This window comes from Tenrec ecaudatus, chromosome 12 (genome assembly GCF_050624435.1).
Source record: "Tenrec ecaudatus isolate mTenEca1 chromosome 12, mTenEca1.hap1, whole genome shotgun sequence".
NCBI classification, from domain to species: Eukaryota; Metazoa; Chordata; class Mammalia; order Afrosoricida; family Tenrecidae; genus Tenrec; species Tenrec ecaudatus.
In genome coordinates this window covers 20,643,093-20,912,774 of record NC_134541.1, presented here as the reverse complement: position 1 = coordinate 20,912,774, position 269,682 = coordinate 20,643,093, and the positions used below count along the sequence as shown (strand labels likewise).

Sequence of the window (269,682 nt, the reverse complement as noted above, 5' to 3'; positions counted from 1 at the left end):
CCCCCACCCCCAGCCTTTTTTCCCTGCCCACGCTCCTGCCCTATCCCTCTCTTCTGAGACGGTACAGTCAGGCTTCCGGCATACCATGTCACCCTTGAAAGTCCACGTGCCAGCATTCTGCCTGGCCTCAGACAGTCCACAGCTTAGCCATCAGTGTGCTCAAGGCCCATCGGACATTTAGTCTTTTTCACTTCGATGAACAGACATTTTGTCTCTTATTGTTTGGGAGGCTAGACCCTGAACTCAGAGTGCCCGCTCTCGGGGCAGGGCTCCTTTCTCTGGTGGCTCCAGAGGAAGGTCCTGGGCTCCTTTCAGGATCTGGGAGCCGAGTCTTCCTGAGAGATTCCCCTGTGTCTTCGCATTAGTCTTCCCCTGGGTCTAGGAGATTCTCAGCACATGGTCCCAGGCCCACATGGCATCCTCCCCACTGGGCTCTGCTCTCTAGGTGGTGGTGAGGCCCGCCTTCTCTGCTCAGGTCTCTTCTATTGTCTCTTGTGAAAGAAAAGGTGATGATGCAGGCCACACCCCAAGGAAGATCTCTTTCCATCCAGGCTGGGACCCCTGGGCATCTGGCGGCACTTACACCATCAAACAAGGTTTCAATTCTGAATCATTACTTCTCATTTATTGCCAGCGAGTCAGTACTCATAGTGACCCTACAGGGCAGAAGAGAACCTCCCCTGTGGTTTGAGATGACGGGACTAGAAAGCCTCATCTTTCTCCCCAGGAGCGGCTGGTGATTTCAAACTGCCGACCTTGCACAGCTCATCTCACTCCACTGCCAGGACGCCTCACTCACAGCAGCCCCAAGAGAGAGAGTGGAATCGGCCCTGTGAAGGGTTCAACTGCTGACCGTACAGTGACCAGCCCAGCTGCGTAGCCAGGCTCCTGGCTTCCAGGGCAGGGGCTTTCAATGACCCCCCTCTTAGCTGGGCGATGTGTGGATTCTTCAGGGCCCTGGATGTGAGGCTGCGCAATCCCAAGGTGAGCGCCCGAGAGAGAACCCAGAAACCAGGAAACCCAGCCCTGTAAAAAGTCCGGATGAACGTCTCCTGAGTGAGAGTTGCTGAGAAGCAACTTAAACATTGTGCAGAGCCGCTGGGTCCTCCACATCGACATATGCAAACCAGATGCAACCATTATGCAAATCCTATGCAAAATACATGCAGGGCCTCCCAACTGTTGAGAAAGCCAGATGAGGCCCCTGGGGACCCTGGGTTTAGCTGAGCCGGATAGTGGGGCTGAGAGATGAGCTGGGACGCACCAGGAGGGGCTCGGCTCTGAGACCGTTCATGCACTGGAGAGAGGGGCTACCTGGGCAGCCCCTCAGGTCCAGCACATCGCCGGGTTTGGCTGCCAGCTCCATCCCTCACAAGGTGCACGTCTTTGGCGGACACGCCTCCCCGCTGCGTCTCTGTGAACCCATCTGTAAATGGTGGTCACCGTGGTGGGGTGCCATGGAGGTGATTTCGGCTCATAGAGACCCTGTGTGAGGGAGCAGAGCTGCCCCACCCTGGGGGTGCCCTAGTCTTTGTGGGAGCAGATCATCAGGTCCCTCATAGTCAATGGGTCGCTCCAAACCACCAACCATTTGGTTAGCAGCTGAGTTAGCGGTTGCTCCACCAAACCAACCTAACCACCCCGCCGGCTATTGATTCGTTTCCGCCTTGTAGTGACCCTTCAGGACAGAGTTGAGCTGCCCTGGTGGGTTTCTGAGAATGTAACTCTTTACAGGAGCAGAAAGACTTCTTTCTCCCCGCCCCCCCCCAAAGGGCAGCTGGTGGTTTTGAACTGCTGACCCTGTGGTTAGAAAACCAATGCATGAGTCACTACTCTGCCACCGGGCTCCTTCCAATGGTTTGCCAGAGAGAAATTAGAAGACCGGATGATGCTCCCGTCGGCATGGGCCGTGCAGATGCTCAGTGGGAAGTGGGTGCAGGTCTCCCCTTGGGGTCGGACATCTGGGCTCCTTCCCACTTGCCGAGATGGCTGTGCCCCTCAGCACTCTCCCGGGGCAACATGCGCAGCTGTGCTTTGGAGAATGTCAGACTTGGATGGGCCAGGGAGCCACGGACTTCTCATTCATTCAGAAATGTCACAGCTCCCCACCCAGACTCCCTTGACCGGCCAGTGCCCCCTCTCCCTCTGCAGTGCAGACTGCCAACACTCACAGCTGCCCCTTCTGCCAGATCTGCCCTGGGCTGCCGAAAGGTGCCCCTCCCAGTGGGGAAGGCCGATGCTCTCCAGGGACTGTCTGAGAGACACATGGACACCAGGGGCTGCTTATGCTCCAGAGCCTCCTGGATCAGGCCAGACCTGAACTCCACCTGAGATCCCAAGCTTGCCCTGTCCCTCCCCTTGTCAGCTCCCCCGCCTTTGCCTTATAAGTTCTTCCTGTGAACTGTCCCTTCATAAGCCACATGGACCAGAGTCCCTGTCTTCCATGGATGCTGTTCCAACACAAGGAGCCCGAGCTGCCATGAGAGAGGGACAAGGAAAGCGATGCTCCTTTTGGTTGCGGAGCTGCCTGGGTCGGGGAACGGTCGGAGAACATCTCACAAAGCAGGGCTGGAGCTGCCCACTGGCAAGGTCACTGATGTGAGAACCTGGTGGGTTTGGGGAACACTGCCCAGCTCTTGGCACTGAGAGAGGTCCTTGGGGCCCACCCAAGAAGGGACGGGGGAACCCCAGTGGAAAAGTGCAGACTTCACAGCAGAGGACTAACAGACCTGCCCAGAACACGCTCTGAAGACGTCCTGTGGCTAAGACCATCTGGAACAGGCGCCAGGGGCAGGGCGCCAGCAAGGCCGTGGCCAGCCACACAAGGACCCCCACAATGGGGACTGTGGGCAGATGCAAAGGCTCTCAGGACGGAGCTGGCAGGCCTGGATGGCCCACTTGGGGACATGGGGTCAGCTAGAGGTCAGGAAGGTGTTAGGTTTTGCCCATGGCCGTTTGGGAAGACAGTGGGCTTACTAGGTGGATGGGATTCTGCAAGAGAAGAGAGGTCTGGCCTGGGACCAGACTGGCACAGTGTGAATGGAGGGGAAGGGCTTAATGGACGGAGTCTGGGCCCCCGCAGGCCACCAGAGCTAGGCAGGACCAGGAGGAGCCAGGAGGCCCCTCTGTGAGGGTAGTGCTGACAAGTGCCCAGCAGGGCTGGCCTGAGTCCAGCTGGGACAGTGGCGGAGGAGGTGGTGGGGGAGCCACACTGTCTAGGGCTGGGGTGGGGAGAGAGAGGACATCTCTGTACCCCTCCCCCAGCCTGGTGGGGCAGCAGCGGGGAGGGGAGACCCTGGGAAGATCTGACTGCCGCCCTCCTGGGGTTTTTCCATTCATGGGCACTGGAGTAAAAGCCACACAGGATTCACTGATGGCAGAGGAGCTGGCATGTGACAGGCTGCAGCAGAAAGGCTAGGCTGGGGCAGAGGCCACCTTCCACGGGGTAGGCGGTGGGTAGGGTAGAAACTCATGCTTGGGCAGAACCTCCACCCACTTGCTCTTGCCTCCAACCTGCCAGCCTTGACCCTCATCCACCAGAGGACATTGCTGGTAGCAGAGAGAGGTGGGGTACCCTGAGATAAAGGGGGACAAGAGGGAGGGGGCCCCAAGAGAGGGCAGGGGAGATGGAGAAGGGCAGTCCTGCAGGGCTTGTGCTTACATCAGGGTGAAGGGGCCCAGGTAGGGGTGCTTCCAGTGAGGGGATGAGGCTGAAGATGAGGGTAGTGGAGGTCTGCTCTGTAGCCCCTCCCCCACCCCCTGAATCCACTTACCCAATACTCCCAACTGTGCCTGTCATCACGTCTGCCTCCCAGTGGACAGTCCTGGGCATCAGATCCATCTCCCGCCTGTGTTTGGTAGCTGTGACCTTAGCAGAGGTCATGGTGCAGCCATGCAGGAGGAAGCACAGGGGAGACGGGCAGGATCTGGCCATGAGGGGCCCCCGGAGGAGAGGTTGTTGTGGGGGTGGGGGTGGGGAGTGCCAGGCTTCAGGGAGTTGGCAGGAGGCGGGTCAGGGCCAAGGCCAGAGCCAGACTCTGGTCCTCTCTCTCCTTAGTTCACTTCTGGCTTAGAGCTAGAGGCTAGCTGCTAGCCGGTACTTTGGGCACCTGCTCGCAGCTCAGCCTTTGCCTTCTGGCCCCACCCCGCCCACCTGTTCCTGCCACACTCCCCAGGCTGAAAGACTGCAGCCCAGGCTCCTGAGTTCCTGCCCACTGTGCCGCTGGCCAGCAGCCCCGGACCCTTTGGGAAAGGACTGGCAGAAGGATCCCACAAGGGGTGTTCTCTGTGTCCCCCCCCCCCCCCCCGCCGCACCCCGCCCTGCCCGGGGACTCCAGTGTGATGAGGGTGACCCTGTGGCTGCTGTCAGCCCTGCAGCTCCTCCTGACTCTTCTCCCAAAGGCACCCCTCTCCACCCACCCTGAAGCCCCTGGGTGGCTGACGGGAGGGGAGCGAGGCGTGCCCGCAGCAGACTGGAGGAGAGCCAGCAGTGTGTGAGGAAGGGCGGGAAGCACTGGGAGACAGGCAGGCCTGTTCGTAGGAGGGGTTCCAGGGTGACTCCGATTTCTGGCTTGGGGGTCTCTTTTGCATGTACTTGGCACATGTATGGAGGGAAGAACATGGACCAAAGGTGCTTGCAGGCTCCCTGGCAAAGAGGCGTGTCCAGGGGCAGAGGGTCTGCCTGTAGCCAGGCATCCCCCGGGTTGGCTGCTCCTTCCCCACCTGGGGGTGCTGAGTGTGCTCGGCTCTGTCCAACAGTGAGTGCGAGGTCAGGAGGTCCTCCCCAGCCCAGCCCACTGGAGACTAAGAAGTGGCCTGCAGATGGCCCAGAGGCAACCTCCCTCCTTCCAGGTAGCTGATGAAGGCTCTGGTTTCTGTGGGAGTTCAGGCTGGGCAGCTGCTGCCCCCCACCCCCACCGGGCCCTTCCCAGTCACCCCACTCCCCCTCCTTCCCACACACATCTGGAGTCCAACCTGCCAGCAGCAGAAAGGCAGCTTCTCCCGCCCTTGAGGGCTCTGAAGCTCACAGTCAAGTCCACTGCTGAGAAAGGGGAGAGAGGGCTTGCTCTGCGCTGGGGAGGAGGGCGGCCCAACTGCACCCCAGCCCCAGGAGAATGGACTGAAAACCTACTAATTGAGGGGTGGGGGGGGGACACCAAAAGAAACGTCAAGACTGCAAGCGGCATGTTCGGAGCACGTCCAGACATTTGAGGACGTGAGCTCAGGGGCATAGGTGAGGGTCAAGGTAGGCCCTTTACGGTGGGGCCAAGTTAAGAGTTAGTGATGGAGCGAGGCTCTGGATAAGTGGGCAGAGGAGCAGCGGGAGGGCAGGGAGGGCCAACGGGCCGTGAAGTGGGGGGGTGGAAAGTCCTAGAGAAGCTAATGAGAGGACTTGGGTCCGCGGGTCTTGTGAGAAAGCCGTGGTGGGTGCCCTTGGCCTGAGCCACTGTGAACAGAAACTGGAAGCGGTGGGGGAGAGAGATGTGCAGACGGGTGTGCACTATGTGGGGTCCAGAGAGGATTCCTTGCCCAGATGAGAGTGCTGAGGGAGGCTAGGAGGAGAGAAAGGCGCTAGAGATGCCCTGAAAGCCTGGGACCCAGGCCCAGGCCCAGGGTGTGGTGCTGCCAGGGGGCTGAACACCTGTAGGTGCAGCAGGGTGAGGGGGGGAGTCTGGGGTCCTCTGCTTCTTGCTCATCGGAGGCATGGTTTCCTCCTGAGAGGCGGGGCCAGGGTGGAGTCAAGAGGAAGGACAGCCAGGGAGGGGCCCTGGACATACGGGTGGTGGCAGTGGGTGGAGCACGAATGGCAGGCTTTGGTCTGGATGCAGGGCTGTGGAGAGGCAAAGGCTGGTGCTCCCCGCCCCAGATCCAGAGGAAACTGTCGAGCCTTGGGCAGCAACAGGACCGTGCCTTCCAAACGGACGGAAACCAGGCGTGTGTCCTGTAAAATGGGGCTCAGCTGTCGGTTCGGGGCAAATGGGGAAAAAAAGGATCCTTCGTTTCCATTGTGAGAAAAAAACCAAACTGGGAGCATTCGGGAACTGCCTGACCAGACGCTGACATTTTAGCTGTGACCTCATGCCATCCTGCCCACCCCTAGCTGTTTGTCCCTCAGCCTGCAAACATCTCCCACGGCTCTCCCACAGTGTTCCTTCTCATTTGGTGTTCAGATAGGATTCGATTCTATTTTTTTATTGTGGTAAAATCTATCTCACCGCCATCAGATCGATGCTGACTCACACAGACCCTACAAGACAGGGTAGAACTGCTCCTAAGAGTTTCTGACACCCTAACTCTATGGCCTTTGTGGATGTCCGAACAGCTGACCTTGCAGTTAGTAACACAAACATAAACACTACACCAGCGGGGTGAAATACAGATAGGCAAAAAGTTTACTATGTTAACCTTTCTTTTTTTCTCTCATGTTTGATTCAGTGGCGTTAGTGACGCTGCTCATTCTCTGCTCCCATCACTGCCATCATTTCCAAGTCTGCCACCATTTTAAAATGGACTGCATACAGACTAATTGGGGGGTGGGGGGGACGGAAAGACCAAGACAAGTACAAGTGGCGTGTTCGGAGCGCGTCCGGACACTTGTCCAGTGGTGGACACTTTGGACAAAGCCGCCTGTGGATTCTTTGAAAATAGCCTCTTGTTATTTGCCATGGGTTGTCACGGTGATGCAGCAGGTTCAGGGTCGGTGCCACATTGGCCACCGACCACATTGGCCATCCCCAGTAATCACTTGGCGCCAAAGCAGAGGGAGAAAGTGATAACCATGCTAAGTCCAATGTCACTTGCCGAGTGAAGGGAAAGTCTGCTTGATACGGGTCCAAAAAGAGACAAACGTTGAGTGCAAACGAGAGTATTTTAAAGCGTCTGAGTAACTGGAAGGAGTTAACATTTTCTGTTGAGCAGGAAAAAACCTGGTCTCGTATGTAAGACTTTTCATGGCGACTGGCGGTAGGGGCGGTGGGAGGTCAGAATGAACCAATAGAGGAGGAAGAGGGTTTCTGGCCCATGAATATGAGAGTGCTGATTTCTACAGAAGTGGGTTAAAGAAAACCCAAACATACGGGAGGTTTGGGATGGCCAAAATGTAGCCCTATCTTTCAAAAATAATTGGTCCCCAGCGTCAGGTCCATGGTGATTTATTGTGCCTGTTATTGATGATATTTGTTGCATTTCACTTTCTTCATATAAAGGGTTTTTTAAACCCTAAAAATAAATGAGCGATGAAACAATTGACACCCGAGACCTCCCTCTTCCCTCTTGCTACTGAAGGAGGCGGATTAGGAAACATTTTGTTGCAGGCCTTGTTTGTCACATGGTTGGAGTATTTCTAGTATCCGGTGATCATTGCAAACCCCGATTTGTCACCTAGCTTAAAGCATGGAATTTGCTTAATTTTCACGGGGTGTTTGAAGCAGTTTGGAGGCAGCAAACCCCGGTTTCCTTCTGTCTCCTGCTTCAGAATAAACTTTTGTTAGTTTCTCAACTTACACGGTCCCTGTCTCTGGCTGAAATAGTGACAGGCCATCCCGCACTCCTGTTCCCAGCATCAAAGGTACGACTTCCTCTCCCTGAGAGGCTTTCTTCCCTCTTTCTCCTCTGGCACTCACTGAGCGATATTTGCCCCCTATCCCTACCAACTTCCAGGTTGTTCTAAGGTCATTTTGCCCTCATAAATACTTAGGAATGCTGATGTGACAAATTCCATCCATCATCTGTCATCGTTCATTGAGAACAAGCTGCCCGATGGATCAAATCCTTGGGTGATGCCATCGTTAATAGACTCCACTTTAAAAAAAAAATCATTTATTAGGGGCACATATAAGTCTTATCACAATCCATACATACATCAATTGTGTAAAGCACACTTGTACATTCGTTGCCCTCATCATTCACAAAACATTTGCTTTCCACTTAAGCCCTTGGCATCAGCTCATTTTTCCCCTTCCCTTCCTCTCCCCCATCCCTCATGAACCCTTGATAATTTATATTATTTTGTCATATCTTACACTGTCCGATGTCTCTCTTCATCCACTTTTCTGCTGTCCATGCCCCAGGGAGGAGGTTATATGTAGATCCTTGTAATCGGTTCCCCCTTTCCACCCCACCATCCCGCCACCCTCCCAGTATCCCCCCTCTCACCACTGGTCCTGAAGGGATATCTGTCCTAGATTCCCTGTGTTTCCAGTTCCTATCTGTATCAGTGTACAGCCTCTGGTCTAGCCACATTTGTAAGATAGAATTGGGTTCATGATAGTGGAGGGGAGGAAGCACCGAAGAACTAGAGGAAAGTTGTATGTTTCATTGTTTCCACACTGCACCCTGACTGGCTTGTCCAGTTGCCTACAGAAGGGCTTTGGGTCTCCACTCTGCACTCCCCCACATTCACAGTGATATGATTTTTTTGTACTTTGATGCCTGATAACTGATTCTTTCGACATCTCATGATCACACAGGCTGGTGTGCTTCTTCCATGTGGGCTTTGTTGCTTCTGAGCTAGATGGTTGCTTATTTACCTTCAAGCCTTTAAGACCCCAGATGCTATATCTTGATAGCCGGGCACCATCAGCTTTCTTCGCCACATTTGCTTATGCACCCATATGAATAGACAGACTCCACTCTTAATGGAGAGGCTGGCAGGTCAAGCCTGCTTAGAGGAGTCTTGGAAGAATGGCATGATGGAATTCTGAGGGTGACCAGTGGAAACCCTGTGTAAGGCAGGCGTGCTCTGACACGCAGGGACTTGTGGTCAGTTGGAACTGATGGACTCGGGTGATGACTTCACCCATGGGCCACTAGGTTCTCAGCTCACCAAGGCATCCTCTGCTTTCGCTGTCATCTGGTGCCAATCGGACCCACTGATTGATAGCCTGGTTAGAGTCCATGCTCAGGCATTCTTCCCGATGGGGAGTGTGCAGTCTATTCGCTGGGGCTTTGCATCTTCCTTCACCCAGCCTGGGTTTCTAGCATCACAAATGGGATGTGGGAGTTCCCGCTGCTTCTCTGTTCTTGGTGGTTAACTTGTTCTCCCGTGCTGCAGGTCTGTGAGCGTTTCCCCTTTAAGCATGGAATTCAGGCATCTCTTCCCAGGCTGGGACTAGCTGTGAGACTTTTTCCATCATTCTTGCCTGGAACTCAACAAGCCCTTTCAATCTGCAAATCCAAGTCTTTCCTGAAACCACGGAAACTTTTCTTTCTCGTTTTAAAATGATTGCTTCTCCTCCATTTGCTTCTTTTTCCTAAGATTAAAAAGAAAAAAATGTACTCACATTTTCTGTTTCCTGGATGTTCTCCAAGGCCCGTGTTTCTCCACGCAATTATCATCTCCTGTGTGTATGTGTGTGTGTGTTTGTGCATACACAAGGGCGAGTCAAAAAGTCCTGCGACCAGAGGTCCAAATTGTACTACATGTGTTTATTCCAAACAAGACACGGTTAAGCGTGTCTCTGTCATTAGGAGACGGCTGCAGACAAGTTCTTTCAGTCAGACTCTGGTGCGTACTGGCTGGTTACACACTGGGCTCCTAACGACAAGGTCAGCAGTTTGAAACGACCAGTCACTCTGAGAGAAAAAGATGAGGCTTTCTACTTCCGTAAAGAGTCACAGTCTCAGAAACTCCCAGGGGGCAGTTCTTCTCTGCCCTACAGGGTCGCTGTAAGTTAGAAATGACTCAATGGCAGAGAGTTTCTGTGGGGTTTTGTTTGTTTGGAATCTCAGAATAAGGTGACTTCAAAACAGGTCCATCAAAACAGTGGCTTTTGATCTGCTGGGCCAATTAAATTTAAGGTAGAGAGGTCATCTCAGAAGGTGACGGTGATGGTGACTGTTTTGGGGGTTCCAAAGGAGCAATCTTGGGAGTAATCCGTATGCATTGAAAGTTGGACACTGAATAAGGACAAACAAAGAAGAATGGTGGTGCTGGCAAAGAATATTGAAAGGACCACGGACTGCCAAAGGACCGAGCAAGCCTGTCTCAAAGTATAACCAGAATGCTCTTGGCGGTCAGTTGGAACCGATGGACTTGGGTTGACGGCTTCACCCGTCAAGGATGGCGAGACTTTGTCTTACGTACTTGGGACATGTTGTCAGGAGAGACCAGTCCCTGGGAAAGAACATCATGCTTGGGAAAGGAGAGGGGCCGTGACCAAGAGGATGCCTCTCCGAGCTGGATTAGCACAGCGGCCGCACCAATGAGCGCAAACATCGGAACAGTCATGAGGCTCCTGCGGGGTCGGCGGCGTCTCACTGCTGCATCTAAGGTGTCCGAGTCCGAGTCAACTGCAGCCACCTAACAACAACAATCTCAATAGAGTTCCTCAAAAGATTTAGGATGATCATGGGCGACTTATTTTTTTTTTTGCATTCTTTTTTTTTTATTCTTTTTTTTTTTATGATCATGGGCGACTTATTATGAAGAAGTTTTAGAAAACAAAATAGAAAACTGTATCAGTGAGGAAAAGGCCAGCAGAATTTTTTTCCCCATCCCAACAGCCCTGTTCATTCTCTGAGAGAGCCGGGTCTGTCCTCCAAGAAACGCAGTGGCAGAAGCTGCCCCATCCACCCTGAGACTCTGACCTTGACCCTGCAGACTCCTTGCTGTTCCCCAACTCAAAGGGCATTGGACACAGAGGAGCGAGCCGGGAGGCCCTCCAGGAAGCCCAGGCTGCCATAGTTGATGCGCTGTAAACGGAAGAGTGGGGTTTGCAGGGGGAGGTTTAGAGAGATGGACATACCACCTTCAGTTCATAGACCCAGAGAGGGGTCGGGCTGAGCAACAACAGCTTCGCAAGTGGATCCTTGTCTTTCCTGAGGGTGGCTAGGAGTTTGTAGAAATACTCTGACTCGCCCTCCTCTACTTCCGGGAGAATGGGGACACATTGCACACAAGGGGGCTCCCGAAAGTTTGTGGGAAAATGGATAAAAAGGGAGTTTTCCCGCATGCTTTTAGAAGCCCCCTCACATAGACGCTTTTAAGACTTTATTTTTTAAAGTAGTTTTTAGGTTTGGGGGTGGGAAAATGTCCAAAGTTCCTACCTAGTCTGCCTTTCTTCTGCCCAGCTTCTAGGATTAGCATCTGGTCCAGTGGTTCTCAACCTGTGGGTTTCGACCCTTTTGGGAGTCGAACGACCCTTTCTCGGGAGTTGCCCGATTTATAACAGTAGCAAAATTACCATAATGAAGGAGCAAGGAAAATCATTTTATGGTTGGGGGGGTCACCACCACATGAGGACCTGTATCAAAGGGTCGCGGCATTAGGAAGGTTGAGAGCCACTGATCGAGTCTCTGTGTGGTACATGTATCATCACCGAGAAGCCAACACCAGCACGTTTTCATGACACAGCTGTGTCATCCCCGTCCCCTGGGTTTCCACACATGCATGATTTCACGTGGCCACCGCGATAGTTCTACTGCCCCAGAATGCCCTGTGCTCCTGAGTCCCTGTCCTGGAGTCCTTGGAAACCACTGACCTTCCTACTGGCCCTGAGTCCCTTCGAGAATGGCAGGAGTTAGCATCGCAGTGTGGGTAGCTTCTCCGATCTTGCTTCTTCCACTTAGCAACATGCCCGGAGGCGTCTTGCTGCGAGTCTGTCCACAGCGAGTGCTCCTCCTTTCTTTCCACTGTAGAGATGTCCCTCGGTGTCTGTCTACTCATCGAGAACATCGTGATTGCTTCTGGCAATAACAAAAACACCCAAAGCCGCTGTAAACATTCACGGACCTGTTTTTGTACGGACACACAGTTTTCAGCTCATTTGGGCAAACACCGTGGAGCATGACTGTGGGAGGCCTGTGCCAAGCTTTGTGAAAATCTACCAGACGGCTTCCAAATTGGCTGGACTATTTTCCGTTCCACCACCAACGCTAGCTTTTGGAGCTGTCGGGACTTTGGATCTTGGCCATTCTTGTGGTGGGGTTTTCTAGGTTGTATCAAATCTCCTTGTTGTTTTAAGTTGCAGTTCCCTACGACCTAGAGCTCTGTCCTGGTAAAGATTCTGGAACTGAGACAAACCAAACCAATGACCATTGATTGAGTCACTTCTGACTCCCTAAACCCAACAGGACAAGGGAGGACTGCTCCCTAAGACTTCCAAGGCTGCAGATCTTGGAAGAGCAAGCCTCATTTCACCCGAGCGGTTGCTAGTGAGTTTGAACGGTTGACCTTCTGGTTGGCAGCCCAACGCACACCCAAGATGCCTCGGGCTCCTTCCTGTAAAGATTACTGGCAGGGTAGTTCTACTCTGTCACATGGGTGGCTTGGAGCCGATGAGGACGACGATGACATGTGATGTTCAACATCTTTCCATATGCTTCTTTCTCCCACACAGCTTCTGGGGTGACACGTCTGCTCCGATCGTTTGCCTATTATATAATTGGGTTGTTTCCCGAGTGTTTTAAGAGTTCTTAAATGTTTCTCTTCTATTTTGGCTACAAGTCCATTATCAGATAGGTGTTGCGCAAATATTTTCCCCAGTCTGTGGCTTGTCTTCTTAATTTCGTTACACACACGGAGCTTTCCCTTTGTATATCCTCTACAACCTATATTCTCTTTATATACATAGCTCCTCTATTTACAGTTTTGACTTTGGGCTTTGCAGTAGTCTCTCAGTTTCCCAGTTCTCCTTCCTCTCCTTCCAGCTATTTAAGAAATTTTAAATTATGTTTCCTAATTCGGGAAAGCATTTTTAAGAAAAATTTCATTTTGTGTTTCTCATTGTCCCCGGCTTGGTTTCTCCTGAGGTTGGGCAGGCCTGTGAACGGCACGGTGGGCAGGCTCTTCCTTCCTTCCTGGCTGCAGAGCACCTCCTGGAGCCTGGCTTTCCCCACTTGCAGCTCTCAGCACCCCCCACCGTGGGGATGGACCCCTGACATCTGCCTATGCCTTGCTTTGCTCCAGGAGAGAGTCTCTGGGCAGTTCCTCCCAGCAGTCTCAGCAGGAAGGATCTCCCGGGTCCTCCTGGGGCACACGGTGCAGGTCCTGCCTCCCCTTCCACAGGCCAGCTTCTCTGCAGCAAGCTCTCCCACAGGACCTCTGACGCTCCCAATCTCACCCAGCATGCTCTGTGCTGGGCCCTACCATCTGGCCCAGCGGGCCCTGGAGTCCCAGCTCAGCCTGCTGGGTTGAGAAGCCGTGCCCAGCCCGGCAGGTCTGGCTTCTGGCCAACCTGAATGGCTGCCCCAGTAGCACGTCTGGAGTTGGGATAAAGGCCAGAGCAGGGACCCTCAGGTCACCCCCCCCCCCCCCAGGCATGATGGAACAGACGTTCTCAGGTTCCACAGAGGTTGAAGAGATGACTGGGACCAATCAGCTCAGGCAGGGTCATAAAATTATTTCAGCCAAATAAAGAGAGGGAAGTGTAACTGATTTGAATAAAACAGGCCTATGAGGATGCATGGAAAATGAGGTGGTATTGAAGGGTGTTGAGGGGTCCTGCATACCTGCTGGTTTGGGTAACAGTCACGTTTTTGGAGGAAAGGGGAAAAACACTCCCAGTGCGCTCAGGGCTGTTCTTGGCACAATACAAAGTACTGATGGCAGAGGACGATGACGCAGGAGGAAGCCAGGTGATTTCTGAGAGCCACGCGGGACTGGGCAGCCCCGTGTCTCCCAGGGGTTGACTTAAGCAGTGCGGGAAGCTGAGCCTTGAAACCTGCAGATGAGCAGTGTGTCCAATTGCTAGCACTGCTTCCAAAAAAAATTTTTTTTTGTGCTTGTTGTTCATTTGAAACTTCTTTACCCTCTAAGTGTCACAGGGATTTTTAACTCCAGGCTTTTAGATTTTTTTTTTTGGAAAGTGCTTCAAAGCGAAACTAAACACATTGTCTTAAAGGAAAGCCCAAAAGGTTTATCATCTGAGGGAAATTATGAAGATTTTAGAACCATTTGGGACGGAATGGAAAAACCGATGCCAAAACACAATTCCTCAGCACTTCAAAGTTGACAGACACTTCTGTCCGCAGGAAAGGAAATAAAATAAATGATGGTGATGTGGGCGATGCTCTGCTCCGACAGCGTCCGGAGAAAAGAATTAAGTTGATACTTGCTACAGACGACAGGATCCCAGAGTAGCGAGGTTAAATTTACACGTCCCTAGAAATGATCATGACAGCGTGAAACAGATTCCTCCACTGCCCCAGCCAGATGGAGCAGAGCAATACACAGAAATGACCGGGCATCTGCAAGGCTTGTTGCAGAAGGAAGCTCACTGCCTGCACAACTGGTGTTTTACGAAGCCCTGGACATGCCAAATGGGCTGCGATGGCATCAGCCTAGCAGATCCGGGCGGCTTGTTCGGTTCAGTCCCTGCCCCCCTGCCGCCAGGACGCCCTGCACTGCCCAGGGCTCGCCCCTGCCCCTCTGCTGCCCAGGAAGCGTTGTGTGCTGCTCTGTGGCGCCAGGGCTTGGGGCCCTGATGGCTGGGGAGCGGGACAAAGAGCAACAGCCCATGCCAACGGAGACCTTGCTTTTTGCCAGAAGCTGTGCTCGCTAGTTCACTGAATCTTCAAGCAGCCCTGAGGGGAGGCCTGGTCCGCTCCATTTCTGGGGTGAGGAAAGGACAAGGGAGGGTGAGGAAAGGATTGAGGGAGCCCTGCGATCATCTGTAACCTCGCGGAGGAAGATCTGAGGACCCCGAATGCAGATGTAGAAAAAGATGTGTTAGTGGTTTCCCTTAGGACTTTCATCCCACACCTTGGACGTTGGCAAGTCATTGGGGAGCTCCCTGATGAGGGCAAGTGGCCGTGGCAGGTCAGAACTGCTATTGCCGTTGCTAGGTGCCCTGCTGAGTCAGTACCGACCCATGGTGAACACACACACACACACACACACACACACACACACACACACACAAGTGGCGGTGGCAAGTCAGAACTGCTATTGCCGTTGCTAGGTGCCCTGCTGAGTCAGTACCGACCCATAGTGAACACACACACACACACACACACACGGCGGTGGCAGGTCAGAACTGCTATTGCCGTTGCTAGGTGCCCTGCTGAGTCAGTACCGACCCATGGTGATCACACACACACACACACACACACACACACAAGTGGCGGTGGCAAGTCAGAACTGCTATTGCCGTTGCTAGGTGCCCTGCTGAGTCAGTACCGACCCATGGTGAACACACACACACACACACGTGGCGGTGGCAGGTCAGAACTGCTGCTATTGCTGTTGCTAGATGCCTCCGAGTCAGTACCGACCCATGGTGATCACTCACACACACACACACACACACACGCACACACACACACACACACACGTGGTGGTGGCAGGTCAGAACTGCTATTGCCGTTGCTAGGTGCCCCGCCGAGTCAGTACCAACCCATGGTGATCACACACACACACACACACACACACACACACACACAAGTGGTGGTGGCAAGTCAGAACTGCTATTGCCCTTGCTAGGTGCCCTGCTGAGTCAGTACCGACCCATGGTGATCACACACACACACACACACACACACACACACACACACACGTGGCGGTGGCAGGTCAGAACTGCTGCTATTGCTGTTGCTAGATGCCTCCGAGTCAGTACCGACCCATGGTGCGCGCATGCGCGCACCCCCCCCCCCCCCCAACAAAACTGCCAGTCCTGCTCCATCCTCGCCGCTGTTCCTGTGCCTGAGCCCACTGTGGCAGGCCACTGTGTCAATCCACCGCCCTGACAGCCTTCCTCTCTTTCACTGCCCTTCCACTTCACCGAGCATGATGTCCTTCTCCAGGGACCAGTCTCCCTGATAACATGACACCATGTCCAAAATGCGCCAGATGAAGTCTCCCTGTCCTTGCTGCTAAGGAGCACGCTGGCCATGCTTCTGTCCAGACAGATGTTTGTCCTTTAAGCCATCCCTGGGACTTCTAATCCCCTCTGCACCCCGCCCCCCCCGCCCCCTGCTGCTGGGCTGGCTTACAGGGATTCCCTCAGAGCAAGGGTTCTCACCCTTCTTAATGCCGCGGCCCTTTCATACAGTTCCTCACGGTGTGGTGACCCTAACCATGACATTATTTTCGTTGCAACTCCATAATTGTAATTTTGCTACTGTTATGAATCTGGCCACACCTATGAAAGGGTCGTATGGCCCCCAAAGGGGTCATGACCCACAGGTTGAGAACCACTGCCTTATAGAGAAATGTTGCGCTTTCTGAGAGACGTTGTGCTGCAGTTCCTGAGCTATGTAACAATACATGGCCGTGTACAGAAGGGTCCTGGAATAGCCACCTACTGAAATATTACTCAGTAATAAAAAGGCACAAAGGACTCATTCACGCAGCAGCAGGGAGGGATCGCCAAAGCTCCTGGTGGGGCACAAGAAGCCAGACACAAAATAGCACAGTGCGTAAGACTCCCTCTAGATGCAGTTCCAGAAGGCAGACGCAGGGGACAGGCTGGCAGATGCAGGGGACAGGCTGCCTGTGGGATGTGCAGAGAGCAGGGCTGCGGAGGGACCTCTCCAGGGTGAGGGTTTCATCTACACGCTGACAGGGGTTTAGGCTACTCAGGAATCTTTCTCAAACTCCCTGGAGACACTGTGGACCCGGGCATTTCAATCTAACAAACACTGAACTCTCACTGATCTGCAGCTGACGTGCACACGAAGGGGCGGGCAGACAAGGCAAGGGACATGCAAATGTGAGCAACTGCAGAGTCCGTGTTTCCCAAGGCGGCGATACCACCCCCTGGGCGGGGCTGAGATGACCCAGCGCTGGGAGTGGGGCTGTAAGAACAGATACCTATACTTTATCCTGAGTAATGGGCTGGAGGACAGAGGTTTTTCACTGAATGGGGTTCCCCCCCCTCTTTTTTTTTTCCTGAAGAGGGACTGCAGGAGCTTCTTTGTTAGGGGGTCGGTGTCTAGGAGTGTCTGGATTTCTGTATGTTTTGCATTTTTCATCCTAACACGTGGAGGGGAAAGCAGATTTTCAAGTCGTCCAGGTGGACATGTTAACCCAACATTTCTCATAAAGCACTTCGTGGCTAGACCTAGGTCTGCTCACAGACAGCACCTCCGTGGCTCCACACCAGTGTGCTTCGTCCTTCTTGTCTCCTTGTCCCTCGTTGTTACTTTAGAGCCAGGACACCGTGGCAGGGGAGGGAGGGGTCCCCAAAGATGAGCTAAGGTGCTCAGGGACAGTCTGAGGACACTGAGGTCCAGAGGTGCTCAGTCTTGCACTTTAGAATCCAGACCAGTCCACGCTCTTTTCCATCAGCCAAGATGACGCCATGAGGCTCTGGGGTGGTGATGGGGATGTGGACGATACGGAGATGGCACCCACAGTAGACACTCCAGGGCTGGCCGAGTAATGTGCTCGCGCACTGGGAAGGGGCCTTCCAACAGCAGCAGCAGCATGGGGCTGCAAAGTGGCCTGCCTGGTGGGGGCGTCGCTTGTCTCTGCACCAGCACAGGTCTGGCCTCGCCTCTCCTGAGATACCTCGAGGAAGCTGGGCGAGGCTGCTCTGTACCCGGGTTCCTGGACAGCCCGGGTAAGGGCACTTTGTCACATTCTTCGGAGAAAGCACATCCAAGACAATTTCGTTTTTTCTAAAAAAGCTCCGTGTTAACGGGTTCCAGATGTCCGTTTGTTATATAATGGGGCTTGTTTTAACAGCGTCAACTTCCAGATGTGCAGCCTGGAATCAAGAAGCCCATTGGCCCCCTGAGAACACTGTGAGCCAAGCTGAGAGCTGCCCGGGGGAGAGAGACAGACATACGTGTGGAACCAGGGATGGGAGAGGAGCTGGGGGGGGGGGAGCTTTCCATTGCTCACATTGGTCATTCACCTGCCCAGCACTGTCCCCTCAAAAGGGGACACAGCCTGCCTCCTGATTGTCAGCCCTGGGCCTGAGTGGGGACCTCCCGAGGGATCATTCCAGAAGGCAGCTTGGAGAGTGTGTGCTGGAATCCCAGCTGCACCCATCCTAGCTGGGTGATTTTGGCTGGCCCTGGGTCTTATTGGGACTCACTGTCTTCAAATGTAAACTGGAACCACCCCCATCCCACTAGTCAGGGTCCTTGTGCAGAGCCAAGCACAGTGTGTGACTCCACGCGTACCCACAAAGTCCTGGGTCGGGACCCAGTGCTCCCATCCCCTCGCCTAGGGAAGCCCCTTGGCAGCCCCAGCTGCATTTCCCCTGGAGCGCAGGAAAAGAGCCAGTGGTGGGAAGCTCACCACCTCCCCCGGCAGCTTGTTCCCCGGTCGGTCCCTCAGCTCCAAGAGATAGAACATTCTTCCATTCGCCGTTTGCCAAGTCAAAGGGTGGCCTCTGGGTGACCCCCCCCAACTGGTCTGAGCTCTGCTTTCCGCATCCAGGCTGAGCCTCACACCCACCCCTCTTCCAAGAGGGTCCTTCAGGTGTAGGAAGGTGGTGGCCAAGTCTCCCATGCTTCCCTCTTAGGTGGCGGCGGCTGCAGCACCCAGTGGATTTGAGATTACAAGACTGTAAGGAGAGACGTTCAAGACCCTGGATGAGAAAAACCACCTGAGTGACAAGTGACAGACGGCTAGCACCCACAATGGGGGAGCTTGCTCCTGGAGGGCAGGGAAGCATTCTCAGAGGGATCGGCAAATGGTCATAAAAGGAGCCATCTAAATCAGTCTAGACAGAGAGTCCAAGTGCAACCAAAGTTCAGTCATCGGAGGGGGAACATAAAGTTCAGGAGTTCCCGGATGGTGGAACAAGCGCAGTAAGCACCTGACTACTAGCGGCAAGGCTGGTGGGATAAACCCATGCAGAGGCACCTGGGAAGACCAGTCTGGAAATCTATTCCCCAAAGGTCACAGCCTTGATGGGGATGCAGTTCGACGCCCACTCTGATTGCCACGAGGCAGGACACATCAACAGCGACCACCACCACCACCACCAACATGGAACTCAGGGAAAAACAACCGTGGCAGTGCCCAGAGAGCTCCCACCTGGAGCCTGAAGGAGGACGCAAGCTTCAGATGTTAAACATGTGGTACATGCCTGCTGCTTTGAGCAGGATGGAATCTGCAACATAGCAGAGCCAACAGGAGAGAAAATTCAAAGTTGAGAAGTAGGCCCATCTACAGATGGGGATGTGGAATATAGTAAGGACAAAAAAACATTCATCTCCATCTAAGTTAAATAAAAAGATGTTAACAGTGGTTACCTTTAGGGGAGAGAAACTTGGGATGAGAGAGCAGTGAAAGGGAGAGGTTTTCATTTTCTATTTTTCTGGATCATTTGATTTTTTTCATCCTAACATATGATGTGTGACTCTCTTAATGCCGGCACATGTTAGTTGGAATTCCGATCCATTTTGGGTTTGGCCTCTGTATACTTCAGTATTTCAGAAAAGATGTCCTGGGGGTCCAGTGGCTATACATAGGGCTGGCTGCTAACCGAAAGGTTGATGGCTCACACCCACCAGTTCCTTGGCTTCTGTGAAGATTGACGGCCTTGGAAACCAGATGGGGCAGCTCTACTCCACCCCCTACGGTCACTGTGAGTGGACATTAATGGGTTGAGTAGTTCAGAAAAACCTAGTAAGTGTTCTCGCCCTAATAAAAGGGTACATAACAAACTGTTACTGATTGCTATTTCTGGGAGGTGGACCCAGGGGAGGGATTTGACTTTCTAGACCCTAGCTTGCTTGCTTTTTTTGACCCTAGCTTTCATATAATTTGAACAACAAAAACAGCTAACTTCCCCTCCACCCCCCCACCCTTCTCCATCCTCCCCCACCCCCGGAGGCAAGCATGCTGTTAAAGATCGAGGAGGTGGGGAATGAAATATTGAAGGAAGTCAACAAACCAGTGTTCACCCGTGATGACCGAATGGATGGGATGACGATTTAGAGGGAAACGGACTGATATTTCTACCTGACACCAAAGTAAACCACAGAAAACTTCAAGTTTTAAATGTGGAAAGTTAAACCTTGTACACTCACTCAGCGTATCAAACTCAAATCCCTGCCCTCGAGTCAATGCTGACCAACAGCCACCTCAAAGGGCAGAGCAGAACCTCTGTCTTTGAGTTTGAGGCTGTAACCCGTTAGGACAGCAGGCAGCCTCATTTTCCTCCTGTGGAGTGGCTGGTGGGTTCCAACTGCCGACCTTGTGGTCAGCAGTTCGGTCCATGGCTCACTACGCCACCAGGGCTGATAAGAGACGAGCTGACAACAGGAAAACTCTAAGACTTCTTTCCATCATAACCCAATCAGCAAGATCAATGGAAGTGAAACTGGGAAGGCAAGGACAGATGAGATAGATGAGTAAAATAGGAGTAAGACTCTTAATAGTAATGAAAAAGATCTTATAAGAATTCCTGCCTCCACTTGAGGGCAGGAGTCGTTGGGCCTGGAGGGGTGGGAAAGGGCACCGTTGAGTCAATTAACGCAACACAGTCCACCCCACAAAGACAAGGCTCTGCATCCTCCTTTGGCGAGGAGAGACCAGGGCTTTACAAGCTCGTGATTTAGTGGTCATTTAAAGCCTTTTCCAGAGGACAGAAGAGTCGTGACGATCAAAGACACATGAAAACAATTAGTTCAATGGGCTAACGGGCCATCTGAACATCCTTCTCCACTACCCTGGGCCCAGAAGAACTAGATGGTGCCCAGCGACCACTGAGGGTGACCTTAGAGAACAGAAACACTGGGAGCTGAAGTCCCACTTAAGGCACAACCATGCCGATTCCTTTCCAGGCTCAGTGAGGGGAAGGTGCCCCACCTCCCTCCTCATTTCTGCTCTGCCAGCGTTGTTGTTATTAGGTGCCATCCAGCCAGTTCCGACTCACAGCAAGCCTGGGCAAAACAGAATACTGCGAGGTCCTGGGTCCCGCCCACCCCCCCAATTGTCCCTGTGCCTGAACCAGCATTGTGCCATGGTGCCAATCATCTCACCAAGGGCCTTCCTTCCTTTCTCTGACAAACATGATGTCCTTCTCCAAGGACTGGTCTCTCCTGACAACATGTCTAGAGTATGTGAGACCACATCTTGCCATCCTTGCTTCTAAGGAGCACTCTGGCTGTGCTTCTTCCAAGACAGGTCGGTTTGTCCTTTTAGCAGTCCTTGGTCCTTTCAATCTTTTTCTCCAGCACCCCAACTCAAACGCATGGGTTCTTCTTTGGTCTTCCTTATTCAACGCCCAACTTTCAGAGGCATAGGAGGCCATGGAGAATACCATGGTTTGAGTCAAGCACACCTCAGTCTTCAAAGTAGCATCCTTGCTTTTCACTACTCTGAAGAGGTCTTGTGCAGCAGATTTGCCTAAAGCAATCATCTTTTGACCTCTTGACTGCTACTTCCATAAGCCTTGATTGTGGACCTAAGCAAGACAAAATCCTTGGCAATGTCAACTTTTTCTCCATTGCTCATGATGTTACCTATCGGTCCAGTTGTGAGGATTTTGGTCTTCTTCTCATTGAGTCGTAGTCCATAGTGAAGGCTGCAATCCCTGATCTTCATCAATGAGCGCTTCAGGTCCTCCTCACTCTCAGCAAGCATCTGCAAATCGCAGGTTGGTAACAAGCCTTCCTCCAATCCTGATGCTACACTCTTCTTCCTAAGAGCCAACTTCTTGGATGATTTGCTCACCATACAGATTGAACAAGTATGGTGAGAGGATACAACCGTGACACACACCTTTCCTGATTTTAAATCGTGTACCATTCCCTTGCTCGGTTCGTGCAAGTGGCTCGTGATCAAAGTACAATTCCTCCTGTGCACAGTGAAGTGCTCTGGGATTCTCCTTCTCCTCAAGGTCGTTCATAGTCCAAGACGGTCCACACAGTCAAATTCCTTTTCAACCATTAAAACACAAGTAAACACCTTCCCGGTAATCTCTGCTTGGAGCCAAGCTCCATCTGACATCAGGAATGACAGCTGCTATTCCCGGCAATCATTGCTGGGGAATATTCAGTAAGATTTTACTTCCATGTCTTATCATCAGTGATATTATTCTACAGTTGGAGTGTCCTGCTGGGTCACCTTTCTTTGGAATGGGCACAAATATGAATCACTTCCAGGCAGTTGGCCAAGTAGCTGTCTTCGAGTTTCCTGGCACAGATGAGGTTTCCTTAGGCAGAGCAGAAGCATCAGAAAACCTTGTTTGACCAGTAACTGTGGGTACTCCCTTGCTGTTTGTGTGCGTCTTTTCAGGGCACCTTCCACATGGCTCAGGTGCTGCTCCCTTTTCACAGGCCCAAAGGCTGTTGCTGGGTGCCATTGAGCTAACTCCTACTGATGGTGCCCTCATGTGACTGACCAGACGATGCAGGATCCTCTTGGAGGGGAGCGTTACAGAACCAGGTCACCCTCCCCGAGTCACAGGTGTGTGTGCAGTGCCAACCCTTCCGTGAGCAGCCCAGGGTTGCATCAGAGAATGCTGGGGCTCCTCTGGGACGGGGGTCAGGACTTGGGAGCTTAATATAGATTGAATTGTGTCTGCCCCAAAAGATATGCCAAAAACTACACCCCTGCAACCTGGGTCTGGGTCCCACCTTCCTCACTGGGCCAGAGAAGGCACTGGGTTAGTTAGTCTGGGTCCATTAAAAACTCATTTGTATAAGAAACTCATATGTATGAGGGAGTTGTCTATAAAGGGTAAGTGCACATCAAGAAAACATCCCAACCCAGTGCTCCCCAAGTCCACAAGTCCAACATTAGCCCCTATGTCGGACACCAATCCACAAGGTCCTCCTCCATCTCACAAAACCCACGTAATGATGCCGACTGCAGGAGGAAAGCTGAGTCAGTGAACGTGTGTAAGCATCTCAGAGGCCTGGGTGCTACATCGGGACAGGTCCATGTGGCTTCTCCTCAGGCATGTCTTGCAGGAAGTGGAGCTTTGCCAGCTGAAGCAGGGAACTGGCTAAGGCACTGGCACCTTAGTCTGACCATCAGAAAGCAAGAGACCCAAGAACTCAAAAGGGGAAGCTCATTGAGCCATTTTTGCTCCGCCCTTCAGTTAACTCCACATGTGAGGATGCACCGGGCCGTATAAGAGGAGCTGGTGAGGCGAGCTCTCCTAGGTGCCCTGCAGACACTGACAGAGCCCAGACTGACCCAGCTCCTGCTAATTGCAGAGACGGATCGGTGTGGCTCTGCTACAAGAAGTGAGGCCAGTTGGGGGAGGAGATGATTCTTCCAGACCGTACTCAAGAGAAATAATTATAGTAACTTTAAAAAGAAAAAAGGTTGTTGTGAACGTCTTCTGGTTCTTAAAAGGCAATCAGCAATCCAGGTTACATCCTCTACACAAAAGGTTGCTTGTCCTTTTTCAACACCCATTACCCGCCTCCCCGCCTCCGCCTTTTCATGATGGCTTGTAATTGTTGAAGTATTTGGATAATGAAATAAATATAGATCTATTTTTTTAGCATTGCTTTTTTTTTTTCATTATAGAAGTAAGGCTGCAGGCACACGATAGGTGTGGAGCTGGGCTGGAGCCAGGCTGCAGTCTGGGTCAACGCCAGGGTCAGGGCACCAGGAGTAGTCATTCTGGGAATGGGCCAGACCAGGGTCAGGGGTCAGTGCAGCCTGGCCTGGGAACCACTGGTTTCCTGGTCCCTGTGCCACCAGCCAGAGACCATGACCGGGGCTGGTGGCAGGCACGCCGACTCCCTTCCCCTCACGCCCAGGTCTGGCCTGACCTCCCTCCCAGGCGAGGAACTGAGCAGGCCCTTAGCCTGCAGGAGGCTGCAGCTGCTCCTGACAAAGGCGCTTTCATTCCCAGCACAAAGTCTCCATTGCAGGCTGTCCCAGACCCAACAGCTCCTATGAAGGAAGTGGCTCCCTGTGTGTGTGTGTGTGTGTGTGAATGTGCACATGTGTGCACGTGTGTGCTGGGCCCCAGGCAGCTGGGCTAGAGCTTAAGCCCTCCCCGTCCTCCTCCCACCCCCCGTTTGTCCAGGCATTCCTTGTGTACGTCTTGAGGGGTGTGTGTGCGTGCGCGTGCGCATATGTGCGTGCACGCCTGTGTACACAATGCAGGCTGGGAGGCAGCCTGTGTGTACGCACACGGTGCATGTTTCTACATACTTGTTTGTACACATGAGCATGTCCCTTCCTGTGTAACTGCGCGCATCCAGATGCTTTGGGGCGTGGCGTGTGCATGGTTTAAGTGAGCATTGACAGGAGCCACCTGGTGCCCAGCCCCACTTTTGCTACCTCCGGTTGGGCGCCCATTCTCACCCACCCTTGGCCGCTGCTCTGGGGCTGTGGTGTGCAGGCCTCCCTCACCGGTCCCCACCCTCATCTGTCTGTGAAGGACCAGGCCTCTGGCAGCTCTGGGAGGAAGGCAGGTTTGCACAGCTTGGCTTGGCCCACACACGTTCCACCAGTCCCCTGGCTTCCTGCCGAACCCCTTATACAAGGCTCATGGAAAAGTGCCGAACAGGAAGGTAGGGACCCTGTGTGGGGGGCTCAGGAAGGACCCCCGCTCCAGCTCCGAGGAGGAATAGGAACCTCCTTCAGTCAGCTGAGTTTAGCCAGAGGGGGTGCAGCCTGTGGTCGGGTTTAATCCCACCGTGCCCCTGCCCAGGAGGGGGTGCAGCACCTTAGGGTCTCATGTCCAGGGTAGCCCAGCTGGGAGGGAGCACAGGGAGCAGGCAGCAGAAGCTCCCCCGAACAGATGGGAAGTGGGCCAGCGAGGTACCCCAGCCTACTAGGGACGGGGGCGAGCCCCTCCTGGGCATCCTGCTGCCCCTGGTACCCTCACCCCACCTCACTACTCCCTGTGGATAAGCTGGGTGTGTCTCACAGCCACACAGTCAGCCCGAAGCCTCAGCCCTCCAGATGCCACGGTTTGGTGGGGCTGGCCATAGGTTCTCCCAGCCTCTCGGGAGTACAGGTCAGAAGCCTTCCCCCACTGCCGCCCCAACAACTGGCTACACTGCTATCTTGCTGCCGGCTGGGAGGAGAGCTGTCCAGTAGTGAGATTCAGGGCCCTGGCCAGCCATCGGGAGCTGCTAGGCAGCTGCTAAGGCAAGGACAGTGGGACCAAGGGGGACCAGGGAGTCTGTGGCCGGGGTAGCTTGGTCCTTTGGGCTGGTTTCTACCAGCCCTGACCACCCTCCCTCCTTCTGACCTCTCTCCTCTCCCCTTTTAGAAGCTTCTGGGCCCAGAAGGGATGCGGCTGGGATGCGTTGCCCTTACCTGCCAGGGGGGTCGGGCCAGCAGTTTTTCCTTCTGTCCACTGTCCCAGCTCTTCTGTGAGAAGTGCCAGGAGACAGGCTGAGCGTAGAGGGGAGTGTGGAGCCAGAAGTGCAGGGAGCCACCAGTCCCTAAGGCAGTGGTCAGGACGCCTGGGGGAGTGGCCACAGCTGACCAGACCATGTTCCCGTGGACACTTACTTTTTTTTCACCCTGGTTCTTGTCAGGGACCGGGGGGCCTGGCCCTGTGGCCCCTCCTCCTCGGGCCTGTAGGGGTGCCAGGTTTAACTGGAGTGGTGTTGGCAGGGGGCTACGAATCTTCCTGAACCTTCAGGCTGTAGGAGGTGCGGGGCTTAATCTGAGGGTGCCCTGGCCCAGGAGGGGGTGCAGCACCTTAGGGTCTCCTGTCCAGGGTGGCCAAGCTGGGAGGGAGCACAGGGAGCAGACAGCAGAAACTCCACTGAACAGATGGAGTGGGGGGCTGCCTCTCCATGCCCTCTACACACTGGATACTTATTACCCCAACTGGACTGGGAGAGAAGGGGTCTCTAGGGCCATTTCCCAACCCTCCTCATCTCTCTTAGCTGCTCTCTAAGACCAGCACGGTGAGAGAGGAGGGCTGCCAGGAAGGTCCCTTTCCTGACATACATGCCACCCTGGCAGGGGGCTGGGGACGCGGCAGCAGGGCCCTCCAACCTGTGGGTCCCAGGGGTTGGGGCCTTGTTGGAGACCCCCATCGCCCACCCCCAAAGGAACCTCACCTTGGTGGTCTTCCCAGTTTTTTGCTGGCCTGGAAAGTTTAGAGGTGCTGAATGGGAAAGGTTGGATCAGAGCTGCAGTGGGGACGGGCAGGGTGGGTGGTTCTAGAGCCTTTGAAGGCAGAGCCTGAGCACAGCTTAACACCTCTTGAGCCACCTAATCCTCTCTCCTCTCCTGCCAGGAGGGTGGCTGCGTGAGCTGGCCCACTCTGGAACATCCCGGGGCTTCTCTGAGGGTACGGTCATCCTGAGGGGGTGTTAGAGTAGAGCCATGCATCCCGAGGGGAGCCATGTAGGGGCCCAATGAGACTCCGTGCAGCCTCCCACTGTCTGGGCAGAGTCTGGCAGCTACCTGCGGCATCTTCCTGGGCAGCCCCACCCCCACCCCAGCCCATCCCAGGGTGGAGTGTTAACTCTCAATGCCCTAACAACGGCCAGCCGGCATCACATTGACCTCCAACTCTGGCATCTTCCCTGGGTCCTGCTGGGCACAGTGATAGGTAGGGGGTGGAGGGAGTGGAAAGGATGGCCACCTCCCTCCCACTGCTTGCCGAGTGTGTTCCCATTCTTGTCACCTGTTGGTCTGGTCAGGAGGCAGCAGACGGCTAGGACTTGAAGAGAGCCCAGGAACCACTGAGGTTACCTGATTTCTGGTTCCCTGTGGGTGTAGCCTTCCAAACCCAAACCAAACTCACTGCCATCAAGCCAATTCTGACTCTTACTGATCTGACAGGGCAGGGTAGAAATGTCCCTGAGTTTCGGAGTAGAAAGCCCTGTCTTTATCCTGAGGAGTGGCTGGTGGTTTCAAACTACTGTCCTTGTGGTTGGCAGCCGAGTGCGTGACCACTACCCAGCAGGGATCCGTTGATGGTGCAGACATCCAGGCAGGGACCAATGCCTTTGGCACTCCAGCCTGTCCCCAGAATGTGAGCGACGGTACAAGTTGCTCTCTTCCTGCTGCTAAGCCAGCCACCACAGCGCCAACTCCAGCTCAGGGCAACCCACTCTCTGGGTGACCCAGGGGTGTCAATGTTTGCAAGAAGACCTCTGGGTAGACTTTCAATATCCCACCCAGAGCCTCCCGTCACCCACAGTAACGCCCCCTCCCCAGGAAGGGGTGGCAGGCAAGTGCTGCTTGCCTTGTTCATCTTCACAGACGCCTTCTATGATCGTGCCCACTGGGGCTGAGGTCAAACACACTGGTCTTCCTGCAGATCTTGGCGCTTCCTCTCATCTTCCTGCACTGCTGCCATCTCCTCCCGGAGGGTGCAGGGCCCACACACAGCAACTGCCATCCCAGCAGCCCAGTCAACGTCACAAGGCCCTCCGCCTGGCGAGTAGAGGGCATGGTCACCATTTCTTGAGTTGATCTTGTCCCACACCCAGGTTCCAGGGTCCCCCCCCCATCCCCCTCAGCACAGCCTGGGAGAATGCAGAAGAGGCTGGTCCCTGAGGCCCAGAGCCTCAAGGATGCCTGCTCCCTGCTCCATGCCAGGGTTAAAGGTGGGTGTGGTGTGGGGCCTATGAGGGTGTGGGAGGGGGGAGACTGGCCTTCCCTCCCTCCCTCCCTGCACACCACCCCAGCTAGCTCTGTCTTGTTCTCCCGAGTCCACCTTCCTAGGATGTGGCATCTACAGCCGGGGCCAGTACACCAGATGTGGCCTCCGTTTGCTGCTTCCTCTGACCACCACCCGATATTGGGCCAGTCTGGGCTCACCTGACAGGGAGGGAGGCCTCTCAGCAGGCCCTTCCCCCACTCTAGTCCTCATCTGGGTCTGAGGTCTCCCTCTGCCATTCCTCCTGGCTTCCTTGCTCTGCCAGCATCTTCCATCGCCCCACCTCTTCTGCTCTCAAACAGGGCAAGGCAGCGTCCATTTCTCCTTCAAAGGCTTGGAGGCAGCCCCTTGGGAGGCATGCCTACAGTTCAGTCCAGTGTCTCTGAAGTTGGTTGTGTCTTAGAAGAGGTGACTCTCTGCATGTTGCTGGCCGCCGACACGCACCACCATCATTAACCTAAGAATACTTCACTTAGTTTTTTGTACTCAATCTGTGAATCTAGAGGATGCTCCAGGGCAGGGACTGGAAACACTTTCTCTCAAGGACCGGAATGGACAGTATTTCAGGCTTTTCCAGTCTTAAGGTCCTTTGGGCAACAGCTCCATTCTGCTATCCTAGCGAGAACAGCCAGAACCCGGCTTTGAATGTGGCAAGTTTCCTAAGTCATGTACATGGCGTCCTTTCGAATTCCACCCCCCCCCCACTGCAACCATTTGACAATAGAAAATCCATTCACAGTTGTAAACTGCACAGAAGCAGGGTGGTGGTAGAAGTCAGGTTGCTGACTAAGCTGTAGGAAGAGGGCAGAGTGAGCTTGAAGTTTCATGTTCAAAGCCAAGGCTGGAAGATTTGCAAGTTTAGAGGCTGAGCCCCCTCTGAGCTATGTTACCAAAGTCAGATGACAACTGACCTGTGCCTGCTGCCCCTCCTCTGAAGAGCTAGGCCAGGCCTGGCACTGACCAGCAGAGATGGGCAGCCAGAGCACTTTCCTCGCTGCCTTGTGCCCGTGCGCGCGGACTGGATGTTGGCAGCCGAGGCAGGTGTGCGGCTGCAGCCCCTGGTTGGCTGGGCCATCCAGGACACCCCAGGGGCACAGAAGGGCCCTTTTTGCAGCAGCAGGCTGGATGGCCATCTCCCAGATTACGATTCATGGTTTCTGGCTGCAGGTCAGTGCTGGCATCGCTGGCTTGTTATCAGGAGAGCCCATCTCCTACTGCTCTCAGGCTCAGGAGCGTGACTTGAGCGACCTGCCACCTCTTCCACCTGCCCAAGCAGATGCGCCCTGGGCTGGTGGACCCCAGAGGCCGTCCCCCCACCCCCCTTCAGCACAGCAGGGGCAGAAGGCAAGAGTTTTTCCCCAAGGGCAGCCCCATCCCTCACTTGCCATTGGTGCTTAATGCTGCTTGATTAAAATGGAGCGGGAAGGCCCGCGGCCTCCAAGACTCAGGCTAAAGAGCGCATCCTGGCTACCCTATTGGCTAGGTCCGCTCATGTGTATTAAACAGCCAACAACAGTATCTAGTTACTGAGGGTCTAACCAACCATAAGGCACGTAGAATAAGGCCAGCACAGAAGTGCCTTGTAAATGTGGCCAGAGAAAATACCCAATGCCCAGTTAAATCTGACACAGGAACTACATTTTAAAATATAATATTAATATGTGCCAAATATGACAGGGGATCTATTTATACTAAGAAATAAAGTATCATGTCAAATTTAAACGGGCTTCTCCCCCTGTAAATCTGACACCCAGGCATTGAGGGAGGCCTCACACACTGGGAGTCCGAGCCCAGCCACTGGCCTGGTGTGCCTCTTGTGCAGGGCAGAGGACCAGCCTGGGAAGCCTGCTTCCTGCAGCACTCTGAGCCCCCAAACAAGGCCCACGGTGCACTTGCCTTGAGAGCTTTCTTGCTCCTTTCTATTGTTCCATCTCCTCAGTCCTTCCTGGCCTTGATTTCCTCTGCACAGAGAACTGGTCAGGAGGTGCTGGTGGCACTGCTGGGTAAACACTGACTGGGCTGCTAACCAGAAGGCTGGCAATTCAAACTCACTAGCTGCTTGCTGTACGGGACCATGATGCGACTCTGCTCTGGTATGCTGAGAACAGTGCTACGTCGCTCTACAGGGCTGCGGTTGAGTTGGGACTGACTGGATGGCAGTGGGTTTCCCAAGGACATGGGTAATCCTCGCCTCTTCTTTTTGGTGGTTTAAAAAAAAATTATTTATTGAACGTTTTATTAGGGGCTCATACAACTCACCTCTTCTTAGGAGCAATAATATGTCAGTAACAGCTATGGGTGACCCACGAAAACGTCGATCATTTCCATCAGCCCCAACAATCCTGACCTGACAGATAAGCGTTCAGAGGAGGCGGGTGAGGCTTGAAGTTTAGAGATGCCGCTCCCTCTCTGCCCAAGGAAGCTCCCTCTCCCTTTCTAGGAACCCATGTTCCTCATCCCCTTCTAGTTCTACTCTGGGTCCTCCAGGACGTATCAGGGTTAGCCTCCCCTTCCAGACTGGTCTCATGGGAACACCGGGCTGCAAGGGTTGGGTGGCTAACCAGAGTTGGCGGTCTAAACCCATAAGCCACTCTGCAAGAGAAAGATGAGGCTGTCTGCTCCCTTGGAGATTCACAGGCTTGGAAACCCCATGGAGCAGTTCTGCCCTGTCCTATAGGGTCCCTGTGACTCGGAATGGATTTCATTGCGGTGGGCAGTGGTGTATTCCCAGCTGCAGAGTCTGGGTCACGAGGCTGGCCATGAAGCTGCAGGATGAGAAGCCCAGAGTAGTCTGGAACCAAGCTGCCCGTCGCTGGGCCAGGGGAGCCCCATGTCTGACCTGGGCAAGCTGGCCGCCTGTGGTTCCCAGGGCACAGCAGCAGCCACTCTGCTCGGGGCCCGGTTTAAAGCCTGACGTCAAGGGAGGAAGCACCTTTCCCACAGGTGTGGTTTGTGTCCAGGAGCTCCCATTTCCCAAGGGCAACTTCTTCACTCGGTTCTGTCTCTGAGGCACAGCTCCCACACTGGAGGCCACCAGAGCTAGAGCATCCCAAACGGACACCCTGCAGGCCTGGGTGCTGCTCACAGATGGTGTGCTCCTGGGTTCAAGTCCCAGCTTGGTCCCATGGGACGGATGGGATCTCGGGCAGCCTCAGTTGGAACAGCTCCCATGCACCTTGACCTAGCTCCCTGGGACAGAGGGCAAGTGAGTGATACACACAAGCCCCAAGATACCCTGTGCTGACCAGACCATGCTGCCCTCGAGACAGGAACTGTCCCTTGGGCCAAGTCTCGGGGAACAAATGGAGCCGCCTGTTCTGCACAAGTCTCGTCTTTACCCAGGAGGGTTGCCAGTGTCTATTACACCCATTGCTATCGAGTTGTTTCTGAATCTTAACAGCTCCATGGAAAAGCGAAGTGCCCATGGGGTTTTTAGGGAAGGAATCTTTACGGAAGCAGACTGCCACATCTTTCTCCCACTTGTGATGAACAACTCAGGGCTTAAGTCTCCCTTAGGGATTTATAAAGCCTGTACAAAGACTGGAGAAACTGTAGCATGGGCACCAAGGACTTCCTGTACTGCCCCCCATTGCCTAACCCCAAGTCCATCCATCCACTTACCTGCCTGCACCTTGCAAGGCACCAGGTAGAGGGACCAGCAAGGTGAGGCTGGGCTGGCTTCCAGCTGTCTAGAACTAGGCTCAGCATACTGTCCTATAGCATCACTGGTCACTTCTGACCCAGCCCTTGGGGGCTTCCCAGAGTGAATGGCAACAGCCTTCTGCTCCAAGCCATGAAAGTCCAGGTCCCCCTGCAGTCCCCGGCGTGTGACCCGAGGTGGGACTTGTAGCACATGGCTTAGGGGAGTGGTGCTGGCATGGCACTGGCTGTTTCTAGGCCTGACTGAGTCTGGTGACTTGGGTTTGCACCAGCGGTGCCCAGAGCACCGGATCAGCCTCTGGGAATGAGTATCTGACGGGCCCTCAGGGGTGGCCAGCACACACTGGGCACTCTGGCAGGGCAGTGGACTGTGTACATGCCCGGTGTTAACAAAATGCCCAGAGAGCAAGAGGTGGCCATGTGCCACTGAACACCTGAGGGATGCACGCGGCGTTACAAGTGTTTTTTCCTTTTCCTTTCTGAAATCCGGGATCAAGACCACAGACAATTTATTACGTTAAGACATAAGGTGAAGGACGGCCGGGGAACATGGGCCGTGACGGACACGGGGCTCAATGGAGGCTCGCAGCTGCTAGAGAGGAGAGTCGGTCTGGCCTTTGCTCTTGGAGATGTCCATGTATCTATAAGCAGCACTCAGGCCTCAAGAGCAGATGGTCCACAAGTTCACTGTCACTGGGCAGGCGTGGTCACAGCAACAGCCAACAGATGTTCGCACACCCACAAGGTTGGCGTACAGGTTCCAGGTGACAGAACAAGGGGGTGAGCATGCTGGTGGGTTTCCAAATAAAATCTGTTGAACCCTGTGACCTACTGGGGGTGCTAGGTAAACCTGGGGGGGGGAGGGGAAGAGCAGCTTTCCACATAAGACGACGACGACAAGAATGATGACAAAGGGAACCCCAGACACTGCGGGACAGCTATCATACTCACTTGCAGTAAGGCTTTCAGGATACAGGAAGTTTTTACAGCATTTGTATTTTAAGGATTTAGGGCAGTTACACCCCCCCCTTACTTGATAAAAAGAAAATTAGTACTTAAAAGGTTAAAAAATATATCGGTTGAGTGATTTTTTTTACATAAATAAATTATATTGATTCTTTTTCTTCAGGATTTAACAGCTGAAAACCCCCTTTCTGCTTCCACTGGAGGCAAACCTGAACAGAACCTTAGTTAAATAGAGAGCAGCATGTCTAAGACTCTGTCGCCGGCATCCTGGACCCTCTGTGCTGTAGGCACGGCAGGAGTGGGATTCAGTCGCTATGGGGATTCTTTCCTACAGGACCAGTGAGTGTGTTTCTGGTTTCTGTCTCTGATTCATAAAGCTGGGGTGGGGCCAGGGCGGGGCGGGCCGCCACTTTCTGAAAGCAGGGCTGAACTGATCCCCACATTCCCTCCCTCCCCAATCACGATTTAACAGACTTCTTTGAGATGCTCATTTTGACATTTACATAATTTATAATCCCAAATGTATAAAAGACAATGACAGAAGCATCATAAATAAATAATGCAAACTGAAAAGAGTTATGTCAAACGTTTGGACCTTCGGATAAATTAGGAAAACCGTAACAGGAAGGAAAAAAAGGTGAAAAATACAGTAACATTGTGACAACAAAACAGTGAAGCCCACACTAGTAACCTCCCTCCCACACACTGAGCCCCACCAGAGGGGCCAGTCTCCAGGGCTAATCGGCAACTCAGCCCCCTGGGAGGCAGGTCAGAGTGGGAGACCTCAGCAGCCCAGGGCCAAGGGAGCCGGCGTGCAGAGCGGTCAGACAACCTCAGACACAGGTCTGAGTGCCGAGTGACTAGTGTCTGGAGGGCTCCTGGAGCGGTCTACAACTTTTGGTGCAGTGGGAGTGCAAAATTAAAAGTCCCTGGGTCCCCGGGTTCTTGTGGCCCTAGACAAGCAAGTGCAGTGACTGCAGAGGTTCTGGGGCCGAGGCTCTGCGGGCCTGCGAAGGGCACCATTCCAAGGTCATGAGCCCCTCGGCTTGCACCCCAACTCGAGGTGTTTTCTAAAGCTTTCTTTCTCACTGAGAATCGCCTCCTTGGGGTGGGGGTGAGTATACATACATGTATAAAAGTAATGCCTAGTCAGTATTTCTTCTTGCTGCAGGTGTCCAGAAAAAACCATAAAGGGGGAGAGGGCAATTATATTACTACCAGTAAGGTTCTTGCTTTTTGTTTGCTTTTGTTTTTAATAAAGAAATGAATATATGTATTTTCAACCATTAGTTATATACTCTGTCTATACTACTCATTTAGTAATCATGATAAAATAGGGAAATATTTCAACTCAAAAATACACACCAGCACTTCCCTTTCTGTGCTTTTGGGTGTCCCCGCTCCATCCTCTGTTTCAACACAGCCCACAGTGAGGAGAATGAGTGGCTCGTGGCCTCTGTTCTGTATCCTGGCAGCGGTGACCCCCCTGGACAGCTGCTTCCCGCTGCCATCTTTTCTTAGCTGAGTGGGGAACTTGGGAGAGACCGGGGGTGGGGTGGGGCGTGTCACCAAGTACTGCGTTAACTGTGATGGCTGGAATGAACAGCTGGGTACCAGGGGAGAACTTGGCGCCTCCTTGACTAGGTAGATGACACTTAGCTAACAAAGTGGCAAGACCCTGCGACTATTCACATCTGTCACCATAGTTCTCAAGACAGGAAAAAAGGTGAGGAATATTACTTATGGAAACACAGGTTCTCATGAAGGTGGAGTGAGGGAGAGATAACAAACCTTTATGGGAGAAGAAACTTACAAGTCACAATAATTTTTTTCCCCAATGAAAAAAGCTCTAATTGGTGTTGTGGTTGGAGTCTTTGGGTCCCCCGTCCCCGGCCTGCGCCACATGTTCTCTGTCTGGGGGCCACGGGGCACTGACCTCCGAGCAGTTCTGGTTGCTGCCGGGCTCCCTCTCAGAGCTGGGGGCGGGCTCGGGGTTGGGGTGTGTGCTGTCCCCTTTTGCTTTCTTTTTCTTCCTCTTCTGGCTTTCCAGACCTATGAGGTCAGAGTGTCTGGCCTGCTGCATGGTGGGCAGAGCCATGCCCATGCCAGGGGAGAGAAACATGGAGGGGTAGATGAGTCCAGGAGACACTCCTGGGATGAGGAAAGGGTTAAAAGCCACAGGACTACTAGTAGTTATTGCAGGTTCAGACTGATCAGGAAAGGGACTAGACCCAGGCTTGTTTTCAGCTGAGGCATCTGTTTTCCCATCACGGCTCCCTGGCTTGTCGTCTGCAGTCTTTTCGGACACTAGCGTACCACTTTTCGTTGTGCTTGGTAAAGATGCTGGGGCGGGTGACGTGCAGGCAGTCGCCATGGGTGTGTTGAGGAGTCCTCCGACACCAAACATCTGGGGCACGGTGGCCATTCCCGGCAGCATCATGGGCAGCATGCTCAAGGTGCTTTTGACATCTTCACCCGTAGGCATGGTGGCAAAGCCAGCCGGAAATCCCACCAGCCCAGTGAGCGGGATGCCCGGCATGTTTCTCATGTTCTGAAGTCCCACCAGGTCCATCCCAGCAATCAGTCCGTTCATGAACAGTGGCCCCATTGCAGAGGCAGAGTCTGCTGCTATGGTGGGGGCTTTCAGCAGCTCGTTCCGAGGCCGCCTGCCTCTCCTACGTGGGCCTGCATCTCGAAGGACAGGTTCAGGCAGGGCGTGATTGAACTTATTTTCTGGGAGAAAGCTCTGAAAATGGGCAAAGAAACACAAGATGCTGAAGGTTACCTGGCGACTAGGGTTGTCTATCGGCCTACCCTCTCCCCAGCTCAGTGGAAGACTGCCCACCTGCCTGGAGGCCCTGCCACTGAGCCTGCCACCACCCAGCAGTGCTTCCAACACACTCACTGGGCTCAGGCAGCGGCTGCCCTGTGAGGAGTTACGCTGCAGTCCAAGCTGTGCAGGCTCAGCGCAAACCCTTCCCCAGGACTCAGGAGGTTTTAACTGAAGCTATAGAGGAGCTGTGCAGGTCAGAGGGGATTTTGGAGCCTCATCCTGATCTGCCTTCAACACCTTGCTGTGGGTTTGAGCTACGTCAGTTAGGCCCCGGAGTGTCTATAAAAGATGATGGTCGCCATCTTCCAGGGCCACAAAAGTGCAGGTTCAGCACATTGGCCGACGCGAGGGAAGAATTATTTCCTAATGATCGACAGGAGCTCCCAGAGGACAACAACTCTGTGTATAACAGGCACTCCCTCCCCCACCCCCATCCCGGGTGTGCGCCGAGGAACTGAAGGCGCTCTTCAACACTGGGAGGGTTGTCATCACAAGCAGCAACGCGGTGGTTTTCTTTAAGGAAATGATTGATGGCTGATGTTCTTAACTAGCCAGTTCTACAGCTAAGCACTCCTAGTCCATGTCGATTAGATGGTGACTATGCAGGGACGTATGACCAGCAGGATGACGCCTGTCATTAAAACCACCCATGAGCCACAGGCAGCATGGTTAGGGAGGGCACCAGGCTAGGCTGCCCAAGACGAGGCCCAGGCCGAGGCACAGCCCAGGGAGGCGGCAGAACTAGAAAGGCGCACTTCTGCCTTCCTGGGGTCTCTAGGCTCTGCCTCTGCATAACCTGAACATCCATGTCTCTCCATCATTTAAAATTAGGTTTTTAAAAAAATCAAGATAATGTAGACACACAACACAAGACAAAGTCAAACTACATTCCTGTGTGCAGCCCTCCTAGGTTTTTGGCACAGAATCAAAACCAAACTCATGCCATCGAGTTTTTCTGACTCATGGTGGTTCTATAGGACAGGGTAGAACTGACCCTTTGGGTTTCTGAGACGGTCACTACTCTTCATGGCAATAGAAAGTGTCATCTTCTTTCCAAGGAGCGGCTAGTGGTTTTGAACTGCTGACCTCTTGGATGACCACTCTGCCACAGGGCTCTTATTTTTGGCATCAAGGAGCATTAAAAAAGGGGAAGGAGTTGCCTGTGGGTCTCCAGGCCACAGACAAGGTGAAAAGCTATGCCACTTCCAGGCATCCAGTTTTGGGACCAAGAGTTTTTTCATCTCTCCCCGATCACAGCCGTGGGAGATCAAAGCAGATACTGGGTCTACACCAAAGGCACAGGATGATGTCATTGTGATGCCTCAGCATCACAAGGTGGGAGAGCACCAGCCACAGTGAGGTACTTGGGGGCCAAATGGCAGGAGCCCACACGTCTCTACTAGCTGCATCTGCTTTCTCAGGCTGCTCCCTTCCTGGACGCGTCAGGAGTGATGGGGAGTAGGGACCAGGCAAGCAGCTGCTGAGACTCAGCCAGCCCACAGCCTCCTTGTCGCTGAGGCTCTGAAGTGGTACAGGTCTCACTAAAGGACACCCCAAGAGCCAGAACCACCTTTTGTTTCAGGGCCAGGCCTCCTAGAGAAGGTGGAGGAAGGAGTCAGAGAAGCAGAGGGTTCCTAAGGGCGGAGGCAGGGCCAGGCCTTAGAGCAGCCCCAAGCGGAGCCCATTTACAGTCTTCCCAAGGACGTTCCCTTGGCTTTACTTCAGTGATTCTGGCACTTTCGATTCATCTCACTGGCTCACTTCTTCCACGACAATTAAAGAAGTGAGATCCGTCCTTAGGGAGCCCAACAGATCCCTGCTTAAGGGCAGCAGTAAAAACAGGGCTAACTGGTGACACTGGGAGAGGTCACATTCAGCCCACAGCCTGATGGCAGCTGTTCTGTTTTGCCGGCTCCAGAAGCAGCAGCAGCTGAGATGCACGGATGCCGCCCTGGTTGCAAGCACCAAGGGGAACTCGTTATTAGCAATGGCAATGACGCCGTGGTGGCAGGGATAGAGATAGTCACCATGCCAAGAGCTATCCCTCCAACTGGATGGACATCATGATAAATGCGTAAGAGATAAAGTTTGCCAGGATTTCATTTTACTTGGCTCTACCATCGACATCTATGAAAGCAGCCAGCCAAGAATCAAACCATGTGACTCACTGGGAAAGTGCTATGAAACCCTCTTTAGAGTGTGTTACACAGGTGCACCTGACCCGATCACCTCACATACAGGCGGAAGCTGGGCAATGAATAAGGAAGACTGGGGAACGGACACAGTGACTTGGGGTGTGGGTGAAGAATACTCCAAGTGCTGTGGACCGCAGAAGGAAAAACCAATCCACTTTAGGGCACGTCTAGCCAGAATGTGTTTAAAAACACGAAGATGGCAAAATGCAAACGTTTTAGAACATGTTAGTGAGAGGGACTGGTCCCTGGAGAAGGGCAGTGGAACAGGGAGAAGACCACCTAGGAGAAGGATGAATACATGGCTCCAAGAATGGGCTAAACTACAGCAATGGCTGTGAGGACGGTGGCAGCCAAATAGTGTCCTGCTATCGACTACCGTCAAGTCGATTCCCACTGGCCATGACCTGGGAGGACAGAGTAAAACTGCGTCCCCGTGGGTTTGGGAAGATGTACATCTTTATGAGAAAGCAAAGACTCCTCTTTCTCCTGCAGAGCGGTTGGCGGTTTCAAACTGTTGACTTTGTGGTAGGCAGTCCAATGCACTGTAGCCCACGATGCCTCCAGGGCTCCTACTCTGGCACATTCAGTCACTGTGAGTCAAGACTAACTCAACAGCACTAAGCAGGGAGAGCAGCATGACTGCATGGACTCATTTAGTTACTCTACCAACTCTGGGATTTACTCTATCAACTCTGTGGTTTAGTTACTCTACCAACTCTGGGATTTAGTTATTCTACCAACTCTGAGGTTTAGTTACTCTATCAACTCTGGGGTTTAGTTACTCTATCAACTCTGGGATTTAGTTATTCTACCAACTCTGGGGCTTAGTTACTCTATCAACTCTGGGGCTTAGTTACTCTACCAACTCTGGGATTTAGTTACTCTATCAACTCTGGGATTTAGTTACTCTACCAACTCTGGGGTCAGGACTATTCCCAACATGCATTTCTTCGAAAAGGTAAGTAAGCTTCTCGAGGTCTCAGGGGCTTAGTGGTCCAGAAGAATGTGGAACAAAGGTTTGTCTGAATCTAAAGCAGTTTCTCCTTTTCTCTAAAATGGCCTTCAAAGGGTGGAGCCCAATGGTTGCTGTAAGATAACTTCTTCCCCGGAGCTCAAGAACTACCTGGGGCTGTGAACACTGCATCCCTTTCCAAGGCAGTGTGGCAGCAGAGACATGAGGATGGGGTGAGGTTTGAAACCCTGCATCAGTCCTTCCATTTCTCAAAGAATACACAAGAATGACTGGTTAGCTGGGGGCAGAAAAATTTGATAATGGCCAACTTTACTTTCGACCGAGGAGAAAATCATCTACAAAAGCTTTGGGTTTCCTTCTTTCCCACAGGCAGGTCACTAGAGTGGGGCCGGGGCAGGGCCCGGGGGCGAGGAGGGACAGAAGCACCGGGAGCGTTGTCCGCACACCACCCCACGCACCTACGAAAGCCAAACTCACTGCCATGGAGTCAGTTCCGACTCTCAGCCACCCTACAGGGCAGAGGAGAAATGCCCTTTTGGGTTTCAGAGGTGGTAAATCTTTACAAGAACAGACAGACTTATCTTTTGCCCATGAAGTGGCTGTTGGGTTTGAGGTACTGACCTTGTGCAAGCAGTCAGCTATGCCACCTGGGTTTAGCCGTCTCATTCTCACCTGTAACCAGACACCTGGAATTTACTTGGCTAGTTTGTCCTGGAGTGTGTGGGCAGCAAGGGCCTCTCTGGTTCTGAGAGGAGCTCCTGTAGGTCCTACTGGATGGGGGCCAGTGATAGCCTCATTTCTCACCAGTCTCTCGAGCTCATCAGTGGAAATCACCTCATTCCAGGCTGACCCCTACCCACACCTGGTAGTCTCTGGCCTTTGCTGTGCTGAGCCCCTTCCTACAGCCTACCTACAACCAAGAGCCAGGCGAGAGTGCCCGCATGCGCTTTTCTTGACACCATGCATCCGAGGGGAGGAGCACACGCGAGCCCTGATGGCTTTCTGCCTCAAGAGCCATGCATCCACGCTACTGTCACACAGATCACCTTTAACATACGTGGCTTGGGTTACCAGTGAGAGCCCAGAGTGCCTGATCGGGGATCCCATTTAGGGGTGGGACTGTTCCTCAGGAACAGCCTGCATGCTGCCCACTAAGTGCAAACAGCCCCCCCACTCAGGCACCGGATGCCCAAGCTGCTCTGGCCCAGAACCACAGATGCAGAGGGAATGTTGGGTCCTTTCACCCTTTCAGGGATGGGAACTAGCTGAGGAGGCACCAGCTGGTCTTCTCTCCCACCTCAGACCTGCTCACAGCGCAACTGCACCCCACCCCACCCCCGCCCTCCCCCCTGGGCACAGCAGGAAGAGTGCTGCTAAAGGAAGTCTGCACTCACCACTTCCTGTTAGCAACACAGCTGCTGCCCACCCTGGGTAGGTGCCCCTCCCAGCAGCTCTGGGACCACACACAGTGACCAAGTGGGCTTTGGCAGCCCTCCCTCCTGGTAATTATGCCCTGGGAGCAGACCTGCTTCCTCTTCCAGGGGAGGGCTGGGGAGCAGGAAAAGGAGACTGAGTTGCTGGAATGAGCATCCTTAAAGGCCTGCTCCCCAGAGGACCACATGGGCAGGTCAAGGCAAGGAGCACATTGCTGAAGAACATGGGTGCATGCACTCCACAGCCTGAGAATTCCCAGGTCTGCTGGGTGGAGGGAAGAACTGAAGTGTGATGACCAGGAAAAGGGGTGGGCTCATCCAATCACAAACGCGGACTGAGTGAAGACGTGTGCACTGATCAAAAGTAATGCGGGCTCTGGAGGCCAAAAGCTAACAAAAATCAGCCCTGAAAGGCATTTGGGGAAATGTGAAGGTGGGATAGATGTTATTAAAGATCACTAATACCTACATGCATGATAACTACCATGGTGGTTTATGGGATGCTGGATTGCTGGAAACAAAGACATCAGCATCTCAAATACCAGCAAGGCCAAGTTCCTGTAGTTTCTAGACGAAGGTCGAATGGGAAGACAGACAGTGTGGTGTCTCACATCAGCTGAAAGGCCTGATCCGGTGCTGTGCTGGAAGAGCAGTCTCACAGGCTGGAAGGCATCTGAGATACACAGTGGCCTCCACAGGGGATGGGAGCATGTGAAGAGGGAGAGGACTGAGAACGGTCTCTCCTGCTAAGCACAGGACCGGGACAACAGCAGCAAGGAGGGTTCTGGAAGACACGAGTGTGAGGGAAGGGACAGCTGTGGAAGAAGACGGCATGCTCAGGTACCAGAGGTGATGGGTCACGTCTCCCATTCACCGTCGAGTTGCTCATCACACCGCACACACACCCTATGTTCAAGAGGGCTTTGAACTGTTTACTGAGAAATGAGATTGAGAGAGAACGGAGCTATCCCATGAACTCTTCGAAGCCTCCTTGTGTAAAATACCTGAACTGTGTGCATCTTCAGTGAGTGCTATGGACCAGGCAGGCATTCCAGAAGCGAACTCCAGGGCTGGACAGACAGCTTGTATTATGCCAAGTCTCTGGGACTCGACCAACCAGGCCACCGCATTCATAACAGAAGGGTTGTGTGAGCCTGAAGAAAGGAAGAAGTTTCATATGGGATTTTCATTTGTTTCTAGAAGGAAGAGGGGAAGAAACTATGAGGTGGAAAGTGCACAGCAGCCCTTGGCAGGCTCCCGTCCCAGGGCGAGTGCTGTGGGCACGTGGTTGGGGGTGGGCCTCCTGGAGCCAAACAGAGCGGTGCTGCCAGGTGTGGGGGCTCTCCCATGGCAGAGGGGCCTGAGAAGTTCTGTGCATGAGGTGGACAAGGGCTTCCTGTCTGCCAAGACTAGAGCCTCACTGCAGGCCAAGGGCCTCCAAGGCAAGGGCTGGGTTTATTTAACAAAGCGTGGAGAGTGCGTCTCTGGGAAGAGGCTGGCTCACAGGACAGCTTAGAAATGGGCCTTCTGGCAAGGGGTCAACGTGTGCAGGGGAGTGATGAACATTAATTTCCAGAGAACATGAAGAGAACTGTTAGATGTAGAAAGAGACGAGAGAGCCAAGGGGAACCATGTGATTTCTGACATGCCCAACAGCCCAGAGACTGGGACAAAGCAAGAAGAGAGGAAGACGTGGGGGCACAATACTGGGGTAGGGGGCATGGCAGAGGTCAGGCGGAGGCAGATGGTAAAGACACCAAGGCAGCACCAGGCCACAAAGCACAAGCCCAGGATAAGCAAAAAGGTGCTCATCACATTTCCTGAGAATAATTCAAGACAAGAGGGAACAGAACAGTGTTTCCAAGGTGACAAGCTTTCAAGTGAGCAGCCCACCCAGGGGAGGGGACCTCTAGGGGCTGGGGCAGTGTACAGAGATGAGAGAGAACAGCAACTTGTTTACAAAGCTAGAGTTGTAATATAGGTAACAAAATCTGAAAAGGTTTAGGGCAGTGGTTCTCAACCTGGGGGTTGAACGACCCTTTCACAAAGGTTGCCCGATTAATAACAGTAACAAAATGACAGTGATGAAGTAGCAACGAAAATAATTTTATGGTTGGGGGGGGTCACCACCACATGAGGAACTGTATGAAAGGGTCGCGGCACTAGGAAGGTTGAGAACTACTGGTTTAGGAGAACACTTATTAGCCACTTTCTGTAGGAGGAGGAGCTGACTAGGGTTGATGGTCTTCAGACAACCCACAGAGGAGGGAACCAGTGATCAGGGGAAGGTGCAGCTGGAGCTGACTAGGGTTGATGGTCTTCAGACAACCCACAGAGGAGGGAACCAGTGATCAGGGGAAGGTGCAGCTGACAGATCAGGAATACACAAGGGGAGCATGCCTCAGGAGAGCACCCAGGTCTCCGGGCCCACTAGACAGAAACATCCCCTGTCTGAAGAAAGCGCACTTGCAGGAGGTTAGAAGTGCATATTCGGATCAGATCACCCGCTCACGCGCACACGCTAGCAAGCTGCAATGTTACTAGCACCCCTAGAGCTGGTGAGTCCTCAAATCCAAATCTGTACTCATCTGTAAGCTATAATTAGCTCAGATTCGTTACGCTAGCAGAGGCCTTTGAAGTCCAGTCCAGCCTCTGGTTCTCTAACAGGAAGAGGGCAGGGCTTGGAGACGCTGCCTTTCATTGCCAGGGAAGATGGACCAGGAGAAAATGTCTTAACTCGCAGCCAGGAAAAAGGATTAGGAAGTGAGATTTCCCCAGTTTGTTAAACACTGAAGAGACTCCAGGCAAGGGTTAAAGTGCTTGTAAAGCACTACAAAGAGGTGAGAAACCAGAGCTTTCAGGATGCCATGAAGACAAACCATTTTGGAGGGAAGAGTGGAAAATGAATGGGTACAGGATGTCACACTGCCACTCACAACAGCTTCCGGAGCAGCTCTGCTCCCGTCTTGAGGCCCCACAGGAGGTCTAAGCTCGGTCTTACTTGTGCTTACTTACTAACAGTAGTGAACAGTTTCACACTGTCTCACCCCATCAAGGGCTGCTTCTGGATCTGGCTGGCCCATGCCTCTCTCCCAAACCTCCCCCTAGCGTCTTCTTCCGAACTCGGCACCTCTTTCAAGTTCACAATCCCTGCCAGGGACGGTGTGCTCAGAAAGCAAGGTTAAACTTACTGGCTGGTCTGCAGAGAACAGTTTCACATGTTTTTTACATTATGTGTTGAAGTCCATGTGAAAGGGCTCATGACAGATTAGTAAGCAAGCACAAGTAAGCAGATGCTTACCACCTTGCTTATTAATGGGCCCCTATGGTAAGGTGACTAGATGTCCTGATTTTCAACAATATTTCCCGCGTCCTGTGGCATTAAAAAAAAGCCCCGAGTTTTGGAAAGAATGCACGCCAAGCTAGGGTATATGGTTTTCGGCTGCCATGTGGCTATTTCACCAGGATATGAGTTTTATCAATGGTGTCCCGCTTTACCAATGTTAAAATCTGGTCACGTTACGAGCCAATCGGGACATTACTGTTAAGTAGCACCACAGGGCACCATGGTCCATCCCTGCCCCTGTCCCTTACCCTCGGTCCTGGCTCCTTGGGGACGGCGGGAACCCTCTCTTCTCCACTCACAGAGTTGATCTCTAGTTTACCAGATTCCTTACACCGTGGCCTCCTCTGCTTTGGTTTGTCTGAAAAATTCTAGAAAGCATATGGAGACCAGAGTTATAAGGTATTCTTCTGATGAAAAAAAACAAACTATAAACTCACTGCCAGAGTCGATTCCGTCTCACAGTGACCCTGTAGGACAGAGTAGAATTGGTTTTCGAGGCTACAAATCTTTATAGGAGTCTCCTCTTTTTCCCACAGAGCAGCTGCTGGGTTGGAACTGCTGGATTTGGGATTAGCAGCCCAGCTCATAACCCACTGTGCCACCAAGGCGCCTTCTTCTGCTGAGTGGAGGGTGGGGTTGGGTGCTTTTCAGTGGCCTTGCTACTTTCTCACTAATGGACCTCTCTCTGCCCCACAGGAATCCAGTCAGTTACGGTGCAAGCAGTCAGTTCTTTCACCTTGAAGCAGAAACACTCTAGTAGCAAGATGGACAACAGGGCAGGTGGGCACTGGAGTAGATCACCTGAGCTGACCCACCTGTGTTCCACCCCCTCAAGGCACTGCTTAATCTCCACTCTTTGCCTCTCAACCATTTACTGTTGTCTGTCTCTGGAAGGCCTGGGGGTTCTCTAATTGCACTTTTTATGAGACAGGTGCGGCCACGACAAAGACAGTGGTGGGGCGAGAAGCATCTGAGCTATGGAAAAGCAAGAAAAGACATCAGCGTGCCTTCAAGGCCCATCCATGCTCAGGCCTCAGCAGGAAGCAGTCCCAGAGTTGCAACCATCAAACTGAGACCATTCCGGATAAACCTGAAAAGAATTCAAGGGTGGAGGGGTGGTGGAATCATGATACGGCAGAGCTGAAGCCCATTTTAAGGTTGCTCTGTGAGCTGAGAACATCGTCTGGTTATTTGGGGTGGTGTGGTGGGTTTGTGTGTGTGTGTGTTGCTGAACTGAGGTAAGTTCTGTTCTTAGGCAAGATTCGGCCTGTGTCCTAACATGGGCCTTTGTTACTGGAGAGTTTGACACCCAAAGGCCAAACTTAAAAAAAATCCCCAAGGCAACAACTATGCAGTTTTAGATGATGTTCTCAGTCGACACAGCATTCTTTGAACAGTTCCCAATGTCCTGGATTCCCTCATTGAGCTCCTTATCAGGAACCACACCAGTGGGCAGGGCGTAAACAGAGGTGTCAGGCGATGGCCACAAACACTTACTGTCCCAAAGCCAGGAACTTCTAAGGGGTAGTCAGACTGCTGCCTCAGCCAGTCGAGCAGACTCTTGCTGGGAATGGTCTTCTCAGCTTGATTGCTGGCTGCTGCAACGGTTTCGGGCGCCGAGGCAGCAGGCACTGGCCCTTCCGGGTGTGTGGTGCTCAGTGGGGCCTGCCCTGTGTCTTCGTGCACTTCCTGAATAAAGCAGAAAGGGATATGTGGAGTTAATGTTGACCAGGTGCACTTCTAGTTTATCCTGACTGCTCCAACTCAGGGTCCACCCGTCACCAGTACAGACTGCTTTAGAAAGGTCTCCCAAGTGTGGGAATTGTGACCCATGTGACCCCACCATAACAGGGCAAAACACTAATGGGTGTGCAACAGAACAGCAAGGAAGTCCTGAGGGAGTACCAAAAATAGACTTTGGGACCAGGGCATGGCACCCCATCAGACTCTACCAGAAAGCACTCCTAAAGGTTAACAAACAGATCTTGAACTATTTACAGGCTTTTCCTTTTTTTAATCACTGGTCTTTTGTTGTTGTTTTCTTTTGTTGCTTTGTTTTGTTCTGTCTTGTTTTTGTGCATATGATTATCTCTGCAGGTCCATATTGATAAGATAGGTGGGATAATCTGGAGAAGAAAACAAGGGACTAATGGCTCAGGGGGGGACATGAGAGAGAGGGAGGTGGGGGAAATGAAGTAGTGTTAACAAACCCAGGGACAAGGGAACAACAAGTGATCCAAAATCGGTGGTGAGGAGGGTCTAAGAGGCCTAGTAAGGCTTGATCAAGGGCACTGTAAACAAGAGAAATTACTAAAACCCAAATGAAGGCTGAGCATGATAGTGGGATAAGAGGGAAGTAAAAGAAAATAGAGAAGTGAACTAGGAGGCAAAGGGCATTCACAGAGGTCTAAATAGAGGCATGTACATATGTAAATATATTTATATATGAGGATGGGGAAATAGATCTATGTGCATATATTTATAGGTTCAGTAGTAAGGTAGCAGATAGACATTGGGCCTCCACTTAAGAACTCCCTCAATGCAAGAACACTTTGTTCTAAAACCTGGCATTTCATGATGCTCACCTTCCCGAAACGATCGCTAAAGACAAAGTGGGTGCATCAGCAAATGTGGTTAAGAAAGCTGATGGTGCCCAGCTATCAAAAGAGATAGCGTCTGGGGTCTTAAAGGCTTGAAGGTAAACAAGTGGCCTTCTAGCTCAGAAGCAACAAAACCCACAGGGAAGAAGCACACCAATCCTGTGTGATCATGAGGTGTCAAAGGGATTGGGTAACAGGCATCAAAGATCAAAAAATCTTATCATTGTGAATGAGGGGGAGTGCAGACTGGGGACCCAAAGCCCATCTGTAGGCAAATGGACATCCCTTACAGAAAGGTTGCGGGGAGGAGACGAGACAGTCAGGGTGTAGCATAGTACTGATGAAACACACAACTTTCCTCTAGTTCTTTAATACTTTGACCCCCTCCACCCCACCAACATGATCACAATTCTATCTTACAAATCTGGCTAGACTAGAGGATGTACACTGGTATAGATAGGAACTGGAAACACAGGGAATCCAGGACAGAAGATCCCTTCAGGACCAGTGGTGAGAGTGGCGATACCAGGAGGGTGGGGTAGAAAGGGGGAACTGATTACAAGGATCTACATATAACCTCTTCCCTGGGGGACGGACAACAGAAAAGTGGATGAAGGGAAACATCAGACAGTGTAAGATATGACAAAATAATAAAAATTTATAAACTATCAAGGGTTCATGAGGGAGGGGCGTGGGGAAAAATGAGGAGCTGATATCAAGGGCTCAAGTAGAAAGCAAATGTTTGGAGAATGATGAGGGCAACAAATGTACAAATGTGCTTGACACAGGGATGTAAGTATGGATTGTGATAAGAGTTGTACGAGCTCCCAATAAAATGATTAAAAAAAAAAAGTTCTCCCACAGAGAGATATTTTCCCTCCCAGGAACAGAAAATGCCACACTGTTGACTTATTTCCCCCTCTAGGGTTAAAGGCTTATTTAACTCGCCTCTGTATCCTCAATGCTATAAGGACTCATAACAGTACTAACTGAATATATGCATAGTAAAAGGTTGTCAAAAACTGTGCTTCTAGGCTTCTACTCAGGAGTTTATTTCAAACAAAATGTGCTTAAACATGTCTCCGTGACTAGTGGGTGGCTACAGACAAGTTCTCTAAAGTCTATACACTAAGGTATCTCAAAGGGGAAAAAAAAAAGTCCAATTAAAATGGCTTTTAACAAATGTTTTGAGAATGATGAAGGCAACAAATGTACAAATGTGCTTGACACAATGGATGTATGGATATATTGTGATAAGAGTTGTATGAGCCCCCAATAAAATGATTTAAATAAAAAAACAAAAAAATAAATAAAAGGGCTTTTAAGGGGCTTGCCTGTCAAATTTAAGGCAGAGAGGCCAAAATCAGAACTTTTTGCTGTTTCTTGAGGACTATCACAGGGCTAACTACGAAGACAATTAAAAAAAAATTTTTTTTTTGGGGGGGCTTGTCTTGTACAACTTTTAAAAATCATTTTATTGGGGGCTTGTATAACTCTTACCACAATCCATCCATCCATCCATCATGTCAAGCACATTTGTACATTTGCTGCCATCATCATTCTCAAAACATTTGCTTTCTACTTGAGCCCTTGGGATCAGTTCATTTTTTCCCCTCCCTTCCCCACTAACCCCCCCCCTCCTTCATGAATCCTTTGATAATTTATAAACTATTATTCTTTTGTCATATCTTAATACTGTCTGATGTCTCCCTTCATCCACTTTTCTGTTGTCCATCTCCCAGGGAGGAGGTTATATGTAGATCCTTGTAATCTGTTATCCCTTTCCGCCCCACACCCTCCTTCCACCTATGAAGACATTTTTAAAATGCTGGAAAGTGCACTGGTGAGGAAAAGGCTGAGACGTTCAGCTGAGGAGTCTGCCCATCATTGTTTCGAGGGCCGGCCCACCCACTCTCCAGCTTTGATCTGTCTCTTCACTTTGTTCCCCAAACACAGAGAATGTTGAAAAGATAGCCGAGTTGAGGCCCTCACGGATGGTGAAGCTACCGTTCTGGTATGGCGTGAATGCGAAGAAAGGGCTGCTGCAAACACGTCCTTCAGCCGTGTGCAGACCCAGATAAAGGGCTTGTTGAAAACCAGGACCTTCACATTCAGATGTCTTTATTTTTTTTAATGGTGCCATGATTTTGAAGCAGTACTTTTGGACTTACCTTGTAAAGTAAGAAATAGTCTCTCTCCAGGCATCATGGGGGAACCCCCTGAAACGATTTCCCTGAGCTCATCTTTAAAGCTTAAACCACAAATACCCCTCCAAAGTCTTGAAACTAAACAAGAGTCTGTGCTGAGCACGATGCTTCTGACAGTTTGACCGCGTGCTCACACTGCGAGCAGCACCTCCGAGGGAGAGACAGGTACTGAGGGCACTGAGTTTATGCTCATGGGCGAGAACAGTTTCACAACTCACACTGGGATCAACGTCACTGAAATGTACACGCAGAAACCACTGAACTGGTATCTGTTTTGCTGTGCATGTTCTCACCAACAAAACAAAACGACAACAAGAAATACTCTGTGTCAAGGCACGAAGTTCACCTGTCATCCCACTGGAATTCTACGTCATTACAGAAAAACCCTGGCTTTGGACTTCTTAAAATGAACCAACCTTCTTGAACGTTTTCTGGGCAGGGCAGGGAAAGAAGGTCAACTTCCCCAGTGAGCGAGATCTTCTGACACGAAGGCATCACAGATAGTACGGTTGAGCCATGAAGCTTTCAGGCTGCAGAGACACTACGTCCTTGGTTTGAGTCCCTGCTCTGCCATTTACTAGCTGGATAATCTTGGGCAAATTACGTAATGCCTTTAAGGCTCCATTTCTTATGAAATGGGAATAACAGTAACCACTATCATCATGGGGTTTTGTGAGGATGAGAGAGGAGAGTCACATGAAACTCCAAACACTGTACCTGGTACACAGGATCTCAAGAAATATTGGCCTTGGGCAAATGATCTAAGTCCTGTAAGCTCAATTTTTCCACTTTTGAAATACAATGGAGATAACAGTAATGCATCTTCACTGGGTTCTTGGGAAGGCTGGCTAGGAGAATCATAGAAAACCATGATCACAGTGCACGGTACACAGATGATCTCAAGAAATATTCCTTTAAAAAAACGTGAATGTGAAATGTGGCTTCTGTTCTAGCACTGAGAATCTAACTGATGGGGACAGTCAAAACAGTAGAACTCAGGAGTCTCTACCACATTCACTCAAGTCTATGGTGCTTTTCTCCCTGTCAGACACAGTTCTAACCGTCTGTTCTCTACAGTTGTCACCTTTGGATTCAGGGTGTGCGTTGGGAGTCAGAATTGATTTAATGGCAGTGGGTTTGGTTTGGGGGTAGCTGGTACACAGAGTCCTGGTTGTGCCGTGGGCTAAGCATTGGGCTAACTACAAGGTCAGTGCTTCAAACCCACTAGCCAGTTTGCAGGAAAGTCGAGGCTGTCTGCTCTCCGAGAGTTAGTCTTAGAAGCCCGAAGGAGCAGTCCTACTGTGTCTGGAGGGCCTCGATGAGCTGGAATCATAGGTTGGGCATTTGGTATATTCTCAGGGAGTCCTTCCAACAAGCCTCTGCAAGAGATGCTGCAGCCCCACTTTACACAGGAGCACACTGAACTTCACTGGTGCACCCGATGTCACCTGGTAAGTAGCAGAGCCAGGGTCCACTTTCAGGCACTCTGACTCCCACACATCAGCACCTGAAAAGCCTCCTTGACCTGCTACTGCAGGTCAACCTTATTGTCTCCCTAGCTCGTTCTCTCACCAGCGGCTCATGCAGAAACACTCAGAACCTGGGGTCATTTCTATTTCAAAAGGAAAGTCCTGACTTACTTCACTACGGTGCATGCACACTAGGGACACACTGGATTTAAATCTATTTATCTAACAAAAAATGAGGGCAGCTAATAATGAGAGAATATAAAAGGGAAATTGAAATAGAAATAAAAGATGTTGTCAGTTAACTCCTAAGAGGAGTTTGTTTCTCAGTCCGTGGGGAAGGGTCAATGTTTCTCAAAGAGTCATATACCCACCAAGATTCCTGCATGCAGTGTTTGCTCCTTCAGAAAAATGAGGTCCATCCCCTCTTCCATATGTTTCCGTCTCCCTCGCCGCCTCCTCGTGGCTGCGTCGTCTCTTCTCAGGCTTCCATTGACAATCTGTCCAGTCACTGGGTGGATTAGGCCAGCCTGCAGGATCCCAGACAAGTCCATGCCAACGGCTCCTGGAAGCGAACTGATTGTCCCAATCTTAGGGGTGCTGGCGCTGACTGGGAAAGGGGAGGTAGCTCCTGGGGACCCATCAGATGTGCAAGAGAGGTCGATAGCTGACTCCCCATGCCAGCCATTGAGGACAATGGGGGGGTGCCCATGGGTGGCAGAGAACTGGTCCAGACTCCGAGCCTTGGCATCCCTTTCCACTTCAAACTCATAGGGATGTCGGTGCTTCTGTTCCTCCTTTGTGAATACTGGAGCCAAGAAGCTCTCCTGTGAACACACAGATGCGGCAATAGAGGCTTCAACATCACTTGTATGGATGGCTCTCGGCAGTTGGTCTCCAGACCTACTTCTCAGAAGCTCTTCTAACTCAGGGTTTGTCACACCTCACTACCAAACCACGAGGCATGCTGGTCAATGCAGATCACACTTCAGTGGGCCTGCGTTTCTAACAGTCTTGGACGCCACACACTTGGGAGTTGCAAAGTTCTAACATAGTGATGCTCAATCTCATCTCATCAGTAGAGCGGAGACGCTTGGGGATACCTGGCCCACACCCCAGACTCAACAGCTCCAAATCTGTGGAGGGGAGACCTAACACTTAGCAGACAGTAGCACTTAGAGATCCCTTCTGATTGCAGTGCATAATCAAGAGTAAGAACCAGGTGGAAATGCTCACTCTTACCTGGATTCTGCTAGTTTCTGCTGGCTGCTATGATCTGCTCATTGACTCCTTGTGCTCATGTAAATACTTTTATAAATCAAGTCCCATTTTGGTAACTGCTGCCCCTTTCCTGGATTACTTGTATTACTAACCTACAGTCTAGACCAGTGTTTCCCAAAGTGAGCAATATCAAGCCCTGGGGCGCGGGAACAATCCAGGAGGCTCGCTCGCAAGCAGAAACTGAGTGTTATCCTGGGTAATTAGCTCCAGTACAAAGGTTTTTAATTGGCAGGGGGTGGGGGTGGCAGCACTGAGTACTTTTCTGTAGAGGGGTCGTAGGTTAAATAAGTTTGGGACTCTTTATTCTAGAGCCTTCCTTCTCTCTTCAATAGTGCCCTTCGTAACCCTGCAGCTTCTGTGGCACCTCCCATGAACACCCTGCTCATCATGCACACTCCGTCCCCAAACTTTTAAATAGCTCTCCACTGCCTAGAGCAGCGGTTCTCAATCTGGGGTCATGACCCCTTTGGGGGTAGAACCACCCTTTCACAGGGGTCTCCTGATTCATAACAGTAGCAAAATTAGTTTAAGAAGTAGCAACAAAAACAATGTTATGGTTGGGGGTGGGGGTCACCACAACCTGAGGAACTGTATTCACGGGTTGTCCATTAGGAAGGTGGAGAACCACTGGCCTATAGGATAAAGTCCCAACCCCCCAGTCATGCTCATGGCTTTGTTGTCAGAGTGTCAAGGGCCCACCGCAGTTTGCTTTGTGGTCAACACCACACTATGGCCTCACCTTCTGGATCTGGGCCACCAATGATGGGCCATTGCTGAAGCTGTGCTCTGACGCTTCTGGTTCCGAGAGGCTGTTTCGAGAACCAGCACTGCTGGTCAGCACAGGGGCGGGCAGTGGGCCCGAGGACTCATACTGTTGGCCTGAGGGCCATTTCCCCTTCAATACCACGTGGCAGATGTTATCTAGGCGGTTAATTATCACACGATCCTATTTAAAACAAAACAAAACAAAAAAAAAAACACTCTAAAATGATAAGCAAGAAGTTACCCACATTCAGAGAGACCCCTGAGATCAAGGGTCAAGATTTCTAACAAAAAGATAGTTTATTGATGTACTCATTTCATAACATTTGAAATAAAAGCCAGGGCAATCTGATCAATAAAATAGAAAGGCAGAGTGCTGTAAATAGGAAGACAATTTGGATACACTGGTCTTATAGGTGTAACTAGTGCAGTGTACACACACACACACACACACACACACACACACACACACCCCTCTCAAGGTTCAAATGCTCCCTCAGCAAACAGCTTCTTACAGCTATCAAATGTTTTCCGAGCCTGTTGCTCACAAATACTCCAAAGGGTCTGAAACCAAGGATTCTAAGCCGCAAGCACTCTGGATGGAGCACGCGGAGGCTGGCTGGTACCTTGGGCCACTCAGAGAAGGAATGGAGGGTCTTCTCCTGTAGCAGCTGGGCGATGGTGGGAGCCCGCACCTCCTGCGAGTCCTCTCCAGGGCCTCCTGCTGCGCCCCGTGGTGAGCTCTTACTCTCCTCCTCCGAGTACTTCCCGGGGTAGTCTGGGAAGAAATGTGAGTCAAAATCAAGGAAACGTAATAACTGTTCTTGAAAATAGATTTATAAATAGAAACAGAGTTGAATTCCATGATCATCTTCTTTGGGTGGGGGAGGGAGGAAATTAGGCCTTGGGCTATGATAGTGCTCTGTGAGATCAGGGCATACAACCATTCTTACTTTGTAAATAGTAGGGGAATTTATTTGATACTTGAAATTATCTGTCATACTTGTGACTTCCAGAATCACAATGGCAAGTCTGCTACGGGGCCACCGATGCGACTTAGCTGGCACAGTTCTTCTAGTAAAAGCCCCCTCAAAAAAGGGAGAAAAACAAACTTTTCTTTGTACCCAAGGGCAAAAGGAGATGACCACAGAGGTTCCTCACACTTGGAGGAACAAGAGCTTTGGTTAGTTTGATAAACAAGGCTTTTGAAGGATCAGTCAGTGAGACGTAACACAGCAAGAGGCCAACAATAAAGTCATGAAATATATAAGGAACAAAAGGTAAAATAAACATGATCCATATTTTTACAATGAGTTTTTTTTAATGTGAGTTTTAAAATGTGAGTTTTTTTTTTAGTGGGGGGGGGGAGCTAACCTAAAACATTTAAATGATTCTCTGATGAAAAAAAGAAAGAAAATACAATTCAATCAAGTTTTTGTAGGGGAAGTTTATCAATGGAATAGAGACTGGAAAAGAGCACTGTGCTTGGTAGAGTAGAAGGCCAGGAAAAGGAGGCAGCCCGCCAGGAGGTGGACTGACATTTGCTGCAACTAATACTGATTGTGAGGTTGCTGCAGGACCAGACCATGCATTGTGTGTGCACACAGGTATAAGCTGGAGCACCTTGATGGCACCAACAATAGACTGGTGTATACACGTCACCAAAGTTTTTCAAGGTCACAACGCCCTCCCATCTTGACTTATTAAGTCTAGCACTGTCACCAGTGGCCATCCAACACAGCTCAAAACACATTTAATTTCTACTAAGCTATACTCGTCTTTGCCTTGTATTCCATTTATCACTTCTGTTTCCACACCCTGATTGCTTGGTGAGTTTCAATGTAAAACAGTTAAAAGGCAGAGTGGGTTTTAAATTCAGAACACATGGCTTGACCCTGCCTAGACTTGAAGAGTCAAAGACAGGAGGCCTCTCCGGGATTGGCTTGGGCTCTATTGAACTACTTTACAGGAGCCGGTTACAAGGATCTGCATGTGACCTCCTCCCTGGGGGACGGGCAACAGGAAAGGGGGTGAAGGGAGACGCCGGACAGGGCAAGATATGACAAAATAATAACTTATAAATTATTCAAGGGCTCATGAGGGAGGGGGAGCACGGATGGAGAGGGAAAAATGAGGAGCTGATGCCAAGGGCTTAGGTGGAGAGCAAATGTTTTGAGAATGATGAGGGCAATGAATGTACAAATGTGCTTTACACAATTGATGCATGTATGGATTATATAAGAGTTGTATGAACCCCTAATATAATGATTAAAAATGTATAAATAACATAGAAAAAAACAAAACAAAAACCTTCTGTCCAGATAACGCCTGCCTGCCCACCACCACACACAGTACCTTGACTGTGGCCGTGTCCTTCTCGGTCATAATCCTCTTTAGTCTCAAAGTCCGTGTCCTCTGGCTTCAGTTCACTGTCTTCGAGAGGGAAGGTGGGGAAGCCTTTCGTCCCTTCTGCACTTTCCCTCCAGGGCTCTTTTACCAGCTCAGATCTCCCTTTAAATGGCTCTGATGGACTAGCAGCTGGCTCAGTGTCCACTGGCATACTACCAGCTTTCCTTTGATACAGGTCTAGGTCATAACCCGGGGGCTTCTCCACTTCAAGGTCCTCGGTCGCAATGCACGCCGCCTTCCACCTCTCCATGTGCTTGCAGCGACACTGACAGGCTGCTACAGAGAAAGCCCTCTGTGGCTGGTGGGCCGGGCTCACTTCCTCCAGGCTGTCCATTTTGGGGTCGCCTGCCTGGAAGCCCCGGCTCTGTGCCCTGGAGATTGTCGGAGTGGGCTCCATTAGGTGCAAAAGCTCTGGCTGCTTCCTTAAACCTGCTGTCAGGTCTAAGTTTTCTTCCTCGTCCTCTTCTTCCTCCTCCTCGTCACTGTGGCTCTGACCCAGGATCAATTTACTTTCTAAACTCTTATTTTCTAATAAGTCAATGAGCTGCTGGTCTGCCAGGCTCGTTTTAGAATTACAGGTGCTGAGGTTACACATATCTACAAACCCACTTTCATTTCCTTGATCCAAGGAAGGGGAGGAAATGCATTTGGCTTCTAGATGCCCAAAGTCTTCAGGTCTCCGCCCGGCTTCACTGCAGCAGAGGTCACTGGCCTTGGAGATAGACATCAGCAAATGCTTCCCATTCTTATGGTTCATCTGAGCTACTCCTGCTTCCAGGAGACCCAGGAAAGACGGAGTTGAAGCCGTTTCTGCCTCGCAGTCCCTGGACTGACAGTCCCCCTCTAGGCTTGCTGAGAGGGCCAATGTGTCTCTCCTGGTGTTGGCCCTGCCACGGACTGGGCTTTCCTGAGCAGAACGGGGCTCCTGGCTGAGCCCCTTCTTCCCATACGACGTGCTCTCCAAGGGCTCAGGCAGCACACTCTCATCATGGTGGATGGAGAGGACGTCCTGCACTCTAGAGAGGAAGCTATCACACGTGATGTCAGGTAAGCTGCCCCGGGGCGGAGCCGCAGGATCCTCTCTGCTCTCCGCTTTCAGCAGATTCTCAGGCTCATGCACAAGGGACTCCGAAGTCCTCCCCAGCTGAGGATAGGCAAGGGAGTCGTACAGTTTGGAGTTGGTCTGGTAAAGGCAGCAGAGACTGTCTGGGGCCTGGGTGTCGGTCCTCTTGTGCTGGGCATAGTTCCGGTAGGCATCCAAGAAGGTCAGCTGGGGGTCATTCATGATGTAGTAGTCAGTGCGGTTAAGCCCGTGCTTGGCAGTGCCAATGAGCAGGTCCCGGTCGTGCTTCCCACATTCCCACCAGACAGGGAGGTAGAGGCTGGGCCTGCACAGCTGCAGGCGCTCATGCAGCTGAGGGCATTTCAGCACCTGCTCTCGGACCTTCCGTAAGAGCTCGATGCGGTACAGAGTCCGGGCGGCCCGCTCCTCAGTGATGGGTTCGATGTAGATGGCAGGGTCAGGGGTCCCTGGAAAGAGAGAGTAAACAGAGACACATCTCAGTCAAGGCTCTCGGAGACTCTTGCTGCACCTCAGGTGGCACTACCTGGCCACCTCGGGTATGCGTGCACCTGCCAAAAGCTAACGGGGAATGTACGTATCCTAAGAAACTAGGACAGATGTCACGAAAACTCTGGTTCCGATTTAACATGCATGTAACCTGCACCCTCTACTCTAGGAACTTTACATGGGAGGGGGCTTCATGAGGTCTGTAGAAGAGTGGAATTAAAAGAAAATGGCATTACTCCACACACTTTTGGAGGCTCCCTCGGAAGTTCTTTAATTCACACAACAATTAGATGCCATCTGTGTCTCTGTTTTAAGGGTGAGGCTGCAAGCTCAGTGAGGGAATTTGTCAATGTGGCAGAACCAGGATTGGAATCCAGCTAGGTCTTGTCAGGGACTACAAGGTCTGCAGCTTCCCATTATAGCCAGGCTTAGTGTTTTTCATGTTCCCAAAATATGCTCACATGATCCAGGGTAAGCTTATCTACGAGTGAGTGAGTGAGTGAGAGAGAGAGAGAGAACTTGGAACAAGCCCAAAAGGTATTTCTCAGAAATGTTCTCTAACAGACATGTCTAAAGGGCATCATGCTTGGGAAAGTGGAGGGGCAGCAACAGAAGAGGAAGGACCTGGACAAGATGGACTGACACGGTGCCTGCAAGAAGAACGGTGAGGACGGGGCAGGACCAGGCAGTGTTGCGTTCTGCTGTACATAGGGTCGCTACGGGGGTGGAATCAATTGGATGACAACTAACAACAACAAAAAACAATGAATAAAAATACGACTAGCCTCTAAAAAATCCAGAGAACTTTTAATATGGATTTCAAATTTGGTTGGAATGTCACCATCCTGGGAAAGAAAGTGACTTAACTACATGATGAGAATGGTCTCCCACAGCAGTTCACATATTTCTAAATACCTAATTGACTTACCTGAATTCCTCAGGTACATTCCATGCCTACAGTAGCACCTAAAGTGTCTAAGGTGAATGCCTCTCTAACTGAGCACACCCTTTCCTGGTCTCAGCTGTGATATACCAACGTAGTTTTCCTCACCATCATCTTTCCACGCAGGCAGTCGACAGACGTTCCGGCACATGGCCACAAAACTATAAAAATAGTGTTCTAAGTTCTCATCCGACTTCTTGTCCAAGCGGGAAATGACACGGAATTGGGTCCAGTCAAAGGTTTTCTTTTCTTGGTCAAAAACGACACCAAAGGAAGACACTGCTCTGTAGAAGTCAGCCTGTTCCCGCCTCGTCCACCTTGAGATTTAACCAGAAAAGGACAAAAGAGTGAGCTCTTTTCTTTCTTTAAAAAATGAAAATCCAACTTTCTGAGCTTACTATGAGAGTCCTTGAAGTCAAAGTAGTGGGTAGGGCTTAGCTACTGCTTCACAAATTATGTTTCAAGTTAAATTGTGCTGAGAGGCCTAAAATGAAAATAACCCTACAAAAAAAGAAAAGAAAAATTAAAACAAGTCTATTAGCTGACTTGCAATAAAGCAGTCACTTTCAAATCTTCCACCTCTTTCTTGGCATTTGCCTCCTGATTTCTAAATCAGGTGTGCAAACATGCATCCATTTTAGGAAGGACCTATTTCATTTCCTCTTATGGTAGTTAGTGATTTAAAAGATAAGATGTAACTTGTCAAAGCAGGAAAACACAAACATTTTCCATGAAAATTAACAACAGAAAAACAGCAAGCCTGTACCCTGCTGCAGGAAGAAAAACCTGCACGGCAGGGAAGCCGGGCAGTTGGCTCTCCTCTCTCACAGGTGTCAGTCGCTGCTTCCTGTCCTCCTTCCTCCGCGTGACACACACAGCGATGGACTCTGTAAGGGCTGCCCAGACTAGGACACTCAACATCTTCATTTCACAGACGAAGAACGTGGTTCAGAGAAGAGAAGGACGGCCTCAGATCTGATTCTACTTTCATGCAAGGTGCTGGGCAGCTAAGTATCAGGTCAAGGTTCAAACCCACCAGCAGCTTCATTGGGGAAAGATGAGCCTGTCTGCTCTCGTAAAGATTACAATCTCAAAAACCATAGCCAGGGTTCACTATGAGTCTGCCTTGATTTGATGACAGTAGGTTTTGTTGTTTACATAAGTAGGTAGCCTCTCAATATAGGTCACTAAGGTCTTTAGGCTTCAGAGGGTGCAGGACTAAGATAATGACATAAGGACTACTATCCACCACCGACACGCTTTCTAAGGAGTTTGAGCACTAACTGTTCTGTGGAAGAAATACCTGGCAGCCTATTTCCTTAAACAGGCTTGGAGACACTGTGGGGCACTTCAGCTCTGTCCTACAATTCTAATGAGTTGAAGCCAACTTGAAGGCAATGCGTATGGGCAGTGCTAAGAGGTTTGAGACACATCGCTGTGGTGTTCAAAAATGGGGTTCATGCTTGGGAAGAGCGCCGGGGTGGACAATCACAACAGTCTGCGAGTCATAAACTAAAACAGCGTCATGAGCACCTCCTGATCACACCAGGGCATTTGGATTTCATTAATTCTGGAGACAGTCAAACATCACACAGCAGCACAAATACAATCACCTGCCAGCTACCAACTCTCTGTCTTTTGCCACCATTACCAGCTAGGTCTGTGGGCTGCCACATCCCTTAGCTATAGACGCTCCCCTTTGGGGACCTTCCCAGATCTCACTGTGTGCTTCTTATTTGTACCTTTGTGGCTACAGTAATAAATATAACGTGAGTCCTTCTCAGGAAACTAGGGGTCAGGAGGAGTCCCTCAATTTATAGCCAGCAGAGGGTCCTGAAGTGCAGTGGGTAAGTGCGTGGCTTCTGTGGGTTCGGGTGGTTCTAGCCTTATGGCTAGTGTCTGAGGGGTTTTGCAGCTGGCATCTCCAGTCTGGGGAAGACCTGGTAGTCTAGAGAACTGTACTGTTTAATGTGGGAGGCCCTGTGGTCAGGGTCAGAAGAACTGCTGGTGCCAGAAGGGACAAGAGACACACATGTGCGCACACAGACACTACAGCAGCCCCAAGGGCATTTACCTCTTTTGGGTTTCCTTGTTGATGAGGTCCATTTCTGAGGTCCTCCTGAACATCTCTTCCTGGACCCAGTATCCTGGATTACCTGGTCCCAGGGCTTCGGGCCGGCAGGGCTCTTTGCGGTTGCAGCGTTGGTAGACAGTGACCAGGCGTCTGAGACGGGCTGTGAGTGCGGAGGAAACTGGCCAGGGCGATTTGTCTGGGTCAGAGCCATCCTGGGCTTCAAACATCAGTGAGGATATTAGTATTTACAAACAGAATGGAAACAGGGGTGCCTGGTTTTATTTGGTCATGTTTGGTGTAAATAAGAACGGAGGTGACTTGGTAGTGACTGCTGGATAACTGGTTTTGAGACCGGGCAGAGCCGGCAGGCCAGCCCTTTTGCTTTAGGGACAGCTTTATGTTGTGGCCGACACCCCTACATGGGAGGGCAGCACTGGCCTGAGAACTCTGCTCTGATGCATGGCAGAACAGTCCCTCTGCTGATGTCCTTGAACAGAACTGGGGGCTTTTGAAAGGCTGGCCCCTCCCACTGCCAAAGCCTGCATGACAATTCTATTGGGGATGGAGAGCGGAGAAAGGTACCTCCCACCAAAAAGGTTAAAAAAACCCACCACCATAAAATTCCCTCACAGAAGGGCCACAAGGAAGGGATGAGCCAGTCAGAGTGCAGTGTAGCACCCACGACACACACAGCATTCCTCTAGTTCTTGAATGCTTCCTCCCCCCCACCCCCACTGTCATGACCCCAGTTCTATCTTACAAATCTGGCTAGACCAGAGCACGTGCGCTGATAAGAGCTCTCAACATACAGAATCCGGGACAGGTAAACCCCTCAGGGCCAGTAATGGGAGTGACGATGTCATGAGGGTAGGGAGAAGGGGAAACCAATCGCAATAATCGATGCACCATATCACCCCCTCCTTCCCCCGCCGGCCAGGGGGATGAACAACAGAGAGGTGTGTGAAGGGAGACAGTGGACATGGTGTAAAATATGAAAATGAAAATAATTTATCAATTATCAAGGGTTCACGAGGGTGGGAGGGTAGGGAAAAAAGGGAGCTGGTATCAAGGGCTCCAGTAGAAAGAAAATGTTTCAGAAATGATAATGGCAGCATTATGTACAATGTGTTGATGCAATTGATGTATGGACTATTGAAAGAACTATAAGAGCCCCCAATAAAATGATTAAAATAAAAAGAAATTCCCTCTGATCCCTCAGAGTACACCCTGACATCACAAATTAACCCGCTTTGCATTCAATGCCAGCTAGAGGCAGCCTGCCGACGCCTGTGAAGCACCCAGAGTGGCTTCCAGGAGAGGAGCTACTTATTTGGCTTTTCCAAAGCACCCCCTCAAAACACAGCCTTTTTGCTGCACATGAACTCCAGGACCTTACTTTTCTTTGCCATCAGCGGGACACAGTCTCACCTGCCCGGATGTCGTCCTTCTTTTCACCCAAAACGCCATCATTTCCTTCACTGGGACTCTCCTAGGTCAGAAAAAGGAAGCCACTCCATCAGCAGGAAGCAGCCAGCTCAGACACCCTCCACCCCACCCCCTAGCAGAGAAGTAAGCATATGCCAGCCAGCTCCTGCCATGGACGGACACGTCCTAGACAGAGCCCCAACCCGCTGCCCTCAGTCCATCGGACTCACGGTGACTATAGAACAGAGTAGAACTGTGCCTGCCACAGGGTGCCCAAGGAAGACTGCCGTCTCTAATGGAAGCAGACGGCCACAGCTTTCTTCCGCGGAGCGGCGGTGGCTTCCAATCTTTGGGTTAGCAGCCGAGCGCTTAACCGCTGCACCACTCAGGCTCCTTACATGAGAGAGAGTACCTGGTAAGAGCAGTTAACTTATGACTCTTTTGGCCACCTGGTAAGCAGTTTATTTGGAAACCAACAATGGTTCCTAGAAGTGTGGGGAATGAGTCTGCTTCAAGAATGGTGAACTGGCACACTCTCCCTGGCAGTTTTACAAGCGACCATTTTAGTGGTGCATTTAAATAGCTGCGTTACCACCGTCGCCTGCACTATATTAAAGTGCCTGCACCCGGGCTCCTTTTTGCTGGGACAAGTGCACGCTCATGTTCATCATGGCTCGTGCACGTCACAGCAGCAGATGCTGCTTTCATAAAACACGGCTGCTCCAGACACGAGGCCCGGTGGTGCAAAACTCCAGGAAGTTCAAACTGAAACCATAATTTACGGGGGCACTGTGATGGATGTAGGGCTTACTCAAGTTGGACTAGTTGTCAGCTGGCACGAGTTGGATTCCTTTGAGTACCCTGTGTTGGACTCAGGCATGGAAGTGCCCTGGGACAGGAAGTCTGTGGGAATGTGGAGTGGGGAAGAGAGACTGGTGTCCTGAAACTGGGATGTGTTTTCAAAATGAAAACGCATGGCTTTATAACCATCATCTCTGATCGAAAAGATGAGACAAACCACCCCAGGAGCAGAGACTGGCCAGAGGGAAACAAGGGTTAGCTACTGCAGCCTGCATCAGCTTTTGTAGGGTCCTCTAGCTCAATATAGTTTTTAGTTTTAATAGGTTATTTGAAACAGGAAACAAGAAAAGCACTCAGACAGTGCTTAACAGAGACTATACGTGCGCTCCTCCAGGCCTAAAGCGTAAGGTGCTTACTATGTGGTTCTTCAGAAAAAACCTCTTTTGCCTCTGGCCTGCCGTGAGCACCTGAAACCATGGGATGACCTGAGAGTGAGCACCCTGAGAGGTGAAGGGAAACAGCCTGTCCCTGTCTCTTTCCGGGAGGGCTGGGGTTAAGAGCTAACGTTTCTGTGGGCTCAGGACTCTGCAAACCCCTTCATGTCATGTGGCTTGTCTGGTCTGGCCATCAGAACTGCTGCCTGAGGTGCACATCCTAGTACGTCCTGGTTGTACAGGTACAGAAGAGAACCCTTGCAAGGCTCTTAACCATGCAAGGCCACAGGCAGCTAGAAAGTGGCACAGGGCTGGGATTCAATGAGCAGAGAGAGCCTGAAGCTTGTTTGAGAAAGAGAAACACTCTCAGAATTGTCAGACCAGAGCCTCAGAATGAAGAGCGTTGTACTGTTGTGTCTTATTTTATTATTGCCAATCTACATAGCAAAATATATTGTACAACACACACAAAATACATTTGCTGTTTTAGTCATACAATCCTGTGACCTTCATTACATTCACATTGTTGTGTGAGCATCACCGGTAAAATTCTCATCACCCAAAGCAACAAATTCCATATCTATCCAGCAGTCAACTCCATGTTTCTCCTTCCCACTAGCTCCTGGTAACCACAGGTTTCTTTCTGGGCCTATGCATTCACCTATTTTCTATCCTTCCCTTAAGTGTGAACACATTTTGTGTCTTGAGTTCATTCACTCTGCATGTTAAGGATCATCCATGTAACGGCAATGGCGGAAATGTCATTTCATAATATTCCCCATAGGTGTTTACCATATTTTGCTGATCCATTCGACCTGGTGATGGGTCATCTCTACCTTTTGGCTATTGGGAATACTACAGTGAACATTTGTGTTCTCTATTTTCAATTCTTTTGAGTATTTTTACCCAGGAATGTAAATGCCGGGTCATAGGATTCTAACTTTTCGAGAAACCGCCGAACGGTTTACACCAGAGGCTGCACCGGTTTACATGCTCACCAGCAATGGATGAGGAGTCCAATTTTTCCACATACTTGTGCCAATAATTGCCACGGACTGTTTTGTTTGTATTTAATGCTTTGGTAATCGCCACTCTCATAGGTATACAGTGGTATTTTATTATAGGCTTTATTTTCATTTCCCTAAAGGTTAAATAAAGATGCTGAGCATCATTTGGTCATTTGTGTAGCTTCTTTCAAGAACTGTGTATTCAATCAAGCCCTTTGTCCACTCTTTCCTGGGTTGCTTATCTTGCTCAGTTTTAGTGCTGCATATATTCTTGATATTTCTGATTCCTTTACTTTCTTGATGATGTCCTTTGATGCTCTTACGTTGATGAAGTCCAATTTATCTACTCTTCTTCTGCTGCTTCTGGTTTCCTGTTGTTGTCTAAGAACCCACTGCTAAATACATGGCCCTGCAGCTTTACCCGCGTTTGGTTCTAAGAGTCTCGGAGTTCTAGCTTTTATATTCAGGATGCTGATCCATTAATTTGATATATCGTGTGAGGTAGGGGTCGACTTCATTCTTCTGTACATGATGGCCTAGCTGTTGCAGTATTATTAGTGGAGAGATTATTCTTTCTTCTGGGAGCCCTGATAGGGTAGTGGTTACGCATTGGGCTGCTACCTGCAAGGTCAGGAGTTCCAAACAATCAGCTGCTCTGAGTGAGAAAGATGGGCATTTTATTCCCATAAAACGTTCTAGTTCCTGGAAACACAGGGACTCCATGGCAGATGATCCCTTCAGGACCAGTGGTGAGAGTAGTGATATCGGGAGGTTGAAGAGAAGGTGGGGTAGAAAGGGGGAACCGATTACAAGGATCTACATACACCCCCCTCCCTGGAGGACAGACAACAGAAAAGTTGTTGAAGGGAGATGTTGGACAGTGTAAGACATGACAAAAAATAATAATTTATAAATTATCAAGGGCTCATGAGGGAAGGGAGAGCGGGGAGGGAGGGGAAAAATGAGGAGCTGATACCAAGGGCTCAAGTAGAAAGCAAATGTTTTGAGAATGATGATGGCAACGGATGTACAAATGTGCTTGACACCATGGATATGGATTGTGATAAGAGTTTTATGAGTCCTCAAAAAAATGATTAAAAAAAAAAGAGTTGTAGTTTTGGTAACTCCCGGGAAGTTCTAGCTTGTCCTACAGGGTTGCTAGGAGTCAGACTGACTGACTGTACTGAGTGAGATTCTTTATCCACTTTATCAACTTGGTACCCTGGTTCAAAATCAGTTGCCTTGTTAATTTCAAAACTTACTGTATCATTTTGAAGTGGCACTTAAATATGCTATTTAACACCTTGAAAACCACTATTTAAGGTGGCATTTCCCAAAGTGGCGCGCACTTGAACGTTTCAGGGAGTCTGCAAAAGCAGATAAAACCAAACCCACTGTCACCGAGTTGATGTTGACTCATAACAACCCTATAGGATGGGGTAAACTGCCTCTGTGGGTTTGTGACACTGTAACTCTTTATGGGGTGGAAAGTCACCACTTTCTCCCATGGGGTGACTGGTGGTTTTAAACTGCTGACTTTGTAGATTGTAGTCCAACCTGTAATCACTATGCCACCAGGGATCCTTGCAAAAGCAGACACCTACATTTTATCCTAGATTTGGGGCTATCGTACCAACATTGTAAATTGCCAGGTGTGGTAGTTAATAAGCCTAGGAGTGGGTCTAGCCTGTCAATCAGGTCACAGCCTCCTTAATGGCCTTCTCATGAGGTTTCTGGGGACTTCCTCTCTTTTTCCCTGGAGGTGGGATACGCACTCTCTCTCTCTGCTTCATCTTCCTGATGAGGAGATACACTCAGAGACATGGAGGAGCCAGACCTTACACCAGCACTAAGATGCTTCCATTGGGCAATGGATCCACAATATTTTTCACCCACTGGCCGGTGATCTTCCTGCATTTGGCATCATTACATGTGCTGCGTGAGTCTAAAGAGGAATTTATGGACTAGTATCGGACATATGGACTTGATCTGGCCTGGGGTATCTTCTCAATATACAAATGCTCGTTGACATAAAGCTCTCTCTTACACACAAGTGTCTCTGAATTTGTTTCTCTAGTCAACCCGGTCTAACACATCAGGGAATACGGAGTAATTGTCTCTCCCCGCCCCCCACCCCGAAAAAGGGGGCAGTATGCCAAATAAATTTCAGAACCTATGATTTAAGGAGCTACAAGGCAAACAGAAAACAACCTACCACGATTTAACAATGTATCTGCCACATAACCATATTCAGTACACACACAGTATCTATGAAGACCCTTTGTACAGTGAATTTTTTAAGTATAGACCTTTTCAGACTGAAAAATGTTTTTACAACCTATAAAACCTGAGTCTGGCTCAGTAGCTACCATGGTTCCTTATATTATGATATAACGGTAGCTAAATGTGGGCGTAATACCCTGAACACACAGGTAAAGTGTCAGTAACTAAGACTAACTTAATTCCCTGTAAGTTACTGCCCCTCTAGGGTGGGGAACTCATTTCCTTAGTCTGGAAACAGCAGATTTCATCCTTTGCTTGTGGCCGCTCCTCATATACTATGACGTGTTTCTTTAATGCACGATTGCTTAGGTTACTCTATTTGATCTTGGGATAGCTGGAGGTGGTGGCAGTGCAGACCCACACCCAATGGGACTGGACCTGCAGACACAGAATACCTTTGTGATTTACAAAAGCTCAGAGTAAGTAAATACATGAGGAGCTGCCTTCTTACACGTTTAGCAAATGATTAGCAAGCGTCTCTTACATACCAGCAACTATGTTGAGGTTCAGGGATTGTTGTTAGGTGCCACTGAGCGACCCGATGCACAGAACTCTCTGCCTGATGCTGTCTGTGTCAACTTCAAAATTACTGTAGCCTTTACGTCAGTCCAAGTCATTGAGGGTCTTCCTCTTTGTCACTGACCTACTTCATCAAGCACGTTGTCCTTCTCCAGGGACTGGCTGCTCCTACTAACAAGTCCAAAGTCTGTGAGATGGGATTTCACCATCCTCACTTCTAAGGAGCATTCTGGCTGTGCTTCTAACACGGATGTGTTCATTCTTTCTAACACGGATGTGTTCATTCTTTCTAACACGGATGTGTTCATTCTTTCGACGGTCCAGTACCTGAATTCTGATACAAGATTCTTCCTCAGTCTCTTCCTTATTCACCGTCCAGCTTTCACATGTAAAAAGATGGAGCCCTTAAAAGCCTGAAGTCCCCAGTTTGTTGCTATCCGTTTCTGTTGTAATGGCCACACTACACAAGTACTCATATAGGACAAGGGAAAACCAAGAAAGGCCTGAAGGGAAATTCTAGGGTTTTATACTGGAAAGACCTCAGGCTTTGGAAAGAGACGCTCAGCTCTTACAGGACCTTCTTTAGATTTTTTTTTTTTTGCAGCTGATTTAACAGACTTATGTTTCCTCCTTTCGACTCATGTTTCTTTCTTTCTACAGTGGAGATAAGTATAATGCCTAAGAGAAGCTTAGCAAAATCAGCTAATCAATCAAAGGGCATTATTTCCCCGAGGACAATATAGGAGAGGAGGGAGGGAAACCAGAGACACAGGGAGGAAGTGGGTTAAGCAACAGAATGCTGAGGGACTGCAATGGAGGCTAAAATAAAATGTGCATGAACTACTGATTGTTTAAAAAGAATGACCTACTCTGTAAACTGTTACTTAATCCACAAAACGTTAAAATCGAACAGAGCCCAAAACACTTGCTTATTGATACACTGAAAATACACAAATGTACACAACAATATAAACTCTATCAGAATTAAAATAATAAGGCTTATATGGCTTAAATAAAAGCATAAAACATTTTAAGTCATTGTTTTAAATCCATCAAGTATGTAAAACAACATTAAAAAAATTCCTAAATGTAGGCGAGATGTGCTTTGTAAGCTTGAAAGTACTTTTCAAATGATACTGCTTGAGTTTCAGAATGGTCAACTCTTTCCTCATAAAAATAGGGTAAGTCAAAGAAGCCAGACACACTGCTGAAGTATCAAATGTTTTATTTTACACAAACATAACACTTATGACGGGGCTTAAAAAATGAAAAGACAAATAGAATTATAAGATAACGAAGGTTCCCCAGTGACTTTGGAAGCAAGCCTGAGTGTGCACAGCTCATGGGATGTGCATGAAGAAAATCACGCAGGCTAGCAGTTAAGTGCGGGACAAACTTTGCACATCCTCCCCCCCCACCCCCGCTCCCGGGGTCTCCTATCACATGACCCAGGAATTCTACTTCTGTGCCTTACACTAGAACAATGAAAACGCGTGTTCTACAGACGACCGCACATAAATGCGACCTGGGCCAATTTAAAATACCCGAACCTGAAAAACAACCAGATCCCCTTTTAATGAGCGAATGATGAACCAACCTTGTAAGACTTTCATACTTAGGAATATTACTCATAAATGAAAAGAAATGAAGCACTGAAGAGTGGGGGGGAAATATCCCAAAGTGACATACTGCATGACTCCATTTCCATAATGGTCTTGGAATGACAAGTTACTGAAGTGAAGAACAGAGCAGTGGTTACCATGGCTCAGGAAGGGGTGGGATGCATGGAGGGGACTGTGCCACAGCCACCAGCGAGCACATGGCGGCTTCCAGGGGAACGAGGTAAAGCATTTTGCTAGTATTCCTTTAAACTGCATTTAAATCACCTGCCACCTCAGAATATAACACATGATTTCAAAGTGCCTAAAAATTTTAAATTAAATGCAATGCAACCTGTATGTTTGACAATCTTCACAATATTGGGGGGGGGGGGAGAAGAGGAGATACAATGCAATCATCTTATTTCGATTTAGTTCCCCAAGATCACTACCAACACACGGACTGCTTTCTTGACATTAGACAGAGTGTGGATTCCAATCTGACTCACCGTTTGCTTTGGGAGGCTGTCTAGCTTGTCTTCAGCATTATCTTCTTTATCTATGTTGGCTCTAAATGAAAATAAAATAATTAGAATAAACATCATCCATCCAGAAGTTACCTTGCAATTAGGATACTTAGGGGGGTGGGGGACAAAAGGAGCTCAAATATTACTGACTAAATCCCTTCCTCCTTAGCTGCTCACTAACCTGGCCTTTTCCCTCCAGGGAACTGAGGAGAAAACGAGGAGGAGAGAAGTGGTCACCAACAGTGGCAGCACTTTAACGGGTAAAGAAAGACCTCTCCCCTCAACTGACATTTTGGCTTAGACTCCAATCCCATGGTCCACACAGGTAAGTCCAGAGGTTGAAGGGTCGATAATTATACCATCAGAAAATGCATTCACGGCCTAGCACGTGTACCTGAGTATGTGTGGCTCTGTAAACGGAAGCAAATCCAGAGACGAAGGCTGCACAAACCACGCATGCCCTGACACGCACACCTCAGGCCACAGCAGGCAGAGCCCTCAAACAAAATCCTCAGGAGAACTCCGCTGGCACAGCCAAGGACGAGTCACCCAATCTGCCCCCACACAGGGCTCGCCGCCGACTGGCCTCTCTTCCTCAGAAGCGGGGCCATTGCTGACCCTTTTCTGTTTCTCACAATGCATTTAAAAATGGACCCCCAAATAAAACTACTCCAAACATTCCTGGTCTAGCCACTCAGCTCCTGGACACAGATGAACCTTGAACCTCCACTGCTTAATCACAGAAAGAGCAGCTACCTTACAAAAATCTAAAGGAAGGCCACATTCAAGTGGCTTACCAAGGAGTGTTTTCCCTGAACCAGGGGGTCTGATGACAGACTCACCAACCAGTTCGGAATTTGTTAACATCTCCCAAAATGCACCTTTTAAAGTCAAATGTTCTCAAGAAACACTCTGGAGCCAGAGTGTTATGGTAGTTACAGGGTTCGTTGGGCAGTTAAGAACAGATGGACAATGAACTGCACCCTCTCCTCAGTCTTACCAGATTAATAGGGGCACCTGGTCACAGCTCTCCTGGGGAGTTTGGTGCAAAGTTTAACAAATATCACCTAAAAGAGTCATGCTGCATTTTCGATTGAACAATGGTTTGGGGTTGTTAATTTAGCTCACCTGTGAATTTATACCTTTTGGGGCATTGCCAACAATAAATAAATGTCAAAGATAAAGGCCTTATTACTAAACTCTGCAATACTCTGCTAGCTTCCAAAAAGAAATAAACGAATTGCCCACTTAGGAGGTGGGCAAAGGACCCAAACAGAAGTTTCACAAGGGCAGAAATGTGAACGGCCAATAAACACGAGAAAATGTTTCTTATCATTAGCCATAAGAGAAATGCAAATTAAAATAACAATGAGATACCACCACCTAACACTCTCAGAGATAGCCCAATTCAAAAAAATCAGAAAGCAACAAGTGCTGGAGGGGCTTCAGTGAGATAGGAACTCTCATCCACTGCTGGTGGAACTACAGGCATGTAAAGCCACTATGGAAATCAATTTAGCAATATGTAAAACAGATGAAAATTGAGCTTCCATACGGCCCAACAACTGGGCATATACCCAGAAGAGGCAAGACACAAACCACGACTAGACATCTGTGCTCCAATGTTCACTGTGGCACAGTTCACAATCGCAAGGAGTTGGAAACAACCCAAACTTCCATCAACAGATGAATGGATTAAAAACTGTGGTACGTACATACAATGGAATACCATGCACCGTTAAAAAGCAGTGATGAATGCATGAAACACATCGCCGTATGGGAACAACTGCAGGGAATTATCTAAGTACGCCAAAAGGACAAGTACAACATGAGTCCACTGAGGTAAGGTTAAAAAAATGCACAAGGGGCATAGGGAAAAAGCTACAGTATACAAACATTCCTGGGGTGAGGTCCAGGTAGTATGGCAGGGGCTAGACCAAATCCAGGGGTACATATAGTAGCCAACTAAAAAAGGAGGGGGAAAAAAGAGAGGGAAAAATGGGTAGCGGGGAACAGGGCACTAACCCACCCAAGGGGGGAGTATTGTTTATATCTCCCCCTTGGGTGGGACCAGACTTCAACCCAGTGCTCCAGGATGGGAATGCAACATACCAGGCATGAAACAGGGAACCAGCAGAGAGGTCTGAGGGGTCGGCCCCAATCTCAACTACATGGACAGCTGCCCCTTCCCCTACAGGAATTGACTTGAGAGGACAGAACTGAATCTACAGCTCAGGTAGAGGGACATGTCTTATCAGAGCACATGGAAGCAAATGAAGGTGGAGGAAGAGAGCACTTCCTGGCCCATCAAGCCTTGAGGATGATGTCCCTGCTCACAGGAGCCAATGCACACAGACAACCATAATGCCAGCCCCACTACGAGACATGACATCCCTCACAGACCCATAGCCCGATAGGGGACAACACTGGAGACACAGTGTGGGAATTGTGCCCGATCTGACCCCACCGCACTGAGGCAACACACTAAGAGCCTGCAACAGAACAGCAAGGAATTCCTGAGGGAGTACAAAAATTAAGAGTTTGGGACCAGGGCGTACCACCCCATCAGACTCTACCAGAAAGCACTCCTAAAGGTCAACAAATAGCGCCTGGGGTCTTAAGGCATGAAGATAAACAAGCGGCCATCTAGCTCAGAAGCAACAAAGTTCACATGGAAAAAGGACACCAGCCTGTGTGATCACGAGGTGTCGATGGGATCAGTTATCAGGCATCAAAGAACAAAAAATTGTTCATTGTGAATAATGGGTAGTGCAGATTGGGGACCCAAAGCTCATATGTAGGCAACTGGATAGCCCCTTACAGAAGGGTCGTGGGGAGATGAGTCAGTCAGGGTTCAGTATAGTACCGATGAAACATTCAACTTTCCTCTAGTTCTTTATTGCCTCTTTCTTCCCCACTCCCCACTATTATGATCCCAATTCTTCTACCTTACAAATCCGGCTAGACCAGAGGATGGACACTGGACACTGGTAGAGAGGGGAACTGGAAACACAGGGAATCCAGGACAGATGATCCCTTCAGGACCAGTGCTGAGAGTGGCGATACCAGGAAGGTGGGGTAGAAAGGAGGAAGTAATCATAATGATCTACATATAACCCCCTCCCTGAGGGATGGACAACAAAGTAGGTGAAGGGAGACGTCAGACAGTGTAAGATGACAAAATGATAATTTATAAATTATCAAAGGTTCATGAGGGATAGGGGGCAGGGAGGGAGGGGAAAATGAGCTGATATCAAGGGCTCAAGTAGAAAGCAAATGTTTTGAGAATAATGATGGCAACAAATGTACAAATGTGCTTGACACGATGGATGGATGTATAGATTTTGATAAGAGTTGTATGAGCCCCCAGTAAAATGATTAAAAACAAACAAACAAATAAAAAACATCTAAGAGAATGCTCTGGCATTTCCCCCACATTAACTCACGGACAAGGCTGAGATTCTAGGGTTGACAAGGAAGGAAACAAAGCAACACACTGCCACTGATTCGGACTCCGTGATCCAGCAGGGCCGAGCAGAACTGCTCTGGACAGTTTCCAAGGCTGTACATCTTTGTAAAAGGGACTGTCTCGTCTTTCTTCCATGGAGCAGCAGGTGAGTTCAAACTGCTGACCTTTCAGTTAGCAGTTGAGCGTTCAAACACTGTGTCACCAGGGCTCCAAGACTATCAAAGCGGCGGTGCCTAAATCCACCTCTCCTGTGCACCATGGAACCTTAAAGTAACACTGAACTTCCATCTGAGAAATTTCCAGGGCAGGAAAGCTGTGCTCACTGTCCCTCTTCCTCCCTCCGATTCTGCCACCTGTGAGAGGTTTGTGCCCTTGGAGAATCTTCTCTGCAGGAGAGAAGCCTGGTCCAGGAGTAGGCAGGGTGGTGCATCCACTGGGGAGCCGGTGCAGCACAGGAACTGCTATCTGGCTCAAAGGGCATAGGAGTCAAAGGGGCAGGTCTGCAGAGCAGCAGGATGTAAACAAAGCAGCAGCTTCAGGATGAAGTTGCCACCTGGCCAGGTCTCAAGGAGATGCCACACGGAGTGAGACGGACGAGTGCTGGGAGTGTGTGCACATGTTCACAATGTGACAGGTCGTGCCAGGGTTGGCTTGTGCGGTTTCTCACCTCTCAGGAATGTCTGAGGTTCCATCTGTGACGCCCTGTTCTGCAGAAAGGGACTTCTCATCTGGCATCCCGACTTTCTCCAGAAAGCACAGTGCCGGGTCTGCTCGCATGGCATTGTACCTCTCATAGCCTGGTCAGGAGGAACAACAAACACAGGGCAGAAGCCACAAAATCAACCTCAGGTCCAAGATAATCAGTTTTCCCCAAACCAGAACAGACAAAAACTGAACAACAAAAAACTTTACTGTAGATTAATGAGATAAATTCCTGAGCTAAAGTAGACATCTAAGGGGTAGTGGTTGGCCTAAAATGAATGCCTGTGTAAATATGTCATGTTCACTAGGTGGCTCAACAAACACCCGTTCTCACTTGCTTACTTGTTTGGGCCGCACAGGGAATCAGCCCCGTCTGTTTTGCAACTCTGCTCCCCTCCACCCCCCAACTCAGAGGGCCTTGTTTCCTTACAGTTCAACCATAGGCCACGTGCCACACGAAGTGACCACAGTGAGGCCGAAAACAGGCACCTGTGCTGGGTGAGCGGAGCAGAAATGAGAACCAGCCTGGCAGTTAATAACAGACCTGACTGCACTCTGTCTAGGGTTTATTTCTGTATTGGCTTTTGCTGCAATATCATTGTTGACACAGTTGTACCCTTCGCCCTTCAGCAGGCAGCAGCACCTGGCACTTTTTCCTCTGAGGAGTATAGGTGCTTGAACTTTCAATCCAAAGTGACTCTCCTGCTGCTTCCACGACAGGAGCTGCCCACATGGGACATCTGGCGTGAGAAGGGGTGGTGCCCCTACACTCTTTCTTCACCACTTCTGAGGGTGACTCCTGGATCACTGCCTGCCTCTCTCACTGAGTCTGTGGAGCCCTCACAGCCACGTCTCTTAGGTGTCCATCTCAGGACACCAAGGGCCTTGAGGAGTCTGTTTTGTCCAGACTCTTCCAGTACTCACTGTAGATGGGACCATTCACACTTCCTCATGTTCTTGCATCAGCTCACATCAAAACTGAAGAAATGAATACTCTCCTGTCATCTCAGGCAATTCCTGATACCCTGTCTCCATTTGTTTCTCCTTAGGAAGAGAGGGTGCTGTATCTGATTGTCAAGGTCAGTCTTCTTCTACTGTCTCATTATAGCAGAATGAGGCTAACTGCCAGACTCTCCATGTGGTCAGCCTTCTCTCTGGAGACCTGCTCTTGTCATGTGTGGCTCTAAAGTCTGGGAAGTCTATATTTCTATTTCTGAGCTGAGAAGCTGGATGTGAACAAGGAAGTACTAAGAGCTAGGACAGCAATATAGACACACAGCAAATGGCAGGCTTTGAGATGGGTTAGGCTGTCAGCCACTTTCTGGTCAGTCTATAAGCTCCTTTCTAAGATAAAGCAGAAATGCTACATCTCAGACTTCAATGAAAATGTCACGAATCTGGCAGGCAGCAGGCACTTGCTGCCACTTCAGAGTTGTCAAGCTCATCACCGAGAACAGCTTCACTACAGTTATCTTCTTGCAGGCCGAAATCCCAACTCCAGATTCAGCCAATTTTCTCACTGGGATTTTAGTTGGAAAGGGGAACTTTGCTTCTGATCTAAGCAGGGCTGCAGCAGGCTATGGCAGGGGCAGACCCACACACTGAACAGCCGTACCCTCCTTAGCAATGAAAACGGTTGCAGAGCACTGCTCATACTGAAGTAAGAAGGCAGAGAGGGCTTCCTAATACAAGAACACAGAGAGCTTGGCTTCTGGAAATGGCTGACTACAGCTCCACCAGCTGCTGGGCTGCAAAGGCATGTGACGTTGTGGACCGAAAGAAACCCTACCACCAGGACAATAGATAACATCCCGCTAAAAGGAGAAAAGATTCAAGCTGTCGATGTTTATGGAAGCAACAGTCTAGAGGTCAAATGACATTGCATTGGTTATGCCTGCTGCACAAGACCTCTTACATGTTACAAAAGCAAGGGTGTTAACTGGCTGAATAAGGTACACCAAACTCACGTCACGGTCTTTTCAATAGCCTCATATGAACGTCAAAGTTGCACATTGAATAAGGAAGACCGAAGAAGAATCGATACGTTTGAATTATGGGTACTGACAAAGAATATTAAGTACTGTGGACCACCAAAACAAACAAACAACAACAACAAAAAAACCTCAAAAAACCAAACAAATCTGTTTTGGAAGAAGCACAGCCAGAATGCTTCTTAGAAGTGAGGACAGTGAGAACATGTACTCTGAACATGTTGCCAGGAGATACCAGGCCCTGAGAAGGGACATCATGCTTGGTAAAGTTGGGGGCAATAAAAAAAGGTCCTTGAGAAGCTGGAGTGACACAGTGGCTGCAACGAAACAACTGTGAGGATGGCGCAGGTGTTTTGTTCTGTTGTGCATATGAGCTGGAATCAAGGTGATGGTAATGAACAACCGTTACTGGGTGTCTGGGACTTTGACTGCCAATGGTAGTCAATGTTATCTCAGCTTGGGTTTAGCTTGGCAAGGCTGTTCTGGGTGTGAGTGTGCCACTCAGAGGAGGACAGGTTATAATGTCTATGTTCACAGAATGCCTGATGGGCAGCATCCGGTCACCAAAGCAGGATCAATCGATTTAGACTCTGGAAGATGTCAAGAAGATGAGTCCATGTCAACCACAGGGATCTATCTGTCCAACAGTGTAGTGCTAAGGGCAACATTATTGAGTGTGCCTGGACCTATCAGGTGTAAGCCAGAGCCTGGGTTCACCCCAACTTTATAGCATGTCTACCAACGACATCATCTACTACAATGCAATATCTAATTTTCAGTACAAAACACATCACCTTCTGGGTATCTGTTGTTTGACCCTAATGAGGAATACTGAGTTCATCTAAACTGGCAACCTGAGAAGGTGCGGATGAAAGGAACATCATCTTAAGGTCACCGCAGGTGAGCTTAGGGAATACACTTACTTACTTACTATAGCCCGCAAAACTAACGAGTAGGGCTGTAAGTTGGGAGGTAGCTAGCCTTAGCTACCATCTGCTCTGACCCTCTGCCATTCTGTTATGGGACTAAGAGAGCAACAGATCAGTCCTGTCACTAACCCTTCACCAGGGATGATGGAACTAGTAGGTAAAGTACCAAAACTATCTTGCCTTTTCTAGGAGAGAGTGAGTTTTGGTTACTGAGTCTTTGATTGGTGTCTAAGAGTGAGTCACAGATTATTGTTCTTTTACTTGTGTTTTTTGGTCATTTATTAATTTGGAGTTAATATTTACATATCGCTTCACAGTTCAATCATGTCAAGCAGTATCATACAATCGCTACCACAATCAGTTTCCAAACATTCTTTTCCTTCCTGGACTCCTCGACAGTCTCCTTCCACCGCCCCGGCCCCAAGCCCTTATTTACTTGCTGTCCCTATAGGTTCATGATCCTGGGCTTCACATTTGACCTTTGTTGTGGTTGTTGTTAAAACCACACTCGGAGACTATGTTGTTAGCCTGAGGATTACTCTCTGTGGCAATAGCTGCTTTAGGAAGCTCCTGACTGGTATTAGCATTTCTCAGTCACACATTCCTCTTGCCCAAATTCAAGGAGGGCAGTGAAAAGGGCCTACTTTTAAAGAGAGTCACTATGGCAAACACGAAGGTTTCTCACAAGGGCAATCACTGCATTAAACAAATACAAACAATTTTGGGGCAGGAATTTTTCAAGAATATGCCAAGCTGAGTCCAAGAGTAGTGGACTCTTCCTGCAAGAATTAACGCCAAAGAGAAAACAACTTCGAATACATACCGTGCTTGAATACACCAATCAAAAGGGACTTATCGGCCTCAGCATCCCACCAATCCACTGGGATCTCCACGTAATCGATGTCGGGCAGAGGCACCTCCAGTTCTCTGTGGAAGCAAGGGCGTGGATTCAGACTCCCTTTAACACAGACAGAAAACAGCTCAAGAGTTGCTGTCCCAAGCCTAGCATTAAACTCCAAATCTAGTTTCATTCTGACATACTGAAGCAACAACCATTAAAGAAATCAGAAGGCTGCAGGCCATTGTTTCTTAACCAGGGCTGTGCAGTAAATTATCTAAGGAGCAATTTAAACATATGTACTAGATTTCTAGGCCACACCTCAGACTAACACAGAATGTTAATGGATCTCTTAATGGATGGAGTTTGGGCAGACCAGGAATCAGCAGGTACAAGGTAGTGCTGATGTACATTTCCTTTCTTTAAAATCATTTTATTAGGGGCTCATACAACTCAAAACAATCCACACATCAACTGTGCTGAGGGACATTTTCAATCATGAACCTCAGCAATACAGGCATACCCCATTTTACCGGGCTTCACAAACACATCATTTTTCACAAATTGTAAGTTTGTGCCTACTGTGTGTCAAACAAGTCTACTGGCTTTATTTCCCCAACAGTTCTAGTTTCCTATCTTTGTGGCACATTTTGGTAACTCTTGTAGTACGTCAAACTTCTTTCATAATGCTCTTGTATACTTAGAGACTATTTTATAAATTCTGACATTTATATGCCCTGGGAAACAACTTATGGGACTCGGTTTATTGTGGTATGCACATTATGTTGGTTTGGACTGAGCGCACAGTATCTGTACATTGGTCAGCTGTTAGTAGGACACCCCCCAAACAGGTAAATTCACCTGTGACCAAATATCTAAGAGAGTGGTGCCAAAGTAAGCTCGTGCAAGACAGCAGAGATCTCCACTAGGACTTGAGAGAAGGAATGTCTGTGCTGGGTATGGGGCGATATGAAGACCTCCAAGAGGACCCGCACCACAGGCAGCGGTCCTGCTGGATCAGCACAGATCACTAACTGGACTGCTTCTGGAGGGAGCAGGCGTGCAGGGAATAGCAGGCGTGCACCATCAGGCCCTCTGCGTTTCTACCCATGTTCTGAGCCCACACCGTCCATGGTCTTGCTCTGCCTGAGAAGTGTCGTGCTCACGCGGTGAATGTTCTGGGGCACAGGGGAGGGTATTCCCTGATGGCTCTTCCCTCCCACCTCCCAGATGACTGGGATGGTTCCTCTGCAGCATTTCAGGCTGCCTTTCCTGTTCCGCTCCTCTTACTGTGACACACACATGGCTGACTGCACCAGGCCCAGCTTCTCTGTGGGGTAGAATGACCCAGCCCACACATTTCCAGGCAGTCCATCTGGCTCCACTGCAGGACCCATGGCTCTGCCTGTGCGGTGCCAAGGGCTAAGTGACTTTTCTGGGATGAATTGGTTTCATTGCAACTTCTCAAAAATACAGCATTAAAGCTGAACAGACCAGCGAGAGGCAGGACTGAGCACAGCAAAGTAAAGGAAGGAAGAGGGTGGGTAACAGACTCTTTCTCCACACTCTACCTCATCTCCGTCCTTCACGTCCTACATGCCTGAAAGACCACAAGACTGGAGGAAGATTAAGTTCAGATAGACAACACAATCGGGCTGAATTCTATTGCACTTATAGGATTCAAACAGAACTTTTTAATCAAAACATCTCTCGATCCTGCTACTTACTATTGGAAACACAAAGACTACAGACTCATCCTGGGTCATAATAGGCATGAGGAGCTCCTGGGTGGGTACTAACTGCCCCGCAATTCTCTCCTTCCCCTACAAACACTACAGTCATTAGCAATGTCCACCAGCTAGAAACAGAAAGAAGGTAACATGGCCCCAGGTAATCTCAAACAAAGCCCAAGACTCCTGGGGTTCAGGGCTGACAGTGGTGTTCTCTGGAAGGAAAGGCACTGCAAACAGCCAGAGCAAACTGCTGCCCTGGGAGACAAAGGAGGCTAACTGGCCACCCCACCTACAAGTCTGGAAACCCCATTGCCTGAACTCTCCGGAGAATCCCATAGGATTCTATAGCTTTGAACATATTAATGAACAAAATGAAGGCGTAACAAATCAAATAGATCAAAGGTATTATTAATACGTGGAACAAATACAAGAGAATCACTCAAATGTGCATGTATGAAGGCCAAAATGGGATTCTGGGTAACACTTGCAGCTTCTATTTGTTGTATCACGCCTGTCAAGGGAATTGACACCCAACCACTTTGTAGTTCTTACTTAAGGAAATGAAATGACGGTTTTCAAAGTAATGTCACAACAGTATCGGGGGAACAAATCATTTAAAGCTGTGTTCCTAAGAGCCTGTTCTCTCTCTGGGAGAAAGATAAAGCATTCTGTTGCTGTAGGGTTAGCGCTGGAATCCCACAGGGACAGGCCGACCCTGGGAGTCGGAATGGACTCAATGGTGTGGGTTTTTTAGAGTTTCCTGTTTTACTTCAACTTTAGAAGATACGACTAAACCGCCCCTACTCTTGGGCTCTGTCCTGCCAGGTAGGTAACAGATCAATGGTAGGGAGGGATGCCAGGAGCTCTGGTCAGTCCCATGGGCAGGGGCTTGGTGTCAATTCTTTAGCACTGGGAGCCACTGCAGACTTGTTTTACCTGGCTGGTGTTCCTTCAAATGCTTTATCAGCTGCTTCTCCCAGGATTTCAGCTTTTAAGTAATACAACATCCGGACTCGCAAAAGTACCCTGTGGAAGGCAGAGATGAAGGCACACACATTAGAACCCAAGCTGCCCTCCCGCGGACACAGAGAGGTTCCTGGCATTTCCCAGACTCAGTGCCATCAAATCACAGGTGGGAAAGTTCTAGGATGACAGATAGCACTTCTGATCCCCGAGCGAGTCGCACAGCACTCTCCACCTGGTGGCTTCCAGCAGGCTCCTTACACTAACTCACGAGTCTCCTGAAGAGCACGTGCATGTGCCGTCAGCTGGTGTTTGCCGACAATTTCCCTGATACACACTTCAATGTCGGTGTCAAAGGCACATCCCTGCCAGAGAAGTTTCTCTTCCAGGTGCTAATTCCTAGTGACTGAGTACGGACGGCACCCAGGTCCGATGGGCATGTGCCAGATAGATTTGAGACACAGCAGTTATGCATCTGTTGGGCAGCTTCTATGTGCCTGAGCCATGCTGGGTCCCTATGAAATATCCAGAGCGGGCAAGGCAGCCCATTCTCCAGGAGCCTAAGGCAGGCTGCATGGGAAAGGGGCCCCACAGTGGAAATGCCAGACCACAGGTGAGAACAGTGGGGACCTAGAGGTCAGAGAGCAGCTGACCACTTTTGGAGGGTACTTCATATTCAAGGCTAAGTTTAGAAGAATTAAAAAAAGTATTCTTGTAATGTGTTTAAAACCAGTATAAAACGAAGGCCAGTTGTCAAAAAGCCCACTTATACATAGCTCTGTATGACCTGCTCTTCAGATAACCTGTTCTTCAGAGACTACACACAGTGTGCAATGACAAATGCCCAGACTATCTCTGGAAGAACATGGGATGCTGCTCCCTTCTGGAGAAGATCACAGGGGAACCGAGGGTGGAAGGAACACTTATTTTCAGAAGCGCTTTTTAAAAATGCCTACGCATGACCTACATCAAGCCTCTACAAAAGCATGACCTCTGCTCTATCTGGGTACAGAGTTGAATTTTTACGTTGGCAACTCCCTCCTTTCCTGGTTTAGCATTCCTTACCTAAGTTGTCAAGCCCAAGGTATAAGAACTCATTAAGCAGGTACAGCCTTTGCTAGTCCTGACACCTAGCCGGCAGGCAGTAGCTGCCAGTTTCCTTAGTAAGGACTGGGACCAGGGTGTCGCAGGTCCAGAATGTCAAGAGTCCTGTCTTCTTCCATCTGGTTCAGAAGAGGGCTTCTCTGAAGCTTAAGAGACAGAGAGCTGCTTCGTCTTAGCTAAGAAGCCAATATGTTGACGTTTATTACCATCAGTAGCGTGACAGAATGGAATCTACAGTCAACAGTATTCACTCATTCTCCAAATGAAGAGCCCATCATCAGAGGGTGGGTGGGTAATTTCTTCGAGAGAGGACTACCATCCTTAGTGTAAGATGACCTTAGATGGCTTCTGAACTCAAGGGCAAGAAAGCACACACAGGTCTGTAATACCCTTGCTTTAGCCAAACAAAACAACCCAGTAATATTCTTGGTGGCGGTATCCACTTTCCTTTACATTTTACTGAAGCGAGGTACTGAAAAAGAAAGGATCTTTATCAGAGAATTCTGGTAGTGTCTTCATAAAAAATGCACAAGTTGGTAAATTTCCACAAAGTGATTGTACATGTGTATCCCAGCACCCAGGTCAGGATAAAGAACTTATCCTAGTCACTGTCCCTTGCCAGGCATCATACCCCATCCCTATCACCATCCTGCCCTTTCCAAATCCAAACTCACTGCCCTCGAGGCAAAGCTAACCCGTCGGCTGTGTGTTTCTGAGACTGTATCCGGTCAGGTGAGCAGAAAGCCTGTCTTTCGCCGTCAGAGCTGTTGGTGGCTTTGAACAGCCCAACTTGTAACCATGACACCACCAGGGCTCCTTCTAACAGTTGTAAAAACGGTGTTCTTGTTTCTTCTGTTTTAAGTTCTTTACATGGCAAATTCTTGCCTCTAAATAACATACGCTCATCATGGCTCAGTTAAGCACTAGATACTGACCAAGAGTGGTGGTTTGAGCCCACCAAGAGATCCACTGGAGAGTGGAGGTGAGTGGGTGAGGGTGGAGTGGACCTGGAACTATGCATCCATGGGGACTGCAGCCTAGAGAGCCCTCTGGGACAGTTCTCCGCTACAGGGCCGCTGTGAGTCAGCACTGTCTCACCGGCACAGAACTACTGTGACTGACAAGTCCTTGAATGATGACTACGTGCATGCACGTGTTAGCGCACTGACGTCCTCCCAGCAACGTGAAGAGGTAGGAACTATTCTTCTTCTCAGTTCTTTGATGGAGGAAAGAAGGTGCAGATAGGTTAAGTCACTTACTTATCAGTAGTTCACACTCCTGATAAATGTTGGGCCAGAATTCAAATCTACACCGTCTAATATCAGAACCTGTCTTCACCTTTACCTACTACTGAAATGGCAGTCAACTGGCTAACAAACAGAGCTCACCATTCCCAGAAACTAGTCTTCTGCCAATAAAAACCCTCCTTAGAACTTCTTAGATTCTTTTCTTCCTTCTTGTCACCCATTTAACCAACAGTAATGAACGGAGTCCCTTGTGAAGCTCACAGCTCTGTGATACTACGGAGACTCTAGCCTGTCTCTATGCCACCTCAGGACAGAACCAGGACCTGTTGTTACAAGGATGCAGGTTTTAGTGCCACACACAGAGAGTTATCTGTTAACTGAATGAATCCTGACTCCCACCACTGGGAGAAGCAAGCAGCGGTTGGGGGATGCCCTGCTGGGGACATTCTACGGAGTCAGGGAGGAGTCACAAGGTCCCCGCTAGCTCCGAGTTTGATCTTACTGAACCAGACTACACTGGAAGTTGGTCTCCGTTGTATCCATAGACTAAAACAGCAATCAGCACCCTCAAGATAAATTCTGCTTTGATATTCTCAGGGTCTAGCATATGCTCAGGAAGGGTTTTCGGGAAGGTAGGTGGTTTTGAATTTCCCGAAAGCTTAAAACTTGGTCTGGCTTGTCTATGATCATCTCTGCAGGTGTCCAACGAAGTTGTCAGGCCATTCTCCCACTCAAGTGCATTTGGCAATGCAAGCTACGTGGCACGGCAACTTCGCAAGGCAAAGCCCGAATCTCGATTTGCTCGTCATCTTTGGGAGAATACAATACTTCGGAGTTTATTGCGGCTAAAAGCACCGCTATCCTCCTGGCTTGGATTCCTCCCACACACTGTAGATTCTCCCTTAATGGTCTCTCTGACATTTGACTCATCCTTCCCATTTCCACAGCCAATACTCCAGTCGAGGTCCTCCTGATCTACGATTTAGCTAAGGCAGAGCTCTTCTGCTTGGCCACTCACTGAGGCACATTAACTTCATCTTGCAAACTGCTGCCAGATTATCCTGTTCTCCAAAGTGGAATTTTGTCTCAATTCTCACCAGATCAAGGAAAATGGTTGCTTAATGTCTGTAACTAAAACCTTGGTTAGCCTGGTATGTAAGGTCTTCGGTCTGTTTTCTTATGCAGCCAGCCTCCTCTTTCTGCTCCCCACATGGTGACTCTGACCCAGACACCAAAGCTGCTACTGGATCCTGGCCCCATCAGGTACTCTGTGCATGCTGAGATAACCCTGCTTTCCTCCTCTCCAGCACCTACAGGGTGTCCTCTCTACGCCTCCATTAAGACCTACAGCCTCCAAAGAGCCTGCACTGTGTGTACATGAGTTTCTCATACAGTACTGGGCCTGAGCCCAAGCTTCAAATATTTGCTAGAGTCAAGAGAAAGGGCAGACTTCATCTGTGGAAAGAAAACAAACAAAAATCACCCAACAAAATCTATAGACTCATTAAAATGTTAAAGGCAGGCAAAAAAAAACAAAAATCTAGCCAATAGTTCCCTCAAACAAAAACATCTTAACTTGTAAGGCAGTAAATTCTGTATTCTCAGAAGACTCCAAGCAGAGGCCTTCTCACTTCTCACCAGGAAAGCTGAGCAGGTAATTCTTGCACGGCCCAGGAAGCTTGACTAGATGGCTTCCAAGGGCCCTTTTAAATGTAAGGTCCTCAGGATGTAGCTACATTGAACAATGATGAAAATGTCCACGAGTGTGCTGTGGCTGACTGCCCTAGCTCTCTAATGTCCTAGAACAGTTCATTTAATTGTTGTTGTTGCCCCTCCCATTCCCTTTGGCTGTTAGCCTCCGGTATCAATACCTGTCAGAAGACTAGAGGTCAGGAATGGACCCAGCCAACTGAAACAAGCAAATAACAAGTATTCTGACCCAACTTCGCCCACATGTCCCGTCTCTGGCGCACCAGGCAGGGGTGGTTGCACAGACAGTGAAGGTTTGTGGGGGTGGGGGAGAACACGCACTTGTTGCAGTGCTGTTTGAGGTGCTTCTTGTAGCCGTCATCATGCAAGACGACCTCGGGGTTGCAGGTGGCCAGCCAGTCGGCATTCTTTAATTCTGGGAGTAGCAGTTGGTTCTTCGTCTTCTTCCCTTTCCTTCCTCGAGGGACTGGGGCAGACAAACCTGAAACATAAAAACGCCAAGGTCATACATGGGCGCTTGACCAAAGCTGGCCTGGGCTGCAGAGAGACTCAGGCTGTGTTTGGCAAGACCTGGACAACAGACCAGCCTTCAGTGTACCAGGCAGCGGGGATGGTGAGTGGATGAGACTGGTGCCCTCCGTAGTATGTTCCAGAATTGCTAGTTAACAAGAAAGAACTTACCGAGGACTCAGGAATACAGAAAGGTGCGATATAATGTGTACTCTTCAGGAATGTAGAATCTCACTCGGGGAAAGAGGAACACTCAATCTGCACTTTGGCCAAGCACAGGGGAGACCAAGTACAGTTCAAGACAGACAGATGCACTGAACAGATGGTGAGATGCACAAGACAAGTCTCAGAGAGCATGGTCCCCAACTCCTTGGAGGAAACCCTCTGGCACGCAGGTTACGGCCAGGACTGCCAAGTGCACAGACGTCAAGCGGGCCCTAAATGACGCTAAAAATTCACAGGTACCCAGGTGAAATTTCTCTCTGAGCAAGAGAAATTCCCCAGAGTCAGGTAGCATGGGCAACACAGGGAGAGAAGAGAAGACTCTCCCCAGAAGAGATGTGTGTGGCCTCAGTATGGAGTCTCTCTCTCACCTGAGTGGTTCTGGAGGGTCTGGGCCTGCCCATCTTTGGTAGGTGTGATCAGTTCCCAAATGAAACTCTTGATCTTCTCATCACCCTTGTAATGCTTGACGCAGTACACCAGCAAGGCCCGGCAGATCATCTCCATGTCTTTCTCGTTCAGATGCCACTTGAACCGCCCATGGGTCAGGATGTCCTTCCATCGGCCCCAGCTGCAGAGTGGACACAGAAGGGAACTGGGAAAAGGGCAGGCCACACAGGCATCCTAAGCACAGGAAGGGAGCCAAGAGCCCAAAGTGCTTCCTGTCCCCTGCTGGGTCTACAAACCATCTTGAGGCCTGCAGGGCATGAAGTGTCACTGAAGTAACCTGGATATTAGACACCAAGTACTTCATATGACCACAGGAGTGTTAAAAAGACACAGACCAAAATATCTGGAGCAGGGAATAACTGAAATAAAACAGGAATGGTGAGACAGAAGTGGTGAGCTCACAGAAGCCACACTTTCTACTCCAACCAAAGCATGCACGTGCACGAATCAAGCTTTAACTGTAACATCTGTTGCACTGCCTCCTTGTATATCCCTGGAGGGAAGAAAGCAGGAAATTTGCACTCGGGAGTAAGTGAGTTACGGAGGTTTGCCGTGACAAACATCCGAGAAAATCACGGCGCCCTACATTATGGCAGCCGAGTGCAGAGCACTGAGGTGCCATGCTGAGCAGAAGGCAGCTCTCCCCCTCCTTTTTAGTTGGCTACCATATGTATCCCTGGATATGGGGTAGTGGGGGAACAGGACAAGGGGAGGGTGTTATTTACATCTCCACAGGAAAAGAGGGACCAGACTTCAACCTGGTGCACCCAGGCATGAATGCAACACACACGAAGCAGGGAACCGATAGAGGTCTGAGGGGCCGGCCCAATGCCAACTACGTGGACAGCCCCTCCTCCCCCCTGAGGAATTCACTTCAGAGGAAAGCAGTGGAACTAGCGCTCAGGGAGAGAGACATGTCTGATCAGAGCCCAGAGAAGCAAACGAAGGGGGAGGGAGAGAGTGAAGCATACCCTGGCCCACCAAGCCCTGAGGATGATGATATTCCTGCTCAGAGCAGCCAAAGCACAAAGAGGAACATAGGGAGGGTCCCACGATGAGACACAACATCCCTCACGGACCCATAGCACTATGGGGGACAACATTGGAGACACAGTGCAGGAATTGCATCCAACCTGACCCCACCACACCAAGGTGAAATATTAAGGCTATACAACAGAACAGCAAGGGAAGCAGAGCAAGGAAGTCCCCGGAGAACACCAATAATAGATCAGAATCGACCGGAAAACACTCCTAAAGGTCAACAGACCTGGAACAACTTTATAGACTTTTTATTTTTTTTGTCGCTGTTTTGTTTTTCTCGGTCTTGTTTTTGTGCTTATTATTGTCTCTGCATGTCTATCTAAATAAGATAGGTGGGATAAACATTCTGGAGGAGAAAACAACAGGATTCTTGGTTCCAGGGCGAGGAGGGGGGTACACAGGAGGGGAATGTGGCGGAAACAAAGTGGTGTTAACAAACCGAGGGGCAAGGGAACAAGTGAACCAAAACTGGTGGCGAGGAGGGTGTAAGAGACCTGGTAGGGCTTGATCAAAGGCAATGTAACCAAGAGGAATTACTGAAACCCAAATGAAGGCCAAACATGACAGTGGGACAAGAGGAAAGCAAAAGGAAACAGAGGAAAGAACTAAGAGGCAAAGGGCACTTATAGAAGTCGAAATACAGTCATATACATAGGTAAATATATATGATAGGGAAATAGATCTATGTACATGTATTTACAGGTTTAGTATTAAGGTAGCAGATGGACATTGAGCCTCCACTCAAGCACTCCCTCAATGCAAGAATATTTTGTTCTAAAACCTGGCATTTCATGATGCTCACCTTCCCGAAATGATCGCTGAAGACAAAGTGGGTGCATCAGCAAATGTGGTTAAGAAAGCTGATGGTGTCCGGCTATCAAAAGATATAGCATCTGGGGTCTTAAAGGCTTGAAGATAAACAAGCAGGCATCTAGCTGAGAAGCAACAAAGCCCACATCGAAGAAGCACACCAGCTTGTGTGATCATGGCATGTTGATAGGATCAGATATCAGGCATCAAAGACCCAGAACAAAAAATCCTATCATTGTGAATGAGGGGGAGTGGAGACCCAAAACCCATCTGTAGGCAACTGGACATCCCCTTACAGAAGGGTCACAGGGAATAGATGAGACAGTCAGGGTGCAGTATAACACCGATGAAAACATACAACTTTCCTCTAGTTCTTTAATGACCCCCCCTTCCAACTATCATGATCCCAATTCTACCTCACAGTTCCGGCTAGACCAGAGGATGTACACTGGTACAGATAAAAACTTGAACACAGGGAATCAGGACAGATAAACCCCTCAGGGTCAATAATGAGAGTAGTGACACAGTGATACCCAGGAGGGGAAGGGAAAGGTGGGGGGAGAAAGGGGGAACGATCACAATGATCTACATATAACCCCCTCCATGGGAGACCGACAACAGAAAAGAGGGTGAAGGGGGACATCAGTCAGTATAAGACATAAAAAAATCATGATAATTTATAAATTATCAAGGGTTTGTGAGGGAGGGAGGGTGGGGAAAGGAGGGGGAATAAATGAGGAGTTGATACCAAGGGCTCAATTAGAAAGAAAACGTTTTGAAATGAGGACAACATATGTACAAATGTGCTTGACACAATGTATGTACGGATTGTGGTAAGAGTTGTACGAGCCCCAATAAAATGATTTTTAAAAAAAGGCGGCCTTTCTCTCGCTTGCTTCCTCGTACATCCCCAACGAAGGCCACAGCCACCTCTAGGGGAGAATGGAGAGTCACATGGGATGCATACCGGGGGTGAGACGCAGAAAGCCGGCCGAGTCAGCACCTACCCAAAGATGAGCAGATTCTTCTCGGCCCGGAAGCACTCCGCTCGGAGGTAGCGCCTGCTTTTCTCACTCAGGCGCCTCGATCTCGTGGGCCTTTCATCAGAGTCACTGTCTAGTTCCGAAAATTCCATGAGCTCGTCCTCCTCAAAGGAATTGTAGTGTTTGGTCTGCTTCCTCACCCGAGGCCGGTCAATCACTAAACTTTCCTAGAGAGAGAGAGAGAGAGAGAGAGAGATGTATGCTGGCCCTTGCCACAGCATACATTCCTCATGACTCTGGGGACAGAACTGTGCCCTTGTCTCACCCACCCACACTCCCTCAGGAAACACTCCTTCTGGCACACCTGCTGTGTCCATGGAAACAGGACTAGCAGAGGGGATTCTCAGGGACTTGCTGAGGCTGGCATCGTCTCGAGTCCCCAGTGCTGCCCACCACTGTCTAGAGTGGTAGGCTGCTCTTGCCAGGAAGGTCTGGAACGGGGAGTCCCAGCTGTTCTGCCCAGCATGTGGGGAGCAGTGTGAGCTCAGGAGACATGACAAGTTGGAGGATCCCATCTGCTAAGTGACTTTCTGAAGACAAAACACACATCCCTGCTGTTTCATTATCTGCCTTCCACTGACACTACCTATTAACCTTTGGTCTTTCACTGAAAATACAGCTCCAGCTCGGGGACTCCCTTGACCACACCCATTGCCTCTTTTCTAAATTTCCATCATTTTTGGCTCTCCAGCCTCCTCTACAAACTAAAACCAAACTCAACCACCTGCCATCAATTAGATTCCAACTCTCTGTAAGGTTTCTGAGGCTGTAAATCTTTATGAGGGAGCCCCAGTGGTGTAGTGGATTATGTGTCAGGCTAACCATAAGGTCAGCAGTTCAAATCCACCAGCTGCCCCACAGGAGAAAGATGAGGTTTTCTACTTCCCTAGTTCCAGTCTCAGAAACACACAGGGCAGTTCTATCCTGTCCTATAAGGTCATTATGAGTTGGAAATGACTTGACGACAGGGTGTGACTTGAGAAACCCACGCGTCACCATTCTCCCTTGGAGTGGCTGGTGGGTTGGAACCACTGACCATGACACCAGGTGTCCGCTATTGCACCTCTTTCTAAAGCTGGGCTAAACTCCTGCCTAATCCTCCAAGCTGCCCACATAACACATTTCTGGTGTTATCAGTGTATCACCCCTTCTGGTTCTCTACTGCTTTTTATTGCCGACAGACCGGCATTCCTCCCCATTGCCCACCCGAGTAGAGTAACTTCTTTCTTGATTGTGCACCAAAAAAATACTTAGAATAAGTCACTAACAAGGACTACAGAATCTTCCTGAGAGAGGTCAAAAGCATTTGTTTGGAGAACAGTTGAAGGATCCAACCTCTGACAGTCAAGACACAGAGCACACAAGGCAAGTACTGCTTACTGAACAGGTGGGGTAGGAGCAGGGGCATTCTATCTGTCCCTGCTCATCCATTCCACAGTAGGCTGATGGCACTAGCGATGGCAAGAAGGGAAACTGACGCTGAAGGGGTGCCCCACAATGGGCCAGTGAGACACACAAAATGAACACACACCTCACAACAGGCATGACTACGTGCTGCTCTAGCATGAAGAACTGACCTCAGGGAGGTGGGATAACTTGCCCTCTGGCATGCAGCGAGTCTATGCAGAGCTGGCATTCAAAGCCTGGTTCATTATCAAGCTCGTTCTCTTTCCTCTTACTCAGAACCAGGACAACTCGACACACTGAGAGACAGTGCTCCAGCACGCTCCTTTCTCCCTGTTCCAATGACCTGACAGAGGTGCGGTTATTTCCTAGCAATCATTCAAGTAAAGGAAAAGGGTACATTTCAGGGATGGGCTGCTGGCTTGGGACAAAGCACCGAACTCCATCTCTTTGGCCAGTTCCAGTTCTAACTGCCTTTGTCTAATTTCCAGCTGTCAATCAGACTGAGTGTTCCATTAGATCATTTTTAATAGTTAACATTTATCAAGCTCTGTCTATGTGCCAGACATGTTTTACAAGTGTCACCTCCATGAGGAATCGCAGCCCTGGTGTGAGTAATGGCTTGAGCTCTGTGTGAGTTTATGGCCATGTAAAGCCATCAGTGACATGTTCAGTGGAATAAATAATCTTAATGTTGTACCTTTTCATTCTTTGCTTCAGTGTCCAGTTCAGCTATTTTAGCCCATTTCTGCCAAAAGTTTGGGTCATCTAGGGAAATATCTGTTCTATTTCCGGAAGCCACAAAGCTAGCCTGTAGAGAAGACACAAGTCAGTAAACAGCACAAACTAATGAAATACCGGCATTACTACACATGGTCTAGCAACTTAAGTCTATTCTCCATCCCTGGTCAACACCAAAAAGCCCAATAGGTCCTCCAAAATGAGTGTGAAAGCTCAAACTATTCTATTCCATATTTTAAAAAAGACTGGGTGCGAAAATTACAATTTCAACCCAGAGGAAAATTTTGGGAATTTATACTTAGAAGCAGGAAGATGATCCTGAAAACATAACGGCACAATTACTTGATGTCTGGTTCCCCGGGAAAGGGTTAATTCTTAAGCGTTCTCTAGAGTTCATTTATCTTCCAGTGCAAGGGCTTCCATGAGTTGGCTACAGAAAAGCACCGAGCAGGGATGGTGAGCAGGGATGAGCAATGCTTCATCTGCCTTCTCCCCTTAGAGGACAACACCCAAACCTTATGCTACGAATAGGGCCGAGCGACTGCATGGGGCACCAAACAGAAAATGGAAGCAGAGGTCAGTCTGTCAAGGTGCGAATGGGCAGAGTCTATGAGCAGGGGAACCTGAGAGCAATCTGGCAGGTGATCTGATTAATTCCACAGCCAGTGAGCTGAATTGCCAAGGCAAGAGGCCGCTATAGCAACTGGGATCTTGAATGACAGCTACTTTCCTACAAAACGTACTTACTTAGTTGGAGGAATGGATTGTCCACTGGACTTTGAACTCTTTGATATTAATCAAGGGACTGATATAGAACTCACAGGTTTCAGAGTCATCTCTGAGAACAGTGAATATTGCAAACTGCAAACAAAAGTGTCCACTGTGCCCCCTACAAGTCATCTCTCAAAGGTCGAGTACAGTGTTTCCTTTTTATAATTAATGCCACGGAGTCAATACTGACTCACAGTGATCCTATAGGACAGGGTAGAACTGCCCCTTTGAGTTTCTGCGACTGAACTGTGTACATACGGGAAGAGAAAGCCCCTTTTCCTCTCTCTAACTTTTGATTATTACCAGAATCCACCTAAGGACCTGCATCTTCAGATTGTCATGGAGACTAATGGGGGCCAGATAACTTCAATGGCATAGGCTTAGACAAACACAGTCAAAAAGAAACCATTTCCTTTCTCACTCCTTCTGTAATGGTTAGGGATTATGTCAACTAGACACCCTGGTAAGGGTGGGCTTAACCTATCAGTTGGGTCACAGTGTGAAGACACCTTCTTGGTGTCATATAACATTTTTTGTATAAGCATGGTAACATAGAGGGAACTCTCTCCCCACTCCCACCCCCTCCACCTTCCTGCTTGCTGGGTTTCTGCTGCCTGCAGGGGGAGACCCACGACCCTAAAAGCTGTGGTCACCTTGCATGTTTCCACCGACCCTTACGACTGTGCACCCACCAGCCTGTGTGATCTTCCTGCATCCCACTTCAGCTTTCTGCTTTAGTAGCTGCGGCTATGTTGAGTCTGAAGAGAGCCCCGTGTACTCAACTCATGGACTTAAGGTGGAGTGGTTGAGATAGCTTCTTGATATAGGAAATTATTTCTCGATATAAGTTCTTTCCTATACATAAGTGATGCCACTGATTTTGTTTCACCAGACAACCTGACAACCCCTGGGCCAATAAAGGCGGCTCTGGCGAGAAGCTTCTGTACCTTGGCAAAAGTGGATCCTTTCCCTTCAGACTGGATGGTGATGGTATGGGTTCTCCTCTGCAGAATCTGGTCAATGTCTTCTTCACAGAACTTAGAGCCTTCATCTTCCTCATCCATCAAGGCTCCGTAAGCACCTTTCCGAAGCAAGTCCTCCACCTCGATTTTTGAGAGCTGCTGCACCTAGACCGGTCACCACCAAAGACTACTCACCAAGTAGAAAACGTGCAGGAGGAAAAGTCTCAAACCTGACCTTCATGATTAGCACAGAGCTCTGCCACTATCTGTACATGTCCAAAGACTAAAGGACATGGAAGATGACATCCCTGGTGAAGACACTCAAGAACCATGGGAGGGTAAGCCAGTCTTGCAGAGTGCTCTGGAATAAAGCCCAGCATATAGTCCAATGCCCCTAACATTCTATGGGATGGTGCTTATTATCAAATGTCACATGTCATTAAAACAACACTCCATCACAGAGGACATATTTGACTTTCCCCCCATGTTTTAGTTTTGAGTCTGCATCTTTAAAAGCCTCCAGATGTACCAAACTGAAGAATAATGATTATTAAGTACATTAGTATTGGAAATGATGTCATTTCTTTAAAAAAACAAAACATCCTGCGCCAAGTGTGATCTCCTCAACTGCAGTTGAAAGCAGGAAATGAGTTCAAAACACCCTTTCCTGGTTCTCATTATAGCAATCACAAGAGGGAATACCGTGACTCCCAGCACTGGCTAAGTGAAGAATTCTACACAGCAACATACCCATAGCTAACAGGACAGAGAACATCTGGACGAAAGACAATCCGTGTAGAAGGCCTTACTTTCCTATCTTTGATGCCCTGATCCAAGGGATTAGGGAGATATGCCGCTTTGCTTGCCTTCACTTCAAGACAATATGAGCTGCAATTTTCCTGGCCTGTCCTCCCCCAGGGTGGGGAGGGGTGAGATATTAACTGCCACATTTCAAGTCACAAATTCACCCATTCATTTATTCACTGAACAATATGCCCTGAAATCCTTCAATATGCCAAATGCTGTTAGGGACTACAAGATATTCAGAGATAAAAAGAGATCCCACTGTACCCTCAAGGAGCTCAACATGTGATTTAAGAGATAAGGCATGGTAACCAATGTGCATTAGCAGAGTTGTAAAGGAAGATCTACTGGCTTCTAAAGGGTGCTGTGAACATTTTTATTTACTAAAAGGTTCTTGCATACTGGAGAATGCTACCCTATCACTGCTCCCACGGATAACTTCTAAGTAGTCACCGATAAACTGCACAGACCTGACCTCAAATACCCTCTTTGGGGATATGTGTGAGCTGGCACAATCCAGTGTACATGAATCACAAGAACAGCTGAAGAGAGCAAAGGCCCAGAGAGACCCAGGCAGTGTGACAAATGCTCCCGGAGGCTCCAGACTAGGTGGCATCATACTTACGCCGTTGGTGCTGCCCTTTCTGTTGATGTCCTGAAGAACAGCCTTGTCCAGACCCAACTTCAGGCTGGCCTTGTCAAACATTTCCCGCTCGTAGGAGTTCCGAGTAATCAAGCGGTACACTTTTACAGCTTTGCTCTGGCCTATCCGGTGACATCGGGCCTGAGCCTGAGAAAGGAGGAGGGTTACAACACACATCACATCAACACCAACAATAGTGGAGGCCCTGGGAACAGAAAAACACTCAGACACCAGGTGGTCTCAGCAAAGGCTGACCAGCTCTCACAGACTGGAGCTCGAAGGGCTGATTTCAGGACAGGATAACACTAAAGTATACACCAATTCAGGACTATTCCTTTTTTTTTTTTAATTTTAAAAACACCAGTTCCAAACTTACTCCACAAAGAAATGTCTCAGAGCTGGCAGCATGCTCTCTTTCTTTTTTTAAAACCATTTTATCGGGGCACGTGCAACTCATCACAATCCATCCATATACATCCATTGTGTCAAGCACATTTGTTATCATCATCCTTCTTAAAACATTTGCTTTCTACTTGAGCCCTTGGCATCAGCTCATTTTTTCCCCTTCCTCACAAACCCTTAATAATTTATAAATTATTACTTTGTCATGTCTTACACTGTCTGACGTCTCCTTTCACCCACTTTTCTGTTGTCTGTCCCCCAGGGAGGGGGTGATATGTAGATCCTTGTGACTGGTTTCTCCTTTCTACCCCACCTTCCCTTTCCCCTCCTGGTATTGGTACTCTCATTATTGATCCTGAGGGGTTTGTCTGTCCTGGTTTCCCTGTGTTTCTAGCTCTGATCCATAGCACTGTACATCCTCTCGTCTAGCCGGATTTGTAAGGTAGAAGTGGGATCATGATAGAAGAGTGTTGGAACATCACAAACGCATCTCCAGGCCTCTCTCCACCTTCACCTTGCTGGCAAGATACACTGGAAGCTGGCAGAGTCCTGGACATGCGTTTGTGATGTTCCAGCATTCTGCATCATTGCATATGGCTTTCTGAGTCTGAAGATGGACTTACGGACTAGTATCGGACTTAGGGACTAATATGGGACATAGGAACTTGAGATGGACTGGGTTGGAATGTTTTCTGGATAAATAATGGCCTCTTGATATAAAAGCACTTTCTTACATGAGTGTCCATGGATTTGTTTCTCTAGTCAACCTGGCCTAACACAGTGCACAAGATTAAGGATGGATTAAGTCCTGACCTTAGGGGAATCCTGGTGCATAGAGGTTACACTTTGGGCTGCTAACCACAAGATCAGCAGTTCAGAGCCAACAGCTGCTCCCATAAAGACTTAGTCTCGGAGATTCAACAGGGAAAGTTCTACCCTGTCCTAGAGGGTCACTATGAGTCGGAATCAATTACATGGCAGTGAGTTTTTTGGGAAGTTCTGATCTTAGCAGAGGATGTGAACCAAGCCAAACCCCGCCCCTTTTTTTTCATGGTATAGTTCTAAAAGAAAGCTTCCATACCTCCGTCAAAACTTTTCCTTTGTGTTTAAGAGCTACCTGGGACAGACAGATCCATTCCAGGACCACTGACGTAGGAGCACATTTGAGATCTGTCTAACGTGGTACAGGTTGAGACCAAAGGCACCCGAGAACGTGGCACAGAAACGATGGAGTAAAGAAAGCAGCAAGGCCAAGGCCATAGCTGAGACCAGGCTGCCATAAGAGAGGACTGAGGAGCTGTGCAGCAGAGACAGGCAGTCGGTCTCGTCCAAAGAGATAGCAGCCAAGGGACTACATGACTGAAGAGCTGAGGGTCAGAGAGCAATTTGGTTGCTGGCTATTCCTGTGTCCTTACTACTTACTGATCCTGACTTGTGGTGCCCTGCTTGTTCCCCTAAGGGAGTGTGGCCTGGGAGTTCTGTGTGGCCACTGCAACAAATTATTGAATCCAACAAAGAAACAGAGTGGCATAAGAGGAACGGTTGGTGTCTGTTTTAGACAGGGTTCTCTACAGAGTCAAAACCAGATTGCTGATAATTAATATATTTATAAAGATAGATATATAACATAAGAAATGAACTGTTAAATTATATACAGATAGATATATAATACAAGAAATGAACAGTTAAATTATAAAGCAGTACAAATGGCTCATTGCAACTCACTCCCGTGAGAGAGTTGTGAGACTGCCTTCAAGTCTTAAGGGCCACCAGGTAGTCCTCTGTAGAGAGATTTAGGCTATCCCGGCACAGGCAGCAAACAGCAAGGTAGGTCGCCAACCTTCAGCCAGGTCACCAACAGTCAGTCCCCAACTCCAGAGGTGTACATTCCAATTCTCTGGCGAGATAGGTCTTAAAGGGGCCTCAAATTACAGCGACACAGTTCATAGGAGAGGTGTCCCACAAGTAGTGTAGCTTGCAAATTGAGGCACAGAACAAACAAGGCAGCCGCACACTGGTCTGATGATCAAAGAGCGAGAGACAAAAAAGGCGAGGCTCGCCAAGCCATTTATCTCTTTGCCCTTCAATTAATCCCACATGTATTTATTGGCTAGGCTGGCACAATAAACTAACTATCTCAGTGTCTGACAGGTCAACAAGAATGGAGAGAGGAGGTATGCCTGACTCCTGCCTCATGGCAATAGGGAAGCCAGAGGAAGGAATGGTGGTGGTGTGTCCCTATCCCTCATTTTCATAACTCCCTGCTCTTAACTTTCAAAAAACATTATATACAGAGCAGGTCCATTTTCTATTCAACAATTCCTAAGCATTATGTTTCATCTCACTGACTCTAGTGCTCACAAGGTAATTCATCTCCCTTCCCCTACACCATCCTTGTGTTTCTTGTATCGATTCCTCATTTCTTCTCACTCTTCTGAACTCTGTTATTAGGTAATTGCTACTCTTTTGGTCTCCAATAGTTATTTTTAGGCATGCATACCTAAACAGTGCTGTTGTTCCCTATATAGACCTGTCTACTGTTTAACTGAAACTGGAGCCATGGAGGGAGTTTAATTTCAGAACTGAAGGGTGACTTCAGGTCACAACCTTGGGGGTTCCACCAGTCTCTACGTGACCAATAAAGCTTGTTCTTTTTCTGATTTGAGGGTTTTTTTTTTTGTTTTTTCTTTTGAATACTTTATTTGATGAAGTAGCCAAGTCTCTGTCCCAGTTTTCCGTGTTTGCTGACTGCATTCCTGCTGTGTCACTGAACAGCTTTCTGTATTTCTTGTAAGCTGGGATGAGACCCTGAGCACTGGTCAGATACATGAAGGTTCCATTTTGGACAGAAGATCAAAGGTGGTATTTCCACGTCCACCAAGAGGCATACATGATGTCTACTTTTTTTTTTAATTGACGATCATTGCCCACATCCATTATTTTACTAGGGGTTATAATTACTTTAATCAATTTCTGGTTACCCTCATATACAGTTCATACTGCAGAACCAAGATGTATATTCGAATCTTCCTCTTTAATTAGTTTCCAAAATAACATCCCACAAAATTGATTAATGAAGGTTTCCTTTCTTTCTTTTTTTTTTAGGAATACAATTATGGAAGGTGGAGGACTACATTCTGTAGAATGGATTTGGAGGTATCACTATGAACTCAGCACTGTTTGTGTGTGAGAGTAAGTAAAAAAGTACTAACATCAGTTTCAAGAACTCTGACAACAGGAGAACTAGGGGTGCCCAGCTACCAATAGCAACAGCTCTAAAAGGATCACATTAGGTGGCTCTGGACAGAGTGGGAGAAAAACCTTAAAACCACAGAGGAGACCAGCCTTACAGGTCCGAGAGAGACTGGCAGAACTCCTAAGACTATGTAGTCCTCAGCCACCCTTTGGGTCTGGACGGGAACTTTTCACGCCTGTGGCAGAATAACCAGCCCCTGAAGATCAGAAGGGCAGCATCTGCCCAAAGACAAAGTTCAGAGGGTTAGGAAAGGAGGACGGACAGAAACAGGAAACACAGGGAGAAAGTGGGGTAAATGACGGTTCGCAGACTGAAATGAAGTGTGTACGAATGGTTGCATCTAAGACTGATGGTGCTCTGCTCTGCAAACCTTCACCTAGTATACAATATAAAAGTCAAGGGGAAAAGTACTAGTACGAGGCTTCCAGTCATACAGACATGGGTCTCCTCTAAACAAACTGTGTTTAAAGATGCTTCTTTGATAACGGAAAGCTGCAGGCAAGTTTTCTCCGTAACACAATCTTGATGGATTTCTTTCTCAGAGAACACTGATGATCAGGAAGTTTATTATAAATAAATTTGGATAAGGCAAATGCCATTTGTGAGAAAAAAGGCAGGAAAGTTGTTTGCGCCAGGGAACTACTCTCCACCACCACGATGCCCTGCTCATTCGTCCACGTTAGCTAGGGCTGTCCTCTAAGAACATCTTTGGGAAATCCCATTCCATCCTCCCTACAGTCCTGATCTTGCCCCTTCCGATTTCTTTTTATTCTTCAAGTTCTAAGAACATTTCAAAAGAACATGATTTGAGTCTGCTTTGACCTTGTGTAATGTTAAGAGTGTAGAATTCTTTAGAAAAGGGTTAGATGGAAACAATAGCTTCCTACTTTGACATTTTGGTTGAGTCAAGGTTTCTCTAATTTTGTAGTAGTAGTTTTTGACTCACCCTCATATCCACATGCATAGTCGTGCCCACGAGGGAAATGTCCAGCTGTACACACACCTGTGGCCCCATGGGTTTTCCCCTTCCTTCTCCAAGTGAAAGCACATTCCTTTCGTTTGCTGTTTCTCCATAAAGGTTTAAAATACCCCCAGCCAGCAAAGTGAACCAGCAGTATTGCACCACTCCCTCCCAGCAACCGACTAGCTGGCTAATGCCGGCACAGGGCAACATCTGTTGGGTTTCCTCTGCTCATGCCCTTGTGCTAGCTGGGCCCAGAGCGCCCACTGGCTTTCAGTCCAGACCTGGAAGGGGACAACATGTGTGCATGACCAGGAAATGGCTACACCAACTGGGCAGCAGCAGTCAGGGTTGCCACCACCAGCCACATCCTAAGCACTTGCACATACCTCTGCCCAGGACCACAGAGATTACTTCTTCATGCCTCCCTCCCAGGGGCACGGCCTTCCTCCCATGAGGCTGTGCTCTCAAGCTTTTCAAATCTATTATCTAAGGTTTTCACAGAACAGGCTCTATGGGGCTTGGTTCTCAGGGACTGTATTTAATATGTTGGTCACACATCTATATCGCTTACCATCTAATTTTACAGAATGTACTGTGGCTATTAAGCTTTTATGACCATATATATATATATATATATATATATATATATATATATATATATATATATATATATATATGAGCCTCAGTAGCGTGGTCATTCAGCACGCTGCTGTCAACAGAAAGGTAAGCCGTTCAAACCCACCAGTCGTCCCATGGGAGAAAAACATAGCAGTCTACTTCTGTAGCCTATAGTCCCTGAAAGCCCACGAGGGCAGTTCTAGTTTTTCCTATAGGGTCACTGTGAACTCGTTATCAATTCAGTGACAACAGGTTTGGATTTTAACAGAAATGGGCAGAGTCCAAACACCAAAACATAGATGTGTGCAGTTTTGCTTGTATGTTATGCATCATATAATGCTGTGCCAACAACGCTAGCAAGTACTCAAAGACCAATCAAAGTACGGCTTCAAGTACGGCTTCAAGTAGCCAGAACCAATTTAGCATCAAGATAGATGAAGGCACACTGAGTAACAAAGAAATCAGCAAGCTCATACTGATATATATACAAGTGAGGAAGGCAAAGCACTTCCTTAAAGAATACCAATTCCAACTATTCAGAGCAAAAAGATGTAGAAAACCACCACTCTGCGGTCATCTCAGTAATGACTGGTAAGGAATAGGATATTTACATAATGATTACAAAATGATTAACTTTGAAGGAAAATAACAGCAACAAACCTACTGCCATCAAGTTGATTCCTACTCATTGCCACCTTATAGAAAACAGAATTGAACTGTTGGGGCAGAGTTTCCAAAGTGGCAAATCTCTGCCTCATCTCTCTCCCACAGAGTAGCTGGTGGGTTTGAACTGCTGGCATTCTGGTTAGCAGCCCAGTGCTTTAACCACTGCACCACCAGAGTGCTACTTGGATTCAATTATTTCCTTTTGCCTTTGAATTTTAGAAATCTCCCCCATTAGTTTAACTACATGGAAGGTATGGGAAATGAAATAACCCAAGTAACTCTAGAAAACCATGTCTGGCTGTGTACTGTCAGGTTAAGAATGAAAAGAAATACAGACCACTATTATAATCTATAGAATTTACTTTTCACAGCACACAGACTAGCAACTCTGAAACCAGTGTGTGTCTATGTGTGTGCACACTCATGCGCAAGGTTTCAAAAAGTCCATGAAAAAAATGCAATGACTGAGTAACCCCCCAGTGTGACCTAACATAATGTAATCAACTCCATGAAGGAAGTGCTGTAAGCAATCAGTTGTAAGAAAATTAGAGTGGAATGCAACCATCTTATTCAGGTCACATCCCTGAGACAATTGAAGTAAGTTTCCTCAAGGGTGTGGCCTACTTTCTGTCTAAGTAGAAAAGCTTGCTTGCTTGGAGTTGTGCCTGGATCTTGCATTTAACTCTTTGAGCCAATGGTCTGCCGTCTGACCTGTGGACTTTGGATTCAATCACCTCTTTATTCACAAGCCTGACGTGCTGTCCAGCCTGTGGTGTTCCTGCTGATCCTTATGTTCATCAGACACTGCAGCTACCCAAGAGAAGAGAAGCCTCCAGCTTAACATATGACTCATGAAACAGAACCTGCATGGACTTGGACTGGGAAAAAACACAATGAAAATACAATAAAACTTTTGACTCTTGTCATGTGTGTACATTCTGAGCTAAAACTGCTCTCCCTAAATGACTGTACCTGAAAGACAACAGGATAAGGTCCTGTCCATTTAAGAGACTACTCATTTTAGAGCCAAATTTCACACAGGCAAAGAGAAACTAGGTAGCAAGAGAAACATTCCCAAATAGACTTGCACCTGAGATGAAGTCCCAACAAGATGCACCAGCAACCTCTGGAATAGGCACACTATTAGCTGCTCTCGGCGGAGAAATTTACAGAGCAGTGATCTGGTGGTGATCACAAGGTCAATGGTTCAAATCTACCAGCTCCTTCTTGAGAAAGACAAGGTTGTCTGCTCCTATAAAGATTTATAGCCTTGGAAAGCCTGTATAGGGTCACTATGAGATGGGATCGACTCTATGGCCGTGGATTTCATTTTTTGGTTAAGGCTCCTGCATGCTTTGTAGGCCCTTACTTGTAATTCACATAATTATGCGTGAATGAAGGCCTAATGATGATCAGAAAAGACCCCAGAGACTGACACAAGAAAACCTTCCACTATAAATAATCATGCAATATTAACTAACCAGTATAAACAACTTAGCATGGTATCAATTCCCCTCTTGATCATTAACTCTAAAATATTTTAATACTCTAAAATATGGTTTCCCAAGGCAAATGTACACAACCAGAGATGTTAGAAATAATGTCCCATCCAAACCCACACACTTAGTATGCGGCTACACCCACTCCTCACCTCACAGTTCCTAAAAACCACGCCGTTATGTGAAATCAGCATTGTACAACCTAACACTCCTGCCTCCACCCACATCTTCCCAACTGCCAAGTTGGCAGTGAGTGGTGGTGGCTGGTGCTGCCTACCACCTGTTATCTCCCACCACGGCCCTATACAATCCCTTCCCTCGCCTGGATTCCTTCTGCCCTTCAGCAAGCTCTCGTCACCTCGCCATCACCCTGATCCTCCATGGCAGGATCCAGGCGCTTCGGATCCACAGGAGATGGTATTCCACGGACTATTGGCTGCCTTCTCTAACATGGCTTGGTCATTACCAGTGTATTGTTTGGGGTGGCCCAAGAAGGGTGCCCCAACTTTGGCCTTTATTGGGTATGAACCCCAGCCCATCGGAGGTACCATCTGGACGTTTCCCCATTGTCTTCAATACAAAATGTCAACAGGTGAAGAGCAGGTGTAGACTTTCCATGCACATTTTATTTCAAGATCAGGCACTTCCCGTTTCCCATGGCATCCTTGAAGTGTGCCTGGCATGCAGAACAGGAGTCAGGGGGTGTCTACGCAGTGTGCAATGTGGGGCTCTGGGAAGCTGCCCCGCCTTCAGTAACCCCTTTGCAGCCCTATGGCTGTGCCAGCCCAGCTTTCCTCTCCAGGTGCGGTGTCATGCCCTCCTAAAATGCAGTGTCTTTGGGGAGCAGCACGCCCCCTCGCATTCTAGTTCTACTGAGACCAAACTAAAGCCGGAGCACTGGTGGTTCCCCAGGTCCCAGCACAGTATGGGCTCAATAAATGTGTCTGACACTCCAGTCCAGAGCCCAGGAAAAATGTAGTAGAAAGAAGAATCAGAAAGGGCAAGGGGGAGGAGCACACTGGGAAGGGAGGTGGGAGAGAACTCAGAAGATATGGGTAGGACGGACAGATGCTACCCAGTGAGAAAGCACCTGTGCCTTGCTCACGTCCTTTCAGCAAATCATCCTTGGTGTTCCATCGGCTTGGAACGTCCTTCCTTCTGCTCTCACCAGTCACGGCTCTTCTCATCCTTCCGGTGTCTGCTCACAGGTGTTATCTTCTCTCAGAAACCTTCCTAGACCACCCTCTAAACCAGGCACCCTCAGCGCTCACATTCTGACCCTCTTAGCCTGCTTGATTTCCTTTGTAATTCAGAAAAATCTGTGGAAGTTGGAGCTAGTTTAAGGGGAAAACCTGTCGGAGAAGAAAACAGAAATATTTCCTACTAAACCAAAAAGTCAGACTGCACCCTGTCAGAGGTCGAAAACTCATCAGACCCAGAAAACCAGGCTCTCCTTGTCCAGGCCCGGCACTCAGACTTCACTATGCCTATTTCTACTTGCAATCACCTTGTTCATTTTTACCTATTTGCCTGTCGACTCACTAAAATTCAAACTCCACTAAAACAGAAGTTATGTCCATCTGTGATGCCCCACCACTCCACAGCAGCTGGTGCTGAATTGGTGGACTCAGCGAGCGTTCACAAACCTACTTCCTTCTTGCAAGCCAGGTACACACCGTAGGGCTTAGTCTCCCAAGTAGGAAGTGCTGCTGGCACCACGGTGGCAGCAGAGGCAGTTGAAGAGGGGACCTGCCCCCTTCTGCTCGAAGTGGAGAATTTGGCCCCTGGAGGCCTGTTGCTTGGAAGTGATGCTGGCTCTCGGGCTGGCCTCTCTCTTCCTGTCCACCCGCTTCTGACCCTCAGCAGCTGCACTGCACTGTGGCTCTGCGCCTGTCAGTACATGCGCTCCCATGCTTTCTGAATCCCTCCCCCCACTGGCAGGGGCCTGAGCCACAGGGAGATCCAAGGATGGTGCCAGCTTCCCCTCTCCGCACGCACCCCTCCCTTGGTCATCATGAGCTCTACAGTCCTAAGGAACCCTTGTCTTTAAGGGCAAAAGGCTTCCCTGCCTCCCTTGGTGGGGGAAGCATAAGGACACCCTGCCACATCATCAAAAGCCATGCATCAGCATTCATAGATGGCAGCAAAAGGGCCTTCTCTGACGAGGAGAGCAGAAGATACGCATGTCTTACAGCACTCTTCCCTCTGTGGGCTACCACCTCCACGCCTTTTCCTAACTTCTTCCTCAAGTGCCGCAGGAAACCTGGTCACAAAGCCCCAGCAGTGGTGTCTTGTGTCTTTGTGTGACAACACACTCTCTGTGACCTCAAGAGTCTTCTGGTCAGCAACAAGCTTCATGTATTTTTAAGGCAAATAATGCACACATTACACATTAGTCACTTGCGTGTTAGTTTCCAACTTATGCTATGTAAGTTATAAACATGTGTCTGCTTATATGACAAAACCCCCCTTGGTGCCTGTCCGGCTGCCAGCAGCTCTGGGGAAGCAGGCTTGCCCTAAGAGGGCCAAGGAAGTCTGGCTACAGGGAAAGTCGTAGCTGCCTCTGGCTGAGGTGGATGGCCTGATCCTCCATTTGGACAGGTTGGCATTCTCCTATGTCCATTTCTGATTTTGTTCAGATACAGGTAGGAAGCGGGAGGTAGTTTTTACCAAGCAGTCTAAGACCACATGAAACAGCATATGACATGAAATAGTACTTTGTTTCACGAAGAGCCAGATGTAAAAAAAAACAACCCAAAAAACAAAAAAATTCTAGCAAGTACTAAATCTCCAATTTTATCCTCAACGCACAGAAAATGATCATCACAGACAGTGCAATGAATTACTGAACTTTTATAACGACAAAAAGCACCAGAAAGCTGTTCTAATCGGCTGCTTTTTCATTGACTGGAGCTCTGTTCTTCTGCCTTAGACTCTGGCGTGTCTGCAGGACTGCTTTTGGGACTCGGGACTTTATAGTTACACTGACCCTCACAAACACAAGTAGGCTTGATTTACTGCCCAGCCTCTGAGGAGGTCTGCCTAAGACTAGCCAGGGAACGGGCTCCCCTGGCGTCCTGCCCAAATGTGTCCCTGTGCACTGCATCAGAGCTGTCTGCCACTCGCGCAAACACTCATTTTCTAGCACACGGACTTCTGCAGCTGTTGGAAAATTCTCTAGGGTCAGGCGATGTCCCTGGTTCATGGTGGAATTATCTATCAATGTATTAGGCAGTATACATCCTCAACCCACCCAAGCTAAATGTATAATGATCAAGCCCAGCTTCTAAAGAACAGGATGATATAGAAAAATGAGAATTGTGGTTCTTTAATAAACTTCTAGCATGAACAATGATTGAAATACTTCGTTCAAGGATAAAAAACAGTAGCGTGTGCTGTGAGCTCTATGTATGTGTGAGCACCACACAACTAAGAAGATTAGTGCTGGGGAACAGTCCATTTAGATGTCGTAGTCTGTTTAGAGTTAGGTTTGCATTTCACTAATTTTTCACCACTGATTTGGCTGCTCCCAGATCACCCTCATGATGGTCCTTAGGGTTCCACTCCCCAAACTCTTCCACTCCATATGCACAATGCCTGGTACAAGAGCAAGTGTTAGGTAGCTTAGCCTAGGTAATTGGGAAGTCCATTTATGCATGCCAAGGAGAACCAGCAAAGGACAAAGCTGGATTTTCCAGCCAGTGGGTGGAGATGGGTGTTACACCTGGAGCAGCCCACCTGGGCCAGGTTCCTGCAATTCAGCCAATGGGATCGACCTGGGGTCGTTCACCACACCTCCCCTGGGAACCCTTGAAAAGGCAGGGACTGGAAGGGAGAGGGGCTTTTCTTGGCTTGCTTGTGCGGTCTGGTCGTCTTCGTGGGAGGGGAGAGATCCTTGCGTGTCCCGGAGCAATCTCTGCCAGGCCGCATGGTCAAAGGAATCCTATGGGTGCCGCGTAAAACCTGATGCTTCTTTGAACTTTCATTAAATTCACTTGGATCACGAGCCCGGCTTCGGCATGAAATCTTTCTCGCGTGGAGCCAAGGACTGAGGTTGGAATCTAGTCCCGGAGAAAGAGACCTTACACAAGGGCTAGTGAGTGTGTGTACCTGCAAATGTGAGTCTCTATGTGACTGTCTCTTTTGGCCTCTGGAGAGGCCCTCTTACTCCACATCTCATAGTAAGCAAACCTGGAACCCGGCTCCATGTTTGTGGGAGACAAACACCTTTGACCTCACCTTCTCTAGCACATATTTACAGATGGCCAATCTTATTTCACAAGAGCCAATAATCCCGTTCCCTGCCCTAAAGTTACTTTTTCCAATTCTCTTATAATTTTCACGCATTTCAGAAATAAATAACAATTCTGAGTTATGAAATTTTACTTAAGAACAACAACAAAAAGCGGAAACCCAATGACTCAAGATCAGAAAAGAAATGGCAGTCTGGCTGGCCAGCAGCTGAAAATCTCAAGACGCTGGTGTGCCTAATCATCGAGTCCTTCAAGCAGGAAGCGTCTACCTTCTTGGTTCAGGCTCCCCACCCTGAAACACCCTAGGGCTGGGCTTCTTTGTCTCCCTTCAGGTTGAAGGTTGGAAGAAGGACAGAAACAGACTCAGCACACTATCCAATTTCAGTTTGGACTTCCCCACCACTCATGCCTTTATTCATCTCTTGTCAATTTCCCCAGCAGTGGTCATTAAAAAAAAGATATTCCATAGTATCTCCATTCTCTTCCAGCACTGAACCCTGGCAGCCAACTAACACCCTCCGACTCTTCCACATACAAGTCAATCACCTTAGATGGCCTGTCTTCTCCATCAAGCTTACACACCAGTAACCTCCATCTTTCCATTGTTTGCCAGTGTACCACTCAATTGTTAATGCCTAGACTTCAACTTGGCAAAGCAGGTGAATCTGAAGCCATGGCCCATCTTCAAATGTGAGCCCCCAGCCTCCAATTTACCTACTGAAAATTACTGTATGTCCAGCTAACATGGTCTCAAAATTTCAGTTTCTCACACAACCATTCTCCCAGGGACCAAACCTCACAGCCCAGAGTACCACAGATGGATACAGAGCTTCAAAGCTACTGAGGACCTAGAAAATAATCTGGGGCCAACAAACCTCTGGAAAAAGCCAGACTGTCTGTGTTAAGTTTTGTGGGTAACCGTACAACTGCTTGACTCTGCTGTCATAGCTGGAAAGCAACCATAGGTATATCAGGGAGAAACTGTGGGTTTGGTTCTAGACCGCTGCAATATAGCTCAGCATATGAACTTTTTTTGTTCCCCAGTGCATATGGAAGTTATGCTGACGCTACTGGCTATTGCGTGTGCAGCAAGCATTGTGATAAATGTGAACTACTGTGAGAAATACCAACGTGTGACTCAGAGATATGAAGTGAGCACATGCTATTGGGGAAAAATGGTGCCAACAGACTTGCTCAGCACAGGGTTGGCACAGGCTTCACTTTGTGAAAGAACGCAAAGCCTGGGAAACACAATTAAGTGAAGTGCAGTACAATGAAGAGAAACAGGCCTGCATACGAAAGGGTGCGGATGTGCACCAAGTCAACTCTACACTCAGCAACTTGTCCTGGGTGACAACTTGTGAGTGTATGCGTGACAGCCTTATAACCTCTGTTTTATGTCACGTATATTCACCTGGTTCTAGCTAACCTGATCAAATACCAATTTTTGCTGATTTTTAATTTAAGTACTGAGTGAAAGTTTTTTCTGTAAAAATTGGTTATCATTTATCTAGCAATTCATCTGTGTCCAAATATTCCATCACAAGTGGAGGTCATATGATACATCTACTGCTTACCTCTGAAGTTAGACCCAGAACATGTTTCTGCTGACTCACCAGGACCCTATGTACAACAGAACAAAACTGCCCAGTCTTGTGCCATCATCCCAAGTGTTGCCATGTTTGAGCCATTGTTGCATGCATAGAGCATAAAATCACTGCCACTGAGTTGATGCTGACTCATATGATCCTATATAATGCCACATAATTGCTTCCTAAGGATTATGTCCCCCTGAATTTTAGGCAATCGTTACCAATTCAATAATTTAAACAGTACTGGTTTTCAGCTAGAAGACAGTTTTCTTCAAGCCAAGTTTCATTTGGAAAGGAACGCATTAGGTGTAAAAAACAATGCAGAATGACCATGTGAAATTGGCAGGGAAGAAGCCCAAAGACCCATCAATTTTGCTTCCTCTACCCCGTGTCTCCCTTCCCCTTGTGGTTTCCCCAAAGGTACCTACTTAGTGTGTGAAATAGTTTTGATCAATCTCCTCTACTATGAAAAAGGTCTTCAGCAACCCATCCATTCTCCCTATCATCACACACTCACATTCCTAGTATTAGCAAGTACGCCAAGATGCATTTAATATGAAATTCATCATTCACGATAATGGATGTAAACCTAAATTCGACACATTCTTAAAGCAGGGTTGATGAAAAACTTCAGAACGGGAAATGTCAGCTCGGTCATTTTTCTTGTTTGTTTATACTGGCTTTTAAGGTTTTAGAGGTAGCCACCAATTTATGACACACGTGTGTTAAGAACTGCGCTTATGACCGTGTTTTGTTGGGGGGGGATATCTCATTACTGGTAACATGCACAACATGAAGCTACAATCCATCACTTATGGCGTCATACTCCTACATGTGTGCTCACAGCTGAAAACACTCCCGCATAGCAGGCAGTCCTAAGAATTCAGGGAAAAGGGTACTCAACTGCCATCAGAACTGACTCATGGCAGAGTCACTGGAATGGGCCCCCCCCCCCCCGCCTTTTGCCGTGGGCTACTTGTATCGCTCGTCTTTGTAGGTATTATTTTAAGCTCCCCAATATCTACTTAAGCTAGAGAATGTCTCGTGCAGCTCCACTCAGCTGGACACAAGTGAGCACATAAGAGGTTGCCCTGAGTGGACAGCAGAGGCGCTCATGAGGGGGTCACTGCCACTCCCACCACACTGTGAGCCTTCCCTGCCTTGGGGTCATCTCACTTTGCTGAGCATGAGGTACAATGGGACTTCAAAAAATTCAAAAGAAAATCGAACTTTAAAATAATGGATTTCCCCACTAGCTTTTTGAAGCTCCCTTGTAAAGATCCTGGATATATGGAGTAGAAATGCTAGTCAATCTATATGCCCAAAATTAGAGAATTAACCAGGTTTAATCTCTTTCTTTTTTATATTTTGTAGTAATAACAAGTAGCAATTCTATCTTCTATCTGGAAGTCTATTTAACTGCTGTGAAACACCAAGAGATGCTCTCTCTGGTGAGCAGGGAGGACAGGCACCTATGCTTCACGCTGTCCCACCCCCGACCGAGGCCCCCAGCAGATGAGAGCACGGAGCGCGGCAGACGAACAGTGTGCACGCCAGGCTTTGCCGTGCTGTCCTTGGACTCAGAGAAGGCAAACAGCATCACCCTAATGGTTACCTGCAGGTCATTTTGTGGGTTCCAGTCTGAATCAAATATGATGCAGGTGTCAGCAGCTGTGAGATTGATCCCCAGGCCTCCCGCTCTGGTGCACAGGAGAAAGACAAAGCGGTCTGAGTCTGGCTTACAGAACCGGTCGATGGCTGCCTGGCGCAGGTTTCCCCGTACTCGCCCATCAATTCGCTCATAGGTGTATCTGAGGGGACCCAAACGAATGAAAGCCCAGACGTTAATCATGACTCCACTGCAGAACAGCAGAACGACGCAGGAAACTGCCTGTTAGAGGTCCTCCACCCTTACTTCTAATCTGGCCTGAGGGACGGCAGTCTAGAAAGAACCACCTTCCCCCTCTACATGTGCAGCAGGGCAGATCCCTAAAACTACTTTGTGAAATGTGTACACACACACAAACAAAAATAGCACAAAACAAAACACACACAGCAAACTAAGAAGGGCTAGAACAATGGCAAATATAAAATAGCAGTACCCAGAGCCCAAACCACTTGGCATCAAGTCATTTCCCAGTTGATCTTGTGTGGAGGCTAACGGTCAGACCCAGAGACTCGACGGACGCCTCATCCCTGCACTGCCAGTGGTCCTCCCAACAAGGCTCTGTGTCCACATCACCCTCAAGTGAAGACAAGGTTCCTGGCAAAGGCAAGAATACTTTCTTCCCCTTTTGGCCAGGCAGTCCTTTTACTGTCCAGGCTGGGCATTTATAGCATAGTAACTCCTCAGAGCTTTAGAATTTAGGGAAAGTGGGCAGGGAAATTTCAACCAATATTTATAGAGAGAAATCACAAGAACGGTGAAGCTGGTGTTTGTGGAGAGAAGGTTAGGAATATAAAGCGAGGCGCTAAAGGTGAGTATCATTAAGAAGGCACACATCTGTGCAGAAAATCAAGTGGTAAGGGAGTAAAGCATGGCAGAGAAGTCCCGGTGAAGGCAGAAGGAAGAGAATGGAAAATGAAACTGCTATGGTAGCATACAGGAGCACAGGTGGCATTAGTGGCTTATGTGATGGACTGCCAACTGCTAAGTCAGCAGTTTGAAACCACCAGTTGATCTGTGGGAGAAAAATGAAGCTTTCTGCTCCCATCCAGATGGACAGTCTCAGAAACCCACAGGGGCGGTCCTACTCTGTCTTACAGGATCACCGAGTCGAAAACGACTTGATGGCAGCAAGTCTGCGGTTCCTATGGTGGCATATTACTCTCAGTCCACTCCAAAAGAAAACATGAAGGCTCTTTATGATGTTTTCACCCACAGACTGGATGGGGTAACGTGTTGGAGACACTGAGAGAAAGGGACCAGGTCACTCAGAGCTGGCGATTGCCAAGAAGATGAACTTGGCAAAAAGCAAATGAGTAACGTAGAATTGGGGAGATCTAATCCACACCTTCAGAAAAAATAAAAAGAGTAAAACAGAGACCCCATATGTGTGAATGGCTCTAGAAAAATAAATCTGATAATAGAATTCTGACTTTGAGGGCAAGGGAAACACCACAAACCAATACAAGAAACCTGACCAAGTCAGAGTAATAGAGGGCAAGCACAGAGCAGAAAGACCAATCTTAAACTATTTGTCTTCTTTCACAAGGTTACAGTAGGCATAGCCAGATCTGGAATTATGGGTAGATATCTATATATATCTATACATTCCCCATCCCTCCCCCTTTCTCACTGCATTAAACAAAAAAAGTTAAAGAATATGTGGGGGGGGGGAGTGGAGGTCACAGGATTGGTTTTTTAATAGGCTTTTCATAAAGACAAGATAAACAAGATCTTGGGTTATATTCCTAAATCCTGTACAACTGTGAAGGAATTAGTCTTAATTATCAATACTACCACAACAACATTAGTAACCAGCACTTCATAAGTACCAATGCTGTACCAGGAACTGCTGCATACTTTAAATGCATCACCAAGTTGAAGTCTCACTCACAATAATCCTATGAGATAAACCATTCTCACCCAGTGAATTCCAACTCATAGTGATGCTCTAGGACACAGAACTGTCCGAAGAATTTCCAAGGCTATAAATCTTTACAGAGGCACACTGGCTCATCTTTCTTCTTGGGAGTAGCTGGGGGCAGTTGAGGGGTATCATCCCCGTGTCCCCAGGGTTCTGTAGTCCTCCAGGGTAGTTCCCATTTATTATTATCCTCACTGGAGGACATTGTAAAAAGGAGAATCACTTGCTCAGTCTCCAAGCTGCTGAGTGAGTTGAACAGCCTAGTTTAATCTGTGCCAGAGTCCACACTCTTGACCAGTCTCCTGTTCTGTCCTTTATGTAAAAACCCCCCACTGTCATGGAGTTGATTCTGACCCATAACGACCCTGAGGACAGAGCAGAACTGCTTTTCCGTTTCCAAGAGTTCAAATCTTGATGGGAACAGGCAGCTTCCTCTTCTTCACAAGAGGTGCCTGGTGGATTTGAATCACTCTCCTCGTGCTTAGCAGCAAAACGTGTAGCCACTATGCCACAGAGCCCTGTCCCTCACACAGTGCCTTATACTTTAGTACAGTAGGACAAGAGGACTTCCATAAGAAGAGAGAAAATTAAGTGATGCAAGAAAATGTAGGAAACTTGTAACTAATACAAGACAGAAGCAGAAACTATAAATAGGTACTCAAAATTATTTCACTAAGGATGGGTAAAAGGCTACTCACAGGAGTGTGGACCTCATGGCTGGTTCAGAGGAAGCAGCACAAGAATTAGAGACAGAAGACAGGGCTGAGTTTCAATTAACACATTGCTGCTGCTTGCTGTCATCACAACTACCCATGTGATACGCCGCCGCAGCCCAGGAGGGCACAATGAATGCCCTTTGACAATACACTCCCAGTCATCAGGGAATCCTGAGCTGGATGCTCCAGGTGTGATCGAGACTAGGAATCGGCACAGCCTCAAGGGGGAAGAGAAGTCACTGTACATATGACACAGCCCAGCTGTCATCCAGGGGAAACAATTCTCATGAAATCAGATAATAACATCATGTCAGTTAGGATATATCAACACCGTTTTAGAAAGTATGCAGGACAGTTGGAACAATAACTTTTCTTCCTATTGTGCGCCAATTTTGACAGTGTTCTCAAAGAACATAAAACCAAAATAAAAGTCCAATTATTTAAGCCCTTTGAAATCCCTCCCTACTGCTCCTCACTTCGGAGCCAGCTCCTTTGGCGATGCCCTCATTCCTGCCTCAGAGTCTGGCATGAAATTAAATGGGAACGAAACCAAGCTGACAGCTGCAGAGGCAAAGAGGCTCAAGAACAAAGAAAACCTTGAGGGCTAGGAGATCGGAACAACGAAATTCAGCATCATGAAATTTTCCATACCAAACTTCAGTGCGGCAATTAACCACCGAGCACAACAACTGCAATTTCCATGAACTCCCCAGGGGTGGCTGTGGCTCCACAAACCCTAATCCAAGGTCACGTTCAGGTACTGCCAAAAAGCAGGGCATTCTGGAAAAGCTGCATGCTTGGGGTCAGGGTGGGGGTTGGGACACAGCTCTGGCACAAAAGGAATGCTGACCTCAGAAGGTTTGATGGGAAATGAAGCATTGTCATCTCCCAGAGGTTACCAGCTGGAGGATAGGACAAAGGAAGCAAAGTGAGAGATCTGCCAAGCTTGGCAGCATGACACTAGGGGTTTGTTGAAAAGGCCTGAGTAAATAAAGAGAGTGAATGGTATGCTCTTTAGTTATGCAAGATCTCAACCCTATCCTATTCAATGTATAAAAGCTAATCAAAACCACAACTGGGTATGTGTACACGCATAAATACAGATAGGTAAATGTTATGTACTAAAGCGTACAAACATATATTTCTTTGGAGTTGGGGGCTAGATTGGTTAGAAATAGGCAAGGCACATTTGCCCAATGTAATAATACATTGCCTGATTTCATACTTCTACAAGCACTGATTGTGGATCTTAGCCAAAGGAAGTTCTTTACAAGGTCAATATTTTCTCCACTGATCATTGCCTATTGGCCCAGCTGTGAGGTTTGTTTCTGTCTGCTGGGGCATATTCCACACTGAAGGGTGCAGCCCTTGACCTGCATCACTGAGTGCTTTAGGTCCCTTTCACTTTCAGCAGAGAAGGTTGTGTCACCTACACATGGTTGCTAAGGAGGCTTCTTCCAAACTGGTGCCACATTCTTTACATAGTTCATTTTCTCAGATTATTTGCTCAGCAAACAGACTGCGTAAGTACAATGAGAGGATACAACTCTGAAACACATATTCTTCATTTTAAACCAGATCGTATTCTCCTGCTCTATTCAAATTCAAAAGCCTCTTGGTCTACGTACAAATCCCAGGCACATATGTAAAGTGCTCTGGAAATTCCATTCTGAGCAACGCCATTCATAATTACCATCATCCAAATCCTCGAATGCCTTTGCACAGCCATTGAAACCCGGATAAACTTGTGTCTGGTATTCTTTGTTTCCAACCAAACTCTATTTGCCTTTATCAATGATGTCTCTCATTCCACGTCTTCTTCTGATCCTGGTTTGAGTTACTGACAGTTCCTTGCTGCTGTAATTACTTAACTGTTACTGAATTCTCTTCAGCTAAACTGTACCTGTGTGAGGCATATGTACCTGTAGTTCCCGTGTTCTGCTGGATCACCTTTCTTTGGAATGGGAACGCATACGGAGTCTCTTTCCATTGGTTGGCCAGGTAACCGTCTTCCAAATTTCTTGACAGAGTGAGCACTCTAGCATGCGTCCATTTGCTGATTGTCTCAGCTGGTTTTCTGCAAATTCCTGGAGCCTTGTTTTTCACTTGTACTTCAGTCAGCTTGTATTTCTTCCTTTACTATCATTAGTTCTTCACCATGTGTTACATCCTGAAATTGGGTGAACACTGACCAGCTCTCTTTTTGGTTTGATGATTGTGTATTTTCCCCACCTTCTCTTGATACTCCTTGTTTTATTTACTATCTTTTCCATAAAATCCTTCAATCTTGCAACTGTGACTTGACTTTTTTTTCTTCTTCAGTTCTTTCAGCTTGAGAAAGAGCTTAATCATCCCTTTTGGTGTTCTAATTCCAGGTCTTTTCACATTTCATTATAATATTTTACTTTTTCTTTGAATTATTCTGTTCAGTTCTTTTAAGTCATCATTTCTTCAGTTTGCTTTAAGTAAGTTTCAACATCTCTTCCTTTTTTCGTCTTTTAAACGACCTTTTGACTTTCTTGGAGCTCTGGTAGCGTAGTGGGTTACACATTGGGCTGCTAACCACAAGGTCAGTAGTCTGAAACCACCAAACACTCTGAGGGGCAAAGATGAGGCTGCTCTCTACTGCTGTGAAGATTTTCAGGCTTAGCAACTGTGAGGCTATCCTATAGGGCTGCTACATGTCAGAATTGACTTCATGGCAGTGGCTGTGGTTTTTGCTTTCTTCATAGATGATGTCTTTTATGTCATCCTACAACTCATGTAGTCTTTGAACATTAGTGTGCAATGCATCAAATTTATTCTTGAGATGGCCTCTAAATTCAAGTTGGGTAGGTATACTCCAGGGCTTATTTCAGCTCTTGTAGAACTTTTTTCCTTCAAGTCCAGTTTGAACTTAGAAAACATATACTGTATATACTCGTGTATAAGCCGAGTTTTTCAGCACAAAAAATGTGCTGAGAAACTGGGGTTCGGCTTATACACGGGTCAGTGAGACCCCAGCAAGGTGTGCTCCCCCCACCCCCTAGGTAATGGGTGATTGCCGTTTCTCCGCTGTTCATTTCAAGGCCCGCTGACACTGCAGGGCTTTGAATGCTTGTTTACTCACATCTAACCAATCATAGCCATCCTATGACGTGTAGCTTTGAATAAACCTTTTAAAGACCGTGTGTGAAGGATGTGGCATGAATGGATGCCATCTGGTCAAGCCCGACTAACAAAAGGAGGAAATCTCATGAAGCCTGACATAGAGTTAATAGCAAAGTGGGCTCGAGATGCATGGGAAGACATTCCAGAAGACATGGTGCGATGTGCCTTCCAGAAATGTAGCATTAGTAATGCTATGGATGGCAGTGAAGACTGCGCTTTGTATGAAAATGACAGCAGTGATGGTGATGACGGCGATGTCAGTGAGGACAGCGTCTATGATGACCTCACACCAGCTGAAGCTCTGCTTTGGAATACGGATGATGATGAGGAATCCAGTTTTGAAGGATTTTAACTCTTTTAGCTTGGTTGCTGACTGAGCTCAGGGAATAGTACTCTTAAGGTATCATTGTTGATACCTCACTGTTTTTGTTGAACCTATTTTCCACTCACTGTGCTGGTTTACTAATGTTAAATGACTTGTCCTTTTATTTATGTTTTTTTATTTAAAATAAATATTTAAATACATTACCCCACTGATGTCTCAATTGTTAGTAATTTTATTTTCATTTGTTTTGATTACTGAAACTCGCCAATAGCTTCTGCATTTTCCACCCTAGGCTTATTCTCAAGTCAATCAGTTTTTCTGGTTTCCCAGGTGATAATTAGGTACCTGGGCTTATACTCGGGTCGGCTTATATTCGAGTATACACGGTAATTTATGGGCTGTTCTACAGTCCGTCCTTGGCCTTTTGGGCTGAAGCAAGTTTCCATCATTTCTTTCCACACAGACGCAGTCAGTTTGATTCTTGTGAATTCCACCAGGAGAAGTCAACGAGTATTTACCATTTTATGTTGCTGAAAAGGTATTCTGAATTAATAGGTTACTGGTCCTTGCAAATTCTATCACGGAAACTCTGGCATTGTTTTAATCACCAAGCTCTTATTTTCCAACTACTGATCCTTATCCTTCTGTTTTTAATTCCATCATCAATGCATCTTGATCAATTTCAGACTGCAGAAATTGGCCCAAAAATTTCAATTTCCTCTTTGGCACTAGTGGTGGGTGTGTAAATTTGAGTAAGAGTGCATTAACTGGTCTTCCTCGGAAGCATATGGATATTCACTTATCAGTGACAGCATGATACTTCAAGATAGACCTTAAAATGTTCTTTTTGATGATGAATGTGACACTACCATTCCACTTCAATTTGTCATTCCTAATGTAACAGACCATATGACTGTTAGAATCAGAATGGCCTAGTCCATTTACCTCACCATGCCTAAGATACCAATATTTATGAATTTCATTTCGTTTTCGATGTCTTCCAATAGTTCCAGATTCTTACTGCCTACATTCTACTTCCTGATTATTAATTAACAGATGTTTGCAACTGTGTTCTCCTTTTGAGCCGTGCCACGCCAGCAACCGCAGGTCTCAAAACCTTTACTTCACCACGTTATTCCCAATAGTGTGAGCCCACTTTGAGGAGGCAGCTCTTCTGTCAAACTTTAAGGAGTGCCGTACAGCCTAACAGGCCCCTTGACTGACACTACAGCAGACACTGTTCCACTGATATTTACACAGTTTCCATTGGCCATTAAAAGTCCTTCCTTCCTCGTCTGTCTTAGTATGAAAGCTCTGCAAAAAAGCTATCCACCAGGGTGATCTTGCTGTCCTTTGACAAAGAATGACAGCCTCTAGAGTCACATCAACACACAAGTCACAACACACAAGGACAGCCAACTAGCAGATGAATAATGTATGAGGAAAGGAATAGAATTGTTGACCAAAAAGTAAGCTTGACACACACCCAGCACATAAAACCTCTCAGAATATTTTATGGATGGTATTTTACACAAAAGACAAACTACTAATAAATGGTGATTAGAGAATTAGATATAACTGAAAATTGAATTAGACCCCAGTATAATGTATCATTTTTCAAATTTACAGAACTGTACACTGAGAAATAACAACTTGCCAAAGATTATGAATTACCACGCTCAGTTCTTTGATATCTCCAAACCTGTGCTAACAGGCACCTAAAAAAGGCATAACCTTCTCCCTACATAAACTTTTAAGAGGACAAGAGAAGTGATAACAATTTTAGAAGTTAGAAAAGCACACCAAGTGGCAAGTGATTTGAAGAGAGCAGAATTCCAGAAGAAAAACAATCTAATTTAGCATTATAAAACAGCTATAGGGCTCAGGCACTGGGGGTACCAGGCATAGCTGACAGCTGGGATGCAGTGAACTGAGCAACTGGGTGAATATTTAAGTGTCAGTTGATCTCCCAGGTCATCCAACCTAGCCTGAAAGGGTAAAAATAGAAGCCCATCACCCACTCTAACAAAGGACAATCATAGTCCAAGAGAAGAGAAACAAGAATAGCGAGACCTAATTTTTGCCAAGAAAAGCTCTAGTGGCATAGTGGGTAAAGAGTTGAGCTGCTGTAACAAGGTTGGCAGTTCAAAACCACCAACTGCTCTATGGGAGGAAGATGAGGCTTTCCACTCCTGTAAAGAGTTAGTCTCAAAATCCTCTCTATCCTATAGGGTTGCATGAATTGGAATCAACTTGATAGCAGAGCATTTGAGGACTTTCTGGTTAATCTTTGCCAGGGTAGTGCAGTGAGTTACACATTAGGCGTTTAACTGCAAGATCAGCAGTATGAAACCAACAGGCACCCGGGAAGCCCCCAGAGGCAGTTCTACACTACCTTATAAGGACTCCATGAGTTGGCATTGAGTGCTCACTGCTGTTCTCTCTGATCCACTTTCATTCCACCCTCTAGGAGAGAGGGGAAGAAAGAACCACCCCTTCAAAACTTAGTATTCAAAAAAAAAAAATCACACACACACAAACCATGGAATTCGAAGTTTCCCAATGAAATAGCCCAGCCAAATGGACAGTGAACAGTTGTAGATAGTGAAGCCTACAGTCATTATGCCTCCTCCATCAGCCCAGAGCTTCTAATGAGCTTGATAAAGTCTCAAACACAAAAAAATCTGAAGGAAGTCCTTGATCTAAAATATAAGGCTCTAATTTTGGTATGGTGAGGCAAAGTTCTAGCAACTAATTCTATAGCAAATAACCACATTTAAAATAAAGAGAAAGAAAATAAATGGATAAATAAAATAGAAAATGAACAAAGACAAACAAAACACATTCCCTAAGACACTACTTCATGGGTGCAGACTGCCACATCTCCTTCCATAGAGCAGTTGGTGCATTTGAACCATCAAACTTTTGCTTAGCAGTCAAGTGTCAAAGCACCTTTCAGTAGAAATTTAGTGAAAATGGGTGACCTTTTAACAAGCTGGACTGACAGTGATTGCAACAGTGGGCTCAAACAGGGACAGTCATGAGGATGGCATTCCGTCATTTTCACACATGGACATGTTGAGATGGAACTGACTTGAGGGCACACAACAAGAAGACACCAGAGTTCATAAAAGCAGGCCTATTTGGGAAAGGAATCCCGAGTTATGGAGTGGGTCTGAAGGAAGACTATAGCCACAGCATGAAGATGCAGGGCAGCTGCGACTCTTATAGCAAGCTGCTTGAGGTCTTTCTGTTCAAAGGCACCAAGGCAAGGGACCTGTGGAAACCAGGATTGAGAGGAAGGGAATCCCTGGAAAACAGATAAATGCTATCTCAACCCCTTGGCACACTTCTGATTCCCCAAACACAAGGCCAAATGAAAGAACCTGAACTATCAATTGGCTAACTACCTTGTTAGTGCTTTGGTTTTCTCTCTGAGTTCTTTATATACTACTGCCTGGAGTCTTAAAAGCTTGCCATTTGTAATCCAAAGCACAACAATTGGTCTCTATTCACTTGGAGCAACAAAAGCAGCAGCAGGATCAGGAGGTATTTGTGTCTTAATTGCTTCCAGGGACAAAAAAATCTCCTCTGCCATGAAGGCAGAAGAATTGCATGGGGCCTGGTTACTATTACTGAATATTTTGACCAAAGATTGCATACTTAATTCTAATCAAAAGGGGGAATATACAGAACAAAATTTCAAGTTCTCATAAAATTTCAATTTTTTGAAGCCAAGATGGGGGCTGGATGGAACCCAAAACTTGCCCTAAAATAAATCCTTAAACCTTAAACCAAAAAGTATCCCCTTAAGTCTTCTTTAAAACCAATCCACCAAACAAACAAACCAAAACCAAACTTTCTATTTACGGGAGTAGAAAAACCAGTCTTTCTCCCAGGGAGCTGCTGCTGGTTTTGAACTGCTGACCAAGCAGCCCGACACATACCCAGTACATTATCAGCGCTCCTTTAAACCCAACAATAGTTTGGTTTAATTAGTAAAGAATGCCTGACCTGAGCAACAGGTCTTTTTAAGCAGTCCTCTCTATATGGATTCAAACTGACAACAGCAACTCAAAAGACGACCAAGCCAACTAAGCGCGAGATGAGTGTATGTTGACGGGGCAGGAAAAGGAATTCAGCAAAGGACGGGAAGGGTGCCTACACAGGCTGAAGCAGGTAATTACTATCACTGATCACACATGCAGAACCTCTAAACTGCAGCTTCTGCTGAGTAAATTCCCAACAAAAATGCAATTCAAAATACATTTTAAAACAGAAGTAAAGATAGTACTCTGAGATCAGAGCAGTTCTTTACCTTGGCAGATTTTGCATTTTGAGTCCCGCTTAGCTAACTGCCTCCAAATTAAAAAACAAAACAAAAAACACTTGTTGTGGGGAAGGAGGGGGAAAAAATGAGGAGCTGATGCTTAAGTGGAGAGCAAATGTTTTGAGAAAGATGAGGGCAATGAATGTACAAATGTGCTTTACACAATTGATGTATGTATGGATTGTGAGAAGAGTTGTATGAACCCCTAATAAAACGATTAAAAGCAAAACAAAACAAAAAGGTAAATCTACAGAGACAGTGACTGGGTAACTGGCTCCTTCACCTACGGCAGGGGAGGTTAGGGGAATGAGGCACTAATAGCAACTGAGTACAAGAATAAGAAAATGTTCTAAAACTGATTGTAGTGAGGATTGTATAACTCTTTTTGATGTGACTGAACTAAATTGTATGCCAATAAAACTTAGAAGAAAAAAACTCTCTTTAGAGCAACATGACAGAATTCAGAATCTATATAACATAAATAATAGTCAAAATGTTCAAGGAAGACAAAACAACAAATTAGGCAACATGAAAAATCAGGAAAATGTGAGTCATTCTCAAGATTAAAGTCAACAAATGCCAACTCTGAGGTGTTCTAAATACCAAGCAGGAACTTTAAAATAGCTACTGTAAGCATATTCAATAAACTAAAGAGAACTCAAGTATTTAAGTTGGAAGAAGTATTTCTAACAGAAGGTACCACAAACAATATTATGATGGAAAGAGAAAATAAGGTGATTAGTCCAGAATATCTGACTTACAAATATTAAGAATTCAACCAAGAGGTGGAACAAGAAGAAACAGTGAACGATAAAATTCAAGAAAATTCCCCAGAAATAAAGGAACTTAAGATTTCAGATGGGGAACTCAATACCAACCACAATGGATCCCACCCAAAAAGCAGGATGAAATCTCCTAGCATTGGAGAAAGAGAGAAAAACCTGAAGACAAACAAACAAAACATTTTACTAACACAGACCAGAAATCAGAGAGTTTTTAACTTCTCCCCAGCAACCCTGGAAGCTAGAAAGCAGTGGAGGAGCAACTTCAGAACTCTGAGGGGGAAATGATTTCTAACTTGTAATCTCCAATCCAGCCAAACTATAACTCGAAAGAATGAGAGTAGGATGTAAATGCTTTCTGACAAGGTCTCAAAATTAATCAACCTTTCTCAGAAGCTTCTAGAGAAGTGCTCCAATGAAACTCAAAAACTCACTGCTCTAGAGTGGAATCTGGCTCGTGGAGACTATCATGCAGGAGTGTAATGAAAGGCAAATGTCTTCTGGGTGGGAAGAGCTGGGTCAGCAGAAAGTGAGAAGGCAGCAGGAGAGATGGCCTGGAGAGGGAAACTGGGGTGTCGAGATAACAAGAGATCTAGACAATGAGGGCAGACTTTAGAGCTGAAATTTAAGCACAGTGGAAAAGAAACCATCAAAGAACAACATAACTTTTAGTTTCAGGGAAAATTAACATTGTACAAGAAAGAAAAGTTTAAAGTAATTTAGCATTTACAGAAAAATTTAATAAACAGATTATTGCTCTAACTCAAAACATCCTGCAACACTCTGGGTAGATGAGAGGGCAGGAAATTGCCTAAGTGGCGGCATGAGTGGCAGAGAAAGAGGGCAAGTAGTCATGCTTCTAGAAGGGAGGAGCAGTGAGTTGGGGTTGGAAAGGGGGACAGGAGACACGGGAGGGTGGGATGGCAGTTAATTAGGAAATGCAATTTTTCTTAAATCATTTGGTTTTTAAAACGACACAAGACTTATGAAATAAGTCTTATGAAATAAAAATGAAATTAAAAAGAGAAGAGAAATTTCATTGCTAAATCATAACTGTAATTTTGCTACTGTTATGAATTGGGCGACCCCTGGGAAAGGATTGTTAGACCCTGAAAGGAGTCGCGACCCACAGGTTTGAGAACCACTGATTTAAGGCCAGATGAACCATGGTGGATGAGGTTTGGGCGAAAAAAACCAAAGGAATTAAAAAGAATATACTCCCCAACGTTCATATGGTCTCAGAGTTGGGACTTCTAACCACACGTAAGGTTATTTTAAGCTGTCCAACACTGAGCAATTTGACTACTAAGCAAGCAAAAACCCATACCCATAAACAAAAGTACAATACTACAAAAATTAACTTTAATTTGTTAATTAACAACGGGGAAAGTATTTGCACCACATTCTGAAGTAAACAAACAATTCTCTTAATAACAAAAAGGCACAAGACAACAGAAAATGAACAGAGAACATGAATGAGCCACTCACAAAGGGAGGGGGGCAGCTAATAAATATTCATTCTCACGGAAACACAGAACAAGACACCCTAATTTTGCCTTACTCAAATAGCAAAAGTTTAGAGGAAATAACAGTACTTGATCGGTGTATGTTAAAAGATTCTCATACACTGTTGTAAGATATAGAAATAAAAATTATAAATCTTTCTAGTGGATTTTATCAGATGCTTTTAAAAATTTACGCTGGAATTTATCCTAAAGAAAACTTAGAGACATACCTATGGAATGCAAAGGGCCATTTATAGAGTTCCTTAAAATGCTAACTAATTGGGAAACAACCTTTAAGAATATCATGCAGACCATCAAAATGATGGTAAAGAATAAAGAAAACATTTCATAATCTATTAAATAAAAAATGTGAGTTAAACAGAAGGTATAATATAAATTCAACTCAGTGAAACAAACAACAAAACTAAACATTTGCATACAGCAAGAAGAATTAAAACAGAATCCCAAAGCACAAGGAGGGCTTTGTGTGGGAAGCAGAGGCATACCTTTCCAAATCTTCACATGAAACTGTAATACTTCTGTGGTTTTGACACAATACAATAAGCAATAAATGATACAATAAAAGCAGCATGAATAGCTAAATAAAGATTTGTGAATTTAACAGGTTGGTTCATTACATTGATACTCATTTTTTGTGTTCTTTTTAAAAATGGCCAACTAATAGTTGCATATATTAGAAAGAATATGAGAGTATTTATAAGAAGGAAGTACACTACAGGAATGGGCTCCTAACCTAGTGAATTTATAAACTATGAAAAGGCTTTATCAGAAATTATTTTATTGTCAAATCAGATTTGAGATTTTTGCAATATTAAATATCGGCTCACCCCATAGTTCAATCTGTCATTTGCTTTAGCATTCTCTATAAATTACATGTTATAAAAGCAAACAGGATCTTCTAAGATACCAAAAGTTGTTAAGACAACTGGGATTTGTTATGAAGAAAATCTTAATTTGTTATGATGAAAACACAGATTTCCTTACCAATGCCTAGGCTAAGAATTTCTATGATCTCAAACAGTCTTTCATCATTAACAGTACATTTAAAAGATCCAATTATCATCTTCAGATAATGGAGCTATCACAAAATAACTGGTATTCGGTTTGATGAACCGACCCAAATCAGGATCTAAGCAGCCCATCCAACGAAAGGCATTTCACATGCATGAGCAGCCAATTTAGAGTCAGGGAATTTTGAGTCTGAACATGAAAACAACTTGAGAGGTACAGCTAGTGTAGCATAAAACCTTAAAGGGTTTGCTGAGAAGAATATTAAATATCACCAAAGTATTAATTTCTGTTGTCAGCTAAACTTTAAAATTTTGATATTGTGATGCTTTCTGTGATTTCATTTTTTATCTCATCAAGCAAAACAGAAAGGGGGGAGTTAATGCACTTATTTTCAATTAATTAAATCTTAAACTCTCTAATTCTATCTTATTTTTTTCATTCAACAAAAATGAATACAAGTACACAGGCAGTTTTGTTTGTTTTTAAGAAAAGCAAATGAAGAGTTCAGTGTTACAGGCCATGGAATTCACTCCAGATAATCAGAGCAGAGCTGAAAGGGGAATAAGGCATATAGGTGGGAATTTTACGCAATCTGCAGGAGGAGATTCCTTTTAGCTAGCTGAATGGGTGGGGCACGCTGTAAGGGACGGCACGTGCTTGCAGCCCTGATCAAGGCTCACCTTCTCTGGATGAGATAATCTTCCAGGATATCAAGGCAGCGCACCATCTGGGAGAAGATGAGCACTTTGTGGCCACCAGCAATCAGCTTGGGGAGAAGCTTATCAATCAGCACCAGCTTCCCTGCTGCCTGAATCATGGCCTGCAGCTGAAAGTCAGAAGCATCGGGGCTGTGGGTTTTTCGGAAATCTTCTAAAATTTTCTCCTCCGCCCCTGAAAAGGAACGGAACAAAACTAGTCCTTGAACAAAGCATTAAGGTAAAAGCTACTCTTTGGTTTTACTACAGCTCCTAGGAAACATGAAACCATTTATGAGAAGTGAATTTTTAGGTCCTGTGCCAGCAGGCCCGAGAGAGGTGGTGCACTCCTGGCTGTGTCCTCCAGGAGGGCTCCTCAGCTGCGACAGCAGGGTCGCCTTGCAGAGCACAAGGACTCTGTTTTCCTAGAAGCTGTGCAGATGCCAAGTCCTATGACCCACCCAAGTAAGGAAATCTTCACAGGAAATGAAGGGGATGAAGACTTCACAAACACTAGCTGTAAGAGAACACGAGCCCTATTGTGATGAAAACATTTTGTAAAGGACTGACATAATTCTTTGATGCCCCTCCCATTCCAAGATTTGTTTTTTAGGCTTTTCTAGATCCCTTGCATTTCCATATAATGTTCCTGTTTTAAAGTAATTTGATTACTGTTACTGTAAGTATGCCAATGAGTCCATTTCAACTCGTAGCGACCCTATCACTTACTGCCATTGAGTAGATTCCAACTCATAGCAACCCTATCTCACTTGTAGGACAGGGTAGAAACTGTCCCTGCAATTCTATGGTAGTAAGAAACAAGGCACTGGTGCTGCCTGCTGGCTCCATGAGTGTAGTGCAAGAAGCCTCATCTTTCTTCCAAGGAGTGGCTGGTGGTTTTCGAATTGCTGACCTTGTGGTTAGCAGTCCAATGAGCAACCAGCATGAGTAAAACTGCCTCATTTAGATTTTCTAGGCTATACTCTTTATGGGAGGAGTCCTGGTGGTGCAGTGGTTAAAGTGATTGACAGCTTACCAAAAGGGTGGTTAGATCCCGGCAGCTACTCCATCCAAGATGTGGCAGTCCCAACCCACTGTGCCCCTGGGCTCCTTTCCGTAAAGATGAAAGCCTGGGACACCCTACTGGGGCAGTTCTGCTCTGTCAATCAGGTTGCAGAATCTACTGAGTCAGAACCAACTAGACCAGTGGATTTCAACCTTCCTCATGCCTCCACCCTTTCATACAGTTCCTCCTGTGGTGGTGACCCCCAACCATAACATTATTTTTGTTGCTACTTCATGACTAATTTTGATACAGTTATGAATCAGGCAACCCCTGTGAAAGGGTCGTTCAACCTCCAAAGGGGTTGAGACCCACAGGTTGAGAACTGTTGACTTTACATAACTAATCTTTACGGTGGCAGAACATAAGGTGCTTTCTATTGTATACTGGCTGGTGAGTGCTAACCACTAATTTCTTGGTTAGGAGTTGAGTACTTAAAAGCACTGTGCTCCACGGGACTCTGGCATCTTTTAACTAGTTCAGTGAGCTGCTTGAGCTGCAGTTATTACAGCATTATCAATCTAGCTAGTAATACAATTCCCTGTCTCAAAGTGGAGTGAATAGGCCAGATGCAAGTACATGAAGGATCAGAGACTGGTGGGTGATATCCATCTGCTAGCAGGCAGAGCTGGTAGAGGAAGGTTCACCTTTCGGCTCTGCGCTTTTTAGGCTAGTTTACCAAAGCAAATCTATTAATCTCATTGAGCCGTAGCTTTAACTCTGTAAAAAGCACAGGAAATACACATCCTGGCATCCAAGGTGGAGTGTTGCTAATGGTTCACATGCTCTGTGATTAATCAAAAGGCGACAGGCTTGAGTTCACTGACAGGTGCCTGAAAAGAAAGGTCTATGATTGACTTTTGAAAACTTAGGTGGGCAGTTCTATTCGGACACATCTGGAGTCACCAGGAGTCTGTATAAACTATGACAATTTTTGTTTAGCACATAATGAGAGTTCGATAGATGAGATCCTTGACAACCAGTCGTTTTTGGCAAAGGTGCCTGCCTGGCCTCCTTGCTCCCCTCCCCACACTCACCGTTGATTAGGTAAGGGTGGTTACAGCACTTCCTCAGCTCCATCATGGTATTGATGAGATTGGGCATGTTGTGTTGATTTGCCCCCTTGGCCAGGAAGGAGAAGTTCTTCTCCAAGATGGCCCGGTAATACTTTTTCTGGATGTTGGTCAGCTCCACCTCAATGATCGTCTCTTGTTTGGGAGCAAGGTTCTTTTCCACGTCGTCTTTCAGCCGCCGCAGCATCATCGGTTTTAGGATAGACTGTAGTTTCTTCACCTGTCCAGGAAAGAAGATCCGTTCATTGGCCTGAACATGATTTAGGGATCCCTGGGGCACTGCAGTATCCATTAGTCTCAAGCATCTAGTCAGAGTGTCATGACAACAGGGCTCAAGAAAGGTCATGGCTGATCCCTGCACATGGGGGTGTCCAATGGTACTAAGCAGAAAAAAAGGATCTGGCTTGCGTAACTACTGAGACCCTACATGGCAACCTTGCAAACCACAAAGGGGGGTGGGGTATGTGTGTGTTCAACAAGTTTGTGGAAAGCTTCTATCTTTTAATTCCATTTCTCCACAAACTGTGAATCCTCCTCTTATATAGGGAGAAAGATAAAAAAGACAGTATCTATTCTCTGGAGTGAAGAAAACAAATCTGTGTGTCACACACACACACACACACACACACACACACACACACACACACACACTGAGCAACATTTTAAACCATGTTAGCAAATACAAGTGACACATTACAAAGAGGAGACTTAGATGCAAAAAGAACAAAGACATAGAGGTAATCTGGAAAGAAATCTTTTCTGTACTTTCTAATGTACCCCTCCCCCCCAGCCTACAAGTTTAGAGGGGGCCACATGTAAAGAGTTAACATTTTAAGTGACACCTCCCATCCACTCTGGCAGCTGTCACAGCTGGGGCACTTGAGGTCAGGTGGTTTCTATGCTGGGACTTGTCTGCTCTTCCCCTAAAAGCCTGGAGCAGAGCAGATCTCTAGCTACTTATCTGTCTGCACCAGCAAGGAGACTGGCTCCCTCGCCTGAGAAGACAACGGCAGAGGAGAAACTCATAGAGGGCACCTGGGCTAACTAACCCTGAGCTAACCATGGCTCCAGTGTGATTAATGCTGATAGGAAAGCACGTCAGGGGAAATTCTGTTTCCATGTCAGAAAGGGTTATTTAAAATGTTCAAAACAGGCAGAGTCTGCACAAACAAACAGTGTGGGAGAGGTGCTGTGATAATTCTTCTGAAGAAACAGAGTGACTTGAAGAGTTACTTGCTGGAGGCATGTTTCAGACAATGATGAATATGCTTCATTGTGAACGCAGATGCTTTTTAAAAATTTACATTTACTGTGGCTTAAAATATAAACATTTGCTGCCATTTTTATGAGTTTCTCTTAATTAGGCAAGCCCTGCTGGCACTGATGAGTAAACATTGGACCACTTACCCACAAGACAAGGTCAGCAGTTCAAACTCACCAGCTATTCTTTGCGAGAAACAGGCTCTCTGATTTCATACAGATTTAGAGCCTCAGAAACCCTATGTTAGGTTTCTATGAGTTGGAATAGACTCAATGGCAGTGAGTGTGGGTTTTTGGGTCTCCTCCTAAACCCAATCCTAAACTTAACTCTTTTCAGACCTTGATTTTATCAACTAGGGTACTCAGGGATCCCCTAACCAGGTAAGAATTGATTTAAGTATCCAACGGAAAAACGACACCACTAACTAACTGTTAAGAGACAATTTCCAATCTGCCGCATGCTGAGTTTCCGCTTTTGCCTTTCATTTAGTTCATACCTTGAATCATTTAGAGTATACTACATGCCAGACACTGTGCTGGTCAATATAACAAACACAACTTTGAAGATGTGGGTCATGTCCTCAAGGAGGTCATTGTCTAGGAAGAAGAAAAAAATGCATACCACAAATTAAGTGCCAAGGGAGAAGTGGATGCTTTTCTAATGGACCAAAAATGGAGAGAAGGCTAGACCTGGCTTATGAAGAATCAATAGACACTGCAAATCAGAGAACTGCTCTCTAAGTTTGACTAGCATCAGAAGTAGAAAGGAGCAGATAGGAGCCACAGAGTGTTCTCTTGACATCTGCTAGGACCACGTTTCCCAAAGTAGGCGTTATCTTCCTTGGGGAACGCTGGAACAATCCAGGGGGCTGCCAAGCTTAGACCATTTTAATTGTGGGGGAAGGAGGAAGTAGCGTGCTGAGTAATCTTTCTTGAAAAAAAAAAAATGGGCCAAATAAGTTTGGGAACCTATGTGCTCAAGAAATCCCAAACCTTCTCAGTCCCCAAATGTTTTGCCCCAACCCACTTTCCCATGATTTTTAGATTTAGCAGAACTAATGATGTCAATGCTGGAAGGCATCAAAGCTTTGCATGGCTTTATTACTTGTCAAACTCTTCTTGAGTCATCTCCCATCAGAGCAATAAGACCTGCTAATGAACAGCTTACTCTCCCCGACACAAATAGAGGCCGTAATGTTCATGTGGGAAGACTGGCTACTTTCTGTATTCACAGCGATCTGTTCTCTCTGTGATACGGAAGTCACCAGCACATGGTCACTTCAAGCTTTCAGACGCCCCTTTACCTGTTCCTCTGTTTTCAGGTCTCCAAACTCCTCGAGGAAAGCAGTCTCTGAAGGAAACTGTGTCGGCTCCAGGAAATTGAGCAGACTGAAGAGCTCCTCCACGGAGTTCTGCAAGGGCGTTCCTGTGAGCAGCACTTTGTGTTCCTGCACAAATGGAAAGCATGTGATGCAGGGTGTCTGGGCTCGAACACCTAAGCTTTGGTGGGAATACGAAGCTGGGGCATTCTGTACTCAACCTGAGCCAACTCCCTCTGCTTTCAGGAAAAGGCAGGGTGCTCACACGTTGTAAGGACCCAGTCAGTAAGTGAACCAACCCACCTTTCAGGTCATGTTGCTGATTTCAATGGCCATTTCATGATAACGAAGCCACCATTCAGCCACTCCTCATACTGTAGGTCTGCCTACCACATACTTGAGCACTGTGCCAAGCCAAGAAAGTTCTAAAGACCATTCTCCTTGGTACCAGATCTCTTTCTGGAAACTGGAAACCAGCCAGAACACCTTACATTTCCAGGTCACCGCTGTCAAGTCCTTTAAGATTTCCCTGTATCCCTTTGGGAATGAATCAATAGCAAAGTTCAAGCACTGATTCCATTTTTAACAACAAAAAATGTTATCCCTACACTGTCATAGTGAGGGAAACACAAGGATGACCTGCAACAAAAGGAGTATGCTCAGCTGGCAAGTTAGCTACATGCAGAGTGCACAGAGCACGCGTCCTCTGTGGTGAAGTGAAGGAGCCTATGCTTAGCAGAGAGAAACATGGCTAACCAACGCTCACCAGGGCCATGAGCTTCAGACCCTCCAGAAGCTTGCAGTTCCTATTCTTCAGTCTGTGGGCTTCATCGATTATTACACAACTCCAGTGGATCTTCTTCAGCTCTGGGCAATCTGCCAGGATCATCTCAAATGTTGTGATGACCACGTGGAATTTGAAGACCCCTGAAAGGGGGTTTCCCTGAGAAAGACACACAGAAAGCAGAGCTTTACTCAGGGGCCCGAGAGTGCTAATAGCAGGTCCCTGCTGGGTAGAAGCGACAGCACTGTAGGTGTGGGCCCTAAGCACTGCCATTCCTCCTGTGGGATGGACTCAAGAGAATGAGCAGGTAGCTGGGCCAAGGCACCATCTCACTGCCATCAATGAAATACAAGCAAGGGAAGCCTCGCCCTCACACAGCGAGGGAGCATTTAATTTATTAACTGTCCAGATAAGGAAAGCAGATGGGTATCGATTCCCACATTCCCAGCCAGGACAGGGCCTGAATACCCAAGGGACCCTTCCCAGATCTATCTATCAGAAAACAGTGCCACAAAGTCACAGAAACCTTTATTAACTCAAAAGGTGATGCTACTGTTTCGCAACCCACTCTCCATCGAGGTGACTGGTGTCTCCATCTCTCAGCGCCCTCAAGAGTCCCATGCTCTTTGATTTAGACCATGTCCAAAGGGTAGTTTTGACATCCTTCTCTAAGGACTCAAATTGTGCTCCTCTGAAATGTTTGAATTTGGGAAACACAAAGAAGTCTGAAGGGGCAGGCTGAAGAGAGAGGATTTCCCAGTCTCGTGGGACAGCTTCGGAGAAGCAGCAGGGGCAGTAAGACTCTTGGAATAAATTGCTTGGTGCAACTTCCCTGGCTTTTTTTTTTTTTCTCACCAGAATAATTTGCAATTTTCTTGCAACTTCTTCACAATAAACCCCTATGATTGTCTAGTGTTTAGGAAAATCCATCAGGATTACTTGAAATCCTGACTTTTCTGACTTAAATTTTAATGGCCCAAAAGATCCCCTCCGAAGCCAGTGCTGTAACTGGACCTCTTTGAAGACACCTCAGTGGCATTCAGACTGTATGTTATTAATGGGAGAACTTATCTTCAACCATCTACTGGTCACAGAGACCATTTAAACATGCTTAGTCTGTGTAGTAGTTACATAATTTCAAGTCAACCTGAGGATATGAAGAGTGAAGGGGTGCCGTCAGCCTGTCAATTAGGCCTGATGATGGCTCCTTGTGGGCACTGCCTTCTCATGGGGATTCTGTTAACTTCCTCTCTTGATTCTGTCATCGTGAGTGAAGGGGCCCCCAACCCCCGCCCCTTTCACCCTCCTGTTGACAGGCCACAGGAGACTTGCTGAGAAGCCACTCAGAGAACTGGAGGAGCCACAAGGACAGCTGCACCGGCGCTGAGATACCTTCCACCAGCATTGGATCCACAGGACTTTTCACTCACTGGCCTGTGATCTTCCTGCATCATTGCATGTGCTGTTGAGTCTGAAGAGGGATTTATGGACTAGTAACGGACTTATGGGATATCATCAGACTTTATGGACTAGTTATGAACTGGGCTCGGATCGTTTCTCAATATACAATTGTTCTTTGATATAAAGCTCTTTTTACCACATATGAGTCTCAGGATTTGTTTCTCTAGTCAACTTGGCCTAACAGAGTTTGGAATAAACATGGACCCGAACCCCGGTAGCAATACTCTTTGCTTTAGCTTCGTAATTAGTTGCAATCTGGGTTCTAGAGTAGTCATCCTGACTCACCTGGGACAAGTGCTCTCAGGCAAGACACATACCTTTCCCTTTTCACCTGTCCAGGAGCTGTCCGTCGCATCTGAGGCAGAGCTTTATGGAGCTGTCTCCCAAGTGCTCCCACTCTGCTGTCCACTGACGGCCCCTGAGGAGAGCACTGGCTTCCCTCTGACTGCTTTCATGCTCACCGTAATTATCAAAACCTGTGCCCAGTGCAGCGCCTCCTCACACAGGCACAGCAAAGTGATTCGAGGAAGCGTCTTCAAAAGTGACATTATCTTTTAATCCCATTTTTCCATGAAATGTTTAAAGCCCCCTCATACTTACCAAGAGTAAGTATGTTAAAAGTACACAAGGTCTGTGGTGCTTTGTTGAAATTGGAAATCAGTGTTCTCTCTGTCCTTCCCTGCCAACTCTGTTCGCCCGCTCACTAAGTGGCCTGGCAGGGAGCCTAGTTTCTGTACACTTTCTTCCTGGGGCATGTAATGATTCACACAAAGTTTGCATTTGGATAACGGCAACTTCATGAGCTAAACTTTCAGTGTCCTGAGAATGGCCTCTGGCTTCTCTGGGGTAGAAAACAGCCCCTGAACTCCTATGTTTCATCAAAAGTTTAAAAAAAAAATACCAAGGAGGGGCATGTTTGCCTCACCAACGATTGTTTCTGCAAAACTGGTCAGCAGTGAGCTTCAGCCAGGGCACCAGGGCACCCTGGGCCTCTGGGGGGGTATGTAAGACTCACCTGTGCATCCCTGTACACCATCTCATACTGCTGTATCATCTGCCTGCTGATCTGGCTGCCGTGGTACACAATAGCATTCATCTCGGTCCAGGTGCGGAACTCCCGCTCCCAGTTAGTGATGGTGGAGAGAGGGGCGATGATGAGGAAAGGGCCATGTATTCCCCGCAGGAATATCTCTGAAAGGAATGCGATGGACTGGATGGTTTTTCCAAGGCCCATTTCATCAGCTAAAATACAGTTTTTTCTGCAGAGAGTAAGAACACATGAAATTCATTATTGATAATGGCAAGGAGAGTTTGGTTATAACATAAAATGATTCAGGAGGCTTCCCTGGCCCATAAGGTCATCAGTGAAGGCCTATCATGGTTTTACAAAGAGAACATACACCGAGACAAACAAAAACTTACAGAAGTCTCACTCCATGCTTTTCATCCTACGTGGTAAATTCCTTATCAGAGTAAAGATGTTGGTCTCTGTGACCCACAGGGTTGTGATGAGTTAAAATCAGGCCAACAACCAGTGAGCCACAGTGACCCTATGGTACAGGGTACAGCTGCGCCGTCAGGGCTTTCAAGACTGTGAATCGTTACAGGAACTGCTGGTGGGCTTGAGCTACTGGCCTCACAGGTAGCAGTCGAGTGTTTAAACCCACTGCACCACCAAAAACCAAGACCAAACTCATTGCCACGCACTTGATGCTGACTTGTAGCGGCCCAACATGGCAGGGAAGAATTGCCGTTAATTTCCTGAGACGGTAACTCTTTAAGGGAGTACAAAGTCCCGTATTTCTCCTGGAGATGTAGTTGGTTATACATCAGGTTGCTAAATGGAAGGTCAAAATTTCAGAAATACACGACCAGGTCACTCCAAATCCAACAAGTGAATTAAGCAATGGCCCTGGCTAGTGTGCTGTGACTATCCAGCTAGCTGGTTCAACGGACAGAGGAGCAACTCAACACCAGAAAGGTGCAGTGTTTGTGCTGACACACAGGAAGAAAATGGCAGAGACTACACGGGGCTGTCAGGCGCCAGAGTCCCGTTTTCCTTTATCATGTGCCATCTTTCAAACTCAAGACTACAGAAGTAGGTTCTAAAACGTTAAGAAATTATCAACTCTCTTTTCCAAAGTGCCAGCTGTCTCGGTTGAATTCTGACAGAAGACACGAGCATTCAAACCAGTGTTATACAGACTGCGTACATCCAGAACATCCATGGCTCACGATGAGCAAGTAGCAGACGAGGACAGAATTATTCTTAAGCCAATGGTGCCTAAACATCACTGTTTTTGGCTAGAGAGACAGCTCATAGAAAATGAAGGCCACTACCCTGAATTCAGTGACTCGGTTGCTTGAATCACTGCTGCCAATGCAGTGTGCCAGGTACAGCAATCGTCGTCCGGGGAGAGCCATCTGTCAGAAAATGGGTCCATGCGATAGGGTAGCGTTTACTCCAGTCCCTCACCTGTTATACCAGTTAAAAAGAAGCCAGTTCATTCCCTCCAGCTGGTACTCCCGGAGCTGGTTGCTGTTCTTGTACTCTCGAGACTTTTCAAGTTTCTGCCAGGAATCTGAGGCAGGTCGCTCCTAGGAGAGGGAAGCAAGGAGCACACGGTATGGAGAGACCACAATATCATAACATGGATGGGCATAAACTACTAATGGGGATGGTAGTCTATCTCAGACAACTGCCCAAGGGCTGGTTCCAAACTGCAGTTAACCATTTTCAGGTTTTAAAACACGTGTTTCCAGACTCTTGTTTTCTAGAGCTCACCAGACTAAACTACGGTATATACTCATGCAGAAGCCAAGTTTTTTTTTATCACTTTTTAAATGCAGTTTTTGTGGTAAAATTAGGTGCCTCAGCTGATATTCAGGGTGGCTTATACTAGAGTATATATGGTAATAACACACCTCCATAAAATTTGCAAATAATCAAGATAAGAAATGGACCTGTCTAAATTCTGGATACGTGTTATACAGTATTACACTTGCTCTCATTGTCTTATCATTCACACCGACTGTCCCAGTAAGCCGGCGTGACTCAGTTCTCTGAGTTCTGTGGGTAGGGTTTAACAAAACCCTTCTTTGTGTCTGGGCCATGAGCTCAGGGAGCTGTTAGATATTCTGTAGTAGGTGCTAACGTCAGCACAAAGCAAACATCTTGAAAAATTAATTTGTGCAATTCCCTAAACACAAGTTTCCCCTACACAGACTGTAGAAAACATTACTAGTTTCAGTTTTTCATGTGGAACATAAATTTTATAAAACAATTCTTCTTTTCTCTGGTGGCCCAGCAGACTCAGGTACGGGGTTGCTACCCGAAAGGTTAGTGGTTCAAACTCACCAGACACCACATGGGAAAGAGGAGGTTGTCTTTTCACGCCAAGAATGATAGTCTCATAAACCCTATGGGGCAGTTCTACTCTGTCCTACAGGGTCTCTATGAGTTGGAACTGACTCCATGACAATGGGTTTTTAATATATGACAGGGAATTTTATTTTTAATGTGAATATTCTGTCATATTTACTCTTCTACATAATTTTATTAGAATGAGTTAGTCAACTTTCCTGAATTACCTTGTACTTTACTGACTAGCCTGGTGTGGAGAAAATTAAAATATTTATGTATTTACCCTGCCCATCCAAAAAAAAGGTTTTCTATTTATTTAGGCTTTATATTATTTGGACATTGTTATGTTGCTTCTGGACAAATTAAGCTCCTAAATGAACACTTTAAGGTCTTGAAAGATAAAAATCCTTAGCTTTACCCATAGTTATAAATTAGACTACAGGGACTAGAGCTTTTCTAAAGAGCAATTTCTGTCTTTGATGGATCCACTTTGAGCTATTATTATAAAATGTACAGTATACCCAAAATAGATTTTTAACAAGAGTTATATTATTTACATGAGAATTTAATAAACCTTATTGTGGTATTTATTAACTCTTATTTGGAATACTGAAGGCACTTTGGGCTAATAAAATGAATACGCAAAATACATTTGTAACAAAAACGAAGCTCTTAGAATAACATGTGAATTTAATAAACTCTACTGTGGTGTTTACTTACTCTTATTTCAGAGATATTAAAGGCTAATAAAATGAATAACCAAAATACTTTCTTTTAAAAAAAAACACACACACTAATTGACTAAAGATCTTCTGTGGTGAAGAAGAGATCAAAAAGGTGGTACCCTTCACAATAGCCAAACACAAACTGAAATATCTAGGGATACACTTGACTGAAAAAACAAAAGATCTATATAGGGAAAACTATACAACACTATTACAAGAAACCAAGAGCGACCTCAACAAATGGAAGAATATTCCATGCTCCTGGATTGGGAGACTTAATATAGTTAAGATGTCAGTTCTGCCAAAGGCACTATATAAGTTTAATGCTATCCCGATACAATTACCATCATCTTTCTTCAAAGAAATGGAAAAACTGATTACCAACTTCATATGGAGAGGGAAAAAGCCCAGAATTAGCAGAGAACTCCTCAAGAAGAAGGACACCGTGGGAGGGCTTGCTTTACCTGACTTTGGCACATACTATACAGCCACAGTTCTCAAAACTGCATGGTACTGGTACAATGACAGATACTCAGACCAATGGAAAAGAACTGAAAACCCAGAAATAAAAGCATCAGCATACACACAGCTGATCTTTGACAAGGGCCCCAAAAAGATCAAATGGGAAGCAGATGCCCTCTTTAACAAGTGGTGCTGGAAAAAATGGATATCAACATGCAGAAAAATGAAGCAAGACCCTTATCTCACTCCATGCACAAGAATAAACTCAAGGTGGATCACAGACCTTGAAGTTAAACCCCAAACTATTAGGGCCATCAATGAGGGAATTGGGACCAACTTGAGAACTTTGGCGCAGGGAATACACAGGCTATCAGAAATAGGGAAGGACACAAACACAGAGGAGGCACAAATCAACAAATGGGATATACTGAAGATAAAACACTTGTGTACATCTAAAGAATTCACCAAGAGAGTAATAAGAGAGTCCACAGACTGGGAAAACATCTTTAGCAATGACACATCAGACAAAGGCCTTATTACTAAAATCTACAGTACTCTGTTAGCTTCCAAAAAGAAAAAAATCAATAGCCCACTTGAAAGGTGGGCAAAGGACTTGAACAGAAGTTTCACAGGGGCAGAAATCCGAATGGCCAACAAACATATGAGAAAATGTTCCCGATCTTTAGCCATAAGAGAAATGCAAATTAAAACAACAATGAGGTACCACCTGACACCCTCAAAGGTAGCCCAATTCAAAAAATCAGAAAGCAACAAGTGTTGGAGGGGTTGTGGGGAGACAGGAACTCTCATCCACTGCTGGTGGGACTGTAAGTACGTACAGCCACTATGGAAATCAATCTGGCGATACCTAAAACAGATGGAAATGGAGTTACCATATGACCCAGCAATCCCCCTACTGGGCATATACCCAGAAGAGGCAAGAAACAAACCAAGACCAGACATCTGTGCTCCAATGTTCATTGCGGCACAGTTCACAATTTCAAGGAGTTGGAAGCAACCCAAATTTCCATCAACTGACGATTGGATTAAAAAACTGTGGTATATACATACAATGGAATACTACGCATCACTAAAAAGCAGTGATGAACGTATGAAGCACATAGCGGCATGGGAAGAACTGGAGGAAATCATGCTAAGCGAAGTAAGTCAGGCACAAAAGGACAAGTACAACATGAGTCCACTGAGGTAAGAATTTAAAAAAATTTTTTAAAAAGCAAAAGTGGCATAGGGAAAAAAAGCTACTGTATACAAATATTTTAGGGGTGAAGACTGTGTAGTATGGAAGAGACCAGACCAAAACCAGGGATGTACATGGTAGACAATGGTGGAGGAGGTGGGGAAAGGAAAACAAAAGGATGAATACAAGGAAGAAAAGGGTAGTGGGGTCATGGGGCATTAATCCACCCAAGGGGAGGGTATTGTTTATATCTCCACAGGGAAATTGGGACCAGACTTCAACCTAGTGTCGCAAGGTGTGAATGCAATATCCCGGCGTGGAGGAGGGAACCAGTGGAGAGGTCTGGGAGGCTGGCCCCAGAACCATAAATTAAGTGGATTCCTGCCCCTCCCCCGAAAAGAATTTGTCCCAAAGGACGACATTGACTCTGCAGCTCCGGGAGATGGACATATCTGATCAGAGCACACGGGAGCAGATGAAGGGGCAGGAGGAGAGAGTGGAGCACAGCCTGGCCCACCAGGCCGTGATGATGATGTTCCTGAGTAGAGCAGCCAGTCCACACAGAGAACAACATGGCTGGCCCTACTATGAGACATGATGCCCCTCAGTGACTAAGGGCAATACAGGGGACAGCACCGGAGACACAGTGTGGGAATTGCACCTGACCTGATCCCACCACACCGAGCCAAATCACTGGGGGAGTGCAGCGGAACAGCAAGGGAATGGAGTGGCAAGGTCCCCAGGGAATGCTGAAAGTGGACTTTGGGGCCAGGGCGTGGTGCCCCAACAGACTGGGCTGGAAAACGCTCCTAAGGGCCAGCAAACGATCCCTGAACTAACTACAAGCTCTTCTCTTGTGAACTGTTTTGTTCTGTTCTTTTTCAGTGGTTTGTTTTTGTTGTTTTGTTGTCTGGTTGTATACTGTTGCTTTGTTTTCCTCTGTCTAGTTTTCGTGCATGTTAGTGACTCCACAGGTCTGTCTGAATAGGACAGGCTGGATGAACTATCTGGAGGAAAAACAACGGGACTGACAGTTCCGGGGGGACTTGGGGTGGGGGGTAGGGGGGGCAAGGAAGTGGTGTTAACAAACCCAGGGACAAGGGAAAAACATAGGACCCCAAATGGTAGAGAAGGGGGAGTGGCAGGCCTGGTGGGAAATGATCAAGGGTAAGGTTGCTTAGAGAAGAGGTATACTCTAGCCCAGGTGGCGATGAAGCATGGTAGTAGGGCAGGAGGAAGGTCAAGGGAGATGGAGGAAAGAGCTAGGAGTCAAAGGGCATTCATGGAGGTCTAGACAAAGACATGTACATGCAAATATATATAGGAGGATGGGGAAATAGATCTATGTGTCTATATTTATAGGTCAAGTATTAAAGTGGCGGAAGGACCTTGGGCCTCTACTCAAACACTCCCTCAATGCATGAATACCTTCTTTTATTAAATTGGAACTCTATGATGCTCACTCTCCCGACACAACGGCTGGAGCCAAAGTGGGTGAACAAGTAAATGTGGTGAAGAAAGCTGATGGTGCCCGGCTATCAAAAGAGATAGTGACTGGGGTCTTAAAGGCTTGAAGATAAACAAGCGGCCATCTAGCTCAGAAGCAACAAAGTCCACATGGAAGAACACACCAGCCTGTGTGATCGAGTGGTCCCAAAGGGATCAGTTACCAGGCATCAAAGAACAAAAAATCATATCATTGACTGCACACCTCCATGATAGGATCGCTGAAGACAAATGGGTGCATAAGCAAATGTGGTGAAGAAAGCTGATGGTGCCCGGCTATCAAAAGAGATAGTGTCTGGGGTCTTAAAGGCTTGAAGGTGAACAAGCGGCCATCTAGCTCAGAAGCAAATAAGCCCACATGGAAGAAGCACACCGGCCAGTGCGATCACGAGGTGCCCAAGGGACCAGGTATAAGGCATCATGCAAAAAAAAAAAAAAAGATATAAGTGTGTGTATGTATGTGTATATATGTGTATATATGTATATATATATCATATTAAATGAAGGGGGAAGTGCAGAGTGGAGACCCAAGGCCCAAGTGTTGGCCAATGGAGATCTCCTCATAGAGGGGGTTTAGGAGAGGAGATGGGTTAATTAGGGTGTGAGGTAGTATCGATGAAGAACACAGCTTTCCCCCAGATCCTGGATGCTTCCTCCCCCCAACTACCATGATCCGAATTCTACCTTGCAGGGCTGGATAGGACAGAGGCTGTACACTGGTACATATGAGGGTTGGAGGTACAGGGAATCCAGGGTGGATGATACCTTCAGGACCAAGGGTGTGAGGGACGATGCTGGGAGAGTGGAAGGTGAGTGGGTTGGAAAGGGGGAACTGATTACAAGGAGCCACATGTGACCTCTTCCCTGGGAGAGGGACAGCAGAGAAGGGGGGAAGGGAGACTCCGGATAGGGCAAGATATGACAAAATAACGATGTATAAATTACCAAGGGCATATGAGGGAGGGGGGAAAAAAAAAGAGGACCTGATGCAAGGGGCTTAAGTGGAGAGCAAATGCCTTGAGAATGATTGGGGCAGGGAATGTATGGATGTGCTTTATACAATTGATGTATGTATATGTATGGATTGTGGTAAGAGTTGTTTGAGTCCCTAATAAAATGTAAAAGAAGAAAAGAGAAAAAAATGATTAGGGCAAAGGCTGTACAGATGTGCTTTATACAATTGATGTATGTATATGTATGAACTGTGAAAAGAATTGTATCAGCCCCAATAAATTGTTAAAATAAATTTAAAAAAAAAAAGAAAAGAAAATGATTAGGGCAAAGAATGTACAGATGTGCTTTATACAATTGATGTATGTATATGTATGGATTGTGATAAGAGTTGTATGAGCCCCTAATAAAATGTTTAAAAAAAAATCTTCTGTGGTGTTTATTAACCCTAACGTGGAAACATTAGGGATCAATATAAGCTGTGCATGGTCTTTCAAATAAATACAGATCAAGGCTCACACCTTTTTCTATTTTAATTAAATAACTTTAAAGCAAAGCAATTTCTACGTAAACCCATCCTATTTTGTTCCCTTAAAGAAATAGTTAAAAAAAAAAAAAAGTCTGCAGGAGCCAGTTCAGCCCAGATCCCCAAAGCCTTTGAAGACTTTCTAGAATGTTCTCCAGCCCTAGTGACTCAAGCTGCTCACAGTACTTTGCTGCCTTTGAAAAGTTCTAGGTGCAAAGGCACCCCCTTTTCCAAGTCACTCTCTGGGCTTTACTTGACCAGCCATGCTGAAGGTTGACTTTCATTCATGTCCCTGGCCAGTCACCTCAGCACAAGCTTGGAGTTCACCAGCTGTTTTCACACACAGCCTGGGAGGCCGCTTACCCCATGGTAAAGAGCACTTTAGCCCAGGACTTCCCACCTTCAGCTGTTTTCCCCTTCAATCTCCAAGGGAAGCTCTTCCCATTAAGATCCTGCTTCTCTCTCTCAGCACAAGCATTACTGACACCTTTGGGGACACTGTGCCTTCTGAAGCGTCCAAGTTTTATTCTACAAGTTCCCTATTTTCAACCAAAAGCTTTCAGCTACAAAGTGTCCTATTCACCAAGACTGCTAGGGTTACCTCTAACCTTCAAAGTACAGAAGAAGATCCCTTCAAAACACAGCAAAAAGAAATTGAGGCGATGTATTATTTGGGGGGAAGAAAGATGAGGCCTTCTACTTCTATAAAAAGTTAAAACCTTGGAAACCCACTGGGGCAGTTCTTCCCTGTTCTCTAAGGTCACTCAGACCTGGAATCAACTCGACAGCAGTGAGTGAGAGAGACCATTTGGAGCTGGTCCTTTTCTTAAAGTTGTCATCTTATTTTTTGGTACCTTTTTAACTTAGAGCCTTTGCCATATATTTCCAAAATGTGCATTTTTCAATGGAGAAGAAGTCACAAATGTGAGACAATGTCATGGTTCAGTGGAGGTGGGAAGGGTAGTAGCATCGTAAATGGCAAAGAGGGAGATGTGAAACTGGCTGAGAACCACAGTCAGCCTGAAGAAACAGCGGGAGGGGGTGAGGGAGTGGGTTGGTGGGTGGCTTGTGTCTGATGACTTTCTCAATGGTAGCTTATAATTAGCCACAGAATGAAATTTTCTCTGCACTCAGCATACTCCCTCCACCCAGCCCACGTAGGTCTCTATATCACGCCTGCAGACCTATCTGTCCCTGCACACACATGCCTCTCCTCTTTCAGCAAACTCAACTCCTAGGAAAGGGCCTACCCTCTGTTCCCTATTGTGTCTCAAGAATGCTCAAGCAATGACTGACCATATGAATTTAAAAGCCAACATTAGTTAAGGAAAACTGGAGGTGGGATTCGGATGAAAGAGAAATTTAAAACCAGCAACACTATCAACAGTTCTCCATTTCAATATACTTTTACACCTTAATATGCCTCAAACCAGACAAACTAAAAGCCAAATAAACAACAACAAAAAAGCCACTACTATGGATCTGACTCTAACCCAAATCTATGTTAAATTTTGAAGTCTAGTTTTCTGAATCCCAGCTCTTTAGATATGTAATACCAAACATACTAGTGGAGGCAGGAGAGCAGGTACTCAGGGCCAGGTGTGATGCAAGGCATTACTGGATCTGGCTCTTCTAGCTATAGCCTTGGCCATTCCCACCAAATGACCTTTGTTTTCCTGATGGGTCTGGGCAAGGTGTTGAGAGTGATTGCTTACAGGGTTAATTGTCTTTTTCATTCTGATAAGTATAACAAGAACCATCTCAGAAGCAGGAATGCAGGGGGATCTCACCACTAGCAAAAGAGGCAGGAGTGAAACATGTCCTTGGGACCCCAAGATCCTTGGGAGTAGTGGCAGAGAAGCAACAGCAAAATCAGGAACCAGAACATGAGACTGGGTGGTAGACTTCCCACTTCACGGAACAAGCAAAGCTGAATGCTTTTGGTCAGGCTAGCTTGTGGACTGAGGTGCTTTGGGGCACTTAATTCAGGTTAATGACCTACAGAGCTAGAGAGCAGTGCCTTTGAGTAGAGGCCTAGGTGGGGTGGGATGCCCAGAGGGCATACATTAGCAGCTCTAAAAGAGCTTTGGAACATTGCCCCAGAGGAAAGAGGCCTGGCCAAGTGACTGAGGGCCAGAAAGAGACCTGCCTGTGGGTATGGCAGAGAAGAAACTGTCCGGACTGAACAAATGCCTGCCTTGCCTGAATGGCAGCCTACTAACTTTTCTATTAAACCAAATAATTAGGAACATCATCCGAGAGTTCTGTGTTGCCCTTACAATGAATCAGCAAACCCAGTCACAGAGGTGGAGTGCTATGGGAGGGATGGCTGGTGTGCTAAAGGGATGGGGTGTCTCATCTCTGCCTTGTGGCAATCATGTCATCAGGAGGGCTCACAAGTTTCCCACCTTTTGACAGGTGTAGTTTTACATTTCTATCCCTCAATTGTGGGGGGAGGTCAGATGCTTATAGACATCTTCCCTGAAGGCAGTCCCTACCAGACTGCTGTCTCCCCATACCACAGGGGTGGGCCTGCTCGCTGCTGCTGGAGACAATGGATTACTTCTCCCTGAGGCTTGCGACCATTGGCTTGGTTCCTGTAGGTGGAGTTCACACCCTACCTATAATGCTCTTTATCAGTTGAGCCAGGGAACAGGCCAAACCAGCTCTGTGACATACAAAGTTAGGCTGCCATCCTGTATCTAGGATCCGCCCATCTAGTCACATGGGTACCCCCAAACCCTCCTCTTCCAATTGCATGGATACCCCTAAATCACCCCCTCCCATTACTGTATTACCTATAGCACAACCCCTTCCTGCGACGTATATCTTCACCTGTAATGAGGGGGCTTGCATGTTCACAGAGAATATAAAAGCCTTATTTAGCATTAAAAACTTTCACTCCCTCCATATGGACCACCGAGCTGGGCTGAGGTGAGCATGCTACCATGAAATGTGTCTGACTCCATTTATTTCAATATTTCTCTCCTATCTCTCATGCTCTTTATAACTTTACTATGATCTTTACTTATTATCACTGTACAATTGCGCCTACCGGACCCGTAATGATGTGTTAGAGGCTGGCTTCCCCTGACACTCTATTAGTGGAAAATACCATGTTTCAGTAGTTTTTCTTCTCTGACATATTTCTGTTTTACAAAGGTTCCAGCTTTTACTGGAACTCTTAGAAAGACTTTTATATAAAAAATGATTTAAAAAAATAGAAACTGTGATCATTGCAGTCTAGAGTTGAGTTTTTAATTAAGCAATGCTGTTTCTAGCTTCCTTACACTGCAACCAGGCTCTAATCCCAGTATGAGTGAGAGAGAGGAGGCTGAAGGCTCTGGGAAGGGTTAGAGTCCTGCTTCCCAGTGGGTGGGACTTCCCCCTGGGGGGCTGCTGGAAACATCCTGGGGGCTGTAATAGCAGATATACACACAGTATCCTGGACTATGGGCGAAAGCACAAACGTTTTCAATTGCCAGGGGGGGGTGCAGGGCAATTTTTTTCTAAAAAGGGGGTGGTGGTATGTAGGACACCTAGGTTTGGGAGCCTAAGATTTAAGGTTGTGGAAACTCTACAGAGGAGTTCTACTGTCTTGCAGGGCTGCTGCAGCAGAATTCACTCTTTGGCAATGGGTTTAGTTTGGCTTTGACACCAAGTCTTCCGGTTAGCACTGTGATACTCTATAACCACTACTCAGGATCCCTGAGATATTTTTACAACTTGTTGAGAACAATCCATAATGAGAAAAGCAAATAGACTTAATAAACATATATTGAGAACTTATGTTCTCTCTGTGAGGTATCAGGGATTGGTAAATAAAAGACAGATTTTTCACCTTAAGAATCTTCCAGTTGAGTGAAGGCAAAGGAGGAAAAACAACAAAAAAAGAGATCAAGGATGTAGCAAGAAATAAGACACAATGCACAAGGAAAAACAACACACCAGACATTTCTTCCACCGTCTACCTTAACTATCACCACACCCCAGCCAAGCACCAAGAAATGTCACGTTCTTCCAAATAGGGCCCAAGCCTCAGGCCGAGCGGGTGTTAGGGTTTGGCTGGGGGAAGCAAACACTGAAACTACAGGGTTGGCTAGAGGGGAGATACTACAGAAAACTCTTAAGGGCAGAGGCAAGTGGCTGTCTTGATGACCAAGTTCATGACATCACACGTTACAAAACCGGGGGAAGAGATAGGCTACCGAGTGCTTCATTTCGGGGAGAACTTGCAGAGACTCGAACTCTTTCACTTTGGCGGGGTCCACATCCTCCTCCAGCTCCCACGTGCTTTCTTCGTAGGGCAGGGAGCACCACTTCACCAGGTAATGTGTCACCTCCTGGGGGAACACAGGGGAGAAGCTGTTCTTTCTACTGGTTTATGTGGGCTGGTCTCCTCTGGATGGCCTTGGAAAAACCAGTGTACAACAGTATAGGCCATGAGTAATGCCCCACGCATACCCCCAGGCAGCGGGCAGAAAGAACACCTACCTCGCCTGTGTCTGCATCCTTGGTGTGGGCCACCTCCAATATGCGGTCGACTTCCACGTAGTCAGGGTTGAATAAGTCTTCATCAGGCTGATGCAAACAAAGGGCAACAGTTACAAGTGCCCCCACCCCCCGCCATCCTTCCCCATCCCCACGCGACACTCCAGCCTTTCGGGTTAATGCTTACATGGTCCCTATTACCAAAGTTCCCCAGCTTGCCGAAACCCAGAGAGTAAGGGTTCACATACCCCTACACGTAAGAACCCAAGGTGATTTTTATTAATCCCCACCCGGGAGTCTTGGGGGATCTGGTCAAAATGTATGTTCGGATCCAGTACATAGGGGTGGGGTGGGAGGGTAACAAATTCTCAACATGGTGTTAAACCAGAATGAACCACTTCTAAGCCTGGCATCACAGACATTTCCTCACCATCCCCAAATCCTCCTCTCAGCAACTAACGTCAAAGGAGCCAGCCGAGCTTTCACCTAGAGAGCACAGTCGCGGGAAGGCCTTCCCTTAGTCACTGTGGCGACATGCAAAACTCTGGACAGGGAGGGCACTTTTCCTTTTGCTCTGATCCAAAACCAGCCCTTGGGAACACAGAACTATAGTTCTTGTAACAAAAACAATAGCAGCTGAGGTAACATTGGGAGGATGACCGAGGGGGCCTTCTGAGGCGCTGATAATGCTCCATTTCCTTGCTCACCCAGGAGACCATTACACAGATGTGTAGACTTGAGATGTACACTCTTGCGTTATCATTCTGCACAAGATGCTTCAATGAGTTTACTTAAAGGAAGGGTCAGTAACTCTCCGGAATCTGTAGTGTGTCCAGAATTATGTTACATGCTTAGAGGTACATCTCCAAACAACCTTACAGGGCAGGTGCTGTAAGTACTTCACAGGCGAGACTGAGGCAGGTGACCCAGGTCCCACACAGAGCTGTGTGAGCTCGGAGCTGGAGCACACACCCAGGTCTGTCTGAATCTTCTCCCAGACCCACTGAGCTCCCCTTACTGCTTCTAAGGCGGCAAAGTACTTAAAGGTGATCTAGTTTAACCTTCGAATCAATACTGTATTAGCACATCCCTGGCAAATCCCCCCTTAGGCTCAATTATTCCTGCCGAGAAACTGACTGCTCTCTAAAGCCTGGTCCCCTGCTGCTCCCTCTCCTGGTTAGTGGCACTTTTGTGATCCTGATTAGTGTTGTGACCATGATTAAATTCTAGCTGAATTTCCTTCCTTATTATGGAGACTCACTACTGGTGAGTGAGACGGTGCACTGCCCCATCTGGGGCAGCGGTAAGCAAGCGGATTTTCAATCAGCCTGTGTTTCTTTATAGATCTGAAGACAGCATCCCTCTTTCTCAAGGACAAAGAGCCCCCGTCTGTTGGTCGTAAGGCAGGTGTCCAGCCCACTCTTGATTCAGATGGGTAGCATTAATGCAACGGTGACTCTGAGTCAAGCCATGCCAGCCGGTTCCTTCAACACTGCATTATCCGATCCTATAGGTATCCTGTGAGATAGAACGACTCTGAGTCCAACTTTATAGAAGAGGAAACCCAGTCTGAAGGAGCTCCTTCACGGAATCCAAGGCCATGCACAGCCAGCCAGGAGTGGGAGAGCTGGAACCTGTGCCTTGCGTACCTTAACTCCAGAGCCCCAGCTCTCGGCTCCACGCAGGCAGCTTTCCACTTTTGCCCTCAATCACTAAGCTGTGTCTGCTTCCTCTGCCACCACTACAGACTTCCTGCAGCTCATGGCTGCGAGTAGTTGCAAGTCCTTCAAAGAACCCTGGTGCCTGAATGAACATGACACTCTGGGCTGAGAAGAGCAATGCAGAACAGGACTGTTCTTCTGGAATGGTCCAGGCGTAATTTGATGTGTTTAAGCAGTCAAATCTCATGCTTGGCACACTTGGTAATAAGTGGCCATATTATTTCCCCTAGAATTGGTGCCCAGGCACTTTTCTCCACTCCATAGTCAGAGCACACTTTTAAAATATAAATGTAGGGCATTATGTTTACATATTCTGTTCGCGGCCATTCTACTTCACTCATTGTAGCCTGTCCAGGAAATCGGAACCTTGGTTATGCCACTAACTGGGCCAGGGTTTCGTTGAATCAGGAGGTCTCTGGGTTCTCGGAAGAGTTCAGAGTCAGAGGACCTCTAGTTCTGCGGCACCTGAGGCTCTGCTGCCTCTGGAGCCTGAGTCTCCTGCATGTGTACCCTAGCTCTCTTCCAGGGCCTGTGAGAATAGCATTCACCCAGGTTGTTAATAAAGGTGTACACTAGGTCAAACCAAAGACTCCTCTCTACTGTCACCCTTTGCCCTCCCTTCAATTCTGACTCCTAGCAACCCCCAAACAGGGTAGAACTGCCTCTGTGGGCTTCTGGGACTGTAACTGATTTCAGAAGCTGAAAGTCTCATCTTTCTCTCATGGAGCAGCAGGTGATAGTTCAAACTGCTGACCTTGTGGTTTGCAGCCCAACTGGTAATGCACTTCTCTACCAGGGGCTCCCCTCTACTGTTCTGTCTCCTCAATCTCATGCTGTCCTTCGATCTTTTCAAAAGCCTTTCTTCCCACCCCCAAGAGTATGAGCTCTTGTTATATTATTTCTTGACCCCTTAAGACTGTTTCCTCTCCCCATCTCCAACCAAGGAAAATACAACTCTGTTGGGAATAGATCAGAAAATAGACACATGGGGCTTGGTAATCCACTGAACCAGTTTAGACTGACCCCCCTCCTCTAAGAAAACTGTAAGTGCTGAAAGTTCTGAAGGAGGGACTTGAAGTAAGGTAAACCCTCCTGCCTTGCCTGGAAAGTGCCCAACAACTACTGACCACTGCCCTCGTGCCAGCAAGAGGAATGACAGGAAGGCCTACGGCACAGACCTTCACATGGAAGACACAGGCATGTAAACAAGCTGCTACAATGCACACAGTTGCTAACACTGGGATGTGCCTCCAACTGTTGCAAGAACAGGGCTTCACAAACGGCTCTTCCAGGTCTAGCAGTCCTGTCTTCAAACCTATTAGAGGAGCAGGGCCACCCGAACAATCAATCACAGGAGGGCTGGGGCCAGACTACACGGGTAAAGAGGGAGCTCTCCGTGTTTGTTACAGTAAGACTGTACTGGCACACTCCTAAAATATATACACTTGTTCCCACTTTAGGAAAAGCAACCCAAGATGAACAATAATTTATTAAGTGTATACAGCAGTTTACTCTAATTTGATTGGATTCTATGTATTTTCTGGACCTATATTAGTGACATCACATTGTAGGATACTTTTTATTGTTCATCACAAAAGTTTCATGCATAAAAACTTGAAATTGTTTAAAAAGGGAACAAAATACCATGACCCACCAACCATAGAGCGTGACATCAGCATTGTCACATATACTCAAGGCACTGTGTGCACATGAATACTGTGGGCCTTTCTCCTGCATCCCCACCCCGCCCGATGGACTGGTCCCACACTGTCAGAACCTGACATTTTCAACCTGACATGAACCACCATGCTTCTCATGAATCATTCTTCTCTAATGTCACCTGTATGCCAGTCTATGGAAAATACCACAGTACAACAAATGTCTACAGTACAACAAATGTCTACAGTCCAACATGCGGTTTTCCTTTGTTTAAAACCATAATGATCAATGACTCTCTACCACAGCTAGGCCTTTGTGCCCACCCTTGATGACGTTCTTAAACACAGAACTGCTGGGACAAAAGATATGCAAATCCGAGAGAGCTGATGCTTGCTGCCATAATGTCCCTCAGTCAGGCCTCCTTAAGTGGCACCCCCGCCCAGTGTCGGAGCAGTGCTCTCCTCTCAGGGTGCCCACGAGAAACAGGTCATATCTGCTTTCATGGCTTCAAACATCTGATAAGTAGAAAATGGAAGCTTCTCATTCTAATGTGAATTTCTTTGATTAGGGAAATGGTTTACAATCTTATATGTCTAATGATCAATTTTTTTCTTATGAACTGCCTTTCTGTTCATTTGTCCATTTTTTCTATTTGAAGTTTTGCCCTTTTTTTGAGTTAGAAGAGCATTTCTTACCATTAAATCTATTTGGTGTATATATGTGTATTTTCAATTTAAGGAGCTGTTACTGACTCATAACAAGTGCCCCTATGGGATTGTGAGACTGTAAGTCTTTGAAGGAGTAGAAGTCTCATCTCTCCCACCGTATGTGTATTTACATGGCACAGATAGGAAGGCTCTCACTGGGGAAGAAAACCGCATGCCATATAGAGCTATGCATGTTCACTGTTAGTGCTGAAGGAGCTAGAGAGCAAAGGTTTATCATGTATGTCATGCATACACAGAAACACACTAACTTTCCTAAAATTATTTACTTTAATATATGTGGAATTTTCCAATGCATAGAACAAGAGATGTTTAATATTTTAATTCATCAAGCCTTCCTCTTGCTGTAAGTTTATAAAAATATAATTATTTGCTTATGCTTTCTCCCAGCACTTTCATTTTTGTTGTCTTTACATGGAGACTTTAAAGTCACTGAGGATTTGACCTTCTGGTGAGGGAAAGAGTTGAAGAAAATGTGTGTATACTTCTCTTGCTAAGTACTCTGACCAAGATACATGCGCTTAGGAGTTGCCAGCTCATAAGAGTTACTCTTCTCATGCATAAGCAAAGCATTTGTTTTCTTAAGCTTAGATCTGAACCAATTTCATGCTTAGCAATTTGCTTTGAGCAACAGAGAAGGATGGGACTTCAAACCTGAACTCAGAAATTTGAAGCGGAAACCAAGAAATGTATACTGCAAGGAAGGGCAGCAGACAAAGGAGTCAGTAAACATTGCTTCACCTCAGTAAAAATGTGCTTCATCTGGGCTTGCTTGTTCCTAAACCTCTTGATCTTCTGTGCAATGCGTGGATCCTTCTCCAGCTCTTCCATGGTGGCCCATTTACAATGCAAGTAGGAACTATCCAAAGATACATAAATTGTAAAACAAGTACATACTAGCAAAGGACTGAGCCTTCAGTTGCCCAGGAAACAGAATGGCATCTAACACACAAATAGCAGAGTAATTCATTATAAAACTGCTGGGGACTGGTCTGAGAAGGGCTTTGCCCATAAGAGCAAAAGAGAAAACCAAATTAAATCAAATATGGGAATAATTCTAAACAAAATATCCCTTAGTAACTCCTACATAAGTAGGCTCAGAGCCTGGGGGTGGGGTGGGGCTGCAGAATATCATTATCACCTGATTCCAAGTGAACATGCAACAGCAAGGGAGAGCAAAATTGTGTGTGTGTGTGTGTGTGTGTGTTTAGGCACATTCTTAAAACTAATCTCGCTGCTTATTAATGTGACTCCTAGAACATTTTATTTTATTTTTTCCCACTTGGAACTTTTTAAAAAAAATTAAATTATTTTATTGGGGACTCTTACAGCTGTTGTAACATTGTGTCCAGCATATTTGTATATATGTTGCCATCATCATTTCCCATTATATATGGTTATTATTATTTTGTATCTTACACTTGTGTAAGTGTATCTTACACTTGTGTGTTAGAACAATGGCTCTCCACTCCAGACAAATGAGACCTGCCTAAGGGGTTTTAAAAAGACTGGATCCTTGTGGTCTACTCCCAGGATATGAGTCAACTGGTCTTGGGGAACAAGTGCTTCAGAGGTTTTACAGAGTTCTCTATGTGCCCTGTAATCAGTCAGTCAAACATGACTGCTCATGCCAAGGTGAGCTTGAGCCAAGCAGCGTCTGTGGGGCGTGCCTCAGGAGCCATTCTCTGAAAACATGGACACTAACACTGTGATAAGGGAAAGCAAGTTTTATTTATACCAAATCCAGATACAGTAAATAGACTTACAAATTTCTATACTTAACGTAGAATAGCTCCAAGTCCAATGGGGGTTCCCCGGGGTTAACCTGAAACCAACAGCAAACAGAAATTAGCCCAGATCCCTTAAAGATCACCCTCACATGCCCCCTCCTCTCTGCATATCTCACAAACTGAGCCTTCTGCTTGGCTTCAATACAGATTTCTTTAAGATTATTTCCACTTCTTCCTTTTCTTTTTTTTTGCCCCTTCCTGGGAGCTATTTAACCAGGTTTTCCAAGGCACAGGTACAAAATAAAATATGGACTCAGATCTTCCAGGCATCCGTCCCAGGTCTACACTGGGGTAGGGTTTGGATGATGACCCTCAAATGACCCAAGTTCTGAGAGATTAGTCCATTTATCTTTGTTATTCCTTGATTCCTACCTCCCAAAGGCCAATGGTATTCAGTAACACTTCAAAACTTCACTTTAAAAAATACTTGAAGATGAAATTATGCTATCCCTCTCGATATCTAAGGGAACCTGGACCCTACAATACTATGGTCTCAAGATACTCTGACAGTCTAAAGTCAGACAGGTTGGGGGGGGGGGGACGGACAAACATAATCTACAATGTTTTTATTAGGACTCTCCAGGCTCAATGTTTCCCAAGCACTGCCCCCTGGGTGGGGCTGCAAAAACAGATACCTACACCGTATCTAGTATTATGGACTATAGTACCTGTGTTTCATTGGCAAAGGGGCACAGAGCAAAATTGTTTCTGCAAAGGAGGCAGCAGGCCGAGTTAAGTTTGGGAACCGAACATCTTATCTTTTTTCCTTGGCCTATGCTGACATTAATGGGTTGCAACAACTAAGACTATGAAGATTACAATGAGTAAAAGTCAGTTTGATCCATACTTGAAAAGTTAAGAGTCTTATACTGTAAAATTGTGGTTGGGATACAAAATGATACTGATTAGCCAGACACTGTTCTGGCCTACTTCTCACTCCAGCCAGAAATTACCATTCCAGGTTCTCTGGCTGAATACGTCTTCATAGCTGGAAACATAAGCCACTGACCTCTTGTACTGTTTTAGAAGCCAGGATCTTCTCAATGATGTTTGCATCATCCTCCGGAGGCTCCTAGACAGAGAGATTACAAAGAAAGGAAATTACTGGACCCATAGATTCTGGGGGGCAAGGGGTATGGAATTCTATTAGAAACATTAGCTGGATGCTAATTAGTCTGGAAGTTCACCATCTTTGAGCACTAATAGGACCTTTTTACCAACCCACAATAATGAAAAAAATCACAAACAACTTGCATAGCTACACTGCAGAGAGGTAGAGTCTAAACTCCTGGCACAAGCCTGCGCCGTCCCATGAGGTTTTCAGACTCTTGATTTCACATCTGCTTTAGTCACTAAAATCACTCGCTCCTAGGGGGAGCGTCTCTGCCCAAACTGCTAGCTTGGTGCTGCACCTGATTTTTCAGAATCTGTGACAGAAAGCGGTCTGTGGGCCTAACAATAGCACAAGGTTCCGGTTCTGGCCACTATCATCTACTGGCTGAGGAGCAATCAGTGACCACTTCTTCCACTTTCAGATCTATTCACACAGGAGTTGAAAATCTGAGCGACTGGGAGGATAAAATGGCATGTGAAAATTTTTTTTTTTGAACAAGCACTATACAAAAGCAAGACATAATTATTCTCTATTCAAAAGCACCATCTCTACAAATGACTTTCCATCTTAGTGGATGATCCTTTGAATGCAAATTCTAACTGAAAACAAATTAATTCCTTCCTTCCCATTCAGGATAAGTAACAAAATTTCTAGGCTGCTAATACCCATGAAGCTTTCTTCAACTGTGTTCATAATAAAATCTTTATAAATGACAAACTTAGAAAAGATTTACTGAGGTAGAATATGCTTGTGTTTATTAACATTCTTTCACAGAATTTATTCAATTAGTCCTATTTCAGTACTTTTATCTGCACTATCAATGCCCTGGCAGCAGAGTGGTTAGGCGCTTAGCTGTGAAAGGAAAGGTTGGTGGTTTCAGTATACCAGCCACCCCTCGGGGGGCAGATCAGGCCAGTCTGCTTCTGTTAGGATCACAGCCCTAGAAACCTTGTGGAACTATTCTGTCCATACAGTCACCATCAGTGGGAGCTGACTCTATGGCAATACATATATGCACTGTGACTTTTCCAGAACTGGTATTTATTACAATGTGGGATTTCTTCATAATAATATGATGGGGGTGGGGAGGAAATGTTCAACAGAAACAGCACTGACTGCTAAAATCACTATTCCAGGTTCCGGGTCAGAACTTCCCTGAAAGACTGTCTGTAATCTAATTACTGTGGTTCTGTAGGTTCCACTCTCCCCCCAAAGCCACACCAGACGCTTCACTTCTCTAGATTTTAATCTGACCTGGCCAAGAACGAACTGTGGAAACCAACAGGCAGACAGATGTCCTAAAGGTTGCAAATATCTACTATGCTCCCCCAGACACAAGGCGCTGTCCTAAGCGCCAAGCTGAAGTGAATCCACATGACAAGAGTCCCAAGCAGATGAAGCTGCTGTTTTTTTGTTATTTGTTCTGCTGATTCGTAAGCACAAGCAAGGCAAGGAAGGAGAGGTAGTCTATTGTTTACTGTCTGTCTTCTCTCATCACACTGTGAAACCTTATTTGTTTTGTTCACTGATACAGCTAAGTGCCAAGAAAAGACCAGGAACACAGTGGGTGATCAATATTTGTGGAATGCCAAACGACTAAGAGAAGAGAGTTAGAAGAGACTGCAATGAAGAAACAAAGCAAAGGCGTGGCAACAGCTATTATTCTTGATCTGTCACTTATTAAGTCTCCCCTTCTCCGTCCATTTAGATCATATCCGGCTAGGATGGCTGATGGTACAGAGCCAAGCTAGGTTTACTTTCAGGAGGAGCAAGGCCCACTACCACTGACCTCTCCAGTCAACACAGTTCTAAACATGCTCATCTGGCAGTAATGGAAAAGGTGATGGCGTAAGACAAACAAGATTGATGAACCAGCAACCTTCCTACCTCATTCCTGGCTAAATGTCTCCCACACTATTTATTGAGTGTCTTCTATGTCTAGGTACTGGTGTTACAAAAACAAATGAGTTAAGGTCTTCATCAATACACATCTGTCATAATAATATTTCTTTTAAAAATTAAGAGTTTTACTCCCACAAAGATGGCCAAGATCACAGAAAATAACAAGTGCTAGAGGGGAATGTCGAGAAACTATAACACCGCGCCATGCTGACTGAATGTAAAATGCTAAAGCTGTTGTGAAAACGTCTGGCAGTCCACAAAAGTACCTACAGGCAGGGCTGCCACATGACTCAGTAATTCCACTCCTAGGATCTAACAGATGTGACACAAACAGATGTACGCACATTTATGTCCGTCACAGCACTACTCACAATAGTAGACAAAAGGAAACCTCCTAAGTGCCCACATCTAAGCTCGAGGATAAAGAAAAATGAGTTCCTAAAACATCTTGGCACATGGTTGATCTACAGAGCAAAATAAGTCAATCACAGAAAAGCAAATACCGTATGTTCTTTTATGAAATGACATGAACAGGTAAATTCAGCGATGTACTGCAAAACATAGGTTTGAGCAACACAACAACATATATGTCCATGACCTGCCTCTCCCCGCAGGAAGAATTTATTTCAGAGGACAGCACTGAAGCTGCAGCTTAGGGAGAGGGACATGTCTGATCAGAGCACACAGGAGCAAATGAAGGGGGAGGAAGAGAGAGTGGAGCACATCCTGGCCCACCAAGCCTTGAGGACAATATTCCCACTCAGAGCAGCCAATCCAGAGAAGACCATACAGCTGGCCCCACTATGAGACATGGCATCCCTCACTGACCCATACCCCTACAGGGGACAACACTGGAACAGTGTGGGAATTCCGCCTGATCTGATCCCACCACACAGAGGCAAAATAATAACAGCGTGCAATAGAACAGCAAGGGGAATTGAGCAACGAAGTCCCCAGAGAATACCAAAAAAACCACTTTGGGGCCAGGGCTTGGTACCCCATCAGACTCGATCGGAAAACACTGCTAAATGCCAAAAAACAGTCCTTGAACTAACTAGAGGCTTTTCTTTTTTGTTTTGTTGTGGGTTTTTTTTGGTCATTGTTTTTTTGCTGTTGTGATGCTTTGTTTTATTTTGTTGCTTTGTTTTGTTCTGTCTTGTTTTTGTGCATGCTATTATCTCCGCAGGTCTGTCTAAATAAGATAGGCTGGATGAACAATCTGAAGGAGAAAACAACAGGGCCAACGGTTCCGGGGAGGGGGGGACATGGAAGAGGGGGTGGTTGGGGGAAAGGAAGTGATTTTAACAAACCCAGGGACAAGGGAACAACAAGTGATCCAAAATCAGAGGTGAGGAGGATGTAAGAGGCCTGGTGGGGCGTGATCGAGGGTAGTGTAAAGGAGAGAAATTACTGAAACCCAAATGAAGGCCGAGCATGATGGTGGGACAAGAGGAAGTAAAAGGAAAGAACTAGGAGGCAAAGGGCATTTACACGGGTCTAAATAAAGGCATGTACATATGTAAATATATTTATAGGTTTAGTATTAAGGTAAAAAGACGGACATTGGACCTCCACTCAAGTACTCCCTTAATGCAAGAACACTTTGTTCTAAAGCCTGGCATTCCATGATGCTAACTTTCCCGATACGATCTCTGAAGACAAAGTGTGTGCATAAGCAAAAGTGGTAAAGAAAGCTGATGGTGGCCGGCTATCAAAAAATATAGCATGGGGTCTTAAGGGTTGAAGGTAAACAAGCGGCCATCCAGCTCAGAAGCAACAAAGCCCACATGGTAGAAGCACACCAACCTGTGTGATCATGAGGTGCCAAAGGGACCAGGTATAAGGCATCAAAGAATAAAAAATCAAATCATTGTGAATGAGGGGAGCACAGATTGGGGACCCAAGACCATCTGCAGGCAACTGGACATCCTCTTAAAGAAGGGTCACGGGGAGGAGACGAGCCAGTAAGGGTGCAGTGTAGCAACAATAAAACATACAGCTTTCCTTTAGTTCCTAAATACTTCCTCCCACCCCACTATCATGATCCCAGTTCTACCTTACAAATCTGGCTAGATCAGAGGATGTACACTGGTACAGATAGGAACGGGAAACACAGGGAATCCAGAACAGATAATCCCTTCAAGACCAGTGCTGAGAGTAGTGATACCAGGAGGGTAGGGTAGAAAGGAGGAACGGATTACAAGGATATACATATAACCTCCTCCCTGGAGGATGGGCAACAGAAAAGTGGATGAAGGGAGACATTAGACAGTATAAGATATGACAAAATAATAATTTATAAATTATCAAAGGTTAATGAGGGAGGTGGGAGTGGGGAGGGAGGGGAAAAAATGAGAAGCTGATACCAAGGGCTCAAGCAGAAAGCAAATGTTTTGAGAATGCTGATGGCAACAAATGTACAAATGTGCTTGACACAATGGATGTATGCATGGATTGTGATGAGTTTCCAATAAAATGATTAAATTATTTAAAATAACCACTAAAAAAGGGAAACCATTTCATATATATATATATATATATATATATATATATATCTCCATGGTCTCTGGCCCTGTAAAATCTATTATATTAAATTTTTGAGGTATATGCAATGATTTGTAATAACTAATTGGTACTACTTTTTGACATACATTGAAACATTATTACTGTGTTATTATGTCAAAGCCGGTTTTAGTGCATCTGGAAGTGTTTCTTTAATGTTTTTGATGCACAGAGAAGAAATCTAAATATGAAGACAAACATCTGACTGTTTCTAATACAAATTTAACTTACACACACACAGACTTAAGGACAGAACTCATTCCTAACCCAGGGCTACCTGTATATAACACAGTGTCTGTGCAACTTCCAAATTATATACTGCCCACTTCACAGAGCTCATCATAGACATTAAGTAATGCATGACAGTATACAGAAACGAATATTCATCAGTGGTTACCATGGATGAGTAAATGGAAGTGAAGGCTTTCACTCTCTAGACAGCAGATACTTGTTATAATTTTGAAACAGCAGCAAAAAATTTGCCCATGTGTCTGTAAGCATGCTTTATAGGTGTAAATAGCACTCATGCATACACGTGTAAACATAAAGGTGCATGCATGTATAAATGTATATGCACCGAGTGTGTGCACATATATTCAGACATATATAATAACACACATACATGTAGGATACAAACTACAGATACACATGGGAATCGATTTCTGGATTTGAAGGTTTTGGATCATAGTCTCATTGGGCAGCTAAGTCAATTGACATAAAATTATGCTCTACATGCTAGATTGTAAAGTAATGCCTGCGTCTTTACTTTCTGGAATAAAAGAGAAAGAAGGCAAACAAAGACCCAAAGAAGAAACTGGTCTACAAGAAAAGTTATCTATATGAACCACAGCCTCATCTATCCTGAGACCAGAACTCGATGGTACCCAGTTACCACTACTGACTATGCTGATGAAAAATAGATGAGCCCTAGCTCAGAAGCAAAAAAGTCCACATGGAAGTGCGATCACGAGGTGCCAAGGGACCAGGTATAAGGCATCATGCAAAAAAAAGATATGTGTGTGTATGTATGTGCATATATGTGTATATGTATATATGCATATATATACCATATTAAATGAAGGGGGAAGTGCAGAGTGGAGACCCAAGGCCCAAGTGTCGGCCAATGGAGATCCCCTCATAGAGGGGTTTAGGAGAGGAGATGGGTTAATTAGGGTGTGAGGTACTACCGATGAAGAACACAGCTTTCCCCCAGATCCTGGATGCTTCCTCCCCCCAACTACCATGATCCGAATTCTTCCTTGCAGGGCTGGATAGGACAGAGGCTGTACACTGGTACATATGAGGGCTGGAGGTACAGGGGATCCAGGGTGGATGATACCTTCAGGACCAAGGGTGTGAGGGCGAGGCTGGGAGAGTGGAGGGTGAGTAGGTTGGAAAGGGGGAACTGATTACAAGGATCCACATGTGACCTCTTCCCTGGGAGAGGGACAGCAGAGAAGGGGGGAAGGGAGACTCCGGATAGGGCAAGATATGACAAAATAACGATGTATAAATTACCAAGGGCACATGAGGGAGGGGGGAAAGGGGAGGGAGGGGAAAAAAAAAAAGAGGACCTGATGCAAGGGGCTTAAGTGGAGAGCAAATGCCTTGAGAATGATTGGGGCAGGGAATGTATGGATGTGCTTTATACAATTGATGTATGTATATGTATGGATGGTGATAAGAGTTGTATGAGTCCCTAATAAAATGTCAAAAAAGAAAAGAGGAGAAAAAAATGATTAGGGCAAAGACTGTACAAATGTGCTTTATACAATTGATGTATGTATATGTATGAACTGTGATAAGAATTGTATGAGCCTCAATAAATTGTTAATTAAAAAAAAAGAAAGAAAGAAAAATAGATGAGCCCTGGTAGAATGGTTGCAAAATGTGAAATACAACCTCAGGTTTTCTTGAAAAATTTTTTCAAAAATTCCTTTTTCTCTGTGTGCTTCAGTTTTGAATTTTTAGTCATCTATCTTCAACTTCCGTAATATGATCTTAAGCTACACCATCTAACTTTGAAACCCATCCAATGGAATTCGATATATGCAAGTTCTCAGATACGGATTTCTCTGAGATTCAATTGTTTATATTCATTTTAAAAGTTATTTTGATCGTCTTTCCTGTATTATTTTTTAACATATTAGACATGGTTCTTTTCTGCTAACTCCAATAAGTGGATCATTTGGAATCTGCTTCTAGGGTATGTGTTTATTATATTAAAAATATTTTATGTATATTTTTGACTTAGGAAAGGTTTTATTTTTGTTGTTTTTTGTTTTTAATACATCATTTTATTGGGGGGCTCCTACAGTTCTTATAACAATCCATACACCATTTGTATCAAGCACACTTGGACTGCTATTATCTTGATTTTGGTTATATTTTCTTTCTCTTCTTGACTAAATTGCTTCAAATCTTCTCTTCTTACAGAACATGAAGAATAAAGATGGTCTGACAGCAAGCAGCACTGTAATTGCACTCAAAGTATTTCACTAAGGTGGAATCTGAGGAAAGTACTTGGATGAAGAAAAGCACAGAGCTTTTACTCTTAGTACTAAAACAATGGAGCACTTAAAACACTATTAAAAATTTCAAGTAAGAAAAAATCTAAAGCAAAATTTCTATTTATTTTTGGACCCTGGTTAAATTATGGAGGCGAACATTTGGTGCTTAAAAAATGGTGATCCTGAAAAAAACTATAAACCAATTCTTGGTGGAAAGGCAAGTAACAAGTAGGATAGGGGAATTTTGAAAGAACAGGATTTTATCCCCCTAAATAGAGACTGTGCGTAAGCATGATCATGTGTGTATAAACACGCAGTGTATACAGATACACAGATATAAACTAAATCTGCTTGCCAAAGACATTTCCACACGCACCATCTGTTCGTAACTGCTTGGAATGTTCTCAAATTATCCCTCAATGAAGACTATTTTAACTCATCCACTTTTAAGTTAAGAGAATTCTTATAATTTTTTAATTATAAAAAATTTCTTACCAATTATAAAAAATGTTTTCTTTCCCCTTTAGAGAAAATTTATTAAGTTTCCAGCAATCACTCCATTTATTTCTGTTTAGCTAACTAATAAAGGGGTGTGTGTGTGTGTGTGTGTGTGTGTGTGTGTGTGTATGTGTGTCAAGAAAAAATACTGCCTCCTAATCACTAAATATGCACCAAGTGCTATGAAGGTACAAAAGCAATGTCAAGCCTCTCAAAGGGCTCACACACCTAACTGCCTTAACAGGGATGCAGGGTGAATGCTATGAACGTACCTATTGGTCCACAGAGAGTGAAACGGTGAGGACAGGCTAGACTACAGAGACCACTCGCAGGTCCTAAAAAGTGAAGCTCACCGAAGGGAGCAGAAAGAGGGGTCCTGGAATAATGGGCCCAAAGATAAGGAACACACGTTTGGGAATACTAAGTAACCTGTCTTACTAGAGCAGAACTATACACAAAAGCAGAAATACAGGAGGATGGCTAGGTAGGGTAAGGCCATATTTTTTTTAATTGCAAGCAGAAAATTTTGGTCTAATATAGAAGTCAAGTAATATCCGTGGTAAATTTCTTGAGTGATACCCTGAGAAGGAGATCATAGTACCAAGGGGGAAATTTAACCTGGTAATGGATCGAGGAGGACAGAGACTTGTAGCAGGGAATATGAAAAGTACTTAAAGCAGTCATCTGAACACTGGCCTCACCACAGACGCAAGTGATAAAAGCTCAGAGGAAACAAATATAGGAGGCAATCTTAAGGAAAACACAGTATGGGGCTCAAGGGTTGTAGCCAATGGAGAAATGGCGGAGTGAGAACCTCACCCAGCTGAGTGGATTGGACCAATTGATATGGTCAGAACTAGTGCCCTGCACTACAGGCAGTACAAGGTGACATCAATGCCAGTGTTTCATACAGTAGCTTTAGGAAAGGGGTTCTGTCTGTTGGTGCACATGGTAGGTTGAAGTGAGTATGCAGATGAATGCCAGAGGGAAAAAAGACGGGATGAGGGTGGGTGGGTAAAGATGAATTTCTCGATCTTTCTAATCCATAGGTTAATTTATACCAGTTTTACACAGTAGGTTCTAAACAGGTTTGTTCATCATTAAATCAGTATATCATAAACACATCTGTTATGAGATGAACTGCCCCCCCCCAAGAGATATGGTATAAAACATAATCCTTCACTGAGAGGTCGGCAGTTTGAAACCACTAGCAGCTCTAATCTGATACAGCAGCTGACCCCTCATTATGTCAATCCATCTCTTAGACTCTAAAGCAGTGGTTCTCAACCTGTGGGTTGCAACCCCTTTGGGGTTCAGACGATCCTTTTCACAGGGGTTGCCCAATTAGTAAGAGTAGCAAAATTACAGTTATGAAGTAGCAACGAAAATAATTTTATGTTTTGGGAGGGGTTCACCACAACATGAGGAACTGTATGAAAGGGTCACGGCATTAGGAAGGTTGAGAACCACTGCGATACAGTGACTATGAACTGGAATTGGTTCAAGAGCAGTGACTCGGTGGTGGTGGGGACAACTGGCGGTACTGTGAAGGGCTCCAGTCAATTCTTCATTTTCAGAATAAATATAACTAAAAGACATAGTAGAGATTAAGTTCTGAATACTAGATTTGCAGAAGGCTATGGCTTACAGTAAAGGAACCCCTGGTTGCAAAGTGGTTACTTGTTGGAACTGCAAGATCATTAGTTCAAAACCACTATACGCTTGACAGGTGAAAGAGGAAGCTTTTTACTTCCATAAAGAGTTACAGTCCCCTGTACGAGCCCCCAATAAAATGATTAAAAAAAAAAAAAGGGAGTTACAGTCTTGGAAACTCACAGGGACAGTTCTACCTTTTCCTACAGGCTCATTGTGAGTCCGACTTGAGTGGATGGCATTGAATTTGGTTTTTGGTTTGAATTTGATTTACAGTGGAAGCCCCAATTGCATTTTAAGTCTCCACATTGACTCAGCCTCCATGCAGTTCTTGACCTTCGGCCACCCTCCAGGGAAGGCCAGGGAGGAGCAATCTCACCCTGGAGAACTTGCCAGGGCATACCCCTCCCCTTGATGGAAACCGGAGTGCAGAGGCGCCACGGTCATGAGTCATACTTCATCTCGAGTGGTTGGAGGGCCCTGAACCTATCTTACAGGCATTTCTATCTATAGAGTGTACACATTCCCATCACAGTCCTTTCTCAGCTTCTGTAGTCCCAACTGCAACTGTGATGTATTGATTTTGTGGCCTTTTTCTTTGAGTTCCATGTCCTATTTAAGTAGATGTGTGGCTGTGAATCCTTGACACCACGACCGCATGCTGGTCTCTCTCATCAAGTAATTGGCTTTTGTCTTTGTTTTGCATAACACATTGCAGACCAATCCCGAGTTTACTCGTATTTTATGCTCCATCTGTTACTGACGGATCACGAGATAATTCGTGATTTCTACACGTTGTCTTCAGATGCCATCTGCTTGGATATATTTTTAACTACTTCATCTATGTAGGTGTTTACATCAGTAGCCAATGTATCAAACTCAATTGTCTTCATGTTCTTTTTGTTTATTTAGCATTTTAGTGCATTTTGGTTAAATCAAATAGTTACTATTTGAATTGTTTTGCAAGGAGTTATATGCTTATCATGATCACACCTCAGTGAAATGTAAAACATCACCTAAATCGCTCAAGTGGTCTCCCATTACACAAAAGTACATGAAGAAATTCTTAGCCCCAATTCTTCTAATTTTTCAAAGTAATATGGATTATGTTGATTATTTTTATAAGAAAGTGTATAATTTCATGAATGTGTTACAGGGTTCTCTAGAGAGACAAAATCAGATCACTAATAATTTTATATATTTATTTATGCAGATGGATAGATATATAACACAAGAAATAAACAGTTAAATTATAAAGCAGTACAAATGGGTCAGTGCAACTCACTCCCGTGAGACAGTTGTGAGACACTGGCAGTCCTTCAAGTCTTGAGGGCCACCAGGTAGTCCTCTATATAGAAGTTCCAGCTATCCAGGCACAGGCAGCAAACAGCAAGGCAGGCCACCAACAGTCCGCCAGGTCATCAACAGTTAGTCAGGCCACCAACAGTCAGTCCCCAGCTCAAGAGATGTAAATTCCAATTATGTGGCGAAGCAGGTCTTGAAGGAACTTCAAATTATAGCAACACAGTCCACAGGTTAGGCGTCCCACAGGTAGTGTAGCTTGCAAACTGAAGCACAGAACAAGCAAGGCAGCTGCATACTGGTCCGATGATCAAAGAGCGAGAGACAAGAAAGGCGAGACACGCCAAGCCATTTATCTCTCTGCCCTTCAATTAATCCCACGTGTTTATCAGCCAGGCTGGCACAATAAATGAACTACCTCAATGAAGATTATAGTTCATAAAAGTGATAATGTTCCGCATATATCGCAAAATATTGTTTCATAATGTGAGTTTTATATTCAAAAACTGAATGTTACAAATAAATATGATAAAAAGTTGATGAGATATAAACCCATCTATGGTTTAATGCAAAAAAAGCCAACAGCTGAAAAAACACCTGGTCACTTGGGTAAATTGGTAAAAAAATATTTGGTCTTTAATGTGTTAAGACACAATAAATGGGTCTCCATATATTTGAATTTAGGATCTCTTACGAAAACAGATGATGAAAGGTACCACAACAAAGGTTTCATCTAAGACAGTGGTTCTCAACCTTCCTGAAGCTGCAACCCTTTAATACAGTTCCTCGTGTTGTGGTGACCCCCCAACCACAAAATTATTTTCGTTGCTACTTCATTACTGTAATTTTGCTACTGTTATGAATCATAATGCAAATATCTGATACACAGGATGTATTTTCATTGTTAGATTGAACAAAATTAAACACAGTTAAAGCACAGTGATTAATCACAAAACAATATATAATGATAAATTGTGAAATATTTATATGTTTTCCGATGGTCTTAGGTCACCCCTGTGAAAGGGTTCTTCAACTCCCAAAGGGGTCGTGACTCAACAGGTTGAGAACTGCTGATCTAAGTGGTTCCTTTATTATAATTCTGTGAATTTTACTTTAAAGAAACTCTGTTGTGCTTAAGAGACACATATCGAGGTGAGGGCGGAGGGGACAAACACATCTACCACAAAGCAGCGTACAGAGCAGAAAAAGGAAAGGAAATAATAAGTAGGCCATGTGCACAGAGACACAGGGGTTGAAGCCTTGATCAAATTAAAAGTCTTTTTGTTCCATATAAGCCGCCCAAACTGCAGAAGACATGACTGGGACAGCCTTGGAAAAGGCTACAAGCTGAGACGACACAAGGCAGCACAGTGGAAGTTCATCAGTTGGAGCATCATTATCAGTTGGAGAAGAACGTGGAAGCAAATAGTTAGGATGCAGACTTATTCTCACACCTTGAATCCCAAACCTAAGTTGGGGTCCTAATGACCATCTGGAATTCTCTAAGTGGGGCTGCACACACAGGCCAGTTTTGATTTAGAATAAATCATGTGTCATGATGTTTTTAGCCACTCACCATTAGGAAATCAAATCTGAGGCTGCAATTTGGGGCTGGGACAGGGGCTAGCAGTCAGACTCAGCCTGAGCACGCTGCACAGCCAGCACACAGGCATGCAGAGACGTGGCACTGGGGCCTTTGTAGTGACCACTCCACAGCACTCTCAGTGCCATGCTCACGCAAGCTGTAAGGCAGGCCCAGCCCAGCCAAAGGGCTGCAGGAGAAGGACACCTGAAAGGTCTCTTCTTCACCTGCTTTTCTGTGCCATGGGATTGCCTTGGCACAAGATCCGGGGTTCTCAAGCTTCATTCCACCCTCATCCGGAAACCCCTAATGTAAGACAGATACACAAGGTGAAGCCATGGCGTCCTGCAGCTGCTAGGGCTCCCCAGAGCACCCGTTTGAAAACTGCTCAGTCAGCTGCTCTTGCAGCCCCTTCACACACTGCCTGCTGGTCTTGCAAGTGGGGCCAGGCTTTTGGCTTGGAGGCCATACTCATGGTTGCCTCTCTGAACATCTAGGACAAACCCCCATGTCATGCCTTCTCCTCTCTTCAATTTAGGCATAAATCTGGAGGTATAAATAATGAAACTTCTCTTTATTGTACTCTTAGGAGTGGGACAAAGCTTCTTAAAGATTCCTATCATTTCCTAAATGATTTTGTGTCAAATCAGGTAATGCTGCCCTTCAGGTATCGAGGGACAAGTCATGACAACAACTGAGATATGGTTTAGGATAAATGACTATTAGGAGAAAATAAAATCCCTTATAGTGTTCTAAGTACCAAACCAACCATAAAGTCCCCAAGGGGGTGGTAAGACCCATTATACAGCAACAAAATCCTATCACCTCATGGCAGTTTTGCCATGGCTATTTCTGACTGCTTGCCAGAGAAATAATGAGATGACGACATATCGTATTAATATTCCTATGAAGTGTTACCTTCATTGGTGGGCTAACGCTGAATGGAGAGCCATGAAATAAACTCCCATGTGCTAGTCCTTGGTTACAGGCAACTTGACCACATCTAGAATCGTTCTGTTACTTAGTTCCTGGTGGTTAAAATGTGAACAATAAAGCCTACTCCTACAGCTTGCCTTGCAAAGCACAGAGAAAGGACACACGAAATCATTAAGTTGGAGGAAAGGTGGTTTAAGAAGATAAAAGATCACTGACTACAGTTACGACACTCGTGTCCAGGAGGCTGGACAGGTACTCCTATCTCCGCCCCTCACAAAGCCCCAATTCTGCTAAGTCAGCTGTGGTGTCTGTGGAAGCAGACAGCCCGGGCCCCAGAATGTGCTGCCGCCAACAATGGCCCTCCCACACGCACAGCCCGCTGACGCTTTGCTGGCAGTTTCTTCTTCATAAGCTCCTTGGTGCCCTCCTTTTCAGCATGCACCCTCTTCCTTTCTAGCATCTGAGTGTCAGGTCCTAAAGCTCTTCCTCCTTGACAATGCAGTCAAGGGGACTTCCTGTAATGCAAGTCTGGCCATCCTGCTTCTCTGCTTGGGACCACGTACCCTTCATTCAATCTACAGCACAAAGGCCGGCTATCTCAACTGATATCCACGGTTCTGTATAGCCTGAGTCTTCTGAGACCCCATTGTCCAGCCCTGCTCACCTAGGTGTTCTATCACAACCGGTGGTGCCAGGAGAGCTCTGGGGCCTTAGTTCCGGTGAGAGGGGGCCTTCCTAAAACCCTTGACCTCTGATGTCCCTGACCACTCCTCCTGTTAGCCAGGCACTCTAGCACATCCTCTGTGGATGCATTCACCAATCACTGGGACGAGGGCAGGGATCTCCACCAGACAGGAAAAGCCAGGCGCAACCTCTCTGAAGAGACACCATTTCAGATGAAACAGAAGCAAAGGGATCCCGCCATATCATGCGTGTGAAGAGGATTCCAGGCAGAAGGCCTGGCAGGTGGAAAAAGAGCTGTTAATGTCAAGGAATTAAAGACGGCCTGTGTCGCTAGAAAGGGGTACATCTGACTCAACAGGAGAGAATGTGATTGCAAGGGTGCTGCTGGCCAAAGTAAAAAGACTATCTTTTACTTGAATTTCAACAGGAAGCCATTAGAGAAGTTTATAAGCAGCACCTAACCTGGTTTCATTTAAGTGGGTGAAAAGGACTGTCAAGCCTTCAGCAAAAGGCCTACCTCCGCCTGCCAAGCCAGGGTAGAGGCTGAGAGGGCAGATGTCCGGCCTGCTCCAAGAACAGCGATCGTTTCACCGTCATCGTCCACCACTTTGAAGTCCAGGTCCTCGTTATACTTTCTGCGCTTCACTTGCCGTCCGGAGCGCCGTTTCTGCAAGGCAAACACATGCGTCAGTGAGGATCGCTGAGTCAGCGGCAAAGAACATTCTCATCTTACTTCCTCACTTTACAGAAGGAATCTCTCTTTAGGACAAACTTTTGTGAACTGAATTCACTCGAGATGATGCGGCAGAGGGAGGAAATGAAAGTCTACTCTCCACACTGCCAGGATCCACACAGGGAGGTGTGCTAGTTATCCATGGCGGCAACTGTGCTCCTCTTCTTGCGGTAAGTTTCTGGTTAGTTGGAGGTTCAGGTTTTGACAGTAATGTGACAGTCTTTTGATCTGTTTGAGCTTGAAATCATACCAACCATGTGTACCTAAAAGTACAAGCTAAAAACACTAATACTAATTATACCAGGACTTACCCTCAGGCTCTCATAACACTCCTTGAAATGCTGGCAGACATCCTATGTGTGGCAAACAAGGTCCATCTAAGGACTCATCTATAATTAAGCATCCATGACCTTCTAGCGGGCATATCTAACAGCCAACACCCAGCAACTTTCCTCCAACAGAAAACCACCCGTTCATCTCTACATCCAGTGACAGTCCTTCCGCGACCCGGCCACCAGCTAGCCCACTTGAAATGCTTAAAACCTCAAAAACAAAAGCAACACCTCACCATCCTTTTTCTGTACAGAAACCTCTAGGCCTCTTCTCTCAGTTCCCATCACTTCTTCACCATTAGTCCATGACAATGGCTTTAGGAGAGGTACGACAAACAAACACCTCAACCCAGGGCCCTTCCCCAGCCATCGGGTCACATGGCTGCCAGCCAGCAAACACCAGTGCCCGGCTAATCACCTTCAACCTGAGGCGCTTTCTCCTCTGTCCAATCTAGCAGTCATCTAGCAGTCGTGAGCTGGGTTATAAGCAGCGAAGGGCCTTCTGCCCTGATGACCCAGAACCTAGTTCTTACCACTGAGGAAATTCGGAGCTGACGCCTTCGGACAGGAGAAATCATCCAGAAACCTATGAGCGTGCAGACAGTCCTTGGAGACAGCCATCAAGATCTAAAAGCCCCCTTGACACAGTAAGGCCCAAGGAAGTAGCTAAGGATATCTATCAGATGAGACAGAACCCTTTCAAACATTAGAATTTGTGTCTCGGAGAGGCTCCCTTACATCATGGAGAAAATGCCTACCAATGCCATGGATACATTTGTTTTAGAAATCAGATTTAAGTGTGTAATTCATTGCTTCCATGTTTAGTCAAACATTTCAATTTGGGGATAATGAATCTAGTCATGTGTTGCTTAATATCCAGGAAACATTCTGTGAGAGGACATTACATGATTTGGGTGTTATGCAACCCATATTACAAACAGGCAGTCCCCAGAGTACAAACAGATTCTGCTCCTGAGTCTGTCTTATAGGTATGGTTCATATTAACCTCAGTTAGTCAAATGTTTGTCATAGTATATAATATATAGCATACCTTTCTACTCATAAAAAATTAGAGAAACATTTCCAGATACACTAAAACATGTGTAATACAACAATAAGGATGTTTTGATGCATGGCACATATTTTATCAGTATCCACTAACCATATAATACGTACCTCGAATTTTTCATGTAGCAGGCCTTACAAGGGTATAGTCACACGTTGCATGAACAAACATCATGTAGCGTTTGACTGTACCTCCTTGACTTTGAGTTACATATTGGGCCAATAGTTCACAAAGAGCAGGCACTCTGTAACATACAGCTTTGACTGTCGATGTTAAGTGACACATGACTATAAACTTTCTGTTCCGGTAAAGGTTTAAACCCCAAGGGGCCATTCTAGCCTGTCCTATAGAGTTGCTGTAAGTCTGAATGACTCAACGGCACAGAGTTTGGTTTTGGGGTGAGTCTGGGATTAGGAAGAATCCTCTTGCAGACCGCGGCAGCACTCTGAGCACTACAGACATTACCTACACAGCAAAATACATCCCTGAACCTTACCTGCCTGGCTTAATCCCTTCCCACCAGCTCCCTCCATAGGCTAATAGGCTACTTTCGCAAAAGACAAACACTCTAAAAAAGTAGATTATTAATAGGATCAGTATGCTAGGAGGGGAAAGTCTGTGCTCTCCTTGCTCATCCACCAGAACAGGCAAAGCCAGGCCAGGTCTGGACAGAGAGCAGGCTAGAGACAGGCACAGAGCAGCAATAGCATCAGTGGCAGCAAGATCCCATGCAGCAGCTGCGCCTCCATCCACCAGGCTTCGGGCCCAGCTGTACCTGGCTGTCTGCAGACTCAGTGGACTCCTCGGGGCTCCGCAGGGATGAGTTCGGCAGGCCCTGATCCAGCTCTAAACTTTCCACTGCCGTGTCACTTTTCCTTTTTCCTTTCTTCTTTTTCTCCACTGGGGTTGGTCCTTGCTCCTTGCTACAAGGAGAAATTCACAATTAAATCTCGTGGGCAGTTTCTAAATCTAAGATTTTCCCCATGGGCTCAAAGTCATGAAATCACACACTCTGGAACTTCTAGGGCTAGGGCAGACTCTAATGGGGAACCCCTAAGAGGTCCTTCTCAGACACGTAGGAAGGAATGTCCAGAGGGATCGATTCAAAATCTCTTTCGCCGTACCTCTCACCATGGCTACTATGACTACAGTTAATAGAATTAGAAACAAGAGGTGGACCTCTACAAATCCAGAACCCTTAAGTTTATACATCTCTTCTCCAGGAAGTTCAATGACTTCGGAGGTATTAAGAATCATCAAATTACCAACTCCATTTAAGTGACATAAGCAGAGCCTGGACTGACAGCAGTCTATGTGTAAGACCAGCAGCGAGTACTAGGATCTCACCATGGCAGGAACCACGGCTACCCTTACGGAGCTGACATTCGTGAGGGCCCTACAGACTACCTATAACCTTAGCCCAAGGTGGTACAGAATGCTACCCAAGGTGGAGATGACCAAAGTTTACCCACCCTGCAAGGTCGTGCGAAAACGCCTCCCCTGACTCTCATGGCTAGTAAAATCTCTCCTTTCTGCTATGCCAACGTCATTTTGCCATGCTTTTGCTTAAGGCACTTAGATCCTGTCTGGTCTTTTACCAAAATCAGTCAATAACTATGACATCAGGTTCAGAATCCAAATGAACTATATCCAATGTCTAGATTCTCGATAGTTGCTCAGTGAACATCTGCTAAATGAATGGATATTTTATACTTTCCTGACCTCTCCTACCAGACTCTAAATTCTCAGAGGGCAGTATGCACTTGATTCAGTCACATGTCCTCATAGTCTACCCAGTAAGTTTTCAATAAAGGTTTAATGAGTCGATGAATACATTAATGGATGGATAAGATTGCTTCTGGCTGGAAAGATGCAGAAATGCCATTTGAGCAAGAATTTATATGGAATCTTGACATGCCTTAGTCAGGTAAAAGAGTAATAATAGCTAGCAGATATATAATGCTATCTACATACACAGTTTTAAGTCCTATGCTCAGAATAGTATCCTTTAACTCTCACAAATACCCTATGAGGCAGATGCTTCATTATTCTCATCTTGTTATACCCGAGAGATCTTCGGCATGGTGTGGTCTGAGCAGATCACCAGGGGAGCCTGGCTAGTAAATGGTGAAATTGGGCTTTGAATCTAGACAGTGTACGTTCTTAACATAGCCATGTTTTTCAGGAATGAAGCAGTGTTATGCACACATTTGGTACAAGATAATTCTGTGTGGCTAGATAGTCAGGTGAGTACGCAGACATACAGTGATGGAGCTAAAAAGGAAACAATCTAGTTTCCACCAAGGGAAAAAGTTTAGAATTCATTCTATGAGGGAAGGGATATTGGGGAAATCCCAGGCAAAAGAAAAATGAAGATTTAAGCTACATACAATCAATGAACATTCAAAGGTAAAAATGATTAAAAAGATCCACTGAGTCCTGACAAGAGACACAAAGTGGAGGAGGAAGAAAGAGGTACAATAATGAGTATTTCTTATCTGGTAAGTTGTCAGAAGGTGTGGTGACGAGAGGACCACTGCACAGTCCTGTTTACAGAGGGGAGATCCAGCATGTTAAACATGAGGGAAGCAACCCAACCAGAGCGGACAGCTGAAGCCATTTGCCTCTCTTGAATCCCTGCCCATCAGCAGAAACTCAGCCCATCCATGATGCCCAAGGCTTTCTGAAAACAGCTTGCCTACTAGTGAAGTCCATGAGGAAAACTATTTGGCTCAGCCTGAGAAAAGGGATACTCAAGGAACCTGCCATTTTAGAGGAAAACATATTGTAACATTTCTTCCTCAACCAGAGACAAAATTAAAAGTGGTTTCACTTACCAGTTCTGGAGAGGAGACACAATCGAAATAGTTTCTAAAACGTGCTGAATTTTCAAAGGAATATTTACCTTATATGTTCTGTGGCTTTTCATTATTAAAAACATGTACAGCAATTTATACACTACAGGATACTTACACATTCTGTGTCTCACTGAACTGTTAAAACCAAAACCATGAGGAACCTGAGAAAGAGCAATGTCCGTATTCTGGGTGAGAAAGCCTGAAAGGTACCAGAGTCAGCAGCAGCACTCAGACTCCTACTCAGGTTTCATGGGATTCAGTCCACTGCTTTTAGATCAGATAAGGTTCCTTGACCTTTTGAAATTAATGTGTTTCTTTGGGTAAATATAAAAACTCTAACTTCCCTGTAATGTTACTTGAATCTCCAATGACTTTTAAAGAGTTGGCAACAAAAACATACAATGACCCAATGTAGAAAGATCTCAGAAATAGTTGTTGGTATGTTTTACATATTTCTCAATAAACAGGTTTGTGATTAGTTTGCTCTACATAAATTTAAAGAAATCTAGTCAAACAGCGAAAGCCACCAAAATAATCCCCTGCTCAGAGAACCTCAAACTTCTGTAAAATCACAAACCATTCTTCTTAATGTTATGACACCAATTGCCTTTACCTACTAAATGCAGTCTCATTATATTAAAAATAGATTTATTTTAATTTTCATCATATATGTATTAGAAATATGAAATTCATTGGGAAACATACTCAAAAGTCAGGTACAAATGGCAATTAGGGCCTAGAACTTCCTCAAAATATGAACGTTTACTGCAATACGTGTGCACCTGCTTCCCATGTTTTGAGAAACACATTACAAAAAGTAAGAAAGAGTCACTTCCAAAGTCAAGGCTGGGGCACACTAGCTTTTCATCCACAAGTTCTCAAATATATGTCAGGAAAACCACCTAGCGAATCCTGATCACTTATTTGGGAGTAAACAAAATGATACTCTACCTGGGAAATCTACAAAGTGATTTTCTGAAGGTTACCTTCGGCAACAGAATCAATTTTGAATCCCCAAAATTCTTCCTGGAGTTCTTCTGATAAAAACAAGTATCAGGAAGAAAAGGTTCCTTGTAAGCTTGCAAATGAGATTTTCAAATAGATGCATCTGTTTTTGAGAAAACTTCGAGAAAACTTCATTTTTCATCAAATGTCAGAACCTTAACCGCTGAATTGCTATTCTATGACAGTTGGTTCATGAATGCTCGTTTGCTCCTTGAAATTCCAGTTTCTTCAAAAGTAGAGGCTCAACAATATGCAACAAAACTACACGTGCATATGCCCTTTGACCTGGCAACCCCACTTCTAGGTATTGATCTTAGGGATACAACTCCAACCATATGAAAATACAAAGGCATATATGGTAGTTATCCACTGCAGTATTTGATATTGATGAAGTGAGAACTTAACTGTCCAAACAAAAGAGATTACAGTAACTAGATACACACACACACAATGGAGGCTAGGTTCTCATAAAAATAAGAGAGTTCAATGAACTGATAGAAAATTACTTCAAGGATAGATTGTAAAGTGGAAAATGATTGTGTAAGATAAAAGGGAAATTTAAAAAATATGCACTGGCTTGTCATTTCAAAGACACACTCAGGAAAAATAAACCAGAAAACAAGGAAGTTGGTTATCAACAAAGTGGGGAGAACAGATTATTAAAGATACAGGAGGGAATCAAACTACTCTGAGACTGCTTTTACAAACAGATTTGACTTTTGGAAGCCTGATATAGATACACATATTAAAAAATTAATGAGTCTGGAAAGAAGGCAAGAAGAAACTAAAACAAATTAATCCACGTTATTTCAAGCAAATCACCACATTAAAGGGAGAAAAAAATCAGACATACAAAAGTTAATCACTTCATTTCTGAACACTGTATTTGACTATGTATAGGCATACCGCATTTTACTGCGCTTTGCTTTATCATGCTCTGAGCTGCCTTTTGTTTCTCTTTGAACAAACAACTGGAAGGGTTTGGCGACCTTGCACAAGTCTATTGGCACGTGTGCTCCTTTTATGTCTGTATGTCTTCACACTAGTTTAAATTTTTTCATAATGAGATTAGTGGGATTGCCTTTATTGGGATACTTTTATCGTGATAGTCTGGAGCCGAACCTACGTCTCTGCCTGCACTCTTCTCAGTCAGCTCTCGAAAGAAATGGAAGAGCAGGAAATACTGATCTGTTTTCTGGCAGCTGTGTGGCTGAAGCAAGTCTGAAACTAGTTTAGATGTAGTAGTACAGGGTTAAGCAAACATGAAAATGTACTGAGGTTGGGAGTCAAGGTAATCAATGTGGGAGAAAGACGATGAAAATACAAAACATTGGAACCCCTGTGGAGATAAATGTGAATTGAAGCAATTAGTATAAACTCATGATTTTTAAAATAAGACTACAACCATACGAGTAGGTATGTGTGTATGCATATACGTGTGAGCATGTATGTACTTCTGAGTTTTAAGAAATGAAAAGTCCAAGAATCATAGATGCTCCAGTAGCAATGGGAACATTGAGTATCCAGATCTTGGTTTCTAATGTGAAAGCTCCTTGGAGAAATAACAGATTCCAAAGCCAGGATAGGAAAGAAGGATGAGCCTGGAATATCTGGCTATCTCCTTGAGCAAAGTAAGGAAACAAGAAGAAATAAATGGAGAAGTCATGTCACAACAACATAGGAAATAGCTTACCAAATTCAGGTTGGCCAAAATTAAGACCTTGTCAGCACCCAAGTAATTCAGGACAGTAATGAATTAAAAGCCACTGGAAAAAAATGTCATTTGTATAGGGTCATAGTGAGTCAGAACTGACTCGAGAGCCAAGTTTGTTTGAGTACTAATTATGAGTACTAATTGATAGTCAATACACGAGGGAGAAGGAAGATTTCTGCTTGTTGTGGAATCTAAGTGATAAATGTGGAGAAGGGCTGGGCTGGGAAATACTTTTGTGGACACCACAGTGAAGACTGGTTCCATTCAGAGTCACCACAGGGTGTGAGAGAGATCTAGGGAGAACAATTTGCAGAGGAGTGAGATATTTGCGCAACCCTAAAATTTCTCCCCAGATTGATTATTGCTGGCAATGAAACAAAAGCAGTGACAACACAATGGTTAACTATGAAAATGGCCTTACTTTTAGGAAACACACACTGACACGTGTAGTGATAAAGAGACCCATTGTATGCAACCTTATTCTCAAATGGCTAGGTGAGTGTACAGTAAGACAGGGGCTTCAAGAAGCTCATGTGTAAAAAGTAACTAAGAGATGGAATTTCTTCATTAACTTTTTTGAAGGTCCCTCAGATATATGTACACATTTGCATATATACACACATATGAACACACAGATAGACCTCTCTAATTAAAAAGAAATGGGGCTAAAATATTATTAGCAGGTGCACTGGGTAATAAAGTGTTCTATGTACCACTGGGAAATTTTCTATAAGATTGATATTATTTCCAAATAAAGATGTATATGTCAAATATATCAAGCTACACTAAATGTTTCACTTTATAAAGTTTGAGACAGATTAGTCTTTTCTTTAGTCTTCTAAAACAGTGAATTCATCCTTCAAGACATAAATCCTGATAAATACTATCATTATCAAATATAATATTTAAATAAATATAAAAACTATATAAAATTATATAAATAATATTGTTATCAATAATACTATCCTGATAAATCATCAAAACTTAAAATGTAAGAGAAAAACTTGGTTTTTAAAATCACTTTTGCCCACACAATCAAAACACCTTGATAGTGAGGCGGAGTTTCTTCACAGATCTGTGGCAGTTTTAGGAGTCCGTGTTTGATGGTGAAAGGTGCTTTAAAGCAGGGACGTGCTTTCCTTCAATTGGAAGAAGAGTGCTACCCAGGAGCTCATAATATTGGAGGGCTACTGGTAAACACTCCAGTAATGTCTCTCCAAATTAGCATTAGTGCCAAAATTATCATTCACTTCAGTAGAGGTCACACAATCTTGAGGAACAGGGAACTTCTTATAAAATAGCCATTGAGCAAAAACTAATTGAGTCACATGTCGTGTAACCAAGCTGCTGAAGAGAATCCTTCCCCAACGGAGTCGGCCAACGTAGAACGCAATGGGCTCCGATTGTGCTTCTGCAACGCTGAAGGCCATTTTCTTACATAATCACTGTCCAGTTATAGCTTTTGCTCCCTTTCAACTAAAAAGCAATCTGTGGGGAGATGTTTTCAGATCAAACACCCTACTTCTCTGCAACTTGTTCCCACCTATATTTCACACCCACTAGTGACTTGGGATGGTACCAATCTTTTCTTTGGTGGCTACAAAAGGATTTTCCAACCTATCTCTCGTCTACATTTATCAGATTTTTCAAGCTAGTTTCTAAGACTGTAAATCTTTATAAAGTAGTAGACGGCCCCAAATTTCTCCCACCAACATCACAGTTAGGCATTCAAAAATTAAAGATAAGTATAAAGGCTCCCAGCAAGATTAAAGGCCAATGTCCCCCAGAAGCACAGGAGGCCAGAAGGCAAGAGGGATACTGAAACAAAAAAACACACGGTCATCCAGTCCAGCTGCCCTTCGAGAACAAGGGTGAAATTAAAACATTCCCAGACAAATTAGAAGCCAAGAGAGTTCTTTCTGCCAGACAGGCCCTATAGAAAATACTAATGGGTATTTTGGAAAAGACATTAGAAAATTATTTTAAGATATAGACAAAACAGAAAGATTCTTTAAAAGGGGAACTGTGTAGACAAGTACAAAGGCTAGTCTTTCCTGGTTTTATATTAAAAATATAAATGCAACGATAAAAAATTTTATGACAGGGTTGATGAAATGTAAAGACAGAATTATTAACAACAGCAGGGAAAATGGTTTACATACATACAGAATTTCTTAAATGATACTGACGTTGAGTTGGTGTCAACTTAACATAGAACGGTATAAATATAAGCTGTTAAATATTCTCGGTAATCACTAGGAAAATATATAGGGCACACACACACACAAGAAAAGGATAAGGGATCCAAAAAAGGTTTTCTCTAAGAAACCAAACACACTCATACCCACACACACACCAGTAAAGAACAATGACAAAAAAGCAAATAAAATACAAACAAAAAAATGGTAGCAGTCACATCTTAGCAGTACTTACAGCAAATGCAAATGGACTAAATGCTCTGGTCAAAAGGCACAGAGCGCAGCAGAATGGAAGAAACACAGCATGACCCACCTATGCACTGTGTACCAGAGACAAACCTAGATCCACGGACAGAAATAGGTTGTGAATGGTAAAGACAGAAAATAGTATTCCAGGTAAATAACCAATAAAACATTGAGGGGGCAGTCTCAGTATCAAAGTAAGACAAAATCTGATACAAAAGATGGACACTATATAGCAGTAAAAGGGTCAATTTAATCAAGAGGATTTAGCAATCCTAAATATACATGCACTAACATCCCAGAACCTAAATTAAAGATAAAAGCAAACACAGGTAGAATTCAAAGGAGAAACAGAAAGCACTACGGTAATAGTTGGAGATCAATAGAGCAGCAGAGGACTGGAATGACACTATAAACCAACTACACTTAACAGACATACTCCAGTGCACATGGTTATCCTCCAGGAAAATACTTGTTAGGTCACTGTCATTATCTAGAACTGTTGTAACAGACAAACCGCATGTGGATGGCTCTGACTAAAATATTTATTCTCTTACAGTTTAGGATGCTAGAAGTCTGAATTAAGAGCTCTGGCTTTAAGTGAAGGTTTTCTGTTAGCTCTCAAGGAAGACCCTAGTCTCCGTTCAACGTCTTAGGCCTTGAGTTCTTTGGAGCGCTCTGTGTATCTTGGTTATCAATATTCCCCTGGGTCTATGAGGTTGCCGAAGCAGGGGTGCTAGGGCCAAAGGATGCCTTCTTTTCCTGGTTCTTCTGTCTTGGTGGTTGTTGGCCCCTCTGAGCTGTGCTGGCTTTTTATTCCCTTTTATTTTAAAAACATTTATTTAAAATATAACCTTACTTTATAAATTAAACTTTGCCTCATTACCATAACTGTCTCTAAAACTACTTTACTAACAGAGAGGTGACTTACAATATAAGATAATGGCATCAAATCACACTACTGAGCACAAAATTACCTAACACTGATAACCATCACCTAGCCAAGGTTGACACGGGTGCTGGTGTAACACTTCAATTAATTTCCAAAGATTGAAACCATACAAGGTATTTTCTCGGAGTGAAAGTAGACAGTAACGTGAAAACCCTAGAAAAGCAACAAGTGTATGGAAATAAAATAAAAAGAGTATAAAACTACCAATGGGTCAAGGAAGTTGGAAAGGAAGGCACAAACAGAAGAGTCAACAAACAAAAGTTTATGGGACACAGCAAAGGTAGCAGAGAGAAACGTGAGAAAGAATCTTACGTCAACAGCCTAACTCCCTAACTTAGGAACTACAAAGAGAAGATACCAAATAACTCATCACAAGTTCTAGTTTTACTTGTTCTTTTTGTTTCCTGCTTTTGATTTATGCTCTGATCTTTGTAATTTCCTTCCAGTAAATTTATACTTGATTTGTTCTTCTATGTACAGTTCCTGTAGCTATTGGGTTAGGCTGTTGATCTGAGGGATTTTTTTTTCATGTTGGCATTAAGTTTCCTGCTGAGTACTGCCTTTGCTGCATTCTTTAAGTTTTGGAACAGAATTGAGAGTCCAGAAATAAAGCCACGCTTTATTTATGATAAACTGATTGTTATCAAGGTCCAATCCATGGGGAAAGAGTCTCTTCAATAAATGGTACTAGGTGATTGTGGTAGCAATTGTACATGTCTACTTGACATGGTTGAAATATGGAATGATATGCATACTAAATCCCAACTGAAAAAAAGGTCGTAGGAAAAGTGGGTTTCCACATGCAAAACAAAATTTAAATAGGATCTTTGACTTGTGTTACACACAAAATTAAATTCAAAGTGGATTGAGGACCTAAATGCACAAATTCAAAGCATAAAATTCTTAGAACAGGGCTGGACAATACTGTTACGTTTATTAGCTTTTAACAATGAATTATGTTAAAGGCCTTCAAAAGTTCACAGAAAAAAATTCTGGTATATTTTAATTACATAAACTATCGAAGGTCCCTTGTATCCTAGCAAAAGACTAAATAAATAAATGGAATTTCATAAAATCAAAAAAACTTATTCATCAAAAAGTGCTAAGACAAGCTACTGACTGGGAGGATAGTTTCCAAAACCATCTACCCCAAATGTCCTTAAATTACAACAGCCAACATCAGACTCACGTTCTAATCCTACTTGTCTTTTAACGTCTAAAGGTTCTTAACTCGAGACTGCTTGTATAGAACTTCAATAAAAAACCCAATCACAGAGGACTTCAATATCCATCTCAACAAAGATGACAGTCTAGTGGGCACAAACACATTAAAAGACAGTTCAGTATCATCCATCAGAGATGTAACTCAAAGTAACAATGAGATATAATTTTACTTTCACTAAAATGGCCAAGCATTTTTTGGAATAAAAAATACAATGTTGTCAAGGATATGAGGAGATTGGAACCCTTACCCATTGCTGTGGGAACAGAAAATGGAATAGCAATTATGGCAGGGGGGAGGGGGAGGGAAGGGTGTGATGCTTCCTAAAAAAAAAAAAATAATAATACCATATGGTCTGGAATTCCACTCCTGGTACAGACCCAAAAGATGTGAAAGCAGACATACAAACACTCCATTCACAATAGCCAAAAGGTGGAAGCAAACGAAATACCCACAACATTGACGAAAGGTACTGTACAAACAGTTTCCACTTTGGCAGTGAACTGATATATGCAAAATTCTATATACACACAGCAAAGCCTGTGAAAGCCAGAACCTAAGTAAGGCAGAAACCCGTCATAGATTTAAAGTATTTACCAAATGGACGAAGCTAAAGAGTGAAGGCCAAGCAAAGTCAGCTGCAAAAGGACAAATACACTAGGCGACCTCACTTACATAAAAAGGCAAGAAAATGTCAATGTATAGAGAAGAAAATGTATTCGTAATTAACAGAGGAAGGAGGAAAGGAAAGATGATGGGGAAAAAAATCACCATTTTTAAGGGTAGGGTTATAGAGATGAAGACACCTGTGTGTCTTCATTTGTACACCTGTGAAAAGTTGAACTGGCAAAACCTTATGTGATATATATTGTTGTGACACTGACTAATATCAACAAATTGTACAAGTAGAGACTAGTGAATCTGTATATATTTTGCTGGATATATTCTCAACAAGATTTTTAAAATAAAATATTTCTTCAAGTCTGTTGCTTCATAATTAAAGGACAATTTTAAAATTATTTTTAAGCAAAATTTAACTTTTATAATGTTATAAACTTTTGATCACTTCTCTCATGCTATGCGATTATCTTTTGCATTTAAGAATTATTTTACACTTAACTCATATGGTCTCCAAGTTCTTACAACACAACCTTAACTTAGCCCCAGAACATACACACCGCCTCACTAATTTGATAAATACAGGCTTCCATGATTTTGACCCAATGCAAGTCAAGGTTTAAGTGCCACATGGCATATACAATTTATTATTTTTAGTCATTGTACTGGAGAAGCTAGAATACATTCTTGCCACACACATAAACTTGTATAGGTTTTACTGTGTATTTATGTAGTTTTGCATATATACATGAGGGGGTACCCAAAAAAAAAGCTCTGTTGGGCAGACTTTCATATTATACATTTTTTCCCCACTAGGCGAGCATCAAGAAACTCACTCTTGAATTAATGCACCCAGTGGTGTTGCCTGGGAAGGTTCTCTTTAGTCACAGTGAATTTTTTCATAAAAGCAGTTTCACTCGAACTTCATTTTTTGTGATGGCTGATTTAAGAGAACAGCGTGAGGCTGAAAAATTGTGTCTCCTGCTCAAGAAAAATGCCACAGAAACTGTTGTGATGTTGGACACAGTATACAAGGACACCACTTTGGAGAAAACTCAAGTGTATGAGTGGTTTTGTCATTTCATAAAAGGTAAAATGTCAATTGATGACAAACCTTGTTCTAGACGTCCGTCAACTTCCCTAACAGACGAAAATGTCGACAAAATTCCTGCACTTGTGCTCAAAGACCGACACTAGACCATTGAAGAGATGGGGAAGCTACAAAGACTATCTTGATGCTCAGTTCAGCACATTTTAGCAGAAGATTTGGGAATGAGAAGGGTCACGTGAAATTTGTGCCTTGGGTTCCTACTGGCCAGGAAAAAGAGTGGAAATATGTCGTGCTTTGCAAAGACAGCTCTGAAGCAACCCAGACTTTTTTCCCCAAGGTCCTTACTGATGATGAGGCATGGTGCTATTCTCATGACCCTGAAAGTGAAAGAACTATAATCAAGCCAGGGAAGATACCATACTCACCTGACCCAAAGAGAAACTTGTCAAGTGAAATCAAAGATCAAGATGATGTTCATTTGTTATTTTGATATGAGGGGAATAGTACATTTATAGTTTGTTCCACCAGGACAGATTGTTAATCAAGCTTTCTACTTTGAGGATCTGGAAATACTGCATAGCAGTTTGGGACAAAAATTGCCTGATTTCTGGTAGATGGGGGACTGGTTTTGTCACCATGAAAATGCAGCTGCTCAAGCAGCCAACTCAATGTGTCAGTTTTTGGCAAAGAACAGCACGCTTCTCTTGCCCCACACACCTTACTCCCCTTACCTCACTCTGCAACTAAGTTCCTCAAATGCAGAGACACATGAAAGAACAGTGATTTGATGACGTAGACGAGGAGAAGAAAAAACGAGGGAGGTGCTGTCACGTCATCCATCCCAACAGATGAATTTGAAAAATGTTTTCAAGAATGGAATCACAGATCTGACAAATGTATTAAGTGTAATGGAAAATACTTTAAAGATGATAAGATTGTACTGTAAAAAAATTAAAAACATAGCTTTGAAAAAAATTCCATTTTGGAGGATAAGTGGGTATTGTACTTGTTCAGTAGCTTTCTTCTGATCTTATTGGCCCCGAGTATGACAGTGGCAGAAGGTTGAGCAGGGCTATGGTGGCCCAGGGGTAACCACATGTCTCAGCTAGGTTCGGGAATCCTTCCTTTTTATTTTTGGCAGAAGCAGGTATGACAAATGACTCTCTTTTCCGTCCTCCTTAGCCATGAAGCTGTGAAACCGAAAGCTACAGGTAGCTATGACGCCAAACTGAGGGGGAAAAGAGTGGCCAAGGATGGAGAGGACATGCAGAGATGTGCAGAGTTTGCAGACAAAGAAACCAGAGAAAACCCTCAGCTCTACTCCTGGTTCTCCTTCCTCTATTTTAGTATGATTATTTTTTTACTTCAAGCTGTTTTCATATCACTTGTATCTCAAGAACATTCTGAAAAGCACAGCAGCTTTACAGGGCCATCACTGGCTGACATTTGAGAGCAGATCAAAGGGATTGTTTCCATAATCCTCTTTTTTAGCTTTCAGAGTCAGAAGGAAACTTACAGGATGGAAAACAAAACAAAACAAAAAAAAACTGGAGTACGTCAAGATTTTTGAAGCGAAGCACAAAGTACCTGTTTTCAGTAACAAGAAAAATAAACCTGATTTTATAATATACTGTTGTTTTAAAGAAAGTCATTTCCTTGTGTATTTATGACTTGCAAGAAACTCACAACATAGAAACTATTGTACACATGCAGGAGAACCGAGTACAGACAGCCACAGCTTCTTAGTAGCTGCACTCTACAAGCTCTCTCCTCCCATCTTCTACAACGTTTCATTAGTCAAGAGAATTCTGCTCATTTTTACCTTCTGTGGTTTCTATTAGGAAAATAATTCACCTTTTTGGCCTTCCAACTATGAAATTACATCAGACCATTAAAACACTAGATAAGACATTCTTTCTCAAACGTTTCTCACGACTCTATCAACCTTCAGGTTTCTTTGCAAAACTTGAGTTACAAACTGAGTGGTGGATCTGAGTATACAGAGAAAGATTTGGGTATGTGTGACAATAGAGGGACAGTAAGGATTTTTCATTAACTTTGCTCCTGTGTTCTTCAGGCATTGAAAGGATTTACCTACCAAACTAATTGTATTACTTAGAGATAACTCATTTTCCCATTTTAAAATTAAAGTCTTAAAAAAATGACCATCAAAGTCTTGACAGGGAAGAAGCCAGTTGTCATAATTCCCAAATTCAGAACTGAAACACCCTGATGACCTCAATTACTCAGGCAGCCACATCCATCTGGGGATTCCCGCCAGAACCACAACTCCACTCTAGGTAAAACTCTTCAAAGGGGCTTCCAGCCCTGGCCTTCATACAGCCTGTGATCCTCCCTTGTCCGAGAAGCAGTGGAGACACAGGAATACTATCCCACACATTTAATTCACCTTTTACATAATGCCCTTCTAAGTCTAGTCTGTAAACAGACATCATCACTCAGCCCTCAGTTGGTCGAACTGTGAGGCCTTGCTATGTTGCCCATTTTGCTCAAAGTTATGCTATCAGTATTTCAAATACCAAAAAGATCACTCCTGTTGGACAGGTTTCAGGGAGCTTACAATGAAACGTGGTACTCCTGAAAATTAGCCAATGAAACTATTCTGGTATTGTGCTGAAGATGAGCACCTAGGCTGGAAGGCAGTCAGAATGCACAGTGGCAGAATCAGGGGCTTAGTCATACCAGTCATCATGAAGATGGCAGGCAACTAAGCAACATTTCATTCTCTCGTACACGGAGTTGCCATCAATCAGACTCAACTCAACAGCAACTAATAACATTCAGAGAACTGAACTGGCATAGACTTCAATGATACTGGTTTTTAAACACACACACACACACACACACACACACACACACACACACACACACACACATGGTTTGGGTATAGATATAATCAGCTGTAGACAAAACAGGGACCAAATATACCCTATCACTCAAGCCCCTGTGTCAGCTCCATTAAAAATGATTTCAAAAATTTGTGGTATTATCCCAGGCACAATGAAACAAACAAAAAACTATCTACTTGTAAGATAGAAAGATTTTTTTTATCACTTTTTAAGTTTTAAAAGTACATGAAAATAAATTTCAGTAAGTATTAAAAAGTAAAAGCTACCCCACAGAATTACACAGAATTAATTCCCACTTCTCAAAGAAAAATGCTTCTGACTGATACCTCCTAATTCCATAACACCTGGTTTATCCACATTAAGCAAAAGCTACTGATATCCTAATAGGAAAGGTGATAAACCTAGGTCTTGTATGTAAAACTCATTTATTCCCAACTCCAGATTTTGGTTCAATTGTTTTAGCTTAGGCAGTCTTACTTTCCAATTTTTATTCACTTTCTTATTTTCTGACTGCTCTATGTTCATGATGGCCAATCTTTGTTTAACCAACAAAATAGCTTCTTGAGGGCATTCATTGTAAAATGTTTACAAGTTCTTTTGCTCCCCTTGAATTTTTATCTTGCTGAAGACAACTGTTCTGTTCTTTTATCTTTTTACTTCTTTTATGTGACTTCCTTCCCTCTATGACCTCATGATCGTTGGAGGACTGCTGCTATTTAAAATGGACTGGGATGATAATCTACTACCCATGTATTTTCTGTACTATAGTAGCTTGAATGTTGGATGATGAAAGGTTTGCTACCAGTGTTTCAAACACTAGCAGAGTTTTCCAGGATGGACAGGTTTCCGTGGAGGTTAGACTAAGATAGACTAGAAGAAAGGCCCGGTGCTCTACTTCTGAAAATGAGCCGATGAAAGCCCTATTGGTCACAAGAGCTCACTGTCCAATCACCAACCATCATGAAGATGGCATAGGGCCAGACAAAGGTACATTCTGTGGTCCACAGGTCAACCACGTGTCAAGTGACGCAGTGGTAACTAACTCCTGGGCTGCTGCATCCCTCCTCCTTTCTCCAACAAGCCCCTCCCCTGAATGGGAGGCGTGGAATACAGTCCTTCCTGGTAGAATTTGTTTGAAAAGAATGACAGATAATCTTGTTCCCCAGACCCTTTTTCTTGAGGTTATACCAACTTGGAGGCCCAGCATGAGCCCTTAGCAGACTGCTAAGTATCTTCTGTACTACTGTTAGAGTTCAGCTCGCAGCTAACCGCTCACGCAGTTACTTTGCAGCCACCTCCATTATGACCGGCCACCAATCCCTCCTTGAGGGCTGCCAGCTCCAGGGTGAGAAGGGGGCACTTCTTCCTCTGCCACAAACGCAGCTCATGCACGGGCTCTCCACTGCTGTGAGCTCATTGGCCTTCCTCACCTGTCTTGAAGAACTATTTTATTTCCTAACATTTCAATGGGATTTAGAGAAGAGGAAATAAAAACATACTCAGTTTATTATCTTACGTTGGGAGTTCCCCAACGTACATTTGTTAAATTATCTTTTGTTCTGTTTGGTTTTAAGTCTCTTTTCACTTATTTAGTAATGTAATATCTAGTTCAATACCTACTTCTCCCAGGGGGCACACAAGTTCAAAACTGGAAAACATTTAATTCTGGAAATGCTTTCAGCCATTCTGAAGCTAGTTATAACCACCTTTTCTATCATTTATATATAGAATTTTTGCTGGTTTTAAAAATATGTACAAAGTTACCTCTCTAGCCCTTGCAAGCTCCTCAGTGTAAAGGCTCAGAGACTACACTTCTCTTATAATTCCATTCTTTTACTGTTCCATTCCCAGTAGATACTGTATATATAAATGGTGAGCTATTTATTGCTAGTATGATTACTTAATAACTTATATTACAGATTAGCGAAAGGTCCCTAACTTAGAAAGCCTTGGGGAGAAGCTGATAGGAGGACTACCATTCCCCAGTCCCCAGGATTTCCTAAGAAAAACCATGTTTTACTCCTCACCAAGAGAACACTACTGGAGACCTATTTTCTGCTTTTCCTCAAGCTCCTCTTGATTCCTTGGTTTCATCTAACTGGAGAGATGGAAAAAGGAAGGATGCACATCCAGTCCAGTACCTTCTCCCAGACTTCAGAGATGTGGGTGCCTGCAGTTCTGTGGGATAAACTCAACTGAGTAAGAAGAAGCCCAGCCTGGTCACAACTAACGAAGCTTCATCAACAAGAAAGCTGATAGGTGGCTCTCTGACTCTCAGTTGACTATTTCCCAAGTGACTCAGAACTGAGAGAGGAAAAGGGAACTTGAGGTTAACAGCAGTGCTTCCAGAAGGTGAGATGAGCCTGGTGGAAAGGAACTGCAGGAGGAAAACTGGGAAACCTAGACAGCAGTCTGAAGCTCCTATAATAATCTAAGTACACGGCAAATCATTTGTAACCAGGAAATAGTATCTCAGGTCTAATCAATTACTTCTGACATAAAAATTAAGTTAAAGCCAATATTTAATAAGAGTAAAGGAGCAGAATATCCCGAACTTAATTACCCATATATGACTTTAAAAACCAATTCATGTCCTTTTGTAACAAAAATGACTTCTTCTGAACATAGGGCCATCAATTAAAAGGCCCAAAGCAATTTTAAAAGATATGAAGAAATTAGGTTAGCCAGTCCAGAATCAGAACCAGTGCAGAGAAGTATGCATTAAAAAATTACATTATGTCACAAGTCAATATGTAAATCCCCAGAATAAAGATCATGAAAAGCCTCACATAACTGGCCATTTTAAAAAGATGCCGAGTCCAATCTTTTGCCACGTAGTTCTATACCTCAGGAGGTCCTGCTTTCTTCTAAGTTAGCTGTCCTTACATGGCTCCATTACATCAAAAGCATGCTCCCCTAAGGATGGCTACGTTTGCGTTTGACACACAAGCTTGTTTTCTGAAAAGCTGCTCATTCCACCAAAACGGAATTTACAACTATGTCTGTATATTCTTCACTTGGCTTTAGATTCCGCACAAAGGAAAACTCAAACTCCTTTAAAAGTACAGGTTAAAAAATTTTTTTTAAAAGTTTAATTAAAAAGGGAAAAAAAGTACAGGTTATAAAATTGTAAACACCAGAGGCCACTGGCTTAGAGAACTCAGCTACGCCTGTGGCTTTAACAGTGCCTTCTACACCTAGTCCAGTCTTCATATTTGTGCTCTAAGACTCTGCTTTAATTATTCTCATTCTTGGACACAACCGTTATTACTCACAGTTCTCCGAATACCCATATTAAGTCACTCTACCAGCTCACGCTCACTCTGCCTTCTGCACCGGCATGCTTTATCCTTAACAACGACTTCATTTTCTCCAGAGGAATTTGGAGATAAAATATATTGGCAGAAATTGAAAAGAGTTCACTCTGCCACCTAAGACATTATAAAGAGAACAGAATATGATTGCTGGATTCAATGAGAAATAGAGACCATAGAATTGAGACCTGATTGCACCCTCCTCTCTTAACCTTCTACTGCCATTCCTGTGAGCTCTGTTCCTAGGGTCCGACCTAAGCCTCTTCAATAGTCAAAAGGGGAACTCTCTTGCCAGGACGAAGGGAGTCAATATTATAAGGCATAAATTTAAATTGGTCTAGAAAATTATCCATCTGGTCCCAACCATCTGTCCTTCTGAAAGAGAACCAAACAAAATAACAAATTCCAAGTCACTGCACAAAGCTCACTCTCTCTGTAACACTTACCATGCCTGACCCAACATGAGATGACTGGGAGAGCCTCGTCACCTCCTTGTGTTCTGTAAGCATTAACATCATATCCTGGGTTTCTTTGGGTCTTTTATGTGATATCATCTCATATATATTTAAGTAACTTTAATTCATTAAGATTGGGACCTTATAATTTTTGTTCTACAATACTCTGCACAGTTTTGAAAGGAGGAAAAATGATAAACATTCCATTTGAATGTAGAGTATTACAGAACAAAAACTATTGCATATGTTAAATTCACTGAGTAATGACTATATTTGCAATACTGATAGAAAGTACAGCAATACTGCCCCTGTACCCAGGCCCTCTGGTTCCTCTGCATGTAACTAGGGTCTGCTCTGCTCTCACACAGTTCACCTTTCTGAGGCACTGTTGATGCACCAAGCACTGTGCTAAAGGCTAACTCGGAAAGTAAGCTAGGAAACAGTTCCCACAGGCAGCTGAGGGAAGCAATTCAGTCCCCTGCTGTCTGAAACTTCACTCCCACCCGCAGCAATCCCGGACCACCCAGACCACCTGTGACTATCAAAACTGCATACCCTCGTAATGGCTGCCCCTCACCCACTCACTGCCACCGTCCACTTCCATCAGACCTGTGACATCTCCTCCCTTACAACCTGTTAATGTTAACAAAGGGAATGAAAAGAAATAGCATGATCAGTAATAGGGTTAACTGGTTGTCTCATTAGGAGGTGAGAAAAATGGCTCTTTTCTGGTCAAAAGGAATACAAACAAAGGAGGACATAAACAAGGGGTTAAAGAGACATACCCACACACCAGGCAGGGCACTAGTCCCTAGCTGACAAATGCTACATACTAAGCAAGTGTCCAGACAAAAAGGACAGCTGAAGTTCTTGGGCGCATCCTGAAAATATTCCACAACAACTCCAGAAACGCAATTAGAAACAGCAACCTCCAAGGGCATTCCCTCGAACCAGAACCAAGTGGCTATTCCAACCCCCACAATACACAAGTGAGGGATGAAGCATAGGCCAAAGAAAGTATAGAAGAGTTATATCCAGGGACTCTGGGTAATGTCCAAGGCAGCAGAACCCAATGCCCAAAGCAGGAAGAAAGGTGCACACCTGGCCTTCCTGGACTTCGTCCTGGCTGCAGAGTCGGTGCCACTTCTCCTCTCTTTGGGCTCCTTGGTGCCCGAGGCCTCTCGGGGCTTCCTCGGCTTCTTGGCTCCATCCTTCTGCTTCGGCTCCTTGGGCTCCCTGGCTTTCTTGGGCTCCTTGGCCTTCCTGGGTTCCTTTGGCTCTTTAGGCTCTCGCTTCCTCTTTGGCTTGGGTTCCCTGTCCTTGCTTCCCTTTGCTGTACCCTCTTGCTCTCCTAGGTTCTTTTTCTTCCTTTTCTTCTTCACCCCGGTGCCTCCTCCACCACTGTCCTCCATCCCATTATGGGACGTCATTTTCCTAGGGAAAAGGATATCAGCTTCCTCTTCAGCAGCAAACAGGTCCTTCTGGGGCAGGCATTGACTAGCAATGTCTTCAATTTTCTCTTCCTGATCAGTGCCACAGTCAAATGGGGATGGGGATTTGTAGTCAAAATTGATAGAAGCATCAGACATTGGGGAGTGATTCAGGACCTTGAAATTTGACAGCTGTAAAATAGAGAGAAACAGGAAAGCACATTACTCTTCTATTGCCAAGCTCCAGACGAATATTATTAATTTTTACGCAACAAATACTGAGTTCCAACTATTTGTCAATCCCTACTATGTGATGCCTTAGGGGTAGAGTGTCAAACAGATGGGTCCCTTGCCCTTGTGAAGTGGTACCAACTTGTTACTAGAATACTGCTAAGTGGGGGAAAATTTATTACAAAAAAGGATTCTATGCAGTTGTCTGATAACTCGTTCCAACTCCATGTCAAGAAGAGGAGGCTTCAAAAGACTCCCGCAAAGTATCTTGACATGCCACCATCAGCCGCAAAGTCCGACGCCTCCTATTTAACACACTTAGCACTTAGCACACTATTATGCAAGAAGTTATTGTTCAAGTATGTAAAAAACAAAGGTGCTATCAATGGAAGCATTCTGAAAACCACACACACGCGCGCGCACACACACAGACACACACACAGACACACACACAGACACACACACTCACACACACAGAAACACACGCACACAGACACACACTCACACTCACACACACACAGACAGACACATACACAGACACACACACTCACACACGCACTCACACACACACACACACACACACACTCACACACACACACGCTCTGATTTTATTTCTTTAGTCTATCTTTAGTTCCCCAAGTCTCTGTTCTACCAAGTATCAAGCAGCCAACATTCAACTGGGTGGATTTTCAACAAGAACCTCAGGTTCTGCAGAGTGTACATTTTCCCCCATAATTTAAGGGGGTGACCTCTTGAATGGCCATCTAACTTACCTACCAGACTCGACACCAAACAGTCAAACAGTATACTACTTGCAAAAACCAACCTACCCATGAAAAAGAACTTTGCCATGACAGACGTCAGGGAGAATGTGTCACGGCTGCTGAGGGCAACCGTGGAAGGGAAGTTTCAAAGCAGTTTTTGAACAGCATCACATACACATTCAGTAAGGAAGTAGAAGTCACATGTTTTCAGGTCTGTCATTGTCAAAAAACATGTACCATTCCCTAACTAAGCAAGCTAAGGTACCAATAATCAGACAATAAAGTGGGCACCTGGATTTGGGAACAGCACTGTCTCTTGGATCTGGAACAAAGAAATAACTTCCAAGTGCCTGGGAGGGGCAAGCATGCTTTCTAGGAAGATGGGTACAGTCATTTTTGAGGGATGACTTAGGAGCAAGCTCCAATTATGAGTGGCCTGCTCTGCTACCACGAGGCCTGCCATGTGCTAAAGGGCACAGACACTTGCACAGGTGGTGCAATTTCCCTCCAGTGTGCTGGTTATTGGAACTACACTCTGACCTCCTGTCCATCCTGGAAGTAACAGCACCAGCAAATTCAGCTACACATTGCCCCTTCTGTTTTCTTCATTTCCATCTCCCTTTCATCTCAAACATAAGATTGAGTTCCAAGGAGGAAAGGATGAAAGAAAAGAGTATTTTTTGGATCTTAGTGCAAAGTCTAGCATTATAAACAAGCTTTAAACCCAGAGGGAATTGGTCACCCTGGCAGGATTCAGAACAAAAAGAAGAGAAATTCAGCTTGACAATCTCATTGCTGATTAGACTGACCCAGGAAGAGGAGGAGATCGGTAGACATAACAAGAATTTAAAATCAAATACAAGGCAAGGAGAATCCCAGCAGTGGGCTTTATCAGTATCCAGTTAAAGCCCGTCCATCTCTGAATATTACTGAATTCTGTGCTAGGTACACTTGGCCCGCAGGGAATAAGTTTTTGCTTAGCATGCATAGGTGGAGAGAAAGAGAGAGAGAGAGAGAGAGAGAGAGAGAGAGAGAGAGAGAGAGAGAGAGAGAGAGAGAGAGAGAGAGATCACTTTTCTTATTAAAGAGGCTTTCAAAGACAACACACAAAAGGTTTAATTGCATCACAGTAGCTCCCCTGTAGGTCAGAGTGGGGCTGGGCCCTCTTCCCCTCTTCTGAAGAACAGGGCTCACCCAAGCAGCTGAGACCAAGAGGTAACCATTCAAACAGAACAAGGAGATAATGCATGGTTTAAAATCAAGAAGGATGTGTGTCAGGATTGTATCATTTCAGCATACGTATTTAATCTATACGCTGAGCAAATAATCTAAGAAATTAGACTACATGAAGAACATGGCATCAGGACTGAAGAAAGGCTTATTAACGGCCTAAAGTATGCAGGTAACACAACCTTGCTTGCTTAAAGCAAAGAGGACTTAACATACTTCATGATGAAGATCAAAGACTAATTCAATATGGATTAAACCTTAACAAAGGAAAACAAAAATTCTCACAACTGAGCCAACCAGGAAGCAATATGATAAAAATGGGAAAAGATTAAAGTTGTCACGGATTTCATTTACTTAGATGTACAATCAACGCCCATGAAAAAGCAGCAGTCCGGAAATCAAATACGTATTGCACAGGGCCAATCTCTTGCAAAAGTGTAAATGTGCAAAGATGTCACTTTTTTTTAACATTTAAATTTTTTTCTTTTAAAAGGAGTGAGTTGTGTACAGGGGGGTTAAATGCTTTATAGACAAGGAAAAAAAACTGCGCCAGAACCAACTTCTTCACCATCATTATCTTCTTCATCTTCATTGTCATCTTTGACCTCCTCTTTCTCCTTCTTTGTCTTCCTCCTTTTGCTTCACTCAGCCTCGACAACTCCCTTTATTGTGGCATCAGGCTTCCTTTGAGCCCAGTATGCGGTGATATCCTTTTCATACTTCTTCAGCTTTGCGGCCTTCTTCTCGGAAGGCTGCTTGTCATCAGCCGCAGTGTGACTCCACATCTCTCCCAACTTTTCAACGTCCCTGAAGGACGTCTCTCTTAAGACAAAGATGAGCTTGGCCCAAGGTATTTTCAATCATCTAATATGTATGTAAAAGCTGGACAATGAATTAAGGAAGAACTTGTGTTTTTAATTGTGCTGTTGGTAAAAAATATTTTCTATACTCGAGACTGCAAGAAGGAAAGGAAATCTGTGCTAGAAGAAGTATACCACAGAATCAATGGAGAGGTTTCATCTCATGTACTTTGGACATGTTACCAGGAGGGACCAGTTCCTACAGCAGGATCTCGTGCATGGTAGAGGGCCAGCACAAAGGAGGGAGGGAGGTCCTCAGTAAGACCTACTGGCTGCAGCAATAAACCCCAATACAGGAGCGATTGTGAGGATGGCCCAGAACTAGGCAGTGTTTCATTCTGTTGTACACAGGGCCACCGAGACAACCATAAAACAACCAATAACAACTCTCAATTTTTACAGATGAAATTATCAATTAAAAAAAAAAAAGAAATTATCAATGAAAAGAGATTGCCCAAGATTATATTCTTAGATGTGGTAGACCTGGAACATTTGGAAGAAGAAGAAATACAGCATATTTAAATGCTAAAAAAGGAAGTATCTCAAAAGAAAGAAATTCTAATTGAAAAACTATAAAGTTGTAATTTCAAATTCATCAGAAACAATGTTTATTTTTAAAGCACTTTGTTGAGAGGTTGAAAAGTTATTTTCTGAAGATTAAAATATAAGATTGATTTTCATTTCTTTCATTAGTTCAAGGTTAGTGTGTAGGGGTAGGATGAGAGGGAAGCCTAAACAAAGTCCATGTTTTAGCTTCTATCAAAAAGGACATTAAAGTGGTGCCGTGGTTACAAGTTGGGCTGCTAACTGCAAGGTCAGCAGTTTCAAACCACCAGCCACTATGATAGAAAGACAGGCTTTCTACTCCCACAAAGAGTTAAAGTCTTTAAAACGCACAAAGTGCCTTCTCTACCCTGTCTGATAAGGCTATAGCGTGGTTGAACCTTGAAAATATTATGCTAAGTGAAAGAAGCCAGACCCAAAAGACCACTTACAGAAATGTGCACAACAGGAAAACCTCAGTAACAGAGGAAGATTAGAGGCTGCCAGTGGCTGGGGATGGGGAGACAAAGGTAATGAGGGAACGGAGAATGGCTACTAGTAGGTTTCTTTTGGAGGACAAAGAAGTTCATCGTTGGCTTAGTGGTTGGTATGTAAATTTGAGTAAGTGCTGTATTAGCAACTGGTGTTCTTGGTAGACTTAAAGATGAATTTGAAGAATTCTACTAACTTCTTTAGTCTAAAATTGAGATATCACTTTAAGAACAGATCTGAAGCACCAAACATGAATTAATAAAGACCAGAGGAGTTGTGGGATGACATCAAGAACACCATACACGAAATCAAAATAGATCATTAAAATGAAAGAAAAGCTCAAAATGGCTATTGGAAGAGATTCTGAATCTTGCTCTTAACAGAGAAGCTAAAGTGATTAAGAACAGTGATGTAAGAGAGCTGATCAGAAATTTTCAAAGGGCGGTTCAAGGCCAAGTAAAGTATTACAATGTAGTGTGCAAAAACCTAGAATATAAGAATCAAAGGGAAAAAACATGCTCAACGTTTCTTTTCCTTAAACAGCTGGTGTATGTTTTACTCTATTTGGTGTGCGTACATGCATGGGAGTGTGAAGAGTATTTCCCAAGGTATCAAGGGATAGGTGCTGGATTCCTCCGCTGCCCCCCAGCCCGGAGGGTGGAGAGTGTCAATCCATTATATCAGTGGTTCTCAACCTCCCTAATGCTACGACCACTTAATATAGTTCCTCATGTTATCGTGATCCCCAACCATAAAATTATTTCCATTGCTACTTCATAACTGTAATTTTGCTACTGTTATGAATCATCATGTAAATATCTGATATTCAGGATGTGTTTTCATTGTTACAAATTGAACATAATTAAAGCATAGTGATTAATCACACAAACAATATGTAATTATATACTGTGAAATATTTATTTCTAATGACAAACGAATTTTTGTCTTGAAGCATGGTGTAACATGGGTAACAGTCTTTACGCCGGGTATTCGTATGTGGGTGTATCTGCATGTGGGCAGAACCACCTGGAGACGGACAGAGAAGCAGTGTCTCGAGACCATCGGAAATATGTGTTTTCTGATGGTCTTCGGTGATCCCTGTGAAAGGGTCGTTCAACATCCAAAGGGATCGTGACCCACAGGTTGAGAACTGCTGAATTATATTGAGTAGTTTCTGGAGAGGTGAAGGGTTGGGGATGGTGAAGTGGTAGGCCAACCCAGGTCCAACCAGGACCTCCTAGGACTTTATAATTTTGGGAAATTTGAGTTTTTCTTTCCAGAAAGATTTTCTGTTCCCAGCCTCTGCCCAGTTTGATGGATGTGGAGTTGATAACATGAATGACTGTTTCCTTTTCATTGTGGAAACAATTTCTCTTGTCTCATCATCAAGTTCAACTGCAAACTGGCTCCTTGGTGTTCAGAGCTGTTGCCCTTGCTAGCATTCCTCCACGACTGCTTCAATAACCAGGTCTAAACAGAGAGAGCCAGCATGTCTTAAGTTGGAAGAACTGAAGGGAAAAATTCAAACAGTGAGTTGTAATATTGAAAGATTGATTTTATGGGCAAAATGAAGAGTCCCGGTGACACTGCGGTGTAGATGTTGTGCAAAACATCAGCTGGTGGCTCAACCCCCTGGCTGCTCTCTGGGAGAAAAAGCAAGCTTTCTGCTTCCATATCACAGTCTCTGAAGCCCTATATGAGACTGCTGTGAATCTGGATCAATTCGGTGGGTTGGGCTTGGGTTATGGCCAAAATATTGAATGAAGCAGAGCATCATTACAAAAACAATCCGTCACTTCAAAAGGTAGTATATCATCAGGTACCCATGGTATTGAAAGAAAAAGTCCAAGCTATAGAGAAGCACTGGGGAAAAACAAGGTTCTAAGAATTGATGGAATAGCAATTGAAATGGTTCCAATAACTGATGCAGGGCTGAAAAGTTCAGTAGTTCATGCCAAAAAGTTGGAAGACAGTTACCAGGCCAACTAACTGGCAGAGATCCATATTTGCACATTCCAAAGAAAGGTGACTCAAAATAATGTGGAGATTAAATAATACCCTTAATATCTCATGCAAGTACAAATTTGTGGAAGATAATTCAAAAACAGTTGCAGTTGTATATCAACATTGAGCTGCCAAAAATTCGGGCCAGATTCAAGAGAATCCAGGGAAGGAGAGTGTAACTGCTGCACCACATAGACGTCTGCTAGAAGCAGAGAGCACCAGAGCCAACGCCTGCTGCTGCTTCATTCACTACGCAGGGGCACTCGACCAGGGGTCGTAAAAACGGTGACTAGGTAACACCCCAATAAGGGAAATTCAACAATACCTTACTGTGCTCATGTGTAACCTGTACATATACCAAGATGCAGTCATTTTAACAGAACTCAGGGATACTACATGGTTTAAAATCAGAAAATATGTGATTAAAGGTTACATCCTTCCACCATATTATTCCATCTGCATGCTGGGCTATCTGCATACAGAATGCAGACTTAGGACTGGAGGACAGCTCAGTAATATCCTGCAATCTGCAGAGAAAACAACCTTGTTTGATGAAAATGAAGGGGACGTAAAGTACTTTATGGTGAAGGACAAAGTCTACAGACTTCAATATTGATTGCACTTAATGTAAAGGTGGGAGATGGGGGTCTCACAAACGAACCAGTAAACCACATCATGATAAACAGAAAAGATTGAAGTTAACAAGGATTTCATCATTTTACTTAGATCTGTAATCAATACCTATGGAAGCAAGTCAAGAAATCAAATTATCTATGTATGGCATTGGAAAGTCTGCTTTAAAGAATCTCTTGAAAGTCTTAAAGAGCAAAGGTGTTTCTTTGAGGACTAATATGTGCCTGACCCAAACCATGGTGTTTTCAATAGCTTCATGTGTATGCCAAAGCTGGAATATGTACACTGAAGACTACAGACGTGATGCTACTCAACTATGGGGGTTGGTGATGATTGAGCATACTACCAGAAGAAAGGAAAACCTGTCTTAGAAGCAGTAGAGTTAGAACATGTTTGAAGATGAGGTCAGGAGAAGAGCATCATGCTTGAAGAGTGGAGATCAATGAAAAAGCAGCAGATCCTCTAGAGCAGCGGTCCACAACCTCCCTCATGCCGCAACCCTTTCATACAGTTACTCATGTGGTGAGGACCCCTAACCATAACATTATTTTCATCACTGTCATTTTGCTACTGTTACAAATCGGGAGACCCCTGTGAAAGGGTCACTTGACTCCCAGAGGGGTCGCAAGCCACAGGTTGAGAACCACTGCTCTAGTCTAGGAGATGGACTGACAGAGTGGCTGTACCAATGGGCTCAAACACAACACTGGGAAGGGAATGACATTTCAGTCTGCTGTAGCCAGGGTTTGCAATGAGTCAGAACCAACCTGACAGCACTTAACAACAGCATTTTCCTTGTAACACTTATTTAGGCAGTACTAAGTCAGCCTCTAAATCTTTGTCCTTGGCATACTACTCCTTTTAATCCCTTTCTAGTTAATGACAAGCATGATTATTTTATTACTGAGTTTTGATTAAGGTGTAAAATTTGTCATCTCAGAATAATTTACCGTGATGAGACTTGTGACAAGGAAATGGGGCATTTTCAAGATCCAAGTGTGATTTACATATTTCTTCAGAGAAGAGGAAAATTAAAAGAAAAGCTCATTTTTAAAGTATGTATGTTTTATTTGCTGCTACTTCTTATACTTTAGAATCATGTTGAGAAAAAGAACGTTTAATATTATTTTTTTGTTACACTAAGGACTTCTGAGCACTAGCGGCATAGTGGATTACAAATTGTGCTGCTAACAGCAAGGTAAGCAGTTTGAAACCACCAAGTTGCTCTAAAAAAAGGTGAGGCTTTTTAATCTTGAAAAGTTAATAGTCTCAGAAACCGACATTAGCAGTTCTATCGGGGTGCTGTGTGTTGTAATCAACTCGATGGCAGTGGGTTTGGTTTTCTAGTGTGGAATACAGTGATGGCCAGTCACTCAATAAATTACCTCATTTAATCCTTACCAAAGGCAGGTCTGACTGCTCCCAATGAGGATGAGCAAGGCAAGTTTTGCGTTACACAAAGTCACATAGTGGAAGAGCTAGTATTTCAATCCTGATCAGCTGAAATTAAAGTTCCAGTTCACACCACTCATGGGTCTCCTTTCTGTCATGCACTGGACTCTGCACACATAAATTCTGGAGTCTGTAAATTTCTTTAGCACTAGCATAATTTTCTAGTTTCATGCTCTGCGATTTCTTAAGTCATCAGTATGGCCTAACATCGTACTTCTGAGAGAAGTAGGATAAGCTCATTGTGAAAGTAGATCTCTTATTAAACTTGCTGTTTCACATCTACAATTAACTTTGGAAAAAATTATACCCTGCTCATCTCTGTTGCTGTGAGATCTGAAACCCCTGGGGGTACGATTATGAATGAAAACCCACCTAACTGAAGCTACAGAACAGCTGGCTAATGCACCAAAGATGTTAATATTAACCAGTTTCTAAAAAAAAAAAAAAAGATTAATTTGGGAGTAACTGGTAGTATATTTTTACTTAAATCAAAAGGTTAACATAAAAGGATATTTAAAAGAACAATGCAGACTGCTTTAAGAAATATAAATCTGTTCCGAGTATCATAGATGACAACAGCTCTGGGAGTTTGGGGTTCTCTTCAATAATGTGCCCATTGTAACAGCTGAGAAACTGGTGGATGAGCTATGAGTTAATTAGTTGTCCTTTTGAGGGACTACTGTAGGTTCCTTCCCAGTTTTGCTATTAGAACAAGTCACCAATAAACTTCCCTGCTCTCAGCTTTGCACCCACCTTAGTATATTCATAAGAAACACATTTCTAGCAGACAGAACTGCATCTCTGCAGCACTTTACCTACCAGGAGACAACTCATTATAGAATTAGAACAAAAAGAAATCCACAATGCAGATACTCACTGCTCTTCCTGTTAAGAATTGACAGCGGATGAGTCAATTATTTTCTCAAACAGGCTGTTTTGTTCTGGTTTCATAATTACCTATTCATTTAGTACATATCAGAGGTTAGTCCTTGTATCCCCAAATCACCCTCATCTGACTAGTATATCCTCAGAGCAGAGTGAAGAGAGAGGGGCTGGTCTCACCAGCCGCTTTGCACCAGTGTCTTGGCTCAGTCACAAACCCTGGGCTCTAGTGAAGGACAAGTATTCAGATCCCTGCCTGGTTACCAGGTTACCACTAAATTCTAGAAAAGGAAAAGGACAGACCATCAGAGCTAAGTATGTTTCTAAGAGACAGAAGGAGCCCCTCCCATCTCACAGCCCAGAATCACTGGCTGGGGTCTCTGGCATCCTTCAAATGTATAGCCACCTGGAATGGGAAAGTACCAATTCTGAAAAGATATCTATCTTAGCACAGTGAAACAGAGGCCAAATTATTTTCATGAATTCTGCTCCTCTACAGTAAACAATGCCAAAAGGCTGATGTTGCGACCAGATTAAGAGCCCCTCTGTCCAAGACACCTCCTGCTCATAGTCTTTTCATGCTATGTTTCCACAAACTTTTAAAAAATCAAATAATTTTATTGGGGGTTCATACAGCTCTTAACACGATACATCCATTCATCCATTGTGTCAAGCACATTTGTACACTTGTTGCTATCATTTTCAAAACATTTTCTTTCAACTTGAACCCTTGTTATCAGCTTCCACAAACTTTTTCAAGTCCCTTCTTATACATACCATGAAGAATTACTCACATCTCTCTTTCACTAAAATGTGGACAGCTATTCCCAGGGAGGAAAAGCTCTCTCACACATACTGTATATACTCAAGTGTAAGCCGAACCGAGTATCAGCCAAGGCACCTAATTTTACCACAAACACTGCATTAAAAAATGTGCTGAACACTCCCTCAATGCATGAATACTTTCTTTTATTAAATTTGCACTCTATGATGCTCACTCTCCCGACACAACTGCTGAAGCCAAAGCGGGTGAACAAGTAAAGAAAGCTGATAGTGCCCAGCTATCAAAAGAGATAGTGACTGGGGTCTTAAAGGCTTGAAGATAAACAAGCGGCCATCTAGCTCAGAAGCAACAAAGCCCACATGGAAGAACACACCAACCTGTGTGATCGCGTGGTCCTGAAGGGATGTTATCAGGCATCAAAGAACAAAAAATCATATCATTGGCTGCACACCTCCATGATATGATCGCCGAAGACAAACGGGTGCATAAGCAAATGTGGCGAAGAAAGCTGATGGTGCCCAGCTATCGAAAGAGATAGTGTCTGGGGTCTTAAAGGCTTGAAGGTGAACAAGTGGCCATCTAGCTCAGAAGCAATAAAGCCCACATGGAAGAAGCACACCAGCCTGTGCGATCACGAGGTGCCAAAGGGACCAGGTATAAGGCATCATGCTAAAAAAAAAAAGAATATATATATATGTGTGTGTGTATATGTGTATGTGTGTGTGTATATATACATATATATATATACACACCATAGTGAATGAAGGGGGAAGTGCAGAGTGGAGACCCGAGACCCAAGTGTCGACCACTGGAGATCCCCTCACAGAGGGGTTTAGGAGAGGAGACGGGTCAGTCAGGGTGCGATGTAGTACCGATGAAGAACACAGCTTTCCCCCAGATCCTAATGCTTCCTCCCTCCAACTACCATGATCCGAATTCTACCTCGCAGGACTGGATAGGGCAGAGATTGCACACTGGTGCATATGGGAGCTGGAGGCACAGGGAATCCAAGGTGGATGATACCTTCAGGACAAGGGGTGTGAGGGGCGAGGCTGAGAGAGTGGAGGGTGAGTGGGTTGGAAAGGGGGAACTGATTACAAGGATCCACATGTGACCTCCTCCCTGGGAGATGGACGGCAGAAAAGGGGGGGAAAGGGTGACTCCGGATAGGGCAAGATATGACAAAATAACAATCTGTGGATTATCAAGGGCTCATGAGGGAGGGGGGAGCAGGGAGAGAGGGAAAAAAAAAAGAGGACCTGATGCAGAGGGCTTAAGTGGAGAGCAAATGCTTTGAGAGTGATTAGGGCAAAGAATGTATGGATGTGCTTTATATAACTGAAATATGTATATGTGTGGATTGTGGTAAGAGTTGTATGAGCCCCTAATAAAATGTAAAAAAAGAAAAGAAAAAAAATGTGCTGAAAAACTCAGCTTATCCTCAAGTACATAGGGTATCTAACTTTGAATAATAATTTGATTCATAGTTTTCATTACGCTAATTCCTATATTGGAGCTGACCCCCACAAAAGGAAAAAAATCATACATAAAGTCACTCAGAAGAGAACCCTGAGTTGCCGACCGTTAGCAGAAGCTCAAAGATGAGGAAGACTGATAGTGTGTCCTGGTTAAAAAAAAAAAAAAAAAACCTATGCCCACTGGGTGCATTCCCCTAAGAGAAATGTATCACTTACCTGCTTCTCTTTCTTCTGAATTTTCATTATCATCTATTGAAGGAAGAAATGTTCTTCTGTAAAATATAAAAAAGGCAAAGATTATGATAAAATCTAAAATTAAACACGAGACTACCTCAGCACTGGCTATGACAAACCGAGGGTAGAGGAGGGGGGGAGACAAGTAAAGGGTTATTTCTAAGGAACTAACTGGTGGTCTTCTCGTCCCCCAAACCCAGGAGCCCTAGTTCTAACTCTACCTCAAAGTCTATTTACTGCTACAGACGGGATGGAGTCAAAAAGAGCCCTGGTAGCATAGTAAGTTACATGTTGGGCTGCAAATCTTGAGGAAAGCAGTTCAAAACCACCTTAAGGAAAAGGAGAGGCTTTCTGTGCCTATAAACAGTTACAGTCTCAGAAAAGCACAGGGCAATTCTATACTGTTCTATAGGGTAGTTTTGAACTGCTGACCATGCAGCCCAAGGCTGATCAAAACTGATCTTTTGGTTAGCAGTTTAGTCCTTAACCACCCTGTAACTAGGGTTATTTTCCTATATAAAGGACCACAGAATGCCATGGTTCTTCCTCAATGAGGTACATCTATCTACCAGGATATTGCTACTTGCAATGAGTGTACTGACAAAAGAACAAACTAGAAAGTGGACATGGTCAGGTGCTAGGCCAAGGAGAAAGGGGGAAAAGGCAGAGGAGAACTGGCAAAACTTGGGAAAAGGAAAGTTAACTTAGCAAGTGATCTTTCCAACAATCACTGTGAATATCAGTATTTGATGGATCTATTGTTCACCTCCAGAAAAGCATCAATTTTCAGGGTGTTCTGATTCAGGGCAGTTCTGATTCATACACAGAATTGTATCCTCTGAGCTTTATTACAATGGAGTCAATTGTAGGTAAATTGTATCAGTACAAGTTTACCTCCCACCTTCAAATGAACAGACCCCAGAAAAGCCAATATTATTAACAACCAAAGTCTGTCACATATTCTCTGGCTAATAGGGAGAATATCAGAAATAAGACCAACCTCACTGCCACGAAAGTATAGCAATCCTATATGGGACAGGACAAAACTGCCCCTTTGGGTTTCTGAGACTGTCGATCTTTAGTCTCATCTTTCTTCTGAGGAATGGGCAGTAGATTTGAACTGCTGACCTTGTGGGTAGTAGTTAAGCACATAACGCACTACACCACCAGGGCTCCTTAATAGTAAGATATATATCCTCCTATAAAATTCAACTCAACAAAATGAAATTTCACAAACACACTAAAAAATCCACCAATGCCAATAAAAATTACTTGTTTCTATGTAGAGAAGTGATATAATTATAATGAACTAGAGATGTAAAAAAAAAAAAAGCCAGCTTCCAAGTAATCACCACAAATGAACAACAAGCAGGGCCCAACACTGCCAGGTGCAGGCAATAAGAGGTCCTATACTTTGATTGCTCTTTTGTCTCAAGCTTTCTGCAGAGCCCTGGGGCACTGGATCTATCTATGATTCCAACCTATTCATCTGCCAACTCCACTCTTAGCAAGTCATTCTAAGTAAGGAACCCAGGTGGCACAGGTTTAAGCACTCAGCTGCTAACAGAAAGGTGGGCAGTTTAAATCTCTCAGCCTATGGGGGGAAAGATGGGGCAGTCTGTTTTCATTAAAGCCTATTTTGTTCTATAAAGTCATGAGTCGGCATCAACTTGACAGCAATGGTTTTGGTTTGTTTTTTATTCCAAGGAAATGGGCAAGCAGGGAACAGAGCAGAGCCTTAGAGGTAGCTGGGGGACCAAAGCAGGCACTACAGAAACTGTTTGTCGGAGCAGAGTCAGGGCACTGGAGGGTGCCATGAAAACCCCTGTCTCATCCGAAGGCCTGAGAAACCAGAGCTGGCAGATGCCTGCACGGCAAGAGATGGGGCGAAAAGCACATAGGGCTCTAATGGAATCAAAAGCACGCAGAGGCCTGGAGGAAGCGGGGGAAACCAAATCACAGCCTCCACCCCCCAACCCTTCACACCCAAGACATGGCCACCAGTACCTTCAGCAATGTTCAAGCTGCATGTAGTTGATAACCCCACCCACCCCTACCGCACTCCACTGAGAGAGAGGCAGACGGGTAAATCTTGGTGAGTGATGCTACTTTTCTAAGTGTTCCAGTTGGCCAGAAGCATCTTGACAGACCTCACGTTATTATCATCAGACCATTACAGCATCTTGATGGATAACAAACATAACCCCCACCAACAGGTCTCCAATACACACTTTATGACTTTTCCTTCTGAGTAAACCAAGCCCAAATCCAAATGCACTGCCATGGAGTCTATTCCAAACCTTCAAGGAAGCAGAAAGCCTGGTCTTTCTTCTTGGACTGGCTGGTAGAGTCAACCTGTTTACTTTGCAGCTAGCCCCCCCCCCCCCCACCACCAGTCTCTATTATTTACAAAGTGTGCTCTCTTACATTGGCAATGCCACTTTTGGTTTGTCTTTTTAATTTTTTTCGACCTTTAGTGGCACACTTTAAAAAGAAAACAAAAAGAAATCTAAATTTTATATAGCACAAATAAAAAGCTTCACCCTACATACAGCCTGTACACACGCTGGGGACGGTTTTATAACCTCTGACACTTTGTTGCCACCACTCGAAAGTCATTAGAGCCAACTGGCTCAGTAAAGAATGGATCCAACAGTAATGTCATGGTCCCTGGTGATACTGTCTTAGATTGATAATCCCAAGGTCAGCAATTCAAACCCATCAGCCACTCCAAGGTAGAAAGATGAGGCTATCTGCTCCTGTAAAGCTTCACAGACTTAGAAACCCTGTAGAGTTGCTATGTCAGAATCAACTTAACAGCCGTGGTTATGATTCTATTAAAAACATATTAATAAGACATGCACACATATTCTGAAATTCCTGTATGAGCAAATGAGGGAATTTGTCAACAGTGCTAAAAGATTATATGTAGTAGGAAACTGGCAGGATCCTGCTCTCTTTACTGCATGTCTAAGCTCACATATTAATGCATTTAATTACTTTCACACCAGTCATTTTGTCCCCACTGTACCCTGGAGTCTGGAACAGTATTGGGCTCATAAGTAGCAGGTGCCAATCAACAGTTGTTCAATGAAAATAATTTTTTTCTCCTCACAACACCTCTCCCTTTCCACCACTCTTCTTCCCTCAACAAAGTATTATCTTCCCTTCTAAGGCAGGTTCTGCTCTCTCTTAAACTAACAACAATGAACAAACTTTGCAAGTTACAGCGACGTACCTAAAATTCCACATCACTTTCCTAATTTTGCTTTGAGCAATGACTTTTTCAGTGGGAGTTTTTCAGGTTTTCTTCTGGCTTCCTTACATTTTAAACTATGGACCATTTCCTCTTCTTAAACTCCTCCCCTCCCGTGTCTTCTATTCTGAGATCCTACTGCCAATGCCACAGGGTTCTCGGAGTTCTCTACTCTACATCTGACCACACCCTGATTACTGCACATTTCCGAATCCTAATCACCTACCTGCCCCCCAAGCACAAGAAAATAACAAGACATCTTCCAAACTTAGTCCTCCCTTAAAATATGTATATTCACACATGTATGTGTACACACACACACACACACACACACACCTCCTTGTGTGCTGCACTGGAGATCAATGCCCCACAACCTGCCATGAAGCCCATCAGCCTCTACTATCACTCCCCCCTTCCCTTACTCCTAATCATTATCATACCTGTATCCCTTACTCCTCCCAGTTACTCCCACAACTAACACACAAAAAAGAGGGGTGAGCAACAAATGGTCACTCCTTTCAAAACAGTTTCCGACCGAATGCAAACATCTCTGTACAATTTGAACATTCAAAATGGTATGAGGAAATGCTTCTGTCACACTGAAGAATTTTCTATATTTGGGGGCTCTGGATGAGATATTTTGCTTTGCATTAAGTTGACACAACATCACAATACAGTGAGGACTTTAAAGTATCTCTGCAGTCCCTTTGATGACTGATAGTTTTCCTTGAACATACAGAAAATTTTAAGATTCGTGTGTGAAAAAATTACTTTTGTGTCTACGTGAGGTTACAGAGAAAGCTTGAAGACAAAGGTCACAGTTACATTTGTGATCACATGCCGAGATTCAGCCACATCTGTGCGACTAAACAGTGCCAGGACCTCTGGGGGCAATGCAGTTAAGCGTTCAGCTGCGACCCACCACCAGGTTGGTAGTTTGAACCCACCAGCCACTCTGCAGGAGAAAGATGTAGCAATCTTTCCAGAAGTTTACAGAAACTTTTAGAAACCCTTGGGGTAGTTTTACTCTGTCCCCGCTCATAATAAGGTCACTGAGTCAGGAACAAGTTTTTAAACGAGTGTCATGAGAACAGAGACCATATGAAATCTGACTACTAGTGAATATAACAGGAACCTTGGTGGTGCAGCGATTACTTGTTGGGCTGCTCACTGCAAGATCAACAGTTCGAAACCATCAGCCGCTCTGTGGAACAGATGGGGTTTCTATTCCAGTAAAGAGTTAGTCTTGGAAACTCACAGTTCTACCCTGTCTTACAGGGTTGCTATGAGTTGGCATCAACTCGATGGCAGGGAATTTGGTTTGGGGTATATCTAATAAGGAATCCTCATAATGACCCTATCAGAGAGGATAGAAGCCCCTATGAATTTCCCACATTAACTCTTTACAAGAGTAGAATGAATGAGTCAGCATTGACTTAACAGCAGTTAGTTGTCTTTTGTTTGTTATTAAGGAGGTCCTACGGTCATCATGGGTTGTGGGTCGGGCTGCTAATCACAAGGTTTAGAAGTATGAATCCACCAGGTGCTCTCTGGGAGAAGGAAGAGGTTTTCTGCTCCCCTAAAGATTTATACCTTTGGAAACCCACAAGGTTGCCTCAAATCAGAATCAATTTGATGGCAGTGGGTGATGTGTGGTATATCTGATACCTAGTACAAGATTTGATGAATCAAATAAATTAACTGTAACAACATACACAGGGATGTCTGAATGGTGGACTGAGATACCCTTCTGGTGTTAGACAGAGAAGCATATGAGGCTTAGGCTACAAAGCTTCCCTCCAAGAATACATATTTGAAACATATGGCAAATATTAGCAACTCTCAAAGTGAAGGCAGTCATTTGCTGGTCGACTAGAAAGAATACATTACCCCCACTAACATTAACTTGGGGTTTTTGCTTCTCAAAGAGAGAGAAAGAATTGGTCTCTAAAATTCACAGGGACAGTTTCACCCTCTCCTGTAAGATCAATATGAGTAAGAGTCAACTTGATGGGCACGAGTCCAGGTGACATACTGAGCTCTCGGTGGGAGAAAGAGGGCAGTTCTAAGCACAGGGACAGTCAGTTTGATTCCTGTGCATGCCAGCGGTCTGCGTTGATGCGAGACACCACCATTTATGTTATTTAAAATACTGTTGGCAATCAAGTCATTGTTCTTGCAAAATCGTATCATTCACTTCATTTCTATTACTAAGGTCCTATTTTCCTACCACTAATTCTTCCTCATTGATTCACATTCCAATCACCATTAATTATCAATGCATTTTGATTACACATTTAATCTATTTCAGACTGAAAAAAGTTGACAGAAAATTTCATTTTCTTCATCACTGGCTTTAATGGTCAGTGTGTAAACGTGAACAATAGTTGTATTAACTGGTCCTCCAGGTAGGCATACAGATATTGTCTATTCACAGACAGCACTGTGCTTCAAGACAGATCTGAATTCCTCTTTTTCATGATTAATGAGATGCCATTTCTCTTGAATGTGCCCTTGTTGACATAGCAAACCAATTCAAAATGGTCAATACCAGCCCATTTTAGGTCACTAAGGCCTAGCATAGCAATCTTTATATGTGTTCCATTTCATTTGGACAGCTTCCAATTTTCCTAGCATCCTATTTTGTACATGTTGCATTCCGATATCACTGGATGCTGCTGCCATCTCTTTTTGAGTTATGCTTCATCAGCAAATAATGGTCTCAAAAGCTTTGCTCCAACACATCAGTAAGACAAACTCCCTTTTGAGGAGACAGTTCTTTCCCAGTCATTTTTTGAGCGCCTTCCACCCTCAGGGGCTCATCTTCCCACACTGTAACTGACAATTTTCCACTGATAGGCTTTTCAGAAGCTAATTTTTCAAAAGTTGATCATCTCTTCCTCTTTCCCAGTCTGTTCTTCATCAAGAAGTTTACTAAAACCTGTTCACCCAGGGCGACCCGGTGGGACGTGAAACACCAGTGGCATGACTTTTAGCAACGTGCACTTAAGCCATCACAGTGCAACAAACTGACAGACGAGCGGGCACACAAATGTTAAAGAAGCAGAGTTAATTTATGAGATACCCTAACTAAATAGAGTAATATAACTGCAACAAGTGTTTAAACTCTTGATCTACATTCATAAGGCTTTCAATTTCTGGACTGTTAAACAGAATTGTTGTGGAGCAATTTATGACAACAAAATCTGATAGCTATCCCAGACCGTAGGATACAGGGTAAACACGAGAGCAGAATTATAACTGTGTTACTACAAAGCAGAAAAGGCTTCTTACTTTAGGATATATAAGAAAAGTTATGTATTTATGGTCACCAGGCTCAGCTTTAATTCTACAGGAAACAGAAGAGCCAGCAAAGTGACAAGCCAATCTAAACCCACCGTCATGGGGCTGATTCTAACTCCTAGTGACTCTCTAGAGCAGTGCTTCCCCACCTACCTCATGCTGCCACCCTGTCATACAGTTCCCCATGTGGTGGTGACCCCCAACCAAAAAATTATTTTTGTTGCTACTTCATAACTGTAATTTTGTTGTCATCATGTAAATATCTGATATTCTGGATGTATTTTCATTGTTACAAATTGAACATAATTAAAGCATAGTGATTCATCATAAAACATTAATGTTATATTGTGAAATATTTCTAATGACAAATAAATGAAATTTTGTCTTGAAGCATGGTGTAGTATGGGTAGCAGTCTTCATGTCAGATACTTGTATGTGGGCCTATCTGAAGACAATAGAGGAGCGATGTCTGGGTTCCTAAGACCATCGGAAATATGTGTTTTTGATAGTCTTAGGTGACCCCTGTGAAAGGGTCATTCGACAACCCCCAAGAGGTCGCGACCCACACGATGAGAACCACTGCTCTATAGGGTTTCCAAGACTGAAAACCTTTATTGGCACAGGCAGCCTCCTATTTCTCTCTCAAAGCAACTGGTAGGTTTGCACCACAGACCATGAGATTACTAAGGCCTACCTCACACCACCATCAGGGCTCCTCAACCAATCTACGACCTGAGAATACCTTCGCAACTAAACGTACAGCATGTCTGGTGCTAAAAAGACTATACCTTCTATTCCTACCACTCAGCTTTGTTTCCTTTGAGATAAAATTAAATTAAATTATTCCCAAGTGTTGCCCCATCCCTTTGTTTAAAGGCAAATAACTCAATCTGATCGCTTCCTTCCATCGGCTCTACAATGAAATTCTTAAACCTACTTCCAAATCACACATGGAACTGCTGCTGCAAATCCAGGAGGATGCTGCACCCTGATGGATTCCAAGAGGCAGTTCAACTTTGGCATATGCTGTACTTTCGGGGCACGGGGGAGGGGGGTGTCTAGGAATTTCTGCGTTAATAGAAAATGAACAGGATCCTTTAAGCCAGTGGCCCTCAACCTTCCTAATGCAGTGACTCTTTAATACAGTTCCTCATGTGGTGACCCCCAACCATACAATTATTTTCGTTGCTATTGCATAACTGTAATTTTTCTACTGTTATGAATCCGGCGACCCCTGTGAAAGGGTCTTTCGACCTCCAAAGGGGTTGCGATCCACAAGTTGAGAACCGCTGCTGTAAGCTCTGAATTTTTAAAGATTGAAACACTTCTTAATCCTCTCAGATTCCCAAATTCCCCTTGCCCAACACCCAAAAGGAAGACTACAGTAAACACAAACCACTGTGAGGGGAAAACACATCAGAGTTAAACATGGACAAGAAGTGGATAAAAAGTTCTCCTTCAAGGCAACAGCAGAAACTGTTGAGAGACGGTGAGGAGGGGTGTTGGCACCAAGGACCTTCCAACCAGACAGACAATAAATGTGTGGTTTTTTAATCTGGCTGCATCACACACTAAGTGCACAATGATAAAGAAGGTTCAGGTAATAACGAGAAGACAGAGAAGGCCCCATTAGGCAAATTTAAGCCAACTGGCTAAAAATGTGATAACACCACTGACATAATATGTGACTATTTAATCTGCCTACAAATTTATATAGGCAAATTCACCTGTTTTAAATTAATATCCTATTAATAACATATATTAAAACTAATGGATTTTAAACACCTATGTAATTACTTGCCTAGAAGTTGTCAGCCTGGCATGAGGCACTACTACTTCAGTTCCAGTTTGAGATTATGGACAGAATGCATTCTCTGAATGAAGAGAACTTAGTTATTAATAAATAGTTATTAACTCCCAAATTATTTTTTAAAAACAAAATTAAGATGAGATGGTTGGGGGTAGGGAAACAAAACAGAAAACCTACTTTTTAATATAGATCACTATGTTTACATCGTGTATTCCAAAAGTCCCCTCCTATTATCAGCACCGACATCCAGCTGCTGTGAACTGAAGAGTTTTTTACATGCTGGGTCAATGGAAAAATTGATAATAGTGCAATCTTAGATGTCAAATGTATGTGCAAACAACTTGTGCTACATGCAGCAAAACTGACAGGCTAAGTTATCGTCAAGTTTTAGACCTTGTTTTTTTTTTCTCTCTTAAACGTTGAAAATGAGTGGGGGAGCGGGACCAAGTAAGAAAAAATATATCACTTTCATACAGTATCGGTGATTCTGACACTACAAGTCAACATTCAGCTGAAGTCCAGAGTGCATGATCAGTTCTGGAACTTACTTGCACAAGGAAAGTATCCAAACATGAGAAAATGTGCTCCCTCCTTGCCTGCATTATTGAACTCTACTTATTTATGTGAAGTCAGTCTTTTCCCACATAAAGATCATTAAAAAGCCATGTCCCGTTCCACCATGACTGATGATCATTTGGAAGTGTGTTTGAGGCTGGTTGTCAGCGGCTACTGTCTGGACTATGCATCCCTGGCTCATTCTATTCAGGGAAAATCATCAGAGTGAACTCAGGTCATGACAAAAAATGTACATAGTTAATTGTGTTGTGCAATATGGACTCATGCAGTTATGCAAGGTAGATAAAGCTATATTGTACGTATAAAGAATTCTCAATGCATTCATGAATACATGTAATAAATAAAAATAAATGTTTTTCATTTTTGTAGTTGGCAGCTCATTTTGACGTAATCATTTTATAAGTAGCTCACATGCTGAGAAAGTGTGAGTGCCCTGCTCTACAGAGTGACTCAGAATTAACAATTTAATCTCAAATGGAGAGTTTGGCAATATGTATTTTTGTTACATAAGTTATCTTTTTTAGTGGTACATTAAGTTAGAGACATGCCAAATAGATAGTTTTGGATTGCTTTCAAAGTTGCGATACCTGAGTTAATTTGGATTTTGGCTACTTAGACTGAATCTTATTTCTAAGTGCTTACTGTTTGAAATAGACTATACCACATTTGAACTTTTATGATGTATTAGATACAAAAAGTATAGCCTGCTCTTCACAAACTGATCACACCCATGTAACCAGAAGATTACTAGCATTATGAAAGTGTTGTCTGGTCTCTCTTCCCTCCCATCTATAACCATTACTCTGACGTTGAGTGGCATACCTTAGTAAAAGTGTAATTGCATGGTGTGCTCTTTTGAGGCTGGTTCCTGTACCAGTTATCAATCTACTGCCTCTCAGCTCCCAATTCACCCTTCAGCACCTGCTCTCAGAAAATGCACTGTACCGTAAGCATTTCTCTACAGTGAGCCCTGTGTTAAGCTTGGTCAGTAGAGGGCACTGGAGGACACTTTGAGAGGAAAAGGGCCCGCCATTCAGGTTAAGCGTACAGTTGATTCTTTGGCATTTTCTCACTATGCGAGTACATGGGGACATCTGGTGGTGCTCCAGCCAGGCCACATGCCTGCCTGTCTTAGCTTGCTTGCATCTCAGAGGCTGGATTCCCAGAGCACAGTCCTCACCATATGGACATGGTGTGTATACTTGCCTACCTACTTTGGCTTGCCTGCACTCTGCAGTTGTTTCCAATGGTCCTTCCAACATGGGCACCATGTGGGAAGTCTTGCATACAAACTGCCACCCTAACTCCCTCTGCAAAACTATCTACAAACCTTAGTCTGCCTGTAGCCCAGAGAGGGGTTTCCCACTTGCCGTACAACAGAGGACGTTCCTGCCATCCAATGGGCACAACCACTCTTTCTCAAAGGAGAGCTGAAGCCCAGTCCTGGGATGAGTGTCCTCTATACACCCCAAGTATAGATAATTTTTCTGAAGCTATACAACTTTAATAAATAGCAAAAGTATATATAAATAAATAGCAAAAGTTAGATTTAAATCAAGCCCAAACTCTTTCTACTGCTACTAATCTGATGACATAAAGGATATTTCACAAGTTCTATAAAGATTGGGTCACATTCCTAGTGTCAAATCACATAGTAAAATGCTTAAGGCACTCTATTACCTCTGAGAGGTAAAAAAGTTGGGTGACCAGACAAGGGCACCATCTATCCGGTTGCTCTGGATCTTCTAGAAATGTGGAGGAAAGGATGAAATATACAAACTAAAAAGATACAAGGCGAATTTTTACCTTCAAGTTCTTCAAGCCGTAACATGAAAACTGTAAGAACCAAGAAAATGTTTCTAATGCAGTTGGTTAAAAAAAATATCAGACATCAGTAACTTTGCATTAAGAAACTTCAAATTTTCTTCTTATAAACAGCTACATGTGGTTCGTGTCACCAACAGAAACCAACTATTATTCGGGCCATGGCAGCTTACTCCAAGGCGAAGGACTACATAGACTGGATAGAAAGCCAACCATCTCCCTGTAGCCTACAATTTGACGCCAGAATGGAACTGACCCATTCGGACAAAACACCCACATAAGTACAACTCAAGTTTAGCTTGTCTTCATCGAAACCCCTAGAATTATGGTGCTGGCAAAGAATATTTAATATATCATGGATTACCAAAAGAAAAAGAAAGTTACTTTGAGAGGTCAATTAGAATGCTCCTCAGAAGCAAGGACAGCAAGACTTCTTATCTCATGTACTCTGGACATGTTACCAGATGGGACCAGTACAGGGAAAAGGACAGCATGCATGGTAAAGTGGAGGGTCAATGAAATGGAGCAAGACTCAACAAAATGAACTGGCACAGCAGCTGCAACAATGAGCACAAGTGTAACAATTGAGAGAATGGCAACCAACCAGTTAGCGTTTCGGAGTCGGAATCAGCTTGACAGTACTTAACCACCACAACAAACACCCAATGTAATATTCATCTCCAACATCAGCTATATCACATCCAATCAATTCTCAAATTTACCTCTCTCGTTTTATGGTTTCTGATGTCTCTGAGAATCTGGCCACCTCATCCAGCAACTAACACCAAAAGAGAAGTAGGGGAGCCACCCAATGAGACTGTATAGAATCAGCTCTACCACTTCAACTATAAACCGGCACTTGCCCCAAGTTTTTCAAGATCATTTCCTAAGGCCTGTACACCCTAAACTTCTACGTTCGTGACCCCAGCATACACCAACACATAACATCTACAAATATACCAAGAGGGGAAAACAAATCCTTCGGCAAAAACTAAATATTAATGTTTTCTACTCTTCTATGGGGTTCTCTATTGTCCAGGTGAATTTAAAAAACCTACTTTTTATTTTTTAAACCCAGAGGGAAAATAGATTCCATTTATTTTCTAATGAAAGTTACTAAAAAGAAACGGCTGCATACAAGTCAGGAAGATGATTCAGGAAATGTTTCTGTCAGAAGGCATGAACATCTTCAGTAAAACATTCTCTAGGTAGTAAAATAATTCTATTTGAGAAAAAGTAACCACACAATAATAGCTACCAAAATGAAATACAGCAACAATATTTAACCCTGTAAAAAACTGTCAAGTCCATCTGTTGGTGGTGATGTAGTCTGTCTTTGAGGCCTTTGCCAGTAAATGTTACCACTGGCACACACTCCGTGAACCTCCCAGCACAGTATAAAAAGACATTAGATAAACCCATCTCAGCTGACCTGGACAAACTTTCCCATCATTTTTCTGATAACTCTGATTCCATCAGTAATATCCTACTATCAGCCATCAGGTGGTTACTACAAGGTTCAGATTCTTGAAGATGTCAGTCATGTTCTTATCTATAGAGAATAACCTCGTATGCGATCTATACAAAATAGACACAATTTAAACATAAAAACCTAGAGAAAGAGATGGACTACTTTTGTGAAAGAGCATGCCAGGTGAAATTACTCATTGCTCCTATGTCAGCTAACATGTGGAAGAAATAATATTCACTTGCTAAAAGAAAATAAATGAGGGAAAGATAATCATTTTACAGTCAGTAAAATAATTCTAATTTTTAAAAATTAATTAAAAATAATTTTTCATTTATGGTTTTATTTAGCACAAATAAAACTCGCAAATGGGCCATCTACTCATTTTCTTCGCTGCGCAGCCTGGCGTTGGGATTGGTGACTCTGATGGCCAGCTGGGCTGCTCTTTCTACAATGGCTTTGCGATTCTTGGAGGAAACGTTGTGAGCAATCTCCGCACAATACGACTTGTTGCACATCAGCACTTCCAGCTCCTTGACGTTGTGGACCAGAAACTTGCGGAAGCCACTGGCATGTGCTTGGTTTTCTTGTTGCTCCCGTAACCAATGTTGGGCATCAAGATCTGGCCCTTGAATCTTCTCCGAACCCTGTTGTCAATGCCTCTGGGCTTGCGCCGGTTGCGCTTAATCTTGACATAGCGGTCGGACTGGTGCCGGATGAACTTCTTGGTCCTCTTTTTTACAATTTTAGGCTTCACCAAGGGTCTGAGGGCAGCCATGATGCCGGTGGGAGATGGCTGCCTCCTCCGCAGGCAGTGCCGAAGAAGAGAAGGGGCAAATATAAATTTTAATTACAAAACAGTCCTTCCTTAGTCTTGGTTCTATATGGTTCTATAATCAGAGGTCTGGGGCTGCAGTTTATTGTGGTTTGGAGAATCTGAAATATTGTCTTGATGTTATTTAGTACCAGCTGTATAGTGTTCTCCAAAAATAAGTCTGAAGTTATCTAGTTAAGACCTACTTGGGTGGCTATTTTCAAGATCAATCAGGTTTAACTTTAAGGCAAATAAATTCAGAGGCCAGAAGTAGTATTCTTGCGAATCTGCCTATGACCTGAATTTTCATGCTGGGTCTTCCCTATCTGTCTTTCCCAGATAAGAATACAAGGCTCTGAGGGTTGTTACTTCTGCCCCAAGTCTAAGGTCAAGTTAACAGATCCACAAAGGGTCTAAAGCAGTGGTTCTCAACCTTCCTTAACACCGCGACCCTTTCATACAGTTCCTCAGGTCGTGCTGATCCCCCCAACTATAACATTATTTTCATTGCTACTTCATAACTGTAATTTTGCAACTGTATTTGCTCCCCATATATCTGTACACACACACACACACACACACACACCGTTACAAAAAAAATCTATTATCATCATCCTTAATCAAAAGAAAAAACACAAATATTCACAAATGCGTGTAAAATCCAAAAGTATCGCTGTAGCACAAAATCTTTCCCCATAAAACGTCCTAATGACATTTATTTAAAACAAATAAACAGGCATTTAAATTTAGCTACACACCAAAGTCTAAACTCTTTTCTAGCACAATTACATATTTTTTCGCCAAATATAATCAGACAAAATGGTAGTTTGCCTAAATGAATTTTCCAGACACCTGAGACTTGCAATATATATATTTTAAACCTTTAATAAAAAACTTTCCAGTTTCCATTGGGTCTCCTACTCAAGTTCTCCCTCAGTGCAAGAATACTGTGTTCTATTAAATTGGCATTCTATGATGCTCACCTTCCTGACACAATCATGAAGACAAAGCGGGTACATAAGCAAATGTGGCGAAGAAAGTTGATGGTATCCGGCTATCAAAAGATAATAGCTTCTGGGGTCTTAAAGGCTTAAAGGTAAACAAGCGGCCGTCTAGCTCAGAAGCAACAAAGGCCACATGGAAGAAGCACACCAGCCTATGCGATCACAAAATATCAAAGGGATTAGATAACAGGCTTCATCAGAACAAAAATCGTATCAAAGTGAATGTGGGGGAGAGTGCGGAGTGGAGACCCCAAGCCTATTTGTAGGCCACTGGACATTCCCTTACAGAAGAGTCTTGGAGATGAGACGATCCAGTCAGAGTGTGAGGTAGCAATGATGAAACATACAACTTTCCTCTAGTTCCCAAATGCTTCCTCCTACCACCACCACCCCACTATCATGATCCCAAATTCTACCCTACAAATCTGGCTAGACCAGAGGATGTATACTGGTACAGATAGGAGCTAGAAACATGGGGAATCCAGGGCGGATGATCCCTTCAGGACCAGTGGTGTGAGTGGCGATACTGGGAGGGTGGAGGAAGAGTGGGTTGGAAAGGAGGAACCAATTGTAGGGATCTACATATGGTCTCCTCCCTGGGGAACGGGTAACAGAAAAGTGGCTGAAGGGCAACGATGGACAGTGAAGATATGACAAAATAATAATTTGTAAATTACAAGGGCTCATGAGAGAGGGGGGACCAGGGAGGGAGGGGAGAAAAATGAGGAGCTGATGCCAGAAGCTTGGGTGGAGAGCAGATTTTTTGAAAATGATGAGGGCAATGAATGTACAAATGTGCTTTACACAACTGATGTATGTATGGATTGTGATAAGAGTTGTATGAGCCCCTAATAAAACAATTAACTTTCTAGTTTTATAAATTTTTCAGTCTTCTAATGTAGCAATAGTTAAAACCATTAAGTGAAAAGTGGAAACAGATCTGGGATTTGAGACTCACATCAACCTAAAACCAATCAAGTTCATTATGCAAAATGGGGCAAGTTAACATTCTGTGTCTTCCGATATGACACACTAGAAGTGCAATGCACCATTAATGGTCAAAATACATGACTGATAAAAATAGTCTAGTCTTCTAATGTAATTAACTAGCCTACAGGTAATATGGTAAACAGAGTAAGGTGGTACAGATAAAATACCACAAGGATACAGATATGACCCATCAGCAAAATCCAGATGTGGAGAGTGACTCATCTGCCAAAAAATAAAAAGTGGTCTGACCACCCTCCTCAAGAAAGGATGATTAATTGTAATGGATTAAAAGAGTCTTAAAGACATAGCAATTGAATGCATGATATGGACCTTATTTGGACCTGATTCAAAGAACCAATTAATTGTAAAAAAAAAAAATTCTGAGACCACTCTAGGAGAAGTGAAACAGATTTGTTATCAAACAATTTAAGGAATTCTAAGGGGAAAAAAACAGACAGTTTTAAGGGTTATTGCTGATGAGTATGAGAGTGATTTTTGTAGTCCAAGTATGATAGATATGGAAATCTCAATGTTTAAAGGTGAAATGATAGGCTCTGGAGATTTTTTAAAAGATTCCCGGGCAAAAGTAAAGTGAGAGTGGTGTGACCCAGCCAGGAATGACATGAAGAGTCACAGCATTATTCTCTCTCCCTGTGTGCACACTTGAAAATTTCCCTTTTCTTTAATAAAAGATGAGAGAAGAGGCAGGAATTCATAAGCAAATCGAAATGTGGCCACTATCCATGAAAAGCCTGGAAAGCTGCAGCAAATCAATGGGTGTCAAACAAACATGAGAAAGGTGTCATTCGTGGTGTCTAAAGCCCTGGGTGAGATGCATTAGGCAGATGTCCTCTGGCGGCAGGAATTCTCTGTCCCGAATTCCAATGGAGGAACACTTTCTGTATGTTCAATGCTGCCTTTCTTACCACAGCAAAAGCAAGATGGTGCCAAACCAAACCAAACTCCTCCAGCCTCTTACCCAAAGAAAAGCTATCCGTGGAAATGGATAATCCGTCAAAAGAATATTTTTGATGGGGTTTGTATGTTTCCAAGCTTTTGGTAGTTTGCCTCAGTTTACTTTTTAGTTTCCCCGATATTTATATAAATGTTTTTGCTGAGGAAATAATCTTTAGGGACAATAAAAATCATAGCAGGTTAAAAAGAAAAGTTTACTGTCTAGGAGAGGAGATGAATCAGTCAGGGTGCGATGTAGCACCAATGAAGAATACAGCTTTCCTCCAGTTCCTAAATGCTTCCTTCCCCCCAACTATCATGATCTGAATTCTACCTTGCAAGTCTGGATAGAGCAGAGGTTGTACACTGGTGCAGTTAGGAGCTGGAGGCACAGGGAATCCAGGGCAGATGATACCTTCAGGACCAGGGGTGTGAGGGGTGATACTGGGAGGGTAGAGGGCGAGTGGGTTGGAAAGAGGGAACCGATTACAAGGATCTACATGTGACCTCCTCCCTGGGGGACGGACAACAGAAAAGGGGATGAAGGGAGACGTCGGACAGGGCAAGATATGACAATAATTTATTAATTATCAAGGGCTCATGAGGGAGGGGGGAGGGAGGGGGGAAAAGAGGACCTGATGCAAAGGGCTTAAGTGGAGAGCAAATGCTTTGAAAATGAGGGCAAAGAATGTATAGATGTGCTTTATACAATTGATGTATGGAGTGTGATAAGAGTTGTATGAGTCCCTAATAAAATGTTTTTTTTTAAGTTTACTAAAATTAATCTCTTTTAAAATAATCATGTTATTGTATTTTCAGTGAAAGCTTTACACAGCAGGTTAGGGTCCCAGTCAACACTTTTTACAGATGGCACTCAGTGATGGTGGTTCTAGTCTTCACAAGACGTGAATGTTCTCATTCACTTTGTTCTGGTTGTTCCATTTAAATCTATACCTTCTTCATTCCCACTACCCTAAACTTAGTTGGGGCTAGTATCACACTTCATATTTTGTAGGACTACACCACAGATCTACAGGTGAAACATATTACCTATTTTCTTTCAAAACATAACAACATGTGTAATTCTCATACTTGCCTCAAATACACTAATAGGATGCTCTCTAGTCTGTTTACAGGAAAAGTGCTCTGTGCTGAGGCTATCATCACTAATCTAATTCAGGGGTTCAACAGCAGGCACGGGGCTATGTAAACAAAGGACATCTGTGTTCTTTTGCACTCAGGTCTGTAGCTGTGTTTGCACTCTTTCTTAAAACAAGGCAAGGAAGGTACAGTCCAAAAATACTACACTTCACCAGCCTTGACTATATTTTCCCAAAGCTACCTGCCAAATATTTTCAGTGCTCTCACCATATTGTACACACCTCTGTGCACATCTCTTCTCCGTTGCAGATGATTTGGTCAATCACAGTAGCAGCAAAGGGAGAGGCACTGTTAAACCAGACGAGACATGAAGGGTTGCTCTGAGTCGGGATCAACGCAATGGCAGTGGGTTTGGTTTTAGAGTTTACAGGTAAGGAGGAGTGTAGTTCTAACATCCAAGAGGGCTGCTTTCAGAAAGTTCATAGGAAAATGGAATGAAGGATAATAGAGTTCTCCCACCAACTTTTTTTTTAAAGAAACAAAAAGATTCATTGAATCCTCTGGCTGCTAGCTAAGCACGCCATACTTTCCCAAGTGTATAAAAGTTGTCCCAGTCGCTAACACTGTTTTCATTTCAAAATCTTTTCCCTACAATTTTCTATAAGAGGGGCTAAATTCTTTGCAGTACAATTTACTGTGTCATAAATAAGTTCTTCAGATCTGATTGGGGACTTAACATCTTACCACAGAAACAATTTCTCTGTCAATTAAGTAACTTCATTAATACATCAAAACTTAGTTAAAATACAATAAAAAAAACATATGGGGAGGAGCTAATGCCAGGGGCCCAAGTGGAGAGCAAATGTTTTGAGAATGACGAGAGCAACGAACGTACAAACGCACCTTAAACAGTTGATGCATGCACGGACCGCGACAAGAGCTGCACAAACCCCTAATAAAATGATTCAAAAAACACATGGTATGACTATTAATTAAAATATAATATTTCAAAATGAAGTAAACTAAATAGTCATTTAACAGAAGAGAGTAGTGCATCTTGAACAAGTAATTCAATCTTAAAATTTATTCACAACTAATTGTTTTTCAGAGCATTGTAAAAAGACATTAGCTTATTTCTACATAAAACTTCTAACTTCTGTTCAAAGTCAATTTTTTAAACTTCATTGGATGGATAGAGAATTTAATCTAAAATAACAGCAAATGTAAGAACTCTCAATGTACTAATGGGATAGATACTAAATTTTGGCTGTAAAATTGAGTATCGGAATTTAAAATTCATTTTCTTTTCTTCTTTTTTTATTTTATAAATCTTTCTATTGTCTCCCACCAACTTTTTAAAGCCCCCTTTATAATGGAAGATAAGCTGTTACCAGTAAGTATATTTGGTTCTAGGGACTCTGGTCTTCACCTGGGAATAGGGCAGTCTGAGAGAGAAACGTGTTGCTAGGTAGTAATTAATTAGTTCTTATCCCTTTCTGCTGTTAAGAGTCTACGTAAGGGTGCTTCTTTAATTAATACAGTAGCAGTTAAATTTATCCAGTGACACAGATGATTTTCAGATATTAAAAGTCCTCCTAAAAAAACTTAGCTTCTAAGAATTTAAAATTGGACTTGTCTAACATTCACAGTTAATAATTAAAACGCTGGAATAATAACAGCACCTAACATTTACCACATTAGCTCTCTTAATCTTCATAATAACCCTATGAGTTGGGTACTATGATTATTTCCATTGTATAATATGGGCAAACAGAATCATAGCAGATAGATTTAAGTAGCGTGCCAAAGAAAGCAGGGCTAAAAAGAAGCTAAGTCAGCATTCAAATCCAGTTGGGGCTGCAGTCTACACTTAGACAAGATACGATTTGGCTTCTATGACGGAACCATCATCATTGTAAGTTTTAAATAAAAACAGAAAGCTATTTAGTAACTGACCTACAAATGCTTGTACATAGCCAAATCTGGTCAAGAGATATTTGCTGAGTATCTATTATGAGTGTTGTGCTAGATACAGACACACTAAAGGGCACTTTGGGAAAACAGAAAGCAGCCATTCTCTCGTAAAAATCTTACTGCCAAGGCAGGGAAGGAGAGACAAACCACACCTGTAACACTGGCAGAGAAAAGATGAGAGACATCCTTATAAACTCACTCTGGCCGGGCCTCACTGAATTACATTTATTAGATACATCACAGTTAATGGTGAGAAAAGAGCAACAACAGTGGACGGGGGGCAGTGCTGTATACTAAGAAATAAAAATCATTAAAAGAATCTCAATTCAATTCTAACAAAAGAGATATACTGTTAAAATGTAGTTCTAACATTAAATGTTAAATGGAGATCTAAATATGAATTAAAAATCCCAGTCTAAAGAGGACTAACCTGTTATTAATGCTACTTGATATGAGAGATGCTAAAGCTGAGAATGCGTTTCAGATACCGTGACTAGAAATTAGGGAACAGACAACTACAAGAACAAGCCCCAGTTAAGGTGACACCTGTGATTTTATGAAAGCAAAAGATATAAAAACATGAAATTTTATACTAACTGGAAATAACGAGCAATATTAGGCTCTAGGTCAGACTCATCAGAACACTCAACAGTCAAGTAAAGAATCAGTGCACTTGAAGATTCTCACTGTCATTAAGCTGCTTTTGACTCACTGCAAGACCCTATAGAGGGATTCAGAGATTGCAAGTCTTTACAGGACAGCAGGCTGCCTCATAGCTTCCCAAGGAGGACCGGAGGGTTTGAATTACTTACCTTGTGGTTAGCAGCCCAATGCTTACCTGAAAGCCCCACCAGAGCCCCTAACACTCAGAGACAAGCCACTAGGGAAATAAAGCCCTGGTGGTTGGAGAGAAGAGTGGTGGAAACCCTGAGACTATGGCCCTTAGTCACCCTTTAGGTCTGGAAATAAACTCACCAAGGCTCAATTTTCAGTCAAGCAATAGACAGGTGTAACATGGAGAACAATGACGTGGAGAAGGTACTCACACTATAGAATTATCGACCCTTTGACATCAAATGGGCTGCATTTGTCTCAAGGCAATTCAGAAGGGTTAGGAAAGGAGGAGGAGAAAGCCAGAATCCCAAGGAGAAAGTGGTTGTAAGTCACTTTTATTGTGGGGACTGCAGTCAATGAGATGAAACAAAATGTCTGTGAATTGTTAAATGGAAAACTGATCTGTTCTGTAAACCTTAACCCGATTCAAAAGAAAAAGAAATCACCCAAGCTGAAACACAAAGGAGAAAAAAAAGAAAAAGTGGGAGTGGGAGTGAGAATGAGAGTGTTATCTATGAGCTAACAATGTATGAAGGATTCAATAGTCCCTTTTCAGCAATCTATAAAGAACAAAAATCTGTAAGAATATAGAAGGCATGAAGAACACTAACAAACAAACCTAATTAGGTTATTTACAGAGGAAGCTACCTGTAAAATATGTAAGAATATTCTTTTCTAGAGCACATGAACCATTTACCAATACAGCCATAAAATGAACCACAACACATTTAAAAGAAATGAAATTATACCACATGCATTTTTTTACCTCCAATATCTAGAAATCGGTAACAAAAGGTATCTGTAAAATCCACAAATACTTAGAAATCAAATACACCTCTACAGAACTCATGGATGAGAAAGGAAAAAGGGAACTTAGAAAAAGCTTTTAATTCAGCAAAAATCAATACATAGCAAATAGGTATGTTTAAATAGTCAGATATGTACGTTTAAATCAGCGGTTCTCAAACTGTGGGTTGCAACCCCTTTGGGGGGGTCAAACAACCCTTTCACGGGGGTCGCCCGATTCCTAACAGTAGCAAAATTACAGTTATGAAGTAGCATCAAAAATAATTTTATGGTTGGGGGGTCACCAACACATGAGCAACTGTATTAAAGGGTCTTGAAATTAGGAAGGTTGAGAAACACTGGTTTAAATAGTATTTTATTTTTAAATAGTATCCAACAGATATAGCTTAAATAGTATTTAAAGGAAAGTTGATAGCATTGTAAGCGTCTATTAAGAAAAATCTCAAGAATAATTTTTAAAAATAGTTCAGGGTAATGGTAGCACAATATGAGAAGTGTACTCAATGTGATTCAGTTGTAAATCTCAAAACTATTGAACTGCCGAATGTTGTGTTCTATGTACTTTTATAATGATAAAAAAATAAAAAGAAACCACAAAACGGAGAACCAACAAACCCACAGCAAGTAGAAGGAAGCAATCAGAAAATCACAAAAATCCATAAATTTAAGAACAGAAAAAGCTATAAAGAAAAATCAATGAAACCAAAACCCAGTTGTTTTCTTTCTTTCAAGCTCAATAAAATTGATCTCTAATGAGAATGACCAAGAGGGAAAATGACACCAATTGTCGTTATAAAAACTGGAAGAGATATATCCTGCACACATTTAAAAGAATATTACTATAATATCACTAAAAATTTTATGCCTATAAATTGACATACATGAGTTCCTCAAAAGACACAAATTACTAAAGCTCGCTCAAGAAAAACAGAAAATGAAACAATTCTGTACTTAATAGAAACACTGAATTCATCATAAAAACCTTCCAAAGAAAACCCCAAGCCCAGATAACTTCATTGGAAAATTCTACCATGCACTTAAATAGTAGTACCAATTTTACACAAACTCTTCCAGAAATAGAAGAGAACAAATACTTCCAGCTCATTTTATGAGGCCAGCAGTAACCTGACACAAAACAAGGCCAAAACAATAAAGAAATAACATAAAAAACACAAGGTTCAAAACCAAGACCCTAACAAAATACTAACAAATTGAATCTAGTCATTGTAAAAAGGATAATACATCTAAACAAAAAAATTTATCCAGAAACATTAAGACTTAGCATTCAAAAACTATTTAATTCACCATTACTCAAGAGACTAAAACTATAAAACCAAGACTGTGTAAATAGATATACAAAAAGAATCGGGCAAAATTAAGCATCCATTTATGATTTTTTAAAAACTCCCAGCAAATTAGGAATAGAATTTCCTCAACCCAATAAAAGGCACTATGAAAGTCTACAGTTAATTTAATAGAATGCAATGATTTCAGGTACAAAGCAGAGATAACCAATCACCTCACATCTATTCATAATCAGACTGGGGTCTTATCCAGTATAGTGAGGTAAGAAAAAGATATTTGGAAAAAAAACCAACAATGAAAAGCCAATAGACAGAGACCAAAGTTAGTGATTACCAAGGACAGGATAGAGAGAAGGGGTGTTTGTATATATTTAATGGTGAAAAGAAAAACCCCATAGATTACGGGTAAGATCACACCACTGATTACAAGTATGACAATAAATTTACATCTGAATTGTGAAAAAATCAATTCGCAAAAAGTTGCATGTGCTAGATATACAGCTGCTGTGGCTGCTTATGTACAACCAGACATTTCATGGGATTTGTCTGGTTTGGCGGTTTAGGGTCATAGCTTCATAGGACATCCTGGTTGACTGTCCTAATTAAAATGGTTAGTGCTTCTGTTCTGCCATCTATTTATGTTATGCGTGAGGTCTTAAAAGTTTGCAAGCACCCATCTAAAGCACAACATTTGGTTCCTATTCACCTTGAGAAAGAGAAAGCTCCAGGAAGAGAGAGGGAGGTAATTATACCTCCATGAATAATTGCATCCCTCGCCCCTGCCATGAGACTAGAATAACTGGCTGGTGCCCAGCTACCGTTACTGAACAGTCTAATTAAAGATTCCATGTAGAAGAATGCAGATCAAACAGGGGAAAATGCAGAACAGATTAAAATCATGGAATCCAGATTTTCTAGCAATGGAACATGGGAGAACCCCTCAAACTACTGCCCTGGGATCATTTTTAAACTTTAAGCCACAAATATTCCCTTAAGTCCTAAAATCAAGTAATAGTTTAACGTAACTAGCAAAAGAGCATTGTGCTTTTTTAAAGATCTACTGATATGGGGTCAAATTACAACAGCAATCCAAAACGTTGGACAAAAACAGGGCAGTGAATTTATGTCAATGTGGGGAGGGAGAACTCAGAACATGAGGGGAGAATGGCTGCACAACTCAAAGAACACAACCAGTATCACTGCATCATGATGCACTGATGTATGTTCTACTGTACATACTCTAAAACAATTCATATAAATGTAAAAAATTAACAGAAGAAATTAAACTACCTTTATTTGTATGTAAGTATCCATATATAAGATCCCAAAGAATCTACCAAAAAAGCTTGACAACTAATTTAGTTTAATAATAAAATCAATATATAAAAACTAATTATACTTCTCTATACTGGCAAGGAACAACTGCAAATTAATGTGTGTGTGTTTTAATTACCAATTACAGTAGTGCCTTGAAACATGAAATACTAGGAAATAGATCAGATTTATTCACAGCATTTTAATTGTTATGAACCAGGTTTAAGCTGGCCAGTCCCTTCCCCTATACAAAAGAGCTAAGAGATAGCCTAAAACTCCAGAACAGCCTGATTTATTTTCTTCCCAAGTCTTTAGAAAGGTTTTGGTTTTTATAAACAGAGAGGCTGCCAGAAGAGTAGGCTTTCATTTCAGTAAAGGGTCTCTTCCCTCACACTTGCTTCTTGAAAGAGATGCATCCTGGGAACTCATGCAGTCAGGCTGGCCACTCAGAACAAGATACAGTACAATGGAATACAGCCCCAGAAAATGAAAAGCTCGCAAAGGCAGAGTTAAAAGCTTCCCCGATGGGAAGAGGGCAACCAATCAGCCAGTAAATTGACAAGTTTTAGTACTCACTACTAGAATTCCCCGACAAGTGATGACGACACATTAACACTAGGTAAAAGCCTTGTCTTATCACTAAGCCTTCGACACAACCACAGTCTCTACTAATCTGACAGTCCTGGACAGCCATGTTTTAAAAAACACGTTCAGCTTCGAGATCCACAGGCAGCCATATTTAATTGAATCAGAAGCCAGTCCTAATGCAAAGGAGCACAGTCAATGCCTGAGCAACAGCCAGCAAATGATGGTTTCACACTCACACACCACACACACACACACACACACACACACACACACACACACACGGCTCCCCCACCCCCACAAAAGAGACTGCCCTCAGAAATTTAAAATGGGATGTTCCAAAGAATGAGGAATTAAGCAACAGGAGTAGAAACTTAGAACTCATTAAGCTAAGAGATCCTGGAGGAGCTACAATGGGTCTTGGGCATGATAGAATTAAAAGGAAGCATAATGTAAGCAGGGACCATCAAGTGAGGAGAGCAGTATGTTGGAGAGGATGCCAGTGGGTGGGAAGGGACGAGAGTGGAACAGACCCAAAGGAAGCTGTATAAACAGCCAGCCATTAGAGAGCCCATCCGAGAAAGCCTGCTCTTGGAGCTGTTCTGAATCCAGCAAGATGATTGCAAAAGTTGTCTACTGTCATAAATAATGGTGTACAACAACCAACGGCAAAATTTCAATGACAAATCAGCATTTAGTTTTCACTCAGGCATCTGGAGTTCGTTTGGATTGGCTCTGCATTAGGCTACAGGTTTGCTGGGCTAGCTCTGCTCCATAGTCTTTCTTTCTAGGACCCAAGCACACAGATCGCCTCTGCTTTTCTTATTAGCATCCCAGCGGGAAAAGAAAATCATAGAGTTTCTGCTCAAAATCTAGTGGCAGGGGTGTTATTCACCCACCATGAAGCCACAGAATGAGTACCAGTGTAAATGACATTAAAGGAGAGTGAAGAACTGGGGCCAACGGAGCCAACCTACTACATTGTTCTATACCACTTCTAACCTAGCCTGGGTTAAATCTCCATTCCTTGCGACTAAAACAGTTTAAAACACAGATAGGAAAAATCTTTAGAAGCAAAATGAACCCTATCTCTTCTTTCCCCCCTTAAAGGGTAGAATGTAGAGTTGTTTGGTTAAAATCATTCTCATTTTAAAAAGGAAATCTTAAGAAGGTCAAATACACACCTAGAAAATACAGGAGTACCTACTCAAGGGTTTCTTTCTGCAGAGGTGCCAATAACACATATAAACCACTCTGCCAAAGTACCCAGACTCTCAATGCTGCCTCGTGTCTACATCCAACGGCAGCACATTCTCTATAGCCAAGGCTTCTGTGTACTATAAACATCTTCATAGCTAAAAACAGGGTCCATGGTATTAAAATGAAGAAAGCCATGAAACACACACACAAATATATATATATATATATATATATATATATATATATATAGAGAGAGAGAGAGAGAGAGAGAGAGAGAGAGGAAGAAGAAAGTCAAATCTAAGTGTAAAGTAGGATGAAATGGCTGGAAAAAAAATCTGCAAAGTCACACATTTGATTTGCTTTACTAATCTGGGGAACAGGGAATAACTGCTTACTGTCCTTATAAGAGTATTTTGAAAAAAATAGTTTTGCTTTGTCATAAAGTATTTTTAGGCTCACATGGAACCCATAACCCTAGAATATAAATCTAATTTCAAACAAGCATAATCCTTGTTTTAAAAAAAGTGAAGAAAAACAACCACTAATTATCTGTTAAAACAAGCTAACTCCTCAAGCAAGTCAAAGTCAAATACAACAGAAATCAGAGCCACATACACACACTCATTGTCTGGTGCGCAAAAATGCTTAACACTCACCCAGGGAAAATTGAGTTCATAGCCAACAAATCCCAAAGTAGGAGAAAGGCTAAAAAGACAATGGCACAGCATGGAAATTAACAGGGATTCAACATGAAGATGAAGATACATGGGCACTTTACACTGCTGCTGTTAAGCTGCTCATGGTGACCCCACAATCTACTATTCACTAAAAGGTCAGATGGCTCCGCTGTGACCATCACCTGATTTCCTTCCTTCTTATGCTTGATTTTGTTGACAATTGCAGTCAAGTCTAGCCCAGTGTTTAGAAGCTCCATGTTTTACAGGTGGCTGGGTCTATCCCGAGTGGACATGATCTAGCACATCTTGTTAAACTGCATGAGTTCTCATAGTAGCACGAAAGCCTTAACATTCTAATGCTAGTAAAGTGTTTTGTGTAGCCACAACAGTAACTCTAGGGCACACACCGTTACAACCAGCACCATTACACTGGAAACCCAGGCACCAACACAAGGCCCATCTGCTACCACAGAACTCCAATGCAGTTAAAAAGCGAAAGCAAACCAAAACAAAATCCACTGCCAAAGGGGTAAAACATTCCTCTAAAATTTATCTGTAAGATTTCCCTTTGTGTCCAATTAAACAGTGTAAGAAATAATTTAAAAAGCACAACAGCCTTCCTTAAAAAACAAACAACAACAAAAGAGTAACATCCCTTCACCCTCTTGAGCAAATAACAGAAAAATCCAAGTAAAATTCTACGGGAAATAATTCCCTGCTACCGAGGAGGATAAAGGTTGAGGTAATGTGATGCACAAAGAGTTATAAACAGTATTTGGTATTCCAGTGTTTTGATAAAGAAAATGCCAAGATTGTTTAACTGTAGCCCAAAGAAAAGGGTTCTAAAGAAGGAGGGATCTGTGTTTGTTCAGTACTGGAACAGATTATCAGAAATTATGAAATTGCCTTCTTAGCGATATCCACTGTCTTTATAGTTCACATTTTCTCTTCATAGTGTCTATTTTCAATCCTCAGTGTTATGAAAAACCACAGGTATTAAGATATATCACCCAGGGGTTAAGGGTTAGTGTGGGCCAAGCCATTCTGAAGTTCAGACCCATCGCAGCCACATCAGCCTCTGTGGGATCTGCTGCTTGCTGCATGAATGACAACCCTCAACTGACCCAACTCTGCCATGACAACTATGGAAGACGGGGAACACATTTTGCTACAAAATTCCATGGCAAGAGAGACACTGCATATAAATGTGTCCCTGTGGAATTGTCAGCTTACCCCAAGTTTTCTCAACTACTGGACAAAAGTATCTTTATATAGTCTGATCTAACTTCATAAAAATCTTCACTAACATCATCAGTAACGTAATGCTAGAAGCTTTTCCCTTAGCTACAGCAATCACCAAAATCCACTTCTACCCTTTGCCTTCACTACCATAGTTAAGTTCATGACCATTTTAAGCCTAAGATGAAAGTCACAACTTACATACCAAAGCTTTCATCAAAATTTCTTCCCAACAGGATATTTTTGGCATTCTGACATTTCTTATTATCCATCATTTTATTGGGGACGCTTATAGCTCTTATAACAATCTACATATCAATTGTGTCAAGCACATGTGTGCATACTGCCATCATACTTTTCAAAACATTTCCTCCCTCCCCTATCCTCAGCATTCTTACATTTCTAACCAGCCTAAAGTCAGAGCATTATTGCTGCAGGTCTTGAAAGACATCTATCTCACTGTTTGTTTCGCACCTCTGCACAGGTTGCACAAGCTACTACTCTTGGGCCATCTGGAAAACTCCTAATAACTCGTTGACAATCAGAGATATTTTATCTTCACAGTTTTCCCAGAACTATTTCATTTGTTAAAGCTGAACAAATCCTGGCATATGATACTTGTAAATGCATCCTGAATAAATGAATGCCTAATGCAATAAATTCACACCTAATCCTCACCTGCATAAATCATGTTATTATGACCTGCAAAGAATCAATGCACCCAACAATTTGTTTGAGTCTTATAGGCATAATGTTGAGCAAAAGGAGTCAGACACAAAACTAACATTTTGTACCATTCCACTTAAATGAAGTTCAAGAACAGGAAAAACTAAACCGAACTATAGTACAGGGAGTAGAGTACTGTCCGGAAAGGACATGAGAGAAACTTATAGGGGTTGGAAATGTTCTCTCTTGATCTGAAAGTAGTTACACAGAAAACTCTAGAGCACTAATGTGGTTTTTTTTTAAAATTGTTTTGTTAGGGGCTCATACAACTCTTATCAAAATACATCAATTGTGTAAAGCACTAATGTGATTTTTTTTAGCACTAATGTTTTATGCCACGTGGAAACCTTCTAGCATATACTGTAAGCACTGAATAAACATGACTCTTAGGTTTTCTTTACTATCACTGGAAATCTTCAGGTACTCTGTGATGGGATAGAGAGCTTTTGGTTTAACTGAGTCCTATCTTATCTCTGCCTGACCTTGCTACTGGAGTCAAAACCAAGCAGAGCATGAACTGTTCCCTGTGCCCATCCCCCCCACTTGCTAGCAGGGCTGGTTCACCTAGCTATGTGGGGCTTTTCTCTCTCTGACCAGAGCACACCCCAACAAGATAAAGCCATCCCTCATTCTTAAGACCCTATCCTCCTCTGTGCTCCCTCCTAGGGAAAAAAAATCATTGCCCCAGCTCTATCTCCTTTTCATTAACAAATCAGAAAGAAAAATCAATCAAATATACAAATTCCAAGTCCCTGCAGGGTGGCACAAATGACTGTCATGTGACTACTAATATAAAAGTCGCCAGTTCAAACTCACCCAGGGCTCATACCAAGGAGTGATCATTCTAATAGGTGCGAAGGCTCAGTGGGGTCACTGACACACAGCCCAATGACTGCAGTGCACACAAGGGTCAAGGTTAATCTGTGGCTGCCTTTTCCCTTCCCTCACTGAGGGCTGGCAGGTGGGCTCTAGGGCAGTGAGATCATTCTCTCACTGGCTGTCATGCCTTTGGCAATGTCATAAATTTAATCAGTCCATCGCAATTCACAGTATTAAACAAAATTAGAGAAAAATCTAATTTTGTAGTTTGTAATATTATATCCTAATAACACCTTTAGAAGAATACAAAACAGATAATAGGTATATAATGTACAGTAAGGATACATGCCTACAAAAGAAAACATATGAATTAACTACTTATTCTTGGAAAATGGAATTAAGATTAAGATAATATAATTTTCCCATGAGCTTTTTGAAGTCTTCTCATACATATGCAATACATGTGTGTTTATGTACTGATCACACTACAAAATGTTATTAGTGTGAGTTATGGTGACAACAAGATTAAAAAACACTAGTTTCTTATCTCTGTGGATCAGAGAAATCCATTTTTTGTTTTATTCCAATACATTAGACGACCCTTAGGTTAAAATGTGATCTCAACTAGGGTTATAGCCCCAAAGAGGTAAAACCCGGTCCATGGTGTGTATAAATATGTTTTTCTGTATAAGGCACAGATACATAAATGTACAGTACATAAGCAGGCACAGGGTACATACGTGGCATCAGATGTTCACGATGGGTAGGACAACCTCTAAAATGGCTCCTTAGGGGAGCAATAATAGAAGAAAAGCAAGCAGCAAACACAAAAGGCTTGAGAAAACCTGGGTGTTAAATGAATTCATTTCATGATGCTTAAGTTCCAAGGTTCCTGGAGAAGGCATTTATCATAGCCCTGCCATTGTTCCCCTACTTCCCTCAGTGTAGGGGAGAAAGGTGAGGGCCAAGGGTCCACAGAGGGCCAACTAAAAAACCAAGCCACTGAGCAATTCTGGCTCATAGCAACCCTATAAAGGGTTTCTGAGGCCATAAATCTTTCAAGGAACTATAGCCTCTTCTGTTTCCCGAGGAGCAGCAGCTCTGGTGGCATAGTGGGTTAATATTGAGGTGCTAAACCCACCAGTTGCTCCACAGGAGAAAAGGTAAGGCTGCCTACTCCTGTAAAGATTTAAAGTCTTAGAAACCCAAAGTGGCAGTTCTACTCTGTCCTACAGGGTTGCTATGAGTCAGAATCGACTAGATGGCAATGAGTTTGGTTTTGTGTCTCCCAGGGAATGGGTGATAGGTTACCAATCCAACATTTAGCCAACAATGACATTGAATCAAGGTCATGACCTTAATGGTCCTTGTCACCATGTCATACACGATCACATTTTCTCCCCATGCCCAGCAATCTAACCAATGCTCAGGTTTGCATAGTAAGTATGAGATTCATGTGGGACACACAGGTGGACCTGCTAATTATGTGAATGAAAATCAAGGTTTACAGCATAAAAGAAGGTTGGGGTGGAAATAGAGATTTCAGGTCATCAAGATTTAAATCTAACAGGAGAGAATTAAGTTTACCCAGAGACTATATGTAAAGACAGAAGGTCAAGAAACAAAAGAACTTGATCCCGAGGAATATTAAAATGAGGGAAGTGGTCCTTAGCAAGGGGGTGGGGGGGTGGGGTGTGTGTGTGTGTGTAAAGTGAAGGAAGCGGTCCTTAGTAAGGGTGTGTGTGTGTGTGTGTGTGTGTGTGTGTGTGTGTGTTAAAACCTTACCAGCTTTACAAAGACAAAGTTATAACAGTGGTTCTCAAGAAACAAGAAGCCACCTCCTCATCTAAGTTTCCAGATCACTTAGCATCAGCCATGCAATCTTTTCCCAAAGTCATTGCACTACTGAGATATATATATATATATATATATATATATATATATATATATATATATATATATATATATATTAGTAAACACCTGGGTTATCTGAAGGGCTTCAATCCTAAAAAGCAAGGACATTAACTTCTCAGGTGGATGGAATCAAGCAGGACTGCACTGGATGTTAGATTATCGTAGGATGTCACCAGTAGCCTAAAAGGACCAATCCCTGGACCGTGAGGAGCAGCACAGAGGGCAGGGAAGACGAGCCAGATCATCCTTTGTACTGGTCATACATCAAATACCTAACGTAAGGACATAGGAAATGCTCTTTTCTTAGGACAGATACGCATCAAGTATTTAGGAATGAAGTGTCACCACATCTGCATGTAATTCTCAAAAGGCTCAGCAAAATCAAGAAAGGATATATAGAAAAGTGTGAAAAAAATCTATCCTTTCATTCCATTTTTCCACGAATCTTTTGAAGTCCCCTCATATATATGGACATAAAACAAATTTAACAAAATGTTAATAACTGGTTAATCTAGGTAGAGGGCTGAGTCTTTATGATACTATTCTTTTAAGTTTCTGAAAGCTCCTTAATCCAGGTATCATTACATTACAATTTAACACTGTATTTGTTTTCCCTTCTGACCCAATTTAAATTTGTTCTAGTTTTCAATGTTTGCTGCTTTCTTTTGGATTGAGATTTTTCTGTTTTTGCTGTTTTTTGGTTGACTTTCCTAGTTTGAAATTCAGAATAGGAACATGTACAGAGGCAGTAACTAGAGTACTTTCCTACGGTTATAGCAAAAGAGGTTACGGGAAGTGGGAAGCTGGTGAGCTGAACAATGAAGAAAATGTTTTACAATTATTGGTGACGATGACTGCACAAATCTTGAACATTAAACTACTGAATTGTATGGTAAGTGAACTATATATCAAGAAATCCTTAAAATTTTTAATAACATGGAAAGTTGACACAAAAATGCCTCCCAGTATTTTAACACATTAAAGACCGGATATTTTTTTCACCAACTTACCCAAGTGGCCGGGTATTTTTTCAGCTATTAGGTGGTTTGTTTGGTTTTTTTTTTGCATTAAACCATAAATGAGTTTACATCTCATCAACTTATCCTATCCATAACTTTCAGTTTTTGAATATAAAGCATTGTCTCACATTATTAAACAATATTTGCAATGTATGCAAAACATTATTACTTTTATGAACTATAATCTTCATGAAATTATAAACTTGTAAAAATAATCAACATAATCCGTATTACTTTGAAAAACTAGAAGAATTAGGGCTGAGAACTTCTTCATGTACTTTTATGTAACGGGAGACCACTTGAGCAATTTAGGTGATGTTTTACAATTCACTGAGGTTTGATCATGACAAGTGCACGACTCCTTGCAAAACAATTCAAACAAATAGTAACTATTTGATTTAATCAAAATGCACTAAAATGCTAAATAAACAAAAATAACATGAAGACAATCAAGTTTGATACATTCATTACTGATGTAAACACCTAAATAGACGAAGTAGTTAAAATATATCCAAGCAGATGGCATCTGAAGACAGCGTGTAGAAATCACGAGTTATCTCGTGATCCGTCTGTAACAGATGGCGTGCAAAACACGAGTAAACTCGGAATCCGTCTGCAATGTGTTAAAATACTATCTGCATTTAAAAATGAATTAGCAAGAGAAATTATTATAGGCACAGTTAGTTACCCTCTACACCAAGTTGATAAATCTCTGAGAAATACATAATTAAGAGAATTTTTATGTCATTTTTGAAATTTATCATCTAAATGTTGTTGGACAACTTTGACATTTGCAAACCTACTAGCACCTTCAAGGTATTTCTTCAGAAGCTTCTACGCACAAAGCTCCACAAGAAATTCAAAGTACAATACTGGAACTTGTATCCCTGGGGCTACAATTTTGTTGGACAAGACAAGCATACAGAAAAATGTAAGAAAAAGAAGAGTTAGCTATGCCCTCCCAGCTCTCTACTCCTAATGCCTCAATGTAAAGGCTTGCCCCTAGCAAGGTTATTAGTCTCCTGACTCATTACTCTGTCTATGCACCACCTCTCTAAACCAAGTCCTCCAAGCTAGGTGCACTCTGGAATCTCCTAAGAAGCTCTATATATATCCAATACTTGAGGTTCCTCCTCCAAAGGACCTAAGCTTAGTGTGTGTGGCCTGGGCATTGGCATTTCTAAAAACTCTCCAGGTGATTTCAATATGCAGCAAAGTTTGAGCACCAACAAGCTCAACAAACCTCTGTGCAGCTGTAAACTACATGCTACTCTCCTACACGAGAATCTCAGATGACTCTCCATGGACCACACGACTCTGTAACCTTTTACAATGATCTACAAAGCCTGTCTCAATGTCTCCAAAGCTAACCCTGTAGGCCCACTGTCACTATTACTCTTCACTCCACTCCAGCCACAATGAACTTGCAATCTGTTTCTGTGTCATCACAGGATACTTCCTATGCCTAAAAGCCTCTCCAAATTCATGGGCACTGTAATAGGATTGGTTTTCTAGACAAAGAAAGCCAGACGCAGCCTAGCCCAATCCAACTCCAGTCCACGAGTCAAGAGCTAGCTGGAAGCCCCTCTAGACTCACACACTGCCAGCCAATGAAGCAAGAAAAGGGGAAACTGGAAGATCACAGGGTGACGGGTGCAGTGGCATGGGTCCCAGGTTGGCAGGTACATGGCAGGGTGAAGATAGCTCCCAGGGTCAAGAGGTCACATGGACCACCAGCTCAGTCCCAGCAGCCAGACACAGGATTCAAGTAAGAAGGAAAAAGTGAAGAAGGCCAGTCCTCCACAGCATCTCTTATAAGTAGGCCACACCCACAAGAAAACATCTTTAGGCTATAACCTGATGGAGAAGTTGGATTCTTCCCATGTATTCTGACAGGTATAACCAAGGTTGAGAGAAAATTTAATTATGTAAAACTCACTGCGCCATGGAGTTGATACTGACTCATGGCAACTCTGCCCAGGTGAGTTTCCAAGACTGTTAACCAGAGCAGAATGCCTCGTTTTTCTCCTTCGGAGCAGATGGTGATTTCGAACTGTGGATCTTGTGGTTCACAGGACAACCTGTAACCACGATGCCACCAGCTTCAAAAGAACCAGTCTAAAAGTCCCTTAAAAAAAAAAAAGCCTCAAACTAGCTCCTCTAAATAGAGATTTGCTCCCTCCTCTTGTAAATCAAACCACGACCCAGCTTGAATTTGACACTGACCATTAAGGTGCCTTGGTGGCATAATGGTTACACACTGGGCTAACTGCAAAGTCCATAGTTGGAAACCACCAGCAGCTCCACAGAAAAGGAGACAGATAGGGCTTTCTACTCCCTGTCTCAAACACCCACAGGGGCAGTTCTACCCTGCTCAATAAGGTCATTATGAGTCAGAATAGACTTGATGGCAGGGAGTGAGTAGGAAGTGATATAAATTAATAGATGGTGTGTTCCTCCAGGGCAGAAATAACATGCAATTTATCTCAAGCCCAAGTGTCCAGTAATGGCCAAAACACAATGAATATTCAATAACTGTTTACTAAATGGACAGCACACACTGATAGATGAGATGAATAAAAATATGGAAAAGACAAAAGGCAATTCAATAAGAAATGCCTTATCAATTATTAGGAAAAATCTGACTCCAAAAGTGCAGCAAGGAGAATCCTTCAGGCAGATAGTGAGGAAAGGCCCCATGAACACATTGAGACTTATTCTCAAGTCGCAAAGGAAGAAGAAGAAAAGTATCCAGAAGAGCCAAGAAAGAGTGACCTCTTGCTTCTCTTAACTCCTATTATCTTTCCTGTCTCATTAGCACTTTTCAAAGGCTACCTTATGATAGCAATGATCTATGTACAGATATGTATGCGTCTCTTATCTCCCTTTTATATTGCAAATTCTTTTAGGACAAGCTCTAAGACAGTGGTTCTCAACCTTCCTAATGCTGTGACCCTTTATCACAGTTCCTCATGTTGTGGTGACCCCCCCAACCATTGCTACTTCATAACTGTAATTCTGCTACTGTTACAAATTGGGCGACCCCTGTGAAAGGGTCATTCAACCCCCAAAGGGACTGTCGTGACCCACAGGTTGAGAACCGCTGCTCTATGTCATTCTCACTCCCAGAGTATAGTTGCTTAGTAACTCCTGCTGCATACGTTGAAAAAAAGTTAAAGTGTCATTAAACCTTTAGTAACAGTACAGGATGCCCAACCTAAGACATACTCTCCAACGCAGCATGTATTAGAATTACAATAAAGCACACCTAAGACAAAATGTTTACCTTTCTTTATTTTTATCTTAGCCATTAGCAATTTGTACATGTGCATAATGTGATTGCCAATGAGGAATAGACTACAGATAAGAAAGAAAAAACGATAGCTGAGGACTTAAAGTGTATTTTTAAGAGGAAAGAAATGTTGAATAAATAAGGGATTTCTAGTAAAGATGGTGGTACAGATGCTATTACAGAAAAATCCTTTTCAATAATAACAAGAGAAAAACTTGAAGCCCTGAATCTCTTAAACAAAAGAAAAATGGCTAAATGAGTTGAACCCACACGCAATGAGAACATGCAGCCTAGTGAAGTCTCCACATCTCGTAGTTCTGCTTGTGGACAGAAGGGACAGATTGGGCGAGGCCACTGCACCCCATGAGAGGCTGTCGTAGGGACTGAATCATCCTGGTTCCCAGGGCTTCCAGATACATGAGGGGGTCACATTTGCCAGTAGGCTAGGGTTACCAGGGTTTTATCTTCCTTCCTTCCTATCAGAAAAGGAAATTCAAGGGAAAAGAGCTCTGAAAAGGAAATCACAAAAACAATACCATTTACAAAAGCCGCCCAAAGATGAGATGCTTAGGAATAAACCTAACCAGAGAAACAAAAGACTTGTGCAAAGAAGTTATTTAAAATACTACACCAAGAAACCAAAGGAGACCTACATAAATGGAAGACAATTTATTCCATGTTCATGGATGGAAATACTTTAACATTTTAAAAATGTCAATACTGTCCAAAGCAATCTATAAAAATGCAAATGTTTAATTACATATTTTTATTGGGGCTCTTACATCTCTTATCACAATCTATACCATACATTCATCCATTGTGTCAAGCACGTTTGTACATATGCTGCCATCACCATTTCAAAGCATTTTCTTTCTACTTGAGCCCTTGATAGCAGCTCCTCATTCCCCTCCCCCTCCCTTATGAAACTTGATAAGTTATAATTATTTTCATATCTTATATCGCCCTCTGTCGCCCTTCACCCACTTTTCTGTTGTTCGTCCCCCTGGGAGGGGGTTATAATGTTGATCCATGTGATTGATTTTCCCCCTTTGTCCCCCAACCTTCCCCTATCTTCCTGGTATCTCTATTCTCATTGTTGGCCCTGAGGGATTTTTATCTATCTTGGATTCCCTGTGTTGCAAGCTCTTATCTGTAGCAGTGTGCATGTTCTGGTCTATCCAATTTGTAAGGTAGAATTGAGGTCATTATAGTGAGGGGAAGGAAGCATTAAAGAATTTGAGGAAAGTTGTGTGTTTCATCAGTGCTATACTGCACCCCGACTGGCTCATTCCTTCCTTGTGACCCTTCTGTGAGGGGATGTCCACTTGTCTACAGATGGGCTTTGGGTCTCCACTCTACCTCCCCTCCCCCCTTTCACATTGGGTATGATTTTGTTCTGGGTCTTAGATGCCTGAAACCCGATCCCATTGACACCTCATGATCACACAGGCTGGTATGCTTCTTCCATGTAAGCTTTATTGCTTCTCAGATAGATAGGCTGCTTGGTCATCTTTAAGCCTGTTAAGACCCCAGAGGCTATATCTTTTGATAGCCAGGCACCATCAGCTTTCTTCGCCACATTTACTTTTGCACCCATTTTGTGTGCCAGAAGTTGAGCATCACAGAATGCCAATTAGAACAAAGTGTTCTTGTGTTGAGGGAGTACCGTACATACTCGAGTATAAGCCGAGTTTTTCCAGCACATTTTAAATGCAGTTTTGTGGTAAAATTAGGTGCCTCGGTGGATATTCAGTATATACAGCTTATACCCAAGTCTATACGGTACTTGAGTGGAGGACCAATGTCCATTTGTAATCTTAATTCTTAACATAGATATAAGTACATAGATCTAAAATAATACAATTCTGATCCAAATTCATGTACTATTCTTTAAAAAGATGGCAAAACTAATCACCAAGTTTATATGGAAAACAAAGAAGCACAAGATAAGCAAAGCACTACTAAAGGCTTCTCACTTGACCTCAAAACCTACTACACTACCACAAAACTCATCACAGGCCGGTATTGATATGAAAGGTACATAAACCAATGGAACAGAATCAAGAAGCCAGAAATAAATGCATCCACCTACAGATGTAATTATTGACAAAGGGCCAAAACACATTAAATGAAGAGTCTCTTCAAACAAATGGTGCTGGTAAAAATAATTTTCATTTGCAGAAGAATCAAACAGGACCTATACTTCCCTCCAGACACAAAAAGGAACAAGATGGATTCAAGATCTAAATGTAAACCCTCTACCTATAAAGATCATTGATTTAAAAAAAATAACAAGGAAAAATTAGGGGTCCTAATACACGGTATAAACACACAATCAAATATAATGAAAAAATACACACAGTAGGAGAAAAAATAGATGACTGGGAGCTCATAAAAAAAAGATGCATGAAGTTTTGTGCATCAAAAGATTTCACCAAAGAAATAAAAAGAGAATCCACTGAGTGTGAAAAAAAATGTTGGCAATGCCATATCAGACAAGATACTAATTTCTACAATCTATAGAAAATGTCAACACTTCAACAAGAAAAAGACTAATAGCCCAATTTAAAAATGGGCAGAGGATATGAAGAGTCAGTTTACCAAAGAAGATATATATACAAAGGTAGCCAACAAACATCTGAAAGAAATGCTTGCAATCACCAGCCATATGAGGAATGAAAATCAAAACAACAATGAAACACCACCTCATACTGGCATTGATGACAAAGTTTAAAACAGCTGAAACCAACAGAAGCCCAAGGGCGTGAGGAGAAATTGGAGCCCTCACGTGTTGCTCGTTGGACTGTAAAACAGCCTAGTGACTGTGGAAAACAGTACGGCACGTCCTCCAACTCCTGGGACTGGAAATATCACAGGGCTCAGCAACTGCACTAGTTGTATACATGGACAGAAGCAATATACATGAGCAGATCCACGTTCATCGCAGCACTGGTACAAAGATGGAAACAACTTAGGGGTGCATAGGTAGGAGAAGGTATAAGCCATGCTTGATATATCCACCCAACAAAATACTATGCAACCTTAAAGATTAGTGATAAAACTGTGAAACACTTCATGACATGAATGAATTTGGAGGATAGTATGCTGAGTGCAGTTAGTCAACCACAAACGGACAAATATGAGAACATTGTTATTTAAAATTAAAAAGTCAAGTGAAGGTTTCATACTAGTTTGATGGTTAACTGGGAGAAAGGTTGGCTTTCTACTCTTGTAAATAGGTACAGCCTCAGAAACCTACATGGGGTGTCAATGACTCTATGGCAGTGAGTTTTTATGGTTACCAGGAGTGGAAAGGGAGAGGAACTAAGAGGCTAAAGAGTAGACAGGTGTTAACTTGGGTGAAGGGAAGGCAATATACTACAAAAGAGAGATTTGGGTAGGTGGGAGGGGGAGGGTATAAGGCAAGGTATGGGGATTTGATACGTGATTTAAGTTGTTGAATTAAAAATGATGATCTGATATGTAACCTCCCTCCTAAATCATAATAAAAAGTTAAAGAAAATGAAGATGTCAAATCTTTTACAGTGAAAGGATTAACTGAAAAAAACAAAACCAAGGGCTTCAGTTGCTTGTCAACATGGACCCACAGACTGGTCACTTCTCTAGTGGAAAGGCAGGTTGGAAGCAGTGAGATCTGCTACTATATATGTGAAGGGAAAAAGAAAAGGACCGTGCATCCCCACCAAAACCAAGCACTGCCAACAACTCGATTTCAACTCACAGCAAACCTGTATGAGAGAGTAGAACTGCCCCGATAGGTTTCTCTTTATGGGAGTAAAAAGCCTCATGTTTCTCCTAGGGAGCAGCTGGTGGTTTCAAACTGCAGACCTTGAAGTTTGCATCCCAACATGAAACCACGTCCCCATCAGGGATAATCCAAATGATCTAGAAGCTTCCACAACTGGAGTTACTACTACAATTAACAAATGCCAGTGCCATCAAATGCTTCTGTCAATGTCAGAGCAGATTCTTATAATTTGTGGATTTTTTAATGGATGTATAAAACAGGAGCAACGATGGTGAGACTTCATCTTACATATTTGTGTGTGAAACTAACACTGAGGGTGATGTGATGAAGACCATATTCCCTAACTTAAAACAGAGGGAATCTAGAAAGCTGGTATTCCACGGTAGGAAAGCCTCCACTTTGATAAGTTAGAGGTAAGGTCCAAGTACATTATCCTGTTTTAAAAATCATTCCCAGAGTTTCCCCTTAACAGGTATGCTGCCTTAAAGTGTGCAGCACATGGTCCATTATATCTCCCTATAGAAGCAGACATGATCCTTTTGCTCTCTTGCCGCCATGACACCCAACACCCCTCCCCCTGTCCCTTCCCCCAATGCAGGTATTAGGTTTCCTCACCTGTGAGCTCAGGGACCCTAATATTGATACCATGCAAACCTTGTGAGGCATGGCACTACTGAATATGAATGTTTAAGGATACTCATAAATATCCCAGGATGGTAAAGGCTCACTTCAATTTCCCAGTTCCCAGTGGTCCATCAAAAGGAGCTGAGGTGAGCATGCTACCATAAAATGTGTGACTCATCCCCTTACAGAAGGGCTGTGGGGAGGAGACGAGCCAGTCAGGGTGCAGTGCAGCAATGATTAAACATACAACTTTCCTCTAGTTCTTATATGCTTCCCCTCACCCCGACTATCACGATCCCAATTCTACCTTACAAATCTGGCTAGACCAGAGGATACACTGGACACTGATACAGATAGGAACTGGAAACACAGGGAATCCAGGACAGATGAACCCCTCAGGACGAGTGGTCAGAGTGGCAATACCGGGAGGGTGGAGGGAAGGTTGGGTAGAAAGGGGGAACCAATTACAAGAATGTACATATAGCCCCCTCCCTTGGGGACGGACAACAGAAAAGTGGGTGAAGGGAGACGTCGGACAGTGTAAGATATGACAAAATAACAATAATTTATAAATTATCAAGGGTTCATGAGGGAGGAGGGAGCAGGGAGGGAGGAGAACAAAATGAGTAGGTGATACCAAAGGCTCACTCAAGTAGAAAGCAAATGTTTTGAAAATGATGATAGCAACAAATGTACAAATGTGCTTGACACAATGAATGGATGTATGGATTGTGATGAGTTGTACATGCCCCCAATAACATGATTTTTTAAAAATGCGTCAAAATGGAGAAACAATAAATAAAGTTCAAGAACTGCTAGATGTTTATGTTAAGATTACCCTACAGAATTCATTAGAACTATAGCAGCCTCTTCTTTTACAAAATTGTATTAAAAATATAAAACCTCTTAGCACACAGTTCAGTTGTCCAACATTTATATGTCTCAGTTATTCATACATACATTTCTCTGTTAATCCTTTTGATTTGAGTTGTCTTTATAAACAAAATATTTCACATGAGTATTTTTCTTTTAATAAGTTGAGTATAACCTACTTAGATTTTATTTAACAGTAATTCTGTAATGGCCAGTCTAGTCCATCCACATTTGTTTAACACTGTACCAATAAGAAAATCCTAAACTGCTTCCTTAATCAAGAAAAAAAAATGTGTCTTGACTCCTTTATTTTACTCTCTCTCCTATCTCTTATCCTCTAAGACTTCACTATAATCTTTATACATTATCACTATACATTTGCACCTTCTGACCTTTCGGTTGTTGGAGACCAGCATCATCTGACAACGTTGGACATGTATTTAGGAATAATCAAATTCAACGCGAACTCACTCTCATCAATTCTGACTCCTAGGGACGCTGTAGGTCAAGGCAGAAGTGCCCCTTTAGTGCTATAGCGAAGTGTAGCTGAAGAAACCAGATGATGCACAGCTATCAGAAAGAATAGTGGCTGGAGTCTTAAAGTCTCATCTTCAAACAGTCATCTTAGTGAGGCATCAACTTGTATTGTGAACACCTGGTTTGCAGAAGGTTCTGGATAACAGTGGAAGTAGAAAATCCATTTGCATGGACTGTCTCAGGTGAATCCCTCCAATATGTTCAGATGTGACTAGCCTTGCTCTCAAGCTACCGGAAATAGGGAAGGACACAAATACAGAGGAGTCACAAATAGACAAGTGGGATATACTGAAAATAAGTCACCTGTGTACATCGAAAGAATTCACCAAGAGTAATAAGAGAGCCCAGTGACTGGGAAAACATCTTTAGCAAAGACACATCAGACAAAGGCCATATTACTAAAATCTACAATACTTTGCAAGCTAACAATAAGAGAAAAACTAAATGCCCACTGAGGAGGTGGGCAAAGGAACTGAAGAGAAGTTTCAGAGTCTGAAATCCTAATGGCCAATAAACATGGTGAGATAGGAACTCTCATCCACTGCTGGTGGACCTGCTGTATTATGTAAAGCCACTATGGAAATCGATTTGGTGATTTCTAAAGCAGATGGAAATTGAGAAACTCCCCTACTGGGCATATACCCAAAAGAGGCAATAAACCATGGCCAGACATCTGTGCTCCAGTGTTCATTGGGGCACAGTACACAACTGCAAGGAGTTGGAAACAACCCAAATTTCCATCAACAGATGAATGAGTTAAAAAACTGGTACATACAATGGAGTACTATACATCACTAAAAAGCAGTGATGAACACAGGAAGCATATCGCTGCATGGGAAGAACTGGAGGAAATTATGCTAAGTGAAGTAAGCCAAGCACCCATACCAGCTACGTGGACAACTGCCCCTCGCCCCGGAAGAATTGACTTTCGAGGATGGCATTGAATCTGCAGCTAGGGGAGAGGGACATGTCTGATCAGAGCACATAGGAGCAAATGAATGGGGAAGAAGAGAGAGTGGAACACATCCTGGCCCACCAAGCCTTAAGGACGATATTCCCGCTCAGAGCAGCCAATCTACAGAGTGGACCATATGGCTGGTCCCACTCTGAGACACGACGTCTCTCACTGACCTATGGCCCTATGGGAGACAACACTGGAGACTCAGTGTCAGGATTGGTCGGGACTCATCCCGCGACACCAAAGCAAAACAATAAAGGGGGAGTGGGGAGAGAGGAGAAAAAAGAGGAACTGATATTAAGGGCTCAAGTAGAAAGCACATGTTTTGAGAATGACGATGGCAACAAATATACAAATGTGCTTGACAGGATGGATGGATGTGTGGATTGTGATAATAATTATATGAGCCCCCAATAAAATGATTTTTTTTTAAGCTGGGGAAAAAAGAGTATTGTAAAGTAGATCGTGGCAGATATAGTTAGGATAAAATGTAGTATTTTACTTCCCCTTTGGCCCATTTTAAAGTTGTTTTTAATATCTTCTGGTTTCTTTTTGAGGCGTTTCTATGTTTTGTTTAGTCATTGTTGTTGTTTTTTAGTTTGCATGCTTCCTGCTTGTGTTGCATATGATTTTCTGTGTATGAAATAATCTATAGAGGCAGTAATTGGATTAATAATTACCTAGGGATATGGGGGAAAATGGGGAGCTAACGAGTATGAGAAAAATATATTGGAAATTGATTGTGATGATGATTGATTGCACAAACCTTAATAAGATTGAACGATTAAATTGTATATGTGAGGTATATGCCAATGAAAAAAAATTTTTTAAACAGTAAAGAATTGCCCCTCTGGGTTTCTGAGGCTACACATCTTTACAGAAGAAGAGAGCCTTATCTTTCTCTCACTGAGTGGTTAGTGGATCCAAAATAATGACCTTGCAGTCAAAGCCAAATGCATAATCCACTATGTCAAGTATCTCATGCTCAGGAAAGAAGGCCAGCAATAAAGAGAAAGACCTTCGATAAGATGGGTTGACACAGTGGCTGCAACATGGGCACAAATATAACAAATGCACGGGCAGTTCAGGACTCGATAGTGTCTTCTCATTCTGCTGTACATAAGGTCACTATGAGTAGGAACCAACTAGATGGCATCTAACAACATGTATTAAAACATCTGTAAGTTTCTATGCAATATTTCCAACCCTCGAAAGCAAATGAAGATCAAATTATAAAGACTCATAAAGGAAATGGTGAAATCTTTTTTAAAAAAATAAATAAAGGGGGTATTTGGCTTAAAACATGTCCTGGGAATGGAACCCCACTGTAAATTGGGGACTGCTATATTAACATTTGGAAGATTAAATGACTTCATTCATCTTAGTCCTGAGATACTTGATTCTTTAAATGTCAATATCCAACAACTCATAAAATACTGTGTCAGACATTATTGCAAGGACTTTACATAAATCAGCTCCTTTAATCCTCCTAACAACTATATGAGATAAGTACTGTTCTATACTTTACGGATGTGGAGACTGAGGCACCGAGGCCCACAAAGCCAGTAGGTAGCTGAGGTGGGCTGTAAACCAGGTGGTCTGGCTGCAGAATGCATGCGCACAGCCACTGTGCTGTAGTGCAGGCCACCGCGGGGCAGCTGTCCTATTCCTATTGCTCACGGCTGCTCTACACCCATGGCCGTCGGAGAAATTTAATTCGTAAGTGTGAGATGTGCAGATGGTTTATTAAGGCAAGAAGCATTCCTCGTCACATTACCTAAGATGGTATTATAGAAAGCAAAAGAGGTTAACAGATGATAGAAAAAGGAATGGTGGTTTCTGCAGTTCAACACTAAAAAGTATAAATGATGGCAAGTGACAATCACCCTGGATCTACAACTAAACTTTAAGAGCAACTGTGAGAAAGAAAGAAACAGACATGTAAACTGTGCTTTTGCATGACTATGTGCAGAGTGCTATTCTAGTACAACACAGACACAGCCTAGAGGAAGGCAGCAACAAGAGTGCTTAATAATAACTCAATCTGACTGCCATCAAGTCAATTCTAACCACGGTGACCCTAAAGGACAGAGCCCCTGTAGGTTTCTGAGACCATGAATCCTCAGCTACATAGAAAGTCTCATCTTTCTCCTTCAGAGCACTGATATATTCAAACTGCTGACCTTACAGCTAGCAGTCCAATACCTAGCCCATTAAGCCACCAGGAAGAAATGTTCAAAAGTCAAATTGCCTGAGTTACTTGTTCTATGATTGTGACCAAGCTAGCTTAATCCCTCTGTCTCTGCCTCTTCTACTATAAAATGGACCACTATCAAAACTTCCCCATGAGAATCAATGAAAATAATTCATGCGTATTCATTATTCCTAGGATGGGCTTAACTATGCTGCAGTAACAAATAAGCAAAACCTCACACATCTGAGAGGCTTAAAGCAAAGGTTTACTAGACTCTACACTGTATACACACTGCAGTTTGGCTGGGGATCTGCGCGGGGTCACCCTCTTTCAGAAATGCCCCATCTGGCTATCAGCAGTTGTTTTGCGAGGGAGAAGAGAGCAGGACAAATCATGTACAGGCCCATAAAGATGCTTGCCTAACACAGCACTTCCAAGCAAATTTCAATATCCAAGGCAACCCCTCAACCACAGCCAACTTCCAAGATGACAGGGAAATACGGTCCCTATCACATGCCCAGAAAAGAAAATCAAGAGTATTGGAAAACAGTCCTAACCACCACCACCACCCCACAGATGCGCTTAGCACCATGTCGACTTGACCACCACCCCACAGATGCGCTTAGCACCATGTCGACTTGACAGCCACTGTCACTGTCATCAGTTATTCAATAACCCTGAGACAAAAAAACTGAATGGCTAAAGAAGCAGGTATTAGAAAGAAAACACCTTACCAATCATTTTATTTGTAATAAAGAACAGAAGAATTCACGAGTACTTTCATCATGACATAAGGGACATGCCAAAAGGTTTCCAGTAAGCAAAAAATATTAATGAGTTACCAAAATAGTACCACATGCACTTCACCAGGTTACAAAGGAGGGGCGTGCCAAAATGTTTCTAGTAAACAAGAAATAGTAAACAAGAGTTACCAAAATAGTACCAACAAGTTCTTACCCACTTAGGCGTGTAAGATTTCATTGATAACACTGTTTTATTTTAGAGAAAAATTTTTTAAAAGGCTGCACTTTTAGCATTTCACTCCTAAGCCACTTCTTCATATTTTCCTTTAAGTTCTTAAGGGGTATTCTATGTGGGTTTTCACCACCTTAACCCTCAAGCTTAAGGAAAGGCTCATATATAAAGGAAAAGCAGAACTGATTTCTAATCATGGCTTGGGTGTACAACAGCTCTGTAACCTCCCGAAGTATTTTCATGACTAGGTCTCAGATCCACCATCCATACATAAGATGAGGGAATTGAGTTAGGTGGCCTCTGACGTTCCTTCCAACTATACTCTCTGGCAACTGTGAAAAACGAAGGAAGGTTTGGGAAAATCTAGTTAGGAACACAATGGTTAAGTGTCTGGCTGCAGATTGAACTCACTTGATGAGCAGCTACCACATAAAGATTAACTCAATCTCAAAACCAAGCTCACTATCATCGAGTTGATTTCAAAACATAGTTACCTTATAGGACAAAGCAGAACTGCCCGTGAGTTTCTAAGACATAATTCTTTACAGGGGTAGGAAATGCTTTGGGGACAGTTCTACTGTCCTAATAAGTTCAACAAGTTGCAATCGACTTGACAGCACACACAGTTAGAATGCTGGACAGTGTTAAGACTCGATAGTAAAACGTCAAGACTTAATCGTCACACCCACGGCCATGACAACAGTAACAATCAAGCGTGATCACAGAAGACTGTCAAGTTTACCCAGGGAGAGCACTTGGCATGAAATGTTACAGACATGGAGGGGGAGTCAGAGTGGACAAGTATGTTACTATAGCCTTTTGCTAGCACCTCAGGTAAAGTCCAGTGGTCACTCAGGGTTAATAGCGGCAGCACTGAACAAAGTGGGAGCAAGGAACCTCCAGACCTTTTCAACTTTGGATTTGTTAGCGATCAGATTTCAATTCCAATGGACTGGGTTTGTCAATCCCTTAAGACTCCACCATAGCATTGCCTAAAGATGTAGAACTTGAAACTTTTTAGGGAGAAAAAAAAACCCCAAGGTGCATGCCACCAGTGATAGATTAGATGGGCACACAGATCCCAACCCACAGCAGAACAAAACACCACAACGTTCTGCAGTAGGAGTCAGCATGTGGGAGTACAGAGGTACAACTCTTGTGCCAATCCATCTCACCAAGTTCTCCTCCCATCTTAGCTGGCCCTCTGCTCCCCCAAACTCCATGTATTCCCCAAGGACTGGTCCTTTTTAAAAACTGTTCTATTGACATGTAAATCACTTTATCATGTATTGGTCCCTCCTAATGAAATGTCCAATGCAGGTGAGTCAGACACATTTTGTTGTGATCCACAAGGTTTTCATTGGGTCATTTTCAGAAGCAGATCCCTAGATTACCCCTTAGTTTGCTTTAGCCTAGAAACTCCATTAAAACCTGACCACCATGATAGGCCCAGTTAAGATATCAGTGGCACCGTTTCCAGCATCAAGCAACACGCAAGCCACTACAATCAGACAAATGGACAGATGGGTGGTGGGCACCAATGATACTCATGTCATCACCTTCAACTTAATAGAAACTCCTGCCCAGATGATCTACCACTATAACTTTGATCACTGTTCCAATAGTATAAGATCATCCCACAACAAGACTAAGGGAAAACTGCTGATTTTTTAAGGACATAACTTCTCTTTATTCTGTCTCAAAAAAGTATTTTTGCTTTTGATGTTGAAAATATACTTAACTGATAGTGATGTCATCTTCCAGGGACATAAACTCACTCACTGCCCACCCCCCTATGGTTATAAATTAATATGTTTTCACTTTGAGCCCATATAAAAATCAAACTCACTGCCATCAAGCCCATTCCAACTCATAGTGACCCTATAAGATAGGACAGAATTGCCCCGTGGCTTTCTGAGACTGTAAACTCTTGGGGAATAGAAAGCCCCATCTTTTTTCCTTCAGAGCAACTAGCTGGTGGTTTCACACTGCTGACCTTGCAGTTATCAGCTCAATGCTATACCACCAGGGCTCCATATTTGACCCCATATACACAGTTCTTAAAAGAACATAATGCTCAAGGGAGACATTTTCAACTAGTTAAGCTAGTAAGTGATTTTTAATACAACATGAATGGCTACCAATATCTTATTAATGAGTGTTAAAAACAAAGCAACAGATTCTGCTGCATTTCTGCAGCCCCAACTAAGATCTTTAAGGAGCCTTCCAATTCTAATACTCTATGAGCCTACAAACCACATGTGACACCATTTACTGTCTCCAACACTTCCAGAAACATGGCCGAAATGACTAACAGCCTCCTGCTTGAAAACCTAAAATCTGCAAATATCTTTAGTAAGACTGAGGCATGATTAAAATGATCCATTTTATTAAGACAAGGCAGTATTTTAAAAATCTATGATACTATATATGGCTTCACTTATTTCTACAGCTAATTTTCCCCCAATTGTTAATCAAAATAATGTCTAATTCTGAAACGCAGACTGCTCAAAAATCAACACTAGTCTCGATTTTCAGGACTTTAAAATTTGAATGCAGTACAAGTTAGACCTCAGGGAGGGAAGGCATATATAACCCCAATGAGCAAAATGATAACCTCTCTCATAAGCAGTGAAGCACTTAACCACTGCACATCCTTAACAAATAAAAATTAAAATATACTGCAAAGGGTACGAAAGGCTCAAGAGAGGCATGGTGAATGTTATCAAAAACAGACTCCCTTTATAAAAATTTTTTTTTAAAACCTCTGAGTAAGTTAGGAAGGAGCCCTGGTAGTGCAGTTAGGTAAGCACTGGGATGCTAACTGCAAGGCAGAAGGTTCAAATTAGCCAGATGCTCTATCAGAGCAAGCTGCTCCCAGAAAGATTTGCAAACCCTAGGAAACTCTATAGACTTTGTAGGGTAGATGGTTGCTCTCAACCAGTCACCTTGCTGGCACTGGGTTGGGTTTTTTATTCTTAGCGAGAAGGAACCCTGTGGAAATTACTAAATCAAGGTCGGCAGTTCGAACCCTCCAGCTTCTCCATGAGAGAAAGACAGTGCAACCTGCTGTTGCAGATTACACACTGAAAGCAAACCGACTGCAACTGAGTCAGATTCTGATTCATAGTGACTCTACTTAGGATGTCTGAAACCTTTACAGGAGCAGCCAGCTTCTCTCTCCCCCACAGAGCAGCTCGTGAGGTTTAAACTGCCGACTTGTGGTTGGTAGTCCAATATCTCTGTTAAAGAAATCCTACATGGCAAATTACTGTCCTACAGGGTCAATGGAAGTCAGCAACAGGTTTGTTTTTTGAGGTAAGTTGGCTGGCAGAAAAACCTGGACTCATACATAGTACATAGGAGAAATGCTCATTAGCTAAAGTAATGAAAAACCTCCTAACAAGCATTTTCTACCGGGAACTGGGTTACAACAGCACTGTGCTTAAAAGGCACCCAATCTTAAATTTTCACACGAAAGAAAAAGCTCAGCTGTCACGCTGAAAGGCATCAGGCATGTTAGTCACAGCCATGAAAGGTCATAAGGCCTCACTGGACAGTTTCCTTGTTGTGTGCAAAGGCTTAAGGAGACACAGATCTAAATTTATTTCCTGATCCTACTATTTCTGAGTATCAAATAGACTTTTCAGATAAAAATAAATAGGTAAGTATAAATGGGTAAATAGTGCCAAATTGTATGATATGATTTGTTTCAGTTTACTTTGGGATCTAAGCATACTCTTGTCATTTACTGCGTTTTCCTTTCTGGCAGAAGAAAATACCAAATCTAACTTTTGCTCCTTAAACGGGGATAACTCACTGCCAGTGAACTGATTCCGAATCACAGTGACCTTAGGACAGGGCAGAACTGCCCCAGTAGGTTTCCAAGACTATAAATTTTATGGTAGTAGAAAGTGTCATTTTCCTTCCACAAACAGCTGGTGGTTTTGAACTGCTCGCCTTGCAGATAAGACATGTAACCACTACATCACCAATGTTCTCACTGCCATTGAGTTGATGCCAGCTCATAAGAGACCCTGTAGGACAGGGTAGAACTCCCCCTGTGAGTTTCCAAAACTCTAACTCTTTACAGGAGTAGAAAGTCCTGTCTCCCACAGAGTGGGTGGTGGTTTTGAACTACCAACCTTACAAATTGCAGCCCAACTTGTAGCCACCAGTGCTAGTAGTAAAAGATCTAGATTTGCACTGTCCCACCAGGAAATTATGTCACATGTGGCTATTAAAATTCAAGTTAATTAAGAGTTAATGAAACTTTGGTTTCTCAGACACAAGAAGGGGACCCTTCACGTGGGTTAACCATTGGGCTACTAACCACAAGCCAGTGCTTCAAACCCACAATTTGCTCCACAGGGAAAGGATGAGGCTCTCTGCTCCCATAATAATGTACTGTCTCAGAAACCGTATGAAGCAGTTCTACTCTGTCCTACAGGGTCATCATAAGTTGGAACTGACTCAATGACAGTGACTGTCTTCAGTCACATGAGCTCTAAGAGTTCAACAGCCCCTTGGGATGGCCCCACCCCATCAAGCACAAAGTCCCACTGGTCAGGATGTTTCTCCCATCTTAGAGTGCACAGGGGTCATCGGGATAGCTCCTTACAACAGACCACCTACCTCCAAGAACCCGATTCAGCAGATCTGGTCAGTTTGTTTTGCAAACCATACCAACACACACACACACACTCTCTCTCTCTCTCTCTCTCTCTCTCCCCCCCCCCCATTATGGTCCAACCCCCTCATAAAATACTCTTAACAATAAGTTGCCAGGAAAATAACATTTTTTTAAAATCAAAGACCAATGCAAACTCACTTTTTTATTATTAGTAAATTCAATAGAGATTATATTTTCCTAACAAATTGCTATAAAAGCATCTAAATGCTCATTTTCAAGTTCTGTACTTAACCCAGCAAAGATAGGTAACATACCTTTCCAGATATGCAAACTGCCTTGAGTAGTAGCCCTGGTCTGTCTGTCTGTGTAGTGGTGAGCTGGTTCTAACTCACAGCAACCCTATAGGACAGAGCAGAATTGTCCCCACAGGGTTTCCCAGGCTGCAGTCTTTTTGAGAGATTGTCAGGTCTTTTCATCCAACCACTGGGGAATTAAAATCACCCAACTTTTGGGAGCCCTGGGCTGCTTCCTGGCAAGGTCAGCAGTTCAAAAACTACCAGCTGCTCTAAGGTAGAAAGATGAGGTTTTCTGCTCTGGTAATATTTACAGCATTGGAAACCCAAAAGGGCAGTCCTACTTTGTCCCTAGGGTTGCTATGAGTCAGAATTGACTCAATGGTACTGAGGGTTTTGTTTTTGTTTTCTTAACATTTTATTAGGGACTCATACAACTCTTATCACAATCCATACATATACATACATCAATTGTATAAAGCACATCTGTACATTCTTTGCCCTCATCATTTTCAAAGCATTTGCTCTCCACTTAAGCCCTTTGCATCAAGTCCTCTTTTTCCCCTCCCTCCCCGCTCTCCCCTTCCTCATGAGCCCTTGATAATTTATAAATGATTATTTTGTCATATCTTGCCCTATCCGGCGTCTCCCTTCACCCCCTTTTCTGTTGTCCATCCCCCAGGGAGGAGGTCACATGTCAGGACAAAACTGCTAATTCCATTAAGCATAATACTTCAGAGTCACTTAAAATGATACCACATTTGCTTAAAGAAGTGGCCTGTCCACACTTATAATGAGATATACAGTAACTCTTGTCACATGGTCAACAAGGATAATGCTTAACTTTTCACACTAACCCAGGGGTGAATTTAAATGGTTAATACAGCAAGAATGTTAATCTAAAGCACACAATGAACATTAACAGAGTTTCTGTTAAGTTATGTGAAACTTCAATCAGTAAATAGAATCTGAATCTAGCTCACCAGGCAGGCATAATCCTTGAAAGGATTTCTTAGAATACTGATGGTTTTCCTTAAACCCAAGTAAACAGTCCAGGTCCGCTTCTTTAAGCACCCAGGTAAATTCTTTAAATTCCCACACTGCTTCCCAGAGCTTGACTTCAGGATGCTCTTGCTGCTCTAGAACATTGCATTACTGGTTTGATCGCCTCCAGTAAATCATAAGGTAAGCCTTTGAAAACTTTTAGAATGTGGTGTTCTTTCCTAGGGGGAACATCTCTTTCTACAGAACTTGAGATAAATGCATATTCTCTGTAAAATCAATGCATGCTCAACTAGGCATTGTTTAAAAAATTAAAAAATTAACTACATTAAGAGAAAAGTTGCAATGCACATTATATAAAGTCTGATAAATGTTAACAACATGATTCTTTTAAATTAACAACCAGCTAAGGAAAATCCTTTTCTTCATAACACAATGAATGAGGAACCAGAGAACCAGTAAGTTTCCGAGGCAGCGGATGATCAGGAGCTTTCGACACAGCCACTCCTCCAGCTCCATCTGCAGAAAGCTGACTCTGAAAAACTGGAACCCTCCAAGACTGCCTTGTAAGTGCCCAGACAGCTCCAGCTCCAATCTTTGCTCTAGGTTTCAGTAGCACAGGCAGTGGCTTCTCCAGCACCACCAGACAGGGAAGAAATACGGGGTGACCTGGATGCTCCCAGGAGTGAAAAGCCAGCCCTTATCCAAGCCCAGGCCAAACCATCAAAGCTCAAAATGCAGAACCTGCAGAACAACAAAGAGAGCCCAAAGAAGTCAGCCTCCAACCAAAAGAGTTTGCTCATGAAAAACTGTTTTGGAATGACCTAATAATCCTTAATGTGTGTCCCCTGGTGGCATCATGGGTTGTGCACTGAGCCACTAACTGCAAAGTCAGCAGTTTGAAGCCAACAGCCACTCTGTGGGAGAAAACTGAGGCTAGCTAGCTCTAGTCCCATAGAGTTACAGTCTTCGAAACTCGAGAGGCAATTCCACCCTATCCTAGAGGGTCTCTATCAGTTAAAATGGACTCAATAGCAGCAAATTTGGTTCCCTGTTTTTAATGTGTTGGGAGGAGACTTGGTGACACGGTGGTTAAGTACGAGGCAGCTAGGCCAAAGGTGGGGGGCTGGTACCCTTCCATCGGTCCAAGGGAGAAAGAGATGGCAGTCTACTTCCATAATAATCTACCTCCTTGGAAACCCTGCAGGGCAGTTCTACTCTGTCCTTCAGGGTTGCTATGATTTACAATCAGCTTAGATTGCCAAGGGTTTGGTGATGTGTCTGCTGATTCCCCTACCTCAATTTCAAGATCGGAGAGTTGTTTAAGGGGAGTCATGGAAATCACAAAAAAGTAATGGATTCTCTTCCCATAGAAATACATTACAGCTCATGAGGGAAAGGGGAGCGGGGAGGGAAGGGAAAAAAAGAGGACTTGATGCGAAGAGCTTAAGTGGAGAGCAAATGCTTTGAAAATGATGAGGGCAAAGAATGTACAGATGTGCTTTATACAATTGATGTATGTATGGATTGTGATAAGAGTTGTATGAGTCCCTAATGTTTTTTAAAAAAAAGAAATACATTACATAATCAAAATGTTAAAAATGGTTTTGGGAGTTCACACAGCAGCCAGAGTTGCCTATGGGTCCCCGAATCCCATGAAGCCTCAACCTCAACAGGAAGGAAGTAAAGATCAACGTGACCAGTTAGTTAGAGCCTCTTCGGACTTTTAAGCATGTCCTTTTAGGTAATGTCATTATGCAAGTTAAAAAACCAAACAAACAGCGATTTCCAAAGCAAAGAAAGCGGGTCATAGGATGTTTGAAAAACCCCCAAATTTTAAAAAATTAAATAACAATAAAATATGAAGCTGATCAAGTAAGTATGACACCAGCGAATGTCCTCACTGCAAGAAAAACTTTAATTAAAGGGTAGGAAAATAGATATCTCCCTTTATGTATTTAGAAAATTCAAATATGTATCCATCACTTTCTATTTGTTTGGACCTCTGTCCCAAAGTTACCCTAAAATTCCACTTCCCAGCTTCTTTGAAATGTTCAGATACTAAGTATTAAGTTTTTCTGAAGCAGCTAGCAGATACAAGCACCATGGGACTCTTGAAAACTAAGTGTTTTCCTTGCTAAACTTTTGAAGCCCTTCATTATGACTATAAAGAGAACAAGAGAAAAACGCTGATCAACCTATTTCCTTAACATAGGAACCATTTATGATAACACGTACTTACACACCACACAAATACTGAAGGTCATAGAATAGTGCAAAGATCAAAGATGGCAAATGACACAAAGAGTTAATGTGGGCAGATACAAATAATACAGAAAACCCAGAAAATCCAGGTAGTTCAGGCAACTAAACATTTTTCCTCTGGGTTTTACGCAAATGTTTATTTCAGAAAGGGGAACAGGGACGGCTATTTTAAAATAACTCGATTTTACTTCCTTCAGGACTTTTATGGAAGTAACAGAATTTCTCAGGAGGGCATCAACGCCTCCACAACATGAACTAAAGAAAAAAGCATTCTGGCAAGGAAAAAAGTGGCTGCAGTGCTGATTCATGGGTAATCTCGGACCAGGCGCCTCCTGAACTCTGGAATGTCCGAAGGTGGGGCACCCTACATGCACCCTTGGGGGAGGTGGGGGGGGTGATTCACGATACTCCAGAAGTCCTGGTGGGGCAGTGGTTATAGCACTCGAAAAAGTTGCCAGTTCAAACCCACAGCCCGCTCCAAGGAGAAAGGTGAGGCTATAAAGCTTACAGCCCAGGGAAACCTGTTGGTCAGCCCTTCTGATCACTGTACCTCGGAATGCATTTAACATCAGGAGCTTTGGTTCAGTTGCTTCTCCAATGATAAATCCCCAAGAGGGAGACTACGGGAATTATGTGCAAAGTGTGTTTATCAACCTAGTACTAGACAACCAGCGCCGCAGACCCTAGCTTTTAAACATCTTTAATGAGGATCACTGTGAGTTGGAGTTTACTCTGTGGCAGTGGGCTGAGATGGAAAGAGCAGCGTGGTGAAGAGAACTAAACCTTGGATTTAAAACAGATCTGGGTTCAAGTTCTGACTCCACCTCATACTAGCTTGGTAGCCTAGAATAAACTACTTTGTTTCACTCAGCTTCAGACCAGTCTCACTTGAAAGCGGCTATGAAAACAGGGCAGTGTTTCATCACTAGGGCCAGGCTGCAGTAGCAGCACACACCAGGAATTCAATCAATGAGTGTTTCTTTTTTGCTTCCTTCGCAAGGATGTCACATTCCATTATAAACAAAAAATGTGCAGTAGGGAACAAAGATATCCAAGCTCTAGCTATAAGTTTATGTATTTCAAGGAGTTTCAATATAACCCAATACAGGAGAAAGCAAGCAGTTCCATTGAAAGCACTGCAGTTTATTACATACATTAAATTAAAGCTGTGTATGAGGGATGAAGTATATAAAGAGAACTGCTAAATATTTACTTAAAAAAATTTCCCCCACACCTTGCTATACTGGGGATAGCCTAGGGAAAGAAGAGGGTGAGAGTAGTCTTTTCCTAAAGTTGGCTCAGATTCACTCATTGGCATATACCAAGGCCCTTTCTACAAATACAAGTCTTTGAATCCTAAGACTTGGTCAAAAGGGTTCAGAAGATGAAGTCAATTTGGTCATTAGGAATCTATAGTCTTTCCATGAAATTCAAAAAACACAGGCCCTACGCCAATCAAGTCTGAGGTTGCCAAAGGCTTTTTTCCTCCTCGTGGTCTCAGTCATGTGCAGTTCAGAGAGGCTCCAGCTATACCAATAAATCATAAAAATAATGAAAGCCACAGCATACCAAAAAGTTAAGATGAAAGTTAGTGCTCTCATGTTAGAGCTAAACGTGAGAACCAAAGAAATAATTGCAGTGGACAAGAGGTGACCCGGAGAGACTTCGATGCCACGCACAGACACAATTCTGATATCACAATTAAAAAATCAAACCCAATGCTGACTCATTTCAACCCCTGTGGGTTTCCGAGACTATATGGTAGTAGAAAGCCCAATCTTTTTCCCGTGGAGCTGCTGGTGGTTTCAAATAGATTTAGACTTACTTTGCCTGTGGGCCAGATTAGACCAAAAGCAGTTTATCAGACTGCTTACCATTGGGAGGTTCTAAGCCTGGGGTGGGCAGGGGCTTAAAATATAAAATAAAGGTCAGTTTTTAATAGCCTATTAAGAATAAGTCTAAAGACACCAAGAGCCATCATTCATCTATGAAATCTGCCCTGGGTCAGAAAGAACTCCAAATTAATAAATGTGCCACACTGCTTCCCCAGGTCTTGGTTGCAGTCATGCATTGATTACACAAAACCACCTACTTTGCTTGGCATAAACCCTGCTACTTGACATATCAGGTCTAATCTTATCATACATGGACCTCAAACCTTCTATTGTCAGGTAACCACAAAGTTCCAAGAAAAAAGAAAAACAAAAGCATCTCCTTCAAGCGGCTAAGCTGATCCTCCAATGTGGCTTTACCATTACACTGTGCTAACTACCTCAGCAGGTACAGTAGCACCCGAATGCCGGGCACAGCTCCCCAGTAAGGCAGCCAGCTCACTCTAAGTCTTGGGGGCAGAGCAGAGCGGTCACTGTCAGACATCCTTGAATGGCCAGTGTGTCTCCCTAAAGTTGTATCGAAATGTGGGGCCTGTTGGGATGGTCTCTGCATATACCACGTGAGAATCAACCCAGGCAACAGTGCGGACATCCTGAAGTCTGTAAATATTTAAAATGTTTATGTTCTCTGTTCGTGGATTTATAATACCAGGAATGAGAAGCTGATTGGGGGATGAGAACAAGGTGTGTGCGCATGCAGGAACACACACACACACACACGCCCAGAGATGCCAAGGATTCACTAGAAACCTTGGCCAGATTACTAATGGTCCATAAACCCTAATTTGGAGAACACGGGCCTACAAGCTCAAAATTGAATTACACTGTCTTATTAAATCCCGCACTACTGAAACCACAGTCACATTAGTCATAACCGGGGCTAGGAATACTTTATGTACACAAATATAAGTGCCCGCTTATGTATTTTTAATTGGATCAAATAAAGCTGAAGCTGCAAACAAACTCAAATTTCAATTATCTCACTAGTGAGGGGATTTCCTAATAACGTCTTTTTAAAAGCCAAGTGCCTGCCAGCCCTCTGCACCCTCAGACAAGCATGTCCCTGAGAAGGGGGGCGGGGGGAGGGCGCCACGGACTCCGTTACTTCTCAACCACGAAGGAAACAAATACCCCGAAGAGAACAGATTCCTTTTTTTATTTATACATATATTTTTTAAGCTCCACCAGGCAATCAAATCCAGCCCCAAACTTGGCTCCGGGGTGGCTGGCCACCTCTCGGGCTCGGATTTTCGGGACGAGTCAGCGCTAGTGCGTAAGAAGGGGACGGAGGGGCGCGCGAGGGGAGGACGCACCGGCCCCGGCCCCCACCCCCACCCGGAGCAGCAGCCCGGCCCGAGCCCACCCTCCTCCACCCCTGCAAACAGACGCAGGACGCCGGTGGAGCAACTTCTCCGCGGGGGCGGCGGCGGCAACAGCGGTCACCCCGCCGCGCCCCTGCCGGGGGTCCCTCGGCGGCACGCCCCGCCCCCGCCCTCAGAGCCCGCGGCCGGGGGGCGGCCGGGACCCCCGCCCCTACGCGCGGCCCGCAGCGGGGCACTCCCAAGGGCGGCCGCCCGCCCGGGCGCGAAGCGGGAAGCGGGCGCGGCGGAGGCCGGCTGCTCGCCTCAGGCCTCAGGCGGCGCCTGCCCTCCGCCAGGCCGCCCGCCCGCCCGTCGGCCGGCTCCGCTCGGACCCTGGTCGGGTCAGGCCTCGGCGCCGCCGCAGTCTCTCATCCCGGCTCCATTCATAGGGGCACCCCCGCCCGGCCGGCGGGCGGGGCCAAGGACCCGCGGACGAGGCCGGCCCGCCGGGGCCAGGGAGGAAAATAAAAAGTTAAGACCAGAACTTACCTAAAATGGCTCCTGCAGCAGCCAAAATACAAACAGCTATTATTTGGTGAAGTTTAGCTCAGACACCCTGCAAGGACACCCTAACGCGGCGCGGGCCCGCCTTCCCTGCCACGCCATTGGGCTTCGCTGGCCCAAAACACAGCGTCGTAGGTCGGCCCGGCTGTCGCTCACGCCGAAGCCCATTTCAAGCTTGCTTGCAGGGGCGAGTGATGGGCTCGCTCCACTGTGCTCGTATTTGCATGGATGTGATCGAGGCGCTGATTGGCCGGCGTCGGGACCGCCCCGCCTCGCGCCCCGCGCCCCCCGCCTCAGAGACGCCGCGGCGCGCGGCCCCGCCCCCCGGGACGGAGCGGCGGGGCCGCGGGGGCGGGGCGGGGCCGGGGTCCCGCGGGCTGAGGGGGCGGGGCGGGGTCGTGCACGCCGCAGACCGCAGGCAGGGGGCGGGGACGTGGCGCACGCGCGGGCGGGGGCGGGGGGCTAGCCCTCAGGTGCAGGTCTGTCTCCCAGGTAGCGGCCAGCGAGCTGGAAGACCCGGAGCTGGGTCCCCGGCTGTGAGGGAGGTCCCGTTGGGGCCCGCATCCCGTAGACGGATGCGCGGAGGAGCAAGGGTCCCGCAGGTCAAGGGAAGAAGGTGCCGCGAGGACCGACGAAGGAGGGAAGCCTCCATCTCCTGCCGCATGCCCGGCCGCTCCGCCCTGCTCCCTGGCGCTCCTAGCACCCAGCGGGCTTCTTCTCAAGGGCCCGCGTACCCGGGATTTTCCAGCTCTGAGACGCCGCGGCGCCTTGGACCAACCTCCGTAAAATCAGGTGTTCCGATGGGGTGTATTTATTTGGGGGCCCTATCTCCCCCGCCCTCCCTGTAGCCTCTTCAAGGACAGAGCCCAGCATATGGCGGAGATACAACTATTGTTATATATTCTTTCATTCGTTCCATCACCGATCGTTTTCGAATGCCTCCAAAGGTGCCCAAACATTGATCTAAACCAGAAGACAGAGGCCAAACGGTCTTGGAATACGGGAGGACGACCGCAAATAAATACAAAGGACAAGGAGTGATGTAGTGATGATGCCATAAGCGAAAGAAGTGGAAGACGGGCGCAAATTAGACCAGAGATGACGAGGAGCCATTTGAGAAGGTTGGGAGAGATGGGCAACTTGCCTTGCCTGGTCGGATTCTGTGTGTGACACCGCACACTGCACACCGACGCGCACACACACACACACACACCCTTAGCAAGCAGCAGGATCCCTCACCCCTGCCTTCCCCCATCATGGAGGGTTTCCACCAAAAACAGACTGGGTTCTGACGGTGGAAACTCATTGTACCTCAACTGAACCAAGATCTGAGTACTGATGATTCAAAGAGAAGTTTGCAGGATTTATTTAAGATGCCATGGTTTGACTTTGTCGGCTTGCTGTGATGGTGGGACAGACATGGGCCTTACACACACACACCCCACAGTGAGAGAGTATTTCACTTTCTTTGAAACCACAATTTTCTGATGGTTCTCAACCTGTGACCCTAACTGTCTTCTGAATACCACCATTTCACTTCTCTGAAGAAAGTATAGAAATTACTCCAGTCAGTACATAGCAGCCCCTGCTACTTCTGTACCTCACCTCTGTACTTCACACATTGATTTGATTTAAGACGGGCTGAAATGCCACCCTCCTCTTCCTTCCTTCCTTAAATAAACAGTTATTAGCACTAATTGTTATTGTTCGGTGTCAGCAAGTCGATTGCCACTCACAGGGACACTACCTACAACATACCACGCACAGGAAACTGCCCTGTCCTTTCCCAGCCTCACAGTGGGTATGTTGGAGGCCATTGTTGCAGTCGTGAGGAACCTGTACATCGCACTCACTGAGACAAAACCCAACTCTGCCATCGGTGAATTCCGACTCCTGGTGGCCCTATAGGGCAGAAGAGAACCGCCCCTGCGGTCCCAAGGCTGCAATTCTTTACAGGAGTAGAAAGTGGCATCTTTCTCCCTCGGAGCAGCTGATGGTTTCGAATTGCTGACCTTGTGTTTACCAGCCCAGCTCATAACCCACTACACCACCAGGGCTAATTAATCATATAAAATTAACTAGGTTCCATGTCCTGTTCTAGCACAGGGGATGCAGCATTAAGAAAGCAGACAGCATCCTGTCCTCAAGAGATCTTAGGGTCTAGTTCAGGACCAGTCCCTAGAGAAGAGCCTCATGCTTGGTAGAGTCAAGCCGAATTGACAGAGTGGCTACCATGGGCTCAAATACATCAATTGTCAGGAGGGTGCAGGACTGGGCAGTGTTCCATTCTGTTGTACTTTGGGTCACTATGTTCCTGAACCAACTTGATGGCACCTAACAACAACAACAGTTCAGTGTGGAATGAAGGTTACTAGTCATGCCAAAGCTGTTGGTGAGTGAATACAGAAAACCCCTGTCCTCTCCCAGCTGCTTCTTACAGGAACAGTGCACTAAGAACTGGGGCAGAACCTGGGCTGAGAGCAGACATCACAAGCCCTCACAAGCCAAACAACAGCACCGGGCTGGAGCCAAGGGTTCCTGAGTCCTTGACAGCCCTGGGCAGAGGGCTCAGTATTAAGCATGAGTTCTGCAAGGAAGTTGGGGGCAGAGGCATATCAGAGTCTTAGGAAGGGAACTATGTAGGAGTCAAGTGGCTCTTCCTTTGCACATGAAAGAGTAAAATAAATAAGTAAGATGGGCATGCAACTTCATACAGAAGGAAGGGGAAATAGATGACTAGCATTGGGTAGTGCAAGGGGTGGAAAATGTGTTCTTACACATTGAGGAAAAAACCAGTAGCACTTCAGTTAAATACACCCAGAGACAGTAAGTTTGTATCACCAAACAAGAAATCAATAGAGCTACCTCTATTGATTATATTTATCTATAGATTATATTATATGGATTGTATTATCTATTTATCTATAGATAAATTCAGAGACGAGTGGTATAGGTACAAGTAGAGAAAGGCCCTAGACCATAGGTTCCCAAACATATTGGCCCACCACTCCTTTAAAGTAAAATAAGAGAAAAATACTGCCTGGCATTTAAAAACTTTTGCTCCATAATCCAGGACAAACGGTAAGCATCTGTTTTTACAGCCTTCCTAGATGATGCTAGCATCTCCCAGGGGCTAAAATCGCCCACTTTGGGAAATACTAAGTTAAACTACAAGCTGTGCTGAGGATAGGCACCAGTTTGCAGAACTGAGAGGGGTTAATGGAATCTGACCCTTCACTGTCTTCAGCTGTGTCCAGAGACTGGTGGGTAGGGACTGGTGGGCAAGCGGAGACCTCTAAGGAGCTTTGAGCTGTAATGAAGAGATGGCTCATTGGAGCATCTTAGGAGTGAGGCAGAGCCGAAGGAAGACCCCAGAGCTGACCAGTTCTGAATCTGGCCTCCACTAACCTATCCACTGCCATGGAGTCGATTCTGACCCTGTAAGATGTAGTAGAACTGTTCATTCAATTTCTGAGACTGTCCATCTTTACAGGAGCAGACAGGCTAATCCAGCGGTTCTCAACCTGTGGATCCTGACCCCTGTGGGGGTCGACCGACCCTTTCATGGGGGTTGCCTGACTCATAACAGTAGCAAAATGACAGTGATGAAGTAGCAAGGAAAATAATGTTATGGTTGGGGATCACCACAACATGAACTGTATTAGAAGGTCACGGCATTAGGAAGGTTGAGGACCACTGGTCTAATCTTTCCCCCCTGTAATGCCAACCCTGGGGTAACCCCCTGATGCTTACTACAGGGTGCCCCCACTCCCTGCTCCTGGAGATAAGCCATGGGGAATGAGTCTCAGGATAGGCTCTGGAAGGGAGAATGAAAAGAAATGTATCTGCCAGCTCAGCTCCCACTGGCTCAAGAGTTACCCACACCGTTCATGCATCGATGCTAAGAGGGAGTCTGCGATGTGCTAACACAGGGTCAACACGAATCTGGCAGGAGACACACAGCAGGGCCATGAAGCCGAGTACTGCCGGAACAGAGCAGCAGGAAGTCAGATGGAGCTCATGCAGAGCTGGGCACAAAGGCAGCTGCTAGAGCAAGGGAAGCTCTACCCTTAGGTGGCTATGAAACTCTTCCTTGGGGGTGAAACCAAGATTCAGAACTTCTAGTATATCCATTTTTGCCAAAGGCCCTAGAAGCACCATCCTTGGGAGCTCCAAAGGGAAGCCACAGAAGGGCTTCCTGCAGTTCTAAAACCACCCGGTCCTAATTCCAGAAACTCAATTGCACCATTTGGCCACGCCCTTCAATCTTATCTCTCTGCCTATCTTATCTGTCTCTTCCACTAGATTCTAAACTGCTTCCTTGGTTCTTATGTTTGTATCGGGAGGTGTGAAATTTCATAACCCCAACCCATTTCATGTTCTTGCTAGGCTCATCGCAAACTCCATTTCTAATGAGAATAAACAGGTTGCTGTTATTCAGATCCACACCCACCCTACGCACACCAACATGAAACACTGCGCCACCCTTGCAATTGTTTTGTTTGAGCCCATTGTTTCAGCCACTGTGTCCATCCGTCCCAGTGAGAGTCTTACTCTTGTTCGCTAATCTTCCACCACACATGACAGCTTTCTCTAGGGACTGGCCTCTATATCCAAAATATGAGAAAAGACATGCCATCCTCAATTCTAAGGAGCATTTTGGCGATACTCCTTTTAAGACAAATTTGTTTGTTCTCTTAGAAGTCCATGTACCTGAGCTCTGAGCAATCTGGACAGAAGTTGTATACCCTATTTCTGCATATTCCTTAAAGGCCCTCCACACTCTCCTATATGCCCAACTGCAGAGGACTTGGACGCCCAGAAGATACCAATGAAATGAGCTTAGATCCCCAACTGACTGCATGGAAAAGAACCCCTGTGTTTCCTAGCACTGGACTGGGAGAATACACTGCTTTCGTATTAAGCCACTGCAATGTGAAAGTTGTTTGTTATGGCCATTAGCACACCCTGACTAATACAGTGCTTGTCTAACTTCATTTGATTCTACATCCGTCCAGAACGGGATCATGTCTAATTGGTTTTAAAACCTACACGTGCTGACTCAAAGACATGCATGACAGGCATTGCTCACAATCTGAATTGTTGCGAATGAGCTGCTAATTAAGCCTGGCCGTTTTAATTTTTATTGTGATTCGAGGGAAAGTTTTCAGAGCACAATAGTTTTCCATTTTACCATTCATAGAGTTGGCTTCTTGACACTGAGTGCAGTTCATGAAGTGTTAACAGCACTCTGCCCACTTCCTCCCTGTGATTACTGTTTCCATTCATTCTTTTTGCTTACCCATTCCTGCCTTTGGAGAGTTGGCCTGGGGTAAATGCAAACCTTTTGATCTCCTGGGGTTGATTATTTTAAGGAGTACTCTCCTCCCAGATAGTTCAACCTATGGGCCCGTCTATTGTTCAGTTGAAAATTGATCACTTTGGTGCATTTAGTCCCTGGCCTAAAGAGTGACTCAGGGCCATAGTTTTTCAGCTACTCTTTCAGTTTCTGTTGGATCAGTAAACCTGATTTTTTTGCTACTTTGAATTTTGTTCTACTTCTGCCCCCCACTCTATCCATGACTCACTGCTGTGATTGCTAGCCACCATCTGGTGTTTCTGGTCTTGGAGCACTGAAAGGTGAGCTTCTAGGACTATTTACATGCATGTTTGATTTTCTTCACCCTTTTTTTGTTGCTGATCTGAATAGTCATGTTAGATTTGGGGAAGGAAGGCGAGCTTACCTTGGGCGCATGGAATAATCACGACCAGTTGAGATGCAAAAGCGACAAAAGGAGGTTATTTTCTAGCTTGAGCTAGGGCTTCCTAGTGTCCAAAGGGAATCAGCCCAGAGCGCTTTGTTCTTCGGGCTTTTATAGACCCAGGGCCAAGGGGCAGTCCAGGGTTGCTGTTCTTTAAACTTATTGGAGAAAACTTCTGGCGCCCGAATTGTCCAGCGGTGATTGGTGAGTAGAACCGCGCGTGCTTTCCTGATTGGTCGTCACTGGTGGGCTATCACTCGAACTCTATTGGCTAAGGCGGCATCAGGCGAAGTGTCCCATTGGTTAGGTTGGATCAGGCGATGTCAGGCGATGCTCCATTGGTTAGGTTGGATCAGGCAATGTGTTGCATCAGTGACCAGGAACCTGAAACCGAAACTTAGGCCTACCTCAAACTTTGGTTTTCATACAGCCTGTTTTAACTTTTACTCCGCTGATTCTAGCAGTTGCACACCCGTGCCTCACAGTCAGAGAACAATAGTTGCACCTTAGACGGGCTCTCCTAGTCTTGTAAGATCCCATTTGCTACTCACCAAAGTAGAATTTAGAACATTGTCTTTGTGGATAATGTTATGCCAATGGACCTTGTCTTCCCCCAAGACTATGGTCTTGTCCCCAAGCCCAGTGACTCATTGTTTATGGCTAAGAAATTTTCATATGTTTGCCCCATTTGCTCTATGATAAACATGGATATCATCACAGGATATATCAATATGTTTACTGGTAATGTCATTTGCCAAATCTACATATTCAGTTATACCTGTTCATCTTGCCTAGTCTTAAGAGACCAGAGGTGGACTACGAGGAGGGCCAGGTGGCAGGTCTGAGAGTGTGGCATGTGCAGAGCAGAGAGGACAGGGGGAAGATGGTCAGTTCTCAGCACTGGAACTAGTTCATGATGAGGAACAGCGAATTCAAAAAGCAGATGGCTGAGATGAGGCCAGAGAGAAGGCAAAGGCCTTGTGTGTTACACGAAGGAGTTTGAACTTGGTCCTACAGGAATTATCAGGTTTATGTTTAAGAAAGATCTGTCTGACAGCCTAGAAGAAAGTATTGAAAAGGAAGAGACAAACTATGGATTTTTTTAAAGGAATGTAGCCCAAACTATATTTTCCCCAAAGTGTTCTTTTCAAGAGATGCCTCACTAGAAGTTGGAAGTCAGATTGGTTTGGGACGCTCTACACACCACCCACCTTTTATTGGAGGTTCTCGTTGCTCCTTAGCACACGGAAAGTCCTGAGAGGACCTGAACTAGTAAATCTGCTCAACCTCCCTTTATTACATTTTGCTACTGTACTTTGTAGATATTGCATTTTTTACAAATTAGTTTTATGGGAACCCTGAGTTGAACAAGTCTATGGGTACCATTTTTCTAACAGTGTGTGCTCACTTTGAGATATCTCTGTCATATTTTGGTCATTCTCACAATATTTTAGACTTCTAAATAATTCTTTAATACACTTAACAGACTTCTCAAAAACTCAGGCCATTGCGTCAACTCTGACTCATAGCAACCCTAAAAGACAGAGTCAAACTGGGTCTGTAGGTTTCCCAAGACTGAAACTCTGTGGAAGCAGAAAGCTCCAACTTTCTCCCTCAGAGTCGCCAGTGGGTTCCAACTGCTGACCTTGCGGTTGGCGGCCCAACAAGTAACCAATACACCACCAGAGCTGCCTACAGTGCAGCGTGAACACAACTTTCATATGCACAGGGAACCCCCCCCTACCCCCGAATACACGAGACTGTCTTTCTTGCAATACTTATTTTATTGTAGTAATCTGGAACCAGACCCGCACTATCTCTGAAATAATCCTGTAGGATTTGATCTTCTCATTTAATATCTATTAAAATTGACCGTTGGACAGTGTAAGATATGACATAATAATAATAATTTATAAATTATCAAGGGCTCATGAGGAAGGGGAAGGGGGGAGGGAGGGGAAAAATGAGCTGATATCAAGGACTCAAGTCAAAAGCAAATGTTTTGAGAATGATGATGGCAACAAATGTGCTTGACACATGGAGGTATGTATGGATTGCGATAAGAGTTGTATGACCCCCCAATAAAATGATTTTTTTTAAATAAAAAAAAAATCTGTACAACTCCCCTCCCCCCGCAAAAATTGACTGTTTAGGATTCAATTTGGCTATATGTTAAAAGGGGGGTGGGGTAAAGACATAAGATTGAAGTTTATTTTCAATCTTTATTTTCCTTGTATAAAGGAAATCTTGGAAGCAGGCAGTCCAGCAGTAGTGCAGCAGTTTTATGGTATCATAAGGTTTCTTTGCCTCTGTCATCTTTAGCTCTCAATGTCAAAGTAACTGAGCACTTGACCACATGTCCTTGGAAGAAAAAAGAAAAAAACAATACCAGAAAATGGAGCAGAGCCAGCTTCCCTGGGAATATTACACATGATTTCTTTTTACATCTCATTGGCCAGAACTTGGTCGCATGGCCACCAGAAACTGCAAAGGCATCTGGGAAACATGGTGCGTCACTTTGCATGCATATAAGCCAATTAAAAATTGGAGGAGTTGGGAGACTCAACTAGCAGTCCATAACAGAAGGTCCCAGAGAAATAATATTTCACAGAGCATACATTTCTTGACATAAAATACTAAGTAAGGAGATTGAATTTTTAAACATTTCTAACAACTTTATTGAGACAGACCAGTGAGGGGGCTTCAAAAAGTTTGTCCCCAAAATAGAATTAAAGGATAATGGAATTTTTCCACAAACATTTTGAAGCTCCCTGTTTTTACATTCAATCCACCAGCTGCAAGTGTCCAGTTTGATCTTTTGTTATTGTTGTTATAATTTTAGAGTTATCCAACCTTTGCCATATCCAGTTTCAAAATATCTCTTTCACAAAAAGTTCTCTGGTCCCCAATCTCCACTTCTATACCCAGGCCCAGACCTACAGTAATCTGCCTTCTTATTTACAGTTTTATCTTCTCTAGGAATTTTGTATAAGCAGAACCACGCAACATATAGTCCTTTGCATCTAATTTAATTCACGTGACGTAGGATTTGGGGGCTTTGTCCATGTGAAATGCACCTGCATTCAATTCCATTTATCATGGAATCGTATTGCATGGTACGGACATACTGCCTTTTGTTCATCCGTGCACCAACGGATGGACATTTGGTTTGGGGGTTAACATGAATAATGCTGCAATGCGCATCCACTTACAAGTCTCTGTAAACATTCACTTTCATTGCTCTTAGGGAGATGCCTAAGGAGATAATGGTCCAAACCGGATCCAATCATTGAAAGGACATTAGATGGATGCCTACAACTGGATGAAATAGGACCCAGACTGAGCTGTCGAATGGAAAAGCCCAGGGAGAAGACATAGAACTTGCTGTCTACTGGAGAAGACAACCCAGTCAAATAATCAGACGAGCAAACATGACATCACAGCAGCAAGAAGTCCTGGAAGGAGTGGAGCACAAGCTACAAGTGCTTCTGCCGGAAGGCTCTGTCTTGGTCAGGGAGGTCAGGAAAGCTGACCTTGCCATGAGATCTGTGAGATGCTAGACTAAGTCATCCCAGCGAGTTTTGTCCTTCAAAGTAGTATCTTATGCACTAGACACTTATTCCAATAGTACTGCCCTTGCTAACCAGTTTACAGGTATGTGGTTCCAGGCCTGTTTGTCCTCAGACAACATCCCAGAGATGTTTTAACCTCGCGGAGTTCTGTGTTTCTCTGATTAGACCGTGACTGATAAAAAGCCACAGAAGTAAATCAGCACCCTACTTGTTACCAAAAATGGAATTCTCCTGCGAGATCATAAACCTTATTCCCTAGAGCTGGCACAGAGGGGTTCGTGGCAGTTCACAAAAATAAACTTTCCAATTTCATCTGTAAGAGGAGGAGAGTGGACACCATCAGCTCCACTCCCCCTCGCGGCTCAAAACGCATGTGTTTGTGATTTGCCCCTGAGAAGACCCCGCACAGGTCCCCCACAGGGTGCGGAGGTAACCCTCAAGAACAAGTAAAAGAATGCATGTAACAGCAATAGTGCCCCTGGCATGAGTGAATGGACTTCCAGGGTGACTTCAGTGACAAAGCCAAAGCCTTAACAGATGCAGATATTTGACTTTGTTGAAAGCAGGGAGTCTGAAACCAGACTTCCAGGGAGTCGGCCCATCAGACAGAATGGCCACACAGAACAACCAGAACATTGGGAAGAAAATATCATCCATTGTCACACAATAATTTATATGGAATTATCGAATGGGACCCTAAAGTACTGTGTAAACCTTTACACACACCCCAAACACGATAAAATAGGACTTTTTAATAAGTCTAACACAAACAAAAATTTTCAAAGAGAATGGTACATTTTTAAATGATCATGAAGTTGTTGTTTGGTGCTGTAGTATTGATCCTGATTCTCGGTGACCTCATGCACAACCGCATGAGATATTTCTTGGTCCTGAATCACCCCTAATAAGATCAGCTGTAGATCAGACCATTGTAATCTCACGGGGTTCTCATCGGTTGATTTTGGAAGTAGATCACCATGTTTTTCATGCCAGTCCATCTTAGTCTGAAAGCTCCCCGGAACATCCTTAGCATCTGAGTTAGTTTATTGTGCCAACCTGGCTGATAAATACATGTGGGATTAATTGAAGGGCAGAGGGATAAATGGCTTGGTGAGCCTCGCCTTTCTAGCTCTCAGGTCTCTTGCTTGGTGCTGATCCAACCAGGGTGCAGCTGCTTTAGCAGTTCCCTGCTTCAGCTTGCAAGACTGACTTCTTAGAGACATTCCCGAGGAGAAGCCACATGGACCTACCCTGATGCATCCCTGGGTGCTGGAGCAGCTGTGTGGAGACCCTTGCCAGCACTGGGATGCTTACACATTGACTCAGCTTTCCTCCTACAGTCAGCATCGTTGTGTCTGTTTTGTGAGATGAAGGAGGACTTTAATGTTGGACTTGTGGGCTTGTGCAGCACTGGGTTGGGATGTTTTCTTGATGTGCACTTAACCTATATATAAAACTCTCTCTTATACACGAGTTTCTGTGGATTTTTTTCTCTAAAGTACCCAGACTAATATAGCATCTTATCACCATACAAGTCTGTAATGACAGACACGTGGCTGCACTTGAAGTGAACTGGCTGAGAAACAAACCCAGATCTTCCAAACCTGGAAACTGAGAATTCTGCCACTGAACCACCAATGCTCCTTTATCATGAGATGCAGTGATGTGATCTCTTAGCAACCCTATAAAATGATGAGAACCACCTTATAGGGTTTCCTAGGTGGTAATCTTCATCACAAGGAGCTCTGGTGGCACAATAAGTAAGCACTCACCCTAAAAGCACCCAACCTAAAGTGGGTGGTTCAAACCCATCAGCTGCTCTATAGAAGTAAAGTCTGATGATCTGCTTTCTTAAAGATTACAGCCTAGAAAACCTTATGGCTCTTCCACCTTCTGGCCTACAAGCCCCTGCTACTGCTGCCTCAGTAGTGATCCCTGAGAAGTCCCAGCCCCTTTTCCAAGGACTCAACACTAACGTTGATGGGTGGTGGGAAACAGCCTTTGCCATCACTGCCATTAAGGATGTGGGGCGAAGATGTGGTGTTGGTGTTGAGGAAAGCAGACATCGATTGCACCAAGAGAACAGGAGAGCTCACAGAGGACGAGGTTGAACAGGTGATCACCATCATGCAGAATCCATGGCAGTACACGATTCCAGGCTGGCTCTTGGACAGACAGAAAGATGTGAAGGATGGTGGACACAGCCAGGTCCCAGCCAACAGTCTGGACAACAAGGTTCACGAAGATCTGGAGCGAGTGAAAAAGATTCAGGTCGACAGAGGGCTGTGCCACTTCTGGGGACTTTGAGTTTGAGCTCAGCACACCAAGACCACTGGCTACCGTGGCCAAACCATTGGTTTGTCTAAGAAGAAATAAGGCTGTAACCCTTACTATTGCACGCTATGATATGCTTTTTGAAAACAGCTTTGTCAATTAATTTATATATACACAGACAAAAGAAAACTTTGTGAGGGCAGGTCTACCTTATCATATAGAATTGCTGTAAGTCAGAATCTTCTCAATAGCACATGACAACAATAATCCTGAGAAGTGAGATGGTTCAATACCCAAAAGTCCATCAGCATTATTCGCCACACTGACATGAAAAAGGATAAGAACCACATGATCATATCAAAAAACAACATCCTACACCCATTCCTGTATAAGACACTCAAAAAGATAGAAACGGAAGGAAAATTCCACAATATAATACAAGCTATATATGGAAACCCCAAAACCATCATGGTCATTGGAGAAAAGTTGAAAACAATACCACTGAAAAAGGGAACCAGACAAGGATGGCCCTTGTCCCCACTTTTATTTAATATCATACTGGAGGTCCTAGCTAACAACTCAAGGCAATGGAAAGACATCAAAGGTAGTCCCCTGGCGAAAGAAGAGGTGAAACTATCGTCATTCACAGATAATATGATTGCATATATGGAAAACCCCAAAAGCTCCACAAGAGGAGTGCTGGAAGTGATAGAGGCACACGGCAGAGTGGCAGGACACAAGATCAACAAACAAGTCTATCCAACTGCTATATACATCTATCCAACTGCTATATCCACGGAAGAGGCAATCTGAAACGTAGTATGCTTCACAATAGCCAAGTACAAATTGAAATATCTAAGGAGAAATCTAGTCAAAAAACCCAGAAGAATTATACAAGGAAAACTATAGAACACTATTAGAAGAAATCAAGATTGACCTCTACAAATGGAAGAATATCCCATGCTCGTGATTTGGAAGACTTAATATAGTAAAGATGTTGGTCTTGGCCAAGGAACTATATAATTTTAACACCATCCCGATACAAATACCAACATCTTTCTTCAAAGAACTGGAAAAACTGACTACCATGTGGAGAGGGAAGAAGCCCATTATTGACTGAGAACTCAAGAAGAAGGACAAAGTCAGAGGGCTTGTTTTACCTGACTGTAGCACCTATTACATAGCCACAGTGGTCAAAACATAATGACAGATATTCAGACCAACGGAAAAGAACTGAAAACCCAGAAATGAAATCATCAGCACACTAACAACTGATCTTTGATAAAGGGCCCAAAGATATCAAATGGGAAGCAGATGCCCTCTTCAGCCAGTGGTGCTGGAAAAAAATGGATACCTACCTGCAGAAAAACAAAGCAATATCCTTACCTCACTCCATGAAAAAGAACAAACTCAAGGTGGATCACAGACCTCCAAGTGAAACCCCAAACTATTAGGGCCATTAATGAGGGAATTGGGACAAACCTAAGAACTTTGGTGCAGGGAATACATGGGTTATTAGAAATAGGGAAGGACAAGAACACAGAGGAAGCCCAAATTGACAAATGGGATATACTGAAGATAAAACACCCATGTACAAGAGACTGGGAATTCTCCCACAGACTGGGAAACATTTTTAGCAATGACATGTCAGACAAAGGGTGGGGGAGGGGGGAAAAGAAGGGCTGATCCCAAGGCCTCAAGTAGAAAGAAAATGTTTTGAAAATGATGATGGCAACATATGTACAAATGTGTTTGATACAATTGTTATAAGAGGTATAAGAACCTCCAATAAAATAATTTATTTAAAATAATAATCCTAAGAAGTAGCCAGCGAGTTCCTACCACTGACCTTTTGGTGAGCTCCAAGTGCTTAACCATTGTGCCAGCAGGGCTTCTTTGTCATGAGAACATAAACCAGATAAAACCTACTGCTATTAAGTCAATTATAACTCCTAGTGACCTTTTAAGGCAGAGTAAAACCACTCCTTGTGTTCCTAAGGATGCAAATCTTTCCAAGCGCAGACAGCCTCCTCTGTCTCCCTTGGAGCGGCTGGTGGCTTTGAACTGCCTGCTTTGCATCTAGCAGCCCAACTCATCGCCCACAGAACCACCAGAGCTTCTTCAGGAGAATATAGAGGGTTAATATACTCATACATCAATTTCAGGATGTTGTTGACCTCTGTGAAGGAGAGCTTGATAGGTATGAGGTTCTTTATATGTACCTAAAATACTTTCATGTCTTTGAGAGTGGAGAAAAAGTAAGACAGCTATGGAAGCATGACCAAATGTTAATAAAAATGAATTTGAAGTCGTTTTTGAAAATAATTTTTGTATGTTTGAAATCTTTTTAATCAGCCATTTGAAATATCTATGCATCCCCTTGGGGCTCTGGGAAGAGGAGCTGTGGCTGCAAGGTATCTTCTGGAAACTGGGACTGTTATGGGCATTGATGGAATGATGTAAACAGCAAGTATTGTGGAGCTGTTGTTAGTTGTCATCAAGTCAGCTGCAACTCATGACGACCGCAGGTACAGCGAGATGAAATGTCTGTGTCATCTTCATGATCACTGTTGCAGCCACCGTGCATTCTGAATGCCTTCTGTCCTGGGAGGCTCACCTTGGAGCACTGTGTCAGAAAACTCAGAGGGTTTTTATTGGCTGATTTTGTAGGTAGAACGTCAGTCTGTTTTAGTCTGGAAGCGCTGCTAAAACCTGTCCCCCATGGATGGCTGGTATTTGAAATACCGATAGGATAGCTTCCGGCATGAGAGCAAGATGCAAGCCATCACGGTACGACAAATTGACAGATGGGGACCTTGAGAAGCTACCACAGCTAAATCCGTTGATCTCCACTACAGAGGTGAATGTGCCACAGGGACCCGCTAACCCTTCCTCAGGACAGAACTGGGTACACTGTGACCTCAACAATGGGCTCAAACATACAATAGGCTTTGGAGGCCAGCAGAGTAGTACAAGTCCTGGCTCTCTTTCACGTGTTCGTTGGAAAGTGATTTAATTTGCAACTTCTAGATTCTGATAATAGGGTTGTTGTGTGGATTAAATGAGCTGATTCATACAAAATGCTTGGTACTTGGTAAATGCCCAACAACTTGTTAATTAGTACATTATTATTAAATCCTTCCCTCTGGACCCCCATTTTCCCATGTTCTGTGTAGTCTTCCTCTCTCTTGATCTGCCTGTTTTGAAACCTATTAGTCTCATTAATTCTGATCAAGTCAGGCTCTGTTCTCGGTTCTTCTTTCTTCTGGCCCAGGGGTGCTTCTGGTAGAGTGCCTTCTGCTGATATCTCGCCTTCATTCCTTATCAATTCATCTGGCTGACTTAACTCTTACAATGCTGCAGACCTCTCACTCACACCCACGTATTTGACATACTACAATTTTTTTCAAAGCTGAATTTATACATATCAATGACCGCAGTGCCCTTCCGTAACTACGATTTATAGAAAGTCACACCTCAAATGCTTTCAGACAGCATTTCCTTGAACACAGGTCACCCTACCCCCAATCAGCTCCATACATCCTTCAGTCTCACTCCGTGGTGGACTCTTCCTGCGGCGACAGTTAGACAGTTTTAGTTATAAAAACTTGTCTAAACTGAGGGCCTTTCTCCTCCCAGTTTTTCCAAATCTAAAGCTGCCGTGAAGTCTTTTACAGGATGTGTGCCATTCTGCCAGCAGCCTTGCGGGCCAGTTTAGAGAGACTCCTGGCTGCAACCTGGCAATAAAAGAAGCAAATGCTGGTTTGTACTCTTGGACTAAAGCTCAGAAAGGTTTAAAATGAATTTATTCATTCCTATTTTTATGCTGTGGGAAAACATGGTACCCATCACCTAAGATGGCCCCCATGATCTCCGTTTCCTGGGATCCCCACCCCCGTGGCACTGCCTCTGACTGTGAAGAGGGCGGGCCTAGGAATCCAGAGGACGTTGCAGGATGACCAAGGGTGACTTCCCAGGCGTTCTCATCAAATGTGCTTCGGCTTCGCACTCTTCAATCTCATGCGATGGATAAAACCCGCTTCCATGCCAGGAGGACATTCAGACAGCCCAATGGAGAGGTCCGCGTGGGAAGGTCACGCGATCTTTTACCAACAGCCATGTGATCTCCATCTTGAAGGGTGGATTCTTTAGCCCCAAGAGAAGCTCTCAGAGGAAATGTCTCCTCAGCCAACTTCTTGGCTGTAACCTCTTGAGTGACCCCTTAGCCACTCAGCTAAGTCCCTTCCACTCCCACATCCCAGACCTACAGAAATTACAGGTGAGATAATATTTATTGATATTCTTGAGCCATTGGGTTTGGGAGCAATTTGTTACATAGCATGGATTATCAGTACATTCATATTTCCATGGGTGATACCTGGAGATATCCAAAAAGTATTGCTATTGGGGTTCCAGTATGCACATACATGCAAGGTTTATTCCCAACAAAGTGTGCTTAGACATGTCTCTATGATCAATGGATGGCAGCAGACAAGTCTATCAGTAATAAACTTATCTTAGTCTCATTGAGGTGCAGCAGACAAGTCTATCAGTAATAAACTTATCTTAGTCTCATTGAGGTGCCTTCAAAATGAAACAAAAACAACAGTTCAATTAAAAAACAGGTAACCAGGAGATCCACTGGGCCACTTATATTTAAACATTCTATTAAATTTAGATATATATTTACAAATGAGTGAAATCACCATTATCTGAGTAATACCTTTACCTTTCTTTCCAATTTTATTTCAGAGCCAAGTGTATGTACCGCAAGGGCTGAGTATGGCGCAGAGCTGCAGTTTGTTGACCCCTGCTCAATCTGTTGTTTTAGCTTCCCTCCCTCACCCGCCTAGACTTGGAAAACTCCCAAGTTCTGTTCCCTTTGGTATGAAAGTCTTTATCTTGTGTTCCCTGTCCCCATCCCCTGCAATGAAAACAGTGGTCTCGTATACTATCTGTCCTTTTGTGATTGGCTAACTTCACTCAGCATAATGTTCTCCAGGTCCATCCTTGCCATGAGGGGCTTCATTGTTTCATCATTGTTCTTGGGTAATGTACATTATTCCATTGTGTGCATGGACCAGGGAGTCTTTACCCATTCTCCTACTGATGGGCATTTAGGTTGTTTCCATCTTCTTGCCGCTGTGAGCAGTGCTGCACTGAGCATGGGTTAGCATATATGTCTGTTTCTGATTTCATCGTTATTTTCTTCTGGTGACTGTCAGCTGCTCTTTTTCTAATTCTTGGATGCTGGTTTAGGTGTTGATTTTGTTTTCTTCTTCTTTTCTGATCTATGAATTTATTGATATAAATTGCCCTCTGGGTACTGTTTTTGCTGTCTCCCAATGGTTTGGGTATATTTTAGTTTTATTCCCATTTGATTCAAGGAGGGTTTTTTTTTTAAATTTCTTCCATTACTCAGTATTTAAGGAGAATGGTAACTATTTTTCTTTTTTTAAAAGCATTTTATTAGGGGCTCATACAACTCTTATCACAATCCATACATATACATACATCAATTGTATAAAGTACTTCCGTACATTCTTTGCCCTAATCATTTTCTTTTTTTTCCCCTCCTCTTTTCTTTTTTTACATTTTATTAGGGGCTCATACAACTCTTATCACAATCCATACATATACATACATCAATTGTATAAAGCACATCCATACATTCCCTGCCCCAATCATTCTCAAAGCATTTGCTCTCCACTTAAGCCCTTTGCATCAGGTCCTCTTTTTTTTCCCCTCCCTCCCCACTACCCTCTCTCTCATGTGCCCTTGGTACTTTATACATTATTATTATTTTGTCATATCTTGCCCTATCCGGAGTCTCCCTCCCCGCCTTCTCTGCCGTCCATCTCTCCCAGCCTCGCCCCTCACACCCCTGGTCCTGAAGGTATCATCCACCCTGGATTCCCTGTGCCTCCAGCCCCCATATGTACCCGTGTACAACCTCTGCCCTATCCAGCCCTGTAAGGTAGAATTCGGATCATGGTAGTTGGGGGGAGGAAGCATCCAGGATCTGGGGGAAAGCTGTGTTCTTCATTGGTACTACCTCGCACTCTGACTGACCCGTCTCCTCCCGTGTTAACTATTTTTCATGCACTTGACTTTTTGTCTTAATTTTCCTATTTTTATTTCTAATTTTATAACACTGTGATCTGACAAGATGCTTTGTAGTATTTTGATACTTTAAATTTTATGGAGGCTTGCTTTTTTATTATCTATTCTGGAGAATTTCCCATGTGTGCTGGAAAATAATACGTACTGTGCTGTTGTTGGGTGGAATACCCTATATATGCCTATGAGGTGAAGTTGATTGATTGTGTTGAGTTCTTCTGTGTCCGTTGATTTTCTTTCTTGTTCTTCTGTTCCCTCTTGAAAGTGGTGTCTTAGTACTATTACTGTTCAGTTATGTAGCTCTCTCTGATTCCGTTGGAGTTTGATTGATGTATTTCAAGGCTCTTTCATTTTGGGTGCCTACCTATTTATGATGGTTATATCCTCTTGAAGAAACCCCGGTGACACTGTTGTTTAGGCATCTGCTGCTAACTGCAAGGTCAGTGGTTCAAATCCACCAGCTACTCTATGGGAGAATGATGAGACCGTTTGCTACCTTGAAGATTTACATCTTGGCAACCCTACATAGGATTGCTACGTGTCAGAATTGACTCGATGGCAGTGTTTTATTTGTTTTG

The 269,682-nt window shown here is 44.6% G+C and overlaps 1 protein-coding gene and 2 pseudogenes across 3 annotated transcripts; 1 reads left to right on the top strand and 2 right to left on the bottom strand.

Annotated features, from left to right (window-relative positions):
• Positions 1–32,453: 32,453 nt before the first annotated feature.
• CHD6 (chromodomain helicase DNA binding protein 6) lies at positions 32,454–251,509 on the bottom strand. Of its 3 annotated transcripts, none has more exons than XM_075528737.1 (37): positions 251,362–251,509; positions 194,675–194,730; positions 182,777–183,297; positions 163,951–164,098; positions 161,562–161,711; positions 147,311–147,373; positions 146,278–146,336; positions 145,253–145,370; positions 140,410–140,496; positions 140,124–140,258; positions 129,660–129,781; positions 128,199–128,442; positions 125,705–125,881; positions 124,924–125,067; positions 122,324–122,579; positions 120,209–120,419; positions 105,714–105,909; positions 90,831–90,995; positions 89,387–89,566; positions 87,628–87,738; positions 85,488–85,690; positions 82,551–82,750; positions 81,769–81,928; positions 77,360–77,449; positions 74,676–74,779; positions 70,898–71,027; positions 66,744–66,804; positions 59,596–59,656; positions 58,168–58,384; positions 56,202–56,410; positions 53,527–55,110; positions 51,798–51,949; positions 51,149–51,355; positions 49,503–49,955; positions 44,353–44,544; positions 43,104–43,223; positions 32,454–34,821 (listed from the first exon to the last, which is right to left on the bottom strand). In XM_075528737.1, exons 2-37 carry the CDS (start codon positions 194,705–194,707, stop codon positions 33,925–33,927), a joined length of 8,160 nt encoding a protein of 2,719 aa, XP_075384852.1. In that variant the 5' UTR covers positions 194,708–194,730; positions 251,362–251,509; the 3' UTR covers positions 32,454–33,924. The 3 variants fall into 3 exon arrangements, with proteins under 3 accessions (XP_075384852.1, XP_075384853.1, XP_075384855.1); XM_075528738.1 differs by lacking the exon at positions 251,362–251,509 and adding an exon at positions 212,696–212,741; XM_075528740.1 differs by lacking the exon at positions 49,503–49,955.
• LOC142422372 (large ribosomal subunit protein eL32-like) lies at positions 207,297–207,731 on the bottom strand (annotated as a pseudogene).
• An 11,078-nt stretch (positions 251,510–262,587) lies between the features above and the next one.
• On the top strand, positions 262,588–263,086 carry LOC142422328 (small ribosomal subunit protein uS13-like; annotated as a pseudogene).
• Positions 263,087–269,682: the final 6,596 nt, after the last annotated feature.

Coding starts and splice junctions, on each gene's coding strand:
- CHD6 (XM_075528737.1), bottom strand. CDS start 194,707: ATGATAATGAAAATTCAGAAGAAAGAGAAGCAG. Junction 183,298..194,674: donor TTCAGAAGAAAGAGAAGCAG/GTAAGTGATACA, acceptor TCTATTTTACAG/CTGTCAAATTTCAAGGTCCT. Junction 66,805..70,897: donor ACCTCAGACATTCCTGAGAG/GTGAGAAACCGC, acceptor ATTTTCATTTAG/AGCCAACATAGATAAAGAAG.